We start from the raw sequence: 288,358 nt of genomic DNA, 5'->3' as shown, positions 1-288,358 counted from the left end.
GAGTTTTTGGGATGAGCGCAGGGTGTGCTGTTGTTGTGATTTGCCATAAAAGAGGATTCTACAGCAGTATCCAAATTCATGCTAACGTCACGAGTCTGAAATCAAAACATTAAAACTAACGACCAAAAAATTTAGTAATCATTTCTTTGTGCTCTTTGGATGGACTTTGGCCACGGATATATGTTGATCAATTAGTTATTTCAGTCAACAAGATGGCACCAGTTGCTCATTTTTGCAGCGATTTTGTGAGGCTTACATGTAAGAATTATATTCAGTATATCTAAGGGGACTACTCTTACTTGAGATCAGTCCTTGACTTGACTTGCGTGGAGAAGACACGGCATGCCCTCTCCCTCCCAGGCCAACCCGTAGGCTTGGGACTCTGGAGAGGTGACAATACCTCTCCTTGCAACCTTCTGTGACCACCTTCACCCCAGTGGCATGCTTCATTTCTTCGGGGGGATCCAGACCCATGTTTATCTCTGCTCCAAGTGCTCTGTCCCAAGCCAGCCAATATCCTGCCAAGGAACAATTTCGGCTTCAATCTACTAAACAAATAATCCAGCACTGCCTCTAACGGTCCCACCGGTGCCTGCTAAACGCTTTTGCTAATATAGTTGTCATGTTAAGGACCTGGCCTGAGAAGGCATCATCGCGCTCTGCAGCTGCTGTCCTGGACGACCAGACGGAGATTGGCAGGACAAAGAAGTTCAGCATCCAAACAGGTCCACCAGGCTGCTGGGTCCTGAATGAGATTGTCTTTGAATCTGTTTATCACTTGGGCAGTACTCTTGAATAATCATATTAAGTCTTCAATTATTTACAACATACACACACACACACACACACACACACACACACACACATGAATCTCAAGTTAGCAGAGAAACAGACAAGCACTCAAGTTGTGAAGTTATTGGGGGATGCTGGGCCTGACACAGAAGACGATCAGAAGCCAGTGAGTAAGCCAGGCCAACAAAACCATCTGACCCATGTGTAGCAGAAAACACACTCTCTGGACACAGGAAAAAGTTGGACCCCTTCAGCAGAACCTCCTCAGAGATGAGCAGGCAACATTAACACAAATGGATCCCAACACAACAATACCAAGCCATGAACAGAACTGTTGGCATCCCAAAAGCAAATTGTTCCTTTTCCCCAGAAGAAGAGTCCAGACCCAGTGTGTGGCTTGCCTGGGCAGGATCCCTCTGCCTGCCTTCTGCCACAACTCCAGATGCTTAGCTGTTAGCCTCAATCAGTCTTCGTTCAAGAACGAAGCTGAGGGCTGTCAAGATGGCAGGCAGAGCAACGCTCCAAGCCAAATTTGAGATTGCCGTCTATGCAAGATGGGACTCAGGGAGGGCCTTTAAAGGGGCAAATCACATGAAAACCTTCAGAATCTATTAAAGTAAGCAAAAACAACAACAACAAAAAAAACCTGTCCTTTTGCTAGGTTAAGTGGCAAAGGCAACTCAAAACGACTTTGGGGTATCGGAATAAGCAAGCTTCAGAAGCAACAAAAGCAGTTACTTATATCTTAACAAGCAGATAGTCACAGCTGTGTATTTTTGACTGAGGGTCACTGAGACAGTTTTACTGTGGATGTGATTTCAAGATACTAGAATATCTCTGTGAAAAAGACAGGCTTTTCTCAAACTTAAGGGTGTGTTCATAAAGCAGTATTAATACATCATACTTACAAGTTACCTGGGTGATTCATATCACGGCTTTCAGGCCTACTGAGATTTCTGGTTTCTGTAGTCTGGGAAGAGCAGAACTACATCAATATCACATAATGGGCGACAGATCCCACACCATCGGCCAGGTTTCTGCATAACAAACAACCCCAATTCAAGTGACATCTCTCAAGAGTACTCACCCATTCCCACTTTGAGACTTGCCAGGGTCTAGTTGACTGCTTCTAGCTCATTCTGCTCTGACGCCTGTCATGCTAGAACCAATGGGTCACCAGAGTGGCATGTTAGATCCAACAGTCACTAGAGTGGCATGCTAGGGTCAGTGGTCACCAGAGTGGCTAGCTGCCACCTCCTGGCGGATCACAGAGTTCACGAATCTGACCACACCTGTCCCCAAGGGCGGGGGAGGCTCTATATGCCTTATATCATCTAGTACCTGGTTGACAAAAGCACATGACAAGCCAGAAGTCACCAAGGCAGAGACATGGGCTGTGCCTGCCTTGCTGGAGACCCTGAGCGAGAACTTGAGAACATAGTTACAGCTGACCCCATCCTGCACTAGAAAAAAAGTCTCCATGATAAGTGTTTTAAAAGGATCTTTCTTTTATATTTTCTTCCATATGCTTAACGTGGAAGCTAAGAGCTGGTAATATTTTCCTATTATGAACCAATCAGTAAATGGCTACATTTTTGTCTTTGTGGACTATACAACCTTTGTTTCAACTCTCCCATACTAGCGTGAAAACAGCCCTTGACAACACAAAAAGGACCCACTAAATCCACCATTTAAGACCGTTGTGTGTCCACTGCCATGAAAGTTTCAGGTAACCGTCACGAGTTACAGGACGTTATGAATATCGGTTTGACTTTTTAAATCTGTAGAAATGTTAAAAACCGTTCATGGTTTGGGGCCTACATAAGCTAAGTGCTTAATTAAAGTCGATTAACCCACAATGCATGAACTCTAAATTAGCCCATGGGCAAGCCAAGCACTTGACATTTACAGAGAAGACAGTGCACAAAGCTGGGAGTTTGCACAGGTTGAGGATGTAGACCACAAAGACATTTACCTGGGGACCTTTGAACATGCAATTTCTGTAACAAAAGTTCTACACTATAAATGCTAGAAGTCATGATACCAGGAGGTTATTAGGGTGTAGCGAGGAAGACAGAATCCCTTGAAAGAGCCCCCTGGGTGGGCTACAGCTTCATTGAGGATCGCACATTACCTCTTTAAAGGTAGCAAGGGCTTCCAGGCTACTGCCTGTTATGTTCATCTTTATTTCCTGTTGTTATTAAAGTACATTAGGTTGACAATAAAGTTTTATGCCTTCAAAGTGTATGGGGTGATATTTGATGTATGCATACATTGCGAAATGATTGCAATAACAGATTAACATTAACAGAATGACCCTCTTGCAGGTGGAGATGGGCATCTGCTTTCCTGGGATATTTCAGCTTAAATAAAATAGCTCATGTTGTTACCCAGTACAAAATTAAATTGTTAAAGACAGAAACTGAAAGTCACTCCCTTCTTAGGTGTACCTCATTGATAGCATGACACATAATTATATATATATATATGCATTTTATTTCTCTATTATATATAGATATACAGGTATGCTGCTGCTTATTAAAATATTCTAATATACCCAGTGTTTTAAGTTTAATATGCAATTGTGGTTATGCATGTGCGTAAAACACCTGTAACGTGTATGTAGAGGCTATAAGTCATCTTTGTGTGTTGCCTCTAATACTCTCAATCTGATTTTGTGAAACAGGTTCTCTTACTGAGCCTGGAGCTCATCCTCTACTGACTGGCCAATGAGCTGAGCCCCCAGAATCTGCCTGTCTCTGACTCCCTCACCCCCAGTCCTAGGGTAACAGGCACATGAGGCCACACCCAGCTTTTTATGTAGGTGCCAAGAAGCCATCTCAGGTCAGAACGCTTTCCCATCCCTACTCACTAGGCCTGTAACGATAACACCTACAGACTGTTTTTTAATGTAACAGTATGTTCTGCAAATCTTGTCATAATAGTACGAACAGATTTTGCAATGTATTGCAAAAACATGGTATCACCATCATTTAAAACTCACACTGATATCCATTTCAGTTCTTTTCAGTTTCCTCCTACAAATGTAACATTAAAGTGAGCATCCTCATAACGAAATCTCTCCATAAATTAGCCACTGAGCGCTAACAAACACGGATCTAAAAGTCCAATATTCTGGATCAAAGTGCATGAGGTAGTTATACCAACCGTTTCCGCCCCCCCAGTGTTGTCCGGTGAAGGATAAGGAGATTGGAAGTTTGGACACGTGGGTGACAAAGAGTAATAGTAACAAATTAACTAATGAATAATTGGATGAGAGGGGAGGACAGGCGAGAATAAGAACATTTGGTCAGGCCTGGCGGTGGTGGCGCACACCTTTAATTCCAGCATTCGGAAGGCAGAGGCAGGCAGATCTCTGTGAGTTCGAGGCCAGCCTGGTCTACAAGAGCTAGTTCCAGGACAGGAACCAAAAAGCTACGGAGAAACCCTGTCTCGAAAAACAAAAAAACAAAAAACAAAAAAACAAAAAAAAAAAAAAGGGAACATTTGGTCTTGAGACTTTTTATTTGAGATTAACTACTTTTTCTTCTTTGTCATTGAATTGCGGAGAGCAGAGGTTCTGAACAGGGGTGGAAGGATGTTATGGTTGGGGTCCTCTGTAGTAAACTATCCCCAAACAGAACGTATCAAAGCCACAATTGGGTTTTAGCTCCCAAGGTCCTGTGTTCACGCCACTTGGGTGAGAGATTCTTGACCAGACTCTCCTTCGGGCAGCTGTTGTCAAAGTCTGGGGTCAAAGTCCTCTGCTGGCTCCATTGGGCTGGCTGTGAGTCACCTCCCGGCCCTGCCCCCATAACTCACTGATGACTGTGAACTGTGAGCGCACCAACAGGTGAGTCTGCAGGCTCTCTCCCGATAGCTAACAACCTTTACAATATGGCGGCTGCGTCCATCGCGGGGCATGGACCAAGAGTTAGTGGTCTAAAATCCCATAAAGTAGTCTGTATTTATTCAAGTCTTTCTATGCTCTAAACCTGGGAGTCATAAGCTAGTACCTTTTTGAAATTGTTCTACTACATTTGGGCCGGGGAGTGGGGGAGGATGGCGGTAAAAATGGGTTCTCTCCTTCTGTTACTTGGGTCCTAGGATCAAACTCAGGTTGTCAAACTTGGCGGCAAGTGCCTTTGCCTGCTGATTCACCTCACCACCCTCCCACCCACCTACCCCATCCACCAGACGATAACTTCTGCCACATTCCCCGGGGAATTTCCAACAAATGTCTTGGAAATGCCTGGAAACAAGAGAAGACACCTCCTCCATGGTGGGACAGCAACAAGTCACCCTACAGAAGAGCTGACCTCGGCTACTCTTGGAGGACAGCCGGCCACCCTCAAGGAGCAGACAGGAGTCCTCTGAAAGTGTGGACAAGCCTGTTCATGTTTGCGTCTTCCTCTATAGGCAATCCTGATGAGTCCCAAGACTCTCAAAGGGCCAGGGTTAGGGAGGGATAGTGAGGGGAAAGCAAAGACACAAATACTAATCCTGGTAAATACAGTCTATTAACTATTTCAATGGCTATTGTACCTTAATATTCATCTAAAGGTTTCAGTAGGTTTCTTTGTCACTAATTTGGATTCAACTCACCTCTAGCCTGTTCGCTAAAACCTCATCCATAAAAAAATCCGCAAAAAGAGATCGGACCACTTTTGACACTGTGACTATATTGAAGTGAACCTGGATGGAGATCCACGCACACATGTAAGTTCTGAATTGTAAGTAGAAGAGCCTGATTAAATGAACGTTGTATTTTGGACCCCTGTTCCCACCAGGAATACCTATATTTGACAGAGAGAGCGCTAATCAGCTATTCATATTCTGTATGCAATCAGGGGGAGATTTCTTTGCAGACCCCTGAAGCCCAGTTTTGGCCAGAACAGCAGCTTATTTCCATCATTAGAGCATGAAATCTGCCTACTTTTTATCTCAGCACAGGTGACTTTAACCACCATTACCGGTCACAAAATTATATGGTTTTTATTAGGGCATTTGGTTCTTACAACTGCTCAGGATCCGTGGATTGGGGGAGCTGGGGAGGGGAAACTATAATCAAAATATATTTTTTTAAAAAGTCCATTTTCAACTTTTTAACAAAAGGGGTAGGGCAAGTACTTGGGGCGTGGGTGCTTTCGATGGCCCTTCTCATTGGAAGTCCAAAACATAGTTTCGAACTGCTTTTAGCAACGCTAGTAGGGTCAACAAGTAGATCTTCGTGCTGACTGCCTGGCCCTAGTGGGTGGGTGGCTTTTGGACTGCAAAGAACCCAATTCCTCATGATAAAAAGACATAAATGATAGAGACAAGTTGTGTGCTACACCCAAAAATATCAGGCTGGTGCTCCATGCTGTCTATGAGGAAAATGTTTTGGATTCAGTGTGGAGTTTATTAGGAGGAAAGAGGAAGAGGAGGAGGAGGAGAAGGAGGAGGAGGAGGAGGAAGAGAGAGAGAGAGAGAGAGAGAGAGAGAGAGAGAGAGAGAGAGAGAACCTCTTCACAGAAAATAGCAGACAGGAAGAGAGAGAAGGGGTGGGCAGAGTTGGCCTCTTAAAAGGACATTTGCACCTGTCAGGGAACAGCTTGAGATGCCAGGATCCCAAGGGGCAAGGCCAAGGTGTACTGGGATACTAACAAAGTGGCCTTGTTGTTTGGGTTTTGTTTCCATTTTGTTAAAAAAAAACACAGGTACCTAGGAGGTCAGAATTCACTACTGAGGAAAGAAGGGATGGATGGCATTGGTCCCCTCCTTTTCCTCCCCCTCCATAGTCCCTGGGAAGAGAGGAGGGTTGGGGTGAGGGCTAGCTACGATGAGGACTCGCCTGTCAACACTTGGCCAGAGACACTCTGAGCCCCATCTTCCAGGGCCAATGGGTACACAGGAGACAGGCCAAAAGACGCATCGAAGAAAGTCTTCCGAAATGTGAGACAGAATTGACCTGTGCCGTGTCTGAACAGTAACTGCATAAGATAGGCAGACACCTCACCGTCAGACGATGGAACCTTCCACGGCAGCTTGGCACTGAAAAAGGGTGGATCTCACAAAGAACAAATTGATTAAATGAAAAGTAGATGCTCCTCCCCCTCTCCGCCCACCCCCAGTTCATCCAAAACATTTTCCCCAGGCAGCATGGAACACCAGGCTGGTATTTTTGGGTGCAGCGCACATTTATCTCTTTTTATCACGTTGGCATTTGAGCCCCTTATCACCATATGGAGGGAAGAAGATCTGGTTTCCCTGGGCTGCGGTTTCAACCTGTGACTCAGGAGGCCTGCTGGGCTCATCTGTCCGTTCTGAACTGGGCTCCCGATTCTGCTGGGAAGCAATAGGGGAAAGGCTCTCAGTCCTTGGCAGGCTGGGATGGAGAACAGCAAGGCCGGGACAGCCAGGTTCATCCCTGGATAAGCTGAGACATCCGGAACCTACAGAGGCTTGTCTGAGTAGAGTTTCCCTCTTCTCCCGCTCCCCGCCCCCCCTCCACACCATCCGCAGGAGGGTGAAACAGCGTGGTCAAGCCCCAGGCTCTGGCTACCTACTAATTAGTCAGGCCTGGCCTCCAGCACAGGTGCTCTGCTCACCTCACGTACCCTTCCGTCCTTTCCAGTTCAGGAACCATAATTATCAGGAGCCAAGTGGCTCCTCCTTCCAGCTCCTCCCTTAACCCCTGATATCTGTAAATGACCTGGGTAAAGTGGTGGTTATCCCTGTCTGAGCGAGGGCCAGCGAGAAACATCAGGTCTTGTAACCTCTGTGTAAAGGCGGGTCTATGCCATTTACAGCTGAAGCGGGGTCCCTCCCTTCCGCTGCTCTTGCTGCTGCTTGGTTTGGTTTTCCTTTGAGGGTTTTAAATGGGGGTTTCCGTAGGCCAGGTTGACCTCGTATCTGTTAGGTTGCAATGGCTACCCCTGCGTTCCTGATCTTTCTGCCTCCACTGTCAGATGCTGGAGTTACAGCTTTGCCCATTGGGATGATGTAAACAAGCTCGGTACTTGCTGTTTCCTGGGAAAGCGCCCATCAGGCAGCTACTGGCCCAGATCCCGCCCTCCTTCTTGATGGAGGAGGCAAGAAAAAATGGCTTGAGAAATAATTCTGTTTAGGTTTTATTTTTTTTATTTCATTTTGTGCATGTGTGTGTGCGTGTGTGTGTGTGTGTGAGAGAGAGAGAGAGAGAGAGAGAGAGAGAGAGAGAGAGAGAGAGATCTGTGCTCAAGTACCTCTTCAAAGGCCAGAAGAGGGTGTTGGAACCCCTGGAGGTAAAACCATAGGTGGTAGTGATCCAGTACTAAAAACCAAACCCAGGCCAATCCCAGGCCCTCTGGAAGCTCGCCTCGTAACCCAGGTTGACCCTGAACTCACTGCAGTCCTCCTGCCTCAGTCTTTCCATTGAACAAATACTGAGCGTGAACCACCAAATATACTCAAATAATAAGACTTAAATCAAAACAAGCAGAGGGTGTGAAAGCGTAGTTTCCAGATCCTGCCTGAGTCGTCGTCAGGAGACGCTCCATGGGATAAAGTAGGTTTACAGGCGGCCTGCTCCCTAAATGGTGATGAACAGTAACTAAGGCTGGCATACAGGAGGGAATGGCTCCCAGAAGCCTGTGCTGAGCAGAAGAAGCCAGGCGCAGGGAAGGCACACAGGAAGGAATCTTGAGCCATGGCTCTTTGAAAGCCAAGAGGAATTGCTTAGAAAGCCATCTCAGGAGCTTTGCAGATGACGCAAATACCTGAGACTGGACCAATGAGGCGGAAATGCCTGCCTGCCTGTCTCAAATCCACCCAATCGTCCATTTCCGGTCTATCTATGCAAAGCAGACCTCATAAACTTTCACCAACACTGTGCTTATGTATGTGAGATGACCAGAATTTTCTTTAGCAGTTTATACCATAAAAGCTGCAAGAAGAAAATTTTCAACCCAGAAAATGATCTAATGCCCACAGCTGCCCCCTCAATCCAAATGCTGTTGACGCTGCTCACGGCAAGAGCTCATTCCTTGCTTACAAGAGACCTCCTCTCAGCCCAGAAATGTAGTCAAATTCAGCACCGTACACAGAATTAAATTTTCTAGGATTACAGGCATGGGCCTCCACACCCAGGAGTTCTTTGTTAACTTTCCAAAGGAGGAAAAAAGGGAAAAACAAAACACAAAAACCTCTTGCTCAGCTAAGGAGAGAAACCCAGTCTGCCAAGTGAAAGATAGTGGATTCTTTTTTTTTTTTTTTTTTGAGCATCCTCTGACTGTCTAGTACTTTAATGTGTATGAATTCATTTCATCTCCACAATCCCAGAGATGAGTACTATTATGACACACGCTTGAGGGATGAAGAAGAATTAGGACCCGAGAGATTAACTAACTTGCTCATGATGCCCTCTTGAGACTCATCTTTCGCTGGTTTTGTGTGTTTCTTTTTTTTTTCTTTTTTTTTTAAATTTATTTATTTATTAAGATTTTCTGCCTCGTCCCCGCAACCGCTTCCCATTTCCCTCTCCCTCCCCCGATCAAGTCCCCCTCCCTCATCTGCTCGAAGAGCAATCAGGGTTCCCTGACCTGTGGGAAGCCCAAGGACTGCCCACCTCTATCCAGGTCTCGTAAGGTGAGCATCCAAACTGCCTAGGCTCCCACAAAGCCAGTACGTGCAGTAGGATCAAAAACCCACTGCAATTGTTCTTGAATTCTGAGGCCGTGCTCATCCCTGCTTGGGGCTCAAGGATGATTCTAAGTCTCTGGGGTCAAAGGTCTTCAGTCCCTCTGTGATTAGGTTCTGATCCAGTCACAGCCACTCAGAACTGCATGCCAGGAGCCCCCCCAGACTTCCTCCGTAAGCACAGTTATTAACCCTGCTTTCGTCCCTCATCCTCTTGTCTTTATGCCTCTCCCGCAAGCCCGGGATGATGCCGTCGTCCGGACACTCCTAAGGAAAGACAACGTTCTACGAACACAGATCACAGATCACAGCTCTGCACACATAATTTTAAGAGTAAAATTCTGGAAGGAAATATACAAAATGCTAATATGTATAATTTGTATGACAGGAGTATAGGTTTGTACAATTTTTCTCCTTATGATTCTTACTATCCAAGCTACTTACAATCCACTGCTATAGTTATAAATAAAATGAATATTCTTTTAAAGACTAATAAATGCATAGCTGTAGCTATAGCTTCTATATAGAAGCTACTTCTAATCTAGCTAGCCCATGTCAACATCTGTAATAATAAATTAGAATAAATAGAAAAATTGAGTAGGTCCAGTTCTACTTAATAAGATAGGAATGATTAATATTATTTAGTTATATATTCCAGAAAAGTGTTCTGAGATGGAGAAGATTAATGTGATTTCTTCAAAGAAGGCACTATGGGAGAAATGCAGTTTTATTTTCCTATTAATGCTCTCTATATGACTTTTATTGTTTTAATTTCATTTACCAAAAAGAACCCTTGTAGTTTCTAAAAACCTCCCTCTCCACCTCCCTTCCCACCCCTCACCTGTCTCTGTAATATGTGATCGACAAAAATACATTTCGCCTGGCATCTGGCCCCTAAGAACGGTTTGTACGGCCACTTACTTCTCTGTCAGAGCGGACAGTAGAAAAGACACAGGGATCCCCAGGCTTATTATCACTCTGTCGCTCTCTCAGGCTCAGGGCAGACCAGCCGTGCTTTGAGTAGCTTCTTGGAATATTTACCTGATCAGTTTCAGATCCCTCACAATCAATCCAGTATCACCCCGGGACTCAGGTATTCACCTAAAAAGAAGCTGTTCATCTATGGATCAGTACAGCCAAACCAGGTGCTGTGGTGCTTATGTGAGGGCTGTACCTTCTGCTCTCCTGGGGGTACTTTTGGGTTTTTTTTGTTTTGTTTTGTTTTTCGAGACAGGGTTTCTCTGTGGTTTTGGAGCCTGTCCTGGAACTAGCTCTTGTAGACCAGGCTAGTCTCGAACTCACAGAGATCCGCCTGCCTCTGCCTCCCGAGTGCTGGGATTAAAGGCGTGCGCCACCACCGCCCGGCTCCTGGGGGTACTTTAATCAAGAGTGCCCATCTTTTCCCTCCACTGTGAAGACAGGACTGTTTGTCTGCGGTTTTGGCCAATTAACCCCCGCGATCCCGCGAGATTATCTGTTCTCATCCAAACGTGTTTCCTGGGAATTGTTAGCATTCCTGGTGGACACTGAGAAGAGAAACCAAGGCGCTGTGCACAGCACGGTAGAAGGAGAGGCTGCTTATTAGAGAAAGTAGCTTGGGCTTCGTGTCTCCCTCTCTGTGCCGTGGCGGATTCACAGTCTGTCCCCCTGCTCCAACTCTGCTGCGTATAAGGTTATCTTCTATTGGAAGTTTATTTATGGTCTTTCCGTTTCCAAAAGAGAAAGGAGAAATTTAAATGCTGCATATCTTATTAAACACCTGTTTGATGGTTTCCCCATTTTCATCTGTCGGCTGACCATGTCTGCCCCATGAATGGGAAAAAGTTGTGCAGAGCCTGCTAACACAATCCTGAGATCTAATCTTTGCCAGGGATTATGAAGAAACTTATAATTATGTTCTACTTTGGATTTACCCATCTTTACTTATCTCGCATTGAAATACAATCAAAATCAGCCTGTTTCCATTCGGTTGCAAATCCCCGTCTTAAAGTTCCTATTCAAAGTCTCCCCAATTTTCATTTTCTCTGTCTTTTCTTATTATATTAAATCCTGATATCTGAAAATGGAACTATATAGCAGCATTACCCTGTTCTTTTTAAAAAAAATAAGATCATATCTACTCTTCCTGCATTTTCTACATTATAACCATGTTTTCTTTTTTTAAATCCCTGACAGGTTGCAATTAGATTTCCAGCTTGCTATTGTATTGTAGCAAATACTGTTATTATGGTAGAAATAATTCACTTTGTTTAGTGAACTACTCAAATAGTCTGCAAGATGCCTCTGATACCAAATGTCATTCCCATTCTTTAATTATAATTTTTAATCTTTTCTGGTTTGCTATTCTTTAAGTAGATTAATTACTTTTATTTTAAAATTCAGAAATGGCCTGAGTTTAATAATATTTATTAACATGAATTATTATATCCCACTGCTTTTCCCTTGTAGAACAGTAGAAGTCATTTTGTTCTTTCCAAACTCTTTGACCTATAACATAGTGAAACACACTGCCAAAGACCAACACAGATTTATTAAGTAATTAAATTATTAGAAGAGTTTTTAAACTTTGTATACGTGTCTGTGTGCGTCTGTATGATTGTATACCTCAGACCTAGATGGTATTCACAGAAGAGGGTTTTCGAGTTCCATGAAGCTGCAGTTGCAGACAGTTGTGGGTCACCATGGGTCCTGGGACTACAATCCTGTCCTCGAGAAGAGCTTGACATGTGTGCTCCTAACAGCCGAACGTAGCTGCTACCGGCATTTCGATAACTGTCCGTCTAAAAGATGTGCCTTCAGAGGCTGTGGTCACCCTCTGAAAGGTATGCTTTCTCTAAAGATCTTCCCTTTGTCCAGAGCTGTTTGCAAACAAGATTGTTGCAAACGAGCAGAAAGCAAACAAGATGTGAGGCCTGTCTGTAGCAAACACACTCATGATGAAGGAAGAACTCGAGACTTGTCTGTGGTTCCCAGGATCATGCTGACCGGTCCATGCCTAGGATGTCCCGCCATGCACCAAAGCAAGGCATTCTTTGAGTATGTGTTGAGAGGGCACGTGTACTAGGTTAGATTGTGCTTCAGGCTTGTCCCTCTTGCTGAGTACTTGGGTAGAGCTTTAGCTAAGTAAGGTTCAGTTCAATTGAGCAAGTCCATCAGACTGAGCATTTTGGGAAAATGAAAGTTGGAAAATGAGCTCTCCAAACTGGTCGCTAACTCAGGTACTGTCCCTCCTTGTTCTGTGACTTAAGCCAAAGTACTTTCATCTCGAGGCGCTAATTGATTGGCCTCCACAGTAGGTGTGCGGTGAGTTTCTTCCCAAGTTATCTGTAAGGATTTAAAGGATCCCATTTACAAAGTGTGGGTAGGCTGATGTGATCCGAGCGCTCGTGGTCATCGGATGTTAGCGGTATTTAATGTTTGCTATCTATATGTCTGTCATTTACTGCTACCTACCAGGACCAACCACAGCAACAACCACAAAACCCCCACGGCTGATTTCAGATTCCAAGCAGCAGTTTGGTTCTGGTCTGTCCCAATCTCTCTAAGGACCACACAGAGTATGTTTCTATCATGATTTTAGCAGAGATGCCCGGGGAGAAACTTCACGAAACAGGCACAGCACCATCTGAGTCACGAGCAAATCAGACTAGCTGAAGCATGTCCTGTAGCCAGAGTCAGGGGATGGGCAAGGGGACTTGGCATGGTGCTGAGCCTTAGCAACCAGAGGTAGATCAGAACCTTAGGACTGGCTTTTTCCCCTTCGTAAGTGAAGTGCAGATGGCGCTGTGGTTTGGATCGAGAAAGTCTCCCAGAGGTTTGTGAAAGTTTCTTTTCTAGTCCGAGGAGCTAGCAGGAAATGACAGAAACATTAGGAGGCAGGGTCTGCCTGGAGCAAGTAGGTCACAGGGTTGTGTCTTTGAAGCCTACTGGAACCCAACCGCTTCCTGTCTTTCTGTTTCCTGACAGCCATAAGGTAAAGGGCCCCCTGTCACAGGCTTTCAACTTTGTGGTATTTTGCCTTACCTCAAGGTGAGAGGTAGTGAGTTTCGCCGACCTTGGGCAGAAACCATGAGGCCAAAGGGACCTGTCCTCCTTTCTACTGTGTCGTGTGTACTTTGTCCCAGTGACTGAAAGCTGAGAAACACAGAGGAAAGGCCCAGGAAGCTGTCACAGAGACTGCTCTGCAATCCTGATGTTGTCAGATCTCCACCCGCTTCAGATGCTCCGATAGCTCCTTGCATCTGAACCTTCATGGTACTCGCAACCCTGGGCCTGCAAAAGCAGCCATGTCTGGACAGACATGCAACAAATCCCCAGGTACCATGATCAGTCTTACCAATGGAGTCATGAAAGCCTTTCTAGTGAGCAGAAACAGACTCCCAAGAGTATACCCATTGGCAAAGTTGCTGGTGTATAACAGTGAGAAGAAACTGCCTGGCTTGGGGAAGCAGCTCTCCCCACCATTCCTGGAAGATGAAAGGGGATCCATTCTAACTGTAATACAAGTAAATGCCCCGAAGGATGTCATTTCTTCTCCAGCCATTATAGTGCGAGTTTCTGGTAGACTGCCGTTACAGTTCTAAAAACAAAGCATCCAATACTCACTAGACACTTCTTGTTTAACCTAAGTATTAACAAAACTTCTGTGGACCTCTTATTTATTCTTTTTTTGTGTCATAGAACTAAGGCTATATGTTGGACCTAATGATTAATTAAGATTGCTATATAAAAATTTGCTACAAATCACAACGGTCAGATTTTATTGAGCTTTCTCTGGAGAACAAAGCGTTAGAGAATAGAATTAGAATCTTTCTTGGTTTTTGATCCACACAAAGTAAGACAAAGAAAGCAATAAATCTGTGTCGGAGGTTCTCCTTCAGGCTGTGAGGTTGTTCCTCCTCAACCGTCTGGGCAGAGTTCCTGTCAAACAGTTCAGGCAAAGCTCACTCTCAGTCAGGGTTCTCAGGAGCGGGCCCTTCATTTTAAGACAGGAAAGGAAGATGGGAGAGGTCCCAAGGCTTTGAAAAAGTTGTCAGGACACAAAGGGAGATGAGGCATTTTCATCTTTGGCAGGACGTAAGACTCCTCAAGTCCTCAGGGAGGACGTTCTTGCTCAGTGTGAGGCCACACAGGACACAGCTAAACAGTATGGCAAAAACGCTGCCTCGGGTGGACAAGGGGCCACTGTGCGATCCCTGCTCACTTGACAGTGTGCAGAACAGAAATATGGAACCTCTGTGGAGCCCGGGCTGACAAGACTCTACCATCCATGCTCAGAAGAAAACAACTCAGAACAGGTGTGCTGACACACGCCTTTAATCTCACGACTTGAGGGACAGAAACAGATAGATCCCTGTGGGTGTGAGCCCAGCCTGGTCTACAGAGTGTGTGCTAGCCAGTTCAGCCAGGGCTAAACTCTGAGACCCTGCCTCACAACATTTTAAACAGAAACTAGGTCTTCTCACCGCTTTGTTTTCTGTTTGTCCCGCTTCCCTTTCTCTTATCCCTTCCTTTTTCTTCTTATGAGTGTGAATTTTTCTGGCCAGGAGCCCCTCTGCGGTGTCCCCGAGTCTCTGATAACCCTGTGAGTCTGGTTCTAGTGATTACTAGCTCTGTTTCCCAATGGCAAGCTTTTGGTTTTTATACAAACGTCTACAGGAGAACAAACCCTCTGGAAAGTTTTCCTATGCTTTCTGCTTCTACACAGTCTTTAAATTCCTTCCCTGGGGCCGGGCGGTGGTGGCATGCGCCTTTAATCCCAGCACTCAGAAGGCAGAGACAGACAGATCTCTGTGAGTTCAGGGCTACTTGGTCTACAAGAGCTAGTTCCAGGACAGGCTACAAAGCTACAGAGAAACAATGTCTTAAAAAAGGAAACATCAATCTATTATATAATAAGCAGTCAGAATTTTACATTCTTTCCTAAGCCCGACTTATTTGTCTCATTCGTGAAAGCCATTTTCTCTTCTATATGCAAATTTGAATCATAGAAACATAAAATGTTTTAGTTATAGAGTTTTATTCATAATATATATCTATCAGACTGCCATTGGTCTCTTATAATTTTTCCATTTGTTGCAGTTAAATAGGGATGCTTGAGATTTTAAAATATGCAAAACCAGCTTCATGGTTAACTTATTAGCTAGACCCCCTCCGTTCATAGTTTCTAAATTCATGAAATAGTGTTAAAAGCTTTTTAAATCACGCAAAATTAAGAAAACCGTTATTTTTCTGGTAATAACTATTACCTGAAATACCAAGCATGCTATTGATTTGTAAATGTTATCATTAATAACAGCATTGACATAAGGAAATTCCAAATAATTGTAATTCAGTCCTCGGTTTTTCTTACGTTTACTTTGCGTGGGTGTGGGTGTTTGCACAGGCGCAACTTCGGTCAATCTCATTTGGTAAACTGGGGAAAGTTCCACGCTCTGGCCTCAAAATAGCCACAAAGTACTCGGGCTGGCAGACGCGCTCCAAGGCAGTGGCCACTTTAAATGTGATCAGTCAAGGTGCTCTGTGAACTGTGAACTTGCAGAAATCCTCATCCAAGGGTTCTTCCCAGGAGAGTATGTGGCTGACCTTGTCAGATTCCCAGAAGCTCTTCCCACGCCAAGCTGGTGGGGCTTGACACTCGTTCATTAATGAAAAGTTATTTTTACATCTCTCATCCTAATTAGCAAATCCCCATGTGCAGATCTCACAGAAAACTCTGAAGTGCTCCGTAATCGTGCCTGGAGTGCGCGCTTCTCATCGCGATACTTCAAGTGCTAAGTGCTGCCAGGACGCAAATGAAAAATTAATTTTGTTCATAAATCATACTGTTTGTCCTGAAGCACTTTAAGGTAAAGTTTTTATAAAGATGAGAGAATATTCTAAAGCCCAGCTAGAACAAAACTGTAGACTCTCACTCGCTCTCACGACTCCTAACGGGATAACCACGATGGCGCCATAATGGCGCCCCTGGAAATCTCCGGGCTGAGTAACGGGACCCAAAATGGCAAGGCCACAGCTCTGCTTCCTCTGAGCTATAGCTTGAACGTTGTGTCCAAACCTAAACGACAGAAGCAGCATCCCGTCTGATGTCCCCTCTCCAGGTACCGCCCACCGCAATATCATCCACTCAGCTGCTGGAGGAGGAGGAGGGTTGGGATTCGCCCTTGCTAGGTTTGACTCAACAAGCTTATTCGCTTCGTCAATACAGTGACTTAAACAGTGGCCTCAGAGCAAGCATCTCCAAGTCCTACCATCCGCCTGCTAATGCAACCATATATGGGAAAGGGGCTTTTGCAAATAAATGGAAGATCTTCAGCTAAGATTGTCCTTCACTGACTGGACGGTGCATAAATCTAGTGACAATCTTTATGAACCATGTGTTTTATAGCAGAAAACAATTGGACACCAACAATAGAGAAGAAAAAAAGAGGAGAAGCCATGTCGAGGCAGGAGCAAGCCCGGAGTTACTTAGCTACAAAGTTAGTCCCTGGAAATGGGAAGAAACAGGAGCTGTCTCACCTGGATGCTCTGGAGGGAACATGGCCTGGCAAACACCTTGAATTCAGGTTTTAGCCTCCAGGATCATGAAAGAACAAATTTGTATTATTTAAACCACCAAGGTTGTAGTCACCGGTTTTCTTAACCCTTCAAAAGTAAAGCCGTGTTCCAAGTCCTTCTCACAACCATGTCAATATCTTTGACTCTTCCTCTGTGTCCCCTGTGCTGACATAATTCAGACCACCACCAATCCCAGAAATATTTTAGTTAGGAAAAAAAAAAAATCTCATGGGCCAAGGTGAAGGATGCCGGTACCAACCGAGCTGAGTTTTGCTGGTGCTGAGTTCTGCTCAAGCTGAGCGCTTCTGCACAGGAACTTGGGGCATTCCTGCAATCCTGCCTTCCTCAGCAGACATCTGCAACACAGCTGGCAGACGTCCAGAGCAGAAGCAGTGTGGCTTTCCGAGTTTGAGAAACTGCAAATACCGATCTTCTCGACATGGAAGAAAGACAGGAAATTGCTTCTGTTTTGCTATGCATTTCTCAAGACACCGCTGTGGGCTAGAAAACAGAGGTCCTGGTATATCTAAACATGTTTCCCTTCTCTCTTTTCTGAAACTAACCAGACTAACCCGGAGCTGACTCAAGGAAGGGAAAGGGATCTCAGTAAAGCTGCCGGGCAGAGGCAGTCACGTCTGTTAGCTGTAAGCCCAGCATTCCTAAGACAACATCCAAATGAGCTCAAATTTAAGCGCTAAGAAAAAAAATAAAAATAAAATCAAAACCTTTATCTCTCCGCTAAGGTGGGTGCCTCTGGGTAGACAGTGTAGCAACTGTGCCTCCTGCTAAACCCAGGGATCCAGTCTCCTGGGTCTAATGAGATTATTGATTCCCAGGAGCAAGCTGACTTCAGGCAAGCCTCCTCCTCCTAAAGCAGAAAATCTATTCTACAGTGAAGACCACACTGTGTTTTCCTCCTGGCTTACCGCAGTTTCAACAGTCCTTACCTATAATGGAGGAATTTAACAAATGCCATATCAATGCGTTGCTAATTACTGATTAGCGGCAACAATGCCAAGAACGAACTCTCTAAACATCCCCAAGCGCGGTTCGTCTGAATTGGTCTTGACAGCTGTTTTCCCATTTTTCGACTCCTCTCGTTTCTCTCTGTATGATACTTCTCCACTCCAACACTATAATAACAAGACTAAAAACATTGCCGCAGATCAATTGTGGAGGGGAGGCTTGAGAAAATCTGGGGAGCCTTCCGCAGAAGCCTCTTCGGGTAGCGTCTGTCACAGCTTCTCATTACGGGAGAAGAGAAATCTCAGCGAGTGTGGCTGTCATAACACAGGCAAGGGATAACAAACTGGATCGTAAAGAGAGAGACAGTTTTTATTGTACTTGGATTTGGTCGGGCACAAAGGAGCATGTATATGCGCATAAACACAGATATACAGTTTGGCTGAGTAAAATTGCATTGTCGTAGACGTGCGGCCATAAAGCAATGAGATTAATTTCCTGGTCATACTGGTGGGGACCATTTGCCATGTACACGCTCTGCGATTGTCTCAAATACAGCAACCTTTAAACAGCTAGCCTCACAGATATACCAGAGTCTTTGTTCAAGTCAACACCCAACCAGGTTAGCTTTATGGTTCTCATAAATGCTCCAAAAACCTAAGCTCCAGGATTAGACTAGCCAAGATTCAAGGACAAAAAACACAGAACCGCCCCTACTAAGGGGACAGCTACCTCGCCCTGTGGGCTGTGTGACCCCTGGTCTCTTGTACTGAAGAAGTCAGAAAGTTTCCCTGCCCAGCACTCCTGACAACTGTGAATCCAGTTTTGTTTGTTTGCTTGTGTTTCTGGTTGGGTGCGCTGGAGATATGCTGTCCTCCTCTTCCAAAGGCTCTCTTGGCTCTTGCTCTCTCCCAAGTTCTGCACTGCGGAAGCAGCATTCTCAAGAAGCCAGCAAACATCAGCTGGGGTTCAGCCTGGTTGAGTTCTGACGTTCAGGTTGGGAGGAAGGTAACCCCAAGATCACTGAAATTACAGCTGAGAAAGAAACACACCAAGTTAGGCTTTGTGGCTTCCTACCCATGTACCGAAGAGATCTGGAAACGATTACCGGAATAGCATCTATGATCGCTCTTAGCTCTGTTCAGAGTCCTTGTCTCTACGGGTCTTGCTGTGCTCCAGGTACATCTAAAAATCTGAGGTCACTGAGACAAAGTAGCCATTCATAAAAGGAAGAAAGAGAAACCAGTGCTGATAGCATTCTTAGGCAGAGTTGTATTACAAAACACAGTGAAGTCAAGAAACTCCGGGGGGGGGAGGGGGAGTATTGGTTAAAATAAAATAATTCTAACCACAAAGGATTGCCTTATTTTGTTGCTTTTCATATTGATACTTTGGTAACAATCACAAAAATAAAGAAATAAAGAGGAGGGGGGGGGGGGGGCTTGTTATTAGTGTGGCTCAGGATACCAGAGCTAGAACATTGTCTTTTCCTTAGAAGGCAAAGTGATTCGTGTTCCAGATGGCTTCAGGCTTCTTGTGGCTGATGCTACAGTATCAACATGATGTAGGAAAAGGAAATCTGAATTTAAAATTTACATCCTAATCTCCTATGACCTTGAACAAATGATTTCAGTTAGCTGGGGAAGGGGACATGATGTCGCACACCTATAATCTCAGCATTGAAGAGGCTGGAGCAGTCTAGGGTACAAAACAAAAATGATCTGAAACAGAAATAACTTGGTTCGGTCCTGTCCCACGGGGTGTGAGCTCCCTGGATTGGAGTTACCAGAGGCTGGTATGGTAAGAGCCACTCCTCAGGGCCAGTCTTATTACTAGACGTCAATAAGTCACCAGGGCCAGTCTTATTACTAGACGTCAATAAATCACCAGCCATCAAAGTCTTGAAGAGCGCTCGGGCTTCAGGTAACGAACTTGCAAAATGAAGTTCTTGGATAAGTGATCTGAGCACTCTCCCAGCTTTTCAAACTATGGATTTACAGAATAAAAGGAATGATTGCTCAATACATAAACACAATAAACTGGGGTAGGGCCGTAGAAATGAGTTATCCCTCCGCAATAAGAAAAGAACGAACCTTAGATACACACAAAAATGTGGACAAATCTCCAAATATTATATCTGTACTGCGTGAAATAAACCCTACCCCCTCATTGTCATAAAACCCTAAACTGAGGATCTGAACAAAGAGAAAGAGGGCGTTATCTGGGGTGTCGTGAAACTTTCAGGGTGAGAGATACCTTTGCTATCACTGTCTTGATTGAGCTGATAATTTCCCTGAGTAAATGCATACGTCAAGCCTTATGACAGTCTACACTTGAAGCGTGTGACAGTGACTACGCAATTTGATCTTAACAAAGTTATCGAGGAGAAACAGATGGGGAGCTTGGGGGAGTCTGGAGATCTGGAAAGATAACTGGACGGGAAGTCTAACTGCGGATGATGACGAAGAAGACAGGAAGGTGGGGGCTACTGAACAGATCAGAGGACGGTCCACAAACACAGAAGGGGTTGCGGCATCCTAACTGGTCCCCTTCAGAGGCCAGAGAAGCAATCTGGAAGCTATACAAAGCAAAGCCCAGGCTGGGGTCGGCACAATCTGGACAACAGAAGGCTTTGCTTGCTGCCAGGTCATCGACTCTGGCTGTCAATATCACCATAGATGCTGCTAGGCCTATTCTAGGGTTGAGCACTGACTGGGTCTTCTCCTTGCCAATCACACTCAGCCCAGAGTACTGACTGGTCATGCTCCATGCCAATCACATTCAGCCCAGAGCGCTGACGGGGCCTTCTCCATACCGACCAACCAGTCATACTCAACCTAAGCTGTTATTGAGCTTTTAGTCAGTGATAGTGGAGGCGAAATGTGAACATTATTACGTTGACTAGCCAAAAGGAGTGTCAACATGGCGTCATGTTGGGTGTTCATTCCAGATTCTTCTGAAAGATAGTCCCAGCTCCCCACTGCTACATAGACCAAGACCAGGAGTTTAGTCTCTGTCTTTTTCTTTTCTCCTAACATCTGAACTGGCTCTCCCAACACTTTTTTGGGGGAGTTCTGGGGGATTGCCACAACCGTGGCAAGTTCCGCTTTCTTCGGGCTAAAGAACTTTACTAGAAACACTGGTAGAATATTAAATTGGATAAAGATCAAAGTTGGTAGAATTCCTGGTAAGCCCACAGTTGGTCCACTTGAAAGGCAACAGTCCCTTTTGCTTTCTGATTAAAATGGAAATTGTCTATAAAGAAACTCCTTGGGACGAAGTTGAAAGACGGAACCAGATTAAGCAAGCAGTTCATTGCCCTTAAGCCAAGCAACTCACAGACAACTGTAGACCCAGCGCCAGGGGTTTGGGCTCCTCTGGCCTCTCAGCGACGGCATTCACATGGACATACCCCAATGGACACGCACACACATGCACATAATTAAAAATAATAAAATAAATCTCAAAAACATTCAAAGAAAGTTTAAGCAGCTCCCACTCCTTACACACTAGAAGGGGGAAGTGTTTAGCAGTGGAATTGATACTGCCTGAATATACACCGATGAGCACAAGGAAAGATCAGGTGAGCCCACCTTGTCATAGACAACAGAGTTTAGGCCTCTGGTGTAAGCTAACCTTAACTAGCATAAAGAGTCACCCAAACCTCCCAACGCGCATCCTAACTGCTGCTTACTGAGGCAGCCAATTGCCGTCATTATAACTCTATATCCTTCCAGCATTAACCGCCAAGCTCCTGCAGGTATACCAAGAGCTAACAAGAAACATTCTGATTTTCTAAAATGAAGAAGAGTCTAGGAAGATTACTAGAACAGAGCATTATAACTCTTAATCATTGCGATCTCTTAAGCCCTGCAGGTATAATGAAATCACGTAAATAAACCGCAGGGTTGAGGGTCCCGGGCAGGCAGCAGCCGGAACAGAGTCGGGCAGAAGGCTCAGCTGAGGAACAGCCTGGAGGTGCTCGTCTGTGAAACGCTCCTAAGAATCAGGCCGTGATTATAAACTAAGATTCACAGAGAGCTCTTTCAAATCTCGGTGAAGGGCTCATTTTTTTGAAGCCGTTCATTAGGTTACTGCCTTCATCTGTTGCCGTGGTGGCCATTGTGACTGCAGAACCCAAAATGATACTAATTTTGGCGACATTTTCTTCAGCCTCTTACCTTTTTCCTAGGAAAGAATTTTCCTTAGAGAATCTAAAAGTCGAATTGCTTAGTGATACATACTTTTGATGACAGAAAGAAGAAGGAAAAAAAAACCTCCGTTGAGTCTCTCTCACGAACCAACTAAAAAGGCATCACTAACGTAAGCCATATTGCCAGAGTCACGGCTGCCTATGGAAATAGGGATGGGACGGAGAGAAAAGGAAAGCGCAGAAGTCCATACTCCTTTTAGTGCTCAGGATGAGAAATAACTGCGCCCCTGTCCTACGCTAGCAGAGAGCTCACGGGAGCACAATGGCTGGTCTCAGGCTCCTCTCGCACAGCCAGGGGACATCAGGAGAAGGTGTTGCCTGTCCCCATGCGTGATGTTGCTATGGGAAATACCTTCATTTGCAGTGAGATGTAAACCTACTCCCGTGTTCAACAACCAACAGTTTTCGGTTCATCTTCTTCATATGTTTTTATTGGTTTGATCCGCCGCAACATTAAGTCCTTCTACAACCCTAAGGAAGTGGGGCCTCCAGTTTGAGCCCTGGACAGAGGGAAGCTGGGTCTGTGGTGTGAGCCAGCTACCCAGGAAAGCTAGAACAATCTGGCCGGGCAGATCCTGGAACCGTGAATAGAGGTGTGAGTGACTCTGCTGCCCCCTAGCGGTTTTGGTCACCTGGAACCCTCCAGGCACAAGGTCGCTGGCTTGGGATTGCTCACAGTGATCATTATCTTGGGATGGATGGGTTCCAGGAGAACTACAGCTTTCGCACTCACACCAACACAAAGCTAGTTCTGCCATGTGACCCTGGTCCTGCCGACCTGCTACTGGCACCCATCACCTTCATGCCGTACATATTTCCTGAGCTCAGGTCACAGTGGCGCAATAAGCCATTCAGATGGTTTTATGGCTGAGCAGCAGGCCTTGCTCAATACGCAATGCGATAAGACTTCAAACAAAAAGGACAGCATTCTGAGAGCAGGGAGAAGGCAGAAGATCGATCTAGCCCTAAAGATCAAAGAAGCAGCTTGAGGGTATGCTTAACACCCAGCTTGAGCCATGGCGCAGAGGCATCACAAGGAACACTCCGGAGAGCACGTGGTAAAGTGAAGAGGCATCTGGGTAAGAGGAGTCAGCATGAGGCAGCGTAGACAAGGCGCAGACAAAATCAGCTGCGTCCTTCGGATGGCTGAGTTTTACCCTCATAAACGGGGCAACTGTCTGCTAGGACAGGTAAGGTGTGGTCCGGCCTGTGTTTTCAGGGGCTCGTGAAACCTGCCGGGTAGAAAAGGAGCGTAGCGCAGAGACTAGGGGAAGAGAAGCAGAAGCTAAAATAAGATTTTCCAGGCGAGTGGGGCAGCCTGGGCGGACCACGAGCACTGACGGGTTCTGAAACACTAATTCTGACAGGCGTGTGCTCGAGCAGCAGATCTACTAGCTGTAGAGACTGAGGGAAGCAAGGGGATTATTGCCGGGCTTCCTGCCGTGTCTACACTAGGAAGATGCTCATGACACCATTGAGAGAGGGTTGAGAGCCGTGGATGCTGGGGCTTTTGCATTGGGTCGTATGGCATTTGCACCTAGAGATGAACTACAGGGAACTGGAAACACAGATCTGGTCCTCATGATCCATAGGTCCGTTTTTGTATGAGAAAACTGAGGCTCAGAAATGTTGGATACTGTCTCTAACTCGGTCCCTAGTAGAGGGGGATGTTTTAGGCATGCTTATGTCTGGTCTTAGCCTAGTACCAGAAATGGGGGAAAAAAAAAAGCAGCTCTAGTATAGCAAAGTCAGAGACAAAAGAGAAAGGCAGAACCTGAGAAACACAGGTTCTGAGGAAAGCAGAAGATATCTGAGCCAAAAGCTGAGAAAAAAGCAAATTCTACTGAAGGAGGAGGAGTCAAAGGGCCAACGGGAGGATGAAGACTTGATGCTGGACCAAGGGAGGAGGGGGCAAAGGATTGAGGGAGGAGGAAGACTTGGTGATGGGCCAAGGGCTAGGTGGGGGATTTCATACGCCAGAGTAGTTTAAATTGTTTAAGCACAAAAGCGAAGGAGGTTCTCCTGGGCAAAAAGAGGCCAGGATAAGTGAAGTCAAGACTAGAGAGAGGAGGTGTGGAATCACTTCTGCCAAGAACTGCTTACTTCCATTTTTCTAAGATAAGAGGAGAAAGGAAAACAGAAACAGGAAGTGTGCCTGTAAGATCAGCATCTTGGCTCATGGGAACAGCGTACATTGTGCACGTGCCCAGGCAGAGGCCCTTCCAAATATACCCATACCAACTGGAAGTTGAAAAGCCTAAATCTTTCCTACCCTACTCAGCACAGACCAAAGAGAGTTTTACTTGCTTTTATTTCCAGGTTTTTATTTTGTTCCCTTTCAACCTCGAGTTAACAACTGAAAACATCAGACACAAAGGGACATAAAAGGGAAAGACATTCTATTTCATCATTAGTTCAGCCTTCCAGGAAATAGGACCACTAACAACTACAATAAGCCTTCAACAGCCTTCCCCTCATCTCCTCACCTCCTGCTTCCACTGGGCCAATGAGGGGCCATTGACATCCCCTGCAACAACAGAGTTCAATCCTGTGCGCTTGACATCCCAGACAATAAAAAATAAATTGCTACCTATTCTTCGCTTCACCTCAGAGTCCTCTTCCCAAGAAGGAGCCAAAAAAGAGAGAAAAAGAAAAAGAAAAAGCAAGCCAAGTCTTTGGTCTTCTCCACCCTGGTGTTATGACATAGACTGATGGAGAAGAATTATTTCTCTAATATTTTGGCGACTGCTTCCTTGTCTGTATATGTTGTTATAATTATCGTAAGAAAATACTAAATCTGGCTCTCTCTATAAGTGAAGCTTTGGTTGGAGAATTATCAAGGTGAAAAAAAAATTGGAAGTATTTTTCTGTCTAAATCATCTGCCTTCATGGGCCCTTGGTAAGTGCCCCGTTTACACAGCCCCCACCTTCAGCTCCTCTCAGATGGACCTGCCTTACACGGTCCCGCAAATGGCAGGGGACAGGTGTGCCATGCACCCAGCTGCCTTTACTTTGAAACAGCTAAACGCATCTTAACACCAAACCCATGGTTCAGTCCCCAATAGTCCTGGTTTGCTTCATCTGTCAACTTGGCCACCTACAATTATCTAGTAAGAGAATCCCGTGTGAGGAATTATCGACGTCGGACCACTCCTGTGGGCACATCCTTCGGGGATCATCTTAACCGTTGAGTCTTGTAGGAGTGCCCAGCGTAGTGTGGGCAGAACCATTCCTAAGCAATTGGCTCTGGTCTGTGTAAGAACACCGAGTATAAGCCTGCCTGGCAGCCAGCAAGCATCCTCCTCCATGGTTCCCAGCATACATCTCTGCCTGAGACGTGAATTCCTGGGTTGGAGCTAAATGCTCTTTGGAATATCAAGCACGCCTATCTTCAAGCGCTTGCCAGATTCCTCCCCTCAACTGTGGACAGTACCAGACACTATAAGCTCATGGATGCCTTTCCTCCCCTGGGTCGAATTTAAATCAGGGTATCTGTCACAGCCGCAGAAGTGAGAGCACCAGAACTCCCAACAGATACCACCATGCGGCTGTCTGGCTGCATACAGCCGCCTGCAGCAGGAGACAGTGACCTTAACTCTTCGAATTCCCCCACCACCACCACCACCATGGCCTGCTTTCCACATCTTCCTTTGGCCTCTTTGGCTGGTCCGTTTCCCTTCTATTTCAAATCCTTTCTCTTTCCTTTTGCAGATCAGCACTCTTTCGACGAAACCAGAACATTCTAGGTGGAAAGTTTAGCCTTTGTGAGACAAAAGAAATCTCTCAATTGCATCTTTTCCCGGTAGTCTTTCTAGGTCGTGGACTGCGGCAAGATTGGTTTGATAGCGACACGGGAGATGCCGCCCTCTAGTGGAGAAGACGTTTTCCGGCACTTAACCGCTGGACTGTGTCATCTTCGGGGTCAGTGAGCTGCTTGCTCTGACAGCGTCTCATCAATCACATGCTCTCTCTCTCTCTCTCTTTTTTCAAACCTAATTCTAATTCTATATTTTTCCTTGAGAACAAGTTCCTCTCTTGTTTCTTCTCTGTTTCTTCAAGGAATTTCTTTTATAAATTATGTTCATAGCTATTAAGTTGCTGTTCCGAAAATATAGACCAATGAAAGCAATAAAACCTTCCATAACTCAAAGTAATCTTGACCTTTACTTTTTTAATATTCTGCCAAGGATCAAAGAAAGGGCTTCATGAATTCTAGGCAAGCACTCTACCACTGAGCTATATCCCCAGGAACATTTAAATAAACTGTCTTCTCTGCTGCCACATGAATGAGCATACCTAATATAATTTTTAGGTTGTTTCCATTTCCATTTTATTTTATTAAAAATAATTTTTCATACAATATGTCCTGATTATGGTTTCTTCCTCCCCAATGTCTCCCATATCCTCCATACCTCCCTTCTCATCTAAATCAACACTCTTTCTGTCTCTCGTTAGAAAGCAAATGTCTGGAGAAGAACAAAAGACAGCAAAAGCAGACAAAACAGGATAGGACTCAACAAACAAGCAGACAGAAAATGAGTCCACAGAAAAACACAGACTCACAGGCGCAATGTTTACACACAGGAGCCCTAATAAAACACAAACCCAGAAAGAACCTGTAAAGTAGAAAGAAGGAAGAAGAAAAGGAAGAGGAGGGAGAAGGGAGAAGAAGCCCCGAAAAAACATTATGGAATTTAAAAAAAAAAAAAAACTTCCAAAGATTACTGTGAGCTCATTCTGTGTTGCCCGTCTACCGCGGAGCGTGCGGTCTGCCCTTAAGAGCTGTTTATATACCTGGAGAGACTCCAATGGATAAGATTAATTTTTTTCTTTGCAAGCATTTAGCAACTGGAGATAGCTCCTGGGTTAGGGAAGCCAGGACCAAAAGAATGCACTAAGCCCCTAGATTCAGAGCATATGGAAGGTATTCAGCTTCTCCGTGTTCAATGAGTCATGTGGATGTTGTCTTTAGGAAGGGGACCTTACTACCAGGAAAGTAGCTGGTACCTGTCAATCGCTTAAGTTGTTTTAGGGCTCCCATGGGACCCCTTTGGCCAACAATTTGATTAGATGTAACCCATTCTCGGTACTGAGTGCTCCATTTGGTGACAACAGCTGTCCATCTGGGACTCTGTCTCCCCATTATTCGGCACTTTCCTTTAGATCATCTTCATGCATGTCTATATTTTAGGAAATCTCTACTGAATTAAGTTCCCATACGATCCTTCAAATGGTCCTTAGTTGTCCGTTTCCATATTCTCTTCCTCAACCTCCTCTTCTCCGCCCTCCCCATTTGGTCCTCCCGTTCCAGTCTTCGCCTCCTCCATCCATAACCGTCTGTTCTAGTTCCCCTTCCTAGGGAGATCCACCCCTGCTTCTTAGTCTCTTACTCTCTGTCTCTGGGGTTATACGTTGTGCAGCTTGCTTACCAAAAACTTAACCGCTAGCGTGCACATATAAGCGAATACATACCACGGTTGTCTTTCTGGGCCTGGGTTCCCTCACTGAGTATGATTTTTTTCCAGCTCCATACATTTATCTGTGGATTTCATTTTTTAACTGCTGAGTGATATTCCATTGTGTGAATGTCTAGGTTATTTTTAAAATGTAAGATGCATGATGTGTATTTTTTTTTCATTTGGCAATAGGTCCTAATTATTTACTGTAATTTTATGTTTTTCTTTAATGGAATTTAATTTCCAAATGTTAAATGCTTGATATAACCCATAAGACAATACAAAGACGTGGAAAGGCGTGAGTGTGTATGTTCACACACACATTCCTCTAGGCCCCTCACTCAAGTTAACATCCTGGTTTGTAGCCATCCATTTCTCCAAGCTTACAAAAACTTTTCTACTAACACAGAAAGATTCTTGCTTGTTTTCCTGAAATGTGGCCTTGCTGCACACACAAGCTAGAAACAGTTTTTCTTAACATTTTCTTTTGTTTACCGTACAAGCTTTACTATCTATAATACAGAGCCTCACAAAAATACCATTATTCAAAGAGCTTTAACTATTTCAGAAATTTCTTGGAAGGGATCCCACTCCCATCAGCTTGGAGGAACAGACTACCTTGGTGATCGTGTCCACACCTCCCGGTATGGCTCCCTTTTGGCTTTGCCTTCTGACAAGGCAGAAAATTGCATCTGTTTCTCATTTCCATCATGCTTCCCCAACCACAAACACACTCAAGGAACCCCGATTCCTAAGGCTGATGGAGAACAGGACAGGCTTGAGGCCAGAGCAGGACATATAGCAAGACCCTGTCTCAAAAACAGATAAAAAATAAACAATATGGTTAAACCATCTTGGTCCCAGCATATGGCTATGTCAAGCCTCAGTTAACTTCCCGGTACCAAGAATATTATTTAGACTGAGGTGTTTGTGGTTTTTTTTTTTCTCAAATTATTAGGAATTACAGTAGCTACAATCCAGGTACATTATTTTTTATGTTTATCTGTATTTCCACACACTAAGTTCATAGAACTGAAGTTGTGTTCATGAGCACTGACAAGCCCAGTGGACGCCGGAGTCAGACGGTCTGAATTAAATTCTGGATTCACAGCTGTTTAGTGATGTGATTAGACAAATAGGGTTTGGTGCTGCTGCTTTGTTCTGTCTTTTTTTTTTGTATGTGTGGTATATACATGAAAAACATTTCATGCGTGCATTTGTGTGAGGATGCATGCACACACGCACGCTCACGTGTGGAGGCTACAAGTCAATGGGAACCCCTTCCTCTGTCATCTTACCTTATGTTGGAGATATGGACTCACGGCTTACCAAAGTGACCAGCTGACCAAAGTGTTCCAGAGAACCTTTCGCCTCTACCTCCCCAGCCATGAGATCACAGGCCAAGTCATTGCACCCAACTGGTTCCATGGATGTTTACATCCTAATTTAGGTCCTCATGCTTGCACAGCTGAGCCTTTACCTACTGAGCCATCTTCTGGCCCTGTGAAAGATTCCTTTACATTCGGTGAATTTATGTCGCTGTGATTGATTTAACAAAGAAGGGGGCTGGCCAATCGAGGGGCAGAATAAGGTTAGGCGGAAGAACCAGACTAAGGACGCTGGGAAGAGGGCCGTATCAGAGGGGTTGCTAGAGAGACACAGAGAGGAAATGGGGGTGCAAGATGAAAGAGAGGTAATGCCACGTGGTAGGGAGAGATGGAGGGAGGGAGGGAAAGAGGGAGGAAGGGAGGGAGGGAGGAAGAGAATCATGTGTATCCAGTGTGAAATTCCCTTATTATAGATTATTGCATTCCAAGACTCTGGAGACATAATCCAGCAGTTAAAAGCCCTAGCGTTTCTTCTGGAGGACAAAAGTTTGGTTCCCAACACCCATGTTGGGCAGCTCACAAACGCTTGTGACTCTAGTTCCAGGGGATCCAACACCCTCTGCTAGTCCCCACAGGCACATATACACAAGTCATACACACACACATAAACACACAAGCACATAAACCTAAATCAAAATAAAATCAATCTTTAAAATGTAGACTGTCTTCTAGAAAGCTGTATCGCTTGATTCTGAGCTGTATCGCTTGATTCTGAATGAACAGTACGCCTGAGTTAATCAGTCTGCCACCAAGAAACGTCCCGTGTAGAATGCCATGTGGTACCATGACCGGCTGAAGCCGGACCCACATCCCCAGAGAGCCCCCCCCAGTGCTGGGGGTGGTCTCCAAAGCCCTCTGGGAGGCCAGCTGTCTGACGGCTCTAACTCTCTTTAGCACCGAAGCAAGCGGAACAGCCGAGTTTGAGGAGGAAGGACGGCAAATGGCCTGAAGGGACTGAGAAACTGGCTGTTCACAAAATAAGAAATCCAGCATCTAATTGCAAGGCAGCTAATCGTAGAGCGTCTAATTGAGAGGGAGCATTGGAACAAGGAGCGGAAATAACCCTGACTCCATTCAGCTGAGAACGAGGCCCCGGACGAGCCGTGAAGGGCTCCTTTCCCTACAGAAACATCAGGGCTGCAGGCCGCACTGCACGCAGGTGCCAGCGATGGGGCGTGCGCACATTACCGAGGCAGGCAAACACAACATCGGGAAAACACTTAATCTTCCTGTTTATCCCCAGAAGGATTAATAACCAGGGGGAGAAGGGAAGCTGCATTCTTCTTCATTTGGAAACGAGCGACCGCTAATGCCTAGCTCCCCTGGTCTGTAGACCAAATACCTGCTTGCACTAAAACTGCCACGTATTATAAACCTCAGCGAGGAAGTGAATCCATCACGTTCGGGCTCCCTTAAGAACGGCTTTTCCCTGGAGTACCTAACCCATTACTGCATATCTTGTAGAAATCAAACGCAGGCTCCAGCCGCTACCACAGAACAAATCGGTTTCGCACAGAAACGCACAAATCATGACATTTCGCTTGGCTTTAGCTTTGAGGCTTTTTTATGGTTATTGTTTTTGCTTTGTTCCCCTTGTGTTCAGGCAGCCGTCCTTAAGATTCACTGGCCCTGGACTCAGCTAGGGGTGAGGAAGGGTTGGCACCCTTGCCTTGGCCTCCAGATGAGGCACCAAGCTGGTACTACGGCCAGCTGTGGATCCTATAGAGGGGTGGGGTCAGGTGGGTGCTCACGGCTCCCTTTCATCTACCCTAAGCCACTTTCTGACTCAGTTTCCCCTCCTTTTATACAGATTTTTTTTCAACACGGGATTTCTGTGTAACAGACATGGCTGTCCTGGGAACCGGCTCTATAGACTAGGCTGGCCTCGAACTCACAGAGATCCACCTGCCTCTACTTCCCAAGGGCGGGGATTAAAGGCGTGCGCCATCACCACCTGGCTCACACAGATTTTTGATTTTCTCACAGAGGAAACGTGTGCCGTGTCAATGCTGCTATTGCGTCACCGGAACCATTGTTCTGTGGGTCACCACTGTGCCCCGCCCCCGTCCAGCACTGGCTTGGTTCCTGATGTGCCAACTCTTACATACTTGAGGAGACACTCTGCATGGCTAAAAGGAGGAGTTAACTATATTTCAGTGAGAGTTTTAAAGAGATATAATGACCCCTAGTTATAATACTAACATTTAAGACAGTTTTGAAGAATGCCAGCTCTATGTCCAGATGTGCAAGGCCTTGAACTGTCTTTCATTCCCATGACCCTAAGCTACAGCAGTGAATCTGTGTGTGTGTGTGTGTGTGTGTGTGTGTGTGTGTTGGGCTATATTCCACAGTGATTGTGTATATGTGTATGTGTGTGTCAGGCTGTGTTCCACAGTGACTGTGTGTGTGTGTGTGTGTGTGTGAGAGAGAGAGAGAGAGAGAGAGAGAGAGAGAGAGAGAGAGAGAGACTGTATTCCACAGTGACTGTGTGTGTGTGTCTGGCTGTATTCCTCAGGGGCTGTGTATGTTGGGCTGTATTCCATAGTGACTGTGTGTGTGTCAAGCTGTATTCCACAGTGACTGTGTGTGTCACAAAATGAGGCTGCTGATAGAAATTTGGCGATTTCTGTCTAAAATTTAGAAACATCAAGTAAGGACAATTAGCTGTAAAAATCTCTATACTTAGCTACTTTCTTATACTTTTGTCTTATCAATGCCTAACAAGATATTTGCCTATTTTTTAAGGTAAGTTGTATATGGAAAACAGGATGGAGAAAAAGATGTGTTTTCTCAAGGAAAACTCTTCCATACATAAAGACCATTTTGAATATCAGAACTCATGACGCATGCTTTAATTAAATAGAGAAGGTAAGTGGAGACAGAAGCACCATCTGAGAGGGAAGCGGCATCTCTGGGGACGCACAACTACTGGGCTGTGGCTGTGGTACCTGGAGATTGCTAGCAATGACACACAAAACGAACACCAGTTTAACAGTGGGCTCCAGTCAGGATGGCCCTAGAGCGTCTCTGTAGAGCCCAGCCACCAGCAGCCTCTGTTACTGCTTTCCTGTAAAGATGGAGAGTCTAGGAGGCGTTGTCTTAGCCTCACGACTGTTGGAACCACCGAGAAACCAGGGTTTCTCCTGTTCAACTCTTCATGTGCCGCGCTTGCCAAAGCCTTCGTTGGCATGGCTGATCTTGAGAAGAGTAGGTTTTGTTCCACTAGTTTCTCCCATCTGCACACAGAGAGGCAACTTTGTCAAGCAGAGCTGCCTACTAGAATTTCAGCCAACTTCAGCCAACTGTCGGGTGCACACTGGAGCGCCAGAGGCCAGCCACTTGAGCTGGAGTCTCACGGAAGATAAGCCGTCCTCTCTGACATTCACGGTTCTAGGCCAATGCGTCACCAATCCCATTTCAGCTCAGGGAAGAAAATGCAGTCCGTATAAGGATCTTTTTGAGTATTTGCTTCCAAGGGAATTACCCAAAGTCTGTCTACTATACACAGTCTAGGGGTCGTTAACCAAGTTAATAAAATAAAAAACTCATGGTCAGTGAACTTAGGATAATCCACAAGTAATTGTTTAAACACGAGGAATAACAGGTCTTACGTCTAGGTTCTTAAAAGAAGTCTGAAGGTCAGTGTTAAGAACTTTAATCTATCCACGCAGGTAGAAATGGGTGGCAAAGAATTTCTTTCTTGAAGTATGGAATTACTCTGTTCTTTGGTTTGGGGTTTTGTTTTGTTTTGTTTTGTTTTTGAAACAGGTTTCTCTGTGTAGTTTTGGTGTATGTCCTGGAACTCGCTCTGTAGGTAGACAAGGTTGGCCTCAAACTCACAGAGATCCGCCTGCCTCTGCCTCCTGAGTGCTGGGATTAAAGGCGTACACTACCACCACCCAGCAAAGTATAGAATTATTCTGAATGTGATCACATCAGCACACAAAGACCTCCGTGGACTTCACTGAAGAATGTGCCTAATATTTACTTAGTAATAAGACTTTTAAAAGATTTAAGTGTGTGTGTGTGTGTGTGTGTGTGTGTGTGTGTGTGTGTGTGCGCACTCGCATGTGCACCGGTGATATCAAGATCCCCTGGAGATCTTGACATAAGTACTGGGAGCTGAACTTGGGTCCCCTGTAAGTCATCTCTCTCTCCTCCAAGTCCTGTTTTTTAGGCGCTAGATTTGATCTGTACTTAAATTCTTTTCTTTCTCCTTCATCTAGCATTTAAATCCTGGAAATAAAGGAACAAACCTCTCCAGGGACATTGTCCTGGGTGTCCTCCAAACACCTGTCTCTGTTTAACGTTCACACATTTGCCAAGCAAAGGAGAGAGCCTTGGTGCAGATGAAGCTCAGAGATCCATGGCGGAAACGCACAGACACCCCATTAAACAACCCCCCCCCCGATTTTACTGCCTACAAACTAGGCCTGGTGTGAAGGACAGGGGCCTGTCAGGGGCACCCCTTCACCCTTCGTCGGCCACCGTTCACGCCAGTATCGATTCTACTCAAGTTTCAGAAGCCCTGGGCAATCTCCTCTGTGCCCGCTGCATGCATTTTCTTAAGGAGCTCGGAACAAATGCATTCACTCCGGATAGGGCACCCCAAACAGCAGAGACCAAAGGAACAACTCTTCCCACGTCTTAGTGAACCAGCGAGCTAACTGGGACTACCTAGAAGTACAAGGTTGCTTACAGAAATATGAATGACTCAAAGGAAGTTACATGATAAAACAGAAAAGAAAAGGAAAAGCCCACCTAGGCATGGACTCCACCTCTGGAGCTCCCTGCACGACTCAAAGGTACTTTCCTCTCTATAGAAAAGTCCTTATTGCTTATATAACTTTGGGGATACAGAGGCTTGAGAATCTTGAATTTTTTGGAGTGTTACGAGTCTTGTAAGCTTCCTTTGCTTCCTAGGCCTTGTGTGTTTCCCTAGTTTTCTGGGATGGATGAGTCTTCTGCCTCTGTCAAGGAGAGGATGTTTAATTGGGAGGAAACGGCCATGCCTTATTTCGAAGATGAAACTTCACTGCCGGTTTGAATCCTTTCTTTCAATTAACCACTGCACGGGTCCGTGGAAAGTACTGGGAGACAGCTAATGTACCGATGTAAAGGTGAATTTCCTTTTCTGGAAGCTTCCTTGACTTTTAAGGTTTCCCTTTTGTATCCTTTTAATGCTGCATACAGATTTCTGCCTTTCTGAGGTACCCCTGTCTTTCCCTATCACACACCTGAGTGGGTTCAAACGTTACCCAGCTTCCCCTTTCCGTTTTCATAGCCATTTAGGCCATGTCAAAATCACTTGTTTTTACTTTAAATCCATTTCCTCTACTCCATCACAAGACTTTGGAAAAGGCCCCTGTACTCCCTGAGATTCTCCGCCGTAAACCTTAAATGTCCACATCTCTCTTTGGACTTGAACATGACTAGAAGGTACAATATGTCGGTTGATACTGATGCCGGCAGCACAGGAGGCTTGTCAGGGACCCTGCCGTGCTCTTGACTCTCAGCAGAGGATAAATCACTTGATTCTGTATAATAGTCCTACAGCATATATGTACTGCTATCTTCATTCCCAAAGGTGGGCGTCTTCAGCAAGGGAACGTGTCTTTAAACTCAGGGAATGTAGGCAACATGGGCCAGTGTTACTCGGGACAAAATTTGAACTCAGGAAGTCCGGCCTTGAGAGCCATGCCCTTGGAGGTAGAAAGCAATGGGAGAGGGTATAGGAACTGGGAACCCAATCTGGTGTCTCATGTATGCTAGGCAAGTGTACAATCTTGGGGCTGTATCTGCAACCCTGCAGCCACATCCTGACTGCAGAACTAAACTGCCCTCGTGTGTGGGGGTGCAGGGAAGGCGGGGGGGGGGGCTGCTCTACTCCCCTGGCCCAGGAAATGATGGTAGAGTCACTGGGATCATTGGACATAAAATCCAGCAAACATTATGACCTGAACAAATTTCCACTTTACATAAAAGTATCTTGAGTTCTCTCCTCTGAAGAATCAGGGTTTTGTCGTTTTCTTTCTTTGTGTGTTTTCTTTATTAAGACTCTCACCACACAGTTCTAACTGACCGGTAGCACACTGTGTAGACCAGGCTGGCCTCAACCTCCCAGAAATCCGCCTGCTTCTGTGTCTGGGACTAAAGACCTGTACCTCCACGCCCAGCAAATACTAGTCTTTTTATTCTATAAATAACAACGGGCTAGGTCATAATTTGTAAACCTCCACCATCTTCTCCTTTTTCTTGAGAGGCAAAGATGTGTTCTGAAGCTTGTTAGAGGGAGGCCGCTTGTTGATTCCCGGCCACCCGGCTAGCTTAGGCCCGAAATAATAAATTTGTATCGATAAACCAAGATCCATACCAATGCAAAGTATCCATCTCTGTAGCAGAAGCTAACCAGCATCTTCACATCAGGCCTGGATCTCCACGTAGACTGGCTTCTAAGCCAGCTGAAGACTCTGTTTTCTAAATCTCGCCCTAAGACTTGTGTTTCACTCAGTTTGAGACCTACATCGTTTCATATCAACTATTCTGCTTCAAAGAAAGAGTGCAAATGGTACTCGAAATTAATATAAGATTAGTAGTCTTTTTGTTAAACATTTTTTAAAATTTGGACGGTGGGAGTGAGTGCGGATTTTGAGCATGCTAGTGATTAAGCATCCCTTGACCTTGCTTGACCTTGGCATGACCTTTACCCTCACAAAGCCAGCCAGGAAGACCTCTCCCTGAGATGAGTCAGCACTCAGTTCATAGCAAACCCTCTTCCGTCCTAACACAACCACCCCTTCCAAAGTCGGGGAACGCGGTGCAAATAATGACCCTTGGGGACACAGACTCAAAGACCAGCCAGCCCAACTGTGAAGTGTGCCGGGACGAAAAGGACAGAAACTAAGGAAGGGTGACTTCATTGTACCCCAAAGCAGAGGTGCAGGCGTGCGTTCAGATATAGAGGCGACGGGAATGGAGGAAGCTTACATTAACACATTTTCCTATTGACGCTTCATGTCCCATAAAACCTGTCACTTCAGGCTCCTGTTGTGCGGGGAGAAACACTCTTTGCTCTCTTCCAACTCCTCCCATTCCAAGAAACCCCGCTGAGTATCCACGCTCTGAGTTTAGAACGCACCCTTGGCTCTGACAACCGCCAGAAACCCTGGGACCCAAAACAGGCCCGCAAATAACAGCATTCTCTCATCAAAATTCTGCTATTTGGGCACTCAGTGCTCCTACACATACCTTTCACTATACTGTGATCCAATTCCAGTCCATCCAAAACCAGGCTGGCACGATGCAACGATCCTAGATGTCTGGCTGAATCCTGCTTGTTCTTGTATCCATACCCTACGTTTGCTTTTTGCTTGCTGGGGTTTAGGCAAGTTCCTAAACCAACTGTAACTATAATTTCCCCCACTATAAAATGAAAGAGTTAATATACATCACCCGCAGCCTCGACGATGATCCAATGAGATAACACACAGTAGGTCCGGAAATGTTACAATGTCTTCCCCTACTATAGATTAAATTTGTTGCATTTACTATCAAGTGCTACCATGTTCGTTGTGTTTCCTCCGCTTAAACATCTGTGGTTGTCAGTGGGATTGTTACAATGCACCGATTCCTGCCTCAAGTAGCCCGATTTTCTATAAACCAGAACACTAACCGAAGGAAAGCCATCTTAGCTCCTCCCTGAGCTAGCTCACAAACTGGATTGCTGCTGCCACCTGGTGGCCACAGAGACATGCGGCGGCTTTTCCCAAGAGCTGGTTGAGCCCGGGGAGGAGACCTTAATAATAAGGAAGAACCCTTACAGAGCCCCTGGTGAGGGCAAGAGCCTCCCTTTCCTGGCTGTCACTATCTGGAGAGCGGCATGCCCGCTGATTTGCTTCCATCGTTCCGAGATTGAACACCAGTGAAAATACAAATTGTTTTGTAACGGGAATTCTGTTCACTTGAACACATCCCGAGCATGCCTACAGGGTACACAGCCTTTTGCAAAGGCTATAGCGGCTGTCCAAAATAGTCTTGCCTGTGCCCCGTGTAACCTGGCTATTCTGTCTCGGTGTTTGTAGGTGCACAGGACTATAAACGCCAACTTCCATAGGGTAGAGGACTCTCTATGGGAGCTAAGGGGAAGTTTTAGGATGTGGGCCTCAAATACAGCGAGGGCGTGAATCAAAAACAGGTGGATCCCTTTCTGATTGAGTAGGTCTGGAGAAAATCTGAGGATGACAGATTTAATGAGGGACATGACTGTCCTTAACAGGGCCTGTGGAACCACACTTGAGTGTCTGTTTAAAGCAAGAGGATTTGTGTAATGGGAATCACCTGGTGGTGGGGGGACTTTTGAACACTATTCTGACCCCCTCAGTCTGGGGCCACTCTGACGACCCAGGGGAATCCTGCAGAGAGCAGTGGATATCAAATGTGCAGCATTAAAAGCTACCGATGCCTGCACCACAGCCCGGCAGACAAGGCTGTACTTGGTCTGGGGTGGTGCTGGGGTGCAGAGAGACATCAGTGCTACCCGGGCAACCCCCGTGTGCAACCAAGGTCAAGAAAACCTAGGCTAAGAACAAGACTACTGTAGCGGGATGTTTGATGGCACTGTGACTGTTAATAAAGCCAACCTTGGGGCCGGAGAGATGGCTCAGCGGTTAAGAGCACTGCCTGCTCTTCCAAAGGTCCTGAGTTCAATTCCCAGCAACCATATGGTGGCTCACAACCATCTGTAATGGGGTCTGGTGCCCTCTTCTGGCCTGCAGACATACAAGCAGACAGAATATCGTGTACATAATTTTAAAAAATTAAATAAATAAATAAAGCCAACTTTGAATCAGGGGGCGGAGTGAGTGACGAGCAGACTGGGATTAACTATAGAGATTTTAGAAGACCCAGGACGCCACAGGATAGAGAGGCACAGGAAAGTGTAGGGAGGAGCTTGGAAGACTCAGGGTCTTTTCCATTAGGGAAGCATGGATGGAGAGAGACAGTCAGCTGGCTGTTTCTCCGCCACTTTCTTGATCTGTCAGGTTTCACCCTGATATCTGACTCCTGAGTTTTCAATAATAATACAACAATTTAGATAAATGCTTCAGCCTCCTGATACCTCCAGAATGGAGTCAGGGGAGGTTGTCAGGGGGAAGGATGTGTCTTTTGCTTGTGCCATGATTCTGACAGAAGTGGGAAACCTGAAGATGGCCTCTCGCCCCCTTGTGAACCCCCTGTTTGTGTAAAGATGTTTTAATATGTGCTAGTTTACCCTTTAGCACAGATGTGATTTAATGTGGCTCCTCTCCCTGACTGCATTTCCCTTGCCTTGGTTTTCTTTCTGAGTACAGGGATTCTGTGCACACGGTACAGTGGGCAAGCATCCCCCACGAGGGTACACGCCGTTAATGCTTTGTACCGTTTAAGGGGCTTTCTGCTTGCCTAATAAGCAGTCTGCGCTACCCCGCAAGTGTTTGTAGAATCGGAGCTCTTATTATATGTCACACGTACAAATGAAGACAATGGCAAATGTGTTAAAGGTGCAGAGAGGACCAGACCTGATGTCCAGCAGCGACTCACACGAAGGGGTTTCTCTGACCTGGCCCAGTGGCTCCCCGTCTGCAGATCAGCCTGTGGGGCCTTTTCTGCAGCATCCCACACAAAGCATCACTACTGTTTATCTTCACTGCCTTCCCCTGGCAGAAGGCATCTTCTTCATCCCCCCTCAACAACTATACTTTGACTAGGCTTTGACCAGAGAACCATAAACCAGCTTCCCGGAGATTCCCTGTGAAGAGGTCCAAAGAACACTTTCTCTTTCCAGCTCTGCAGATTGCATCCCACCAACCCCAACTTGGGGCTGACAACAGTACCAGGCCCCCTAACTCCGACTAGGAGAAGAAGGTAACAGTGTATGTTTTTAAGCACCCTTCCTAAAGACCTCTCTGGATAACAAACCGGTTACTTTGTTTTTGTTTTTTTTTTCTCTTGACTGTGTGTTAGAAAGCTCATCGATAACATTCATTGAGTGTGAGTTTTTGGCAACACACCAAACAGAGGCAGTTTAATTTACAGCAATATGGCTGCGGGCAAGCCAGCTAATGAGGGAGACTAAAGATTTAGAGTTAAATATTAGATTTATCTTAGTCTTTATTTCTTGCTGTTCCAACCAATAAAAAGAGATGTCGCCTGTGGGGTATTCTGTCTAGCTCCTGGTGCCTGATGCACAGCCAGAAAGACATCTACGCCTACATGGTGCACAGAGCAGGGATGGTACTTGTCGCCTTTTGGGTTTAGCTGGACGTCGCAGCCTCTGCTGGTTGGAATCATGATTTACTAACAGTTCATGGCTACAGCTGTTTATCTTAGGTACCGTTCCACAGGGTAATAGCTGCTCCCTCTCAGGACTGGACAAGAAGCCTTGGGCAAATGAAACAGCAAGGATCTGGAGAAGAGGACAATGATAAACCACTGTCTTTTCCTAGGCTGGTGCTTATGAAACCCACGTTCATGACTGAAGAGTGAGTCTCTGGAAAAACACTCGGGAAAAGTGTTGGAGGGGTGCTCCTTCCTTCTCACCCACTGGGCTGCAAAATCCCCAGGGTGTTAATATTCTTCTAGGACACCCACATGTAAAGGTGCTCAAAGAAATGAAGACCAATTATCCCCTTTGTTCCCTCCCTCTGAGCTGCCTCCCCTGGTTCTGCTGATCCATCCAGCCTCCGAATACTGGCTGTTTGGGGTTGGCTTTTCATGTTTGTGGTTGGAGACAGGGCCTTGTGTAACCTCTGAGCTCATGCTCCTACTGCCTCCACCTCCCAAGTGCTAGGGTCCCAGTGGGTGGCACCAACCTCACCCAGCCTTGGGTTTCTGAACGTCTCTCTTCTTTATTAGTCATGCCCCTCTGTGCACGGCACAATATGTAGGTTCCCAGATTCTGCCCTTTGCTTCTCTTGTTCTCATCTTTCTTCCCTGTGTATTTTGTCTGTGTATAAGGAGCAGCTTTCTTGAGCCCTGGGAGCCCCCGAAATCCAGCTCATCACATTGCTATACCCTTATTCAGCCTGGTGGCACACAGTAATCTTAGTACTTGGGACAGGCAGAGGCAGACAGACCTCTGTGAGTTCAAGGCCAGCCTGGGCCACGTAGTAAGTTCCAGGCCAGGTAAGCCTACATAGTAAGATTGGGGGACCGGGGTACAATACCACCTTGAAAACTCAACCAAATGTATTGTGTCCGTTTGCCAGCCCCTGTAATAGTCCACAACTTGGTGTTTCTCTTTTCTGTTTGTTCCCCATAGCTTTGGGGTGAAAAGATGTCCCCGTGAGTGAACGTGGCTTGTCACAAAAACCTGATGATCTGAGTCTGGTTCACAGAAGCCACGTTGAAATGCCGGATTTGGCGGCATGCATCTGTAATCCCGGCACTCCTAAAGCTCCAAGGCGAGAAAGGAAAACTGATCGGAAGCTCCCAGGAAGCTAGCGTGGGCTACTCTATGCAACAGAAGCAAGGAAATCCTGCATCGGCAAAGAGAAATGGGGAGCAACTCCTAAAAGTTGTCCTCTGACCTCCATACATACACCGTGTGGTGCGCATGCGCACACACTCACAAAGAAAGAATTTTGTTAGACTAAAGCCTCTTGCGGATCGGCTATATGGCTGTAGCCTGAAATCATTAAGTGAAAAAAAAATCGAGAAATAAAAATTCGTGTTTTAAACAACTTTCACATTGTCCTGCGCGTTCTAGTTCATTAACTTATTTTTGTTGACCTCTTATTTGCTTCATTTAGGCTCTAAACTTCATTTATATCTATCCAGCAACAAGAGAGTCCCGTGCGGTTTGCTACGGCAGACCAAGCAGACCACATTGGAGGCTAGAGCCAGACTCGGCAGTCAAGAGCACCCGCGGCTCTCCAAGGGGACCCAGGTCCTGTTCCCAGAACCCAGGTAGTGACTCAGAACTGTCTGAGCTCCAGCCGCAGGACATTCAATCCCCTCCTCCATCCTCCACGGACACCAGGCACATCTGTGGTACACACTCCTGCAAATGCTCATCCACATATAAAATGAATCTTTTTTTTTTTTTTAAGATTACACTACCTAGACGTTGAAGGCATCTTAGTCTAATGTAAGTACACTCTGCAATGGCCTTACAATGATGAGGTTGCCTAGCAACGCATTCCAGGAAGTAGCCCCACGGTCATGAGGTGATACCTAGCTGTATCTATGGGGATACACATAAGACTAACTACTCTACAGCCACATAAAGCATGCATAAGAAGGGAGATCGGTGAGAAATAACACAAAACGTGCAGTGTTTGAGACGGTCCGTTCCCCACCCCCAGGAAAGGCTGTCTTCCCCGCCTCTGGCACTTTCTATACATCCCAGCTGCGTTATTTATCTCATTATGTGTTTTCCATTTACCTTACTCCGCGTTGATAAATTGAGCCCTCCAGGAAGGTTTGTTTCTCATATCCTTCAACTTTCAATGCTTAGCAGAGTGCCTGGCACAGAGAAGGGGACTGGTGGGTATTTGATGAATGAATGGCCTCTATTTGAGGCTCTGTGAGCCATATGATATCTATAGCAATCACTCAACTCAATAACGCAAGAGTGAGCACAAGCCCCTTGTAAAGGAGGGAGTGTTCCAATAACATTTTTCTTCTGGGCAATGGGGCCTGAGGTTCATCTAATTTTTATATGCTATAAAATAATTTTTCTGCTTTCCTGAGCACTCAAATTAAAAAAAAAATGCTTATAATGGACTGGTGGGGGTGGGGTGGGGAGACCAGGAGACATAAATTGATACAAGGATTTTGTCCATAGTTTGTTATTTCCTAATCTGAGCCCCTTGAGTCAAGCTTCAGAGGCCTCAGCATTGACACCGCTCCTTCGTCTGATTTGAGAAAAGACAACGGAGAGGGGGTTATGGGTGGAGCCCACCTCTTGGAATAGTCCCCATTTGCACCCCCAGATCGGCCGGAATCTGAACCAAAGTGCCTACAATAGCCCACTCAACAGCACAAAGCAACCCGACAAGTCTCGCAGAAATACAAGATCACACCGACCTACACTCTGACAAAGTTACCAGCTAATCTCGCTCTCGGAGGACTCAAAGGTCCCTGAATAGAGGGGCTGCTATTGAAAAGCGAAAAAGCGTGGAGAGCGGCAGAGTGAATGGCTACCTGAGACCTATTCAGGCGCGTGCGATCAGGAAAAACGCAAGACGCATCAAAGTGTCTGCGTGTGAATGCAGGCTGTGCGCAGGTGGCTTCCGAAGGGCCACACAGAAAGGGATTTGAAGCTCCCAAACAAAGGCCAACTCCAGAGGGCAGCGTCAGCTACCGGGATTAGAGTCCTGGAAGCAGCGTGAAGACACCTTCCTGCCTTTCAAACCGACATAAATAGATCAGAAGGGCTGGGCTCCTGCTTCTTTGAACCACACAGAGTTTCTGAGCTGGGATTTCTACATAAAATGCATCTTCCCGGTTTCTTGAGTATCTCTCAGTGGTCACCACGGGGGTTTGCCAGTCTTCAGACCAAGGAAAGGAGACCCTTTGCGATAACACACCGGGGCATCTGGGTGACTACGTCCACTGCCTGCGCCCCCACATTCATCCCAAATGCAGTCCAGGAATGTCGAAGAGAGTGAACGCTGATATTGGGAGAGCTTAGGGGACATGCCAGCACCAACTAACGGCTCCTAGCTCTGCAGGGGGACCCTAGGACTCGGCATGTCCTTTTATAACTAGAAATGGCTGCAGTGTGTCTCTTTCCTGCTTTACAAGAGACTCTAATAAATTCTGCACTGTTGTAGACTGAAGGACCACAGCTCTCCACAGTGCTTAGGTATAAAAAGGACACAAAACCACTGACTGCCAACCTGACAGGATGTGGAATCGTGAAGGAAACAATCCGCTGGACATGTTTACAAGGGAGTTTCTAGACTGCGCTCACTGAGGAGATCCCCTGAAGGAGGGTGGCCCATTCCGTGGGCTGGGATCTTGGACTACATTACAAGGAGGAAAGTAGCATTATAACTAGCTGCCTCAGGCTCCTGCTGCCATGGGCTCCAGACCACAAGCTTCAAACAGTATGGAGAAGTAGGACCATCGCTGTACTAAATCTGACAGTACAGTTCTAGGCCTTCAGGGAAATGGGGGAGGATTTGTCCTCTTGGACTAGAAACATCAGGGAGAGCTTCAAGAAGAGCGAACTCACATCTTAGGGTTTCTATTGCTGTGAAGAAAAACCATGACCACAGCAAGTCTTGTAAATGAAAACATTTAATCGGGGTGTCTCACTTACAGTTTCAGAGGTTCAGTCCATTATCATCATAATGGGGCTCTTGGCAGCATGTGGGTGGACATGGTTCTGGAGCTGAGAGTGCTACATCTCACAGGCAACAGGAAGTCAACTGATAGCCACACTGAAGGAAGCTTGAGCAAGCAAGACCTCAAAGTCTACCCCTACAGTGACACACTTCCTCCAGCAAGGCCACACCTCCTAAGAGTTCCACTCCCTATGAGATTATGGGGGCCAGTTGTATTCAAACTACCATACCAGGCCATTATGGTGACATTCTGGAAGAGTAGACTGTCCAAGAAGTATGGCCAGTGGAGATGTGATTCACCAGGTTTTAGAGAGGAACAAGGACTCCATCAGGAACTACAGTACTGGGTGCTTCTGTTACCTCTTGGTAAACAGTTCAACTGCATTCTGCCTGGGTCCCGAGAACCTCAGTGTGGCTAAATTTAATGGTAATGGACTTATGTGTTTGTCGGAGGACGTTTCTAAGTAGGGCAGCATCCAGGCTGTGTCCTGGTTTCTGCCCACTGCTCTTATCCGGGTCTACAGAGAAACGAGCAAAGCAGAACAATTTGATGAGGACACGGGCGTGGGTGAGTTTAAAGCTATGGACAATGGAGCTTCAAGGCAGCTGTGGTTCTTAAACTAATTAGTGCCATTAAAGGGTCACCAGGCCTTCTTGCCAGCATCACCTCGCTTACTGCTTATCACCTCCCTGGAAACTGCCTTGCTACCGTTACAGATAAGGAACCTGACGTGTGGTCAGGCGGAACACCCTGTCCAAGGTTACAAAGCAAGCGGAAGTTTGGACAGTAAGTGCCTCTCGTTACTCCTTCCGGGGGGGGGGGGGGGGCGTTCCACCCAGAAATAGGACAAGGGTGCCCACTGCAGAGGGGCTACATTTGCCGTTCCTCTGACCCCATCAGCATGGCAGGAAGTGTTCCAGACCTACACAGACCTATTTTCAGCTCAGTCTTCGGAGCTAGCAGTCCCTCACAATGAAAAGAAAGTGAAGCAGAATTCTTTGGCACCTCGCCCTCCTCAAACCTGCGGCCTGACAATTGAGACTGTGTAGAGATCCAGTCTGTTTTCACCATAGAATGCTGAGGATTGATCCAGAGACTCACGAATGGCCGCTAGTCCCATGTGGGCAGGAACCGGAGCAGTGGCTGTGACCATGGCTAACCTACGTATGTGTTGGTTGGGAGAGGCAGGCAGGCCTTACCGAAAAAGAAAAGCCGACAGCGTGGGCTTAAGGAACTTTGATCTGTTTGTAAAGCTGGTAGAAACTGCTCTGTGGGAACCAAAGTCAAATTCCATAGCGTGAGGAAGGTTTCCTAGAGAGCTACTTCTCCTCGGGGTGTGTATCTGCACGCGATGGGAAATTGCTAAGCATCTCAGGGAGAAAAGCACTGGGTAGCTTGGCCAAGAGTCGCACCGATGCTGCAAGTCAGGTTTACCCTCTACAGCCACCTCGAGCACTGTCACTGTGAGAGCTGGGTGACTTTTGTCTTCTCTGGACCACTGGATCACTTTGTGCAAAACCACACACACACACACACATAACCACGAAAGGAAGTTGACCTCTCTCAGTCCCTTTTTGGGAATAGAAAATGAACTAGAAACGCCCCTGAACTTGTTACAGTTCAGGCCTTGGTCTTGACATCTGCCCCTCCTTGCGGCTGGTGCATTCTCAGGGCGCTCGTTTCTGGACAATAGCGAGAAGCTGCGAAAGAGCAGAGAGCGCGGGGATATGCACGGAGACACGCACGGGGACACGCACGGAGACACGCACAGAGACACGCACGGAGACACGCACAGGGACACGCACGGAGACATGTACAGAGACACGCACGGAGACACGCACAGAGACACACACGGAGACACGTACAGAGACACGCACGGAGACACGCACAGAGACACGCACAGAGACACGCACAGGGACACGCACGGAGACACGCACGGAGACACACACGGAGACACGTACAGAGACACGCACGGAGACACGCACAGAGACACGCACAGGGACACGCACGGAGACACGCACAGGGACACGCACGGGGACACGCACGGGGACACGCACAGGGACACGCACGGGGACACGCACGGAGACATGTACAGAGACACGCACAGGGACACGCACGGAGACACGCACAGGGACACGCACGGAGACACACACAGGGACACGCACGGAGACACACACAGGGACACGCACGGAGACACGCACAGGGACACGCATGGAGACACACACAGGGACACGCACAGGGACACGCACGGAGACACGCACAGGGACACGCACGGAGACACACACAGGAACACGCACGGGGACACGCACAGGGGCACGCACAGGGACAGGCACTGAGACACGCACGGAGACACGCACAGGGACACGCACAGGGACACGCACGGAGACACGCACGGAGACACGCACGGAGCTAACAAAGCAGGAGGCGTCACAGCAAGGACTGTGCCCTCCTTCCCAGACGACGCTCTGTGTATCCCCCTTGAGCCCCCCGGGTCAGGGAGGTCACGCAGCCTCAGAGAGGGACTATTGACCGCTAGAATCAATTCAAAGCAACAGGAAATCAGGGCAGAACAAAAGTAAGTTTGGCAATGGAGACTATTTTAGAACACCTGCCACGGTAAATTTCCTGAGTCTAGGGTTTATTCTCAGTCATTTTTTTTTAAATCTATCTTTTGATCATATGCCAAGGAAGTACTGGAAGCAGGTGGTGGGGCTCAGAATCGCTGCAAAAATGGCAGCGAGCCTACAGTGAAGCAGGCAGGAGCAACGTGCCATAAAAAGAACCCAAAATCGTATTATTAAGAAACATTAGAAAGAGATCATTGCTTTTTAAATATTTTGTTTGCAGCTGTGGAACAAACACAGTCAGGGAGAAATACACACGGCTCCTAAAGTCGTTGGTTAACCCGTTATCGTCAGCTCTTGGAAGCCATTCGGCAAGGTATAGCTTAGAGATCGCCACCAGAACTTCCACGGAGCACGGTGACTTTCATTCCCAAGGGGCACTTCGCTACCTGTGTGCTGTTCCTAAGAGGTGAGAGGGTTCCGACCTGTGAATTCAGGAGATGAGTCAATCACATCCAGAGTGGTCCCTTTCAGCCCACGGAAGTGGCCAGTTTCCTCCTGGGCCACTCAGAGGGAGTCCGACTTGTCAGGAAGGAAAAATGTGAGGGGATTATCCAAGTGATTCATAATCAAGTGACAAAATATTGGGCAGCCCACTAGGGACGGATCCACTCTGTTCTCTGGCCAAAATGGAAAGGCGTCAAGGTTAAGAAAGAGGTGGCTTGGCCCCGCGGTGGTGACGCGAGCCTTTAATCCCAGCACTCAGGAGGCAGAGACAGGCCTGTGAGTTCGAGGCCAACCCTGGTCAACAGGAGCTAGTTCCAGGACAGGCTCCAAGAGCTATAGAGAAACCCTGTTTCGAAAAACCAAAAAAAAAAGAAAGAAAGAAAGGAAGGAAGGAAAGAAAGAGGTGGCTCATAGACCCAAGGACATGAGATCTTCAAGTGGACCTTGTTTTGAAGGCCGTCATGGGATTATTTTGTCAGGGAAAGAGTGGAGTGTGTCTTGTTTATCCATTTCTAAACATTTTAATATCTGTGCTGTGTAGTTCCATTGTTTTCTTGTCCTGGCTCCTGCAAACGTTCATAGCAACCTGTTGTTGAAAAGCCTTACCAATGCACGTGACTTCCTATGGGTCCCCACTTGACGACCTGCCGGACACGCCTGCCTGCGGGACACGCCTGCCTGCGGGACACGCCTGCCTGCGGAGTCCCAGGTCAGGGTGGCACTCTAGTCTTTTCTAACTACCTTGGCTGTCTGCTAATGCCTCCAACAAGCCTGCTCCCCTCCCTTCCTGTGCGTTTTGAAATATCCAGAGACACGAGATGCTCACAGTCTCTCACATTGTGAATGAGGATGGACTCACGCCTGGCACAGCAATTAGGGACCCGCTCACAGCCAGGGCGCTGAGAAACAAAGCCTGTGGTTACACTCCTGGTTAACGAGAATCTCTCACTCAGAGATGAAGCCAGAGATAAAGCAGAGAAGCCTGAGGGACTCTGAGTGACAAGGAAGATGCTTCCAGATTTGTATGCAAAACCTTCCTCCCTGTGAGTGTCTGAAAGGAAAATTGGTCCATTGAGCTAATCACTAAACAGAGTTCTTCAGTGTGCCCCAGTTCTGACATCTAATCAGTGCTGCAGCTGCATTTAAATACAGCCGACTTAAAGGATTGCAGCTTTGGAAGCCGGGGATTTTCTAGATAATCTTGCCTATAAGGTCCTCGACTCGACTCGCGCTGCCGGCGCTGCCAACCGTGATCCCCAGTCAATCACAGCTCACTCATCTAGTAGTGCGTGTCCTGCTTTGCCCCTGCGTGGGAGGTTTTCGATATAATTAGCATTTGCTGGAAAAAAAAGCTTGTTTCTCAAGTTTGTTATTGACTTGATTAAGAAAAAAACAACAGCAACGAATTTTGCAGGAACATATGCGCACACCCTCCTGCCTGCCTCTGCAAATTAAGGCCGTCCCCAAGAAAAGCACTGTGCTGTATACGACAATGGCGGTGGCCCTTACTGCAAGTCCGGAGGCTCTTACCCAGAAGCTCCCCATGCCCGGAGCTTGGGCCAAGATTTTGCTTTCTCTGTGATCTCTTTAGTCTCTGAATGGGAAGACTCTCGCAGAGCAAAACCCAACATTTACTGCTGCGTGGAAATGAAGGAGCTCTAAACTTTCGCCCAGAGTTTGTGCAAAAGAAAAAGGAAGGGAGGGACGGATGGAGGGATGGAGAGACAGAGGGACAGAAGGAAGAAGGGAGGGAGGAAGAAACCTCGGGCTTCAGTTTCACTAAGACTGAGAACAGAGGGAGTGGGGAGAGAGGAAGCAAAAGAAGCAAAAGCAGGGCACACCAAGATGCTCCTTCCTGTGTCCCCTACCAGAACGCTGGTGGTTATTCTTGCTGGAATATTTAACATACTTGGTCTTTAGCTGGCCATTTCAGTTTTGCTCAAGGTCACAGCTGTTAACAACCATGATCTTGGGAGACAGACACGCAGAGGAGAGCTGTCCAGGTCCAAAGTCACTGCCAGAAACCGCACCCACCCTGAATACTGCCTGTGTGCTGGCTGTATACACTACCTACTACCATAGTTCTTGCACGGTTCTTAGGTTGACAGTCGCTATAAAATAATTCTGGGGGCCACCATCTCCCACCTTCAAAGGTAAAAACTGAAGCCACGGACCTGACCTATCCTTTCCTAGTAGTTAGGTCCCTAGAGAGGTGGTCTATGGCCCCTTGGTCAAGGGAGTCCTTCAATGTGGCAGGCTTCCCTTGGTCCTGCGCTACTCACTGGTCCACCAGCCCACCTCACATACAAAGTTTGGGCAAGTAAACAGTAGGAACTTGCCCAATGTCTGGCTTATTAGCGTTTTCTGGAACGTTGAAAATATCCGTCAGCGGCCTTCTATGCTGCCATGGCACCTGGAGGGTCTCTGGAAGGTCGGGGACCATAATTCTACCCTGTTACAATACAGTGTTCTTCCTGGGGTCCCTCTGAGCTTTGTCCCTTGGTCTTTCCCCGGGTGACTACCCAGCCAGTCTCTAACACTCCAAAGTCCTGCTGGATAAAAACAAAAACCAAAAAAAAAAAAAAAAAAAAAAAAAAAAATCAGCCGGCAGCTTACTACTTTCCTTGAAATCTTTTTGAGAAACAAAATGCCTTTTTATACCTGGGAGTTTGAGATTTATTGTTGTTTTGCTTTTTGAGACAGGAGCTCACTGTGTATCCATTCCTGGTCTGGAACTCAGTACGGAGACCAATTTGCTCGCAAAGCCACAGCGATCCACCTACCTCTGCCTCTCAACTGCTGGGATTAAAGGAATATGCTACCATGCCCAGTGGAAAATTCCTTCTTTCAATTAAATTTAAAACTCCAATGGTCTGTAATCACTTTACTGCTTTGCTTGTTGTCAGAGGTATCTTAACTATAGGCCAGAGCAACGAGTTGGCTGTGGGCTCCCCTCACATGGGCTTGAAGGGTGGGCAGACTCCAATTTTCACAACTAAGAGATAAACAAAATACAAAATGGCTAGAGGCAGGAGCTGATGCAGAGGCCCTGGGGATGGGGGCGTGCTGCTTTTACTGAAGCTATGCTTTGCCTAACTTGCTCGGCCTGCTTTTTTATAGAACTCAGGACCAGCAGCCAGGGAAAACGCCACCCACCATTGGCGTTATCCCTGGCCCTCCTGCAATGATCACTAATTGAGAAAATGCCTTACAGCTGGATCTCAAGGAAGCACTTCTGATGAAACTCCTTCCTCTCGGATGACTCTAGCCTGTATCAGGTCGACACACAAAACCAGCGAACGTTAGCCTCACTCCTTCACAGCCACCACACCTGCGGGCCAGCTGTCTCCTCTGCTTCTTCATTTGCCTGCTTAAAAGCCAGCCTAGCCGTCTCGCCCCATGATGGAGGAAGGTCATTGGTTAAATAAAAAGAAACTGCTTGGCCCTCATTGGTTAGAAGATAGGTGGGAGGAGTAAACAGAACAGAACGCTGGGAGGAAGAGGAAGTGAGCTCAGACTCCACAGCTCTCCTCTCGGGAGCAGTCGCCATACTCTGCTCTCCCGGGCAGACGCGATTCATCTCAGACCCAGGATGGACCTAGAATCTTCCTGGTAAGACCGGTGCTCACAGATTATTAGAGATGGGTTGATCGGGATATCAGAATTAGCCAGTAAGGGCTAGAGCTAAAGGGCCAAGCAGTGTTTAAATGAATACAGTTTGTGTGTTGTTATTTCTGGTGTAAAGCTAGCTGTGCAGGAGCCGGACGGGACGAAAAGCAGGCCTGCCGCTCTTATTACTACAGCCCCACCCCTGCCGTCCAGTTTTTTCCCTGCTTTGTGGTCCTGTCCAGCCACTGTCCGCCATTCCCTTGGCCATACAGGGTTTTCCAGGGTTATCTAAACACCCCCAAAGCCATGGCCACCTCATTCTTTCCCTTTACTAGCCCCGCTCCTCGCCCCCAACTCAGATCCTGATCGCTCCTTCTGTCCTGATCACGTGTTTCCTACACGTGATCACATGTGCTTTTCTGTTTATGTGTGCACACACTCACATATGTTGAGGGCAGAGGCTGACAGCAGGGGTGTTCCTAAATCACTCTCCACACTACTTTTTGACACAAGACCGCTTACTGAGCCCAGTGTCCACCTACTACTGGTTAGATTGGTTAGTGGGCAAGCTCCAGGGACCCAGCTGTCTGCATTCTCCAAGAGCTGAGAACCCAAGGGCACACTGCCATTACCTGGTTTTTCTGTTCCACCCCCATGGGGATCTGAACGCAAGTGCTCATGACTGCATGGCAGGCACTCTGCGGACTGAACCCTCTCTCCATCCTACTAACACCCTATTTGTAATTCCCATGTCAAATGTAACTTTACCTCCATAGGTCTTTCCAGGCAGAATAGATTGCATTGCTTTGTACTTCCCATTTTTTTAAAAAGATTTATTTATTATGTATACAACAGACATATACCCGCATGCCAGAAGAGGGCGCCAGATCTCATTACCGATGGTTGTGAGCCACCATGTGGTCGCTGGGAATTGAACTCAGGACCTCTGGAAGAGCAGCCAGTGCTCTTAACCATTGAGCCATCTCTCCAGCCCTGTACTTCCCATTTTTAAGCTATTCCCACTTGCTAATTACTCCTTGCTAATTCCCCCCAGAACCGCGAATGATTCCTGGGGAGCACAATGGGCTCCCCAACCCACGTCTCTGCTTCTCGCATAGAGTAGTGTGGTTCAGTCACAGTCAGGGCGAGTTTGCCTGAGTCACAGGATGAACTATGACCTCATGGATTCAGCCTCAGTCCGTGAAGATTGTCAGCTGGGACAATGAAAGACGATTTCAGAAAATCTATTCTCAAAATCACGTATCCCCAAAATGATAGATCCAACAAACCTATGTGCTCAGAGTCCTTCTCTGACCTGCTTGTGAGTGGTGTGTATGTGTGTGTGTGTGTGTGCGTGTGTGTGTGTGTGTGCATGTGTTTGTGTTTAAATTAACAGCTGCCAGCACACGGCTGGTCATACTGCAAGTACTCCATTATTATCGATCAGGTATTTGGGGAATGAACAAATCATACATCAAAATACATATATCATAACTCAGCATGTTAACATGGGTGACAAATCAAAATAACGAAAATAGCTATATTCCGTCAGTCTCTGGTGGAATCCATCTAAGGCTTCAAAAAGTTCTATCCTTCGAAAAACCATCATACATCAGCAACCTCTCTCACAGAAAAAGAGAAACTGTATGGGGCCTGAAGAGGTTAATTTTCTACCAAGCGGGTATTACATCATAAATATTGAAAGCAGTCAGTCTCATCAGTAAGATTAATAACAAGGAGACTGTATTTTTTTTTTATATGTAGGACACCCAAGTGAATTTCATAGCCCAGCCATTAGTGGAGGAAGCCAAGCTTGAAAGAACAACTAGACAAGAAGTTATGTCTGCTCTGTGCTCTGTCCCTGGGAACTTTATTGCCATATTTAATAGACATTCCAATAAGCACCAAGTCTAAGGGGAAAAGGCATTTAATGAAGGCAAGCTCAACCTAGAACAAAACAATTTCCAAAGAGAGAGGTGTTTAAGTCTGTGTAACCGGAAAGCCAACTCTGAGTAAAGGCTCTGGAATCATCTCCCTCTTGCCCAGCACTGTACACCCGAGAGATTCCTCTCCACCAGGCCAGCCCCAAGGAAGGGCCATCTGCACCTCAGCTACCCCCTTACTATCCTGACCCTCCCCTTTATCATCTGGAAGCGGCACGCATCTACTAATGAAGACTGACCGCGTTGCAAGCCAAACCGCACTTCCATGAGTGCTAAATGTCCTTTGAAAGTTAAAAGACGTTCAGTAGACAAACCACAAGAGGACCCAGCCCTGCGTTTCCCTTCCCTTCAGAGCCTTCCCTGCAGGCAGCGGTAGAGCGCTGCTAGCCCATCACGGCCTTACTGAATGCCTCGACAGTTTTCACAGGTCCTCAGGAAGCTCCTCCAGGGCTCCAGCTCAGGTGTGGCAGCAGCTGCCCTGGGACTTCACACCTGCTGGGATGGAAAACACAGGCGCCAGTTAATTAAGTCTACTGTTAAACAATTTGTTTCTCGCCAAGGTTGACTCCCTGGAAGGCATTGCGGGTGAATTTTTTTTCTTCAGCAAGCCTTCATTGCTGTGGTGTGACTCCTTCCTCTTTAGAAATGAATTTTCTTTCTGAGACTCTCAGGTCACTGACAGTCTAACACGTTCTTAAAAATCCATTGCTAATGGATGACAAGCTATTTATTCACGGTATGGCACCTGTATTTTTTTTTCCATAGCCGTAAAGTTCCTCAAAGTAGTATATCACTGAGGTAAAGCCGGAATAAGACGAGCGTCCAGGCTTTCGTATTATATAGCGTTCTTACTCAGAGTCAAGGCGAAGACAGCGCTTGAAAGGTTTTCACCGTCTCCCTGACAGAGTGAAGAGCAGAACACGAACAGAAGGACTCCTAGAAGAGAAATGGAGAAGGCGGGAAGCAAGCTGCTTTGTTTCTGAACAAAAAGGATCAGAGGACCCTCTCTCTCCACGTTAATTGCTTCTATTTTTACTGCGCGCCCACATTGTGTTCCTGTTCATCTGGCTAACAGATGTTCTAGAAGCCCTTCACGTCCTCGCGCCTCTCACACGCCCTGTCATTTCTACCCTGGACCACCTGTCCCCTCTCTCATCTGAGTCTACCCGACAGCGGGGAAGGCCAGCCGCTGGGCAGGGTGTTGCTCTTCCAGGTTGAAGAGATGTCTCCAGAGGCCGCTGGACCTCATTTCCCAGACACCCTAGTAGGATGCTGCCCAATGATCAAGTTGTTCCCTGTGGGATGGGAGCCTCTCTGCATCCCTTAGGCTCTCCACCTTCCTTCTCAGACCCAGGAAACTGATGACACCGGAAGTCATCTGCTAGGACGGCAGAGCCTCCGCCAGACTGGTGTCCTGGTGCAGTCCCTCCTCCGTCTTCCTTCCAGCACCAGACTTCCATGAGCAGGATACTCATCCGTGTTATGCATTAAGATTGCCATCAAAATATTAGCAGTACTCAATTAATACACGAGGCCAATGAAAGAAACCTTGGCGCCGGCTGTGAGGCAAACCATGCTGTCATTGTTTGCTGAACGCCAAGCCCCGCGTAAAGTTTGGGGGCCACAAGACAAACCGATAAACTCCGATCCCTGCAGAGGTCGCCCAGACCGTAAGATTATGGAGGGGGGGAGAAAAGGCACGTTTTAAAGATGTGGTCTTATTTCTTGGGAGCAATTAGACTGTCTCACTTACTTAAAAGGGCCTGGCATCTTTTAAGCAGGAAAGCCAGTTAGCCAGTTAACATATGAAGAAACTCCAAACCTGGTGTGCATTTGTGTGTGCGTGCATGCGTGTGTGTGTGCATGCGTGTGTGTGCGTGTGTGTGCATGTGTGTGTGTGCATGCGTGTGTGTGTGTGTGTGTGTGTGCATGCATGGGGGGAGGCAAGACAGATTCATATCTATGTAATGCAGCATCCTACATGATAGGGTATGGAGCCACCTAGAAAGGGAAAACTGTATTTTCCATAATTCAAATCAAAGCCCCATTCTCCAGACACAGGGCACGGCACCTCAGCCATTCTCTCTGCGATATATTGTAGGTCTGCAGGGAGGGTCCAGGCGGTCAGTGGGTAACTTGGATTTTAGGTTGACTTCGACAAGCACGTAAGGTTTTCTCCTTTGTTCTCCTTTGTTGTCTCTTTAAATAGCTTGAGGTACTGGTGTATTTTAGGCACTATATAAATGTAATCATCCATTCATCCATGGTTTTAAGACAGCTGGCAGAGAAGGGAGGCTTCTTTGAACAGGGCTGAATCTAGCTTTGTAAAACCTGAAACCTATGCATCATGGAGACCTGTATATGAAAAGAATTGTACTTAAGAAAGAAATTTTAATATAGGGCCTGGAGTGGCTTGGCAGATGAAAGCCTGTAAAACTTCGCCTCCGTGAGGTTTATGACAGACCTACATGCAAGCCAGAAGTATTCTAATTTGGGTGAATACTTAAAAGATAGGTCGAGAATCTTCTAGATATAATTCTGCTTTGATCCCAGCTCCATTAATTGCAGATCAATTGACTAAGAGCAGACAGAGAAAAAAAAATCCATCAAAACTATGTTCTTAACTCGCATTTTCCGAGCCATGCGGCATGTGGCATCTGAGGGGATGTTTGTGTAATGGAAAAGGAGAACACGATTACGCCATGTGATGTGGGAGTGATTTCTTTCTAATCTGTTGCTTTCATTGGTTAATTAATAAAGAAACTGCCTAGGCCCATTTGATAGGCCAACCCTTAGGTGGGTGGAGTAAACAGAACAAAATGCTGGGAGAAAGAAGCCGAGTCAGGAGTTGCCATGATTCTCCCACTCCAGACAGATGCAGGTTAAGATCTTCCCTGGTAAGCCACCTCGTGGGCTACACAGATTATTAAAAATGGGTTAGATCAATATGTAAGAGCTAGCCAATAAGAGGCTAGAGCTAATGGGCCAAGCAGTGTTTAAAAGAATACAGTTTCCGTGTAATTATTTCGGGTATAAAGCTAGCGGTGCGGGCGGGCGGCCGGGTGCCGGGAACGTAGCCTGCTGCTCCTTATAGCAACAGCCATGTGAACACGGGAAAGAGTGCCACACCCTGCGGTAATAACAGTGGTGGTTTTGGTGCATGGGAATCTCACTTCTCAGCCTCACTGAAGAACCGTCCTGGGGCTGGAGAGATGGCTCAGAGGTTAAGAGCACTGGCTGCCCTTCCAGAGGTCCTGAGTTCAATTCCGAACAACCACATGGTGGCTGACAACCATCTATGATGCCCTCTTCTGGTGTGCAGACAGACATGCAGGCAGAACACTGAATACATAATAAATAAATAAATCTTTAAAAAAAGAAAGAAAGAAAGAAACATCCTGTTCTTCACACTGATTGTTAGACATATAGAAAACCAAGCCACCATTTCACTGTGTGTATAAGTCAGTCAGCTGCATTCACCCGAAAACAAACTGATTTAGAAGAAAGAAAAAAAGGTTCATTTGGCTTCTGATTTCTAATCGCTCCCAAGACATAAGACCACACCTTTAAAATGGGCCTTTTTTTTTCCCTTCGCAATCTTCTGAGCATCAACAACCTTGTGTCTTGTGTCTTAGGATAAAGATACTGACATATAGCTCTCCACAGCTGACTGCTTCTGGTAGGGGGAGGGGTGGAGAAAGACTCGGTTTCCTTTAAGGGGTTGGCCACTGGGAGTTTGACCATGCTCCACTGAGAATACGGGCAACACAAATTGGGTTTGGTGTTTTCTTGGGAAGACACAAAGATAGGAGGGTGGGCCTGGGAGGTATGGGAAGCAAGCGTGATACATTGTGTGGAATTCCCAAATAATTTATAAAAATACTACGGTGATGGGGCTGGAGAGATGGCTCAGTGGTTAAGAGCACTGACTGCTCTTCCAGAGGACCCGGGTTCAATTCCCAGCACCCACATGGCAGCTCACAACTGTCTGAAGATCAGTTCCAGAGGATCTGACACTTCACACCAATGCACATAAAATAAAAGTTAAATAAACCATAAAAATATTTTTAAAAAAAATACTATGGTGGGGAGGGAGGGGAAGAGCAGTCATAGCACAGCAGGGAGGCAGTGATAACATCAGAGATTTACTGCAGAATTTAGGTTCTGAATCTATAGAGCTGAGAGGCAGAAGTCTGGCCACTTTGATTCACCAGGGTGAGTCAGTCATTGGCAGACTTTCCACTGTGCATCTTCCATGTCTTTACTTGAAGATTTTAACAGCGTGTGTGTGTGTGTGTGTGTGTGTGTGTGCGCGCGCGCGCGCACGCTGTGCCTTTTCATTTGTTTTTCAAAATAGGGTTTCTTTGTGTAGCCTTGGATATCCTGGAACTCACTTTGTAAATCAGTCTGGTCTCAAACTCACAGGCCTGCTTCTGCCTCCCAGGTGCTGGGATTAAAGGCCACCACTACCAAATTTAACGGTATATTTTTTTAATTGATATTTATTGAGCTCTACATTTTTCTCTGTTCCCCTCCCTACCTCTCCCCTCCCTCTTCAATCCTCCCCCAAGGTTTCCGTGCTCCCAATTTACTCAGGAGATCTTGTCCTTTTCTACTTCCCATGTAGATTGTATCTATGTAAGTCTCTCTTAGTGTCCGCGTTGTTGTCTAAGTTCTCTGGGATTGTGGTTTGTAGGCTGGCTTTCTTTGCTTTGTGTTTAAAAACAGTATATTTTAAATAAAGCCATAGGTTTTAGGTTTGTTTTTTTTTTTTTTTACAAATTTTAGAGCGTTCATTTTTTTTTTAAGGTATAAGATTAGGTAGGGATAGAGAGAGAAATAGGCACAGAAAGATATAGATAAACAATAAAGGAAAGGTGGATAGAGAGAGAGATACACAGATGATGATGGGTGGGTAGATGGATGGATGGATGGATGGATGGATGGACGGACCGACAGACAGACAGACAGACAGACAATGGTAGATGCTAGGCCCATACCTGTGACATTGGCTGTTTGAGAGGCTAAGACAACGGGTCTGTATGTTCGAGCCTGATCGGAGCAACGAGGACAGGCCCTGTCATTTTTTAAAAGTTGAAAGTTAACATTTTAATTTGAATACTTTTGAGTTACTCCGCCAGTTCTCACTCGTTTATCTTCCTCAACAAATGCTTGTTGAGTACTTATTCTTTGCTTTCTAGATGCAGAGGACATCGGTGAGCCTGGCTGTCCGTGCTCCCTGTACTCTATGAATGAGCTTGACTGTGCTCCCTATGTTCGCGAATGAGCCTAGCTAACCGTGCTCCCTATATTCGCGAATGAGCCTAGCTAACCGTGCTCCCTATATTCGCGAATGAGCCTGGCTAACCGTGCTCCCTATATTCGCGAATGAGCCTGGCTAACCGTGCTCCCTGTACCTCTCGAGTGAGCTCCCTGTACTCACAAGTTTCAAAACCAGAACAACCTGGAGTTTAACCGCAAGGCTGTACTATCTCTAGGTAGGGGAGCCCTAGCAAGGCGCTTCCCTTTCCTACTGTATAAACCCCTAAGGGTCCTCCAAAAATAAGCATTAGAAGCCAGTTAGTCCCAAGTCTAGCACAGCTCTCTCTAGGAAATCTTCCCACAGTCTGGAAAGCGAGCGCTCAGATGTGTGCCCAGTGCCTTTCAGCACCTCACTGAAGTGGGAAGTTTGTGAAGGGCTGTGGTGAGTTACTGACAGCTAGCGTCAACTGTCACTCAAGAGGTCACCGAGGCAACCGCGTTCTCAGTGAGGGACCAGCCCCACTAATATGTCTACAAGCCTCCTTCCAGTTTCAGGAAAAAAAAAAAAAAAAATCCTTTCCCTGCAAAAACACATCTTCCTCAAAAAAAAAAAAAAAAAAAACGGCTGCTCCCTCAGGTGTCGTGCTAATCCGGGCTGTGACTCACTCTGAGAAACACCATGTCAGCCAATGTTGGATTCTTCAAGCGGCTAAGTAAGGCAGCCTGTACTCTGGTCAGGAGGAGCCTTCCCGGGGTTCCTCAGGCAGCTCTACCACACACACAAAAGTAGGTTCGTGACCCCAAAAGGGGTCGTGGTTGCAATCATCAAATAGGACAAAAAAAAAAATGGAGAGGGTGTCAAAACACTGCTTGGAATCTGAAAAATCGTAATTAAAATAAATCTTCAAGCAGGTCAGCCTCCAACCACTCCAAGAGATACCTGAAGGTCACACATAAGCTGTAAGCTAAACTAAAGCACCAACAGCGTTTGGAATTTTTTTAAATCTAATTTTAGTACAGATTAAGGGAGGAACAAGGCTAAAAAAAAAATGTTCAATTAAACCAAATGGAGAATAGCTGTTGGCATTACAGAATCCCAATACAGGCACAAAGCCCTAATTGAAGGTGTAATTACTCCTCGTGTCTGCGCTAGACCCTCACTAAAGCCTCCTTTGTCAACCCGTCTAGGGAGCTAATAAACGTGACAAATCTAGAGACAAAGAGAACAAACGTTTAGTACTGGGTGGTTTCACTTTAAGTGAGTTCCGCGCGCGGTGGGAAGACGGTCGCGGGGATGTGCATTCCACAGCCTTCTCCGGGGCTGCCAGCATCTGGGTTTCGTTCAGTCGTCATTTTAAATGTTATCCATTTAACCGCAGCCTCAATACCGTGAGCAAGCGGGACGTGAGCATGAAGGTGCCACCCCAGACGCAAGAAGCTGGTCACAGCTCCGCCTTTGCTTTGGGTTTTCATTTTGCCATGCAATGTAGGCCTTTAAACGCCAGAGGGCAGTGTACGAGACCCGCTCTGGCTCCTCTGCTCACTCAATACGTTAACTTCAGTGAATCAAAGTAAAATCTTAATTTTAAGTACTTCTCCCCACAAAGACATTTTATGTCATTTAGTGCTTCAGGAATTAAAAGTAGAGTTTGATAGAAAATGAGAGTCGTGAGCCCAACTAATGAAGTTAATTTGAATCATAATGAAAATTACAAAGATTAATTTCATAAGCAATCATTAATAATGGAAGCTCTCATGTACGAATAATCAAAGCTTTAAATATTATATGATAATTAATTCATTACTATGGGTTACATATTTTAAAATAACTCAAATCCTCCTTGCTTTCGGTGGTTATTAATAGCCATCCTGAGGGAAGAAAACTCGCAATTTTCATTAGAATTTTTTTGTCTGTTTTTTTTAAATGGGCAAGAGAAAAATTAAATTATGCTGAGAACAGGCTCGCTCACCAGTAACTCACCTTCAAGCAGAGAAGTCAGTTGTCAAAGCTTTGCAAAAGAGCACGGACAAGCAGATGGGTCTACAACTCAGGGTTAATGACATGTTGACCAGACCTGATCTGAAAACCTAATGTACCAATGTGACCCTCACCCCGATTTTTTTTTTAAGTTGATACCATTCCAGAAAATTCTACACTACTAAGTTAACATGATGGGATCACAGGAAAAAAAAATACAATACGCTAAAACTACATGATAATGTTATCAGTAGGCTGTGCATGTAAGGCATGTGTAGAATGTTATGAATTCATGCCTAGACTTAAGTCTCACCCTCAAGCCCCTCTGTATGTCTATGCAGATATTTCAAAACCTGAGAAAGACCCAGATCCAAATCATGATGGCCCCAACCATTTGGAATAAGGAGCACTGAGCTTATATATTATCTTACTGTCTGACGATATGATTTGGAAGATGGTCATATATACTTCTCCGCTTACATGCACTCAAAAATCAACTGGATGGCTCTGTTTATCAAGGGCCCTCTGCTTTTCCCAGAGCCAAACTGTATGTAAAACACTTGCTGTTGCTTCTTTTTTTTTTTTTTTTTTTTTTTTTTTTTTTTGGTTTTTCGAGACAGGGTTTCTCTGTGGTTTTGGAGCCTGTCCTGGAACTAGCTCTTGTAAACCAGGCTGGTCTCGAACTCACAGAGATCCGCCTGCCTCTGCCTCCCGAGTGCTGGGATTAAAGGCGTGCGCCACCACCGCCCGGCTTGCTGTTGCTTCTTTACCTATGCAAAAATCAAGTGGGCTTGGAACGGACTTTCAAATCCTACCTCTTGATAATGTAGTAGCAACCTCAAAAGGTCATGGGGACTGTTGGTGGCTCTATTACGAGACGTGGTCTTTAGATTTTGCTGTGCCCTGATTCCTATGTTGAAAGGGTGTCTTGTAGAAACCGTCTGTCAGGTACACAGAAGCCTGACCTCGGCTTCTTCATAGATTGCCAAGTGTCTGGGTGATCTGAATTTGCCCTGGTCTTGAAGATTCCCTGACTATAAGATTGGACTTACGCAATGCAGCCTGTGCTCCTTCTGCGGCACGCAAGCATTGGTATCCTCTCTGGTGCTGGAAACACAGTGGTATGTAAGACGGTACAGAGGACAATTTGCAAAAGTCACTGCTCCCCTTCCACCGCGTGGAACGATGCCAGGGATGGCACTGAGGTCACCAGACTTGGCAACAAGCACCTTTACCCCCTGAGCCGTCTCTTCAAACCATAAATCATCATCATCATAATCATCATCTTCCTAAATAACCCAAGCCAGCCTCAAACTCGCGGCCCTGCTGGGACAACCTCCTTGGTGCTGGGATTACAAGTAGGTGCCACCAAGATCGTCATTTTCAAACAAACATTATACCATAAGCAATTCCGCACCCAGAAATCGGTAAGTATACATGCTCCTAAAACAAAGAAATATACCCAGACCTGGCCAAATGGCACGCACGTGTTTTTAGGTTTGGGCTTATGAGGCCTCTAAAAGCTTTCCCAAAAGAATAAACTTTTTTTTTTTCATGATTCACGCTTGTTTAATATATTATTGTTCCTATCGTTGATTTGTGCGTAGCGTTGTTGTTTGGTATGTGTGCGCGCATGGGCACCGCTGTCAAGAGTAAACTTTTTTTTCCATTTTTTATTTATTTATTGAAAAAAATTTCTGCCTCCTCCCCACCTCCCATTTCCCTCCCCCTCTTGCCACTCCTCTCCCCCTCTCCCCACTCCATTCCCCCTCCCTCTCGAGTCTGAAGAGCAGTCCAGATTCCCTGCCCTGTGGGAAGTCCAAGGTCCTCCCTGCTCCATCCAGGTCCAGGAAGATGAGCTTCCAAACAGGCTAGGCTCCCACAAAGCCAGAACATGCAGTAGGATTGAAACCTGGTGCCATTGTCCTTGGTGTCTCATCAGCCCTCATTGTTCGCCATGTTCAGAGAGTCGGGTTTCATCCCATGCTTATTCAGTCCCAGTCCAGCTGGCCTTGGTCAGCTCCCAATAGATCAGCCCCACTGTCACAGTGGGTGGGTGCGCCCCTCGCGGTCCTGACTTCCTTGCTCATGTTCTCCCTTAACCATAAAAATATCAGGTGTGTAGCTATTTTTACTGTATCAGATAAAGCCACTAGTTTGTGACCTCGGACTCTAAGAACGCTACTTGGATGCCTTCCAGCAGATAACAAAAACCCTTTTTGACTTAATCCGTTAGTTTCTAACTCATCAAGTTTGGCTGTGTACAGTTTCCTCCTGTGTCTATGGAGTAGCACCCCCTCCTGGCTCGGCCCCTTCCCATTTCACCCCAGACTTTTCTCTTCTGCTCAATAGGATCCCCTCTTCACCTTCCAGCCCCCCTCCTCTGCAGTCTTCCGGCTCAGTCCATCCCTGTGTACTTCCCAGTTTACCTCAGGCTATGCCTAGTGATTTGCTCATCTCCACGAAGTCCCAGTTCTCAAACGTGACCCCACTTCTCCGATACACAGTCTGACTGAGCCATCTACCCACCACAGTCGCGCCTGATTTAAGAAGTTCCTTTGCTGAAGACATAAGCTTCCTTTAAAATCCAATCATATTCACGAAGCCTCTGAAGCTCCTACTATATAGCCTACAAAGAGGCAGTTGGAGGCCATGTCCTCCTGAAGGATGCAGGTCCTACATGGCAGAGCTATTTGGTTTCCCTCTTCCCCACTAGAATGCAGGGATTTTGAACCCAACCTCTGTGTCCTTAAACACAGTAGGGCTAGGCACGTGTTTGTTAAACTCAAGTGTAAAGTTATCTGGAACCTTCGCGATGACGTCAGTTTTAGCCTTATCTGGAGAGTAACCGCTCTGGAGTGTTTACGCGGACAGAGTGGGAGCCTTCTTATTCCCTCTGGAAGACTCTCTCATTCCCGACGGCGTTTCCGGTAGTTATGCCGTGCGTTTCCACGTTTGCTTCTTGTCCCCATACCGAGTGACAAGTAGGCTGTTTTAGTAGAAAGAGAGCCAGCCACGCTTGGGGCAGACAAACAGTTGCTGCCACACCCTCAGACCCACTCACTCTGTGGTAAGGGAACGGGAGCCGCCTGTGCTAGTCAGCCTGCGCCATTGGCCTTTATCCACTGCAAGAGCCGCTCGAGCAAAGACTTTGATCTGTTTTCTTCAGAACCTCCAGCCAACAGCGTTATCCCTAATGTCCACGACAGCCTTAAGCGTAAGAGGCACAAATAACGTAGCCATGGCCCTGGCGCTTCACTTCCGCAACAGCGCGTAGGTCGACCCGCAGCATCCAAGCTCGCGCGGGGGTTGCACCAAAGAGTTCTCCTCTGTGCGTCAATCAGCAGCTGACACACAGGATCGCTAGTGTCCTGTCTGTCCCTCACGTCGCTCCATTCCACCCGCTCCGCCCAGTCATCCGTGAACACCTCGCTGTCTCCACGCCAGTTTTCACACAACTACCAGCAATGGGCAGCAGGAAGCGAAGACCAAAGAGCACTCCCACACCCTTCATGCTTCGGCAAAGATTGCAGGACTTACGTGGGGAGAAAGACTCGGAATCCAGATTTCTGGATTTTGAGAGGAAGACATTAGAAGGTAGATTACAGTTGTCACGTGTCGGGATCCGGTGCCAGCCGGGACCCATAAATTATTTCTCCGGACCAGAGAAGAGACACAGGATCAAAGACACAGTTTAGATGGCTTTATCGGGAGGGAGATTTTTAGTGAGTGATCCCTCATGAAATCCTGAGTTCTTCCTGCTCTGTATGTTAGCTCTGTCCGGTAGGCTAAATTAGCATCTCTATTCAGGCATCCTCCAAATTCCAAAAAAAACAGAGCAGAACAACATCCTAACCCTTTGTTAGGGATGGCGACAGGCTAAGTGACGGATCAGCTCCTATATGACCTGAGATTCTGGTCACCGTACCATGTAGAAACATGGGCCTACAGTCACAAGCCTTGAAAAGGAGCCTATGAGTGTGGTAGTTGTGAGGAGAGCTCAACACAGCAGGATAAACCAGGCCGGATCCCCTCAGGGAGTGTGCTAGGCTTTCATTCAGATGACTTCACTCTGGGGATCTTCCGAACTTTTCCTTTCACCTGTGTGTGTGTCCCTTCCCTTCCCTGCTCCCTGGCCTTCCCTGTTGATGCAGCTGAGGTGTTCTCACTGAACGCCTTCTGAAGCTTCCCCTGGGCGGTCAACCCTGCCACCCACACACCTTCAGAAACCATGGAGCTACCTCTCTACTCAATGACCCGTGCATGGACCACACTGCCCACTCTATCTCCCAAGCAGATGGTGCCTCGAATAACCTCACGGTACTATTAAGACCGACTAGGAGCAAGGTTTCGGGAACACCCTGGCAGGGCTGTGTAAGTGGGCTTTGGCAATAGGGCTCTGGGCTGTCTTGAACCAGGAATGACTATGATTGGTAAGAATGGCTATCACTCTTTAAGTTCCGCAGGCGCCAGCTGCTTCATCTATAAGATAATGGATGTCAGGTAGCAGGCACTGGTTTTTTTATGTGTTAGAGCTAAGCCCGTCCCTAAGTCTCCAGTAGCTTACCAAACGCCTGAGGAAACCGTGGGAAAGACAGATTAAGCAACCTGTGGAGCTCTTTGGCTGCTCAGAACAACTCTGCGTTCACAGTCACTTCACAGGTGAGGAAACAGAGGTACGAAGATACAAGCTAACAATGGCTAACAATAGGGATCTTCCTCCCATCCGTAGGACCCCCACGGCCTTGTCTTTCTGTTACTGAGTTCTGTCCCTCCAGAACCCTGGGTAGCTGTGTGACCTTGAAGAGGAGGCAAAGCTTTCTACCCTAGCTACCACGAGTCTACCCCAACCTTCACCCTACCCCGGGAGTATTCAGTCCTCTCATCTGAAAGCTCTCCTGTGGATCCTTCTGAATGAGCAGGGTGGGGGTAGCTGGGGTGCTCAACAGGGTGGTAATAAAGTCGTTATGCCCAGATCATGGAGCCCCCCAAAAACCAACCAGGAGACCAAATCCTATATGTAAAGGAAAGAGCCTTTATTCTTACACAAGTTTGCAAACTCGGACTCTCCGTGTGTCTGATGTATTGGGGTGATCGGAGAGCCCCCGAGCTCAGCTGGGGTTGGGTTTCTATAGTAGCAAAGGTGGGGGGGGATTTCTAAGGATCAGGACCTCTAATTGGCTGGCATTTGTCCAGGGGTGTCCTGGTGAGAGGCGATGGGTGTGTGCTGGCAGGTGATTCTGTCTACAGTGACTGGAAGGTTAGGAATTTCCATCGGAGGGTCTGTTCCTGGGTGGAGCATGGGTGGTCTCGGTTTGTGGTCTTTCTCAAAATCAGGTATTGTCTAGGGTAAACCACTGAGACTCGGACCTCTATTGAGCTTGTCCTGGCTGAGTCCCACAAAAGTAATCCCTTATAATGTTCCACGGTTTCATCTGCTTAGAACGCCATGTCTGTTACAAACGGGAACATAGGGCCCTGGACTGCGGTGGGTGGGGGATTTTCAGTCTTCCACTTGAGGGCAGCAGCTTCCTGTGCCGAGCATCCTAAGGCTGTCTCCATAGAGCTCATCAAAGGGATTTTCTGGTGGCAATTTCAAGGCAGGGAGACAGATACCTCAGAGCTCATCCATCTCTGTTGCTTCTCCTGCTGATGGGTGAGGTCTGGAAACAGTGTATCGAACATTCTTCTCTTGTTAGGGGTCAGGATGTGATCTGACAATTGTCAAGGGCAACCATCGTATCATAAGTGAACTGAACTACAATAAATACTGATATATGACCCGCCTTTTCATATCATATATAATATATATTCTATTATAAAGAAGATATAGCTTTCTTGTAAAATTCTTTTTAGTCAAGAATTCCCTTTGCTACCATGGTGACCTTATAGTTCAAAATGCTGGGGATTTTCTTTTCTTTCTTTTTTCTCCAGCCAACTTTGGATATATTCTGCCAGTTTTTTCCTGAAATTCTTTCCCAGAGACTCCACTGGCTGACATCTGCATAGTCATTTGCATAATGTTATTCCCGATAAAGCCCTGGTTCTCTGAAGAGGAAAATTAGCAATTATTATTTTATCACCGAAGGAATGATAGCACAGGATGTCAGCTACCAACCTCATTTCAAAACTTCTGAAAGAGGCCGTAAAAAAAAAATAATAATAATACGAAGGCATGTAGGATTAAAGAATTGCCATCCCGTCACGTGACACGGACTTCTCTGGCGGTGATTAAAGGTGTTCGGGCGGCGAGGAGAGGAGGGACCAGGTTGTCAGTTGCAGGCGAGGGAAGAAACAGAGGCGAATTATCCCAAGCAAACCGTTTAATGGGGCTTTGTCAGCGTGGCGGGCTGGGCTGCGACGCTGGGTGACAGCTGGCGCTTAAGAGTCTCGTTATTAAGGCGACATAATTTTGTCCATCTGCGAGCTCAGAAAAAAAGGGGGGGGCAGTAATGGTTCACGCTAGCCTGAAGTCACGCGTGGTTCTCATTACAACATTCTCCCATCGAAAGACACCATACAGATCTCTTCTATACACACCCCTACGTGGACCTGTATTTTGTTTGACGCTGAAGGAGGAGCTTTATAATTTCCCGCCCCTTTTGGATGAGTCCACAGCTCCAAATGGCCATTACGGAAATCCTTTCCTATTCCTGAGAGAGAAGCGCCCAGCTGCGCCTCCTCCCCAGGGGCAGGTGACAGCCATCAAGACAGGTCATTAGCAGGCTGTTGCAGAGGACTGGTCAGGGAGAGGGCGGCCAGCAACTGCGGAGCCACATTGTCTCACACGTCCAAAGTATCAATGATCTCGGCCTTCCTGGTGGGTTGAAAGGCCAAAGGTCACCAACGCTGGTTTGCTCACAGGGTAAAACTCTTTAACGAGAGGACCCTTAGGATATATTTAAATTTTGTCTTTTACCTGAGTAATGGAGCTTTTAGATAATAAAAAGAAATAATGTAACTCTACTACCCAGAGATAAACAATAATATTCTAAAAGAGACATCTTTTTATTCTATATGATATTTATTTGCTGAGTGTTTGTCATTATGCATATTCAAAATCGGTTTATAACCTGACTTTTCTACACAGTAATATCCTGGTAATACATTTTCCTTGTTTCTCAATATTTGAAACTCATTATTTTTAATGACTGTCTAATATTTCGATTATAATGACCTTTCCCTAATTTAACCAGTTTCCCAGCGTGTGCTTTTAGATTTTTGGGGGATTTTTAGGTATTTATTCAGCTTTTCTAGACATAAAAAGAAGCGATCAGGAAACCTCATTTGCGTTGATTTCTAGGATCAAGAATTTTCCGATGCTTTTCAGTGAATTTGTATTAATCATACGGTGTCTGTTCATACTTCACAAATTGCCAGACAAACAGGCAGGAAGGCAGCCCACAGGGTGTTCTGGGCAGAGTCAGAGGCCCTCAGCCCATAGGTGAGAAAGATTTGGTGGTAGCACTAGTCTAAAGAAGACATTCTGCGTGTACACGCAGAGGTAGGGAACAACTCCTCCTTTTAAAGCTACAGTGATCTTGGCCCTCTAAAGGGCGGGCATGGGTGTGTTGGCAGTGATCTGCCCACGCGTCATGTAACATTTAAGAAAATGGGCGGTCGTGGAGATTGTCCTATGAAAGGAAATAATCCACCCCCAGAAAGACAAATGTCCTCGTAAGGGTTGCTGGCCAGGTGCCTTTTAAGCCTTTGGAACTGTTTTGTTGGTGGAGCTAGGAAAGGCTCAGATGCTCTACGATCCTAATGGGCCACCCTAGAGGGAGCGTAAAACAGACCGGTGCTGGAATTAGAAACCGCTGACAATGAAGGGCCCGCCCGTGAGGTTTCGGAAGGGAATAAGTACTCTCCTGAGGACTGAGATAATGCCATTCATGTAGTATATTAGCCAAGAATCTGGCGATTTCTGCCTGTCCCGAAAGCTTGACTGGGGTTAAATCTGAAGGTGATAGGCTGATGTGTTTGGCAGAGAAACATTTTAAAACAAGATGGTAGTCAGGCTGGAGCTGAAGCAGCAGCTGTAGGTAATAAAGAGATGGGTACCGTTGTAGAGAAACTCCCTGCGCTTAGAAACAGTGGTTTAAAAAGGGTATCCTGAAGCTGATTTAGTAGTGGTCCACGAGGGGGCTGGGCTTGCATCTTCACCAAAAGGGGCTGGGTTTGCATCTACGCCAAGGGGGCTGGGCTTGCATCTTCACCAAGAGGGGCTGGGCTAGCATCTTTACTAAGTGGGGCTGGGCTTGCATCTTCACCAAGAGGTACTGGACTTGCATCTTCACCAAGGGGGCTGGGCTTGCATCTCACAAAGTGGGGCTGGGCTTGCATCTTCACCAAGAGGGCTGGACTTGCATCTTCACCAAGAGGGCTGGCCTTGCATCTTGACCAAGGGGGCTGGGCCTTGCTCTTCACCAAGGGGGCTGGGTTTGCATCTACACCAAGAGGGGCTGGGCTTGCATCTTCACCAAGAGGGGCTGGGCCTTGCTCTTCACCAAGGGGGCTGGGCTTGCATCTACACCAAGAGGGGCTGGGCTTGCATCTTGACCAAGAGGGGCTGGGCTTGCATCTTCACCAAGAGGGGCTGGGCTTGCATCTTCACCAAGAGGGGCTGGGCTTGCATCTTCACCAAGAGGGGCTGGGCTTGCATCTTCACCAAGAGGGGCTGGGCTTGCATCTTCACCAAGAGGGGCTGGACTTGCATCTTCACCAAGAGGGGCTGGGCTTGCATCTTCACCAAGAGGGGCTGGGCTTGCATCTTGACCAAGAGGGGCTGGGCTTGCATCTTCACCAAGAGGGGCTGGGCTTGCATCTTCACCAAGAGGGGCTAGGCTTGCATCTTCACCAAGATGGGACTGGACTTGCGTCTTCACCAAGTGGAGCTGAGCTTTCATCTTTACCAAGTGGGGCTGGGCTTGCATCTTCACCAAGGTGGCTGGGCTTGCATCTTGACCAAGAGGGGCTGGGCTTGAATCTTCACCAAGAGAGGCTGGGCTTGCATCTTCACCAAGAGGGGCTGGACTTGGCAGTATTTAAGCACCATCCATGTGGTATCATGGAGGAAACAGTATCACAGAGAGCTTAGAGAGCAGCTCAAGCCAGAAGCAGTGTGGCAAGTCTGGCATTCCTGTGGAGATGCTCTGAGAGATCAGTGTATGAAGCTGTGAAGGTAGAAGCCTCACTTGCAACAGACAAGCCAGGATGCTGGAGACGCCAGGACCACAGGATGTAAGCCAAGAATATTTACAGTTATGGAGTGCAGCTGGCCTAAGCTTACTAGAGAAGCCTTCAGGTGGCAGCACTGGGGGCTTGAGCCTACCTGAGCCCATTGGAGACCAATTCACTTCATTATACTCTCTAGAGGATGGACATAGAGCTACAGAAGTCGGCATTTACCATGCTGGATTTGGGCTATGTTTTGATGTAACGATTACTTTTTATGACCCAATTCTTAAGTTTTGGAATATGAATGTCCGTTCTGTGCCGTTGTATATTGGATGGATATGAGGTGGTTGTTTTTTTTTTTTTTTTTTTATCTCAGGGGATCTCACAGTTAAGACACTTTGGGAATTTAAAGGGTTGTAATTTTTTTTTTTTTTTTTTAGTTTTTCGAGACAGGGTTTCTCTGTGGTTTTGGAGCCTGTCCCGGAACTAGCTCTTGTAGACCAGGCTGGTCTCGAACTCACAAAGATCCGCCTGCCTCTGCCTCCCAAGTGCTGGGATTAAAGGCGTGTGCCACCACCGCCCGGCTAAAGGGTTGTAAATTTTTTAAAGAGTGTGGGGACTTTCAAAGTTGGACTCGATTTTAATAAAGATACAGGTGAGACATTGAGCTTCCGGCTCAGTCTCGGGTATGGGAGCCTCCGCTAGACCTTGGTCCACATAACAGGTTCATAAACTTGAAGACTCTTTCCCCTAGAAGCCACACTCCAGAGCTCCTCGCTGTGGGTAGGGACCCATGAACCCCTTCCCATTCTATACTAGAATGCTGACTGCCTGGGGCCACTCAGGTCTCATGCAGACAACTGCTCATGGTTTGAGCTCATGAGTGCACCCACCTGTCCTATCCAGAAGACACTATTTCCCACTTGTCTTCTCCAACCTCTGGCTCTTACGATCCCTCCAGATCTCTCATGGGATGGTCTCTGGAAACTGGGAATGAGGAGCAGCATAGATGTCCATTTGTGTCCAAAAAGACTTCTTTGGCGCGGTCTGATGGCTTCACTGACCTGCAGATGAAGGGGTACAAATTTAGAGGACCATTTAACACCACATCCCTTTAGTAGATTGATAGTAGTAGGTTCGTTCCTGTGGACTATGCAGTCCCTCGCCAGGGCTTGGGGCCATCATTACAGCAGCAGACACGTGCCTTTTTGGAAGAGAGCAGGTCAAGAGCTCAAGAAAGCATTGGTCACCCTCAGAACAATCATGTTCTTGTAACTCGCACCGTTCACAGCTGAGTAAGACTGTGGATAACTTCTGTAGTAAGGAGCAGGTCCTTTTTGTTTCGGCCACCCAGCTAGCATAACCCGAAATAATCACACAGAAACTGTTTTCATTTAAACACTGCCTAGCCCATCAGCTCCAACCTCCCATTGGCCAATTCCTACATCCCAATTCAACCCATTTCCATCAATCTGTGCATTGCCACATGACTGTGGCTTACCGGCAAGATTCTAACCGGTGTCCGTCCCAGGCAGGAGATCCACGGTGTCTCGACTCTGCCCTTCTTGCTCACCGCATTCCGTTCTGTCACTCCACCTACCTAAATGCTGCCCTATCAAAAGGCCAAGGCAGTTTCTCTATTCACCCAATGAAAGCAACACAGAAACAAAAAGACCTCCTACACCAAACTTCCCTCTGACAGCCTGAACAGCACCTTCTGGTCCTCGGAAAGCTAGTTAGCAGGAAGTGAGCTTCCTGGTTGGTACCAAGTCAGTTCGTCCTGTGCTGTGACCAATGTGTGTGTTATCTTCCACCATAGGGTCTTATCATCAAGCCCTAGTGGGCAAGAGCAGTAAGCAATGGTCTGTATTGTTTTGGGGTGAGTCTTTGGGACAACCTGGGACTAAACTTAAAGAGAAATATCGCACACCTTGTTCTGGGCTTTTTATTTAGCAACTTATGGCTTCTGGGAGGAGCATAAACCCTGTGTAAGTTAGTTTGGTCATATGCCAATTAAACTCTATATATGAATATATATATATATATATATACACATATATACATATAGAGCATATACACCATAAAATAGTAGGTTTCTATACAGCTTTATCAAATATCCTTAGTGGTAGCTATTCCCTCCCCCATCCTTACCTCTGCCTATTCTCCCCTTCTTCTCCCGACTTAAACCTCTCTCTCCATTACACCCCTTCCTCGCCATATAATAACAAAGTTATTTTTTAAGAGAAATTAGCCTTTTAGATGGAGTATATTTTTCAAAACATGAAAATGCTGATGTAGACACACGTAAAAGCACACAAGCCAAGCTCCGCATCGTCGGTTTCTCTTTCATTGGACGGTGCCCCAGTGCCGCTGCTCCATCCTCTCCATCCTCTCCAAGGATTGTAATGGTCACATACGAATACAGCTTTGCATCCGCAGGGAACTCTGTGACAGTTGCTTGCAGAGCTAGGTTTCTTCGACCTGATGCAAATGTCACAGCCCATGCTTCCTCTTCCCCACACTGAGCCAGACGTGGAATTCAGCCACTTTTACTTTCTCAAACATTGCAACACCGGCATGCGGGACAAGGCAACAGAGATCCGGGATGAGGAAAGAGGGACCCGCATCCATAACTCTGATTGAAATGAAGATGCTTTTGAAATTCCTTTGATGGCGCTGTGGTAGGACATCTTCCAGATTTGCTGCAGGCAGTTTCTTCCTGTCACACGCGCGGGTCATTTTCATTCTCTCTGTTCTTGAAGTCGCAGGGTTGCAAGTCACTGTTTCCTGCAAGACTGGCAAACAGTTTTGCTAGTCTGCACCCATCCCTAGCCATCCTTCCTGTTTATGTAAGGGGGTGGGGGCTAATTCTTGTAAATTTCAGATGCTTCCTGGGGCCTTGTCAATTTCTTTTACTTCCTGGGTCTTTTGGAGTCTCTTCCCAGGAAGAGATGTTTGAAGGAAATGGCCACACGACACTGACTATCTTTTTTTTTTTTTTTTTTTTTTGGATTTTCGAGACAGGGTTTCTCCATAGCTTTTGGTTCCTGTCCTGGCACTAGCTCTTGTAGACCAGGCTGGCCTCGAACTCACAGAGATCCGCCTGCCTCTGCCTCCCGAGTGCTGGGATTAAAGGCGTGCGCCACCACCACCCGGCTGACACTGACTATCTTTTAAAATCCTCACAGAAGATCTACCAAAGGCCAAAATTTGGGAAATCAAGTTAATATGTTTTCCTCTCTTGTCTCTTTGAAGTCTCTCTTTCAGATCATGGGTATTAATTCCATTAAAGCCTCAGCAGCTAGTGGTCTGACCTTAAGCCAGTTAATATCCCAGTAAACCTACGACTGATAATTCTGCTGTCAAGAGTTGGAAAGGGAAGGCAGGGGAGAAGGTCAATAAACATGGACGATTCTAACATGTGCCATCACTGCTAAGGATTATGTAGAGAACATGGCTACAGAGACACAAGCTCACTTCTACCATAGTCTTTCCTTAAGCATAAGGCAGAGGTGGAAATGACCATCACATAGAGTTCAGTCATCTTAATATTAATACTTGGAGTCTAAGTATTTAAGCACGAAGCCCGACAGGCAGAAGTTTAGTTTTACGAAGTGCCGGAATAAAAGGTTGATTCAAAGTACTTGTACAATTCAAAAAAATAAATCTTTTTCTTGGGTAGCTAGGACTTCCTTTTGTTAAGTTTTAAATCCCTGGCTACGGGGAATCCGCCGCCACTGATGTAATAAGTCAATCAAACCGAATTAATAAATAATAAATGATTTACTAATAAATAATAATTCTGAGCAAAGCATTCCTGGGTGGCGCCAGGAGAAACTGAGACAATCACGAGGGGAATCCACGAGGTGAGGGCTTTTTAATGCCCTCCGGGGGTGGAGCCGCCAATGGCAGGCTTTTTGGGGGGACGGGGTTGAATCTGGACAGAAGCAACTCCAGGGGAGGGGGCTAGGGGTGGAGCTTCCACCCAAACACCTTTCTTGGGTCAAGAACAACCGAGTAACAGCTGCAGTACAGACCTCTGAGCTCCCCTCGCCTCTGTGGGATACTGTACCAAGCCGTGAAGCTTACTCCACAAGGGGGAGTCAGGCTCATGTTCAATTTCCTTCTGCAAACCAGAGAGGAACAAAACAAAATTCTGCTCCAGAACTTCCTGAAATTCCCCCAAGACACTTTAGAGTTAGTCTTTTCAAACCAAAGAAGCCCTTTTTCAAGACTGTTTTCAACAGATCCAAACCTGTTTCCCAAGTCAACCTTTTTAAGAAAGGCCACACCCGTCTCCCCAGTGAAGACTTTGCTCCTCCAGTTAGTCCTTGTCCCAGGGACGTCTCTCTCCGCTGGCCACCCAGTCCCTGTTTTCTCTTTTGCAACTAGTTCTCCAGATCTTTTCTTCAAAGACCCCCGGAACCCAAGCGGCCTCACCGGCTGTGCTTTCTGCTAGACACCCAACCGTCTTTGGGACTCCTGGCTGGGGAGGAGATTCTGATCTCAGGTGATGAGGAGAATCCCCCAGAAGAGAGCTGTAAAAGCAGCTGAGGTTCAGACCACAGATTTTACCTGCTTCCCCAGTGACAATGACTTACGCCGTTTCTGTCTGCCAGCGTTGGCCTCCACAACAGGGCAGTTAATCTGCAGTGACCAAGAAGCCTTGCCATGCATGCTCCTGCAGTGGAAACCAACCATACTAGAGAGTCATTATGGCCCTGCCCTCAGAAGGAGCCTTCCACACTCAGCCACTTCCTTTCTGTGGGACTTTGTCTGGGGATTTGCCATTCGCTGGGAAGACAGGCGTGTTCTGTCTCTGGGATTGAATTTAGGGCTTCGTGCATGCTAGGCAAGGACTCTACCCAGCCGTGCATAGAGACGCTAACCGTTTGTAGAGTATTGTAAGAATGAAATGAGGTTAGATGCATTAGGGATATTCTGATTATGCCCTAAGGAATCTTGAGGGCCTAGGAGATGTAGCTAAGAAACCAGCGCAGCAACAAGGGAGGAGGAGACAGCAATGAATTACTTCTGCCTTCACACACACACACACAGACACACACACACAGAGACAGACACACAGAGAGAGAGAGAGAGAGAAAGAGAGAGAGACAGACAGACACACACACACACACACACAGAGACAGACACACACACACAGAGACAGACACACACAGAGAGAGAAAGAGACAGACAGACACACACAGAGAGACACAGAGAGAGAGAGAGAGAGAGAGAGAGAAAGAGACAGACACACAGGAATCAGCAGGCTTGACCCTTTATGGATAAGAACCTTCCTCTGCTTTCACGCGTGCCCCTCTGCCAATGCTCTCTAGAACAGGGTTTCTAGTCTCTGACTGCATGCAGCCAGCTTCAAACTCTTCCACAGAGCTGCTCTGGGGTTCGACTCCCTGACTTGACACACCATCTAACCAGATAACACAGATCGCCTCTATTTGAATTATCAATATTACATGAGTCTGTGTAACAGGGGGAGGGTGGGGAGGCCAGACCCTGTCAGACCGTCCAGGCAGCCCTGGCAGAGGGCATCTGGAAACACTCAGACAAGCAGTAGTGGGGAGGCACGGTGCCCAGGACACAAGAGGTCTGTGAGCAGGAACTGGGTGGGGCCGGGGCTGACTCCGGCCAGTCAACTCCCTAGCACGGGGCTCAAAACCCTCTAGCACTTAACTGCTTGCCAATCGCCCAAAACTGCTTTCTATCTTGGCTTCTGTCAGCTCTCACCAGAAGGAAACTGTTAGACTTGAGCCAGACCATGGTGGCAGCGGGACAGAGGGCAGCTGCCACCCACAGGCGGTCCTGCCAACGACAGGGCAGGGGGGAAGGACTCAGGCTGCTGTGCCCTGTGAACAACAAAGGACAATTGATAGGCACTCGTACCACACATTCCTGAGTGGATCTAGAAAAAGCTACTTAGTATACGGTAAAAACTCCCCCTATTCCGTGTGTGTGTGTGTGTGTGTGTGTGTGTGTGTGTGTGTGTGTGTGATGTATGTGTAGGTGTACACACACCCCCTTGCACATGAAGGCCAGAGGTCAACTTCAGGTGTCATTCTTTTTTTAAAAATATTTATTATTTATTTATTATGTATACAATATTCTGTCTGTGTGTATGCCTGCAATCCAGAAGATGGCACCAGACCCCATTACAGAGAGTTGTGAGCCACCATGTGGTTGCTGGGAATTGAACTCAGGACCTTTGGAAGAGCAGGCAATGCTCTTAACCTCTGAGCCATCTCTCCAGCCCCCAGGTGTCATTCTTTAAGCCCAGAATCTTATGCCCTTATTTGAATCCCTCACTGCTGGTCATTGTGGTTGCTGGGACATCCTTCTATCAAGGCAAGTGCTGTCGTGAGCCTGATCCCTGTGATCCCTGAGCACATATGCAGGAGATGCAGGAGTGTCCCTGCTATGCAGCCTTAAAGTGGGACTTCCGAGCTACGGGGACTCCTGTTTTAGGGCGCCACACGCTCGTTCATCTCCAATCCTGTTCCCGCCGTCACCGGGAGCTCTTGCTCCCACCCTCCCCTTGGCAAACTTCGCTGTTATCTCTCCACTCCTCCGTCCTCAGGTAGCAAGACGGGGCTGACAGGCATGAGGCGGTTCTGGGATTCTGCTTGCTTTTTTCTGTACTGGGCACTCACTTCCGATGCTGTCATTCTGGAGCACACAGGCAATGAGAGCCATTCATTTCCTAGCATAATGTCCTCTATGGAACAGGTAGCTAAGCATCTGCTAAACATATGAAGGGCTTTCAAGCCATCTGAGAGGACCTATACAAGAATATTACTTAACACGGTAACAGTCAATGGCATAATTGTTCCTGACTTCATAAACTTTATGAAGGTCAAACACTTTGCCCTAGGCTACACAGTTGCAAAGTGAAGAGACCTGGAAACATCCCGGCCATTCACATTACCCAGTTCCCACCCATCATTCAACACCCTGCTTTTCCTCAAAACTCAGCCAAAAGACAGACCGAACAATACAAGATGGTCTGAGGACCACCGATGCTTTGGACCACGCTTCGTGGTAACTTAGTCGCTTTGTCTTGATTAAAATCTCTCAAGCAAATGCAAGCATCTCTCAATGTTGCCTTTGGAAAGCATCAAAAGCATCAATTTAGAGCCCTTGTATCAGGAAAACTATTCCCACTTAGAGCAAAAGCTGCGGCCAGCTGTTGCCGCTTCCTGCTCAGTTTCCTCTACACCCATAGTTCTTGGAGTCTCAGGAACTCACGCTCCAGCTGCCATGTTGCAATTCTTCTTGATATAGCAAAACCATCTGAGACTCACTCGTGCCAAACAGGATTCTGACTCGGTCTCTCTCACAAGTCAGATCCACCACAGCCTCCCCAGGCCCACGGGTTGCAGCTCCATCCTTCCGGACGCCCAACAGAAAACTCTGGTGTCATCCTTCCCGGTTCACATTCCTCACTCCGCAAAGCATGCAAAGGGGGACAGAGTGCATGCTACGCCGTGACCACAGACTATGCAGTGAAGCAACGGCCATAGGGCCCTGGGCTGGTCAGGGTACTTCCTGAGTACATCCCGCCGGGTGACAGAAGGCAGGCCAGAATAATGCCCGAATCCTAACACTCACCAAAGACTTCCAGTTTGCGATACAGAAGTCAGACTGGTCCTCTTAAAAAAGAACCTCACTGCTGGCCTTCTTTCCTGGGCCAGCGGGTCCTGTTCAGGAAGTCATTTCTTGTGCCTAGAACGTCAAGGTTTTTTCCTTATTCGTGACCTACTTGGAGTTGTTTTGTGCAGCAGAGGGAGAGATAAGGATCTAGTTTGGGGGCCGGCAATTTGCAGGATCGCTTAGCTCCCTGGAGCCCACCTGCATCCCGCTCTCCACCCACAGCAACCGACAATAATACCCTATCAGCCCCTGTGTGGACAAACACGTGCTGGGACACGTCCTAGAGTTAACAGGCAGTGGGCCAATCCAGCCTGGACTGGTTTTACATGCAGGTGCTCCAGGGCAAACTGTCCTTCGAGTGAACTTTGAGGGGAAAACCCTTACCATGCCGATGCACGTCTGGGCATGCATGTGTGACTGAAATCAGATAAATCCTGGGAGACATGAGCAGCGAACAAAGGCTTAGGTAATGCAAAAGTCTGTCAATCAAAACAGCAAAGCGGGTGCTGCCTAGCAACGCCCCGGACAGTCATCAGCTGGTCTGTCAAGAGCCCACTGTTCTCTGGCAAACTGTCTTACCCTATACTTTTGCATTGCTTCTGAAGACACCTCCTGGCTGCTTTGCTGTTTATGTCTACTTTCTTCAGGTCTTTGAAAAACACAGTGAGGAACGCCCAGTCCAGACAGAGGCAGAGGGTAGTAATTTCCTTCCTCTACAAGTGGATATCCGATTTTCCCAGCCCCGTTTGTCAAAGGACTGTCCTTTCTTCAGTGTGTCTTTTAGGGAGCTCTCTCAAAAACCCTGAGGCTGGAGCTCTGTGAGTTTACGTCTAGAACTATTTTGCATCATTGATCTACCTATCTGATAAAACACACACACACACACACACACACACACACACACACACACACACAAAACAAGTACCATACTGTTTTCATGACTGTGACTCCATAATATAATTTGAAATTACATGTGGTGATATTTCTAGCTTTTTTGTTGCTCCCTCCATCCCAGGATTGTTTTGGCTTGAGTTTTGGTTTTTGTTTTTCCAAGTGAATTTTTAATATATGTTTAGGACAAGCTTAGAGGCACATGCCTTTAATCCCAGACCTCAAGAAGTAGAGGTAGGTGGATCTCTGTGAGTCTGAGGCTAGTTTGGTCTACATAATGTGTTCTAAGACAACCAGGACTACAAAGATAGGCCCTATCTCAAAGTAAATAAATAAATAATAAAATGATATTTTTCTATTTTTGTCGAGAATGGCGTAAAATGGAGATTATGCTTTATCTATAGATTGCTTGTTTTTTTCTTTTTAAAGCCATTTTAACTATATGAACTCTTCATTATAAGACAACCTTCCATCTTCCCTTCTAGTGTCTTCTTCAATTTGGTTTTGTTTTTTAAGTTTTGATTGTAGAGATCTTTCATTAGATTTTTTTGATTAGATTCCAAGTTTTTTTTTTGTTTGTCTGGATTTGGGTTAGGCAGCTGTGACTGAATGGGAGCATCTCCCCGCTTTCCTGCTCAGCCCCCCCCCCCTTTTTATTGGCATCTAGGAGGCTGCCGATTTTGTATGCTGATTTCGTATCCCACCGCTTTGGGTGTTTACCAGGTCTAGGAGTTTTCTAATAAATTCTTTAGAGCCTCCTACCTGCAAAATCATAACATCTACAAATAGAAGTAATTGGACTCTTTTCTTATTTATAGTACTTTGTTTCTCAAGGATAACAACCAACAAATCATAAAATCTAAATGCTTCTGTGCAGCAAACAGTGATCATGTCAAGAGACAGCCTACAGGACGGGAGCCGTGTTTTGCAGAGAATTGATGTCTGCACTGCACAAAGAACAAGGTAAGAGAGAAGACTGAGCCACACATAAAACAACCCGATCAATAGTGAGCTGGTGAAGCGAACAGTTTACAAAATAGGGAAGGCAAATGGCCAGCAAGCATATGAGTAAAAACGCCAGCTGCACTAAACTATCAGAGAAATGCAAACTGAGATCCCCTTGAAGCTCTATCTTACTCCGTCGGAGTGACAGTCATTGGGAAAGCCATGGATGCTGGCAAGGGCACAGAGAAAGGACCACCCCTGACAGATGCTAGTGGGAACGAAAACGGATCCGACCTCTACGGAAACCAGCAGGGAGGTTTCTTAAAAAGCTACAACCCACTTCCGTATAACCCATATACCACTCTTGGGATTTATCCCCAAACCTCTAAGCCAACAGATTACACCGACATTTGCACACCAATGCTTACTGCATCAGTGTATATAGCAACTAAGTTATGGAAGCAGTCTAGGTGTCCAACAGCTGAGCAATGACTACAGAAAATGCAGTAAAGATGCTCAATGAGATTCGTCCCCAGCCACAAGGAAGCACGGAATGAGGCCATTTGTAGGAAAATGGTGGAACTGAAGCAGATGGAGCCAGCCGCAGCGTGGTAAATCTCACATGATCTTTCTCATTTGTGGTTCTTCGGTTTTGTATGAAATCATTTAGGTTTATATCAGGTGAAAGTAGAGGTGAAGTGGTCTACCGGGGGGGGGGGGGGAAGGGGGGCTCACCAGAGGAGGGCTGAGACAAAAAGACAGGAAGGAGAACAGGGCTGGCTGTGTACCGGGCATATATCCTCAGTGCACAGTGTGGGATTCACGTCCCCCGTTCCCCGCTCAGAAGGTCTCCGTGGTGATCTGTCCCTCCTTTCACCCAGGCTTGACCATGTACAAGCACTAATATGGATTCCTCTCTCCACCAGCAGCCAGAGCCTGTCCTAGCTAGGCCAGGGGATGCAGGGACATGCGTCCTCAGTACGCAGCTGCTCTACCCTCTGTAGCTTTTCCTGTTGAAGATCTGGCATTGGCGCACAGTTCCTAGACTGTGGAAGAGAATCATGCACTCTTTGGTAGGTTTTTTAATTGAAAATAACCTAAGCTTCTGGATTGGAGGGTGGGGCAGGGAGCACAGAGTTCTTCTGTCGGACGGAGTCAGGGCTTGGCAGTTCTATTTACGGTTTGAGTACGGATGAGGTAAGGGAGGTGGGTAACAGTGAGGGGTACATACAGACCTGCAGAGATGGCTACCAGGCTTCTGTGTAGCACAGTTTCTAATGGGTCTTAATAATAAAAACCCGGAGTCAGATGTTAGGGGCTGAGAGCCTCCCTTAAAGGTGTGTGCCACCACTGCCTGGTCTCTATGGCTAACTAGTGGCTTAGCTCTGCACTCTGGTCTTCAGGAAGCTTTATTTGTTAGATTACAAACAAAATATCACTACACTTCCGCCTGGCCCGAAGAAGACTGGGAAGAGCATCCCTCTGCCTGACTTCTACTGTACAGCTAAATGGCGGGAACATGGCGTCACTCACGGCACCAGAGCAGTAGCTAAGGGCGACTCCTTGATCCCCAGCCGGATCTGGTGTGGACATTTAGAACCTGAAAGGCCATCAGTGGCACACTTCCTCTAAGACAGTGTCACCTCTTAATTTTTCTGATCCTTTTTCGGTGTCCTTCCAGGGCACTGGCATCAGCAGGTGTGGTTCAGATCGAGGGTAAATCTTCCCACCTCAAATACATCAATCAAGAAAATCCGTCATAGGCACACCTGAGATGCTTGGGTTTTAGTTGATTTCAGATGTAGTCAAATTGACAACCAGGATTCGCTACCATCTGACCAATTGTAGGACCATTCTATCACCCTGTTTCCCTTTCCCTCCAGGCATTAGTAGCCTGCCATTCCCCAGCCTTAACACCAAGGTCAGTGCTTGCTCCCAAGGAGCTTTGAAGGAAGGAGCAAATAAGAAATCACTTGGGTTTCATTAAATTATTAGAAAGTACTGAGTGTGCTAGAATAGGAGATTCTCTTACACTTGCCCACCAGAGAACGTTTGTTATCAGCATGATACAATAGCAGTCGTGTGAATGAGGCCCCTTCTTCAGTAGGACAGTAGAGGCACTCCTAAAAACAATACTCAAGGTCTAGAAATTGTCCTAAAAACACATAGCAAATGAAGAAAGTCTCTACAAGAAAAATCTATCCACAATTGATTTTAAGGAAAAAGCAGTTCGGCAACATCTGAGTCATGACCACCTCTCCTCTCCCTTATATCCCTTTCCTTGCCCACAGATATGACAAAGACTAAGATCTCTCTCCTGCCAACTTCCAGCCAAGGGTTACCATTCACTGCTCAAAGCATTCCTTATTCCTTCTAACTCTGGAAGAGACAATTTTCCCACTGAGTGGACCCCATTCACAGCACTCACAATTTGCCCTAGGTAGGCAAGGCCATGAATCCTGAACCCTGAGCCATCACCCTGACTCAGTGACAGAGCAGAAGTCCCACCCTAAGAAAGGCAAGGTAAGAGCAAGACAATGACCCTACCTAGCAGAGACCACTTAGGAGTTTTTCACCAGAGCGAGCTGGAGCCCATCTGAAGACAGCGCTTAAAAGCTAGACTAGACCATGGGCCACCTCCTTCACCAAGTCTCGGTGAAAGCTAAGAAAAGTTCTCCAGGGGGTTTTAACAACACTACAAAAATTCCCTCCTAGGAATTGTCTGGATTCAGACTGTTGAACAATTTGTGTGCTAAGGCATTTTCATAATAGGCTAGAGCAATCAGTGAGTACTTAGTGAGCCCAACAACTGAGTGTTATATCAATTGAGAGAGCAAACAGAGGGACTGGGACAGAGAGTCAGAGAGTCGGAGAGTTCTTGGGAAACAGTTGCTACCCCAGGGAGGTTGCACGCACACTCATGTGTACAACTCTGAGAAAGACCATCTCACGAATCAGTCTGTCTGAGGAATTAGACAAACGGGCAAGCTCCAGAAATGAGGACAGGGAATCAATATCCGGAGTTGCTACAAACCTCATCAATATTTCAGCAAAAAAACTTTCAAAGGTGACGGTCAGTTTGTAGGGGAGGTGCGGGCTAGGCAATGGGCACTTCTTTGGACCAGGTCCTGATGTTGGAATTTACATATAGACTTCAGAGCCACCATTTAGAACACGTTCAAAGAACTGAAGGAAGGCATGCATAAAGGGAGGATGGACAGTGTCCCCTTGCTCAGACTATCAGTAGAAAGAAGCTTTCTTTCTAAAAAGTCAGTATTAAAAAGCATAATAAATGAACAAAAATCCACTAGAGAGGCTCAGTGGATTTGAGGTGGCGGAAGAAAGAATCAGAAAACCTGAGGAAAGAGGAAACAATCTTTACGGCCCCCACATATGTATGATGGGCACTAACCCTCCCTACACACCAAAACAAAAACCAAACAGAAGATAACAGAAAACAGTTTGAAGAATTTGTTGGTGAAATTTTCTTTCTTTCTTTTTTTCTTTCTTTCTTTCTTTCTTTCTTTCTTCTTTTCTTTTCTGTTGTGTTTTGTTTTGTTTTTAAACAAGGTTTCTCTGTGTAGCTCTGGCTGTCTTGGAACTCATTCTAGAGACCAGGCTGGCCTCGAACTCACAGAGCTCTGACTGCCTCTGCCTCTCAAACATTAAGATTACAGGCGTGAGCCACCACACCCGAGGGATGAAATTTTTATAGTGTGACTGAAATTAACCATAAACGTTACGACACCGCCATCCACGTACCACCGCTGTCACCGTCTCTTTCTTCGTTATCCTTGTCCTGTGCTGTCCCCTGACATTTACTTCTGAATTACCCCCTGTTTTTGTTTGTTTGTTTGTTTGTTTGTTTTTAATCAGCACAGCGTGGGTCCTCTGGTCCACACGGTTTCCTCCAACTGCTTACGTTGCCCATGCACTTTGAGTCTTTCTGTGCTTCTCTGCAAATATCCAAATAACAAGCATCAAACACCTGCTCGTTGTACTAGGCGCCCGCGACACGAAGAGACGAGTCTGTCCCTATGAGTCTAGGCAGAAACACACCAGAGTCATGACTTTTGTGGGATATAAAGCTGCTGACTGAACTATCCGGAAGAAGAGAACCAATTGAGATGGTGCTTGGGGAGGACTGCTGATCAAGGAGTCAGTCTGGCAAGTGGAAGCATGTCAAAGGGTCTTCTAGGAAGAGAAAGGGTAGAGAAAAGGCCCCAAGCAGGATGTCCATGCTGGGCCTGGAGAAGAACAGGACTCAGTGGAGGGAGGGTAGTAAGTCTGTGAGAAGGGCAGGAAACAGAGTTGCGGGGCTTCAGGCTGCCATCTTGGAGGACCCTGTTTCTCCTTGGGATATCTAAGTCAGAGAGAATTATGCTCTGACCCCTTATTAAACTGTCCAAATCCTGCCTTATCCTCAAGCCAGCGGTTGCTCTGTCTATCTATCTATCTATCTATCTATCTATCTATCTATCATCTATCTATCTATCTATCTATCTATCATCTATCTATCTATCTGAGACAGGGCGTCATATAGCTAGGTTAGCCAGTTGGTATGTAGGCTGACCTTAAAACTCCTGATCCTCCCCACTCCACCGTCACAAAGAGGCATACCCAGTTTAAGAAGGGTTTTTTCTATGCAGCTGAGACTCCAAGACTGTGTTCATGAACCTGAGTACGACGATAGCTACACTTACAAGGCCACCCTTGGATGATGACATCATTGTCTCCGGATTAGAGTACCACATGGAGAATGAGACCCAGAATGTTAATTAATAGTGTCTATTTTCTCTAACGTGTTTATTTCATACATTTTCTGCTCTCCCCTTTGTATGTAAAATGTCATTTAAACTTAACCATGTAGGAAGAAGCTGAGTCACAAGGTGGTGAAATAACTGGCCCACGGTTGCCCTAGTGATGATAAAACAAAGATTTTTAGACTACTCCCTTTCAGTTTTAAAGCCCAGACTTTTATTTATTTTAAGATAATTTCATGTGTCGCACACTGGCCTTGAACTCACTATGCTGCTGGGAAACTCTGGTCCTCCTATCTCCACCTCCCTAGAGCTAGCTGCACAGAAGGGCATCCCCATACCCCGTTTTGTGCTGGCAATCAAACCCAGGACTTCATGTATGTTAGGCAAAGACTCTGCTGGGCCACATCCCCAGGTCCAAAGCCCAGTCTCACAGGCAAGCGCTAACCTTGCTGCCTCTTCGGAGCTCCAGGTTTAAGGTGAGTACCAGGAGAAGGACACAAGAAAAGCAGGGGAAGCTTGCCAGGACAAGCCCTTCAATTCCTATGACCAGAGAGTATTTTGACAAGGTTGGTAAACATGATTACCGCTGGCCACTTTGCCTTTTGTGTTGAGCATATGTAAAAGATGACCAGAAAATATAAAAAGTAAGTTGTGAGAGTTTGTATTTTAAAATCCACAAAAAATTCTTAATGTTTCTGTCTTATAAAAATAATAAATTGTAGGAGAGTAGAATAAACAAAAAGGAGCAGAAGAAAGTAAAAGCAGCCTGAAAGCATCCACTTAGCTCCCTCGCGTCTTCCAGCAGACTCTTAGGAAAGTCAGCCTGAGTGCTTAGGACCAAAGGAGGCTCACAGAACTTCTGAGCTGTAACATGATCACACAGCTTTAGGGCCAGCCAAGAAAGTGACTACATACTCAACTGGCCACAGGTCAGTGTTCTGCCTTTGATACGAGCGAGCTGGCTTCTCGGGGGTTGGTTGCTATAAACCACTTGTTACAAGACTGAGCTTCTAAGTTCGGCAGTTGCTTGGTCAACTTGGTCAACAGTTGCTAGGTTACATTCTGGTACGTGAGGGCTGAAGTTTGGAGGCAAACTCAGGCTTCAGCAGAAGTGATCAATAAAGCATTAATACACATTTCTGAGCTTCTCAGAATATGCACACCAGGGCTGTCCAGGTTTTATATCTGTCAATTCCGTGACAATGATGTTGTGTGTTTAGTGATACGCTCATTTAAAGGATTCGTATACCCTAGTTTAAAGGGTTGCTGTATGGCTTTGGCTGAGTTTTTAGGGGTCCTTTCCCCACCCCCAATTGCTTTAACTACCAAATATATCAGAGTCCCTGACAAGCCTGTGTTTCAAATTACCCAAAATAGATCGAGAAAAATCTCAAAGACCATTAGCTTTGATTTCCCAGGCGTTGGAACTGGGGGAGAGTTGGTCCTGAAGCAAGAGGGCTGGGTAAGATTTTTCAGGGGGAAAGACACCCCCACACACACCTACCACCCCTCACCCCCCACCCTCCACTCCCAGGACTTCAGACTCCAGACTGGGGTGTATCTGCGGGAAAGCCCCCAGTGCCTGAATCTTGATGTTTTTGATTAGTGGCTTTTCTGAGAAACGTCCCTCCCTCTGCCTGGCCGGCACGTGCAAGGTTGAGAAACCTTATTAAACGCCTTGCACAAAAGCCTCGCCCTCCACGGAGAATCTGCTTCTGGTGAGCGCGAGATTACACAGGGGTGATGTTGGCCAAAGGACCTACCAGCCCCAGGCTCTGCAGGGAGACTGACATCAAAAGGGAGCCGCTCAATTAAGGAAGCAGCCTTTCCTGGTGGTGGCTCGGAATTTCATTTCCAGGGCAGGCTGCTCTGGCTGAAGATAAGAAGCCCTGGATAAGAGCCTGCTTGTGGCCTCAATGGCTTCCTTCCTGAGCAACGCGAGAAAGAGGGAAGAAAAAAAGATTAGCGCTGAGCGTCAGGCTCCGGTTTTGGTTTCCTTTCCGAAAACTCAACCCGTGCCTTGGTAAATGACAAAGAGCCTTTTAGCACCCGAGGCTGTTTGGATTTCTCCTCGTGCGCCTCCCTGCGTGGCTGTGTTTTATTTGTTAAGGTTTGTGGGGCGCTGCGCCCTTTTCTACAGAAGGCTTAATGGATCAACTCTGCAGTCAGTGGTAATCAGATGCAAGACCTTAGCGCTTATGTGAATATGTGAATACTGTCGCTGGTTTTTATTGTCTTCTGTTCTTTTCTTATCCTCCCTACAATGGATTATTTTTAAGACGCAGAAACATTAAAACCCTGGAAAAGCCCATTACCCATTGTTGTTTTTTCACAGAATGAAAAGGAGAAAAAAAAAAAAACCCCGCTGAAACCTACAATCATCCCCCCCCCTTCCTCACCCTCCCTCTGCTGAGGGGGAGGGGCAGTAACCTCCATCCTCCCTTAGAAGGTTGGAGTGAGGGGTCCTTACCAGAGAGACATGGGGGACTCCTCTTCTGAGGGCTTCTCTTTTGGGGCTGATGCAGGGCAGGGCTCTTCTTCTGTGCATGCTTGGAAACAGCATTGAACAATCCGGTTTGGAATAAAGTTGAAAATTGTTTCCAGAACACAAGCTAGCCTCAGTTGAAACTGAGAGTCAACCCAGTGGGTCGCAGGCCAGCCAGCGCATCAGGAGTTAGGTGCCCACTTCCGCCATGGAATTCCAGGCCAGCCAGCACCAGCCAGGGCATCAGGAGCTGTCTGTCCTTGTCCTGCCTCGGGCAGGATTCACACCGGTGATTCTCTCAAAGCGAAGAATCATACTCTTATTTGCCATAGTTTAAAGTCACATGGACAGCCCCGCGTTGCTTTCATTTTGCCCCAAGACTGCATCTTGTTCATTAAAGAAGAAAGCAGGTACAACACCAGGTTCAAGAAATGTCCTGCTCTAACACAGTGTGGACCCAGAACTAGAACATCTGTCTTTTTTACGGAAAGGACACATCTGGGGAGGAAAGAGAATCAGGGTTGTCACGTCTAATCACGTCCCACAGTTGAAAGGTTTAAATATTATAGACTATAAAAGAGCTAAAACTTCAAAACGTTTTTACGTTGTCCAGACAGTCTCGAGCAGAATGAATATCTATTCAATTCAACAAATATTTATTGACTAGCTATGCTAGTGCTTCTAGGAATACGAATAAATTGAACAAATGCCAAGTTCTACATTTAGATTCAAACAACTTCATAAACCCCTAAAACAGGATACCTGGATGGATTAATAATAGGACGAGAATTTGGAAAGTGCCTTTCCGAAGCATCACTGACTTCCTCAAGTATACAAGGTAGCAAAAAGCAAGTTAGAAGCCCACGAACCCAGCCTTCATTTTACGTCTGCCCATGTCCAACATGCCAGCATGATATTGCTCAATGAATGCCCGTCTGGCAGCTGATCATCTTTCCAAGCTGGAGCCACAAAGATAATAGCACCTGGGGCACTCACTGCCAGCTGTTACGTCTACCTCCAGATCCCCGCCACCATGGCAAAAGTACCCAAACTGTCCCTGTTGTCCTAAACCTGGTGGTACCGTGGGTTTCAGGGCCAACAGAGCCTCAAAGATAACTCAGGCATGCTGAGATCTCCCCCAGCAGGAGTGCTCATTGCAAAAAACATCCATCTCACCTAAGTCTCAAGGACCTCTTACCACTTGGCAGAAAGGGAACAAAGACAGTGACCAATCAAAACACGATTTGATCAAGACTGCCTAGTTCTGTGTATTTCTTGGCCCCTGACTCAACTGCTCCTCCAGTTAAAACTCTAGTTAAAACTAAAGTTCTTGTCGGTACCTGGGTCCACCGAACCTCTTTTCTCTGTTCCTCTTCCCGGCAAGCCACTTCGGCTATTCCTTCCTACTCTTAGCTACTATTATCTCTTTAACAGTGTAGTGGGATAGGTGGCTGAGCCTAGTCTTTTGGGATTACTAGAGCCAGAGCGTTTGCCCTGAAACTCTGGTAGCAAGTGGGAGCTTATGGGAAAAAGAGCCTTGAGCCAATATTGCAACTGAGAAGCAAAGAGTTTGAAAGGGCTTGTCTGCACCAGTCGGATACAGCATCTGAGGAGCAGGGGGCCTTGTCTCAGAATTGCCGCTCCATGAAGAGCGCATCCGTGGTACAGTGGGCATTCTAGGCAGAACTATACAACACTCTACATTTTAATGCGGACTCTGACACGGTAGGATCCACGCAGAAATCACATGTGTGATTGAGGGGCTTGGGAAACACACGGAGAGGAATAGTGGAGGGAATAAACAGTGTATAACCTCCAGATCTCATCGAGGCCAAGTGTGAAGTCTTGTGGACTAATACCCAATGGAAACCAAGGTGGGTGGTAGATGAACACTGTGAGTCTCCTGTGCTCTGCTGAGGCTCAGCCGGGTGCACTTTCCTCCACACGCCTGGCGTTTCTCACGGGGGAAATTCATCACAGGCAAGGGGACGTTTAGGGTAATGTCTAAATTATTTCCAACTCATCAATCATGTCGGAACATGCACAGTTTCAAAGTATTGAAGCACAGCTGATATTACCTCCAAAGATCTTGACCGTACTGATCCTCCGTGCTGACCATACCGATCTGGCCTTTTTCTAGAGCTCAAGAAAGTTAGCAAAGCGAGAGATATAAACCAAGACGCCACTTTATCAACACACATAAATCCGTAAAATCATTGTGTCTGAGTATAAAATACAAATGTCAACGGACACCTGGATCCGTAAATTCATCGCTTTACTTTTCCTGTCTCAAAAGCAACTAGGAGATAGGAATCAGCGAGGGGAAACGGACTTGTTTGCAGGTTGTTTGGATCCGAGGAGAGAAAGTGCCCTGTCTTCTTTACCTGCCCTTGTAGCAGAGAAAGGTGTCACAGAAAAGGTAACACCAAGACTAAGAAACCATGTGCACTGACTTAGCTGTGAGGCAAGCTATCCATCGTAACCATGACTAAGTCTCGGGGAGCCCTGCTCTTCCTCTGGTACCAGGGCTACGGGCTCATCTCTCCCCCTGTGCTGGACCTCCTGGGGGCAGATCTAACCCTTCAGGGTCGTATTTTTAGGATCCCCACTGCATATGACAGAGACCCCAAAGAGGCAGAGGGAAGTCTCCCAATGTTTCAGAGCTGGAGGGATGCAAAACAATCACAAAGGAGCGTAAGGAAGTGTAGCTGGTAGGAGAGGATTTCAAGAAACAAAGGGAAGGCCTGGTCCTCTTTGCTGGGCGCTGATGAGAGGGCCAGGAAAAGGGGAACAGCTGTTAAGTTAAGCTACACACAGGTTTTGCGCTGTGCTGATTTGAATGGTAAATGCCTCCCGTAGGTTTGTGCGTTTGTGTGTGTATGTATGTGGGTTTGAGACACTTGGTCCCAGGAGGTGGAGCTGCTTAGGGGGTTGTTGAGGAAAGTTATGATTTTTGTAGGGTGGAATCCTGCTGGAGAAAGCCCTTCACTGTGGCAGGCTTTGGAGAGTTTAAGGTCCCGCTCCACTCCCGGTTTTCTCTCTCGACTCTCCTGCGATCAGCCAGCGTCCTGTCCCAGGTCTGAGGCCATGCTCTTCCCCAATATTACGAATCCCCCCTGCCCAGAACTGTAAGCCAAATGAACTCTTTCTTCCGCAAGTTGCTGTTGTCCTGGAGCTTTATCATAGCAACAGAAAATAATGAACACGCTTCCCCAGTTAGCTTGAGAACAAAGCTCAGGTGGTATGCAGGAGCAAAGGCTTAATTGGAGAGTTCAGGTCTGTCATTACACATACTCCACAGTCTGAGACTGTGTCTTCTAGAAGGTAGAGGCCTGCGCAAGTTAGCGAGGCCCGGATTCAAAACAAAAGTCCAAAGGAAGCCAATAGTAGCAGCACATACCTTTAATCCAAGCACTTAGGTGACAAAGGAAGAGAGAACCGAAAATATGAGACCAGCCTCATCTACATAGTGGATTCTAGCCCGTCCACAGCGATGTGGCGAGAGCTTGATTTAAAGCAAAATTCAATTAGGCTGGGTGGTTGTAGCACATGTTTTTTGTCCGGCATTCAGGAGGCAGAGACAGGCAGATCTCTGTGAGTTCAAGGGACTGAATCCAGTGTTCGGAGCATTGTAGGCAAGTACTCTCCTAGTGAGCCACACTTCCAGATCGTCAGACAATCATTTAGAGGGAAAAGGGGCCATCAAGATAGGCCAGGGATAAAGGTGTTCGCCACACAAACCTGGTGCCCTGAGTTCAATCCCCAGGACCCAAATAGCAGAAGGAAGGATCAACTTCACAGAGTTGGCCTCAGGTCTCCGCAGGCACTGCCTCTACATGGTACACATACATACAGGCAGGACAACACTCATACATGTAAAACAAAAAACAGATATTTTTTAAAAAAAGAAATACAAAATTTAGATTAAGAATCCTCTACCGTACTCTTCCAAAAGAAATCAGGTGTAGCACGTGAAAAACGTACTCATGTCTCCAAAGAGAATCTGCTCTTCCTCAAAAGACCGGTAAATAAATAGGTATTCAAATGTCTTTATTTGAAATAAAGTGCTTAGAATGTGCACCTACCGTTTGCATGGTTTTATGCTTTAATTAACTTTTGAATTTCCTGCTAATTCCCATTCTGATCCTACGGGATAAGAATGATTCTGCAGGCCAGGCAGTGGTGGCACACACCTTTAATCCCAGCACTTGGGAGGCAGAGGCAGGCGGATCTCTGTGAGTTCGAGGCCAGCCTGGTCTAGAAGAGCTAGTTCCAGGACAGGAACCAAAAGCTACAGAGAAACCCTGTCTCGAAAAAATCCAAAAAAAAAAAAAAAAAAAAAGGAACGATGATTCTACAGCTGGTTTTAATAGTTGCAGACCCCAAATTCAGTAGGAAGGAGAGTGGACAGTGGCCAGGCATGCGTTTAATGAGAACAAGAGGCCTAGGACAAGAGCTGGCCAGGATTTCAGCTTCTGCTGGCAATAAAGTAAACAGTAAAGAGAACAGTATGAGGGACCTTAGCTGAGGGGTGGGGTGGGATTTCCAAGGATGCTAGGGAGATGCAGAAGAGAAACAGGGCATAGGTGGAGAACTAGGACTCATGAAACAAAAGGCGGCAGCGAGCTGACAGAGGGTCCCTGGGAAGCTGATGCCTCTTGCTGCCAGCCCCACTTTATGCTGGTCCCAGGGCACAGGCAGCCTTGGCTTCAAGCTGATATCGAGAGACAAGAGCATAAGAAAGGCCTCAAGGTGCGTCTTGACCCAGTTCCACAAACAGACACAGGTGCCGATATTCGCTCTCACTGTGAAAGAATCTGATGTGTATTTCTAGCCTATGGCTTAGCCTTGTTTCACCAAATCACTTGAAATAGGAAAGCTAAATATTTTTCGCTTTGAAAACGTTTTCCAGGCGTGACTCCTGACGGGCCTCTTCTGTACTTACAGGAAGTTCATAGATTTCCCAATACCCCCCAGGCCCAGGAGAGAATTCCAATTCCTCTCCCAATGCCACATCTCGAAAGCCAACCTCGCAGGTCTGCCTTGTGCTTAACCATTGTCTCCCAAACCACATAAATCAAAGGCTTTAACCATCTTCGCCATTTACCAAAAAAGGCCTATTTCATATATTTTGAGAATAATACCATAAAGCTGAACTGCACATTTGTACAACAGAACTCTAACTTGAATGCTTGCTATATTCAACATGTTGGCTATATTCAACATGTTTGCTATATTCAAAATTTTTGCTATATTCAAAACTCTCTAGAGCTCACGACTTCGATATAATTAACAGCCGATTGCTACTTTTCTGAAAAAAGCCAAGTGCTGTGGGTCAGAATTAAATGGTAATATAGAATTTGATTGTCTGTCCTCTCTGTCAATGGGCAGTTTTAGCAGACACATATGCTCCTTTTGCTTGGACAGAGCCTGGCCTTCCAAAGTCTCCAAAGCCTCTCGTGTTGATAATGCCTGTTTAAGTGCCCATAAAAGCCACCCACCTCTCATCTACAGAAGAAAGGGAGTTGTAATAGATACGCAGAAATCATTCAGATTCGTCCCTCAATGGAAATATGACCACATAGTTCTGAAGATATGAGATACATTCAACGCCATAAAACTTATTTTTAACTTGGAACTAAAGCTTTTTTTTTATTGTGCAAATGTGTGCGTGGTGCAGGCATGTGGGTGCACAAGCCTTGCTGTGTGCATGCACAGAAGCTGGGGGAACAGAGAAGCGTCCTGCCCCATCTCTCTCCACCGTATTCCCTTCAGACAGGGTCTCCGTGAACCCGGACTTAGCCTGATGGGCAGCGAGCTCCAACAGTCCCCTTGTGTTCATTCCTTATAGTATTGGGGTTGAGGTGCTTGCATGGTCACACCCACCCTCTTACCTGGGTGCTTGGGGGTTGAACTCGGGTCCTCTTGCTTGTACGGCAAGCACTATCACCCACTGAGTCATCTCTCCAGGCCCACAACTAAGCCCCGTCCCAGAAAAGTGGGTTTTGTCTAGTGTCCCATCCAGGGTGTGTCCTGTGGTCCTACCAACTAAAAGAGGAGCTGTTGAAAAATTTTATGTTAATGAAAGCCTGAGATTTAACTTCTCTCACTAGCCAAGGGGCAGAAATTAATTTAAAGTTCTGGTTATTCATCCTTTGAATTTGTACAAAAGCCATGCCTACTATGAGGGGAAATCACGTGGGATAACACACGTGTCAGAATGGTTTTAAAACGGGTAAGGCCTGCCCACATCGAAGGTCACATTATCAAGAGCCGTGAACTTTGGGATCAGAGTACATTCATTATATGTAATTTATACTAACACTGGAAAATCGTATGCTTCTCTTGGTTGCACTTTCTTTGGGAGTGAGAAGAGAAGAGCCTACAAAAAACTTTGTGCATGCTCTCTGCCACGGCAGGTGACTTGCTAGGCCCTTCCACCCTTCAGCAGAGAGAATAAGTGCCCTGCGTGTTATTAAACAGCTCGTGGTGCTTGGGATACTAAAATTAGGAAGACATGAACCCTATTAAATTGCCCTCAAAGGAATCAAAAAAGCCAAAAGACCTTCTCCCATCCAGACACCATAGCAGGTTTAACATGAACATAGAACATGCGTGGAAGCCCACTGGTTTTGTGGGCCTCGTGGCTGGGGGCTCAGCCATAGTCACACAGCTGTACCTAGGGGTTCTATTTTTGGAACTAAACCCAATAAGACTTCTATTTTGCCTATAAAAAGGCCTTCCTCTCATTCCCACTCCTGCCTCGTTTAATTTTTTTATTATTATACAACTACAGTACTTAATAAAACTTTTCGAGACGCGAGAATTCATTCAGGATAATTCTGTGGTACAGTCTCTCTTTTTGACACCATTTTTAAGAGGTCACTTTCCACTTATGAAATAGCTGCCACGCGCTGCCCTCACCTGGAGCAGTGAAAAACATCTCCAAACCTTAGCAGATGTCCTATGGGAGTCAACATTAGTTTCATTGGTTTTTTTTGTTGTTTGGTGTTTTTTGTTTGTTTGGTGTTTGTTTGTTTGTTTGAGTCTAGGCCTCAGGCAGTCCAAGCTGACCTCAAGTTTACTACACAGCAGAGGATGACCCTGAAATTCGGCTCCTAAGTGCTGGGATTCTAGGCTTAAGTGGCCACACCCAGCTTATGTGGTGCTGGGGGTGGAATGCGCACTCAGCAAGCATCCACCCGACCGAGCTAAATTCCCAGCCCACATTACTTCCATCAGTACATAATAAACAAGAAGCAGGCTCACAGAGGTGTAGAGAAAGAAAGGAGAGGACTTTTGGCAAAGCAAAGAAAGAGTGTTAAAAACAGAAACTAGAAGAAAGACTGGGCAAGAAAGTGTAGCTTGGAAGGCACGGGGCTACAGGGCAGGACTGAGAATGCTGGGAAACCAGGGTCCTTGGCTATTCTGCCCACTCTGCCCTTAGGGCCCCCAGCATTGGCCCTGTGGTGGTTTATTGGGTTGTTTTATTTATAATCCTGTGGATTGGTTTCCTGACGTGTAATCCTTAACTGTTTCTTTTAGCCGTGGATTCCTGGAACAGCTCTGGCAGAATCTGCCCCGGCTGAGGCGGAATTGCTAGGCAACCGGGCCTCTCAGCAGATAGCTGAGTTACCCACGTGCCTGACAATCCCTGTCCTAATCCACAGTATCTGAGAACCGCGCAAAAAGCCCCGCCCTGAACACACCCAACCACACGCTGTTCCGCTTCTGTGTGTGTGAAACCAGTCATGAGATTTTATTGGAAAAAAGAAGTTCTCGTCTTAAAAGCCTTGATTTTAAGGCAGTGCTAGCGACGTCAAGAGCATCGTTTCCCACACAGGGCTGAGAACTGCAGATACAAGGACGAATACAGACAAAATGTTGTTTGTTTTCTCAGAGCACCCACAAGGACTCAGGGGATCTAAGGAACCCCCCCCCCTTGAAAACAAGCTGTCAAGACGGTTTTGGTGCTAGGAACCCCCAATCCTGATGACACACCCGCCCAAGGATGGCCCCCAGTGAAGGAGTACCATGCGTGATGTTTGTTTGGACCTGAGGGATGAGATGAGGTCTTTACTTGTCAGCGTGGGAGGAAACCAGCACAGCAGAAACAGGGAAGGTGGAAAGACAAGGACGTTTGTTTCCTTCCAAGGGACCGATCAAGAGATGACGTAATGCAGAAGAGGGGAACAGGCTATTTCATCAGTCTCTAGACGTCAAGATGTGCGCGTGCGTTTACTGTTTGATCAGTAACAGTGGGAGCTAAGATTTGGCCTCAAATATTGACTTTTCTCTTTTGGCCCATGATAATGAGATTGTCAGCTGGGCTGACGGGACGACTGATAAGCCTTATATTTCCCGGCTTGTATACGGCCTTTTGCTTCTGTGATGGTTGAGATAAATGTTTTTTTGGGAAACTCGGAGGCTGGTGACCTCTGCGTCTCCTGCTTCTGTCTGGAAAGTCAGCTAATGGCTGAACTAGGGACTGCTATTGCTGCTGGATCAGATGGCTACAGAGTGAGAACGGAATCCCAAGACGCCAAGGCGCGGAGTGTTCCACCTGCTTGGAACCACCACTGTCACACTCATAGGGGAGAGACAAGTGAGCCGTCTTGTTTGAGGTTCTGTTGTAATAAAGGCGGTGGGCTGCGTCCCCGGCACCTGGCCGCCCGCACAGCTAGCTTTACGCGAAATAATTACACGGAAACTGTATTCTTTTAAACACCGCTTGGCCCATTATATCTAGCCTTTTCTCGGCTAACTCTCGCACCTGGACTAGCCCATTTCTGATAATCTGTGTAGCCCACGAGCTGACTTACCAGGAATGATCTTAACCTGCATCTGTCTGGAGTGGGAGAACCATGGCGACTCTCTGACTCAGCTTCTTTCTCCCAGCCTTCTGTTCTGTTTACTCCTCCCACCTATGTTTTAACCTATCAGGGCCAAAGCAGTTTCTTTATTGCTTAACCAATGAAATCAACAGATTGATATATGACACTCCCCCAACAAGGTTCCATTATTTGGGGTTCCACATTCCGTTTTTTTTAAAATATTTATTTATTTATTATGTATACAATATTCTGTCTGTGTGTATGTCTGCAGGTCAGAAGAGGGCACCAGACCTCATTACAGATGGTTGTGAGCCACCATGTGGTTGCTGGGAATTGAACTCAGGACCTTTGGAAGAGCAAGCAATGCTCTTAACCACTGAGCCATCTCTCCAGCCCCCCACATTCCGTTTTTATCTACAACTACTAACTCCCATCAATGCATGGAGCCATTCTCCTTCCAAACAAGGGTGCTGAGACCTAGCTGATAATTATCTGTCCTACTTCTGAATTTCTACTTCTGCAATGAAACACCGTGACCAAAAGCACATTGGAGAGCAAAGGGCTTATTTGACTTACTCTTCCACATTGAAGGAAGTCAGGACAGGAACTCAAACAGGGCAGGAACCTGGAGACAGGAGCTGATGCAGAGGCCATGGAGGGCTGCTTACTGACTTGCTCTCCATGGTTTGTTCACCCTGCTTTCTCATAGAACCCAGGACCACCAGCCCAGGAATGGCACCACACACAATGGGCTGGGCCCTCCCCCATCCATCACTGCTTAAGAAAATGTCTTACTGCTGCCTACAGCCCCATCTTATGGAGGCCTTTTCTTAATTGAGGTTCCCTCCTCTCAGATGCCTCTAGCTTGCGTCAAGTTGACATCAAAGCAGCCAGCACAGTCGCCAATACAGTTCTGAATGTTCTTCATGAAGTGCCAGAGCCCATTCCCGTTGTACTCTCTGACATTTAATTTATCATATTCCTACAGAGCCTGGTGATTGAATGAGGGTGTCATCGCTATTGTCCATCTAAAAGACAAAAAGAAACAGATTCATCCTACATCTTACTGCCCACTCCTAATCAGGAGAAATCAACTTCGTTATTGAATTTGTTCCTCGGGTCAGGTAGAGACCTGCCTGGCATGAAATGACTCAATTTCATTTGGTCTCCTTTGAATAAGTGTCTAATTAACAACCCTCAACTGTTAGGTATTGTTCACGCACTTGGAAGAAAACAATGAACAAAACGCACACCCTAAGTCAGTCCTGGATGTGGGAAAATCATAAATTATTAGTTATTAGTGGCAGTCCACCGAAAGTACCTTAGGGGCGGTAAGTGTCAAATAGAGAATTAATTCAAGAAGAGGGGTTGGGGATGGTGCGTGGCAATAATAGTAACACTGGGAAGGAAGGTGCAATTCTGTTTCTTTTAGTTTATGTGTGTGGATGTGTTAGTCTGCCTGTTTGTATGTGTACCGTGTTCATGTCTGGTGCCTGTGCAGGTCAGAAGAGGGTGCTGTATCTCTTAGAACTGGAGTTAAAGATGGTCAGGAGCCACCATGGGGGTGATGGGAGTCAAACCTGCAAGTTTGGTTCTCTGCAAGAACAAGCACTCTTAGCCACCAAACCCTCGATCCATTATCCACATTTTAATTTTTCATAAAGACAGGGTCCTAGTATACAATATGTAGACATATGTTGCGCTGACTATCTTTCTGCTTCGGTCTCTTCAACTCTAGGGTTATAGACAGGTGCCGCTACAATTTTTCTTACTTTCTTTTCTCTTTCTTTTTGTTTCTTTCTTTGTATCTTTCTTTGTATACATGCCTGCATACATACACATACATATACACACATATCCATATGCACACACACATATACAAACATGCATTCATGCACATACACAAATGCACACACATTTATATACACCTATATACACACAAACACATTTACATATGTACACACATATAAAAACACATATAAAGCCGGGCGATGGTGGCGCACGCCTTTAATCCCAGCACTCGGGAGGCAGAGGCAGGCGGATCTCTGTGAGTTCGAGACCAGCCTGGTCTACAGAGCTAGTTCCAGGACAGGCTCCAAAGCCACAGAGAAACCCTGTCTCGAACCCCCCCCCCCAAAAAAAAAACCACATACACACAAATATACACACATACACAAATACATACACTCATACAAACACATATACATATTCATACACATATGAGTGAATACATACTATTTGTCTTTTTTTTTTTTGGTTTTTTGAGACATTTTTCTTTCTGAGACTGATTTGCTTTAATGAAACAATCCCTATTTATTATATCGATTATTCTGCAAAACACAATGATTTTATTTTTTTATGGCCTAATAAAAATTCCATCGCGCATACGTAGCACACTTTTAATACGCTTATGCCTATCCATGGACAAACATCTAGGCTAATTCCGTTTCTCAGTGACCCTGAGTAAACATGGGTGTTAGTATCAGGGAAGGGCTATACCTTAGTTTCCTCCACTGATGTGGTCGAGAGAGGTGTAGCTGAGTTCCTGCGCTTTACCCCACGCCTTTTCGACACATATTCAATCACGCAATTTCTCTCCTCAACTCTCATATAAATGAGAGTAATCACATATGCAAATTTTCGAACGTTGAATCAACCTTGTATCCCTGGAATAAAATCTACCTGGATTATGTCGCGTGACCTTCTTACCATGTCCTTCAATACAATTTGCGAGAATTTTCATGTTTACTTTCAGAGAAACAGGTTTCCATTCTCCCTTTTGCATCGTGTGCTTATTCATTTGGTGTCTGGGGACCCCCTGACTTTGCAGGGTGAGTTCCGTTGTCTGCCTCTCCCGTTTTGTGGAAACAGTCTGAGGAGAGACAATTAGCTCCTCCTTAAAAGGCTGGTAGTGTTTGGCAGTTCGTCCTGTAAAAAATACTTTCCGTGAGGAACATTTAAAATTTGTGTATTGATCATTTTGCTTGTGACAAACTTTGCGTAGCCTTGATTTAATTTTTTTGGGGGGGTCATATGTGTCAACTTTGATTTAAGTTTTGGGGGGCTGTATGTATCTAGTACTATTCCTTCTCTAAGCTTTCAAAATATTCTATAAATGGCTCAGTAGGTTGCACTGGTGTGTCTACTAACATACATATGCACCAGTAGTAATTGAATAATAAGAGGCCATGGCTTTGAAAGGGAGCAGGAGAAACAGAGCAAGGACTGAAAGGAAGAAAAGGAAGGAAAGAAACGGTGTGAGTACAGCGTGTTTCGTAAGAAACTCATATTGCTGAGTGTATTTTGAAAGTAGAATCGAAAGGCTTGGCTTGCGGATGGGACATGACGTCACTGGAACAACTGGGTCGGACCCCGTGTTCTGACAGATCAGTCAGTCAGGCTTGGCCACTCTTGACTAGTGGACTGATTAAGAGTCAAATTAATAGTGGAAAGTAGAAGGAACTTTTTAACGTGGCCCCCCTGGAAAGAGGGAGAAAGAGATCCCATGTCCCCCACCCCACACGGAGTCCATCTTTAGGTCCTGACATGGTGTTTAGGTTTGAGTAGAGAGCCAGAGCAGAGTGGTAGGTACCTTGTTAAGGAGTCTCAGTCAGCTTGTGCCCCAGCACTAGGGGTCTCTGCTTTCCCCGCGAGTTGGTCTGGGTGTTGTTAAGGCCCCAGTGAGCTCTCTCTCCAGGCAACTTTTCTCTAACTGGCTTCCGTCTTTCTTTCTTTTCCTCGCATGAGATTCCTGGGGTAATTTTCAGTTCCTTTGGGACCCTTGTTCCAGTACTCTGATGGCAGAAGGGAGGACGTGAGGGTCCCTTCAGAACACCCTGGTGCTGCTCAGGACACTCACAGTGGTATGGAAAGCAGACACCATCAAGGAAGATTCCCCAACCTCAACCAAAGCCATCGGAAGGAACAAGGAGCCATTCATGAGATGGGAAAACTGTGGGCGGGGAAAGTTTGTGGAGGTGGGAATCAGGAATTTGGTCTGAGACAGACATTGGAAAGGCCTGTTCGCCAAGCCAGAGGAGCTCTTGGTAACCCTGGCAATGGATCTAGAGAAGAGAATGCTGACAAAGCTTGTTAGCCACCAGGTTATTCAAAGCCATGATAATACAGGAAACGTAACACAGAAAACAAACTTGGGGGCATTCTTCATTAAGACCTTAGTACTCTGCACCTATGGACAGCCAGCAGACCTGCAATCTGGCTTCGGCTGTCCACACACTTACGGTAAAATGTACAGTGTTCTCCATCTGATATAGTCACCTGGAGTCACCTCAATTTTTTAAAACCAGCCTTTATTAAGTAAGACTCGTCTCCCTTCAAGGCCGTATCTCCAGGTATTGACTGTGCTAGCTTTAGCACGCCCACCGGGGTGATAGGGATTCTTAGACAGAACAAATAACGCAATCACTCATCTTGTCGGCCTGCCTGACTAATTCAGAGGCATCTATTGCCCTGATACATACTGTTAAGCAACATCTTTGCAAGAGAAATCCCACAAGTCTGTTTTCTCACCACTCCTGCGAGGTCAAAGGACCAAGTTTATCACTGTTTTGTTTACTCGCTGTTCAAAAATAAGCCCACTGCTCATGAGAGGTTACCGCAAATTGGAGGAAACTTAACCCGGCGTTCCGGAGACGCGAGTTTTCTTCTGTCAAATGACCCTTGCGAGGACTGTCTTTCCAAACCGAGAAGTTATGGAAAAATTTACTCAGCGTTTTGATTGCTTTGTTTCCCCCTCCCCCACCATCTTTCCTTTTTAATTTCGTAGTAAAATAAAATGCTACTACAGAGAACCACTCGAAATAAATGCACGGAGGGCTGCGTTATGAGGTCAGCTTCCAAGGTCACGAAGCTGTACTTCATCCCCATCCCCAGACATGCCTTAGCGTGCCTCAAGACAGCCTCATGCCTATCACCTAACTGCTGCCCGGCCTGACCCTCCGGTCTCTGGTCTGCCTGTTGGAAGCCGACTCCAGAGACACAGGATTGGGCCCTGGTCCATTCACTCAATGCATTTAGAGAACTTTGATGCTAACACTGCAAGGTTTGTTGCCTGGAACACTGTCATGCTGACAGACACACACATCCTCACCCTCTGCTTCCTTACAGAGTGGGAGAGTTCACACAGGGCAGGATGCGTGCTCGGTCTCCAGCGCCGTTTACTGCTTTCCAAGGTAACGATGTCATTTCCTACCAAGTGAAGACTGACACAGGAGACAATGCTCCTTTTACTTACTTACTCGCATTTTTTTGAGACACAGTCTTGCCTGGCTTTGACTTGAATGCCTCATCCTCCTGCCTCAGCATCCCGAATGCTGAGATCACTGGACGGAGTCACCACCCACAGCATCTTCCTTTGCTCTCTTCCAAGTGGTTGTACAATGTGACCTCAGAGGACGCAGCCTCAGGCCTTCCCTCAGCCGTCAGTCTTAGTTCTGAGGAACGGCGTCCTTTGTGCTCACCAGATGTTCGTCAGTAGCCATGGGGCTGTCTGAGTGTGGGGCTCGTTTTCTGGGTGACTCAGAAGAGGCTCCTGGAAATTGCGCTCTCCGGGTGGTGGTCTGTGACCTCTGTGCTTGAGGTTATGTTAGACACGATACCTTCGCTGCACCCTTGCTTCCTTGAGGGTCTCAAGTACATTCCTTTACAGTTTCCTTGCAGAAGGCCTTAAGTGTCCAGAGAGATAACGAGGTTGGGGTGTACATCAGGAGTATAACACCTGTCTAGGACCATGAGCCAGCACTGGGGGGAGCAGAGGCATGCCCGAGGGAAGTCCTGAGTGTCAGTGTGCTGCTGACATGGGCACAGCCATGACGAGGACCCATGAGAAAACGGCAAGGCTTTATCCCCAGGGTGGGGTTCAGCTGCAAACAGTAAATACAGCTGAGCTTCTCCGTGCTGCGGTCTCTCCATCAGAGAGCCCTGTCTACCAGATCCCAGCTTGTCTACGTGTCTGTGTGTCTGTCTTTTCTTCGTTCCTTCACTGCCCCCAGTGAGTTCCATCCCTAGAGCCATGCTGGGTTTGTCATGGCATGGAAAACAAAAGTATAAGAGTCTGGTTTTCATTTCCTTAGAAGTCAAACACTCCTGCCTTCTGTACATTGAAGTAGCTACCTCTTCCTCCTCTTCCTTCCTCCTCCTCTTTCATCCTCTTCCTCCTCCTTCTCTTCCTCCTCTTCCTTCCTCCTCCTCTTTCATCCTCTTCTTCTTTCTCCTCCTCTTCCGGCTCCTTTTCCTCCTCCTCTTCCTCCTCCTTCTCTTCCTCCTCTTCTTGGCTAAGTAGTTTTCTAGAATCTACCTTGGTAGGCAGTCCAGGTCAACAATGTCAGGACAGATGGTATACCTTTTCAACATTACTTTCAAATCTTTTTTTGTTGCTGCTGTTTTCTGTTTTCTTTTTGGTCTCAGTGTTCTTTAATTACCCAAAAATTTATCTCCTTGGACCATCTTTAGTATTTACTATCTTGTCTCAATACCTTCGTGTCTTTATATCTTTTTCTCCAATTTTTGAAATATTTATATTTTAAACTATTTTCATTTGAAATAATTTCAGAATGTTAAATATATTATTTTTTAAAAATTACAAAAATAACACAGAGGCCCCAGCGATGGTGCAGTCACCAGAGTGCTTACCAGATAACCATAAGGATCCCATTTCAATCCCCAGAACACATGGAAATGCCAGGATGGCTATGGCCATCTGCCCATGATTCTGAAATTGCCAGCCTTGGAAGGTGGAAGTAGGAGATTCTCAGCACGAGCTAGCTGGCAAAACTATCCACGTTGGTGAGCTCCGGGTGTGATCAGGAGACGCCGTCTAATGAATGAGGATGGAAGAGGGATGGGGGGGTTCTCTAACATCAACCCCCAGCCTCCGCATTCACATATACACAAGTGCACCGACACACATACAAAACCAACCCAACAGACAAACTCTGTGTGTGTGTGTGTGTGTGTGTGTGTGTGTGTGTGTGTGTAACAGAGCAATCCTGGGTAGAGTCCATCAGCTTTCTAAAGAGTTAGCACCAACGCCATCACACTCATGGCGTAAGGATCCAAGTCAGGGATGAAACACAGAGTAATTGAACACGTGCTCCGTGGACCTCACTCAACAGCTCCAAGCCACGCCCTCTTCTCCACCAGCGGGTCCAGCCCATCATGCATTGCACCTATCACCGTCCACCACTATACCTCCATCTTCCCTTTCCTGCCATACTTTGGAGAAGTGCTGCCCCATACTGTAAGTCTGCCCCCCCAGTTTGGGTTTATCTGGTGTCTCTTCTCAGTTAAACTGAAGTCGGGGTTCCTCCACCTTGGCATTTCTGGCACCGCGGACACAACAGTTATGAAGCCTGGCATTGTGTTTACCGCAACTGCAACCGTGTCCTGGGCCAAGAGCGCTCCTCCAGACACCAGGGTCACGACAGATCAGCTTTACACGCTCTTTGGTGTGGGAAGACATGCGTAGTAGCTGAGACCTCTAATCCGGTTGGCATTTTGACAGGGACTGGTCCGTGTGCCTGGCATCACCTCAGGAGATCCAGCGTGTTCAGTGTCAGCCACAGCAACTTCTGATCTCTTTTTTTTTAAATATTTATTTATTTATTTATTATGTATACAATATTCTGTCTGTGTGTATGACCGCAGGCCAGAAGAGGGCACCAGACCCCATTACAGATGGTTGTGAGCCACCATGTGGTTGCTGGGAATTGAACTCAGGACCTTTGGAAGAGCAGGCAATGCTCTTAACCTCTGAGCCATCTCTCCAGCCCCCAACTTCTGATCTCTTGGTAAAGGGTGTTCTGCCAGGCTGCTGCGCTTTATAGCTGGGCTATTGCTCCCTTCTTAATAAATCTTCAATGTCACATAAGATCCTGCAAATAACCTCTTGTCTTCTGTCCACTTGTGACTAATTTGAGCATCCCCTGGTTCTTTCTTCTGCAGTAACTTCTGCCGGAGATTGCCAGCAGCACCATCTGTCTTTATTACTTACATATTTATTATTTTCAGTGCATTTATTCTGCCTCGAGACAGTGTTTTCCGGATCCACCCATATATCTCTCCATTCAGTTATTTATTTGCATTAATATAAACTAATGAATTTTTGGTGTATCCGTTAAAATGTTACGATTGTTGCTCATTTTGTTCCTCATGTTAGGGAAGACAAACTGAGTCCACCAATTTTAAACGTTACTCTCACTCCACTCGGCCTCTTGAAAACACACCCACAATCATCTTTGACCCGGCAACAGACAGCTAAGGACACCTGGAGGATCCTGTGTTCCAGGCGTGTGTCACTAGGAGCCAAGGGTACTCGGTGTATTGGAAATCTATGAAGCCACCAGGTTACCACCATGTCCACCACGGCTCCCCTCAGCCACAGCCACACAAGGAATTTGTGGCTTGTCCCTACTTCCCCCTCACCTCCCGAATCCTCACCCAAGCCCCAGGCCCCTCGCATCCTGTGACCCCGTCCCCCAGATGTGCACACAGATGGACAGGTGGGCATGTACGTATGCGTGCAGAGGCCAGCAGATGGCACCGGTCATGCTGTCACTCCCGACCTTCCCCTTTTGAGGTAGAGCATCTCCTTGAACCTGAAGCGAGCATTTTCATCTGGGCCGATAGCCAGCAAGCCCCACTGGTCTCCTGTCTTCATCCCCCGCAGCGCAGGCAGGGGTTGCAGGCTCACGAGAGGCCGTGCCTGACTTTAGTTAGACAAGTGGGATTCGGGTCCTCACGCTCACGCAGCGGGCACTGTAAACACGGGGCTACCTCTCCAGCCGCAGAGATTTACAGATTTTATTTTTGCTAGAAGATATATCCTTTCTCGATTTTATTCAAATGTTACGATGATATGGTCATGATGTCTAAAATAGCAGCCACACGAGGCAACTGGGCTAGTTTAATTGAGGTTGGCTCTAAGGGTTTAAAATACAGTTTCATTTTTAAGAATAGTGTCTCAGTTTGTTGCTCAGGTGCTTCTCAATCCCCTGGGTTTTAGCATCCTGCTGCCCCAGCCTGCCAACAGCAAGTTGTCACTAGACTCAGATAACAAGTGAATTTTGAACCCTTGATACCAGAACAAGAGCATAAAATATGTCAATGTTCACATTGGTTTCATGTTAAACTAAGATTTTTTTGGGGGGATGGTGGCTATCAAGTATTAAATATAATTGATCTCATTGGATTATTTTTTCTGGTATGGCTACTGGGAAAGTCTAATAACACGTGATTCATATTTTACCAATGGCATGTGCTATTTCTATTACATTAGATGTGGTACCTGCAGGAGAGAATTTTGTAATAAAGACACTGGCTTGTTATAATGAATTTCTTCAAATATTACTATATGTACATTTCATTTGGGCTTGGAATTTTCCCTCAGAGACACAAGCCGACTTGCTGGGGTTGAGGGGCATGTTTTTGCTTTGTTTTGTCTTTTTTAAGGGCTGGCTGGAGCTTGGCTAGTTCAGGAAAACAAAACCTAAGGTGAAAAGGCCTCTGGGTAATGTAGGGTCTGAGGACACAGGATCAGCACTCAGTGTCCAAAAGCTTCAGCAATTTTCCCAGCTCACTGCATTGTGGGAATTGCTTTTCCGGGGAATAAATATGCTATTTTTAACATTTTTATTATACAATTTGTCACAGTAGGTCTCATGAGACCGTCAGCACCCGCTTTCAAGCAGAATCCAACCACAAACAATTCCCTACATGTGACCATCGACATCTGGCCCAAAGTCCTCTCCCACCTCCGAGGTGGCTTGGATGTTTCCGCTCTGAACGGCATCTGTCAAATCTACAGCCCTGGGAAGGAGGCAGCGTGGGGTACCACAGCCCTGGCTGGGAAGGAGGCAGCGTGGGGTACCATAGCCCTGGGAAGGAGGCAGCACTGGGTACCACAGCCCTGGGAAGGAGGCAGCACTGGGTACCACAGCCCTTTCCTGTGCACCCGTGTGCTGCATTCCTCTGTCATTGGAGACTCCATGATTGTGTGGCATTGTCCCTAGAGGGTTGCCATGAGCGCGTGGGTGCCGAGAAAAGCCAGCCAGTGCTTTCCAGCTGAAGCCGTCACGGCCCTTGCCCCCAGCAAACACACGCTTCTCTAAACAGAACTGGCCTTGTCAGATCCTCTAGCAACAGAGGCAAAAACCGTGTTTCTAACATAGGAGTTTATGTGCAGAATAACACTTATAATATTAAAATATTGCTTTAGATGAGGTGCCATCTTATTAGCTTAGAGAAGACCCATATAATAGCAAAAGGATAAAAACCAGGGGTAGGGGACACCTACTTTTTCTCAAGGGCAGATGGTCAGCCATGGCCACGTTTTGAAAAGTCCAAAGATGGAGGTTTCCTCACGCCAGAATTGGCGGAGAATATACCTGTTCTTCTTAGGTAAGTACTTAAACAGCTTTCTTTTCAGGAGCCTTTTCTGCATCCCGATTCTAAGTCAAGATGGAAGCCTCCTCTCCTCTCAGTGTGCCTCCACCAATCAGAGAGGATGCTTTCTGGCAAGCCATGACCCAGCAACCCTGGCCAACGGCAGACTTCCTGCTAAGACCAGCTGATGCGAAATCTAAGATAAAGCAAAATATCTCATTCAAGGACTTGATTTCCAAAAGCAATTTATCAACCCCACAAAGAGAGTAAGTGGAAAATGCTATTTATTTAATACTATTAAAATAAAATTTAAATGTCTATACTCCATCTTAAGTTATTAATAGAATACACCATGACTCAGCAGAAAACAATTAAGTCCCAAAATGGTTGTCCCACAGATATATACAAAGATAGGTTTGCTGCCGGGCAGTGGTGGCGCACGCCTTTAATCCCAGCACTCAAGAGGCAGAGGCAGGCGGATCTCTGTGAGTTCTAGGTCAGCCTGGTCTACAAGAGCTAGTTTCAGGACAGGCACCAAAAGCTACGGAGAAACCCTGTCTCGAAAATTTAAAAAGAAAAAGAAAAAGATAGGTTTGCTTTGGGAGGGGAGGGGCGATCGTATGTCTAAGGCCAGTAAGCACTCCCACAGAAACAGTGCCTTTAGACAAGACATGGATGCTGTGTCTACATCCTATGAGTCAGACTACACCTATAAATCCTAAGACACTCTGCTTGAGTGTCCGGGTGTGGTTTGGGGACAGTTCAAGACACCACACATGGCATCGTCATCTGTGGAGAGTTTTTCCTAGCTGGAAAGAACAAATTGGTGGGTGGATTCCTTCCTCTTTAATGTCTCAGTGGTAACTCTTAAGCTCGCTCCACGTCAAGTTACCAGATCTCCTTTGTCAAGGCCAAGTCTAATTTGTACTAGGAAATAAAGACAGCTGTTCCATCCAGCCTGGGAAAGCACTTGAAAGAGTGGGTTCCAATTATTGCCAGTATTTTTGGATCTCTGCATTCATCTGCCCATAATAATAACACACAGCGAGAACTTCTGCCCCCAGTGGAATGGGAAAGCTAAAAGATACAAAGGCCCTATCCAACAAAATATTTACATCCCTACGAAGTCTTCCTTCTTATTTCTGCGTACAAGATGCTTAGGGAAGGAGCGTTCTCACTTTTTAAGTTATGGGTGCTTGCTTTAAATGTGCAAATCCCTTATTTGTATAGAAAGTCACTAAGCTTCTCTCATCAGGAAGTATTGGATAGAGTCTGGGGAAAAATAAGCCCAAACCATGCTGAGGCCTGTTTGCTATACACAGCCATCCTGTAAACTTTCCACTTAGGAATTGCTGCTTTTGGCTCCCTTTAGGAGCTCCACCAAGGGCAGCCAGTGCTGCCCACCATGACCCCACCCCTTCAGTGTGACGCTATCTCATTCTAGAATGTAGGATTCAAGATAGAGCATATAGCATATCACACTAGTGATGCTGGCTCGCGAAGTGAGTCAGCTCCACCGTGTGTGCCACTAAGGACGACTTTGAGGTTTCTGCTGAGGACACTGCTTTCTGCTACCCATGGCACAACTCCCCTCGTCTTTCCTCAGAAAGGGTTGACACCGACAAAACATTTCCCATAGGACTTGGTTAGTTTCGAAGGCAATTAAATGCCACAATATGTCTGCGTTGTTTTCCTTTGCCCGCAGTCTGGAAACAGGACCTACACGCTATTTTACACACTATACAAACCTACTTCATCTTCCTTTCTGGTCCTATTCCTCTGTCAGTGAAGTTCTCAATTTCAGAAAAGCCCGGCGTGCAGAAGCTACTTTTCAAAGGGCAATTCTGAATTTAGCGAGCTCAGAACTGCAAAGCAGAGGGCGGACTGGGTGATTAACGAGACATGATTTAGAACTCCTTAAAATTAATTTTTTAAAAATGTGCACCTAGCAGAAAAGCCAAAGACAGATCCGAATGCCACTTCAGGTACCATCTGTTCTCATCGTCAAGCTGTTACCATGGCGCCGGAAAACCAACCGGAACATTAACAGAGGCAGAAAAACCCGCCAAGGTCTCTCGTTATTCTACCAAAGGAACTCGGCTGAAGAGAGGAACATTCAGTCACACACACTTATGAGAGACAGCAATTTCAGGGAAACATAAAACGAGACAATTCATAATATGGACAGAATGTTGAGTAGATGGGAAACCACACACCGAGTAAATAACCCAATCACACGGCATTAGGTGTTCACTGACTTTATAGAAACGGTTCACGGTTTCCTCACACGACCCCAGGGAACGCCTGCGCTCAATCCCCCGTGGCTTTTCACTGTTTCGGAATTGTGATGAACTGTCCCTGCTCCCATATTTGAAATTACTTACTTGACTTGTTCACTGAATTAGCAGACTTGCCGGTTTCAATGCCTTTTCCTGTCAGAAACGCTCAAGATGGCTAAAGATAAGCAATGTCCCTTAAAGGGCTATATTCCAGTGACAATATGGACACAAATCAACAGATGGAAGGATAGAGAAACCCGGGAGAGGGAAAGGTGGGCTTTTTCGATAAAGGGGGCTGTGTCTGCTGGGTATCTAGGTGAGGAAAACAAACAGGAAGGAGTCTTGATATGCTACACCATAAAAAAAACAAAACAAAACAATTCCAACCAGACCAATGGGCTAAATGTCCCAGCAAAACCTTCAGCATTAAGCATAATCTCAGGTAAGCAAGTGTTTCCAAAATAGGAAACCAAGCGCCAGCTGGAGGGGAGGTCACTCACTGGTAACCAGGACTACGGTAGACAGATTTCTGCTCACCTGGGGGCCGTAATAAGGCAACAGCAAAGTCACCAGACTGTGAGAAGACATCACACACACACACACACACACACACACACACACACACACACAGGCCTCAGCCAAACAGGCACGGAAATACAAACCACAAAGGAAAACCCATATAACTAGGTTCTTTGCCAGAGGATATAATCGGAAAACACTGACAAGGAAATCAGCAATCCAAGCCGAGCTCACCAGAGCGGAACTAAGGGCTCCCACTACCAGGTGTGGCACTAACGTCGCCCTGTGCAGACCTTTGCGGGGTAATGTCTTTGGAAATCAGTTTGCGAGTCGCCTGTAGCTGACAGGTTATTTTGTCTGATTCAGCTGTTCGGAGGCAGCCATCAACGCAGCGGGATCTCTGCCTGTTTGCACAAGAACGTTTGCAACAACCCCATAGCCGAACAAGCGGGTACTGTGGGTTAACACTGAGTTACACACTTGTGAATATGGGAGAAACTTAGCTACACACACACACACACACACACAGTCACACTGAGAGAAAGACGACTACATGCTACAAGAGCGCATTTGAAAATGGGAAAGATTATTGTGTATCAAAAGACAAAGTTGACTTTGGCGGAGGATTTTGACTGGGATAAAGTTTCTGCCGTTATCTGGGACCTGTTTTGAGTTCTGGGTACAGGTTGTGCTAACTTCTTTGTGTACCTTTCTGTGTGCAGGGCATTCAAAATCCTCTTTTGAGAGGATATGCCAGCTCTGTTAATCTCACCTCAAAAAGGAAGGGGGGGGGGAAGAGCTCCTAAAATTATGTGACCATAAAATCTGATAGGAAGTTGATCTGGTGCCTTCGGGCTCGCCAGGGTATTAGGTAAACAGGAGTTAAGTTCATTGACCACTTTCTCTTCAACACACAGATAAGCCAAGACTATCTCTCTTGGTTATGACGTTAGATTTTTGCTGAACTTTATGGAACTGGGTTGAGAGGATCTGTCCACCATAACAGCAGAAAAAATTAATAAGAAATCTATAGTCATGCATGCTGTTGTGGTCCCCATAAGCTCATAGGGAGTGACACTATCAGGAGGTGTTGACTTGTTCAAGAAAGTGCGTCACTGGGGAGGTGAGCTTTGAGATCTCATATAGGCTCAAGTCACGCCCAGTGTCTCAGTTCACTTCCTGTGAGAATCAGATGTAGCTCCTTCCCGACTCTCAGCCACGTCTCCAGCACTATGTCTGCCCGCATGCTGCCATGTCCCGTCATGATGATAATGCGCTAACCCTCCGAACTGGAAGCCAGCCCCAGTTAAATGTTTTCCTTTACAAGAGTTGCTGTGGTCACGGTGTCTTCACAGCCATAGAAACACGAAGACAGCTACATCGTGACTAATTTATGATTATTAATAAATGATCTTCATATCAGGAAGGATAGCAGGCCCCTCAAAGGTCTGGATGAGATGCACTAGAAACAGGCTTGTTCCCCTTTGTGGCTGTTGAGAGCAGAGAGAAGGGCTGGAGAGAACAGAGATGCAGAGGCCGCAGATGTGCAGACCTGTGTGTCCTGCAGAGAGGCCGCAGATGTGCAGACGGGCATTAACTTACGGCTGTTTTGCTCCAGGTCAGAAGAGCCCCACGATTCTTCCCTTCCACTCTCCTGTGTCTGTCTTAGTGAGTCTCAATGCTGCAGTATTTTACAGAAATGTCACAGCCATCCTAAACACATAACAGAAGAGACACAGCAAGGAGGCCACCCAACCCTCCCCGAGAGAAGAGTGGCCATTTGAAAGTTTGCCCGTTGTAAAATATCTTGCCTATTAATTACAAAGGGATTCGAGAATTCCATTTGTTCTGATAAGTATTTTAATGAGCTATGCTCTAATTGTGAGGATATTCAATTACGTGAGCTTTATTGCCATCAGCACACGGCTGTAACGGTGCGACAGGAAAACGGTTCACTGTCTTAGCTTTCAGAGTCCTCAAGGCTGAGAGGGTGTGCCTGCGATTCACTGACCACTTGGCCTGCTTGCTGCTGTTACAGACAGAGGCCCCTCCCCTCTGGAGACTAATCAGGGACATTCAGATGAGCTGGCGGCCTTATAGCTGGGCTCTGGCTCTGAAGAACTATGTTAAAAGTCTGACATACAAAGCCAGAATCAATCTTGCGGAGCGCATCTATGTTTGCGCCCCTTCCTCATGGGTGCTCGATGGCGATCAGTCAGGAGTAACTCCACTAGCACACTGCCCACACTGGCAATGATGCCTTGGGGACCCATTGCCTGCTTTCCCATCTGTTACATCTGTTAGTCACCTGGGGGCTGGGCAATCTTGAGTGACGCTTGGGAACAAGCTGGGGCCATGTGGCCTACCCAGGATGCCTAAGAACTTGAGTCCCGCCAGCACCTTCTCTCCATTGCAGGGGACCGGCACGTCCTCTGAGGGCCCAGTGACAGCAAAGTGACAACCTCTGGACAGACACTAGAGGCCTTTTACTTTTGAAACAGAGCCTCATTGTGGGTCTCAAACTCACAGAGATCCAGTGGCTTCTGTCTTCAAGGTGCCGGGATTAAAGGTGTGCACGATTATGCTAGCCAGGAGAAGGATTTAAAATACAAGGGGATGCCAGTATTTCTCTTAGTGGTTCTCAGCGTCTGGGTTCCTCTGGGGAGCAGGCCATTCTAAACCCAAGAGCAAGAGTTCAATGATCTAATTAAAAAAATCTCCAAATATGACTTCCACAATCCACTTTCATCGTTCTTTTTTTTTTTTTATAAATATTTATTTATTTATTATGTATACAATATTCTGTCTGTGTGTATGTCTGCAGGCCAGAAGAGGGCACCAGACCCCATTATAGATGGTTGTGAGCCACCATGTGGTTGCTGGGAATTGAACTCAGGACCTTTGGAAGAGCAGGCAATGCTCTTAACCACTGAGCCATCTCTCCAGTCCCTCATCGTTCTTTAAATTTAGGTTTTTACAGACTCCTCACCTTCACACAGAAGGAAGCAAGACTTCCCTAGCAGACAGAGGCCCAGTTCACATAGCGAGTTCTGCGACAAAAGCAGATACTGGCAACGCTATCCTTACAAGGCACCATGATGAACATCACATCTCTGAATCTGGCGTGCGGTGGGAAAAGTTACCAAGTGGATTCATACTATGGGCCCTTCGCGCTCAGTTCCACTCAAGAAGTGATTCCTAGCCAGAGGAGACATCACGGGATGCCTCCCGCAAAAGGAGGTGCCGCTGTGAGAACTTGCTCTCTGTGGCATCTTGCTAGGAGAAAATGGCAGGAACAACGTGTCCACGGACACACGAGCTTTTGACAGAACTATGCTGTCTTTCCCATGAAGCCAACATGTTACGGACTGCGAGAGCCGCTGAAGGGGTAACCTCGAGAGGCAGACACAGAGTGGACAGGCAGCGAGTGAATGAATGAAGTTCATGACCCTTCACCCTGAGCAGTGCCCTGAATGTCCTAAGTGTGGTTAGTAACTGTGGGAGGCAGACACGGAGTGGACAGCCAGCAAGTGAATGAATGAAGTTCAAGACCCTTCACCCAGACCAGTGCCCTGAATGTCCTAAGTGTGGTTAGTAACTGTACGTACACACGGTTGGAAACATCGGTGAGCACCCCGCTGCTCCCCTACAGCAGGAACTATCAACTCAGCACCTCAGGAACGGAAAACAACACATCTCTTCCACCTACGCCAATAAACACAGAGACGCCTGACAATTTCTTTTATCAGAATTTTTTTTTTTTAAAGTACAAAAATCAAAAGAAAATCCCCGGAGAATATTCTCATTGACCGATTACGGATACAAAATGATTAGTGAAAGTCGTCAACATGGAGACCGTACAATGTCCGGATGGAAAACTTTTCTGCGGCACGTTAGACACGTCACATATGAAAATAGCTCGAGATACAAAACTAGAGCTGTGATTCCAGCACATGGCACCAGATTTAGAGCAATTTTATTATTTAACATAATCCCGATGTATATACAGTGTCCTCCCAAATAAGAAACAGTTTGATTCCAGAATTTCAAATGTGGTTTCCAAAGTGAATTCTTATTGTCAATTTCAAAGAACAACAACAACAAAAAGAAGCCCTGAAAACTAATTCTAATTTTGATCTTTGACTAAAATACACACCCTGAACCTCTCGTATACAAAAAAAAAAAAATGTATATTATAAATAAAACTTCCAAAGGCGATCCTGGATGCTTTATTGCACATCGAAGAGAAGGTCTGCCGCTGTGAACGGCTCTCAGCCTTTTCTTACGCTGCCGACTCCGTGAAAGCACCGTGGGCTTCTCGAGTCCCATCCCGTGCTTCTTTGGAACCGCAACGAAGCATTCTGCTTCAGTTACCGTCCCTCAAGCCAGAGTAACTTCTGCTTTCTGAACAAATAAATGTGCACGTCTAAATGTCAGTTTTCTCTCTTTTCCAATAGATAACAAAACATAGAGGAATTTCACCCAATCGTCCGTCTCCAATCCCCCAGGGCCGCCAGCTTCTCTTCTGTTGTTACATCGCGCTACAGGGTTCCCGCTAATGCCATCATGGCTAGCGGTATCCTTTGGCCTCAATCTCTTCTACCTCCTTAGCTATTGTTTCGCCAGCACAAATCAGCCAGAAGGCAACAGTTTTAAAAATAAAAATGTTCCGAATAAGTTTCAGCACAGTGCCCAGCAAAAAGTAGGCGTTCAATAAATATCTGATAAATGAATGTAAGCCCCCTCTTCACGTTTACATGTACTAATGATTTACGGGTAACATGTGGGTTTACGGGACACAAGTCTCGAACGTTAACTGAGGAGAAAACACGTAGGAGGTGGAAGCGGACATTGTCAGTTTCTAAAATCCTTCCCAGGACAGACTGTGGACTTAAGGATTAACTATTCCAATAATTAAAACAGATTAGTCAAATACTTTTAATTTTGCCAAAGGACTCTACCAGCTTGCCTTTGGCAACCCCCAAACATACAGCGAGCCCCCAAATAAAACAAAATCAAATTGCACTATTACGGAGAGAGACAAGTCCATGGAGGGCAGAGGCGTTCCTCGCTCAAGGGACGGCGACTTCCAGGAGCCGATTGTTCTTCCGCTTGCAGGTCGGCACGCTCCCGTTTTTCTGGGCGCCTTGGATAAACTTCACACACACTTTGTCCTGTCTGAACTGCACCAGGAACCTAGGAGAAGAGAACCAAACACACTCAGGAGCACACACAAAGCAGGTGAGGGTGCGGTAAACACCAGCTTCCCTTTTTGAAAGGGCCATGACCATGGGAGGCACTCACGACCCGCCTCCATTGCAAGCCACGCCCACTACAAAGCCACGCCCATCACAGGCCACGCCCACACCCCTCATCTACCAGCCCCAAGGAAAGGAAGTTCCTGTATTCCAGCAGGGTGAGGTGAGACAGCGACTGCTTTGTGTTTCAGTGGGGCCATCACATTAACAGGCTGCAGCTCCACCTTTCCTCATTTTTTCATGGCCAACTTTTTAAAGGGTCAAATTAAACATTCGCAGAATCAGACACACGAAATGTGGACTTTCAGAAAGCTATCCCACAGGCACCCTACCCCAGTGGTCTCATCAGCCAGCTCAGGACCTTTCCCGCTCAGGACCTTTCCCCATGGACCTGGGGGAACAGCCTCCTAAAGCACTGGGGCATTCCTGAGTGACTCACCTAGCAAACCTGTGGTTAATGGTACCGACGCCCACAGCAACCACAAGGGCAAAGACTCCATGGTTCCGATGTATATGCGAGCCCCAGTTAAAAGGCAGGGTTTTACACATACCATCTCACGGGGTGAATTACGCCAGCTTCTAATTCATACACTATTCTATTTATTTTGTGTGTGCTCAGGGGCACGTGTATGTGTGTGTGTCTGTATGTGTGTGTGTGTGTATTTGCTGTGCATGTGTGTGCGGCTGCATGGGTATTTGCTGCATAGGTTAGAGTTCAGCTTTCGGTAGAGTTCCTCTGGGAACTAACTATCTACCTTGTCCCTGGAGAGAAGGTCTCTTACTAGAACTCACGGCTCACCAATTATGCGAAACTGACTTACCAGCAAACCCTAGGGAACAGTATGCCTTCCTGGCACTCTAAGGATTACCAGTAGGAGCTACCTTTCCAGCACTCATTCATGGTGATATATAAATTAATAGAAATGGGTTAATTTAAGATGTAAGAGCTAGCTAGAAATACACCTGAGCCATTGGGCCAAACAGCGTTGAAATTAATATAGTTTTTGTGTGATTCTTCAGGTCAGGGCAGCTGGGAAATGAGCGAGCACTCTTAGTTGGGTTCGTTGATGAAACTGGAGAACCAAACCCAACAGGAAAGCAGAAAGCGAAGAGTGTACTGCACACAAGACATGGACATACTCATCCGAGATCTCGATATTGAGCTTCTGGTTGGTCTGGCTGAGGGTCGTACGATACAGCTTGGTGGCCATCTCAATCAGGTGGTCACTGCTGAAGAGGAAATCCCCTTTGCTAGCTGCTTCTGAGCCCTGCAAAGACAAGTCATGAGTCAGAGAGAGGAGGGAAAGGCTCCCGGGTTTGAGGGGAACCTCTGATGCTGGGGTTCATCCTCCAGATGAGTGGCAAGGACAAGACTAGATACCTCAGTTTGGTCATGGACCAGAACAGCAATCTGTAGGCCCCTGGAGAAGAAGCCACAAGAGTCGTTTGTGGTGGGCTTGCATAATTAAGCTTTACGGGCAACTACCCAACTTACAACTCAAGCTCAAAGCGCCCTTCAAAAACCTTTCAGTGATTTGGTTTTAAGAAGCCACACAGGGGCCAGCGAGATGACTCAGTGGGTGAAAGGGCTTGCCACAAAGCCTTGAGGACCAGAGTTTGATTCCCGGGACCGACAGAGTGGAAAGAGAAAACCGACTCTCACAAATTGTACCGACTCCTACCAACAGACACACAATAGATAATTATAAAAAATAGTGAAAAACCAACAACCAATTCTTTTTAAGGAAGTTAACAACAAAAACCCTTCGAACAAACTCCCAGAGCAGCTGAGTACACTCAGCTGCCCGGAGCGTCACCAGGAGACTCAGGCGACAAACAGGATGCTGAGGTCCCAGGCTGAGAGCTCTGCAAGGATTAGACGGGGGCGTGGCCAAGACAGCGGCAGATCTCCAAACCCCGCCCCCAGCTGTCACTTTTGTGTCACTGATGCTAAGAGCAGCTGTTCTTATGGCATGATATGCCTCCATTTGGATTTAGATCCGTGGTGGCTAAGGAAAGTCTCTGGGTTTTTTCTATACGTATTAGTAGATGCTAACATCTGTTTATTTGGTGATGACAATTGTGTGACAGTCACTCTGTGAAGCACGTACGTACAGTGTGTGTTAAGCCTGCTGATGGGGGAGTGTCATATATCAATCTGTTGATTTCATTGGTTAAGCAATAAAGAAACTGCTTGGCCCTGATAGGTTAAAACATAGGTGGGAGGACTAAACAGAACAGAATGCTGGGAGGAAGAGGAAGTGAGCTCAGAGAGACGCCAAGCTCCCCTCTCCCGGGCAGACGCATGTGATGAAGCAAGCCGCCAGGTCAGACATGCTGAGTCTTTCCCGGTAAGACGGGTGCTACACACAGATGGATCGATCGAGATATCAGAATTAGCCAGTAAGGGCTAGAGCTAATGGGCCAAGCAGTGTTTGAATGAATACAGTTTGTGTGTTGTTATTTCAGGGCATAAGCTAGCCAGGCAGCCAGGGTGCTGGGGACGCAGCCCCGCTGCTCATATTACAACAGCCTGCTACCAATGTTATGTAGTAGATACAATCATTTTAAAGTTGAGATTAGTGAAGAGTTACAAATAGCATGGGCCCAGGAATCAAAATAAAAATCCAGTGCCTACACTTTAGCCTTTCTATTCAAGCCAGTGGTCCTTCGTAGGTAAAAAGCATAAAATATTTTAAAAAAAAAAGTTAGGTCAAAATCAATGGCAAAGGTTTTCTGGTAGTTGTAGCCAGTAATAAACCCCCAAGTCAAAGGTAAACAAGAACAAAGGCAACATTTTTCAAGTTGTCACACAGAAGCAGCACCAGGAAGAAACATAGTATCAAACGTCTCCACACGACATCTTCAAGCATTACTCTTGGAAGTCCTGTGAGCAAGCCATGGAACGTGTAATTCAATTCCTGAAAACGGAGCCTGAGATTTTAGACGTGGGTGTAAACAGTCAAGCTTTATAAGTCAGCAGCGGTGAGAGAGGCAGGGCGAGGAAGGTGGGGCCGTCTAGTCAGTAGATGGGAAAAAGGACGCCAGGAGCGGCTTCCAGGTCAGACCGCTGGGGGAACCTTACCTCCTTGAGGTGGACGGCAAAGAAGCCATCGTTCTGTGAACTCATGGAGACCTTGGTCACATCCACCAGGGGGACCTCGGACTTGATCTGCCCGGACTTTTGGTCAGCAAGGAGAAGGTTATTGTTTGTCAAGAGGAAAATCCGGGACGTGCTCTGAGACAAAGACACAAAAGCATGTCAGGACTGAGGACCCAAAACACTCCAAAATGGCGCCTACATGCAGATCAAGGAGCAGTCACTTCCAGCAGTAAACATGTTATTCTGCTGTCCTTCAGCAGGCATATGTATGTAGACAGACACACTTAAATAACGCATTCTGAAAACTTCATGTATGTGTGATAAGAAACTTTGCGAGCATGACTCTGTGGTCGTGTACACAGGTGCACACGCGTGGAGGCGGAGCAGGGTCCTGGGTGTCATCTACCTCTCTCCCCCTTATTCCCCCGAGAAAGAGCCTCTCAGCGATCTGAACCTCTCTGTTTCTGCTAGGCTGGCTGGCCCAGCTCCCAGGATCTTCACACTCTGGTGTGGGGTGATAAGCAACCACAACACGGCCAGTTTTTTGGTTTTTTCTTTTGTTTTTTTTTTTTTGATGTGGGAGCTTGGGATTTGAACTTGGGTCCTCATGCTTGCAGAGCAGGGTTTTTAATCCATTGAGCCATCTCCCCCGTGCTTATATTTTCAATTTCTGGGAATTCCAGGAAACAGAAGAACCTTTCCAAGTTTAGAGAGGAGAGATTCCTCCACAAATCCCAACACTACTAGAATGTGCGATGCAAACTGGACTAAAGCAGAAATAGGGAAAGAACTCTGCTACACCGGGCGGTTGACGCTTTTACCTTCCCATTTGCGCGGTTAATTTTGTTCACGACCTCGGCAATAATGATCTTCTCTTCAATGGCGTCTTTGAGTTTCTTATATTTGGGGTTCTTGTTGATTTCCAGGTAAGCTCCTTGGAATGGTTGCCCAACACTACAGGGGAGAAACAAATCCTGTACCTTAGAAATGGCTTCAGACAGGCGACACAGTCAGAGGGGGACAGGCCAGGGGATCTTAGGGAATAAATAAGTCAGGAAAGTGACTTCAATTGATTTTACTCTTTGCACAAGCACCTGTTTTAGAGCTGGGTTAGAAACAACGCCCTAAACCTATGTCAAGACTATTTTAAAGCAGCCAGGGGCAGCTGGTCGGTGGGGCTGTGATAAAAAGCTCACTGGTCATGATCGGGACAGAGAGCACCCTGTACGGCCAGAGTCAAGCGCCGGGCCCTGTGTGAAGGAACGGACACCAGAAAGTTAACAGCTGCCCACACAGGGCACACCAACCCACGTGAACAACGTAAGCCAACGACAAAGAACGACATCACCACCATCCTGCTCCAAAGACAAATATCATTTTCGCACAGAGAGTAAGAAAGTCAACGACCTGCAGGGGCAGGCTAGACCTAGGGCTTGTCAATCACGTAACAGTTCTTGATTTTTCCCATGGGACTCTGGAGACTCAAGACGACCTCACTAAGATGTCCCGGAGGTGACAGGCACTCAGACACAGCCAGAACCCTTTGCTTCTGCCCAGAGGTCGCTCAAGTGCGCTCTCCTGGAGACACAGTGTGCGTGCGTGCGTGCGTGCGTGCGTGTGTGTGTGTGTGTGTGTGTGTGTAGAAGCTCAGGGAAGAAAAATCTACGTAGGCGGCTGGCCCTTTAAGCTCCATGGCGGCAGCATGAGGAGGCACCCAGAGGCATTGCTGCTTCACAGCTCGGGGAGGTACATTCTTCCACGTTGCCCTCAGGTGAAGAGAACGGGCCACCTCCTCCAGAAACTGACACCGCCTCCCCGCCAGAAGGGACTTGCCTTGAAGCTCACTTTGTGTTCAGTTAATTGTGGTTTTAATAATAAAAAAAAAAAGCGCTAAGAGCCTAATTTTAGTCCGTTTCCTTAGCGATACATTCTATCACTAAGTCCACCCCCGCCCCCCTGCCATTCTAGGGTCTTCTATGGGAGATGTTTAAGAAGGTTGCTGCTGCTGCTGTCTAACTTGAGACGTATAAAGAAAAGGATGAATAAAATCAGTTCCTGAAGAAAGCACACCACTTTTCTGTTGGTTGGCATAATGCTCACACAGTGGGCATGTTAGACAACTTTGGATTTAGTCACGCAAGTATTCAAGTAAGCAGCTAATGGGAGAAATACTGCAAATTAGAATATTCAAACCCAACGGGCCTGGCAACTGTGCTAATTTAACCCTTTTATCTTTTTTTTTTTTTTTTTTTTTTTTTGGTTTTTCGAGACAGGGTTTCTCTGTAGCTTTGGAGCCTGTTCTGGAACTAGCTCTTGTAGACCAGGCTGGCCTCGAACTCCCAGAGATCCGCCTGCCTCTGCCTCCCGAGTGCTGGGATTAAAGGCGTGCGCCACCACCGCCCGGCCTAATTTAACCCTTTTAAAGGTAGAGTTTTGAACCATATATACAGATAAAAATAATACAGGTACATGAAATACATAGGACTACTTGGTAGGCAATACCAAGCCCTTCATTTCTAGATCTTTAGGAAAAGCTACAAGTCACTGGAGATTCTGGTTTGAAATTACACAACCACTTGTTTATATGAAGACTAGATGAAGGAGAACAGGAATGTGGGGGGACTGATGGATGGATGTAGGATTCATGGGACACTCGGATATGCCAAGTCCTTTGTCACGGGCTGGACTTGCTGCATCTGCAATGTGTTTATTCTTTTCCGGAGTTCATGGTGTCCACAGCGAATGACCTGAACTTTTGTACAGGTCACCGAGGTTATGACTAACCATTTAGCAGCCAAAGGACACCATGGGTCCAGGCTTAAGTAACAAGAAAGAGTAATGACCGACGGTCTGTTCCTGGCGTTGACCTTACAAATGAGTTTCTGACCTGGCTTCATACTGGCAGGAAGATCTGAACACTGATTACAGTTCAATGCAAAAATAGCCTTAAAAACAGGGTGTCCGATGACAATTCATCCCAACAGCCACAGAACTTTCAACTGGCATGACCTCCTGTTTACCAAACGATTTAAGCTAAGGCGAATAGAGCAAAGCCAACGACTGTAATCCTTCTACATGGAGGGAGCTCCCCAGTCTTAGGTGTATGGATACCCAGTGGTCTCGGAAGTCATTCACAAAAGTACCATGCATCTATTACTGAAATGAAACCTAGAAAAGATGCTGAGACATGTTTGAGAAAGCAATTAGCACAGCAGAGGCATTTCTGAGCAAGCACGAGCATACACACCTGGAAGGATACAGAGCCTTCTTGTCTTTGAAGAGTTCACTGGCCTCTAGCTTCTCCTCGTAAATAAGTTTCTGCTGGTCTGTGAACTGGTCCCTGTATTTTTTACACTGGGAGATACAAGAAGAACATACACAAAGAACTAATGAGACAAATTCTTGGGGTTTCAGCTTTTGCTTTGTTCTGAGACAAGAAAGGGTTTCTCTGCAGAGTCCTGGCTGTCCAGGATCTCACCATGGCTGACCTTGAATTCAAGAGATGAGAGATGCTTACCTCTCCCTCTCAAGGGCTAGGATTAAAGGTGTGCACCACCATGCCTGGCCAATTTCCTTTGTTCTTTTTTTTTTTTTTTTAAAGATTTGTTTATTTATTACATATACAGTGTTCTGCTTGCATTTATACTTGCAGGCCAGAAGAGGGCACCAGACCCCATTACAGATGGTTGTGAGCCACCATGTGGTTGCTGGGAATTGAACTCAGGACCTCTGGAAGAGCAGTCTGTGCTCTTAACCTCTGAGCCATCTCTCCAGCCCCCAATGTCCTGTTCTGAAGCATGCTAAACTTAGAAGAGCAGTGAAAACCATTCATTTGAAAAGACAAACCCACTTTGGTTTCTAAAAGTTGGTCTTAAGAAGATGTTATGAGGCATTTGTGTTGCAGATTTTAGAATGCTTCTTCAAAATATAACAACAGGGTCTAAGTGGCCTATGCCCAGGGAGTCTAGATTCATTCTGCTACAATGGAAACCCCAAGGACCTCCGGGCCTGGCTGTCATTCCTGAACACACACTCACAAGCAATAGCACTATAGGGGACAGTATGGTAATCCCATGCAGATTTACACACACACACACACACACACCCCTCTAACCCAGGAGTGTGCATTCTTACTTTTGAATTACTGCTTTTCATTGTAAGATGCTGGCAGTAGCTGGACATGTCTGTCAACACTCAAACCCCAGCGTTTGGGGGGTCTGAGGCAGAAATTATATGACCTCTGAAAAAGACAATGTCACGCGTTTTACCCGCCACAAGTGGAAGATCCTTTTCAGCTCCTTGTGCGTCGAGTCCAAGAACAGGTAAGGCCTCGGTGGCCAGTTCTTGTCTATTGGCGACAAGGAAGGCATTTTGTTTTTCATTTCCAGGAAGTATTTTTGCACCTACATTGGGTTGGACAAGAAAATATCAGATGGGGAAAAGACCCCAGAGAGATGTACGGACCCATCATTCAACCAGTCTTTAAGAGAGTTGATGGGTCTGAGTCCATAAAGTTGTGTATCTCCTCTGATAATTCTACCTAATGCTCTTATACCTATGGGGCGGGGCAGGGGGAGATCTGTGATCTGCACCAAACATTCATCAGGAAAGATGACGACAGACATAGTTACTGCTATCAGCACTGGTTTACACCAATGCCATGGGAGGGCTGCTCCGTTCAACAGGGAGCCATTCACAGCATGTGGCTACTTACATTTTAGAGAGCTAAAATTAAATAAAGGACTCAGCCATACTTCCCAAGCGCTGGATATAACCGTACATGGATAGTGGCTACGCACTGAAGTTATGGAACACATTCATCACTGTAGCAAGTTCTAGACAAAGCTATACTGTCCAACAAAGATGCTCCCTAATCTGGGAGGTTTCAACTCCTGAAATTCTGACTTTACGATGTGCATGAGCAAGGCGTACTTAGCAGAAACCACACTTCACAGTCTGATGTCTGGAGGGGCCGGTGGGGGCAGCGCAAGGCTCTCCTAAGAAACTAGGCCGCGAGTCCTGGGCTCAGCGAGTCAAGCAATCACGACTGACCACTGACAGATTTTCTACACGGGCCATGGTGCTAAGCTGCGACGCTCGGTAGGTTGGGTGTGGCGAAAGCACTCTTGGCATAAGATATTCTCAACTTAGGATGTCGCATATATATGATGTGTCATTCCACATGGGCCAGGCGCTGGGAAAGCCTTATCATTGCTCAAAGTAAACACCTCCCGTGACCAAATGAGAACCACAGAAGTTACTCGCCCACCCGTGTTATATAAATAAACAGAAGTCCTGGCTGACACCAGCGTTTACAGGTTCGCCACAGGACACCCTCTAGCAGGGCAACTCCAAAATCCAGCCTGACCCGCCTTTGCTTCCGGATGCCTTGCTGCCATCGACCTATTTACAAAGCCGACCCTCCAGAGCCCATAGCAGTTTAACAGGGCAAAAGCCTGGCTCTCCTCACGGCCTCTTCTTAGTTTTCTATGCCAAATAAAATAAGCATCTGATCAATCCTATCAATCACAGGCCCCTGACAGTCCTGACACAACTGTATTTGAACCCGCTGAAGACCCAAACGGCAACTAATGGTCTTTTAAAGCTACGATTCATGTCAGATTTTAAAAGTCAGATTTGATTGAGTTGGTGCTATTAAGTGGTTAATTGAATAAGGCTAATTAGCTATGGGGGGGGGGCGGTCAACTTACAATTCTCTGAAGCGTAAACTCATAGATTTTCTTCCCAGCGTTCGCTCTGAAGAATTTCCTGTATTCCCGGCGCACCTTTCAAAGGAAGTAGAGAGGGTTAGAACGAGGCTGGCGGGGGCTCACCGTGGTGACGAATCTCTTTACACATCAAAGCGTACGGAACCCATATATTTATAAATATATTGCTGGGTTGAGAGAACTGACGGTACACACTCAGGCAGTGGCGGTTACGTCAGAGGGAAAGAGACTCGGGGGAACCAATACGTTAAATCCTATTGGTTTTTACACAGGCTGATAATTGGACATGAAACCCTCTACAGGGCTAGCTGGTCATAAATCAGAGCACGTTTCATAAAGTATTTTATGAGGCAATTTCTCCTTCAGATGTTTTTGAGAAACGGTCTGAAGAACTAGGTCGAAGCTTCCAAGGATCCTGCATAAAAACCCAGGACCTGACTAGCGGACAACAGAATGGAAGCAGCTCAAAGTAAGAATCTCAGGTGCCTCCAGGCCATCGCTGTCTTTCATTTGATTGCCAAATGTCACACCTCTTATCGCGGCACTGAAGGCATCACGCCATTTTGCACAGAAACTCCCCCCACAGTGCGACATGATAATAATCTACTTCATATATTGATGTCTCATAACTAAGTACGGCGTCCACCGAATTAATGAGTATTACAGTTAAACACTGAAGCCGCAGGGGACATAGAAAGCGTTTATCATCATCTACTTATGAACGGGAGTTAGAAATTAGCAAAACGTCAACCCCTCTGTGTAGCTCGGTGTTCTACCTATTCTCTCTCCCTTCCCACTTTCCTGGGCTGAAATACATATGCTTAACATATCTGTCTAATGGGCTTTGTGGAATAGAGACCTATAAGCCAAGCTCAGTCTGTAGGTAACTTTATCCTTATGTTTTTACAGAACGGTTTCACGGTCACGGGTTTCTCCTAATGTTTTTTTAAAGCTCCAGTAACAGTGATCCCCATTTCTACGGGACAGGGGAACCCCAGTAGCCTTTGTTGAGAGCTGCAGGTTCTGAAATGTACATAGCCAATCATACCTAACCAGCCTGCTGTGTTCCTCATCTACACGCCCACCCTCCAGGCATCTATACAACAGCTAAATGTTACACTTTGACATATACTCCACACAGCCAGCCCTTTTTAAAATCCACGTCCTAACTGTCATGTCTCTTTCAGGACTTCATAACCATTGCAGACCTCCAGCTTCCAAAGGTCAAGGGGAATACAGAAGAAAGCAGGCAAGCTAAAGGAGTCTGTCACTGGGAGCACAGCCAGAGGCGATGCCGAAGTCCTGGATCAGAGATCGGAGCTGTCGTCAGGCTTCTGACACGCCACGGGATAAATGGCAGCTCCGCGAATAATGCTCTGTACCATAAAAACTTGGTGAAATCACACTCTTCTCACCGGCATCATAAAATGGCCAGTGTACTTTGTATTTAGTTATACAAGCAAATCAAATCGTTTCAAAGGACATTTCAAAATATTGCTCATATCGACATAACTTGTGTTTGGGAAAAAATGACAAGATTACTACAATCTGAAACTTCAAAAAAAGGTTTTATCTTATTTTCTAACAGTAATAATGGAAACAGGATAAGCTACTTCTGTCTCATGAGGAACTGGGGCGTGTGTGTGTGTGTGTGTGTGTGTGGCGGGGGGTGAGTTGCAATTGGGGCGAGCCCAGAGAATTCACCTGCAGGCTGAGCGTGTTCAGCCAGCTGGGGCTGACACCTTCCCAGTGCCAAAGCAGCTGGAAAGACTCTGCATTGAAACCTGGAAAACTGCAGATCTGACAGGCAGGAGTCAGCACGGAGAAGAAGGTCTGTATCCAAACCTGCCTGTTTCCCTCTTCTTATTAAAATTATGATGCAAATTCGAAAGCACGAAATGTTTCGTTTTGCTTGGCTTCTGAACAGAACTCGCATAGAACGGATGCAGAATCTGTCCAATAGAACATCCTCTAAACTCTGTTGATGCTACATCTTAATTATCTTATGAATGAATACTCATGCTGCTCAAAAAGGATAATTAACTAAACATTCGTAGGAGGGACTTTCAGGGGAACATGGAGGTGCAGAGTTGATGACCGCTCGGCTAATTTTCAAATATTCAGAATAAGAGCTAGTGTCCCTGGACTGGTAGGAACGCTGAGGAGGACTCGTGTGAAAAAGACCCTGATCGCCCTCGACAGGCTATGTGGATGTCTTACTACGCTCGATGATCACTAAGCAGGTAGACCGAATCCTCCTATTGCCTGAAGGTTTTCAGTGCTCAGGGCCACATTTTCTTATTTACTTGGGTGTGCCTTTCCCCCCTGGACCAAGCACATGGTTCTCTCCATTTCAGGATCCCCATCATCTCATTCAGCAGCCTTTCTAAGGTTCCTAAAGCAAACACGCTCATCCATGCTGGGGGCCATGATCACTTGGAAGAAAGTTCTGCTCCAGCCCTCTGTGGGGCAGCCCAGAAGATGGGGAACAAAGCCTGCCACTCCCTCTTAGGCTACTGTGGAAGGAAGACGGCTTCGAACTCAAAGATCACACTCTGCCTCATGATTTAAAAGCTCATACAAAGTTGGGTGGTGGTGGCAATTGCTTTTAATCCCAGTATTTGGGAGGAAGAGGCAGGTGGATCACTGTGAGTTCGAGGCCAGAGGCTAGCCTGGTCTACATGTCTTAGACAAAATATACTGCATCACACTCATTATTTACATTAAAATTACAGTAAAATGAGAAACTTAATGTGTAGTTGCTTTCATTTTTCCCCCCACTGAAAAAGAAACAAGATTAGGCAAGCTGACATTTCATAAGGCTGCACAGACAGCAGCAAGCGCCGCCAGGTTTTTCGGGTTAGTAGGTGCGAGGCTTTACGGGGTGGGGGGGTCTTCACCCAGGGCAGGAGGAAGTCACGATGGAAGTACCTTCAGTCCAAGCCAGTAAGCCCAAATGACAGCAACTGCATGCTTACGCCTAGCCTCTTCCTTCAAGCGTTTCAATTCCCTCCGAGCCTAGAACGTTTTAGATAGTAAGTAAGAGAGAGCCCATTGCAGACAGCACAAATGACCAGAAAAAGACACCCCCGACCAAACAGGAGAGCCAACATTTGAGCGGGGCTACAGAATGGCGGAGGAACAGTGCACACTCATTTCAACCCAAGGATTCGGCGTAGAGCTGGTACAGCGGCCTGGATGTAGGTGCAAGGACAACTGTGATCACTCCTCACGCGCACCCCTCCTGTCTCCTCGGTCCCTACTCCTGCCTCCACAGTGGCTCAGCTCCCTCACAGAGAGAGCTCACTATCCTTTCCCTGGCTGCAAACCTCCCGAGATCCTTTATCTGGGTGAACAACCATTTGGAAAATTGCAAAAAATAAAGGCTGTGAGGATGTGAATGCAAGCAAGAAGGCAGACTAATAAAACAGAGAGGTCCTTCCTCGGCCAAGCCAGAAGCGGTGTTAGGAACTGAACTGCATGGGGGCGAAGTCACCGCCAGAAGGTCCTGGAATCAATCCCTCACGTCGCCAAAAACCAAACTTGGCGAAGATCCCAAATAGTGAAATATACTAAAAAATTAAAATGGAGCAAAAAAAAAAAATGGTACAACTGACAGGTTGAAAAGATAACTCTGGGAGAAAAAAAATGAACCTTAGGCAGGCTCTTTCACAAGACAGAGGCAGGCACTGACTTTTGAAACATCCTGGCACTGAGACCGGGGAATAAGCTCACTGCAGAAGTCCCGTCAGAAGCAGCAAGTCGGCAGGGACGCTTCTCTTAACCAGCTAAGGAACTAGGTTGGTTTTTATAGACTCTTAGAAAAAAAGACAAATGAACAATTTTGGTCAGTTTTTGGACAAAGCTTTTGTGTATGCCGCACGGTTAACTTCTTATCTAGCTCACAAGACGGGCTTACAATGCTAACGAGGTAGACTTTAACAAAAACACAGGACTCGGTAGAGTTGTGCGTTTCTAACTGCACTTTAAGCAGAGATGATCTTTGATGCCTAAGCAAGAAAAACATCTGAGACTCTTGTTCCTTGGGGGATATGAAATGTTCCCAGAGCCCAGGACTCTGCCTGGAATTAGGGAGAGTTTCAGGAGGCCTTTGTCCCGGAAAACAAACAGCAGTGCTGGAATTCCTCGGATTCTTCTCTGGCAAGTATGGCTAACTTCACAGGAGTACAGCTTCCTATGAAATCACAGTTGCCCCCTCCTCTGAAAACGCGACACCGTTGGCTTCCAGGAACCAACAGGTGTCAGCCTGAAACGCGATTTCATTTAAAGATGACTTCTTTCAAAGCATTTGTTAAAGGCATTCATCTGTCAACGCCCTGCAGAAACCGATCCGAACCCCAACCTTAATGTTCTTCACATGCCCCCTGCATACAAGTACTCCCTGCCCCCCCCAAATTGGCCAGCATTCAACAGTTGGAAACAGTGGGCATTTAACATGCAAATTATCGGGAGGATTTTAGAAGAAAAACTACGCTACAGTCTTATTAGTGAGATTAGTGTTTTGGTCTGTACATGCCAAAGCTCCCACGGCATTCTACCGTCCAGCATCACCGGGCTTATTAATCTGGCTGCTAGAGCATGCACTGAGAGGTGAGTCTCTACAAATGCACCCTTCATCCCTGCTACGCTAAGAGACCAGGGTTGGTCCCCGCGAAACTCCCGGACGCAACGATGGGACGTGTGCATCAAGTACCTTCGATCCAAGCCAGTAAGCCCAGATAACTGCAATAGCATGTCTATTCCTAGCCTCCTCCTTCAGCCGCCTCAGCTCCCTTCGCGCCTGTGGTGCGTTTGAAAAGGAGTGACAGAAAGGGTTAAGGCAGGAAAGGCTGCTGCTGCTGCTGCTTCCCAAGGGAGACAGAAAAGGAGACACCGGTCACCAACAGTAAACGCAAAAGCATGTGCCACCACCCGCACCAAAACGCGGCCAAGAGCAGGAGAGGCACGTGTGCTCAGTAGCTCAAGCCAGTGAGTCGTTTTCTTCCGTCCCTGAGTCTGCGGGTGCTAGGCTCCACAAGTTACATCCAACCCCACCTCCCTCTGCAGGAACCCCTGGCCTACCTGGGTTCCGTGCCAGTAGGCTGCAATGGTGGTGGCCGCCTCCTTACAGCGCTTCTGATGCTTCAGCTCCCGCAGGAGTTTGCGGGCCTACGGTAGAGAAATCATCCCCTCAATGAACTTAAAGAGAGACTAGAAAAATCATCTTCAGAGAGGTGAGAGTCCCAACACACACGGCCCAGTGAGAACCAGATGAGAACAGAAGCAAGTGCCCAGAGACACTAGCATGGCAGGGTGGTCACACCGGGAAAAGGCAGCCTCCCACCCTGGTAAACGACAGGAAAACAATGGCCACAGCAACATGGGCTATTCACATGAACGTGGAGGCTCAATCATTAAAAACACTATGAAATTCTCAAAGAATTAACAAAATAATAATATTGTTATTATTAATATTATAATCATTAATTATATTGTTATATATTAATAATTATATTATTACTGTTGTGCTTTTTCAAGACAGGGTATCTCTGTGTAAGAGCCCTGGCTGTCCTGGAATTAGCTCTTATAGACCAGGCTGGCCTTGAACTCACAAAGATCCACCCGTCTCTGCCTCCCAAGTGTTGGGATTAAAGGCGTGCGCTACCACCCGGCTAAAATATTAATTTTTTTTTTTAAAGAGTAAGATGGTAAATGGTTGGTGTTGAAAGTCACACAGTGTGCTACAGCTACTAGAGGACTTGGCTATTATGGACCTAGAGTCTAAAATAGGTGAATATGGCCACATCTTCACGGATGGATATTAAAATCCACATGTCATGTAATCTTCATGCACTTGAAACTCTTTTCTGCTTTTTGTTTACAATGGCTCAAAATATAAAAACCACTCTTGACTTGCAGGTTGTACGAATCAGAACACAGGCTTAAGTTTGCCTAGGGCCCCAAGTTCACTGACCCTTGAACCAAGCTTTAGCTGGAAGGCCCTGGAACCTGAGCAGCCACTGTGGCTGTCCACTTTCCCTCCTACCACAGCCCGGGCCAGGACCAGGAGCCTTTAGTCTTTATGAAGGGGCTGCAGAGGATCACTGGGAAGTCATGGACATGGGGCTAACCCACAGGAATCAAGCACTGGCTGGACCACGCCTTTCTGGACAATGGCTCCTCTCAAAAGCACAGGGTGCAAGGATGTCGCAATTACAGACAGTATTATTTCAGGGACTTCCTGCTTAGAGAACAAAGCTTAAAAAAATAAATAAATCAAGCGATGAGAAGGAAGCAGTCAAGACATGGTCACCAGGGCTCCCTGCTTGGCCCCTTAATATTTACTCTTTCCTTGTGGCTGTTTGCGGCACAGGTGTAGGAGAGGGGAAACCATCCCTGCAGAGCGAGCCTGAAGACAGCACCCTCTGCGGAGAAGCCCAGCTCCCACGTCCATAACTCACCTTCCAGCCCCGGATGTAAGACTGAATCACCAGGGCTGAGCTCTTTATTTTCTGGTACCGCTTCTGTTGCTGTGGGATAAAGGGGAAGAGGTGAAGGGTCATCTCTGCAGACTAAAAGGTAGAGCTTGCAGGGTCAAAGAAAGGGCGTCTGTTCGCCAGGAGCAGTGGAAGCCCGATCATCCTCCTCCCCAAGTTGCTTTGGCCAGGGATTCGTCACGGCAATAGTAACCCTAGCAGGACAGATGCCTGTTTCCCCTTGCTAAATGCGAACCTTATCAAGTCAGGAACCCGGCTACTGGGTACACTTCACTGCTCTCAGAGCACAGCAGGCTTTTAAGAGCTTTTTATGGAATTCAAGACAAAATGATTAAATGATTAAGCCCAAGCCTGGATTTTCTTGTGTTTTTTTTTTTTTTTTTTGAGACAGGGTTTCTCTGTAGCTTTTGGTTCCTGTCCTGGAACTAGCTCTTGTACACCAGGCTGGCCTCGAACTCACAGAGATCCGCCTGCCTCTGCCTCCGGAGTGCTGGGATTAAAGGCGTGCACCACCACCACCCAGCTTGGATTTTCTTAATGACCTCAAAATAAGAAATGATGAAAAAAAAAAAGCACACCTTAAAGATAGGCTATTTGTTGGTCCTCCCTATCTCGGGAGAAAAGAGCATCCTAAGCTTGCAGAGTTAAGAAGTGTGCTGCTGTGTGCTCGGAGGATCCATGACCACTAGGCAGAGAGACAACAGTCCACCGTGTCTTAGCTGAGTGGACAGGAACAGGCCCTTCATTCAAAAGTTGTCATTCTAAGACTTGCATGGTGTTTGTAATCTTCCTGACACTTGCATGGTGTCTGTAACCTTCCTAATTAGAACAAGCAATTAAAGACCCACTTAAAAGACCAAGCGCACCTTAAGCTCGATCATTTCAATACATTACTGGTTCCCAAAAGTTGGGAAGATGCTAAAAATGCATTTCATGAATGTAAGCCAACACGGATTTTATCTGAGGGCAAGATGTCTCTTTAGATGCAGAGGGAAGATTGTGCTAAATGAGCAAATTTAGCCTGTGTTTTAACTTTGTGGAGAAGAAGCACAGAACGAACATATTCACAGGCTGTGTTCTTCTGACCACTACGATTCACATCAAGAACACAACTTAAATTTGCGTGAAGGCAGAGGCAACGCTTCAGGCCCTTCCAAATCCATGGCCTGCCTCCAGCAAAGTTGTCAACCCCACTGCTAAACTTCCAAAGAAGTTCCCTATGAGTTAAGCAAATATATTTTATTATCGACGCCTTCTATCCGAGGACTAAAGACAATCCAGCTCTTTAACCAAAACCATAGCTGTACTAAAACAAACTTTCGGTGCTCTAAGATTAAAGCCATTTCTCTTCAATGCTGCGGTGGTTTATGCAGCCAGCCAATCATTTTAGACGACTGACCCCATCGTCGTAAAAGCAAATGACACAATCTCCTCAAGCCAACGACAAAAATCCAAGATAGATTTCCTGCTACATCGTTCCCGAGATCAGTGCAAAACAGTCTGGAACACTCAACCCGAGCTCTGGAACTGTCTTCAGCCCAGATCCATGGTCTGCCACTGAGAGCTGCGGGCAGGTTCTCAGAAGAGCCAGGCCTTGTTTTCCCAGGTTAAAAAAAAAAAAAATAACAATATGCATTTCATGAGGTTGTTGGGATATTTTAGCTATGGAAAATCTGCAAACACCTGGTAAGCACATAGAGAACGCTGAGAAGTTGGCATGGTGACATCAGGCTGTAACGAGAAGTTAGCATCATGACATCAGGTTGTAATGAGAAGTTTGCATGGTTACATTGGGTTGTATGGAGAAGTTGGTATGGTTATATCAGGTTGTGCTGAGAAGTTGCTATGGTTATGTCAGGCTGTACTGAGAAGCTGGTATGGCTACATCAGATTATAATGCAGTGAGAAGTCAGCTGGTTACGTCAAGCGGTAGCTTCGGGACTCACCGCATATCTCCTGCACCAGGCCGCAATCACAACTTGGCTTTTTTTCATGAGCAGGAAATGCGTACGGCACTTCCACCCCCGATAAATCTTCTGAATGAGAGTGGCCAGGTCCTCCAGCCGCTGCTTCCTTATGTCTTCTAATTGGAATAACTAGTAAGAAATGATAGACAGACTTAGCCAAAGTCCCCCAGGCCTAAGGCATACAAGAGAGGACGTCCCTGGGTGCTGAGGTCAGCTCCTTCAATGTGCATGCTACAGACCATGGTGCACGAGGGAAATATCTGGATAGATCCGTGAAGGATCCAGTTATTCAGGCTTCATGACAAATCAGAGGAGGTTGGAATGGACCAACTTCCTGCTCTGAAGGATGCAAAGCAGCTCAGGGTGAAGCTCCAGGACCAACATGATGTCCAGAAGTCTGAGAGGCGGGAGTTCAGATCTTCAAACAAAGGACGCTCAGACAAAAGGGGACAACTCCCCCTAATGTAGGTGCTGGCTGCCTCTTCCTCTTCAACAACCTGAGTGCCCTCAAGTTCTCTAAACTGCCACCCCACTGAGTTGGGTGATAATAACAAACTTTTCACCCATCTGTTTCTTTAGACAAAGACTCTGAGGAATTCTAAGGAGGTCTATAAATTTGATAAATTTTGAAAAAAAAATATTTCCTTCCACGTTCCACGGGCACCCATGGAGTTGTGATCCCGAAAACTCTTGTGTCACTCAGACACAGCAGACATTGGCAGGCTCGCCTCCCAATCTCTGGGAATCAGGGAGAGCGGCTCAGCCAAGGTTTGGTAGCTATCATATAGTGTTGGTGTTGTGGAAATAATACACCATCCCTTTTGTCCACCAGCTCTAGGATACTTCAGACGAACAGAGGAATATGGCCTTCACGGTGGGAAGGACCTCAGCCATTAGCCTCTTTGCACGGGGAATTGAGTTCAGAGTGTAAAGGTTACATACTGTTCTTGGGTTTCGGATAAATATCTTGGATCTGCCAAAGGAGTACTCTTCCATAGGGATCTCTAGCTCATTGAACAGAACCTCCACACCAGACCTGGAAGAGTGAACAAAACCCCAAACAATGTTTTCCCCGAGTTACGAAAATAGCTTTACCGTATATAATATCAGGTTCTCATTAATACACAGAAAAAGCTACATAAAAACTTTACGTGTGTGTGTGTGCGTGTATGTGTGTGTGTGCGTGTATATGTGTGTGTTTGTGTGACCGGTAGGAAGCGATTATCTACTTTCACCACGTGGGCCCTAGAGATCAAACTCAGGTCGCTGGGCCATGCAGCCAGCACCTTTACCTCTCCAGGCCCAACACTGTTCCATGTTTTTAGGGTGCTCACTCATCTGGTGAGCATCTTTCTACCAAAGGATTTCCAAGACTGATTTCCACAAACTAACCCAGACTGATAAATATTACTAAAGCAGATCTAGGTTCAGAACTATGCACACTAAGAAATGCAGAGGTTTTTTTGAGTTCATTACTAATACAAAAAATAGTCAATTAATGTATCAATGGGGACCAAGAATGAAAGCAAAAAAACCTCAGGCCTCTACTGAACCTACTCAGCTCAGTTAACTCTGGGTGCAAGTGCTTTTGGGTACTACCCTCGTGCTTGGTGCCTGAGGAGGCCCGGAGAGGGTGCTGCATCCCCTGGAACCGGGGCATCAGGTGTTGTGACCTGCATGGTAGACGCTGAGACCCAACCGCAAGTCCTCTGCAGAAGGAGCAAGCGCTATGAAACCACGGAGCCACCTTTGCGGGCCCTCCTGGGACACTTCCATCATCACTTTCATGGCAGAGGGTGAGCGGAGCCTAAATCAATGCTGAGAGCCAAACCAATCAGATGCTACAGAACGGGGCCTCTGTGGAAGGAACAAGGCCTTGACCTTGGTTGCAACATCAGTTTCTAAAACCGGCCTGGCTCCACCAACCTGCAAACGGCCTGCCAGACAGGGAATGAATAGTGTTCCGTGCTATGGCGTGTTTAGAGCAACATCCCTGAAATTAACGGTGCGCAGAGACAACATCCTGAGTCTGCATTAGACACACGAGACTATGGCAGATGAGACTTCTGTCTCTTCTGTAATTCAGGATGAATGTCTAACTTACTACTCAATCTTCTCTAAAAGGCTGGGTCCCACTGAGAACGGACACACAGCCTTGGCCCAAGATGAAACGCCCCAAGTGCCTGTCTCGGTCATGAGCAGGCATGCTGGCTCTCCTGCAGTGCTCAGACTTCTACGGTCCCCAGGGCCATCCTGATGGGTGACAGTGGAGGTTCCTCTCCTGTCACAGCTGCTCTCCAGCACGCGAGTTCATACAGCAACTACCAACTACCTATGAGCTCACCACGCGTACGTTTGAAACATTCATCGGCGTGCGAGTTTCATTTCTTCCGTTTCGACGTCAGGGAAAATCGACACCTCTACAGTCAGTGGAGAATTATCTCCAATGGTACCCCAATGGAAGAGGGGCACAGCCAACTTCACATACAGAGACACATCCAGGCCAAACCAAGAACACAATGCTACTCGGACACCTCAAAAGCTGATGACCTCACAGACAGAGCTGCTTACCTTGCTGGTCCTTTCCAGTGAGGCCATGTTTGTTTGCAAAGCATCTTGTATCTTTCCAGGCAGGGTTCATAGGCCTGCCGGAAGGCGTAGCCTGCCCGCCTCACTCGGACGTTCTCCAGAAGACCCAGGTACCGGATCTGATGGCAGACGAGGCTCTCGTTGAAGATGTGCGCCGCCTTCTTATCGTTGGGCTTGATGCACCTAGGACGTTTCAAGTATTTTAGGTTTTAAACTCTGCCTCTGTGGATCTTAAGTGGCGTTTCATGTCTAACGGTTCCACGGTAATTATTTGCTCTTCTTGGGAAACCAAACCGTCTCTAATTATTTCAAAACCTTTCACAATAAACTAAAAATAAATGTAATATTGCACACGCTACAATTAAAAAATGATGAGGACGTGCGATGGCCCTGGTGAGTGTCAATGACGAAAACGGGACATGCTGCACAGTTACGTCTATGTGGCGCCCACGCAAAACCAGTCTGAATTCCTAGTTCGGAGTCCTCTGAGAGGTGGCGGTGGAGATCCACACAGAAGACACGCATAAGGAAACCTTTTATGGTGACAGATGTGCCTATGTATGTGTGTGTCCACACTTCTGGACCCCCAGCTCACCCGATCAGGTAGAGTAATGGGACAATGACCTCAGGAATCCCTGACCCCGCCTTCCCAGCACTAGGATTATAGGTAGACCCTGAATGGTGATAAGAAGATCAACACCCCTCCCCTCCCTCTCCTGGGCCTCTGTTCCTCTGTAGCAGGGCTTTCTGTTGCTTAGGAAGGACTACATCCTTAAGATTCCCTTCCTAGTAAGGAGGTATAGTCACATGATCAGATTTTAGTATCAAAGCAGAGCTAATGTGTTGTGTTCTGGTCTGTGTCCATGAAGCAGGCCTCGGCCAACTCAACGGTGGCTGTGGGTGTCAACACAGTGGGCAGCCATCTTTGACCACGAAGGTGAAGAACGCACCTTGGAAATGGTGGAATGACAATACAGCAGGAACTTCCCTGTTAGCTCTACAGCTGCTCTTACACAAAACGTCCTTATGGAGAAACAGGTGCCAGACTTGTTATCAGTCTTGGATCACACAAGGGCTTGGCTCACACAAGATCATCACCCCTGGGCTGCCTAGCACAACTGTAAAACATCCATGGTATGGCTGTACAACTGTTAAGTGACCTCCCTAACACAGACAGACAGACACACACACCAATGGTATGGCTGTACAACTGTTACGTGACCTCCCTAACACACACGCACGCACACACACGCACGCACACACACACCCCCCCCCCAATGGTATGGCTGTACAACTGTTACGTGACCTCCCTAACACACACACACACGCACGCACACACACACGCACACACACCAATGGTATGGCTGTACAACTGTTATGTGACCTCCCTAACACACACACACACACACACACACACACACGTGCGCGTGCACATACACTGCTAAATCTCATCTAGTTTTGTCTTCATGTTTGCATACTTTCCCTTTGACCATATAACGTCTACTGCACGCATTCAATGAAGGCAACAGACAGCTCAGGAGAAAAGTCTTAAGTTCCAGCAGTCTCCAACACACACGTGCAACTGGCTATTGATACAGGACGCGGGACAACGAACGGGAAGAGTTTAGTCTTACGTCTGAAGTCCGAGGCTGCCCAGATTCTAGCAGCGAGCCCGAAGACCACCTCACAGTCTTGGGACTCATCCCAATTTCTTACAGGACACACAAGAACTAGAGAACAGGAAACTCCCTAAGGTGATGGTGCGTATTTTGCGGCTCACTCGGGTGATGCCGCCAAGGTAAACATCATGATTATAAAGTAATCGAACTGTTCATCTCAAAGCTGTGTGGATCACTTCATGTAAACGGCATCTGGAGAGAACTCGATAACCCCACTCCACTGAGAAGAGCGCAAACAAACGATCAAAGATGCCGGGGTTAGTTCCTAGAAGTGAGATTTTTCTCCCGACACATGTTCTAACTTGGGTAAATGAGAGCAGGGTACCCTGCCTGTTTCTGTTTCTACTGATATGAGTTTCGGGTAAACGAACCAAACATACAGAAACTGTCCCTCACTCTGGTTTGTTCCTAGCTGAAATTACAAGGGCAAGGTGCGTGCTGGCGTCTGTTCTAACAGCCCACACACTTCCTGCTGCTTCTGCAGATCCTAACTCGAGTGGGACCTTCCCGAATCCAGAGCAAGCCACATCTAAGATGACCTAGGAGCTGGGAAACAAAGGAAGAAAACTGAAGTGACACTAGGTTTTAGGGACATCTTTCTGATTGCCTCGAGGACACTGGGCTGCTTTGGGAATGGTTTCTCCCAAGAGTGACTACCAAGCTGCCTACTTCACTGCTATGCTCTGATACGACTTTACAGGCATCCAAGCGGATGCCACGGACAGAGAAGCATGCACAGCCTCAGGAAAACATCTTACCATTTGTTTCTGTGATTTGTCATTAAAAAACAAACCATAAAAACAGAAAGTTGGGAACTCCTACATGCCGCCAGCTTCCTGTCTCCTGTCAGGCCACGCCACATTTTTTTCCTTTAGTATACACCCCCCCTCCCCCCCATTTTTTGGAAAGAAATACAGCTGTGGATCTTTTAGGACAAGCAAACGCTGTATTCTTTGACCTATCGCTGTGTTTGTTACTCTCCAGTTGGGCTGCATTTAAATTTAAACAGACAGGAAAATAAGATTCAGTAATTGTGCTTGGATTTGAGCTCGTGTTCCGGAAGTACCTGATGTAGTTGGGATTCTTGGTCTGCAGGTTCTTCATCAGGGTGGCCACGGATGCCTTGAACTGTGAGCCGGCCGTCGGAGGTCTTTTCAGGTTAACCTTCGCGGGGTTCCCTTCGGGGAACAGGGATTTGATGAGGACGTGGCCAGCCTTCCACATGGCTTGGGACAGGTCTCGGTACAGGAGGTCATTGTTCTTGTCCACAAACCCTTCCACCTGGTACAGCACCTGTGGACAGCACACGGGACTCAGCGTTGGCTCACTGCGCGGGGCAGCGGCAAACCAGAATGACGGCATCCAAACTCCTTCGACATCACAAGCCCCCAGTGCGCTAGTAGCACAGATACCCAGCTAGCCTCCAACTTTGAGGTCCATCAACTGGAGGTGCAGAAGAGATCAAAATAAATTCCAACGTCCTTCAGGGTTTGCAAGAATAGGGTTTCCAACATGTTATGACATCCTCAAAGGATTTCAGATGGGTTTTGGTATGTGTATGTGTCTGAACGGATTTGAGGATTTTCTTTTTATTTGCTGGTCGCAAGCCAGTCTATTTCATTTCAAAGCAGAAAAGGGAAAACAGAGAGAACACTGACATTTCCACAGCCACCCTAAGTGGCGGGGAAACTCAGCAGGAATGTGGCCTTCACTCTCATGGCCCAATGGAGAAAAAGGGCCAATGTTGGGGCATCCTAAAACAAAAGGTAATCCAGCTATTAGCCATTTCACTCGGTGTCCAAATAAGGACTCTCATCCTTATTTAAAAAGGCAGTATTTAACCCAATCAATAATCTTTGGAGATTCTAATAATCAGCCTCCTATCCAATTTTTTTTTATTGAGATTAACGTCCTCAAATACTGAAGAAGAAAATTTAACTAGGTATTTTCCCCAGTGTCTCTCAAAAATCTCCATCTAAGAATTCTTTATTTTTGCTGAATAACTTGTACATTTAAAACCACACTTTAGGCCTTTCTTCTGGAAGGTCTTCTTTGTTATTGTTGCCAGGCATTTCTGACAGAACAGCTTAACAGCTGAAAATAATAAAACGATTTAAGAACACTTTTTAGCGCTCATTCAGGGCCCAGGATTTGTTAGTGAGATGTAGCTCGACGCGGTGTGGACTCAGCTGTCAGCGAGCGTGAGTTGTTCTTAAGGACCTCATGCAGCCACAGGGTTCAGCACACCGGTCCCCCAGAAGCCACAGCAGCCCTGGAGACAACTGTGTGCCTGGGGGAGCTGGGGGGCTTTCCAGTACCTTGCCGGCGTAATGCTGGATTCTGAAGCAGCTGTGCGGCAGGGTCGTGTCGTTGAGGAAGCGGGAACACTTGCTCATCCGGCTCTCGAAGTGCTGGTGGGTGGCACAGACTTGGTTCAGCTTTTCCAGGAAGGTCTCATCCGTGACGGTGCCGGGTCTCAGGCATTCTTCGTCCAGCATGGCCAAGATTCCGTTTGTGTTCTGAGAGAAAAGAAACGAAGGGGTTTCCTTCCTTCCTTGCTGCTCTGCTCTGACAATTAGTCCTAATGACAACCCCTAGCAAAATCAACGTAGCCACATGCCAAAATTCTGTTTGGCTGCTACAGAAATGAGACAGAGTCACAAGGCCACGGAGGAAGCCAGCTCCTTTCCAGAATGCCCCAGGTGTGCTGGGGGTGGACAAAGGACAAAGTCTTTGTCTTTGTGTCTCCTTCCCCAGCAGACAGGAAGGGGCCACGGTCACCTCACCCTCAGTACAAATGGAATTCACAGACACGTGTGCGTGGGCCTCAAGTCCAAAGTCAAGTGTGAAGTCAGAGGTGGCAGGGGAGAATGGTGTCAAGAACAGGTTACAATCCCAGCTCTGTCCCCTACGGCTTCTGTTGGCTTCACGGCTTAGGCAACAGATTGTCTCACGTTACCAGCCTGTTCATGGATTCAGGGTAAAGCTGGGTTTCTTGGAGGGAGGGGATGGTGCCGTGTTTCGGGACACTAATGATCCTGCAATCAAGAGCTTTGCAAAACCACGTGCAGAATAAAGCTCTGGTTCCAGATAAAATTTCTAAAGGGGTATTAATTATTAATGTAATTTTACTCGTGCATTCGGGCTCTAGGATCATTTTATTTCAAGATGAGCCCGTCCAAGAGGGAGCCAGAAATCAGGAATCTCCTGCTTTCCTAACAAGTGCAGTGCCCTTCCTCCCACTGTCCCCAGGGCTCCGACATCACAGTTCCAGAAACAATCCAAGCCACTGACCCTCAACCCCGCCCACTTCCACTGAAGCAAAGGCCCTGTCCTCACGAGGCTATGGTAGCCTTTGGCCGGAGTTTATTCATTCCTTACAAAACCCAAGGGAAGAGTGGGCTCTCCAGTGTGCTCACAACATCCCAGAATAGACGCTGTTGTACGGTGGCGGTGGAAGGAAACGCTTCCTTTGGGCCCCTGGGCTCTTCCGCCAACACGAGTTTCTTCAATCATATATACAAGGGATTTTCTGGGAGATAAGCCTGCATAGAAGCGTGTTACATTTCCCTCTATTAAGAGAAATAATTAAGTGTTGCTGTTTATGAGGAAAACACTCATCAGGAAAGCTAGACTTCCCACAGCAGAGCCCCCAGGTAACAGAATATCCTAGGAACAACTTCCAGGAGGATCTAGGATCTCTGGATTTGAGGTGAGGACTCTGAATCCTTTGTGTTGGATGGCAAGGCTCCCCCCGCAACCCTGGTCGGAGCTTTCAAAACTAAGCTCCCTTTGATCAGGAAGGAGCGGTACGTTGGAATATCGTTTTCTGTGTTCAGCTCCATCCAAGGGGAGGTTTTCAGGAGGATTGTGCCTATTGATGGGAAAACACTGGCTAAGCCCATGACTTCCACGAGGGCTTAGGGAGACAAGCAGCAAAGTGCTGAGTACAGGTGGTATTCTGAAAACACAGCACCCGTTTCTAGGGCAGGTAAAAAGTTGGCAAGAGAGGTAAGTTTATGTTGTCATCTCAAACTACTAATTCAAGGTCAGAAGTACTAGCCACCTGAGGTTAAACAAAGGGGCTCCAAGTTTCCACACACAGATACAGCTTCCTACAGCTACTACAATGACCTCTCTAATACTGCCTAAAAACAAAAACCTTAAACCCGAACACCTTTCTGAAAACTGCCCTGCAATTTCCCACACTTTACTTCTTTTCACACTCTTATAAACTTTATATAAAACTCAAACAAAGTCTTCTGAAAAACTCTAGGGAGCTTGGCCACCAGCTGTCATCACACAAATGCTGGTCTACGCGAGGCCCTGGCATCTGAAGGCGTAAAAGGGCTTCCATAGGACATGACCAGGGATCCTGGCTAAGTACGGTGAGAAAAGCTGGCCATGCACACACTCAAGAGCTGAGAAAGAGGTGAGGATTATCATAACGTTTTCCCAGCTGAGTAGTGCCACAGAGGAAGGTGGAAACCATCATTTGCGTGTAGTGTGAGATTATACCACTCAAACCTTCGTGAATCCGTAAGTACTCACGTTTTCTATCAGGTCACAAATGATCGCATTGTTGAAGTAATCAATGTGAGTCCATTCTATGTCCTGAAAACAGAGCAGAACAACAAGACCAAATCCATGTGACAACGCATACCGTCATCTGAAAAGGGACAGCTGCCCCGCCACCCCCATTTCACTTTCTCTCTCCAGAACCTGAGTTGCGAGGATCGCCTCCCAGCTCCCCAAACCTCCCCAACACAGCAGCCCACCATGGACAAACCGAACGGAGCCACAGCCCTGGACCTGCTCCAAGACTGCTTCCCATTCCACGCTCCCATCTGTGGCTGTTTCCCATGCACTCCATGGGCTCGAAGCCAAATATTTACTCAAGGGGCCCGGGGGTCAATATTGCTCTGTGTATATTTATGATCTTTATAAGGAAACAGGGCAGAACTTGATCCCAGCAACCTAAGGCCTAGAGATTTTGTCACCATGAGGGAAAAAAGTCATTGGAGAGGCAATGCTGAGATCTAAGTCGGTTAACTATCTCCAGTGTAAAAACAGCCCAGAAAAGAGAAAGCAGTTTCTCCAAATCATGGGAAAGCTACCCCACGAGGCTCAACACTAACGCCAGAGCCAAACCTGTGAGGCCAACTGCAATCATCCCTAACCTCCATCTCTACGCACAGTCACTGAACTTTCTTCCTAAGAGAAAAAGGTTTACATAGCAAGCGAGCGGTCTGCCCAGACATGTTTCAGGGAATCTACACATTAATGTCCTGGCATTCTGCATGTGATGAAGAGACAGGACGAGAACAAAGCTTGCTTTGAGGGTGTTTATGTGACCAAAGGTTGCCGGACAAGCACGAAACTGTTCTAAGTAAAATGCAAACATTTGCAAACAAAGAAGTATTAACAAGTTGGTTTAGTGGGGATTGGCAGCCCCATTAGAAAACACAGGCAGGAGTGTATGGAGGTGCATGCCTACACCCTTGAAACTTGAAGGCCGAGGCAGATGGATGGATGTTGGGGATATCTTGGGTGACACAGCAGGATACTGTTCAAAAACAAGTTTGTGAGCGTGCACACACACACGAGAATGTGAGCTCATGGAAAACATAGCTCTGTATACTATCAATCTATCAAACATCCATCCATCATCCATCTATCTATCTATCTATCTATCTATCTATCTATCTATCTATCTATCTGTCTACTTATCTATCTATCTATCATCTATCATCCATCCGTCTATCTATCCATCTACTTACCTATCTATCATCTATCTATCTATCCATCTATCTACTTACCTACCTACCTACCTACCGATCTATCTATCTATCTATCTATCTATCTATCTACCTACCTACCTACCGATCTATCTATCTGTCTGTCCATCTATCTTCCATCTGTCTGTCTATCTATCTACTATCTACCTATGAATGATATCTTGTTTATACTCTATCAAATAAAGCTTGCCCAAAGATCAGCGGGTGGAGCTAGCCACTGGTTATCTACGGAGGTCTGGAGGTCTGTACAGATAGAGAGGACAGACAGGAAGTAATATGGGTGGGTAGAGAGAAGAATATAAGGCAGGAGGAGCCATGAGGTCAGCCCTTAACGGCTGAGAAGTGAGCAAGGTAAGTTGGTTGTGGCTTGCTCCTTTCTCTCTCAGATCTTCCAGAGAGCTTTGTTAGAGTACAAGCAAGATACGGTCACATTATTCATCATCAATTGACCTATCTATCTGCCAGGGGAAGGACGTCATGCTTGCAATCCCAGCACATAGGAGGCTGAGACAGGACTGTCTTGAGTATGAAGTTCATTTGGGCTACACTGTTAATTTTGTCTCTAAAGAGGAATAGTGGTGTTGTGTTAAGAAGGCTTAGCCTGCGCTCAGTCCCTGGGACCCACATCGTAGGAGAAAACTCTCACAAGTTGTACTCTGGTCTCTGCACAAACCACAGCCTGCTCAGGGCCACAGCAAACAGATGCAACTTCATTAATTTAAAAAAGAAGGAAAAGAGGCAATAATAGTGCTCTTAAGACACTGGGAAATCAAAAGCGAACAAAGACAGGGACGCGAAAATAATCACTGAAGGAGAATGTTTACTTAAAAAAAATGAAAGCATAAAAATTCAAGGCTGTTTTAGAAGTAAAGATGAAAGGACTTTACAAACAATTATTTCTGGTTATTTTAAAACTATAATTAAGTGAGATAATCCTTTAGAAAAAAAACCTTTAGGAAAGGTTTCTCTCTAGGTTTTGGAGTCTGTCTTGGAACTAGCTCTTGTAGACCAGGCTGGTCTCGAACTCCCAGAGATCCGCCTGCCTCTGCCTCCCGAGTGCTGGGATTAAAGGCGTGCGCTGCCACCACTCAGCTAAGCGAGACAATCCTTAAATAACATCTGGAATATGGTGACTATATAACAAATGCTATGCTATTTATTATAAATTTTGACAACCCCTGCTTTTTAAGATTGAGCAAAATCTCAAAGAATCCTCAGTCCACCTGTGGTGACGCTGAATTTTATTTTTTTTTGGTATATAATTCTTAGTGTCAACTCACCCAAAATCTACAACCATAAAGAGTCAGTCTCTGAATCACCCTGTTGGCACCACCAACCAAGGCTTTCTACAGGCAATATAAATAGCTTCGTCACTTTTAAGACCGATGGACTCTGGTTTCTTCATTTAGCAACATGCATCTGATTCACGGTGCGTGTGTATGAACTACTCACTCCTCTCTACGCTGGAGTTCTAGTCCAGTGTGCGGATCGACTCCATTTTAACACCACGTTATTTTACCTAACTACGCTGGAATCCGGACAAGACTGAAGGCCATTAACGACTATTTAACGCCTGGCCCGTCTACTACGTACCAGGTATTGCTCTCCAGACTAGCGGTGCAGTACCAGAGAAAGCTGCCGTCAGCACAGCTGCCGTGACAAACACAAAACACAGAGATAGAATAGAAGGAAGCTGAGAGCTGACTCTCACGCAGGCCACGTGGAGGGAGTCTCCCAGACACAGACTCTTGGTTCTAAAGGAGCAAGCGTTCAACAGCTTCAGCTTTACCTCCCGTATGTACTCCTCTTGCTCTTCCTTCAGAGTGAGTTCGATGAAGATCTGTTGAAGCTTCTCGTTACAATAATTAATAATGAACTGCTCAAAGCTGTTGTCCTAGGGGGAGAAAAGGAAATGAATACACATAAGACCGTATCACAGCTCTCCCTACCAAAGACACACCACGCTTCACTCCGTATGCGACGCCACACGCTCCCTTCAGACTTGACTGAGGCTCCACACAAGCTCCCACGACAGACAACGTCCCTTGTAAGCGCTCAAGGGGTGGCTCACGAGTCAGCGAACAAACGAAATACGCACAGATGTCGCAGTTCTTACAGGTGGGGATTTTGAGAAAGGCCCCCAATTTGTTCAAACTCCCCAGTGAAGTTCAGTAAAGACATAGAGAGGTCTGTAATCCCTGTCAGCGACTACCCAACCATTAATTCTCAGGGCCGCCTGCCACACCTGTTCCCTCCAGCCGGAATCAGGTCCCTCACTCGGCACCGTTATCTAAGTGTGTGCACGCACATATGTACACGTATTGGCTACGTTCACAGATGTATCTCATCGGACATTACTTGAGGGGAAGAGCTGACCCAACCCTCTCGCTCACCGTGATGCCTGCCGTACTGCATCAGCAAGTGCAGATGCCCCAACTGAACAGAAATCCAGGGAAGTCAAAGCATCGAGACCACATGTTAGTCAGAGACAATGTCTCCTATCAGAAGGCTGCGTCACACTCTCAGGGGCCCCATGCTCCCTCTCAACAGGAGTCCGGCCTCATTTTAATCATCTCCCAGGAATCCTCTGATGGAAGCTCTATGAAATCATTTTCGGACAATCTGCAGAGCTCGGTGGACACACTGAAGGTGCCAATGTCATCTGCTAAAGGAACATGTATTCCACTTGGAACCTTCCAGAATGACACAGACGTGGTGCCAAAGCTTGTCTGCTTTGCTTCTCCCCCTCTCATTCTTGGCGATGGGCAAAGAGACACAAAGAGTCTACCTCCGGGAAACTTGGCCAGTCCTGCTCTGACAAGGAACCCCCCACATACGGGAAGACTGAGGCTCATCACTCCGTGGGCGCAAGCGCACACTGGCCTTCGCGTCTCTCTCCCAATGACAAAGGCACAAAAGCCACTGAGGTTTCTGACAGCTGATCTTTACACTGACTTCGGTCCTCCCCCGGGTGGACCTGAACTGGGTGCTCATGCCAGAGCCCCTCACTACATCCTTGTCTGGTATCGGGTTTGTCATCACGGTAGTGCAGGGACAGAGACTTCTAACTCCAAACCTTACAAATGACACACGGGCGTGCACTATCGCCGACTGGCCTCGCTAACGCTTGATTCAGTGAGGCAGCAATGGTTCCCACAGTCCTGGAGGTTTTCACTAAAGAAGCAAGCATGGGTTTACAATACCTCCACGAACGTAGTTTTAGACGCAAAGGGCACCCCCGGGTGCCTTTGCGTACACACCCTTTAAAATCTCAGCACTAACAATTTCGACTAGAAACTAAAGTCAGTCCACTACGGCTGCTGGACGCCGTCTCGCTCTTGACTACCACAAAGTCCTTTCATATACAAGAAACATCGGGATTTTGTGGTTTGGTAGAACAGGTACTGACATAATGCTACGATCACAAACAAAAAAAAAAAAAGAACATTTGAGTACCTGATGCAAGCAGACCTCTCTTAGACTGGAAAACAAACAGAGAGAGTCTCCCGTCTGAGAATCCGTGCTGACGGAGCAGTTTCAACACAGCGATGCTAAAGTCTCAAGTGTCCACTGGTGGGGGCAGGGGAGGGAAATGACTGGTTCCTTGGATACAGTACGTGCTATGGACGCTTTCAAAACAAAGCTATGAAACACACACACACACACACACACACACACACACACACGTTAGAAGCCAGCGGCAAAGCATCACGATTACAGCACAGCTTGCGGATTCAGTTCGAGCTAAGGTGTGTTTCCTGTCCACCCTTCTAATTCCCTGCCCGGGTGCTGCACCTCATATCCACGCAATTAGCCAGCGACCACTTGCCACGAAACTCACGCAAACTGGAGAAGCTATTAGCACAGGAACATGCAACAGACCAGCACTGCAAACGGTTTATACTTACTGCATTCTGGTGCAGGGGGTGGGGACAGACATAAAATGCAGTCAGTTCCTAATTAGCAACAGACTTTCAGTAGTAAGCACTTTGTCGGTTCCTCATTGGGCTAACTGGTACCTGCACCAGGGTCCGCACAGCTAAGCTGTGGAAAACTGGAGCTGAAGACACAGCCAACCTAAGGGAGCGTCTCTAAACTTGGATGTTGTATCTCAACTATGTTTCTGTTACAGAGGGGGCTCTTCAGGATGAAAGGGGCTCCGCTGAACTGCTCACACGTCATTAAACTTTCCCGAAAGCCCTAGCGCTCAGAGTCCAGGGCTGCCTGAATCAGTGTAACATCTGTGTAAAGAAAATCTACGTGTAGACCCATGGTCTACGTCTACCTAGAGTCAGGGACAAAGGCATTTGGAAAAATCACACAAGAATTACACCAGAAGGACCTCCCGTCCGTGACCCGCTTCTGTGTGCTGTGTGGGCTCACGCTGAACTAGCTCCTCCTTCAAAACCAGTTAAGGGCTGGAGAGATGGCTCAGTGGTTAAGAGCACTGACTGCTCTTCCAGAGGTCATGATTCAATTCCTGGCAACCACATGGTGGCTCACAACCATCTGTAATGAGATCTGGCGCCCTCTTCTGGCATGTGGGCATACATGGAGGCAGAATGTTGTATACATAATAAATAAATAAATCTTTAAAAAAAAAAAACAGTTAAGATGGCATGGAGACAGTATCCAGCTAGAGACGATCTAAGAACAAAAGCTGAACTCTCCAACCTTATTCTAAATGACAAAAGTCACCCTCCCAAGCCCCCCCCCCCCAACAAAACCGGAAGACCCAACCATCAGTGCAGAAATGAATGTATTCCCTCACATTGAAATCAACATCTACTACAATTATATTCTACATACTCCAAAACACATCATGGCCGGAGCAATAATTATAAAAACTAGAGGATAATAATATACATATACTGTGGTCTAAGTTTAAGCTGTTGACACTGCTCAACTTTTGGAAGAAATAGAACTTCTTAGACAGAATTAAAACTTGGAAAATTGTAAATAAAAGCCTATAGGGAAGGAAGATAAGAAAGAGGGAGGGGAGAGGGAGAAAGGGAGACGGGGAAGCAGGGCCTGGTGGCAAAGTAATTCTCATATGAATTACTAATTCTAACACATTTCTCCATTTCTACAGGTTAAAATAACACAAGGTTTTCAAATGTGGGTCTCCCTCCCCTTTATACAATGTCCAAAGCAAGTCTAGAAATCCTCATGGAACCTGAACGCCCCCAGCAAGCGTCTATCTGATACTCTTCTGCGTGGCGAGAGTATGGTGAGCAGCCAGCACCCCGCACACCAGTCTCACGAATCAAGCCTCCAGGGAAAGAGCTGCCGCCACGACTTAACCCCCTCCCTAGTCTTCTTTACTGATGTGCCCACATTGACTCAGAAAATCTGAGGATAAAGTTGAAACATTCGGGAACGCATTCAAACAAGTGCTTCCAGGTTTTTAGTGAATGACCCCCCGCCAGGGAAGCTCGGAACATCCTCTGCCCCGAAGAGACAGCTGTGGGGACACAGGGAACTGGACGGTACAGGGGTTCAGGCTACTTTACAGTGTGCCCCAACCACACACGGGGACGGCCAGCACTCACTGTTTATAGCGGCAGAACAAACTAATGCTTTCAACCCCGGGGCTTCTTAAAACATCTTCTAGACTCTGAGCTGACTGTGCTCCCAGCACGAGTCAGAGCTGCTTTCTACCTCAGGTACCAACCATGACTGATTTAGAAATACTGGCCTATTTACAATCTCCTTTGCAAGAGAAGCAGCTAAGGATATCTTACGCTTCTAAAGGCAACTCCATATTTTTAAAAAGTTGAACTCTTTATAAAATCTAAATATTAAAATTAAGAAGTAAATACAAGAGACAACTCCATATCCCAGGTATTAAGGACAGGAGACAGTGCATTTTGCAGGAAACATGCTCTGGAAACCATGAGTTTTTCAAACAAAAAGTGCCGCTAATTCTACAATACACACTGTCAGTGTTTTCTACAGGTCTGCTCTTCCATCTGAGTCCAAACGTTTGGCATCTGGATGTAATGTATGAGATGGGGGTTCTTATTTCTATATAATGAAGGCACAGCAAATGAAATGGCTCACTTGTGGATAAAGCCAGAGTATCCGCGCACCTTAGAGACCCTGGGATGGAGACAACACTGTTGTAAATGCGTCCTTGCGATGACATCCTTGTCGGGTGGCCTCTGGTAGTCCCCGAGTATGACACCATTTTCACAGAAGAGGGTAACAGACTTAGCCACGATCAGTTTTTAAAGCCACCACTCCAAGAAATAGGCTCTAAAGCACTAATTTTTTAAAGTAAACATCAGGGAAAAAAATTCCTCAAAATGTTTAAGAAAAACACTTAGCATTAGCTATTCACTGTCCTAAACATTTACAAAACTGAGTAACTAACAAATTTCCCTTTAAATACCTAACATCTTTTTTTCTAGGTATCAAATATGGTAAACTTTAAGAAAACAATGCTATTTTTATTTATTTTTTTATTTTTATTTATTTTTTTGATTTTTCAAGACAGGGTTTCTTTGTGGCTTTGGAGCCTGTCCTGGAACTAGCTCTGTAGACCAGGCTGGTCTCGAACTCACAGAGATCCGCCTGCCTCTGCCTCCTAAGTGCTGGGATTAAAGGCGTGCGCCACCATCGCCCGGCCAACAATGCTATTTTTAGATTCTTAAATATTTTTAACTAAACTGTGATTTTTAAAAATTAGTACGTTGGTTTTTTTGTTTGTTTGTTTTGAGACAGGATTTCTCTGTGTCACAGCCGTGGCTGTCTTGGAACTTGCTCTTGTAGACCAGGCTGGCCTTGAATTCCCAGAGATTCCCATTTCTGTGAGTTCGAGGCCAGCCTGGTCTACAAGAGCTAGTTCCAGGACAGCCAAAGGCTATGATACAGAGAAACCCTGTCTTGAAAAAACAAAACAAGGAAACAAAAGGTGGACATTGAATTGGCAGCCAGCCTTCTGCCTGGATGGGAGCATTTCAGCCACACAGGATGTGAATTACCAGCCCGTGATGCCTCCATGTCCAAGGCACTGTTAATGTTTAATTAAGTTTCCCAGTAAACTAACCGCCAGTTATAATAACTTCCTATCATATAAGCCTTAAGGAAAGTTTCACATTGCCCAACTTACTTTTAAATGTAATATAATCTTTAAAGTTAACAGCGCTTATTCCTTTCCCCCTTTTCGTATAAGGCATTTATTTCAATCGCCTTCATACCCTCCTCCCTGGCCAGCCCACTTCGTCCTTAATGGACAAATTATAAAAATGTCTCAGAAATCCAAGACCAAACTCTCGGATAAAACAAAGCCCAAACTTAACTGTGCAGGGCTTCTGGACACATTTTCTTCCTTTGGAAAGAGGGTTTCCTGTTCTACCAGGGTGTAGGGCGACAATGTTTTCCTCTGAGCACCATAGTGCGGTCTTCCACCTTCCTTTATCCTGTTTCATCAATCTGTTTTCCAAATGGACATCAGACTACACGCAGCCGGCAAGGCAGACAGATTCGCCCTCCAGTCCTAACTGCTTCGTGGGCAAATCCAAACATCATCATCCCAAGGTTTAATGCTCCCATTTCCCCTCCATTCAGGGAGGAACCAAAGAGACAAAGGGCTTCCGCCTGCTCTGCTGAAAAGTGCTTCTGTGCAAGGAACCGCGGAGCCAGAGGTAGAATCGGACAGCTCAGGAAACGTCCTGGGCCTTTACTCTCCATTTCTTACATTTTTTTTAAAAAAGGTTTATTTATTTACTTTATGCATGAGTGCTCTATCAGCATGTCTAGCTTTACGCCAGTTTAAGAATCAGATCCCAAGAGAGATGGTCGGGAGCCACCATGTGGTTGCTGGGAACTGAACTCAGGACCTCTGGAAGAACCAGAGCCATCTCTCCAGCCCCTTTCTGTCTACTTTCAACGTGAAACTCACAGTGCTCTCTCAAAGCAGAGCCCTATTTCCTGTGGTCAGTCTTGACAGAACCAGGCAGCGTTCTATTTATACTCTGTTATTTTTACACCTGGGTGGAGATTACAGAAACACCCGTTTTCACTGGTACGGAGTCTAAACACTTCGTTCACACTGACTCCTACTTTGGGTTGCGGTACTGTTCAATCTTGATTAGCTGGGCTTTCTGGGGTCAATACAGGCATTTCCATGTTATCATACTGCCGAGAATCCAAGAAAGCAAAGGTTACTACCGGGGATAGGTACGTGAATAATTTACTGAAAGAACATTAAAAAAGGAACCATTCGGATTTTCAATAAAACGTAGATAAAAGTATCTAAAATTATCCAGGCATATTTTTATTCCGAACGCCTCCAAATGAACGTTCATAAATTAAAACAAATTCTTAAAATCATGATGGCTGGAGATTAAACCGATACGGTTTCGAAGGGAAATGGACAGGGTGCGCCATTAATCACAGCGCATAAGTCTTCTCTCAAGGAACTAAGACCGGGAATGGAAAACACCACACAGCATGACACACCTGTAATCCTAGCAACTGGAAGACGGAGGCAGGCAGAACCCTGTCGTTAAGCCCAGCCTGGTCTACAGAGTCAGATGGGGCCAGCCAGGGGTAAAACTCAGGTCACCGGTTCTTGACAGCAAGCAGCTGGGCCATCTGGGCGGCCTGTTGTTCAAACCCACCCACCCTCTCTACATCTGTTAACTAAAGGGCTCTTTTATATAAAGGTCTGGCTTAAAAAACTGGACATATCGCTGTCCTATTAATTGTAAGAGGATCTCTGGTTTTTTTTGAGTCAATTGTGTTGAATTTTTAAAAGGCATCAATGTCATGGAGAAGAAAGTAAACTCGGTGACTTTATATGGCTGTAATGGTCAGTTTGGGTGGTCAACGTTACCCTCTGTGGATTCCCCTGATGGGAGGAGTCAATAAGGGATTGTTTACATTAGGTGGCCCTGCGTGGGAAGGAGTACCTGCCCACTGTGGGTGGTGTCACTCCCTAGGCAGTGTGTCATGATTATGGTAATCGAGGTGGGCGGGCCTGTCTGTCCACTGTGGGTGGTGCCATTCCCTAGGTAGGGGATTAAGCCAAGCACCAGCCTGTGGACGTACTGACCGGCTACCCCAGCTCCTGCTGCCTTGACTGCCTCATGGTAAAGGGCTATAACCTAGACCTGTGACCCTGATAAACCTTTTCTCTTCAAAAGTGGCTTATATTTTATCATAGCAACAGGAGAGTGGCCACTTAACAATTTGCTACTCAATCTGCGCAAAGCAGAAAGTTCGGTTTAAAGAGTGCACTGACGGCATCAGCTCCAGGAGTGGCAGGCAGCTTCAGTTCACACTGACGGTTGTGTCTACTGAGCGTTTGGGCTCAACCTTAACCGCGCACTGGCGTCACCAGGGGGCTGTGGAAACACTACTGCGGGTCCTAGGCTGGCGAGTCTGATACGATTGTTCGATTGTTCGTACAATCTGGAGGTAGGAATTCCCGAAAGTGCCCAGGCGGTTCCACTGTGTAGCTAAGCCTGAGACGTACTGAAGCAGGGTCTTCCCCAGAAGAGCGTTTAGAGAGACAGTGTGAGCATCTTCATAACTAGAGTGTTGAAAAGATGCTGCGCTGGCTAACTTGAGGCTGGAAGGCAAGGACAGCAAGGTGTGGAAAAAAACCCGAAATAAAGGATTGCTGGAAGAGGCGACATCCAGGACCAAGTTGAAGGATTAGGTGCCCAGAGCAAGCACACTCTAAAAAAGGAGTCCAACCTAACTTCCTAAGAGGGTGTGCCTCTCTCTTCACCAGCGACTGACTTTCAAGACCTTAAGCTAAATTGTAAATTCTGAGCAGACAGGGAAATCCCTGCCGTGTTTGCCTGTAGTACGTGGATCACATCAGGCAGTCAATAAAGAAATGCCGACTGTCTTATATGGCCCGTGAGGTGTACTGTGTCCGTGGAGAGCTGCTAGGGCTAGCTTTCCAAAGCTAATTACATCTTAGGACATCCTAGAGGACAAAGCTATCTGGACGTCTCAATATAAGCCCATTATCCTCTCAAAATAGTTTCAGTTGGGTATGGTGGTGTATGCCTGTAATCCTACCACATGGAAGGCAGAGGCAGGAGGATTGCCAGGAGCTCAAGTCTACTGTCAACCTGTAGTAAATTTCAGGCCATCCGAAGGTTTTGTGTGACATGACACTAAGAGCCTAGCTTATGAGCAAAAAAAAAAATTGTTCTCTGGCAAAATCAATGTGAAACCACAGTCTTTATTTTTAGGAGCATCATTAACTATTTTTTTCTTTTAATTTTCTATTAATATCTATGTTGAGCACTCAGCCAATTCAAGAAACTATTTAAGTTTCGATCAAGGCTGTACCAGCTAAGAGGTCCCTTCCCTTACCAAGGGCAAAGAGTGACCCTGACTCCTGCCTATTTAGTGGCAGTAATCTGAGATCGTGCTAAGGAAAATTTCAGTACGGTGACTTCTGACACACACAAGAATTCTCCCAAACCACAAACTTCCTGTTCTTTCATCAAAAGACCCGTAGCTTCCTTTGCTGATTTAGCCTAGGAGGCAGCAGCAAACCAGGAACTGTGCTAATGGCTGAGCATTCCAGACGAGGGCAGGGCCAGCTCCTACTCTTCCATCGAGGAAGGATCCCAGAATGTCCAGAAACTGGGGATGATGGTAAAATCAGGGAAACTGGAAACATTTGGGCTTTTTCAATTTCCAAATATTGGGAAACCCATGAGTTTGGGGAGGAAGGTAAGGAACTGACCTTGGTCTTAACCCTAATAAGAAAAAGGAGCAATAAAGAAGATATCAGGAAGCCAGGGACTCGGCCCTGTGTCGGCTGTTTAGTTACCTGACCTTCAGGATTTTATTTCCTCATCTGTCAAAGGGGAATAACAGCAACACCTGTGCAGTAGCTACAACAGTGTTTGAATTCAGTCAGTCCTTGGTGAGTTCCTACAAACAGTCCGTAGGGACGAAATCAGACTGAGGGAGAAGATACCACAGTATACAAGACTACTAACAGAATCTCCGAGGACTGTCTGGGTTAGTGCACAGGAATGCCTGGTTGCCTTTCCTAAGATTCTATGATCTTAATTTTTTTTGGAGGGCGTACATTCTTTGGGAGGTTATTCTAGGCAGGGATTGGTTCATAAACATGCAGAACTCATTACTGTGGGTGAGAATTCAGGGAGGGGACAGTGAAAAAACACATCTTAAACCAGACTAGAATAGTACTCCAAACCTGCCGCTAAAAGCCAAACGGAATAATTCTATACGAATATGTAATATTTAACCACATAGTCTGGGGCAGGCAAGAGCCTTCGAGCTTCTTCTGCCGTGGCATTTACTGCTTCAGATCACAGCGGGACGTGGCCTGGATGAGACTCAGGAGACACCGCCACGGACGGCAGGCTTCCCCATTTCCACGGTTTTTGATGCTTCATGTCTCAACCTACACATGACTGGATGGCCACAGACCTCAGTGTCCACATAACACAGCAGACACATCGCTGAGTAGAAATCTCGAAACTGAGAACACGTGTGTCTGCACGCATACACACCTGTGACTATACGTACACAGAGCTTGCCTGCAGATTCAAAGTATAGTTATTTATATAGTTATATATAAATAGTTATTTACATACTGCCCATACAATGTGACTTATTTCTAATTGTTCTACTTTAATAACGGTGGTACTAATTTAAAAAAAAAATCTTACCTCAAATATTTCAAAGCCATAAATGTCCAGAACACCCATGACCTTCTTTCTCACTTTGGTTTGTGCCTTTGAAAACATTTCAAGTTAATAAGTTAATACAGTCATAATATAATACCGGGAAAAACCATAAAGCACAGATTTACGTATTCGTTTTGAATTAGAACAATGATTCGGTTGCCCCGCTAAAGCTTAGGTAAGAGAACTGGTGTGGAATCGTTCAGAAACCCAGAAGAGATGTGCAGTCGTCAAAGGCTGCAGCTACTCTGGCCAGCAGAGCTTCCATGCTCACCTTGTCCAGTGCCCTCCCTCCCTCCCTCTAGTGAAGAACGTTTAGCCCCTAAGAGAGAAGCCATCTCTGTTCAGTGTGCTGCGTGCGAGCGCTCAGAAAGCTGCTGGCTGCTCTGCCAAGACCGGCAGACCAGGCTGGTCACTAGTGAGAAGCCGGAGCACACGGCCGAGAAGGGAAACAAAACCCTGGCAAATTCCAACTGAAGCGAGATGGAGTCATCTTAAGGAATCAGCTTTGAAAGTGGCAATCAACTACTTGGTTGTAAAATTCAGCTTCTTTAAGTTAATGTTGACACTGTGAATACCACTTCTATATTACGACTGGCGTCTTCCAGAGATTCGGTACCTTTATGCTCTCGTTGATGCGATTTACCAACCACGAGAACAGCCTGCTGTAGAGGTTTTTAGCCAGGGCATCACGGGCATAATAAGCCTATTAAAGAAAGAAAAGAATCATTTCACACTAACAACTGTCACAATGCTTAATTTCTATAAAATAACGAAAATACTTTAAAAATATTCAGGCTATTTATTTCAAATTTCTCTTTGGGGCAATTTTTATTATACACTGGATGAGTAGTTGAAGTGTAAGAGAATCAGGCAGACTTTTCATCAGGTCTCCATTTCTGCATTCCAGGAAATGAATTCCAAATATCACAGACAGTTTTTCCCCAGTTTTACACAACAAAGGAAAACCGGGCGTGCACAACAAGAATAGGAAAATAAACGCTTGTGGAAGAGATGTATTACACGGTTGTTGTAAAGAACTGCTGTGGAATTAAGGAACTAAACATTGCGTTGTGTGAAAGGAATTGAATAAGCTGTACCCTTAACACAGTAACCACCCCCGATACAAACACAAAGGAAAGAAAACAAAACAGCTCAGACTAACGCAATCAATTAACTTTTTTTTCTTCCTTTCAGCTAAAACCTAATTCTTTAACCGAAGAGATACAGAAGGAAATCCAGCGCTGGGCGGTGGTGGCTCACACCTTTAATCCCAGCACTCAGGGGTAGAGGCAGGCAGACAGCCCGGTTCGAGGCCAGCCTGGTCTACACAGTGAGTTCTGGCACAACCAGGACTGTTCTACAGAGAAACCCATCTAGAAAAACAACAAACAAACGAAACAATAAAAAGAGGAAAGAGAAAGTATAATTGATGGAATACTTGGGAAAGAATTTAGAATATTTCAGAAGATGAAAAGCAGAGAAAGAAGGACGCCGTAGAGAGATATAAAGTTTCTAAAAACTGGGGCCGACAGAGAGTCGGCTCAGGAGAGAAAGCCCTCCGCCCCACCAGGCCCACCAGCCTGTGTTTAATCCCTTGTGTCTCAGACAGTGTGGAAAGCAGGAATAAGGAATAAACCTAGAAAATCTGCTAGAAGTTGGAGAGAGAAGGAAGGAGGGCAGGGAGAAGGAACGAGATAGGAAGGGGAAGAGGAAGAAGGGAAGAAAACGGGAGAAGAAAGTGGGGAGAAGAGAAGAGGGGAAGGAGAGAAGGAAGAAAGGGGAGGGGAGAGAAGGGGAGAAGAGAGATAGGAAAGGGAAGGGGAGGAAAGGGAAGGAGGGAAAGGCAGGGAGGGGGAAAGGTAGGGGAGGGAAAAGGGATGGGGTGGGGAGAGAAGGAGAGGAGAGAGAAGGGGAGCGATAGCAAGGGGAGGGAAGGGAAGGAGGGGGAGGGAAGGGAAGGGAAGGAGGGAAAGGTAGGGGAAAGAAGGGAAAATGGAGAGAGACTGCGGTCGTGGTGAGATTCCACAGCAGAAATCAAAAACAAAGTATGCAGCCCCAAGAGAACTGAGATGCGCATCTCCCGTGTCTAACAGCCGTCTGTGGGGTTTCCACTGCCCTGAAACAGGTGATTTAAGTGTGGGGTGCTTGTACACAGTTGTGTTAGAACTTCTGAGGTATCCAGTTCTATAACTAGTATCCGTTACTGTCATTTCCTGATCCCTTCCCTCTTCTTCTTGTGACTCCAAGTCATCTCCAAATACCTCTCACTTACCAAACATCCTTCCTATCAGCAGTTACCCAGCTGCCCACCCTCTGGCCCCAACAAAGCACCCTTGTGATGGGCAGCGGGAACTGGGTGACACTATGCTCCCAAGTGCTGTTGTATAGTTCTGAGGGTAAAGTCACAGCCAGAACTCTCTTCTTCTCAGCTTTCACACAAATGCTCTATTTCGGAAGTCACAAATTCAAATGCTTTTAGACCGTGACAGAAATGTACAGGAAGTGGGGAGGGGAGAATCTGGAGGGCCGGAGGATGGATTCTAGATGAAGGCACGCAAACTCTCAATTTTAAAAAGCAGTTAAAATAAAAACCAAACTATCCAGTGCCCAAGTAAAGTCTGCTTCTGATGCTGAGCCTGGTGCCGTGGGCCGCTACTCTTGCTATGCTGACGCCCCAGAAACGGAATCAAACCACATGCTCTACGCCAGAAACCCAAAAGCAGGGAGGGCAGGGACACCGGCCCCCATCTAAGGATCGCTACTCTGCTGTATGGAAAGGAGGAGCACACCAAGGGTGATAATTCACTGCCTCAGACCCCAAGCACACAGGGAAAATGTCTGCTTTTCTGCATCTGCTGGATGCCCAGGGAGGAAAAGCCCTGGTGCCATCTACTTCCGAGAGGCTGGGATGGGAAGTGCTAAGTAGGCAAGGTGGGATACAGATGGGGGGGAGGCAGCCGCAGAGCAGCAGAGATCACCTAGATCACCACAAAGACCTCACTCAGTACAGAGAAGAAAGAGGTCAGGAGATGGGGGTTTAGGAGCCTATTTCATCAGGCAAATCTCTCTGTATAGAGAACAGTCACATGAACCCCACAGACGGGCAGAAGCAAGGAGCAATGGCATACGGATGGTGGACAAACAAGAGGAAAAACACCAAGAAAAAATAAACTCGGGTCTGGTGGTGGTGGTGGCACAAGCCTTTAACCTCAGCACTTGAAGCAGAGGCAAGCAGATCTCTGTGAGCTCAAGGCCAGCCTGGTCCGCAAGAGCTAGTTCCAGGGCAGCTAGGGCTACACAGAGAAACCCTGCAAAAAAAACCAAAACAAACAAAACACTCAGATAAGTCACATCAGTGGAGTCAGATTACAGAGGGCCTGAGTCTAAGCAGAGCATCATGGTAGATGCTGGACAGCCTAAAAGAGGAACTGGGTCTGGTTTCTGGAGAGGATGAATAAAAGCAAGAAGATAATACCAGAAAAGCAGATCCCTAGTCCACGTATTTCCACGGCCTCTGAAACACAGGCCTTCTGTGGCCTCACTTCATACAGAACAACCCTTCTGGCTGCTAACCTAGTTGGATGGCCTCTCTCAAATGTGAGCCTGCGGCAGGCAGTGTACCTTTGCTTGTATCAGAATCCCAACTTCTTTAGTGCTAAACCAGACCGCAGGACCCCACCTCTCGGGAGGGATAGACAGACAGAAGGATCCTAAGACAAGCCACCCAGGTAACTATGACGAATGTCCAAGTCTGAGCCCCACTGCATGCATTCTCTGGGTCCAACTTGACCTTCCCAGGCATGTTGTGAATCCTGACTAAACCGGAGCCCAGGCTGGCTGGCAGATGGATATTCTTTCCCAGGTAAATCCTATCTGTCCACAGAGCTCTTCTTAGTCTTGGTTTCTCCAATATGGGTTTGTGGGGGTACGTGCTCTGCATATTTTCTCAGTGAGGTCAGTTCTCCCTGACTGAGGAGTCAGCTGACTCCAAGAGATTTGAAGGCCGAAGCCATCACTTACAGGAATGAGATCGGACTGGATAAGTCCGACTCTGCAGCTTCCCAGCGGCTGGCGGCTAGGTGTAAGGAAGAGAGACCAGAAGACACAATAGTGTGTAAAGGAAGCAGACCCAAGTGAAAAGCCCTGAGTTGGCCATTTGATTACAGCCCAGATCAGCACTGACAGGGAGAAAAATGTCAAACTCAACAGACCAAACAGTTCACGCCACGAGGGCCTCCAGATGCAACCTGAATGTGCTTAGGTTGCATACGCATTGCACACGCATCTGCAGAAGCAACTCAGATTCGGGTCTTAGGAAGAGTCCAGTGGCATAGTTGGGGTACAACATAGAAGACAGAGAGTCTGCCTTGACCATCTGGGCTTCTCCTGTCTACCTGTTTCTTCTCTGAATCAACCGCCCTCCCTTCACTCTTCTTCCACCAGGCATTAAACCGTCAGCAATTCCGTAGCCTCGAGTTCAAAGCAGGTCCAGACAGGTCCCATGCCCTGGCTTCAATGCAACCATCTGGGTCTGGACTGGCGAGTGCTCCGCCAACTGCCCTTCTGCTCTGTTTCCCCTAGGCTCTGCTCTTGACAGCCAGTCAGAGGGACCCTTTGAGACACGAGGAGGATCATAGATCGTACCCATCTCTGCAGGATGCTCTCTCTGTGCGATTCCCAGATCACTTTCAATCATAAGCATCATCTTCCTTCCTGTCCCTATGGATATCGATCTTCCTCATCCCGTTCTATCTCTCTCTGTCACTGTACTCAGCAACTGCTGCTCGCTAGATTACTTACGGCATCTACTGACCATTACCCTATTCTCCAACACCACCCTAATCTGTTTAGTTTTCCTTAGTGTTGCCAATGCCTAGAACGGTATGTGGAATATAGCCTGACCATGAGGTAACTAACTGTCTGCAAAATAACATATGCCATAAAAGTATCATCACGTAAGGAACCTTTTCCTCTGCATGTTACAATTCACCCACCTGAGCCACGTTCAAGGTGGTCGAAACTTTCTCCTGCTTTGCTTCGACGGTCCGGAAACTAAAGGCTCTTTCTAGAACCAACTGATCGATGCTGGTCAGTTCGCAGATTTCTTTTAACTCTGTTGGGGAGCAGAAGAAGACGGGCACAAACAGTGAGGTACCCGTGGTCACTATCAAGCCCTCGGCTGTTCTTTCTACATCACGCTCGGCACGTAAACAGGTACGAACTAGAGAAGGGCAAACATCATTGCCACGGGGGGTTTCGGTTTAGTTTCGCTAGTAAATTCTTTCAAACTGATGGGAAGCCCAAGGTTGGCTTTCTAGACTAGAGACTGGGCAGCAGTTCAAAGCAGGAGCCCCGAGTCAGGGGATCCCCCACTGACTGACCGTTTTTATCTTTGATTTTGCTCTCATCCAGGCCATTCACTCGAGACTCGGGCTTGAACTCGATGTTCCCCAGCTTCAGGACGGCGGCCACGACCTCCAGGACCGACTCGGTTTCGTGGTCCGTGAAGCCCACGATCTGCATGGCGTTCTGAGGAGAGAGAGGGGCACCTGTTTGCCTTCTGCAGCTGTGTGTCTGTGGGTGTTTGCTTGTTTTCAACATATAATGAAACCTAATAAATTCTGCTACTACAGATTTACTTCTGGGGTAAAAAAAAAAAAAATTAAAACACAAAACAATTATCTTGCTCCGTGGTTCCAGACTGTGACTTCAGAGCCTTCCAGGCACACTTAATGGCAGAGTTGTGTACACAAGAGGAGGCTGGGAGTTGAGCCTCAGCCCCCCCCCCCCCCCCCGTTTCAAATCAACCAGCTGGTTTCCATACATGTCATCTTTTTTTTTTTTTTCCACACAGGGATTCTGATTCTAGAAATAAAGCCAAACAAGATGTCTCTACAGCCGTCAACAACAGAAACAGCCCTTGCTTATTTCACAGATGAGAAGAACCCTGGCCTGCAAAGGTGAAGAACCCCGGAGGGTCCCAGGGACACTCACTCATTCACAAATGTGCACCGAGTGCCAAGCATGTGCCAGGCAGAGTGGTTACAGAGCTGGCCTTGGATGCAAGTCTTAAAACAAAAATCACGTCCGGACTATGGCTTCCATATGCCGGTGTGTATACAGCTCTACAAATGGCTTTCGTCCTGACACCAGCTGGTACTACTCTCCTCCGTACGTGTGGCACTAGTTTATACAGCGGTGAGAGTTATGGACACTTTGGGTTATGGAAATCTCCAAACGTATACACAAGTAGCAGGAATGAGGAAAACACCCCGCATCCCCTCCATTCTGCCTCAACATTAACGGGTGCCAATCTGGCTTCGTCTGTCCCAGCCCCGCTCCTCCCCGCAGCCTCAGCTGTCCCACTGCGAAGTAGAGCCCAGGGACCATGATGTCAGAGAGTGTATGCCACATAAAGCCAGAAAAGAGAGGATTGCGCAGAAGTCAGCTTCTTTTCTAGAATGAGGAACTCGAACTCTTCTGACACGTAAATCCCCCGAAAAACAGGATTTTCTGCCTGAAAACACTTTGGACTTAAGAGGACCCAAGGGCAGTTTTCATATTTGTGAAATTAGCTTTGGCTATAAAAACACATGGAATTTCAACACACACCAAGAGTCAAGTCCCAGAACAAAAGATGCAGGCTCCTTTTCACCAATGGTAAAACAGCATGCTCTAGTGAACATGGCCTTCACAACCTGGGGTGATTAGTGAGCGGGTGCAAACCCGCATGAATGAAAACGCAATGAATTCTCTAACCTGGGGGATGCACAATGAACGCGTCTAACCCGGGGGGGGGGGGGGGGGCGGGATAAACGACAATGCAGAGAAAACTGAACTGGCAGCGGTACTGGCTAAGCAACGGGGCTGCCCATTCTCAAGCACGGAGAAGGCACTCCTCTTACCCTGACAGTTCTGAAATTAGCAGCATCATCCACACCGTTAACTTTGGCGGAGTCCAGGCTCAGGTAGTTGTATCTGCTGAAATCCCGCTCCAGCTTCAGCTTCTCTGTGGAGTCAGGCACGCAAAGCGATACGTTAGGTCAGGAAATGTATTTCAAATGACTGACCATATGGACAGAGATCAATAGCAGTGATTCTCCCAAGCCCACTTTTGTTACTGCTGAGCATTTATTATTGCATGGAAAATATTGGGATGGAGGATAGCTAAACACAAGGGGGTGGAAAACGTCCTTCATATAACTTGGGCTCACATGAATCATTATGATATACCCCATAAAGTGGTGTGACTGGCTACAGACTGACCATCCGGTGATTCTTTGGAAGATTGCTACCAACAATCGGGCGCACTCATTAGATCAGTAAATTCCAAGTCTAGACATCAGAACACTCTTCCTAGCTGTTCCTTTCCGCGCTTCCGCTAGTATATGCCGAGTGGGTAACTCAGTGTGTTTTAGGGTGCATGTGCCGACTGTTTGTTGCTGTTGCTTGTTTTAGCTTGTTTCTGGAGACAGGGTTTCTCTGTGTAGCTTTGGAGCCTGTCCTGGCATTCGCTCTGTAGACCAGGCTGGCCTGGAACTCACAGAGACCCGCCTGCCTCTGCCTCCCGAGCGCTGGGATTAAAGGCATGCGCCACCACTGCCTAGCACAACTGTTGACTATTCCATGGTGACGAGGGTTAATTTTCATTGTCAACTGAATTTAGATCGCCTCAGACACCTCTCGGTGTTCTGAGAGAGGTTTAACAGAGTGAGAATAGACTGGATAATATGTGGGTGGAGGCATCCATGGGGCCCAGAGCGAGCCTCAGGAACGCCAGCATTCACCTCACGGTGCTGCTGGTCTGCCTAGGTGTGAGCAGTCATACAGTCAACTGGTACAAGTGCCAACACGGTTACCACCACTGCCATCCCTGTGTTCCTCGGACCCTGAGCCAAATCACCTTCCCGCTCTTACGCGGCTTCTTCCTAAGTATTCAGTCACAGAAAGAAGAAAAGTAACGGACAGAGCGTGTCTCTCTGAGTGCGAGCGGTTTTCCATAGCTCTTCTTGCTTTAACTGTTTGATGGCGTAGCCAGCAGCAATTAATAATTTCCTTGTGATCTTATGTTAATGCCACAAAAATCTCCGAAGGTCAGATGGTTAACTCTTGTATGGCCTCAAATATCTTCCCTAGGACTTTAAAAATTATTACACGTATCCATTTTCTCTGTACACTTGTGAAGGCATGTATGGTAAGTACATGCATTTGTAGCATCGTGGCAAGGGGGTAGAGTCAGGACAGCTTGTGAGAGCTGGTTCTCTCTTTAAACCATGTTAAGTCCAGGAGGCAGAACTCAGGTTAGCAGACTTGAATGCAAGTGCCTTTACCATTGAGACATCTTGCCCACCCCGTTCCCCATGGTTTTTAAAATCCTCACTCAGAAAACTCTTCCATAATCGTAGGCCTTTATCACACATTGCCAATTTTCTTCCCATAAGTGTTATGGTCCTCTGTTTCACTTTTAAATGTGTGAACGGTCCTTCCCTGACCAGAAGGCTCCCCTAACACGCCTGAGGTGTATGACTTGGTCCCTGGTGAGATGCGGACATAAGACAGAGGAGCAAACAGAAGATGCAACGAGAATGCCAACAGGGAAAACATACGGGAACGTGTGGCGTAGAGAAGGCTTCAGGAATCGCTGCGACAATAAAAAGCAAATAGAACCGCGGACTTACGGAGCAGCTCCTCAGAGGCGCCAGAGAGCAGCTGATAGAAGACGTGGAAGTTTCTTTCGCCTCTTGGCTGCTTAACGACACGAGATTTCTCTAAGAGATCTAACAGGAAAAAAAAAAAGAAAGAAGAAAATTAAATTGCATAAAATCCGTTTTGCCTTCAACTATGACTAATTCTTGCTTCCTCTTTCGTTACTTTATACTACTAAAATAAAACAATAAAAGAAGTTATATTTTAAGGGCTTCCTCGAAACAGAAGCACAACTCGACTAAAATCACCAACATAGGCAGTTATTCCCAACAGACCCGTTCAGGATAATAGCTCTTAACACTAGTATCCTATTAGGCGTTTGATGGTCACATTAAAGTTTCAAAAATATAACGTCGCAAATGTAAGCACCGAAAAGCATCCTTTCATACTCCACATCTTAATTATGAAGTGAACAGACAAACTGCCGGGCCCTGGGTGTGAGTGTTTCTTGAACAGTGTCTTGTTTCAGTGGGTCTCACTGCACAGCTGAGCACACGGGCAAGGCTATCTGGGGAAGCCAGATTTGAAATCAGACCACCCGACAACACACGTCTTCCGGGCTCCACGTATGCCCTTTGCCTTTCGGCAGAATTAGAGCGGGTTCTCTAGATCACCAAAGTTTGAGGATCTTGTGTCACCTGGCCCTATTCATTCACTGGCTCCAGACACTTTTCCCTCTCTTAAACACACGGTCTCGTCAATTTTTCACACTCAGCAATGACAAACTAACAAACCAGAAAGGAGGCAGTTCTCCTCCTGCCTAGAATCCCACTAACCCCTCACCAGAGACACAGAAACCCAGCCAAGCTCTGCTGGCAAAAGCTAATTTTAAGACGTATCCTTATAAACGCACGCTTTTAGCTACACAACACCGTAGCGATGACATTCTAAGCCATCGGTTCTCTTTACTGATGTTCCCGACACACTTAGTCCTAAACACATTGAAACCCAGATGCTATTGAACTGGGTGTGAAGTCAAAGGGAGAGCACCGTGAAGGTTCCCGAGGGAACGCTCACTGATCTTCTTCATTTGTGTTTGTGGCATCTGCAAGGGCGTTTGAGGATGCAGGGAGGGAAGAATTTAACACTGCAGAGCCACAGTGAACGGGGACCTAGAAGGCTCTAAATACATCTGGTTGCTTCTAAGAACAAAGAGATGAAGCCGGGAGGTGGTGGCGCATGCTTTTAATCCCAGCACTTGTGAGGCAGAGGCAGGAGGATCTCTGTGAGTTTGAGGCCAGCCTGGTCTACAAGAGCTAGTTCCAGGACAGGCTCCAAAAGCTACACAGAGAAACCCTGTTTCAAAAAACAAAACAAAGAGAACAAAGAGATGGGAGGCAAAACCTATCTATTCCAGATTAGTTTATGTTCGTCTCCAGCTGTCACAAGACTTGGGTGACCGCAAGGTCTCCCCAAACTGTGGTAAAGCAAAAAGTAGGGGTAAAAAGTGAGAAGCACAGATCAATACAACTCAGGGGTAAAGACAGCGGATAATATTCGCCATCTGTAAAGAAATGGAATTTATGGGCTGGAGAGATGGCTCAGAGGTTAAAAGAACTGACTGCTGTTCTGGAGGTCCTGAGTTCAATTCCCAGCCACCACATGATGATTCACATCCATCTATAATGAGATCTGGTGCTCAGAACACTATAGACATAATAAATAAATTAAAAAAAAAAGAAATTTCAGGCCATTAACATATATCCACGAGTGCAGAAAAATAAATAACTAAAAAGACAGTATGGTTCTATTTCTCAAGTGGTCAAGCTTCTGAGAGATCCTGGCAGAAGTTAGTGTGCAATTCTGGGAACAAAGAAGCCAGGGGCAGATTCCTCACAGAGAAGCTAATCCTCAAAGAAGTCCCCACGCCTTGAAGAAAGTAACTGACTACAGGAGGAACACAAACAAGGGCCATATTCTGCTTTGTTCATTCACACACAGATTCCTGCAGCGGAATCACCGCCCACTCGGCACCGGGAACAATTCAGCAATCAGCAAACAGGAAGGCTTTCTTTCTCTGGTCAGTGACCGCGCCACACACACCAATACAACAACAGCCTTTCCAGGTGAGATGAGACACGGACAGCTGGGGAATGACTCAGTGGACAGAGCACGTGCCAAGCACATATGTGGGTCAGAGTTCGGATACCCGGAGGGCAAGGAAAACCAAGATGTGGCAGTGCATGTCCGGTGAGATCGAAGGAGCGAGGAGAATCCCCAAAATCTCAGGAGTTAACTGCCTGGTACTCCAGCAATGACTATGATGCCCTGCCTCAGACAAAGGAGAGGACCAACTCCGGAAATCTGACCTCCGCACAAGCACCATGGCACACGCGTGCATGTGAGCACAAGCACACACACACACACACACACACTTCCAGACAGAGACCACAAGCTGCTCATGACTGAGAGGGTGAGGAAGGCAGAGTAAGTGAAGAACCCAGGTTTTACAGATCCCTAAGAGCTTGGCCACACCCTGGACACACTGGACACCTCCCAAGCCTGCTCTTCTCACCCAGCAGTAACAGTGGCACCGCTGTTACAGAGACGAACGTTCTCGGCAGCATGGACACGTTCTCTCCTACACATCGAGACACAAAATAAGACCTTCAGAAAGCACGTGACTCATGGGCTGCACTGTGCGGCTGCCATGGGCTACTGAGCCGGGCATTCGGCCGCTTTGAAAATGTTGATGACAGAGAGTGTAGAAACAGCGGCGGCTGTCAGGCTCAGCGACGGCTGTGGGATCCATCGCCGTTAGCGCCAGCGAGTTAAAGGCCAGCAATGTGACAAAGAACGCGGACCCACAAATGTATTGATATGGTCGGAAGTGATCGCCGTATTCAAACGAGACTCTCGGTGCGTGTGTTTAAAAGGAGAGGCACAAAAGGGAAACCGAGGTAGAACTTCACCTTCCTTTCCCCCTGGGAGCCTACGCAGCCCTGAGTGCTGGCCCTGAGGTTGACTCTGTCACCTCCACCCTGAAGACAAGAAAAGGAGCTCATGCCGCACTGGTTGGAGTGTGAACCCGGAGCTTTGGTTACTGAAGCTCATACTTAGCTAAGCTCTGTCGTTGTTGGGGGAGGGGAGGCGCAAAACTCTTAAACATTTGGGAAATGATGGACTTTATACGAAATCCATGAATTCACTAAGCAACTGTCTCACAAAATGAGGCAGCTTTTATTGCGAAGCAGTTGAAGGTTTTTACTACTCACAAGGCTTACTCTATTACCCTGGAGCCTGTTTCGGGTTCTTTACGACTTTTCACGTAAGTCATAAGCTTCCAGGTAGAAAAGGAATTAGAGGAGATGCCTGCCCCCAGATAATTCACGCATCCTTGAAGCCACTCCCTGTTCGGTGGTTTTGCTAAATGTGCATGTACCAACATAATCAAACAGCATGAGATCATACCAAATAATTACTCAAAGCAGAGAATATAAGCTCCATTCACTGGAGGGACTTCTCACCTGACCATGTTCATTTACTTAAATGCTCCCTGAATGAAGGAGAAACAGAACTCAGCACGGTTCTTCTCCACCAGGGGAGCGCCTGCAGCATGGGCCGGGCCTTTGCTAGGGAGATTTCGAGGACTTAATGCCAGATCCCTGGTACAGCAGCATCCGTGAGAATGTCCAGAACCCCCAATGCAACCGCATCTCAAGATGTAAAGATCGCCATAAATTCAGATTAGAGAGAGATAAACTTATTAAGCCATACGGGAATAGGGACAAAGGAAGACTGGGCCAGAACTTGCCCTCCTACTTAGCAGGCCATCACCCACGAAGGACTGACAGAAGGACCTGTTCTGCGCTTCAGGGGCTATCTGCTTCTTACATTTTAGCAGCTAAAATTTATATGATGCACAGGTACCCACTCATCTGGGAGACCACCTTCCCTGAGCACACCGTCAGAGGAACACCCATGACTGCACTCACTGAAAACGAAAGCTTTTGAAAACAGGCGAAAGAATGAAAATGAGTAAAAAGAATAGAAGGGGTGGGAAGAAGAACTCTCATTACCCTGGGGCATAATAAAAGGATTACAAGCCTAGAAACAAAAAAGTATCTTTGTTTTATACACAATCTCTCTCCCAGGAAAAGCAGGGCCCCTGAACGAAAAAGCAGGAGCTGTGGGCACTGCCCTCAGCGGCCCCATCTCCAACCGTCCTCGGTGGTCCCCCCATCTCCAACCGTCCTCGGTGGCCCTTCATCTCCAGTTGTCCTAGGTGTCCCCCCATCTCCAAATGTCCCTGTTTCCCTCCCATCTCCAACCGTCCTCGGTGGCCCCCCCATCTCCAACCGTCTTCGGTGCCCCCCATCTCCAACTGTTCTTGTTGGTCCCCATCTCCAATTGTCCTAGGTGTCCCCCCATCTCCAACTGCCCTCCATGTCCCCCATCTCCAATTGCCCTCAGTAGCCCCCATCTCCAACTGTGCTCGGTGTCCCCCCATCTCCAACTGTCCCCGGTGGTCCCCCATCTCCAACTGTCCCTGGTGGTCCCTTATCTTTACTGAAGTGTTTGCTGTCCCTCCCTTCCGGTCACTGTCCAGATGGACAGGAGGGAACGTGAAGGTTTTATTTATAACTGTCCATCCAAGCCAGTGGATGTTTAGAAGTTAAGGAAAAAATTAATATCTCATTAGTGGTTGCTACTACAGTTAGCTCAGAAAAGAATATCAAAGAAGAAAACAAACAAGAAAAAAGAAAACAAGGATAAGGGCGTGTTCAAGCTCTTGAAGAGGCCTATGAAGACGCATCTTTGTCTCAGTTCCCCAGCGAGGACAGGATAACGCTGCAAGCCCATGCATTAATGAAAATGCTGACTGCTCCTGAGACCCCACGCCTTCCCTCCAACTACCCAATCACCAGGAAATACTCAGCAGAACTCAGTATTTTTACTGGAAAATCCTAAATATGAACATGGGTTTACTTATCTTTTAGGGGTCAGATTTTAAATCAATACCATCCTTTTAAAGATGCTGGAATACCGGAGGCTCACGTAAGGGTTGGTAGGCATAGCCGAATGCTCGTAATTATAGCCAAGAAGGCTTCCAGTAGCTATGCTGGCCAGCTTGGTGTCTGATTGAGAGACACTGTCTCAATGGATAAGGAGGAAGAACAATTGAGGACGATTACTGAGATCAACTTTAGGTCTCCACACACACACACACGTGTCCACCACATACACACATAGATAAAAAAAAAATCAAAATGCGCACAAAGCCCAGCCCTAGTTTTACAAATAAGATGACATGCTCTCCTAACTTGTTACTGATTAGTGGTCCCAAAGAAGGCAGATTAGAAGCAGATACTATTGACTGGTAGGCAGATATTAACCAGCTCCCAAGAATGGATCGACTCATCGATAGCAGTGCTTCTCAACCTGTGGGTCGTGACCCCTTTGACAAACCTCTATCTCCAAAAATATTTACATTACAATTCAGAACAGCAGCAACAAAAATAATTTTATGGTCGGGGGTCACCACCACATGAGGACCTGCATCCAAGGGTCAGGGCCTTAGGAAGGTTAAGAACCGCTGACCTACAGGGTTCTCCAAATCCATCTCATACATACGCTTGTCAAGAAACAAATTAAGATCAGTTTCCTCGAGGATGAATTAGATGAGGCAGTTTCTCAATGGTTTGCCATTGATGAAATCAAAGATATGATATAAAAGAACAAAGCTATAAATCTCACACAATGTAAAAAAAAAAAAAACCATGTTCCATGTGTTACCAATATACAGCATAGAGGCTAAACAATACACCCCAAGGGAGACAACACAAAAAGCAGGAAGCAACCACGCCATAAATTCTATAGAAATGTAAGAGAAAAGCAATCAAGAGCCTTCTGAGAAGGGCCGGTTCATTTCCTGTCCTTCATGTCTCTGCAGGGGATATCCCCAACGAAACTTCCTAGATCTTCATCGGTCCTCCCCAGGAACGGAGGGACAATTGCACGGTAAGGCCTAGGGTTGAGGTGCATGGACGCGGACTGGGTCCTTCTGGGCTCTGCTTACCACATACACAATGACCTTGCTCTTCAGTCCAGCGAGATAGTTGGGGCGATGGCCATGGGGAGAAATCATGAACACTTAGTGCCATCGTTGGCTCCCTGACTTCTAACAGCCAGGGGGCTACTAGCACACCTATGTGTTCAGGTGACAAACCCAAAGCCACTCTCTTCGACCTCAGCTTTATCTCTAACAGAGTCTTCTCTTTTCCAGTTGGCCTCCCACGTCCGGACTGCCTATATGGGAGAAAGTACTCTAGATCTCAGTAGCTTGAAGCATTGAGTAGCTCTGTCTGGTCTGAACCCAGCAAGGCTGATGGTCCTGGGCTTGCTCCTGGCTCTCTGAGTGACATCTGATAGAAACATATCAGGCAGCCCATTTCATGACCCTCTTCTGTACCAAACAGATGTTTGTGCACACTGTCGCGAAGAGAGACTCCTGAGAAAGCAAAGGCAAACTCCACTACGCAGCCAGTCCAAGTCTGGCTAGGCCCCCGCCCCCCCGCCTTGACAATTGTTCCACAGACTGAACAAATCTCACGGTCAAGTCCTGAGTCAAAGACGATGGGACAATCCAAAGGTGAGACACAGAAAGAGAATTTGGTGGGGCCATTCCTGAAAAATCTATCCAACTGAGGCTGTTAAAATAAAACTGCTGGGCCGTGAAGTGGCCCAGGGGGAAAAGGTGTAAGACACCATGTCTAGAAACCTGAGCTCCATCCCCAGGACATGCAGAGTGCATCTCCCCCATGCTGCCTGCCGGGTGAGCACGGAAAACAGTGAAAAAAAAGAGCTGGAATTTGACTTGGTGGTAGAGTGCATAAGAAGGCCCTACCTTCAATCCCCAGAAACCTAAAAATAAGGCATATAGATAAAATTACCCACTAAATCTGGAGTTTTGCTTATTAAAATTTTCAAACGCATAAAATTACGTATGATATTCAGTGTGTGTGTGTGTGTGGTATATGCGTGTATGTTTGTGTAGTATATGTGTATACGTGGGGTATGTGTGTATGTGGTTATGTGTATGTGCAATGTATGTGTATATGGGGTGCGTGTTTATGGGGGGTCGTATGTGTTGTGTGTATGCGTGTGTAGGGTGTATGTGCATGTGTGTATGTATGCATACGTGGGGTGTATATGTGTGTGAGAGAAAGATGTCAGATTTATTCAGTTGCTGGTTACTCAGCAATAGACAGGTTGTCTCTGCACTACAGAATTTGTATTTGGTGAAAGGCCATATAGACAATAAACAAGTCGGCATTTAATAGTGGGAAATAGACATTTATTGAGGGTTTACTGTGTGCCAGGCACTTTATGGAGCTATAAATACAGAACTGACCCTGGTCCAGCCTGACACACGCTTGATTATTCCCACTGCAAGGATGAAGTCAGGGAGGGCCAGAGAACTTCAGTAACTTGCTGTCTCTTGTATAGACATCGGTGATCGCATGAGAAACCAGTGGGTTGTGCGCATGAAGCAGAAGCCCCAAATGCTGAAACACGTCATCCAGGGTGCGTTTCTGTGACACCCAGCGGGGGTGAGGGCAGCCAGAATTTTCACCTTGGTTTACACTTTAGACTTGAAACCAGAACCTATTTCCAGAGCAGAATCCTCTCCGTGCTGGTCTCTGAGCAGATTTAGATCATGTTTTACCATGGTCTAAATTGCTTCCAAGCATCACAGATTTGAGAAGATGCCTGGGAGTATTATAAAAGAAGCAGAAAACTAGTTTCTCAAAGGTTCCAGTTCAGAACACTACGACACAGAAATCTTCGGCCACAAGCACCCAATTAGTAAGTAAGCAGCAAGCCGTAGCCAACTAGAGGGGCCACTCCAGGTCAGTGGGACGTCTGCACTCACTCCCGTGTCTCATCTTCTCTATTAAAGGAAGCCTCTGCCATCTCCCATTTTAATTACACGGCCTTCTTAAGGACCGTGCCCTCGGGCCTCTGGAACTCTCAAGTGTGCTCCAGACTGTATCCCACCCCTCTTTAGGAGGGGGGAGATGAGTTGGAGGCCTTTGTTCTCCACTTCCCGGATGTACAGCCGTCTAGAGGGTGCCTGAACCACTCAGGGTGATCATTTGAGCCATTGACAAGTTGGGCTTTTCCTAGTGGCTGCTGGGAAAGGAAGCAACGCATCTCTTCTGCAAGACAAAGCAAAGCCCTTGCTCTTCTCCAGCCCGCAAGAAGCTAACGCGTCAGGGTCTGGCAAGAACCCCGGCGATTCACTCACTGCTTTACATGCACCAAAGCCAGCCTGGCAGCTCCCAGGGCCCGCATGAGTCAGCCCTGCCTGTATGGGGTGAAATTTCCTGTCCCACCACTAATGTGTGCTTTCCCTCTCTACAGCAAGGGATATTCTTAACCACCGGGGTGTTCCCGCTTACGAGTTTCGATGTAATTTTTTTTTTTTTTGTGGGAACAAACTGTAACCAAGACCATATGAAACTCATTCACACAGGCATATTAGTCTTAATGGACACCAAGTGTTTGGTATTTATTTTCCATGGATACTGTAAGAATCTTCTGATTCTTAGGTCAGGAAGAGACTTATGTTTAGAACTTGAACTTAAATGATAATCCAAAGTTATCTTCTCATGCTGATAATGAAATAACTAACTCCTAATTATCTTCACAGAATCCTCGGGAACACTATAGATTAAACAATTCCAGAATGTTCAGATGCAAGTTCCGCAGTGAAAGGACAAGTCCAATGCTACCATCGGTGCAATGCCCAGCTACTGTAATAAGTGGCATTAATGATGCAATAACTAGCATTAATTCGCCTTATAAAAAGAAAGCACTAAGGATTTATGAATAGTTTGCCGAATTAAAATGAATTGCTTCTGAGAATGGTGGCCTTAAACTTGAGGACAGTTCTCATTAGCTGCTATACCCTGCAAGGGGTCTGCCTCGGCAGCCTGGCAGGGGCCATCATCATCTGCTTCTGGCTGGAGGAGATGCATGCTGCACGAGTACTTCCGCTGCCATACTCAGCCTATAAAATCGTATAATCGAAATGGGAGTATCCTATACAATTTCTTCTCACATTAGAACTTCCCCTTCAAGCTACTTCCCTCACAACGCCACATTCTTACAAGCACACAGCGCCGTCGCCATACGCAGCACAGCACAGTATACAGTGAGGCAGACCAAAAGGAAAATCACGTTACATACTTCAAAAATGCTGAAGCGGAAGAACCAGAGTCCATCCACCCACTCCCGTTATTTCAAAGATGAGGAAATGCTAGTCCTATCTATGAACGAAGATGAGGATTTCGTTTTAAAGTTCAGCGACTCGTTCAGCTACTACTGGGCTCTATGGCATGTGCCTGTAATATCACTGGGGAGATGATGTGGGATTTCCCTCTGTATGCTGTGAACACCTTTGGTTAATAAAGGAACTACCTTGGCCTGTTGGTAGGGCAGAACAGAGCTAGGCGGGGAAAACTAAACTGAATGCTGGGAGGAAGAAGGTGGAGTCGGAGAGAAGCCACAGAGCTGCCACTGGAGATAGATGTGCTGAAACTTTGCTGGTAGGCCACGACCTCATGGTGATGCACAGATGAATGGAGATGGGTTAAATTAAGATGTAAGAGTTAGCCAATAAGAAGCTAGAGCTAATGGGCCAAGCAGTGCTTTAAATAATACAGTTCGGTTCTGGGTGACCAGGACGAACAAGCAGCCTCCCAACATCAGGGAGACAAAGAAATGAAAAATTCTGGGATGTGCTAGCCAGTGGTAGAGCCAGACGTATGAGCTCCAGGTTCAGTGAGAAATTTCGTCTCAGAATACAGGGTAGAGAGTGAATGAGGAAGACAATGGCACCCATCTCTGACCTCCACACAGTCGCGGACATCCGTAAGTATATGTGTGTGTTCCCATTCTCATCCCTCGTGCCCCCACCCCCAACACATGCCATGAGTTCCACTACACGGGATGCACAAATCACTCCTAACACCAACTTCTGCACAGCATCGGGGAGCTCACCCCCGCTCCCCGGCAGCTTGAGGGTTCTTGGCTACCCATCTCCTCTTCTGCTGGACCAGTTCCTCTCCACTTTAGGTCTTAGGTCACTTAAAGAGGATGGCTGGTGAGGAGGCTTGGTGGCTAAGAATGCCCAACGCTCTTCTGGAGGACATGAGATAGTCTCCCGGCGCCTATGTGAGGATTACACAGCCACTGGAACTCTGGCTGCAGGAGAGCCGACGCCCTCTTCCGGCCTCTCCCAGTATCTGCACCCCCATATATAGACAGACGCCAATACTCTAACAAGCCAATGACGGTGTTCTGGGCACTTTAGACAGCTCTGTCATTTCCGTGTCTAGTGTAGACTAGTTATTTTCACTCTCCCAATCTCTATAGGCAACTAGTCTGGTCACGTGACCCTAAAACCCAGAACGTTCAAGGATAGTAAGATAACAGCCGGGGTTACATAAACCCCTGCATTACAATTCATTTCCAAATAAATGAAACGTGAAATCAAAGGAGAAAGAAACATCAGGGGAGTTCCTGGCTCCCTGGCTGGGAGGCCAAGAAGGCACACAACGCCAGCCATGCTGGTGGGACTCACGGCTAGTCTACAAGCCCTAGACCCTGAGCTACGCGTAGCCTGGACCTCACTCCACACTGGGAAGGAGGCTAATGCATCCATGTTTTACTAACAGCTGGATTACAGTTCCATTATCTAGAAAGCCTAAAAAAAGAGGTCACGGTTCTCAAAATAACATTCGAGATAAAGGCCTACTCATGGTACAGGAGAAAAGCTTCCTTTAAAAAGCTACTAATTTAAATCCATTATTTCTATTTTAGGGCTAAGGTAAAGTTCAGTGTGCCTGCCCAGTGTGTATGAGGCCCTGGGCTCTATCTTAGCACCACAAAATTAATTAATAAATTCCCTCGGTTTTATTTTTAGTCACGAAATATATTTTTGTTAGACTGGCTTAAAGGCCCGTGAGGAATAAAGTACAAATACTTCAGCAGATTTCTGAACAGTTTACCAAAGGTAACAATAAATGAATTTATAACACTTAGCCAGGTATAAGGATACACGCGTTTTTGAGGCCTGTTTGGATTAGACAGTACAATTCTCTCTCAAAAAAATCAAAACCAAACAATATATATATATATATATATGTGTGTGTGTGTGTGTATCTGTTTATGTATATATATGCATGCATAAGTACACATATACATATATAATTTTACATTATATTGTAAAGCAATCTGGAATGCCATGGTTAACAATTCTTATTAAAGCAAACGCTCTTCTTCCCCTTTCTCCAATCGAAGTATTTAGATTAGTCCACCACTTACAAATGCCTGTTTTATCATTCTCAAGCGACTGATAAAAGAGTCAAGTAAAATACTTACAGTTACTTATCACGCCTCCCAGCGGGTCACCTTTAAAGTCAAATTCAATATCCATATATTTGCCCTGTCAAAGAGAGACTCCGTCAGTGCATCCCAAAACAGCCCGCGTGCTTCAGAAGGGAGCATCCTAACTCATTTTCAGTCCTTTGTATGGATGTAATTAAGAAAGGCAGCTCATTTACCCATAAGGCAAAACAGCCTCCATGAATAATTCACACTGCAAAGCCACCACCTAGAACCCGTCTAGCCTGTAGCTAAATTAACAACAGATCTCTGTACACATGCACGTACGCGGGCACGCACGCGCGCGCGCACACACACACACACACACACACATGCACACGGGGGGGGGGGGGGGGAGTCCTTTCCATCATGTGACCTTTCCATTTCAGATAATTTCCAAACTTCCTAAAGGGGAGACAGTCTCAGATCAAGACTGAAAACAAGGGCACTAGTCTTGGCAGGAAAACTGACTGATAAATTATTTCATTTTATTTTATAGGCAGAATGTGTCTGAAGTCATTGTTACAAACTCCGCATTAGGCAGCGGGTGAAACGCAATCCCTCCCCCAGATTTCCAACTGTTCAAAGCAAAACACAATGATGCGGGCCACAAGCTCAGAGCGAAAGACTACGTATCCCATTGAGAGGCGCTTGACGTAGATTGTACAGAGCCCGGGGTCACCTTACACTCCACGGGCAGTATCATAAGACACATGGCGTTAAATCTCGTAGATTTTAGAAACAGCCTCCAATGGTCTTGACGAAGAGTTACCAGGAAGAGCAGAATAGCAGTGGCATCTGCTTTGTGCTTAGAAAAGAGTATGTGTATTTAATAAGGAATTCTTTTGCTTTGTTGCATGTCCTGCCTCGATCACAATCAGATAGATACTATGTACAGAATTTTCCTAAGAATTATATTTATTTTCAAAACGTGACAGGAAGAGAGAAAAGACTTGACTGCATGGCACTCGGTCAACAATGCAACTGGTGCCATTTTCTTAGCTTATGGACGCTCCCTTACCAGCTCCTCTCCCACTGCCATCTACCCTTTGAAATCGTCACTTAGGCCCCGAGCGAATGTCTCCAAATCATTTCTTCTACGTTGAGAAAGGCGAGCGAGAAATCAGACATAGTCCCTGCTGGGAAGGAGCTCACAGCCTGGTAAGCAGGACACAGTGGTGGAGAGACAAGCCTACCACAGCTCATGAACACAGATGGCTATGCCAGGGGTGAGGACGGGAGCAGAAGAAGTGAGTTCACGGCAAACGCCAAGTCTGCTGGGAGGTGGGGGAGCAGGAGGAGGAGAAGGAGCAGGCATAAGAACCAAGAACCAGCTGTTAGGGACAGTGAGGCGGGGCTTCAGGCTGGAGACCAAAGTCAGGTTAGCATGACTTTTTGACATTCTCCTGACATGAGCCATTGTTACTGAAGGCTCCTAAAGAAGAAGGCAGGATCAGATTTGCCACTTTACAACGGGCTGGAAAGGAGGACGCCGGATGCCGTAGCGATCAAGGGATCTGGGCATCGGCTGGCTACACCAATTGGAGAAAACAGTTGAGCGCTTCCAGCAGAAGAAGCGAAACAGGACCATAGCTATTCAGAGTCGCAGGGACAGTCCTGGGCTTGACAGAGAGAACCTCCAGAATGGTGGGGACAGAGGAGACAAGGCAGCGGGAGATGAGGGAAGAAAAGCAGAGAGGGAGCGAAGGATCGGCCTTGCAGGTGATACCTTTGACAGGAGTCCCTGGACGAAGGGGCAACAGGATCCAGAGTGGGTGGAAGGAAGGGTAAGCGAGACAGGAGCTGGACACCTTCCAAGGTCCCAGTGTCACCTCCGGAATGGGACATGTTCCCTACGGTTTGCTGTTTGAACACTTGGTCCCAGCTGGTGGGGCTGCTTGGGGAGGCTGTGGAAGCAACTGGACCTGGGGACCACTGAATGGACAGCATAGTGTCAGGACCTGCCTCAGCACCCATGATGGATGCTTCTCCTTAAACTATAAGCCAAAATAAATCTTTCCTAGGCTGGCTTTTTAAGGTACTTGAACAGACGACCAAAAAGCAATTATTACAGGTGAGTTTGAGGCCAGCCTGGTCTATAAAGAGAGTTCCAGGACAGCCAGGGCTGTGACACAGAGAAACCCTGTCTCAAAAAAATGAATGAGAGATTGGGCAAAAGCAAAAGTACTCTGCCCTCCAGTGCCTAGTTATCAGTCTACACACGGTAGATGCTTATTTGCTGCTTAAGGAAGAACACTAATCAACAAAGCCCTAAAACACTGTCTCATTCTAATAAATAAATAAATAAATAAATAAATAAATAAATAAATAAGTAAAAAATAAAAGTCCCATATGCCAAACTAGAAATACTGGGGCCTACAGGACACACTGTGAGGGATGTCCTTGAACACAGTTTTACAAGTTTTACCTATGACCAATGTGTCTTAACTACAGCATAGCAGATTCTATCAGATTTCTCAGTGAAGCGATCAACAAATTCATTCTAGATTAACCAAACAGAGCCAAGGGTTCTGTCCAGCAACACCACAATTCCACGAGATGGCACGGAATCCAATTATGAAATGACACCATGCGTCTGGGTGTTTTATTAATCAAGTCATAAACCACAAACAGAGGAATTACTAGAAGCTGGGCACGAAATGATCTAGCCTATAATCAAGTGTTAATCCCATATCCTAATACCCAAGTTATAAGAGGATTTCTCTGAAGCTATTTAATAAGCTAAACAGCCCGCCAAGCCATTTGCAGGATCTTAAATACCACTGCAATAAAAAAAAAATATATATTAAGAAACACCTGGGGCTGGAGAGATGGCTCAGTGGTTAAGAGCATTGCCTGCTCTTCCAAAGGTCCTGAGTTCAATTCCCAGCAACCACATGGTGGCTCACAACCATCTGTAATGAGGTCTGGTACCCTCTTCTGGCCTGGAGACATACACGCAAATTGAATATTGTATACATAATAAATAAATATTAAAAAAAAAAAGAAACACCTGACCTTCTAAGCAATTCAGTTTCCTGTCTTTGCATTGCCATGGCCACGCATTTGTAAATATGTTTAAAAGTGCATGTGAACACAATTGGCGAACAAAACTAAGTTTCTATCACATAACAAAGCCTGATCATTGTAATTACTTCACTTCAGACTCTATTTCTGCAATGAGATTATCCAGGTGACCACACAAGAAAAGGCCTGCATCAAACTGGTTATGAGACTGTACCGGGCTAATCCGATGGAAAAACTCACAGCCCTGGGTTTGGGAATCTTATTTAGCCTTCTACTTCCTAAGTTACTTCTGTCTGAGACCATTTCTTTCTTTAAGCTCCGGACAACCTGTCTATGGAGAAGGCCAGCAGGGATCTAAGATGGGAGCAAGGGAGAACTCCTGATAGAGAGGCATCAAAGACTACCAAAACTGATCCTACTGGTACAAGCAATGAGGGGAGAAGATGGCTCAGAAAATGAATGATCTTTTTTTCTTTTCTTTTTTGGCTAAACAACAGAAGAAGAAAAAAAGGAACAATCTCAAAGTACCATCATGGAGCTAGGCCAAATGGTACAGATGTTTAATCCCACCTACTCAGAAGGCTTTGGGCCGGGCAGTGGTGGTGTATGCCTTTAGTCCCAGCACTCGGGAGGCAGAGGCAGGTGGATCTCTGTGAGTTCGAGGCCAGCCTGGTCTGCAAGAGCTAGTTCCAGGACAGGCTCTAAAGCTACAGAGAAACCCTGTCTCAAAAAACCAACCAACCAACCAAACAAACAAACAAAACAGAAGGCTTTGGTAAAAACCAGAGAGCTCAACGCTTACCTGAGCTACTAAATGAGTTCAAGACCAACCTGAGTAACTTAACAAGGTCCTGTAACCAAAAGGAACAGAGACAAGAGAAAGGGAGGAAAGCAGAGGAAAAGAGGGGTACCAGAGTGTATGGCTTGGCATTCACAAAGCCCCCTGCATTGCAATGAGCAGACACAACACTGTGACACTCAACACATTTGCTCCCAAGGCGGTGTCCATGTCTTGGTGAAGAACAAAGGCCCAGGGGAGCTCAAGAACCAAGTCCCCCAACAAGCAGGCGCAAGCTGGATGGTTACAGGACAGAAGACAGGAAGAGCAGTGAGGGTTGGCCTCGATTAGAAGCAGTGTTTCAGGCTCAATCATGACAAGACATTAGTTAACTCTGGTTCTCAGTATCCAGATCTCCCAGCCCCTCGTACTTATCAGTCCTAGTGATTTTACCTTCGGGGGGTTTTAAAAAACACATCTTGTCCTTTCTGAGGCCAACAATAGGAGCAGAGGGCTAGACACTCACTTGAGCTGTCTATTTTTTTTTTTTAACTGAATTTCTGGTTCTTTTCGTTATTTTGGTTGGTTGGTTATTTGGCTGGTTGGTTTTTCCAAGACAGGGTTTCTCTGTGCAACAGCCCTGGCTGTCCTGAAACTCACTCTGTAGACCAGGTTGGCCTCGAACTCACGGAGACCTGCCTAACTCTGCCTCCCGAGTGCTGGGATGAACGGCGTGCACCACCACTGTCCGGCTGAGTTTCTGATTCTTAATTATGACTTCTAAACGCCAAGCTCCAGATGAGAAAGAAATGATTCTAAATAGTCTTATTTAAACTCACAGAATTTTATGATTGAAGATGAGGAGAAAACATGATAAAAATAGATTGTCATTCCAAGAAAAACTGAAAGAATTTCAGAAAGCAACATAAATAAGCAAACAACACAGAGCTCTTATTGACCTTCCAGTGGGTCCCGACTGGGGGTGGCCCTCTTCTGACCTTAAAAATGTGCATATTAAATATTAAACATCTGCCTGTTTAAACACACATGGGTTAAACATTAGTGTTAGCACTTAAGCTCCTACAAATACTTACAAATCGGGACGAGTTGTCGTTCCTCACAGTCTTGGCGTTTCCAAAGGCTGGTGAGAAAGAAACAGATGCATCAGGAAAGCTGACAGAAAAACAAATAATTCCAAGCAGAAACACAAAGCAGCCGTAGTACTGGACAGGAATAACTCTGGCAAACACAGCTCACGGTGACGGCACTTCTGCCCACGGTTACCAAACACACGTATCCAGCAGCGATTTTAGTGAGCCGCTAAAACTTCCGTCAGTTATTAGAAACACACGCAGAGCCGGGCGGTGGTGGCGCACGCCTGTAATCCCAGCACTCGGGAGGCAGAGGCAGGCGGATCTCTGTGAGTTCGAGACCAGCCTGGTCTACAGAGCTAGTTCCAGGACAGGCTCCAAAACCACAGAGAAACCTTGCACACGCAGAACAGGTGACAGCCCTGGATCTCGGGACTGTTTCGAGCATTACTCTAAACGTGATCTTGCCTAATTCAACATCTTTTAACTCCTGTAGATGAGCTGCTAATCAGTGGGAGACAGGTAAGGTTTCTACTCCTCCACCAAAACTGTCGGTAAGGCTATTTCAGAAATCTTCCATTATTGTATGCTTGATGGGAGTGGGTGAGGTTTGTAGATCACAAGAGGCAGGCAAAACTTAAACTCTCTAACTTTGAAGCAAAGCTACTTATATAATCGTGATTACGTAAGTCCAATACAGCAAGAGCGATACCGAGAGTCAAAACGGAGTCATTTAAAATAAGACACAAGCAATACATAATTTATTAGTCTATGCCCAACAGGCAGACCTCCATGGAATCTAGAAAATAAAGGAAACGGATGTGACCCACAAAGCACAGCCCAAGTCTCTGTCGGTCTTAGCTGCTTCAAGACGACATCTGTCCTGGGACTCCCTTGGAAAGGAGAGGGAGCACTCCAGGGTGAGTCTGTCCAGGCACAGAACATTCAACCCTGTCGACAGTCTAACACAGGTGATAGCATAGTTATGGGGCAAACGGACTGCTCCACCAAGCCCACGCACAGATACTGACTGACAAACCATCCTGGGACGATGAAAACAGAGAACAGAGGGGCGTAGATACAAGTCCCAGGCACATCCCTGTGGGTGTGCTGCAGGCAGCAGTGCGCCTCAAACCCGGGGGTGAACCCACATCCCGGAAGAGACACAGAATCCTGCATTTCCATCCAACCCTGCCCCGAAGCTGTTTCAGGAATCTGGGAGCCACCTTTGAAACTAGTTAGGAAGTATTCACGAGGACATGGCTAAATGAAACCACCCTCTTGAATACGAGGCTAGATATTGCATTTCTGGAAGCCTCCATGACTTTGTTAAGTGGAGGAGAGGATTAGGGTTAACTGTCACAGAACACAAGCACTTCGGAGGGGGTCTCGTCCTGAAAGTAGCACCTTGGAGAGAGGGGGCATTCTTAGGGAACACAATGAGGGTCAGCAGCTAAACCCAATGTTGAGCCCACTGTTTTGTGTCTTTAAAAAACATTTGTCTGTTTGTTTATTGTGAATGGCATGTGGGGGTCAAAGACCAACTTAAGGGAGTTGATTCTCTCCTTCTACCAAATGAATGCTGGGAATTGAAGTCAGGATGTGAGGCTTAGGGGCAAGTGCCTTCACCCACTGAGCCATTTCAAAACTCATCCCGTTTTGTGCTTTTTGCTTAAAAACACATTAACGGCTGGGTGTGGTAGTGGAAGCATTTAATCCCACCACTTGGAGGGAGATCTCTGTAAACTGAAGGCCAGCCTGGTCCACATAGGGAATCCCAGGCCAGCCAGACCCTGTTTCAAACACCATATATATAGTCGGCTCAAGATGGGTGAAGACGAGATTGACAAAGTCAACAGAGAAGGTTCCTTATGTTGAGAAGCTTGGGCTGAGTATGGTTTGAAAAGTTCCTGACACCAATTTCTCCCTTCGGAGGAAGACAGGATGACTGATACCTAGGACCCCGAGAGGAGAAACCTTGCCAACACTCAAAGAAGGAAGCATGCTGGGGTGGGGGTGGAGGGGGCGGGATCCGATTCTCTTCACATTCTGCCAACCAAAAGCTTCCCTGAAGGCAACCTTGATGACAGGGGACACGTGACCTGGCCCCCATTAAACCATGACATCCCCCACGCTTTGGTATCATGTAGGCCTCCCGAGTTAACTACTTAGGCCAGGTCCAAAGCCCAGCTCAAGATGCCGACACATAAAGGTCAGTGTGCTGTGGCTTGAAGGTCAGGGGCAAGCGAAGGATTGCTCCAGAAGATGCACCCAGAGTCCCATCTGCAAGCCATAAACCATGTTCTCATCAGAGAAGCTTGAGTTGCACATTATCAAACACAACCCTAAACACTCGAGTCTTTTACAGGGAGCCTGGTAATCAGAAACAAGCGCTCCGTTCTAGAACACCCGAGACACATTCCACAGCTGCTCTGCGTGTGTGTGTGTGTGTGTGTGTGTGTGTGTGTGTGTGTTTGAGTTCCTTGTTGGAAACGTTCATTTACAGTAGCGGCAAAGCATTCCCAGAAAAGATAAGAACACCCACGGTGGACATTTCTTCCACATCCTGCGCTGCAGCCTAGCTGCAAATACCCACCACATAAAACAGCTCTAGAAAAAGATGCAAGGAAAGCCACCCCTTTCCACCACGGCATTCCTAAAACAAGCATGCCGGAAATACAGCTCACGCAGGGGCAGGAAGCAAAGAAAGCCCAAGTCTCAGACTGGAAAAAGGAAGAGATGCCACTTCTTATGAACCCTGCCGGGCAAGGAACGGAACGGAGTAGAGATCGAAGCGTTAACGGCTTCCTGAGCTTCGTGTCTTTCCTGTCTTGCCAGCCAGGCCAGCAGGCATGGCGTCTCCTCTGAAAAATGAGTTTCCGAGTAATGCTCACGGTTCAAGACCGTCTCCAGGAAGAAAGGAGGGGCTGAGCCAGAGCAGAAAAGACAACAGGGAGGGGTTCTGACCCTCCATGCCAAGAGCTGCCAGCCCTACCAACCCCCAGAAAGCTCCACGTTCGTCCACCCCCAATCTTGTCCTGTGCTCTGAGCAAAGGGTTGAGCCAAACTGTTCCTCTAGCCCAGATTCTAAAAGGATGCTTTTGACGTTGTCGGGGGACAGGTGCCAATGTTTGGACCCAAACTGTTCCTCTAGCCCGGATTCTAAAAGGATGCTTTTGACTTTGGGGGGGGGGGGTGACAGGTGCCAATGTTTGGAGACATTTTCAACCCTAACAAGTACAAGGTGCAACTGGCACCTGCCAAGGAGAGGTCATAAAAGTACAAGGCAGGCCTTGTGCTCATAGCAAAGACCAGCTCAGCACAACAGTGCCTAGGCACAATGGGTGTGTGTGTGTGTGTGTGTGTGTGTATGTATATAAATATACACACATATGGGTATATTTATATGTGTATGTATTATATATGTGTATGTGTGTATATCTGTATGTATATACATATACCAGAGAGCTAAGAACAGAGCTTGGGAGATGCCTCTACAGCCAGGTTTGGGCTTTCTGCAGCCTTTGGCTTTCCCTGGAAACAAAAATAACTGGTCAAAGGCATTATGATGAATGACAAAATATCACTGCACCATTAACGGTGAGTACCAGCCCATTTCTGAAAAGCAAATCAAAGGGCGTTAAATGAAGACCGAATGGCAAGAAGGATTTCTATGCAAGAAAGCTCCTTTTCCGTAGGTTAGCTATGCCCTCTGTTAAGTACTTAAAGTCAAGCATCGCCAGGGTGGGGCTTACTTCCTCCAGAGCGTGGCCAGGACTGTGTCCTCTTCCCTCCCTGACTTCACCAGGCAGCTGAAGTATCCTGAACACAGTTGGCTGTTTGAGTTGCAACAAACACTTGCGCAACCCTTTTGAACCGCAACAAGCACACACTCATGCAACCCTTACCTTCCAAGACAGGGTTGGACTGCAGAAGCTGCTCCTTGACTTCATTCACTTCGGCTCCTTTGCCGCACACGGCTGCCACATAGGACATAACCAGCTTGCTGGCCTCTGTGGAGGGAGACAGACCTGTTGTTACTCAGTCACAAAGAGACTCTGAATCCCATGGGAAGAGAGGACTCACTAGGATCCCACGGGTCTTTGCTTCTGGGTGGAAACCGTGTTTCAGGCATATCTATCTACAGCTGTGGATTTTCAGCTGGCATACCATCGATTCAGTTAAGACAGGGCTTGCCCTGGAAGTTTACCTCTGAGCTGTTAAAATGAAGGCTAAGTTACATGGTCAACAAAAGTCCCTGCAGGAGAATCATACTATACATTATCAAAGTGATTAAGCACATACAACTATAGTTTGTACATGATGCAAGGCAAAAAAACAAAACTTGCTCAGCCTTTGCCAAACATATCTCTGAAGTTTAAAAGAACGGCTTCTCTTCAAAAACGGTTTCTGAGGCAAATTGGTTTGTTCACAGTTGGGCCAGACTGATTACTCTTCAATACCAAAAGAGAGCAGCGAATGGGGGATTCGCAGTCTGCCAGGGCAGAGTCACTGCTGTAGGCTTTACCAGTAAAAACAAAGGGCAGGCTGCTGAGGAACCCACCGCGGAGAGCAGACCACTCCTAGCTCATGTGGGGACAGGGACAGGCGCTGTGTTGTTTGCTTAATCCTTCCTGCCAGTCAGTGACCCTTCCCTCAACAATCTTCCACACTGAACCACTTCATTCCAAAGGACACCAGCATGTGCTCAAAGAGAAGGTGATCCCAGGTCCACCGTGGGGGGGGGGGCGGGGGACAGGAAAGCAAGTGTCCTCATCGAGGGGCTTCTCAGAGCCTTTCCGAGGCGCCTGGATACTGTGTCTACAGCACTGCATTTCCTTCAAGTTTCTCAGCCATTGAGTCTGTTTCCTGTCCACACGTCTGGTTCCAAGGATCCACAGTCAACATCTAGGAAATTCTCAACCAAGTGCCATCAGAACAAAACAGCATGGTCCGGGCAATCAGGGAGCACGGAACCAATCTTAATATCCAGCACATTCTCAAATCCTTATTTAGTGCCACTATCTAGGAGGAGGAAGAAGGCCTTCTCTTGTATATGAAGATGCCATTGCACAGGGACGAAATAAGGCTATCCTGGCATGACTGTTTCTCGTGGGATTCCATCCTCTCTCCCCACAGGGGAAACAATGGACGAACGCGCCCAACAGCATTTTGCACGCGCCGGCTGTCACGTACACGTAGACTCCTGAAGGACATGGTCAACTAAGACGGATGTGGAAAACAGCAAGAATCGACATAGTTCCTAAGACGACTCCTTTGGGAACCCGGGTACTCGCTCAGCAGCTAGCGATAAAGCTCGGTCTAGTTTTCTTCCGGGTAACCTAAAAGGATCCTTACAAGTTCTCTAGCAGTCTGTGATGATCCGATCCGCCGCTACCCTCTCCCCTTTAGCAGCCAGAAAGGAGAATCTTTTTATCTTTGCAAGATCACATGAAATAGCCTTCATTTAAAGTCTCCAAACTACACATTCCAATTCTCTTGAGTCTCCAGTGGCCACATTTCCCTCTACCCTCGATCTGAAGGGGAACCCCCTCTTCTAGATCTTCTGGATGGTGGCATCCTCCGCTGCTGGTCTTGGGCTCTGCCCAGGATCTCCACAAATGATGTCTATATTCTACATCTGCAGCCCAATTCGCACACTGCCTGGCCCTTCTTCCTCATTGCCCATCCCCTCACCATTATAGCTTCCTTTTTTCAGACCAATTTCTGGTCTTTCCAGTCTTTACAAAACTAGCAAATTTAATCTATTTATAGACAAAAATAACAGTCTTAAACAGACGCTGCTTAGGATAAAAGGATAAGTGTTCTGTTAGGCAAACCGACAGAAAACATAAAAGGTCCGGCTGTTTTGTTTATTCTGGTAACCATGGAGCTTTCTTCAGCCACGCCTCACACTTCAGACTCAGCTACACTGACTCCACTGGAAATCCTGCTTAGGTTCAGATGAACCTGGGATAGACTGCCTCGGTGGGGAGAGAGAAGCCACTGGTGGTGCCTGGTGCTAGAACCCATGTGGCCTCTTGGGGACCCCTGTGTGGTCAAAACAGAAACAGGATTGGGTCTGGGGGCAGATCTCTCGGGATGTCCACTGGGCTTATATCACCTGACTGTTGAAATGTTTATAAGCCTACAGAACCCACTGGCATGTAGAGATGGTTTAACTTTAATAGGAATGTAGGCACTTTTACTAGCTGTAAAACTTATTTAAGAAACCCTAATAGTCTTTGAGTATAGTTCAAGGATGCGGCTCATGTTTCAGCAGCTTACTTCTAAGTTGGTAGAAAGTTATCTATGCTCAGACTCCTAATTACCATCAGGAATTCCTCTCCACGGCTCATTTTAATAATTAATTGCTGGAAACAGGAATTAAAAATAAATTTTTGTCAAAAAGCTCAGGGGGTACAAGTGCTTGCTGCTCATGCCTCACAGCCGTGGTTGGGATCCCCGGAGCCCATGAAGAAGTCACAAGGTGGACGAGGAGGAGTCCGTGGGGCCGCCCTCTGACCGCCAGAGCCCAGGCCCTCGCACACAAATATGAGCACATTTCTTCCAACAGAGCCGTTCTTTCTAAAAGCGATAGCGCCTACATTTTTAACGCCTACATTTTTTATCGCTGACATAATATCTGATCTTTAACTCAAGGAGTTCATGACACAGCTACTTTGGAAGAAAGAGTCAACAAACACAGGACAGGCTACACGGCCATGTGTCTGTCTGGATGTTTCCATGCCTCTCCAGGCCAGGAACAGATCACTCGTATGACCATGCAAGCTTAACACAGGCTTTCAGCTTCATTTCCTTCTGGTTCTAAAGTTCAGATAAATTTGAATCTGCATTCAAATCTTTTATATATTTATAAAAAACCAAATCTTCACATAATAACCCCTATAAATGCAGTGCTGCTGATAAGGAAAAACTGGAGAGCATCCTCCAGAGTTCAAAACTGAGTTTTTTAATCACTGACTGTTAAGCTTACAAATACAGATTCTTTTTTAAAAAATATTTTTATGGTTTATTTAACTTTATTTTATGTGCATTGGTGTGAAGGTGTCAGATCCCCTGCAACTGAATCTTTAGACAGTTGTGAGCTGCCATGTAGTTGCTGGGAATTGAACCTGGGTCCTCTGGAAGAGCAGTCAGTGCTCTTAACCACTGAGCCATCTCTCCAGCCCCCAAATACAGATTCTTAAACTTGGCAAAGTGTAACCACACTGCTTAGAATCAGTTCTGAATGTATCATTTCTAACCCCGGCATATTCACGTTTATGTGTGCACGAATTTGAACCTTCAGCTCCACTGGCAGTCAGATAAAAACACGATCTTCAAGGCCAAAATCACTTCTCATAAAACATAGTAGGGTGTTTAAGGTTAAACACATACCAACAGACAAATAGCAAGTTACCGCTAGATCAGAGTATCTATGCCACAATTAATTCCCATAAGGAGCCAAAAGGACTTATAGACGGTAGATTATAACTCTGGAGTCTTTGAAGTACTATATGTACTTCATATATAATGGTGGAGGTGATGGAGAAGGGGTACTACAATGACACTTGTGATCTTGAGACCAAAGCATGGGGCCTCCCCAGGCACTAAAACCTCTCTCTCCATGTTCACTGAGTGGCACTGCTTGGATTTAGTCTCAGCACTGGGTGGGTGGGAGCTGTCAGGATGAGCAAACTCATCTTGAGAGCTTAGTAAATCTGTCCAGGAGTTAGCAGACATCTGCAACAGTTGTGGTCATTGATGCACGCAATAACATATGTCACAGACAAGTCATGGATATCAGACTGCAAATAGAAAGGGCCATACATTTACATGAATACACAGACAGACAGACTCACTCTGATGGATTTATCTAGCGCTCCATCTCCTTGATTAAGATACCTAAGCTTTTCTAGGGACTCAGCTTACAAAGGTCTGGTGTTTGAGAATTAAGAGTAAGAATGTCTGCCAGGTGGTGGTGGGAGCACATGCCCTTAATCCCATCACTCAGAAGACAGAGGTGGGTCTCTGAGTCCAAAGGCAGCCTGGTCTACAGAGTGAGTTCTAGGACAGCCAGGGCTACACAGAGAAACCCTGTTTCGAAAAACAAAACAAAAAAGTAAGAATGCCTGCCCCAACGAGGCCACATTTGTGTCTAATAAAACAACCTTTCTGCTACTTAAAAAGATTCCTGCTTCAGAATCCCCAGAGCTTCACAGTCCAGCTACAGCAAATCCAAATCAACCAGGAACTCCATCAATGAAAACAAAAGGCCAAAATTTTGCAATAAGAAATACAATCATGGGGCCAGCGAGATGGCTTGGTGGGTAAAGGTGCCTGCAGTCAAGCCTGGCAGACAGAGTTCGATCCCTGTGACAAATTATATATATATTTTAAAAAAGAATGAAAACAGAGAGATGCAGGCTACTACAAGGAGATGCTGCCTGGTGACATTTTCACTGAAATAAATCATATGTAATCTACCTTTGAAGAGAGCCACAGACTCGCTGGTGACGCCTACAAAATACATGTGTCAGGAAGAAACAAAACAGAGCTGGGTGCACTGTGGCCCTGAGCCCGCTTAGCTGCCCTGCTTCGGCACGTGTTTCCAGGGCTCTGAAACACGCTTCGGTGCCGAGGCCACACACAGCAAGCGGGAGCCTCACGGCTAACTCACAGAGCCACCGAAGACATGAACTGGAGAGAGGCCAGTGGGGGTTTAGACTCGGAGATCTTAACGAGCAAGGCAGGCTCCAGAACTCTTCAAGCAGAGAGTTGATGAGTTCCTAGAAACGTATGGAACTGTGGAGTTAGGAACTGAGTAGCTTCAGAGTGTTTGCTCGTGTCAGGGTACTGTTCTCAGGTGCACTATGTACTTTGGGGTCCCTGGAGACACGCAGGTCTGATGGGTTCCTCGTGTGCTGCCTCTGCCATGAAGGCTGAATTCACAGGCGTGTACTCCAAATTCGTTCACCGTCTCGAAAGAGTTGGGCCCTTTTAAAAGGCATGATGAATTTTTTATTTAGCACAGCGGTGATGAATTAAACGGCACCCCCAAAGCACTCAGAGAGTTCACGCCTCTCCCCGAGAGCCCGTATTATACAACCCGGCGGCAGAAGACTGTCTCCAGTGTTTACGACCAATAACATCATCCTCTGCCAAGGGGGTTTTATGACCCAGTTAAATTAATTACTTCATATAAAATAAGCCCTCTGACACCGCTCGGCAGTTCTATCTAAACTGCTAAGCACAGATCCGAAATGAAAATACTCCATGTAACGGACACCGTGTATTTCAGGCCCTCTGGAAATGCCAAGTCTGTTCCCTGTCATGTGTGTACTAACACAAGCTGAACAGCGGCAGGCACACGGAACTCCAAGTATTAAACCTGCGACTGAGATGACGTGCTGTTGGAAAAGTGGTCTGGCTTCTCTCCTCCCTCAGAGCCGAGATGAAAAGCCCTCCCCAGATTCCTCACAGGGCCACACGACATCTCTGCATTGACTTCTGTCATTTTATTTTCTCATAACTTCGTGAAACAGAGGCTTTTTTTTTTTTTTTTTTTGCTTTTCGAGACAAGGTTTCTCTGTAGCTTTGGAGCCTTGTCCTGGAACTAGCTCTTGCAGACCAGGCTGGCCTCGAACTCACAGAGATCCGCCTGCCTCTGCCTCCTGAGTGCTGGGATTAAAGGCATGCGCCACCACCGCCCAGCTGAAACAGACTTTTTTTTTTTTTTTTTTTTTTGCTTTTTTGCTTTTTTCGAGACAGGGTTTCTCTGTGGTTTTGGAAACAGAGACTTTTAAACACACACAAATCCTGGGCTTTATTCCATGTTAGAGTCCGATGACAACTTATAATCAGCCAAACTGGAAGCAGTTTTTGTATGGCCAGTTTTGAAAATAAAGAAAATACAGGGAAAGATAGAAGCTAACAGTGAAAACTGGGCTCTCTCTCCGGGGATCGGGTGGAAGGAGATGTCACTGATGTCTCTTAATGATGAAAGGGGCTTGGAGGTCAGCAGCTCCCCAGAGCATAGCTGAATGGGGCTGGGAAACCAGGGGCTCTGGGATTCAGCACCACCTCCTCACACCAGGAGGTTGGTGATAATGGACAGCTGAAGCACAAAACTTCGTGACCTGGGGCATGTTAAAAGATGATCCAAGCACCCGCACGGCTGAAAGCCAGTCAGCCTATAGACCACTACCAGTTCATGTCAGGAGCTTTCTAAATGTCCTAGTTACGATACTTTGCTTCTTCTATTGGCGTTAACACGAACGAGCAGAGTCCCTATCTTTGCTAGTACAGTTGGTGGGCGTGGCCTTGGCCTTACCACTAAGGTCTGAGAGTTCTTCCAGCTTTCCGGCTGGAGCAGCACTGTGCTGTGTGTGCGCAGCAAACAGGATGGTCCTGCAATGCCACGCTGTTTTCCGGTGCCTGAGGAAGGAATCCAGCCAGGACAGCAGACAGGGAACAAAGAACTAGAGGTGACGATGGAGGACATGAAACCACGTGGCAGCTACTGATCAGAAACCCACGGGCAACAAAGGAGGAAGCCACGCGGCTAGGCGTTCAGCTGATGGAATGGGGGTGTTCTAGCCTTTGATTTCCTGCTCTTGGAAAACTGCAAATACCAACAGGACCTGGTTCCAGAAACAAATGGCAGAGTTGAGTTCCGAGAAGGATGCCCTACATTGCTGGGGCTAAAGAGGAGACTGCTGACTCCCGGGAAACGTATGCTCCAAAGGAGGCGAAGAACTGGCCAGGACCAATCAAAGTAACCGCAGCCCACATCCAGTGATTCACTCAGGAACAAACCGATATAGGCAGAATGCCTTAAAAGCACACGAAGCCTTAGTCATGAAGAGGGTGGGATAAAGCATCTCTTTCAAGAGAAAACAGAAGGGAGGCTTTGAGGAGCGAACAGGTGGGCTGCTGGACATCACGGGGTGAGGGAGAGGCACGAGAAGCAGCAAGAACACAGACGCCTACCTGCAGGGAAGGCCTGCCTCACCCCCAAATACAATCAACGAAAAGGAGCCAGCATGCAGAAGGAAGCACCTTATGCTTCTGAAGCTAAGGAAGGAAGGAAACAAGCGTACCAACGCTTACGTAGGCTTGTGCTGGTGACCACCAACTCCACTGGCCACTCTCAGGAGATGGGGTACTGTGGCTGCTCCCAGGAACTAACCTTGTGTCACAAGACAGAAGAAGTGACAAGCAAGGAGGAAATCATCCCCCAAGGTGACCCTGTCCCGTTAAAGTGAAAAGACAGATCTGAACAGTCAGAACCAAGGTCTGTAAAAGAGACTGGGGTACCCAGGAAGCGGGTGAGAGGCTCTTAGAATGGCTATGGACAGCACTCACCGGAAATTCTGGGTTTGGACCAGAGGCTCCATGTGAACAAAAAGAACAGGAAGAACAACTGATTCCAGAGAGAACGGATGGGATTCGATGTGGACCTGAGTGTAAGCTACAGGAGAAGACGGAGCTACAACAACCCCCAGGTGTAGCTTTCGAAGAGGTTGCGCCACAACGCTGGTCTAACTTATCCCGAACACCGTCAAAGGAGAAGGACAATGGGATCTGTTCCGTGCGTGGTGAGTCTGTCTGTCATGTATCGGGTGCACGAGTCAGGCAGGAATGAGTTACCTTCATTCGGAGATCAAATAAGCCATAGCAGGTGGGCGTATAAATGCAGAAGACGTGCGCATAATCAGCGAGAATATGAAACAACCTTAGGAGGGACTGTGAAGGGAGAAAGAAAGAGATGAAGCAACACAACCAATTGGCTTCTGGGACAGACCTCCTAAAGAACTACAGTAACTACTCTGGACAATTTCCAGGAGAACTGGTACTTTGGCCGATCACCGAAATGTAGACAAGAGGCTAGCTCCTCTGATTTATCCCATCACCTGACTACGAAAGACTTCAGAGACGAGGTGAAGGGGACTTACCAAAAAGAGGCATCAGGACACAAACAGGCAGGCATTAGAAAAGGTAACGTGTGAAAGCCAGAACTCCAGAACTGTACTACCAACCTTCAGAATCCCAGCTCTGCTGCAGCCCTGACCTGATACAGTGTAGTCACTGGGAAGAGATTGTCAGAGCAGGTTGCCGGGATATCCATGTATCCGTCATTCAATGGGAAACGGTCCTACGTTAACTGGGGTAGGAAGATCTCTGCCCACTGAGGGTTGCGGCACTCCCAAAGCAAGGGATCCTGGCACTGTGTGAGTGGAGAACTTGAGTTTAACACTGACGTGAATTCATTCATTCATTCCATTCGGCTCCCGACTGTAGATACAATGTGGCCAGTTCCCTCAAGCTGCTGGAGACTCCTCCCCACCCCGGGACTCCTCCCTCTCCCCACCCCCCCATGACAGACTGTAACCTGGAACTGTCAGTGAAAATAAGCCCTTTCTCCCTTAAGCGCTTTTGTTAAGGTATTTTTATCACAGTAAGTGCAAACTAAGATATTTAGGAAAACTGCTGAACCATTTTGTGTCTCAGCTTCCCCACAATACAAATATGTACATCCTAAATAAATACTCGGTGTAGAATAACTACTACGACAGTCACCCAAGGGTGACAGTAATTCTAAAAGAGGGCAAAGCAAGGATCAAAGGTTCAAACCGACAACAGCAGCAAAGTTGTGTGTTATTTTGTTTTGTTTCGAGGTACAAGATTCTACCGGTAGATCTGAAGTAACCTTCTGCATCGCTACTAGTGTGGTGGCAAACACTGCAATCCTAGCACCCTAGCACTTGGGAGCCAGAGGCAGGAGAAATCTGGAGTTCAGGACTATCCTTGACGACAGTGCACACTGTTCAAGGCTAGCCTGATGTCCAAGAGACTGGCTCGAAATAAGTAAATACGAACTTGAAAAGGCGTGGCTCACAGAAGTGTTGGTGCCAACCGCAAAGATTCTCTCCTTGCTAGGAAGACCCGTAGGGGTCGATACGTGTGTTGTGTGAAGAGTCCCAGGATCCACACCGAGAGAAGGAATAACAGCACGATAAACAGGACCCAAACTGAAAGTGTTTGCTTATTTCTTGCTATGTCATTTTATGAAACCACTCTACAAATCAAGATGTTTCTAAAACACTCTAAGCTCAACCGTGTGGGATTTTAAAGAAAAACCCAATTCTCCTAACCATCTTCTCTTGGAAGCTCCGGGTCTCTTTCCTTCGCTGTGTTCATTCTTTTTATGTGCTTTCTCTAATTATGGCAGTGTTTCACCAAGCAGGCCCTCAGAGGTCTGCATAAATAAGTAAACGTTTATCGTATGGAAAAAAAATATTTTTAAAACGATATAAGAAGATATCTGGCCGGCTTCGAATGACTAAATGCTGTCCCGGGAAGAAGAAAGAATAAAATGTGGGAAGGTTATATAGGACTGAAGATCAATGAGCAGAAAGAGAATTCAGCTCAAGGGGAAGAAAAACCTCCTGGTTGAATCCAACTGACAAACACAGTTTGGTGATCTCTCCATCACCACAAAGGAGTCTGGCTGCCCCACGTGGAGGATTTCACACGGGATGGCCTATAACGGTCTTCCAGCCATAAGATACTATGCTTACTTATTCTCGCAAACGGGTCCTTTTCCCCGAATTTCTGTCCACTCAGCACCCATAGTCCTCAAAGAGTTTGTGCACTGTATCTTCAGGACTCAAGAGCAAAGTTTGGGCACCTCACATCCGCCGTTCATGACAGGGCTTGTGGGAAAGGGTACGAGGGGGTCAGTCCAGAGGGAAAGGTTCTTTCGAAGCTGGGTAACGTTTTCAAGGCTTGGCTCAAATGGTCTCAGTGAGGCGACTGTACCGCTGTGGTAGAGTTTCTTTTCTTTTTTTCCTTTTTTTTTTTCTTTTTAACTTTCTTTTCTTGATCAAGGAGGATCCAAAAAGTGTTCAATCCGACCATTAAATGCCAAGCAAGATGGAGACACTTGAAACCACACTTCCGCACACTCAAAGGAACAGCCAGTTATGAGATTCTCGTCTCTGAGCATTTTACAAAGAAGCGTGAAAATCCCCCTTTTTGCCCTTCTGTTTCACCAAAGCAACCAGATCAAATCCATCTCCTCCTTCAGGACCAGGTATCCGTGCTGTAAGCACAAGAAAGAAGCATGGCCTGTCCCTACAGATATGGGACATCGTCCGCATGATCTCAAATCTGTGGGCACCATGAGACTCTGGAGAGAGACCAAGCATTGCTGGTACGTTCCCTCGGTTTTTAATGGAGGCAAAGGATGGCTGTAGGGGCAACAAACCAAAGTAAATTGGCATCTCATTGGGAAGGGTCAACTCCTAAGGCCACGCAGTCAAGGAGAGATAAAGCCCATGATTGGGGCCAAAGATGGCACTAATGAAAACTAGAATCCAGGGCTGGGATATACTGGTTGGTACCCGATGGTACCTTGTCCCCTCACGTGAGAGAGGCGCTATCCACAGAACACCAACTGTGGGCATCAAACCCACACACAGCAGCTACGGCCACCTGGCTCCTGCGGGCCACCTGCCTTCTTTATTGCCGTCATTCAGCCGCTATGGGAAAGGTGGGTCTGGGGGTGGCCTCACCTGTTTTTCCTGCTCCGCTTTCTCCCGTAATGAGTATGCATTGGTCCTTATCTTGGTCACGGAGGGATCTGTACGCTTCATCTGACAGAGCAAAGCTGCAAGGAAAAAAAATGTGGGGAAAGAGCCTTAGCATTCAGGTAGTTAGTGAGTGACCAGCAGGTAACTCTGTGTCCTTTAAGGGCCTCTGTGATTGGCTTCAAAGAACGGTAAACTGTCACATTTTATTTCTTCCCGAATTTTAAAATGTATAAATCAATTTATCCATCCTTTCTAACTCTTTTTTTTTTTTTTTTTTTTGGATTTTTGAGACAGGGTTTCTCCGTAGCTTTTGGTTCCTGTCCGGGAACTAGCTCTTGTAGACCAGGCTGGCCTCGAACTCACAGAGATATGCCTGCTTCTGCCTCCCGAGTGCTGGGATTAAAGGCGTGTGCCACCACCGCCCGGCTCATCCTTTCAAACTCATCTACCTTTCCCCATGCATTCTTTTTTTTAAAAACATTTATTTATTAATTTATTATGTATATAATATTCTGTTTTGTGTGTATGCCTGCAAGCCAGAAGAGGGCACCAGACCTCATTATAGATGATTGTGAGCCACCATGTGGTTGCTGGGAATTGAACTCAGGACCTTTGGAAAAGCAAGCAATGCTCTTAACCGCTGAGCCATCTCTCCAGCCCCGCCCCCATGCATTCCTGACTAAGAAAATAACACTGATTTATTGTAGTTTAAAATTGTTTTATTTAACCCATGTGTGTGTGTAGTGTGTGGTGTGTGTGTGTGTATTTCTATTGAAATCCAGGTTATTCAGAGAAGCAAGGAGAAAATGCTACATTGCATGTCCAAAACTGGAGAATATTGAGATCATATTGTTTAGGGCATTACTTAAGCATTTCCAATATAAAGAGGAAGCCATTATCAACTTATAGAAGCCTCAATATAATAATCAAAAAGAAAAGTTTTTCCAAAGGTGAGACAAACACTCAAACATCACATAGTTGTCACTACTATGAAGCTAAAAACAGAGCAGTGACCTTCACAATGCAACATCTTGATTGAGTACCACTTGGTACCGTGGAGTTCGCTGCAGCTCTTGTCCACTGTCTGGTGCCTAGCTTCTCATCCTACCTTATGACGACAACAGAACTTCCCTATCAAGACAGCCAGGCTAATTCACCTGTTGGTCTGTCCCTTCTCGAATTGTACTAATAAGGTAAATTTCCCCCTTTTTTAGTCGTTGAAAAAAAAATGAAAAAAAAATCTGGGTGATACGATAAATATTTTTTACCAACTTCCTACCTTTCATTTGTTAACCAGCCGTTTACTGGAAGTTCAGTGTGCGTCAAGAACACATTGGGGACACAAAATAATCCTCAGCCTCTTCCGCGAGGCTCTCATTTGAAAGTAGAGAAGAGGCAAACAGGAATAACTCAAGCCTAGTGATAACGGAGAAAGCTGGCAGGGCAGAGCTAGCCAGGAACCCCAAGAGGGAAGGCATTGGAGGTGGAGGAATGTCAAGGGTGGAAAAGTTAGTTCCAAAGAATGAATTTGCAAGGCAAAGAGCTTCCGGGTATAAGCAAAGGCCAGAGACACCAGGGTTCTGAGCAGTTCCACACAGTGGGAAGGCGTAAGGAAAGGGACCTGAAAGGGGTCTACCCAGGGTGCAAATTAATAACAAAAGACATGCTAGTAGTCATGCTATAGGACTATAGATGGGAGTGGAAAGGTCAGCCCTGGGAGCTATGAGCCGTTCCACTCACTAGAATTTTCCACAATCTGTTATGTTTACTCATTTTAAATCTCATAAGACTAGCTCAAGCAAGGGACAGCCAGCATGAACTGACCCTACTCTCTCGCTTACAGTGTCTCTGCGTATGGCTGGGGCACAGTTTGACAGGGCAGCATGCAGGAAGAAAGCTGGAGGGAGGTAAGGTAGGGTGCCGGGGAGCTTAGATCCAGTGCGGTCATTTTGTCACCTCCTGTCGTTCCCCTCCCTGACTCTCCCTGACCACCCGAACGGTGGATGCTCAGGCCCCTTCCTTCTATAAAATGATGCTGTGTTTGCAAATGGCCCCTGCACATCTCCCGGAACAGTTTAAACCATCTCTAGGTGACTGCAATGCTTCCTACGAAGCCAGGGCCACCAATAGCTGCGATCTATATCGGGTGTGGGCTAACGGCGAAAGGAAAGTCTGCACATGTTCGGTGCAAATATGATGTGTTTTCCTGGCATTTTCAATCCAAGGATGCTCGAATCCACAGATACAGAAAAGTACCCATACCTAACTGCATAAGGACCTGATTCATCTGATGGGCGGTGTAATTTTAACTTAAGATAAATAAATAATAATAACAAAATAAATAAAAAGGAAAAGATGAAAGGGATAATTTCTTTTTAAGCCTGTGGAAACCAACATGAAACTTTACCAAAATACTCAAGCATGAAGCAAGCTGGTTTAGTCTGTGACACGCCCACCTGGAATCAGAATCATGCTCTGTCTCACCTAACTCTCACAGACACAGAGCGCGCTCGACTTCCTTTTCTTCTAGCGACAAAAGGAACGCCACAAAGAACACAAACCCTCTTCTGGACGCGCTCTTCTTCCTCCGTGGCCAACTCTGCACACACTCGTCCCCGAGGCCACCATTTGTAACTGTAAACTGAAGCCATATGCCAGGCCTCTGAGCCTCTCCTCTATCATTAAGGAGCCTAAATAAATCTCCAGAGAAGTTTTAGCTAAAAGCAGTCATGGTCCACATGCTCCTCATTATTCTGGGATGTGTCAGCATTATTTACGCCCCCCCCCCCCACACACACACACGGGGAGGAACTGTTAGGATTGTTAAAGGAGGAGAGCCTGGGGGAGGGGCACGATTCCGCCCCACCCTATGAATAGCAAAGATTCTGAACCTCTTCTGTCTCCAAGTGGAGCCCAAAGAATGAGGGTGACCCGGTGTTCCCAAGACTTTCAGATTAGTCACACGGCTGCCCACGGAGCACACCGGACTTTCCCAGCAAGCACCAAGACACTGAGCGTTTTCAAACAGCTCTGTCTAGTACCATGTTTTCGGTTTCAAAAGTTTGGTTTGGGGCTCATCTGTTATTTTCTGTGAGGGAGGAGGGTGGGTTGCATGTCCGGAAGAGCCCAACTGGTGTTTTATGTTCCTCCTCTACCTATTTCTACCCCGAGTGTTCATCACAGTGGCTCTGGCTGCGTGGTCGTCAGGGGGAAAGAAGCGGCTTCCCTCTCCACAGGCAAGGGCTTCTTTCTCTGTTCGCCCTGCCCTCCACCCTACCACCTCCTCCCTAAGTTCGTTTCACCTCAAGTGCAAAACGGCTAAAATGCATGAAGGACCCCGCACCACCTAAGCACGGGCGCCCACCAGAGAGCACCCAGGTTTTGCCTCAGGCTCTCCTCTAATGGGTAGATTGGAAATGTGCCCAGTCAGTTCTGAGCGCTCTCTCAGTTGGACCTCTCTATTAACCACTGTCTGACAGAATACAACCTGTCTCAGAAAACTCTGCTAAACTCAGATAACCGAGTCTGCCCCCACCCCGTCTCCAATGATTTCCTTCAGGGGCTCTCAGAACGGAATTCCCTCCCATGTGATCCTGAACCCCAGAGATGCTCAACCACACTGGGGAATCCCTTCTCAATTCAGCCTCCTGCAAATAGCTCTCTGTGTCAACACTCTCTTCTAGAGCTAAAACGCCAACTGTCTCTTTTCCAACCTTTCCAACCCTAGCCCAGCCCTGACATCTAAGTGGTTCTAAAGTAAGTTACCCTCCCCCCCCAAAAAATGTGCATCAAAATGTCCAAGTTCCATCTGCCAAATCTAACTTCATTTTGAGTCCGATCAAGGGACAAGACAGCCCACAAGAAGACACAAAGGATGTCGGGCGGTGGTGGCGCACGCCTTTAATCCCCAGCACTCAGGAGGCAGAGAACTCACTTTGTGAGTTCGAGGCCAACCTGGTCTACAAGAGCTAGTTACAGGACAGGATTCAAAGCTACATAGAAACCAAAAAAAACAAAACAAAAACAAAAACAAAAAAAAACAAAAACCAAACAACAACAAAAAAACAAAGGAGAGGGAAAGGGAGAAAGGAGTCCCTAAGCTGACCTTCCTTGTAAAGTACTTTGTAAAGGCCTTATATACCTAACTGCTTTGGACTGATAATGCAGAATGTTTACCCTCTTGGAAAATGTCACCTTGCTATAAGTCAGCGTTACTTAGGATAGTCACTCTATCACATCGTGAAGGACGACTTCATTCTTCCAGCTATTGGTATTTTTGTCTTGGAAAGTTTTAGTGCACTCTGGCCAATGCCAGGCCAAGCATTCAGGATTAAACTATAGACACAATGTGGTTAACTCCTCATAGCTACACTGGCTAGAACCCCGACGACCTACGCTTCAGAGCGAGATAGTGAGCAAAAATGAGCCTTTCTCAGAAGAGATGAGAGGAGCAAGATGTGAAGTGAAAGAGGAGGGAGGATGGAAATGGGAGGCCTGGGGCCGGTGGGGAGGGTCCGCGCCTCGCCACGGCACAGCACTCGGACCTGGCGCAGGGCGTGCATTCCCATACCGAGTCTACGTGGATTCTCTGAGTTTAAGGGTGTGTATCACAAATCCCTGAACCACTAAAAACATACAGTACCACAACTGGAATTTTTAAAAATTACTTTTCAAAAAACTGGGTGAAGCCGGGCGGTGGTGGCGCATGCCTTTAATCCCAGCACTCGGGAGGCAGAGGCAGGCGGATCTCTGGGAGTTCGAGGCCAGCCTGGTCTACAAGAGCTAGTTCCGGGACAGGAAACAACAGCTATGGAGAAACCCTGTCTCAAAAAATCCAAATAAATAAATAAATAAATGAAATAAAAAACTGGGTGAGAAAGAATAATAATAATAATAATAACAATAATACCCAGACCAAACAAAATCAATAAATGAGAGATGGGGGTGTGGCTCGGCGGGGAGAGCCTACCCAACAAGAATACAGCACAGTGTAAACCAGGTACAGCAGCACCCAATCCTAGCACCAATCCAGTGTGTAATCCAATCCAAGGTACGCAGAGCACCCAAGGAGTGCCTGCAGCAACAAGAGACCCTATCTCAAACAAACCAAGTTTTAGAAGGTAAACTAAGCCAGTCACGTGGCCTATGAGAATGGATACAGAAGCGTGTGTCAAGATGTACAGCTGACAAGGAGTATGCTTAAACTCTGGTTTGTTTCTGTAAGGAAGAATACTTTTGACATTAAAGCTCAGAGAAAGCTCAAACTGTCATCCCAATATAGAAAGTACTGGATCACAGTATAACAAAACACAGTACTGCTAATACACAAACACACACACACACACACACACACACACACACACACACACACACGGTTTTTCGAGACAGGGTTTCTCTGTAGCTTTGGAGCCTGTCCTGGAACTAGCTCTTGTAGACCAGGCTGGCCTCGAACTCACAGAGATCCACCTACCTCTGCCTCCCATGTGCTGGGATTAAAGGTGTGAGCGAGCCACTACCGCCTGGCTAAGATATATTTTTAATGATCTATAATTTCGTAAACATATTTAACACTTTTAGTTTCTGAGTTCATATATGCTCATAGTAGAAACAGAAGTGGCTGTTATTCTTTGGGCTGCATTAACTGGAAAAGTCATGTCCCCACTGGCCACCACATATGCAAAACAGCATTTTTAAGAAGACACCTGTACTGAGCTGAGCATGGACTAAAAGCTCAGACGTCAAGCTTTAGAGCAGGACATGGCAAATGGCTCTAGGTTCTTCCTTTAGAACCGGGCTGGTTTGCAGAAACACCCTCCCCATCACCACGGGCCAGCTTGCCAACCTCAGTGTCCACCAGGTTCTTGATATCGTGTCAACTCAAAAATAAAGGTTAATCTCTGCGGTCACACGCGACCACTGAAGGGCAAAAGTCACGATGGTTCACGTATGTCGTAGTTCGAGGTATGATAAAAAAAATATCCGAACGACTTGACAAGACACTCTTCTAAATGCAGCATTGAATTTCATTAAAAGTTCACATGCTGGTTACAGAAAACAATCTAGCCTGAACTGAGGGTATTAACTCAGTGACGAAGAGCTTGCCTAGGGTAGGTGAGGCCCTGGGTTTAGCTACCGGCACTAAAATAAATAAATAAACAAACAAAAAAATAAAGGCGGTCTTCTGAGATTTTAGAAATTCTTCTTACAATGCTCTTAATGGAAAAATGCTTAGGGTCATAGCCAAATTCTTTGGAACTCATTATCAAAACCATAATGGAGAGCCTCCAGTTTTCTGCAGAGTGACAGCCTGGCCTGGGACTCCCCGAATAGAATGGACACTGTCCTTTTACCGAACAGATACAAAGAAGGGTTGGACCCTCGTGGGTGGCTCTTTTCATAGGCAAACGTCAGGGCCTGTCTGGGAAGTAGGTAAGAGGCTTGCGGCGCCCCAGGGAAGGTAAAGGGTTGGATCCAGCTCTCAAAGCTACGTGGAGGAAACAGCCGCCTTTGTGCCTGGAAGGCTCCTTGGGATCTAACGGTAAAGCTGATGTGTTGCTTAGGGCTTCCTTCAGAAAACTGGACCCACGTGAAAGAAAACAGTACCCAGAAATGTCTGGGCACTAAGAAGCAACCACAGGGCAAGAATCCCTCATCCCCTTCACTGTTAGCACCCACCCTGGCTTGGTAAGAGGTAAAAGGAGATCAACTCCAGTCCCGTTTCTACACCAGTCTTTGCTAGTGTAGAGAGGGTATTCTCTCACTAAGCTTGGGTGGCTGCTAAGGCCAGGCTCATCCCTTAGTCACTAACAGGTAGGAGTAAGCAGAGGCAGACAAGGTCATTCACAAGGGCAGCGTCCTGGTGACTCTGAGGAAGATGGTCACGAGGCTCTGCCCTTTGGGGGAATCTAAAAAACAGAAAAGACCCTCAAAGTCCCACAAAAGGGGTAGGGAACGGTAAGAACGTGACAAGGCACCTCCAAAGACACCCAGAAAATGAAGAGGGAGAAAGCGTGGCTTTGGCCACCGAGGCACAGCAAGCTGCAGGATCTGAACCCAAGCCGTAAGCAAGGCCAGGGGCCAGGAGGAAGCAGCAGGCTAGGAGGAAATGATGCTATTTCCTCTCTCCAAAGATGAGCAAAACACACGGCTTGGAGGAAAGAACAAATACATGACCATTCAATTAGCCCATGGGTATTTTTAGTACCTCTTTCAACAAGAAAATTCTAACAGACAGCTTTTGCTTCCCAGTACTCATTAAAATAATTTTACCCACAGGACTAGCCTTTCCAACTCAAGGTAAACATGGCTACAATGAATTTCTGGGGCAAATGTCTCAGAACTTGAAATGTATTACTTATCCAGTGCTCTCTGCAAGACGGCTCACTCACAGCCAGCTTCTGTGACTATCATGGGCACCTGAGTCTGGGACACTCACCCAAAAGCCTCCCATGGAAGACCCTCCCTAAACAAAATCACTTTGTTAAGTAGAGCACACGTTATGGATGGCAGGCCCCACCCCCCAGATGTCTAGGTTGCTCGGAAAAGAGACCCTTGGTGATTCCACATTAAGATGTGAGCTGCTCTGCAGGGCTCTGAGGGCCCTGTTCTGCTGCTGCTGTACACAGCGGGGCCCAAAGCCTCAGCACACAGTTTCACACTGGTGCGGGCCATAAGAGGGTCATTTGTAGGAGGGTCATTCGGGGCAGACAGCACCGAGCGGGGACAGACACAGCGAGACCTGACCGTGGTCATCACAGAGACACTTCGTGGAGATAGATGGCGTCGGAACTAGAAGCCCAAGCACGTGCCGTCTTCGGGTTTTAAGAAGTGCTCAGCAGAGAAGAAGCGCAGTTGGGAAGCACATTAGCACCAAGACTTGCTACACCCCTTAAACCTCAGGGAGCTGTGTTCGCGGCGCATCCTGGATGGCGTCGGGAACATAGCAGAAGCTCAGTGAAGGACTGGCAGGCTAACTGGAGCGACTGTCTGGGTTTGGGTCATTTGAAAGAACAGGTCAGTAGCCATTTCACAAGGCTCGTTTTAGCCCCATCCCCCAAATCATGGTTCAAAGGATTTCTACCAAAGCATACGCTTTTTGCTCAGTCACCAAAGGTAGCATCCTCAGGAGCACTTCTGAGGATTTCCCAGGCGGCCCACACTGGGCAGAAGAGAAAGTAGACAGCCCAAGGGGCCCTCCCTCTCACGCACAAGGTTTCATACTCTTCCATTTGAATGAGAATGCAGATCAGGGACAGATCAATCAGACATCTACATAGAAAGTAAGTTCCCTTATGACATGGCCAAATTCATGTCTTCATTTTAAGAAGACCATAACCAGCGTGAGAGGTGGGGTCAGAGGATTGCAATTCGGACTTGGAGAAAAGAGAGCCTGTCACCAAATGATGAGGTTCCAGACTCAAGTGGCTTCTCCTGTGGCCCTGTCTTCTGGATCTATCGCTTCCCTTACTCCAGACTCGGCCTCCTCCGTGCGAGTAGGGCTTCCACTACAAACTGAGGCAAGATCACGATTCCAGGCCTCTTCTGCCCATTATCTGATTGCTATGTTTGATGATTTTATTCCCCTAGAGTGCTAAGAGGCCTGCATGTCAAAAAGTCCACTATATATGAATGAGGAGACCCATGGCTGCAGAAGTGTTTGATTATCAGCGGGCCTAGAGAGAACTGTAGAGTACCTTAGGACCCGATTCCCCACGGAAAATAGGAACATCTATCTCAGATAAGTCTTCATGAAACAGGAACGAGAAGTCCAAGCTCAGCTGTGGAGTGTGGGAGCCACACAGAGAGAGCGAACCCTGGGCCACCCCAGCTTTGTTCTCCGGGTACCCAAAAGGTCACACCCCTAACTTGGCCCCACCACTTAAAGTTCATTGGCTGACAAAGATTCCCCATCAACATTACTCAAGTGTGGCTTAGATTTGAGCTGGCCCTGGTACGGTGGTAGACCTGCAGTCCCAGCCACTCAGAAGACTGGACAGGGGGAGCGCTTGAACCTAAGTGTTTGAAGCCTGTCTTGACTGACACCGAGACCTCATCACTAAATGAATGGAAACAAACAAACAGCTCTTTTACTGACCACAGACTACATGTACTCTAGGTCCTGACCGTAGCAGACCACCTCCAGTGAGCTTCTGATTCCCTTAACCCCAGGAAGAAGGCAAACAGAAACCGAAACCAGTCACGGAGGCACCTGGAGGAGACACCATGACCTGCGGGCTCCTTTCATTCCTCATCAACTGATACCACCGGTATGCCACTGGGGCACCTAATCCTGGCACCAATCCTGCCTGTAATCAAGGCAACGGATCAGTCCAAGGTCATCCTCCAGTACCTGGAGCACTCAAGGAGTGCCTGCAGCAACAAGAGACCCTATCTCAAACAAACCAAGTTTTAGAAGGTAAACTAAGCCAGTCACGTGGCCTATGAGAATGGATACAGAAGCGTGTGTCAAGATGTACAGCTGACAAGGAGTATGCTTAAACTCTGTTTCTGTAAGGAAGAACACTTTTGACATTAAAGCTCAGAGAAAGCTAACACTGCCATCCCAATATAGAAAGTACTGGATCACAGTATAACAAAACACAGTACTACTAATACATACATACACACACACACACACACACACACACACACACACATACGCTAATACACACACAGAGATATATATGGTTTTTTGAGACAGGGTTTCTCTGTGGCTTTGGAGCCTGTCCTGGAACTAGCTCTTGTAGACCAGGCTGGCCTCAAACTCACAGAGATCCTCCTGCCTCTGCCTCCCAAGTGCTGGGATTAAAGGGGCTCATCCCTACACACATCAGCAACCCCTGGAGCCCTGGGCTTTGTTCCCCCTCTCCTAGGCCCTACGCATTCAGAGGACTTGGCAGTGACTCAACTGAGCAGTTCAGGTTTCTCTGAATGGGCCTCTTAGATGCTTCACCACCCCACGGTGCTGTGTGAGGGGAGGCCACAGCTGGAGCACTCCTGTCTCTCCACGTCCAAACTCTCTAGAGCATCTTTAGGCACACACGGTCCCTTATAAGGACGACGTAAGGGACAGCGGAAAACAAGAAGCTGGGTTAAACTTCTTACAGACTCACTTTTTCTACCTGTGGGGAGAAACATGGGTGTTAGGTTCCTATACTATGTTCACAAGGAAGTTAAGGGAGATATTCATGACGACGTCCTGCGTGCCCTATATCCCCGAAGAGAGAGCTTGTTCTAGCCCACAATGAAAACTTTTATTCTCTCGAGCAAACAAGACACTTTGTTCCCCTATGCAAAACTGACTTTACAATAACCGCATTTCCCCTTCTGCCTCCACTACCAGGAAATGAAAAGGAGGGTTCACTTGCCGCAGGAGACATCATGGCACCAGCTTTCTCTCAGCTACTTTTTACATCCCCACTGCTCTGGCTTGTAAAGGCTGGTTAACTTATTACACCGACTGTAAAACAGGAAGCTGTCTTCAGTCAACTAGGAATAGGAGAGGATAGGAAAGTTAGTCAAAACGAAGGGGACCACATATCTCCACGCAGAGATTCTCCTTTGGGGGTTAGGGGAGATGGTAGAGGACGGACAGATGGATATTCTCACACACACGCATGCACACGCATGCACACACACAGGTTTACCAAACAGAGACTACAACTCAGGATTTAGCACATCTCTAGGCAGAGAACTTCCAGAACCTACTGTTCTGACTGGTGTCTGGAAACCTGAAAACAGGCAGGTCCACTGAGATAGATTCTCTTGTCTTCTCAAGATGCCTGTCTGGTCTTAATTCCGTCATCACCCACCCATGTTAACCAGCCCACCTCTCCTACAATCTCGGATGCTATTCTCTTTCCTTTCTTGTGTTTGCTGTTCTTTGTTTGGTTCCAGTCCCACATTCAGGGAACTGCAGGGGGAACATATCTGGAGTGAGAGAGACAAGCCTCACCCTGGGAAAGCCCCTTTCAGGATCACAAGATTGGTTCTGCTCGGTGAGCATTCTTTTTCCTCTTCCTTGACCAGGAAAACAAACAAGCAAAATTCTTCTGTGGTCCTCTCCATCATCTGCCTTTGACTAGAACCATACTTGGAAAAGAAGATTTAATTTACGTTGTCCCTACACAGATCTTTACACTCCCGAGTGTGGAGGAAATTGACCTTCATTTATTCACCTCTCACCTAGGAAGAGTGGGACCCAAAAACATTTACGGTGTACTGGCTTCACTCTCCAAGCCACTGTGCCAAAATCCCAACAGGTAAGTATGTGGGAAATACAGAAGAAATCAGCAACTCATCGCCTAAAGATCCCAATAGCTATACCAGCTCCAAAAAAAATCAATACAGGAACCATGCCCAAAACAGAGCTACTGCGGCAAAGCATCAAGCATTTAACCACGTCTTCAAATAATCACATAACACTGACTCATTCTGCAAACAGTAACTGTGACATTGCTAAAAAGCCTCTTCATAATAAACCAGAGCCACTACCAGTGTCTCTGCCGAAAAGTCGTGCGAGAAAGAATAGCAGCGGAAACGTGGAACACGAGCCAATGGTTTTATTTTTGCAAGAATGTATTCAAATAAGATTAAAAGTGGAAAATGTGAAAATACACTATGATTACGGTTATAAGAAAAAAAAGACCTGAAATGTTTTAAGAGCACGGTCTTACTAAAATACACCATCCCACGCATGCCTTAAATGCAGGCAAAAGCTTTTCTGTGGCTTCTATGAGCTACAATGACAAACACAGCCAACCGTACTGAAGTGATGCAGGAGACAGGAGGCGGGAGGATGTGCTCACTACATGTCATCTTGCCCAGTTCCCCTTCCAGGCAATAGGGAAGATTAATTCTCAGCTTCCTCTGTGGCTGCGAGCCCATGTGACTATGAGAGGCCAAAGAGGAAGGGCCAAACAAGCTCTGCTCTTCTCCTCCTAAGCCAGGTACTCACTCCAGATGTTACCACATACATCTATGTATCTATCATCTATCAATCTGTCTGCCTATCTATCTATCTATCTATCATCTATCTATTTATCATCAATCTATATATCTATCTATCATCAATCTATGTATCTATCATCTATCATCAATCTATGTATCTATCATCTATCTATCATCAATCTATCATCTATCTATCATTCAACTATCTATCCATATATATATCATCCAACTATCTATCATCTATCTATCCATCAATCATCTATCTATCTACCTATCATCTATCTATCATCCAACTATCTATCATCTATCAATCAATCATCCATTTATTATCTGTCATCTATCTATAAATCATCCAACTATCAATCCATATCTATCACCCAACTATCTAGCCATCATCTATCATCTATCTATCTATCTATCTATCTACCCACCCACCCACCTACCTACCTACCTACCTACCTATCATCTAGTTAGCTAGCTATATTGAAGCAAGTTGGATACCTGGGTTGACATGTAGAAGAAAGCCCAAGAAAACCTATGTGAGACGCATCAGACTAGGTCGGCATCTGAACAACACTGCTCTGTCCTAACAGTTTTTCTTCCTTATAACCCATCACTGATCTCAAGGACATTATAACCTTGAGTTTTGACTCAACCATAGAAATCTATCCAGCAGTCAGAACAGACTAGCGGGACATTAAATACAGGTACCTCCTGAGTATAGTACCACACACCTATTAGTAGGCCTACAAAGTAAGGCACACGTACCCCACAGGATACTTGGAGTCACAGGAGTATGGATACAAAAGATCAGATTTTCTAATATTCCTGACTGTCTTTAGTTAGGGTTTCTATTGCTGTGAAGAGACACCATGACCACAGCAGGTCTTAGAAGGGAAAACATCTAACTGGGGAGGCTTACAGTTGAGAGGGTCATTCCATTGCTGTCACGGTGGGACACGGTGGCATGCAGGCAAACATGGCGCTACAGAGGGAGCTGAGAGTTCTGTATTTTGCAGGCAACAGGACATGAACTGTCCACTGGTGTGGCTTGAGTGTATGTGAGACCTCAAAGCCTACCTCCACAGTGACACACTTCCTCCTAACAAGGCCACCCCTCTCATCAGTGACACTCCCTTTAGGGCCATCTTCTTTCAAACCACCACAGTGACTTAAAAGTTGGAATTTCTATTTCTATGTGCATCTCATAGCGTACACAGTGCGTGAGGAAACCGGTACTGGACCACAGAGCCAACATCCTGGGTAGATGCTAAGACCACCGATCTTGAAGCAATAAATGAAGGTAGCGTTCGATACTTGCGTGGAGAGGTTTCCTCTTGAAAAAGGCCAGTGCGTAATAGGAAATTCTGAGCTGTATCAGACAGTACATGATACCGAACTGTAAGACCATGATACTGCATGGTAAGGACAAAGGTGTCACACTCCTGCAAAGAGGCCTTTGAGGCAGGTGCTGCCCCAGATGGACCTTGAAGGCCAGCAGGGCTTGGACTGAGAAGAGTGGAGGAAGTTCATTCAGATGGTGCCCAGGGCTATTGTGAGAGGAACTATAGGCAAGAAGAGGCGGGCGGAATGCTGAAACAGATCATACATTTATCAAACCACCATTTCCAGAGCCCGAATCTTTACTGAGGGCATATTTTAATTCTCGTGGAGATACTCATTATCAATGTTATCTGTGTGTAATCATCAAAGAAAAAGGTCCCCGAGTACAGAGAATAATAACTATTTTTCGAGTTGTAAAGATTATAGTACAATTACGCCTGCGGGACAAAGCCTGTCATTCCCCACCTTAGATACAAGGCTATTTAGATGAAAGCTACTACGCTGGGAAAAGGAAGCAATGTTCAAAGCGGCAGATATCGTTTTCTATGGGTTTCAGGGAACAATGCCCAGAAAGTACACACACACATTTCCACACTTCCTTCTTCCTTCTGCTCAAGGTCCCAGGTAATGAGTAACCAGACAGCAATGAGTGACTCATGTCACATCATCCCAGCAACGTGTGCTCAGCTTACAAATTGTTTCTTTATCAACCCTATACTTAAGTAATATTTTTAAGGTACTTGTAAGGCCTTGGGTGAGACCATCCGAACTGAAATGCCTGTTTTTAGCCCCTGTTCTATTGATGTAAGCGAAGCGCTTGCTGGCCAAAGCCAGAGCACACACCGAGGCAGCAGCAATGCTACCTGGCTAACACTGAGCAAGGACACATGGACGTGAGAGCCTCTTGTGAAACCAAAGCAGCTGCTGATGCCTACAGTTCCCACACTGATGTCCACCCTGGAAGGCAGCAGGATCCTCTGGCTCCAGAGACTTCCTAACTCCACACTGTTAAGGTGGGCAGAGGAGGGGAAACGCTCAGGAGAAAAGACGCATTTTCTACCTTAGTCCCCCAGTGCTACATTCTGTAAAGCCGGGCTGAGCCATTCCTAAGGCTTTGGATGTTCCTTGTAGTCTTGAAGCTCACCTCCCACCCCGTGCACCTAGATGCTGGACACTGATATCCAAAGAGAGGGGCTTCATATGCAAATCAGATATAACCTCTGTAGAAGTCAGTGTATTTGGCACCAAATGCCGCCCCTTCTGAATGATATTCTGACCCATCACCAATGGCAACTACAGGTATTGTCATAAAACATAAACAAATTAACATCTGTTTAAACTTAAAAGTTATTTCCACGGTAAGTCACTCATCACTCATTCATTAAAATATTATATACATGCATACACATTTGAGCACATTCGACAAGTCTGAAAACTTTTTCCACTTAGTGATGGAGTTGAAAGGCGGCGATTCTTTCCAGACACCAAAGCTTATAACTGTGTATCCAAACCCTACTCCTATTGCTTTTGGGTCGTCTTCGCCATCCTCCCGATGACTCGAGAGGATTGGTATTTTGAATGTTTTAATAGAATTTAAAACTAGTTCTGCATAGAGCCATCAAGTCAACCCAAATAGCTTTTCCTAACAGCCTTGCTAATTGTACCCTAGCCCAAAGTGGTGTTCTCCATTTACATTCTATGCAGCTAATTGTTAAGCTACGGCTGCCGCCTCTTTAGAGAATTCCTTAAGACCCGATGCAGGTAGCATTTCCCAAGTCTCCGGACACACTACTTTTGGGGGCCTCCCAACGCATGCCTTTTCTCTAAACACTTGCGATTGGCTGTCTGCGGTCACAAGTTTCTCCATATATGAATGCAACCAATCACAAACAGGAAGGATTTGGAAGAAAAATCACTGAGGAGGAACACATTTTCTTGCCTCTATCCTCCCAGTCTTACAAAGTAACAATGGCTTGTATCACATGCACTCTATACTAAGTTTTATAAATAATCGAGAGATGATTTAAAATGGTGGTGAGGTGGGCTTATGAGCTCACACTACCTGTCCTTAAACAGATCTGAGCATTGGCAGATTTGAATTATCTTCAGAGTTCTGGAGCCACGATCCCATAGATATACCAAGGAACGACTGTACGCTGTTGTTACATGACAGAAGCCAACAGCCACATCTCACCTCGGTTTGTCAGGAAGATCCTTGAAGCCAAATACACATCTTCTACACAAACGCCTACCTAATAAATAAACACCCAAATGTACTCATTCCTCTGTAAGTTTTAGGAGGCGGTTACACCATGTCAGGCATTGTGGCAGTTGCTATGGACACACAGATATGCGGAACAAATTTCCCTAGCTCCTGTGGAAATGGCACTCCAGCACAGAAGACCAGCGGTAAAGAAATAAGCAAATGAACACACAGTGACCTGACAGGGTATAACAAACCGAAGAAAAGGAGGGTGACCACACAACGAGAATGGGGGTCGGGGACTGCGATCGTAGGCGGACAAGGGAAATATGCCCTGGCCAAAGCGAGAGCAAACCAGTCACTGAGGTGGGGAAGGGCAACGTGACAAGCATGGAGACCAGTGGCTGAGAAATAGGAAAGGCAGTCAGGCAGCAGGCCAGTACCTGGGAAGACATGCAGAGGTCTGAGCAGCAAACAGAAACACCTGAGGAGCAGTTAGCTCTTCGCCCTAACATGTGAAGGCATGTTAGGGGGACACCAGAGCAGGATCAGGAGGCCAGCAGGGGGTACTGGTGGGGAGGGGGTGGATGGATCGGGGAGACCAGGTGATAAACTGGGCATAAGGGCAGAAAACAGGCAAGAAAGATTTGGGCTGTGAGAAATGAAAGGGTGGGGCTGGCACCACCCACAGCCAGGAAGAGGAAAGGGAGCAGGGCCATCCCAAGTCTGGGCTAAAACATGCTGATGTGTGCGGTGCCTATGAGACCTCAGGAGACACCAAAGGGCTGCGTGTGGGGGTCCAGCTGGAGAATACAGGGCACGCCGCAGGCATTCGGAGCCGCGGCTTATCTAAGCGGCCGTCTGCCAGAAGAAGTCCCACAGCCAAGAACATCCCGACATCCCGAGGAGTCTTGGAGGTGGCAGCGAGAAGTTGGGAAAACAGGAATGTTCACGCCAGTTATCTAAAATACTAAGGTCTGCAGGAAGGAGTTTATCACGCTGCCAGAGACAAGGCAAGACTGGTCACTGGCTCTGACAACCTGGAGGAGGCTGCTGATCTTCAACCAACTAGTTTAGTGCCTGAAGAGTGTGCGGCCAAGTCTGAGGACCCGAGTTCAAACCTCGAAACCTGCCTGGGTAGTAGAGGGACTGCCCTCAAGCCATCCTCTGACATCAACATGTGTGTCGTGTGTGTGTGTGTGTGTGTGTGTGTGTACACAAACAAATGCATGTAATAATTTTTCTAAATTAAAAAAAAACCCTATTTCAGACAAACAAAAAAATTCAGAGTGAATTCACTTAAAAGAGAGAAACCCAGGGTCAATATTCTCAGTCTTGTAATAAAGAAAGCAAAGAAATGATGGATAACTGGGAGGCGTGGTGAAGAAAAGCCCTCTGACACGCTGACAGTGGAGGGAAGCGGGGGGGGGGGGGGAGCGTGCAGCTGAGAGAGGGAGGGGTGATGGAGAGAAGCCCTTCAGGACCTGACTGTGGGAACCTGTGAGGTGTCACCTAAGGAGGGAGCTGAGAGACCCAAGGCTTCCGAGGACAGAACTGGTGAACCCCTTTCAAGTGGAAGCTGGCTCATTCCGGTTTCTAGAACACTCTTAGGCCCTCCAGAAATTGTCCCAACTGCAGGAATCCAGCCGTCAAATACTTGAGGCCAGCTTTCTCAGGCTTCTTGTGACAGACACAACGCAACGCGACGCGGTCCTTGCCTCGGGTCCCCAGCATTCCTAAAACCTTTGCAATCTCCTGAGTAACGAGTTTCTTATTCACACAAGGGCCTCTTACCTGGGGTTTTGCATGACTCACAGTGGGTCTTCTGGTCATTACAAGCCAGAGTGTCCAGCAGGAAGACTCAGCCTGCAGCTGACAATGAAAACCTGGGTCCACCTCACCATCTCAAAGGAAGGTGGGGGATTCTAGAACTCAGGTCAAAAAACCTGAACAATGAGATGGCCAGGGGCATAGACGGGGCTCTAGCAGCAAGACACGGAGGTACAGTGACAGCAGCATGCCAGGAGGGAGGGCACAGGCTCTGGCCTGGACCACTACGCCCCACGGGGTCTTCCAGCTGGTGTTTATACGCATCCTTTTGAATAAATCAGTTAATGTTAAGTGTTAGAAAATTCTCAAAAGAGAAAGAGGCAAGGTAGCCGCAGGAATCCCTAAATGTGTGGCTACTGAAAAAAGGTAGCGTGGCCCAGCAGGACGCCCCATTTACAGAGGGCACCTGACGCGGGACTTTGCTGGATACTCTGTGACCTATAAGGTCTATGCTATTTCCGAGGCGTTTGGTGCACGAACGGACTGGATCGTCAGGCACACAGTGTTAGAGACCCTAAGAGTGTTGGGAGAAATCACACACTCTGCTGTTAGAAATGGTACTGACTCCACATCCGTGTTAGATATGAGAATCCCACGGGGACCAAGGACACAGTAACCATCTGAACACTGTACTGTAAGCGGAATAGCAGAACAAGACAACAGACTCTGTCCTTTCTTAACCAACAGTCTTAAATGAAAGCTGTTGGCGCACAACCACCTCCTCCTCCCTCAACAGTAAATACCTCAAGGGCTGACCGGTTCCAACTCCTGTCAACTAAACACCATTCGCAAGTAGATCTGCACCGCTGTAAACACAGAAGGTTCTAGCCGCACGTGGTACTTGGTACCTAGCAGGCATTCAAATAACACACTGAATGACGGCATTCGCACGCTCCCTCTGACTGGAGAATGCCTCTCTGACCCGGAACTCTATTCTATGCGCATAGAACAAGCTCATTCTTCAAGAGCCCATTGGCCCGTCTTCCAAAATCCCAACAGGTCGTGACATTACCGCTATACTCAAACATTTGAGGCCGCTGTAAACCGACACTAACAAAACCGGAAGAACCAGGGTGCGTGCACCTTGCTTTCTGTGGCCTTCCATTGCCTTCTCTGGTTATTACTGACTATAGTGTCTCCTATATCGACCGGGCAGCCTTCCAGACAAACTCTTCTTCACGTCCACAGAAGCTTGCACAGACTAGGGATGCCGAATCAATCGTGTTTATTGGTAGAATGTTCGAGTCCTTCTACTGAATGACTTTGGATTCCTCACAGGCTTCAGGAAGGCATACCTCACTGGCAGGGAGGCATACCTTGAAACTTTGAGCAGGAACAAGGCCCCCTCTTGGGCTAGCATACGGGAGCCTGCTCTCCACTTCCCTTCACATGGGTTTCAGCCCCTGCGAGCTGCTCAACTCTTAGGCCCAGGCAGTCTCAACTCTTAGGTCTCCCAAGTGCAGACTCCAAAGACCCTTGGCTCACCGCTCACCTCCCCCAAATGGATCAGGACCGGTGTTGTCCAGCCCCCATCCTGGCAAATTCCAACAAAGTGCCAGCCACAGACCCCAGCAAGGATTCTTCTCACAACAACACAGACACAGGTATGGTCCCCTCCCCTCCTCGCTAAACACACACCCTTAAGGCAAGGCCTGGGTGACAGGGGCAGAGGCCATGGCCACTCAGGTAACAAAAGGGCTTTTTCTCAGACCACTGAAGGACTTCACAAAGCCCATCAGAAACCAGCAGGAAATGGTAGGCTTGGCTGAGAACTAAGCTTTTCCGTTGAGACTGATTGGATCGCTGTGAGCCCTCTAGGCTGGTGTGAACATTGGAATATATGCTCAGCTTTACAAACATCCTTCTTGAGATAAAATCTTCCAAATCCCAGATGAGCATTGACAAGAAACAATACAACTTTTTAACAGACAACTACAATTAGGATCAGGAGTCTGAGACTTCCTGGATGTATTAGAAACAGTTTCTACTGCCAAACAGGTTCTGGCATCACTACGACTCTTATGCCAACGTATTTGGCTGGCATCCCGCTCACTTTCCCATTTCTGTTTAAGAAGCTTCAGAATCTGAAAGAGTAGCAATCAGCTGGGGATTCCCTCTACCCAAAGAACAGGCTCAAGAGGGACGGCTTTGAAAGTAGCTCCAGGCAGGCAGGACAGCAGGACGGCTTAGCAACCCTGAGGACCTGAATTCAACCCCTGGGACCCACATGGTAGAAGGAGAGACCTGCCTGCCTGCAAGGTGTTCTCTGGCTACCATGCACACGCCAAAATAAAATAAATAACTGTAATTTTAAAACCTAAGTAGCCTTCGAAAGACGCAGACACCAGGAAAGGTTTGAGATTCCAAGGAAAGAGTTCCGACTTGTAGAGTACTTTCTGAGGCAGAGAATGCCTCAGGCCAGGAGACACGCCTCGTTACAGACCTGTAGTCACAGCTCTGGTAGCAGCTGACTTTTGACCCAGGGCCACTGCACCGCATAAAAAAAAAAAAAAAAAAAAAAAGGCACAGATCCCTCTGAGGCAAACTTTCCTAATCTTCGGTTGTTCAAAACCAAACAAGTGTCTTCAAAGATGGGCGGCAAACATGGTGTCTGCCTTCTGCTGACTGTCAGAGCGGTCCCGTGTAAACGTAAAAGGAGGGTTTTTGCCATCTTAAAATGGGGCTGTGACGGCGAGATATTGATCCGAAGGGTCTGAAGTGGAACGCTCTGGCTCTGTTTCCTTCTCGCACGAGTTATGCGCGTGTGCACGTGGGCCACGGAAACAGCACCTCTGTCCAGAACCGGCCATCTCTGGCTTTACAGGGTTCCAAAGACTGTGACCCCAGCCCCGTGGTGAGACTGCCACTGGAAACCACCAGGTTCTCCCTTCCCTGAGGTCTTATTTCTTCCTCTTTCCCTCCTCCTAAAGGCTGATGTGCAAGATCTCAGCCTCTGAGTACATTCGGTCAAAAATGCTATCTCCCCAATGAAAATCAGAGTTTTGTTTTGCTGGCCGATGCCTCCCAACACCTACAAGAAAGCCTGGAGCACAGCAAGTGCTTATTAAATATTGACTCGGGGAATGAAGAACATTTCTAAAACGGTAAGTAGGCCGTGTGAGAGACGGGAAAGGAAAAAACGTCTCCCCCGCATACAGTTTATTAGAAGGCACCAGAACAGCCAAAGTTTCCATGGCTCTAAAAGTAAAAATGAGAGGAGCAATCCAGTGACTTCAGCAAGGCCCCCTCCCCAACAAACACACACACATGCACTCCTTAGGAAAAGCTGTCGCCACACCCCTGATTCAACCATCACAAGTTCTCACTATAAAGAGACACCACCGGGTCTACCGGTCTCCTGCAGAGAATCCCTAACCTAGGCTCTGAGTGTCCAACTTCGTCATTTCCACAGTCTTGAGATAGGATCAGAATGTTCTAGATAACATTCACCTGGCTCACCTGGAGTGCAATGGAAACCAGGCCAACCGAGGGCTCGGGACCCACAGGCATCTACGTCACTCGACAGGCATGCAGTCCTAAACACTCAGCTCAGTGCAAACAAGGGGGTCAAAGGTTCCAGAGACGTATCTGTACGGCTGACATCAGTCCCATGCAAACTCCCCCAACTTCCACATTTTCAGATGAGAGTAATAAGAACGCCTTCAAAGTCTTAAATCATCTTTCTAAATTTTCAAAGTTTCCATTACAAAAAGGGAAAGATAGCTGACTTCAAATAGTGCTGGCAAAACTTACTGTAATATCATTCACACACTTTATCCCAATTCAAGAAGGCCATCGCTGTGGAAATTATCCCTTTGTACACTGTGAAGATGTGTCATGCTAATTGGTTTAATAAAGAAGCAGACTGGCCAATAACTGGACAGGATAAGGTTAGGCAGGAGAACCAGACTAAGAATGCTGGGAGGAAGAAGGGCGGAGTCACAAAAGTCCTGGGAGAAACAAGGAGACAGGATGTAAACACGCCGTGCTGAAAGAAGGTACCACTGCATGGCAGAGGGTAGATAAGAAGCATGGGTTTTAAAGAGTTGGCTAGTAAGAAGCCTGAGCTACTGGCTGAGCATTTATAATTAACTCTCGATGTTGGTTATTTGGGACCTGGAGGGCGGGAAAGAAAAGTGCCCTACAGGATGTTTCTGCTCTATCCTGGGCTGTGCCCATCAGAGAGTTTCTGGCAGAAGCATGAGCCACTCTGGCTTTTAGCGGTGGGGTCCCTCCATGGACAGCATGAACAAAAAGAACCAGCTAGAGAAGCTTAGGGTCAGAGGGCACTATAAAATATATACTCCTATATTGTAGTGAAAATGAAAAATCCCCATCACAGCACATGGCATCTGAATAAATCCCTCGATAACGTTATGAAGAACTTGTTTTTGATGATGTCTCCATTGTGAGATCCAGCGAAATGGAAAAATTATTTAACATTGCTTTTCCTTCCTAGTTATTCAGCGCTTAAAGAAAGGGCAGTGTGAGCTACAGAGGCGAGCAGGATCAATGTCCTAATTTACAGAAGTTTCTAATTTAAAAGGATGGCACTGGGCGCAGGAGAGATGGCTCAGCCGTGAAGAGCACTGTCTTCTCTTCAGAGGACCTGGGTTCAAGTCCCAGCAGCCACATGGCAGCTCACAACCACCTCTAAATCCAGTACTGGGAGATCGAGCACACTCTTCTGAACTCTAAAGGCACCAGGTATGCATATGATACACACACATATGTAGATGAGACATGAATGTGTAAAGAAAAATAAACAAATCTAGAAGAAAAAAAAAAGATGAGACTAGACACAATTAATCAGAGAGGAAGGAAGAAATCCGTAAGGTCCCGTGGGCAATCCTGAGGCAGGCTCCCTCAGGATCTGCCCATAAAGCAGTTTTAACAATCTACAGAACGCACAGGTAAGAGACATGGAGAGGAGGTAGGAACAGCCTTCAGTGGTCGGTTCCAGGAGGATGAGCAGGATTTGAGGCTAGAGGAGACAGACAACCTTGAAGACCAGGCCAAAGAATCTCTCTAGTCAAAGGATGTGCAGGAGCTCCTACAGGCTGCCCAAGAGAAGACAACACAGCCTGATTACAACAGAGCTTCTGACGGTGGCTGATAAACAGTTATCAACAGGAGCGAGACCAAACAGCTATGGACAAAAGTCCAGTCGGGTCTGGCAACTAAATCCCTGTGGGCGCTGGGAGGAGCCGAGAAGTCCAACCCTTTTTCCCTCTTCTCATCCTCCTCGCTCTTTCCCATGTTTGAAGTTCGAGATCTGAGGTGGTTCTCTGGGGAATCCAGCTCCTGAGCTGTCTGAAATGGACCAAGTCCTCCTTGGGATGCCTTTGAAAAACTCTTGACTATCAAAGAATTTTAAGAGCACATCAGAAAGGAACCACACCTTCCTGAAGATGCCACCCGAGGACCCCAGGCTCAAAGGTGTGGCTTTAACATAAGGGGACGGTTCTTCCCTGCCAGGGAGGTGAATGAATGTTGAAGGGGCCAAACACGCCCTCAGTACAGCAGACACTCTTTTCAGAGAGACTTTAGGTGGGAAACCATCCTATTTTACCTACGTATGTATTTCCATTACCTGTACCTCATACACTTACGTGAATGTAAATATTCTGACTGAAATTTAAAGAAAAGATAAATCTGAGAGACTTTCAAAGACAAGAATTGTAAGAGAACACTTTTAGTAGACTATTAGTGAGCTCCGGCTCTAAATGCTACTTTCATTTCTCTTTTAACTTTATTATGGTGATATATGTGTTTATGATGGGGGGGGCATGCATGCCGGAGCAGGTGTGTGGAGGTCAAAGGAGTCAGGTTTCCCTTCTACCTTATGTGGACTGTGAGTACTAGGATGCTGCTAAGCCATCCGGCTGGCCCAAACCAAATTCTTGAAAGAATTATAGTTAAGGTGCATCCAAATCCAAAGTCATATTATCACCCCGTGTCACAACACTGTGATCTGAGCATACTGGCCTGGGTTGTAGGACGAAGCCTGTTTGAAGACCACTGTCAAAAACTGTCAGGAAATAATGCAAGAAGATACACACACTCAAGGGAGTGGAAAATGTCCCAGCATGGAGGAGGAGGAGAAAGTATGTAGAAACGGGCAAGAGACGTGGTTGGCAAAATGTCTCCCATCTTATTACTCTGTCATTGCTAATGGCAGCCACAGTCCTTTTAGGGTAGTGCCAGCAACGGTCACTCTCAACACGCACCAGCTGGCATACTCAGAATTGTTACTTTACTCAGAGTAAAGCCAAGGGCTACGGTCCACAGCACGAAGTTCAAGCAGGAATGAAAACCATTTGCAAGCGCACGTTTATTGCAGCATGAGCTAAAACTTCAGTGGGTGTTAGCACAGCCCAGAGGCCCTCGGGAAGCCAGGCTCCTCAAGTCGGGCTTTTCCCAGTATGTTTTCTGAGTAAGTCCATGGAAGACTCTGGCGTTGACTCCAAACACCATACGTTGAGCGTGACTTCAAGATCTAAGACTTAACCTAGGCATCAAATACAATATTTCATTGCAAGGGAGCTAGAGGGATGATTTTTATAAAAGCAATTTCAATTTTTAATTTTTCTTAAGGCACAGTGAGACTAGACCACTGGCAAAACTAAAAAAAAAAACAGGATAATCAAAATCTACTAAATTGTCAAAATATAGATGGCTCGGTACTTTTGTTTTGGTTTTGTTGGTTTTCTAAGACAGGGTTTGTCTGTAGCTTTGGAGCCTGTCCTGGAACTAGCTCTTGTAGAAAAAGTTGGCCTTGAACTCACAGAGATCCGCCAACCGCTGCCTCCCATGTGCTGGGATTGAAGATGTGCGCCGCCACCACCGCCTGGCGACTTCCCAATTTTTAGTAACTATTTTCATATAATTAAATATTTAGTTCCAAAGAACCCCACACGTCCCTGTGAGCTGAATCGCTGAAAAAAATCAAAATATACGTAGATAATGAGATAGACAAACACAGATTATTTCACTAGATATAAATATGTACACATATCCACATATATCCTTAATTATGAGAGCTCATTTTTCATCCAATCAGAAAGGGCAGCTGATATTTAACCACAAACGAAGTACAACTAAGGCTTTGGCTATGGTTCTCCCGCTTCAGTGCCGAGCTTCTTGTCCTGGTGCTACTGTCTGTGCGCAGACAGTTCTAGGGACCTGGGACTGTTGTGTGCCACCGCTGTAGGACAGACAGTGGCCAGTGTCTGTCCTCCAGTGACCAGCAGAGCCCTCCCACCTGTGCGTGTGGCAATCAAAACTGTCTTTGGACAACATCAATTGCTCAGTCACCCAAACCATGTCTGGATGTAGACACCAATGAGCATCTGAACCACAGAAGTCCAGCTTAACCATTTTAAAAGCCATACAGGGGCTGGAGAGATGGCTCAGCGGTTAAGAGCACTGGCTGCTCTTCCAAAGGTCCGGAGTTCAATTCCCAGCAACCACATGGTGGCTCACAACCATCGGTAATGAGATGTGGCGCCCTCTTCTGGCGTGCGGGCATACATGGAGGCAGAATGTTGTATACATAATAAATAAATCTTTTAAAAAAAAAAATCAAAAGCCATACAGCCACCGCCGCAGCATCCCAATGACAGATCAATCTTTTCCTCGGCCGAGATGTTTTCTAAATGTTTTCACATCGGTATTTCTGCTTACCGACAGTGAACACGGAACAAGCATCTTCATGGATGCGCATCTCACGGCAAACTGGGGTTGTTTTCAATGAAGCCTTTGTTTAAAATGAGAGGATGAGACTGCTAAAAGCTAACGGTGATGACAGCAACAATCACAGCCCTTGACGGTTCTCCGGGCATCTTTGCAGACATGGGTCCTAGTGCAGCGTCACACGCAACGGTTTATCACCTAAGAGTACTCTGTTGTACCTACCAATGGCCCTCTGCAGGTCACCACGAGTTACTTACTGCAACTGAAAACAGTAAGAACTCTGGTAAAGCACTCACAAACCCACAAGGAGGGACAGGAAATGCTTCTGCTCAGGCAAAAACCAGAGAAGCCTGGGGCTCTTGACTCATTACACAACTTGGCCCAAACAGGATCTCTCTCTCTTTTCCTTTTAACTCGGCAGCGGACTTGAGAAGGTAAAAAGCGCACAGACTCCTTTCTGGTATAGGCGAGTAGAACGTAACCGGAGAGATAAGAAGGTTTTAGTTTTGCTTACGATTTCGCCTTATAATTTATTTATTTTTGCTTTTTCAGACATTTTTACATGAGCAATTAAAAAAAAAATCTAGTAATCCAAGTCTGTTGTTGATCCATCAAACAAACAAAAAAAGACTTAGTAAGAAAAATAAGGCAGCCCGCTCCACACATCTGGAGAGCAATGTCCTTGGAAGCCAGACAGTGGCAGTGCTGTAGCCCAGGCTGCCCTGGAACTATATCTGTAGCCCAGGCTGGCCTCAAACTCACAGAGATCTGCCTGCCTCTGTCTCCTGAGTACTAACTGGGGTTAAAGGCATGCGCCACTACACCAAGCTGTGGGCGTCTTACAATGTGTACCTCTGTTTTGTGCACAAAACTAAGCAGCAGCTGCTGCTCCCAGTCTTCGCTGCAGAAATATTTTACACTTAAGTATTCTGCCTTATTTTTTGAGGCACTAACTATAAATTTCTACATTCTTTCCCGTGAGCTAAAAACCACAACTAAAAACAAAACCACTTTCCTCTGATTCCAGGAGACAGCTGCACGCATGTGTCAATCACGCACTAGAGGGGAAGGGCTGCCTTTGCCGGCCGTACTCACATGTGAGGGCTCAGCTCGTAGAAGTTTCTGTTTCTGTAATCCTCCACTTTCTCAGGCGAATAAATGGGCAAGGACCGGTAGGGGTTCACGGATATAACCACACTTCCAATGTATGTCTGTAAAACAGAAGAAGAAGACAGTAATAGGCTAACAGCAAACGGGACACATCCAAACACCTCAAACTTCAGCGTGATGCGCTTGCATCCCTCACCAGGATTTTACACACTTCAAGAGCACTGTGTCTCTCTGAAGACAGGCGGCCAATAGTGCATGTTCGTTTTGCTCATACATGGAGAGCACAAGTTTGTAGACTGGAAATAAGTTTTCAGATAAATCTTGACATAACTTACTGACTCTGTACAGGAGTTCTCCAAAGTCCCATCACGCTGGCCAAGTTCCCGTCACTGATGCTCACTGTAAGCAAGCAGTTACTGCTAGTGTCTCCTTGCTCACCTTTAGCCTTCTAAGTGAGCAGGAGCATCAGCCATCCAATTCCCCAGCCCCACCCACACCGAGGGTAAGGGCTTCCCTTGGGCACGGCCTCTTTATAGCCTGCCATCTAGAGCAGTATAGACCACAGGCAATTCAGTATTAGGTCCACAGCTAGCTAGCCCTTGGAAATATATATGTCACAGAATTCCATGCTACCATACACTTGGGTAGTAGCATTTACAAGTGCTTTCTGATACAACATGCATTTAATACGGAATTGACACCGAATGGCCAATTTAAATGGACGTCCTAAGGGGTCCACGTTGTATTTCAACAGACATTAACTAACCCCTAGCTGCCAACTAGAACTTCTTCCTTTGGGCTTCACCCTTCCGTTGCTGGCAGCCCCGGGAAGACTGGCTCGGTCCCTTTTGTGCCAGGCCTAGCACAACACCATGGGTGACAAAGGCTGCTTGCAGGTAAACTCGTCTTGGCAGCTCTGGTTTTCCTTAGTTTCGACATCATGAAGACGGAAGAGAAAGAGCTCTCCTGATCGGGCGAATGAGGGGTTTAAAACGAAAACCTGCCTGTCTAACACGTAGTTACGTCAGATGTGAGAGCGTGGCCTCTGGCCTCGGCTTTAGTATTTGCTGAGTAAATGATGAGCCCTCCTCGCAACGGGAAGTGCTTGTGCCTTTATCCTTTGGCAAAATAAAAATAAAATTTAAGCGTACAGATTTTGTTAGCAGAGAAACCAACCCCTGGGCTGGCTCTTCACGATGGCTAAGCGGTGATAACCATCTGCCGCGGTGGCATTCTTGCAGAGAGAACAAATTCTGCTGCCTGGGTTCCGCCATCAAAATCCCCCGCTAATGACACACACACACGTTACTTTTTATTCGTAACTTTTTCTGCACGGTGAAGAAGCTGTGCTTCTGCGCCGAGCTGGGTCACCGTCGGGAAGAACAGGACCTGCCATAGCTCCAGTGAGGGCTAAAGTGGACGCTACTGCCCGTTATCCTCGGGTTGACGTGCGACACCAAAGTCACTGTATACAGCGGCCACTGTTTTAGTAAGCCTGTAGGCCATGCGTTGCCAGGGAACAAAGTCTTAAAGGATACCCACTCCCCTCGGTTTCCTGCCCTACTGTGGGCGCTGCTTGCAAATACGGCCAGAAAACGGTCTTTCACCTGTACACACACCTGCCATGGGATGAGCGGAGTGTTTCAAAGGCGGGTGTGTGTGTATGTGTGTGTGTGTGTGTGTGTGTGTGTGTTCGTTTATTTTCCACGTCTCTGAATCTGGACTTGGACCAATGAGACACTAGCAAATGCGACCCAGGTAGAGAGATTGGAAAACCACGCGGGACTGGTACGTGCCTATACCTGTGCTCTTGATATAACGAGCTTGAACCATCCACAGAGAAGTATGGGTGGGGCGGAGGGACAATGTGTTCTGCCCTATATTGAGTATTAAATAGGATGTGAGTGAGCCAGTGCACACCATTAACCCCACTGAGGCCACCAGATACTTGAAGTTACAGGAGTCACCCCAAGGTGAGGCCAGCAGAAGGGACACAAAGCTGAAGTCAGACTAAATTTCTACTCCAGAGAGCTGTCACCCAAGAAGACTGTCACTTTAGCCATTTCTGAAACCAGTTTGCCATGGCACACCAATAATCGACATTCCCGTATCCCTGAATAAACCAGAAAAGGGGCCAAGCAGGACAAGACGCACTCACCGAAGCTATCATTAGAGCTGCTGCGCTCCCCGCGTTAACAGACTTAGTGGGATCTGACCTGTACCCCTGCGAGGCCAATTAAACAGCAAGCAATAGTGAAAAGGAGGAAAGGGACTTGGGGTGGGGGGGAGAAGAGAGTGTGGGAAACCCACTCACTGGTGCACACGCATGCACACGCACCCATACACGCACACGCGCGGATGCATGCACGCTCATGGATGCGTGCACACACACTCTCACACACACACCCAGTGTCCCTCTGTGGGGGTCTTCATTTATTATTTAATAGAAGACGGTCCAGGTGAGGGAGCAGCCCAGCCCACACCACTATTTGGGCTTCCAGCTCCCCTGCAGAGCTGTCTGACAAGTTCTTAGGACACTGTGAAGTCTCCTTCCAGGAAACAAGTTCTTCCCTCCTTCTGAAACCGAGCTTCAGCCTTCTCCTCCCAGCATGGGACTCCTGAAGAAATTCCAATTTCTTGGGGACAATTGTTTTCACGGTCCAACAAAAGCTCACCTGCGTCCCTCTAGAAAAACCTCATCCCCGCCAGGCTGGTTACACCCACTCCACTTCATGTCTGCATCCTAAGCCTTGAACCCCTAAGGTTTGCCTTCAACCAGGACAGCTGTCCTGATGCTGCCGGGCTCCTTCCTCCAAGGTTCTACAAGCCAAGGCTTCAAAATCCCCGTGGTAGCAGCAGGGATAATTAAATATTCAGTCACAAGCCCCTTCCTCGGAAACACAGAAAGTAGTCCTGGAAGCAGCTGATTGGCTGGGGGAAGAGGGGGGACTGACATTCAGCTCTGGGTTTGGGCTTTCCAAACTCATGCAGGATAAAGCTTAGCTCTTCAGGGGGCACGGGAGCGATGGGGCAGCTCATATCTACACCAGTGAACATCTGAACTTCAATGCTATCACTGCCCTTTTCTTATAACATCGAACTCTCAAAAGAAGCTCACTGTCCAGTAGCTGCTTCCTCCATCTCCCTGCTCATTGTCGGCATCCTCCCAACAGCAGCGCCATCCGCCATTGGTGCCAACCTCCTATCAACGAGGCAATGAAAAGCTCCTCTCCTGTCTGTCACAGCCCTGTGCGACCAGCCTTCAGCATCTAGGTCGTGAAGGACAAGAGGAGAGGAAAAGTGACAGAGAGGGAGGGAGGGGCAGAGGGAAGGCTGGACCCCTGTCAATCACCAGGCTTCGCTTCCACTTCTCCAGGGCAGACATTAAATGTCACTGAATGTGCAAACATTCCTGAGTCAAAACCAGCCCCAGCTGCGTGTTTTCAATGCTTCTGGCACTTCCACCACATGCCTTGCAAATAGCAAACACAACCTGAGGGTTCCCCTTGTGCCTGCAGGAAAACTGAAGTTTTCCGGGAGGACAGTCCCTGTCAGCCCTCCCTCTGCAGACTCCGGTGGTTCAGAGTCCGGGAGAAGAGCCTCTGTAGCCAGAGTTTGCGACAGGCCACGTGTGCTGTTCCCAGAAGAGCCCTGGCAAAGCTCACTCCTCAGAGACCATCTCAGTGACCTGGGGAGGCAAGCTTTTAAAGAGATCTCGCAGGAACTCTGGCACTACAGGCAGGGATGGATTTAGTGGAGGTCTCGGGGCTGGGGTCCTGACTCGGCTGTTACACAGAGGTCAGAAGATTCCAGCAGGGCCACGTAGCATTGATAATACCATAATACACGCTGTTTACAGAACGCCCATGCGCCTGTTGTGGGCTTGCTGCTTGGATATATAATTTCATTTGATCCTCACATCTTCAAGGGAGAATCAGTAATCGTCCCCCTGTATATCCACATGAGGAAACTGGAAAAAGCTAAAAAATGTGCCTCGCTTTACACAAAACTGAAGACTTACCAGAAAACTTGGAGCTGCAGCTTACAGAACATTCCAAATGGATTTCAGATATAAGCAGCGGGAGATGTTGGAGAGGCTGAGCTGAGGGCATAGATGCTGCAGGTGTGGGTTCAAATGTGAGCACGTTCATCATCCAACCCCTTTACCACACAGCAGCTCTGACTTCAGAGATGCTCCTGTGCTAGCTGCCTTGAAACTCAGGACTCTACAGTCTAGTTCCCTTCCCTCCTCCCTCCCCGTCCCTCCTCCCTTCCCGTCCCTCCTCCCTTCCCCACCACTGCTCCCTTCCCGTCCCTCCTCCCTTCCCTCTCCATCCTCCCTTCCCTCTTCCATCCTCCCTTCCCTCTCCATTCTCCCTTCCTTCTGCTGTATAGCCCAGGCTAGCCTTGAACTCCAGTTCTTTATGTAGTCCAGGCTTGCCTTAAACTCATGGTTTTCAATCTGCCTTAGACCCTCTAAGGCTGGGATTTAGGCTTATACCACAAGAGCAGTTAGCTTTCAAATGTTGTCTTCTAGATAGAAGACTCATCTCGATACAGACAATGAGGGGATTTTATATTTAATATAATGTTCAAATAAAATTGGCCCTTAATAAATGTGTTGCTCATTATCAACAGTCAATTAAATCAGTTTGTTTATACTGTTCTGTGATGGACTGCTTTTGCCTGAGTCCTGGCTTTGAACCACTCCTGCTTCAGAGGTGAAAGAAGCATGGCTCAGAGGGTTCCTACATTGTCCCTGACAGCTTCTGAAGCCACTTCAGATTAGAAAGAAAGGCAGTCTTCGGGTTACAAGAAAAACATTTTTATCTCAACAGAAAAGATTAATCATAATAATCATCTCAACATCAGAGATACCCGTCAGGAAACTGTCAATTAACAGACAAAACTTATTGACTATCTGGGGTGTTTTTTACTCTAAAGAGGCTTCAGCCCATCACAGAACTGCATAGACAAACTGAGTCTTCTCGACAGAAAAACGGTAGTTCAGAGCTAACTGCTCTTGTGGCACAAGCATACATACCAGCCTTGGAAGGCCTAAGGCAGATTGAAAACCACAAGTGTGAGGCAAGCCTGGACTATATAAAGAACTGGAGTTCAAGGTTAGTCTGGGCTACACAGCAAAACACAAGGAGGAGGGGTGGGAAAGGGAGGATGGAGAGGGAAGGGAGGATGGAGAGGGAAGGGAGGATGGCAAGGGAAGGGAGGAGGGATGGGAAGGGAGGATGGGAGAGGGAAGGAAGAATGGGGAGGGAAGGGAAAAGAGATGGGGAAGCGGGGATGGAGAGGGAAGGGAGGATGGAAGAGGGAAGGGAGGAGGGAAGGGAACTAGACTGTAGAGTCCTGAGTTTCAAGGCAGGCAGTGCAGGAGCATCTCTGAAGTCAGAGCTGCTGTGTGGTAAAGGGGTTGGATGATGAACGTGCTCACATTTGAACCCACACCCGCAGCATCTATGCTCTCAGCTCAGCCCCTCCAACATCTCCCGCTGCTTATATTTGAAATCCATTTGGAATGTTCTGTAAACTGCAGCTCCAAGTTTTCTGGTAAGTCTTCAGTTTTGTGTAAAGCGAGGCACATTTTTACATTTTCCCTGTCCTGGTTTCCTCATGTGTATATACAGGAAGACCATTACTAATTCCCCCTTGAAGATGTGAGTGCCAAGTGAGATTACGTATCAAAGCACTAAGCCCACAGCAAACATTCCACAAACAGTACCCGTTATGGTGGTATAAATTCCACAGGGCTCTACTAGGAATCTGCTGGCCACTGTATAACAGCCAAGCCAGGACTCCAACCCCTAGACCTCAGCCAAATTCACCCAGCCCTATAATGCCAAAACCATGAAGACGTTCACAAAATGGCCATGTTACCATACAGCCCATGAGATAGTCGTAAGGAAGCGAACGCTAAGATGACACCACAGAGCACGTCCTTGGAATCCTCAGAACAAGAGCAACTCGGGTCATAGGAGGAAGCCGCCACTCTCCTCTTAGGTCTTGGATTCTGGGAATTTGATCACAAGACACAAACTATCATGCGTCACCCTGCTATTAAATGGACATCTGTGTGACTTCCCCAATTCTCCTGAAGAGATCCTTTGTCTCTGGGGTTTTATTAGAAGACACACTGAGGTCTAGCAAATGTTCTGGTTGCTTCTTACACCATTTCAAAGTGCGCAAAGTGGTGTTAAGTCAAAATTCTAAATGTGAGGTCAAGAACAGATGTCAATACCTCTCTGGTACAAAAACACAATCTAGTGTATGTATTAACAGCGCCACTCTTGGAAACATGGTTGTGTGTGTGTGTGTGTGTGTGTTGCTTATATGTATTAGGTATCACACACACAAAATTATACCCTATTTTTACAAGTATAGAACTTGGATTCGCAGGCTGAAATGATGTAGCCGAAGTGGTACACGTACATCAAGGCCTGCACACATCCAGTACGCCCACAGTCCCATAAACACCTGTCACAAAGCCAGAAGAAAATTAGGACGCGAGAGACCGGTTATGTGCCCAGTTCGCCGCCGTGATAGCTTCTTTATCTACCACATCTGTCAGTCAGTTTCAAATGCTTCCACGAAGCCTGCTTCACCAGGGTGCTCACGATTCCAGACGGCATCTCCATGGCCACGAAGCCTGCTTCCTCAGGGTGCTCACATCCCTCGTGGCATGGCCATGGCCCACGAAGTCTACTTCTGCAGGGTGCTCACAATCCCTCTTGACATCGCCACCACAAAACCCACTTCCTCAGGACCCACACTCTAGGACCCAGCCATGACAAGGTCAATAGAGGCCTGAGTCTCAGCAGTTTACCCTAAGGCAGTACCTGGTTCCAAGAAAGACCACAAACTGAGACCATCCAGGCACCACCCAGGAACAGACCATCCAAAGGTAATTCCTAACGTCCCAAACATTGTAGATAGGATCCCCTGTCAGCACACACCCATCACTTTTCACCAGGACACCCCTAGACAAATGTTAGCCAATCAGAGGTCCTGAATCTTAGAAATCCCTCACCCTAGCCTCCGCTATTATAAAAACCCAACCAGAACTGAGCTGGGGCTCTCCGATTGTGCCAATATGAATACGCTGGACACTGGGAGAATCCAGAGAGTCCCGAGTTCTAGTCCAAACTTGAGTAAGAATAAAGGCTCTTTGCTGCTTTTACATACAGGACTCGGTCTCTTAGTTGTTTTTTTTTGGGGGGGGGGGCGACAACGACACTCGGTGATCTGGGCATAACACACACAATCCTCATGACATCACCACACCACATCTTGCTTGTTGTTTTTATTTTTCCAGTATTTTTCAATCTGAAAAAAGAACTCATCTCCGTTGATTATTTTATCCGGTGCCTTAAATCACTGGCCTCAGACCAGACATCCACAAATACACCAAGAGGCCAGCAAACTGTGGGTGCAGATGACATCTAGGCCTGCTGGTCTAGCCTAAGACATTCCTACCCCACCAACTATAATCTTTCAGCCCTGACCCGTCAGTCAATTTCAGACCGTAAATTAAAGAACTATACATGAATTCCCTGCCAAGCTTAAATACCAGCTAAAAATACCACCCCAGGCTGCCTTTAATTTAGCAGGACAAGGCAATGCTGCCATGTCATCGCTGAGACAAACTGGGAAAGGAGGGAGGAACTGTCCAAATATATATATATTGTTCTCCAGATCCAGTAAAACCCTTCACTAGGGTACAGGGTGACCCTGAGTTGTTCGGCTCCCTGCTTGCCACAAGTCCTGAAAATAGCATGAGATGGTTACCTGGAAACGGAAATAGAGCAAAAATGAAATCTGTGCAATGAAGGCAAAAACGAGAGCGAGGTAGGAAAGACAGAGTGGGAAAGAGTGTGTCCCCCAAATCTGCATGCTAGAAGCTTCACCCCAGATTGAGAGTCAAGTCGGGGGGGGGCACCATTAAGAGGTGGGGCACCACCCTCTGAAGAGATTAATGTAGCTCTCATAGGATGTAACTTCCTGGAGAGGGTTGCTATAAAAAGCATCACCAGGCCCTGTAATCCCTCCCTGCTCCTCCCTGTCCCACCATGGGATCAGCTCCAGGCCCTGTAATCCCTCCCTGCTCCTCCCTGTTCCACCATGGGATCAGCTCCAGGCCCTACAGTCCTGCTCCTCCTCCTCCCTGTCCCACCAAGGGATCAGTTCTGAATTTGCCATCACACTTTTCTCCACCTTGTCACAGAGTCAGGAACCCTCACTAGGACAACAATACCATGCTGTCTGAACCATCAGCCACCAGAATCATTTGCCAAAAACATCTTAATCAAAAAAGAAAAAACAAACAGTATTCAGTTACAGCAAAAGAAAATGGAATCAAAACAAACAAACAAAAAAAAAAAACAAATTCTGGACACAGCCACTCCACCTACAATATACTCCACTCCTAGTTCATGGCAGTCTCCAGAGTAGGAACTCAGGAAGATAAGCACCAAAGTATCCACTTCACCAATGAAAGGACTCGATTCCTAATATTGGCTCCTGGGAGTCACTACGATTCCAAAGTTCGTTCTGTCTGCTCGAAGCCCAGATCTTTCCCAAGATGCCACGCTGTGTTACCTTCCACCTACTCTAGGGTCAAGTTCAAAAGACAAAATAACTTCTCTTTAAAGATTAGAATCACCATTAACATCCATCCGCCCTGTAGACGAAAGAGGAGATTGGTGTGTAACTGAACGGGCCCCGTGAGCCCAGAGCCAAGCGGCTTCCTCTACTTGGTGCTCATAAGGACCATGAGGAGCTGTCAATCACTTGCTTTCCACTTCATATGATGAACGTTCTTTCCTGAAGATCTTCTAGGCTCGGCTCTGGGTTTTGGCTTTTGGTTGCGGGGGCGCGGAGGGGGGAGCCACTTGGTTATCAAATTGGTTGATTCTCTTTGCTTTGGCTTATGAGGACAATGCCATGATAACCTATGGCTGAGAACCTGCCCTGTGTCCAATAAGTTCACGTCGTTGTACACTGAGTGCTCGCTCAACACAAGGATAAAACACAGATTGTGACTTCCGTGTTTCACCTAGGTCACTTTGAGGTCTCCGAATTCCAAAATGTTTACAAATTTCAGTATCACATGAAACTACTTTTCACACTAAACAGGCTTTCCTAGTAGTGAGGTCATTTGATGTTCGTGGAAAATCAACCGAAGGTCATTAGCACACGAACACTCTGGCATTAGATTTCCTAGCTATAAACCCCAGCTCCATCTCATACCCACCGTGGGACCATGGAACAGACGCTAAGTCTGAGCTAAAACATAAAGGACTTAAAGTTTTCGAGGAGTTTACGGACTTTCCCTGGGTCTCACGGACAAAAGTAGCAGGGCCAGGCCTCGGGTTAGGTCTTTGCTCCGGGGTGTCCAGCAAACCGCTTCTAACAGAGGCCTTTTCTTCTGATGGTCTCATAGCCTCAAATCTAACTCCAGGTGTGGCTGTGACCACAACACTTGAGCTAAATGCTTATAAATATCACAGAGAAATTTCAAGAATACCTGCTCTTGAAATAACTGCCTGAGACTGGCAGATAACACACACACACACACACACACACACACCGCAGCAGCGTGGGAGAGATTTGCCAGGTACGCAGGTTTTATGAAAGTTTGCACAGGTTAAGAACCAACACATTATTATCAAAGCCGGCTGCCCTCATAAAATGTGCAAGAGACAGGTTGTCCTCGCAAATCAGACACAACAACCCCCTGTGCCTTATCACCGACAGCCACAGCTTTATCCAACCTTCTGACCGGTCTCCACTCTGAACTCCCAACCGCACACACAATCTGCTCTCCGCCTTTTCTAGGAGCCAGCCACTCCCACACACAGCAGTGCAAGCATCTCCTGAGAACAGCTCGGGGTCCTCCTCCTCCCTTCCCCGTTTAGTCTAGGCAGAAGGAGAAGGGGCACTGAAGATTAATCCCGCCCCCCTCGAACCTCATCAGGGCTGGGATCTCTGAGGAAAAAGAATGCATGTTTCCAGCTCTAGGAGAGAAACAGTATCCTTCCTTACATGAACAGTTTACAAGACTCTGAACCAATGCTTCTGGAAACCTGGCACAAGATAACTACATTTTCATGTTACATGGCTCGATGCTGCTTGAAATGTTTTTCAAAAGCATATGACTTTTATAAAAAAAATTACAGGTTTTTAAAAAAAGGTATGTTGAAATTACAAAAACCAAAAGGACAGTTAGGTAATAAAAACAACATGAAGCTGGACTTTGGTGCTCGCTCTGAGCTCTGCTAACAAATCAAAGGTCCAAATATCAGATTTTCATTCAGTCCAGCCTGGAAATACCCTGAGCTAAGCCACTCACACACAAGGGCGCAGCACTCCTGATGCACACACAGAGAGCATTCCTGACGCACACACACAGGGAGCAGTCCTTATGCACACAATAAGCACTCCTGATGCACAAAGAGCACTCCTGATGCACACACAGGGAGCACTCCTGACACACACAGGGAGCACTCCTGATGCACACACAGGGAGCACTCTTGATGATGCACACACAGGAAGCACTCCTGATGCACACACAGGGAGCACTCTTGATGATGCACACACAGGAAGCACTCCTGATGCACACACACAATACGCATGTCTGATGCATACACATAGTGCACTCCTGATACACACAGGGAGTACTCCTGATGCACACACAGGGAGCACTCCTGATGCACACACAATATGCATGTCTGATGCATACACATAGTGCACTCCTGATACACACAGGGAGCACTCCTGATACACACACAGGGAGCACTCCTGGTGCACACACAGGGAGCACTCCTGATGCACACACAGGGAGCACTCCTGATGCACATAGGGAGCACTCCTGATACACAGGGAGCACTCCTGATGCACACACAGGGAGCACTCCTGATGCACACACAGGGAGCACTCCTGATGCACACACATAGAGCACCATGATGCACACAAACAGTGAACACTCCTGATACACACACATACACAGGAAGTACTCCTGATGCACATACACTATGAGGGTGAGAAACTCATTTTTTTTTGTAACAAAAGGAGAGAAATCATTTATGGCACACACAAGTATGTTAGCGCCACACAACATGAACCGTCCTGTGTCTAAATGAAAAGTGCTTGGGAAATCTCAAGATATACAAACGTAAGCCAGTATAATTTTTTGCAGTATTTCTGTAAACTAACCAAGCATCCAGTACAAAAGCATGGGATCGCATCCCAAAAAGCGAAGACAATTTGTACTAGATTTTCGAAGCTCTCACTTCTACAAGCGCAATTAGTTTAACACGAGATCTTGAAACTGGACTAATTCAGACCTGTTTATGCAGACCTGACAATTCAGACAGAAAACAAACTAAATTTAGTGTTGGATGCTCAAAACACTTCTGTCAGTAGACAGACACCTTGGCTCTCTACCTTCCCAATCTGCCCTCCTGGTTCTTACTTAAATTGCCGGTTTCCTCTTCCTGGACAGGACCACAGTCCTGACCAGCCACCCTAAAAACAGAACCATCTGACCTCAGGTCTGCCTCTCCCTCCATCACAATAAAGCCCACGTGAAACCTGCCCCTGCTGCATGCAAGCTTGCCAGGGGTGGGGGTGGGGAGGCCGGAAGGGCTGACAAAGGGCAGAAGGAACAGCAGAGCTTGGGAATGTCACATCTAGCGTTTCCCAGCCACTGACCCCACACTGAGCCTGGGAGACTAACAGGCAAGGCCTGCAGCTGGTCCCAGCTTGAACTGCACTCTGCCAAGAGAGAATAACAGCAAGCAGCCCCTGACCCTGCATGCTTCGAACCCCCGCCAATCCAATTCTTCCCTCATCTCCTCTTACCTGTTCCTCCCCTGTCTCCACCACACAAGTCCAAAGCCCTCGCTGGGAAGCACAGCTGGACCCGTCCCCAACACTGTTGCTACTGGGGGGTCACAGACATGAACGAGCATGTTGGTACTTAAACAAGAGCGTTAACACTCTTCAGAGGATACTACTGGAGCACTGCAAGGAGTGTGCTACATCAAAATCAACCCACAGCTGACAGACGAAACCTGAGCTACTCCGGAAGCGAGGCTGGGGAAAAGCCCTGCATAACTAGACTTAATTCTGCCTCAGATGCTCCAAAAAAAAAAAAAAAAAACCCTATTCACCCTTATCTGCCATCAGAAGTTCACGGTCCGGGAAGCACACTGCTGGGTGCCCATGCAACTAACACGCATGGCAAATGCCTCCCACGGGGCACAGCTCTTATAGGGCAGCACTGTCAACACAGCCGCTCGGTGACTTTAGGGCTTTCTGAGCATCCATCTCTCGTCCACGCTTGCGGAGTTGCTGACGGTGCTCTCACACCCTGGAGTCCACTAACTGATGACCCAGAGAATGCTAGGGTTTGCAATCACTCTAGCAGCTCACAGCCAGAGCCACGTCACCTCTCAGACAGCTCTGTCCGGGTAGACACCCCTCTGACCTTTTCTATGGGGGTGCAGGGCTGGAAGGGAGAGGAACCGCAGGGTGGAAAACAAGAGGCCCCCTAACCTAGGACTATACCACACGATGCCCACACTGCGGCCACACTGAGACTTTGTAAGTCTAGGCCGGCTTTCTGGTCCCAGCCACCTTGTCAACCCAGTGTTAACACACATACAGGATGGAGCGCCCCAAATGGTTGCCCGAGGAACAGAGCAAAGCTAAAGGAGGATACAACATCTATTCTGAGAAAGAACAAGTGAAAAATCAACACGTAACACAAAACAACGCGATGCTTCGTGCAGGTCAAACCATTTTGTAGGAACCCACGTCGGAAAGGAAAGCAAGAATATTGTCAAAATAAGAGCCAGAGATAGGTCTCCTAGGGTTGGCCATTCGAGGCCAGCAATCATGACCGCACCTACCATGCAGTTCTTGTATTTTTTGTTTTATTACAAAAGCAATGTATGTTTACCTTAAGCAGGACAACATAGAGAGCTGACAGTATTTCTCCCCTGTGCCCACAGGGCTCCACCAACGGCATTCAGTTAGCAAGCCTTTCTCATCAATCCAGGCCCATTGAAACAGCAGGACCGTGCTACATGTGTTACTCTAGAACCTGCTTCCTTCCCACTGAGAACAGAAACTGCTTTGTCAGCTATGACGTGTTTAACGCTGCAGTGGAAGGTAGCATAGCCATCAAGCACCGTGGAAAACATCAACTAATGTCAATATCTACAAGCAAAAGTCAATTTTCTACTTCTGTCTTATAACCAGAAAGGGCATTCCAGTAATAGTTTAGGAAATAAAATTATGCTGAGACCCAGATATTTTGTCTACTAAAGACTCATGGACGTTAACGTTTGGCATTTGGTTAAGAGGGGCATTGTTTTGGTTTTCAGTGGCCACAACAAACCAGGTATTCAAACGCACATAAAGCCCGGCTCTCCTGTCTTCAGTTCATCGGAAAGTGAATTGTGCTGCTCGGTGCCAAAAAGAAAAATGACCAGCAACATTAGTTAGGATATAATTGATTCCTCCTATCTTCATCTCGGAGACCGAGGCTTAAAGGCCATCATTCACTTGCGATCAGACCACACTTTAAAGCTGCGGAACGGCCAAGCTTTCCCACCTGAAAGCGGGTACTGTACCCAGAGGGGAGGGGAGGGGAGGGGAGGGGAGAAGAGGGGAGGCCAAGCTAAAGAATGCCGTTCCCCTGCCCTGCAGCCCACTCAACGCCTTCTCCTTTCCATTGGGATCACCATTGTAAATAAACTCTGAACCGGAACTAATCCTTGGATTCTACATCCCCGTTATCAAAGTGGCATCCTAAAAGCAGGACTCAGAAGGCTCCCATTACTATAAAACTTCCCCCAACTTCCTACACTGTCAATCAAGGAACACAAGAAGTTCATCGTCCGTGCGAAGACTCATTTCGTGCAGAACTTAATCGCTCAGACTTGCCCTGGGGCCACACTCAGAGCTGCAGTTTTAGGGCTTGAGGAGGTTCGGAGGTGGAGCCTCTGGGGGGTGGACAGGTCCACAAGAATGCAGTAAACTCCGTGGCCCTATGGAGCCTCTCACTTCCCCCCGGGAGGACACAGAAGCAGCTATCAACCAGAAGGGAAGCTCGACTCTGAATCTGCCGGCCCTTTCCTCATGGACTTTCTAGAATTACGAGAAACAGACTCCTGTCTGTCATCCACGGGATGCTCTCTCTATGACAAAGGCCAGACGGACTCGGAGTTTCGACCACATGGAAACAAGGCCGTATGAAGAAACGGTGAAGCCCATGACTCAATACAAATTTTAGTTTGTTCGACGAAAGTCGAGGCTTTTTCTCGCTATCCCCTTTACGTCTCTCCTTTTATTTATCTCTATTTCCTCCCCCACACTGATACAGAAAATGGTGCACAGCCCAATAATACAGCTCACTGGGATGCACGGAAGCCCATTTCTTAAAGGAAAGAGCTCAGAAGCAAGGCAAAAACATCTATCAATCCTACCTTTGCCCAATCTACTATTTGCCTCTCGGCCCCTGGCATAGAAAACCAATAGAAAATCAATACCCCACTTCATTGGTTGAATTCACACCACACCTTTATGTCCACGCATGCAAGGGCGGAAGATAGATCTATCTTTTAACTCGTGTTTTAATCCATCTAGAGAACGTAGCCCAGTAACCGCTACAAAGTGCCTTTTAAGGGATCTTTAAAACCTGCGCTTGTCTAGCGGTGGATGTGCTCACATGGTTGCAGTTCCGTCCCTGCTCACATGGCTGCAGTTCCGTCCCTGCTCACATGGCTGCAATTCCGTCCCTGCCATTATACTTAGAGCGGCCATGCTAATTCCAGTCTCCGGGGAACACGTGCTGATCAGTGCCCTCCTGCAGTCTCTACGGGCAAGGATCAGGAAGGCTGCGTCTTCTCTGGGAGCTCACTGCCGGGTCTTGGTGAAGAGCATCTAAGTGATCAGAGTTCTAGACTCTTCCAGAGGCATTCAAGACACCAACGGGGCCTCAACACTGTCTGAACTGATGTCCTCTGAGGCGGGGACTGACACGTGGCACTCACGTGCAGTACCTGGCACACAGCCGACTGTTAAACACCATTGGGAAACACTTGACTTGTCAGTGGGACGCCTACGCCAAGCTAGCAAACACTCAGAATTCTCTGAGGACGACGGAAAAGGAAAACCTGACTGCTTAGGAACAAGAGAAAGGAGGGTGGGAGGTGTAAGAGCCAGCTCTGCCACAAAACCCGGGACCTAAAAGCCACGGGGGCCTGCACAGACACTCACATATATCTCGTTGTGGTCGAAGCGCTTCTTGAGGTTGCCGATGAAGGTCTCCTCATTGAGCGGTTCTAGAAGAACCATGTCTCCCACGCCGATCATGTTGTCCAGGAGTGAGGACTTCACCTCCATTTTGGCCATGGTCTCCAGCTGGAAGAGAGGGGAAGGTGTCAAATCCATGCGCAAAACTCTTTCGGCTGGGTTCTGTGTGGCTGGAGAAATGACCCCCCCCCACCTGCTACATAAAATGCCATCGTCTCCCTCCCCACGATCCACCTAGCTGGCGTTGCCATGATGCCTCCCTGCCGCCAAACGAACCTTCTTCCGAGTCCATCCTCCCAGGCAGAGGCCATCCACAGAGAGTGCCAACAGGGAGCCACCGTCACTGTGGCCCTGATGGCATCTCTATCACCAACCAAAATTGGCACAACTCCTGCAGAACCCCTTTCCAAAACTCCAAGCCACCCCGCCCCAGCCCTTCCGGAGCAAAGGCAGCCTAGGCCATACCTGAACCTGCTTCCTCTAAGATGATGTCATACCTCGGCTTCCCCAGACTAACTGGCAATGTATTAGCCTAAGACACTGTGTTGGAAATGAAGCCGGTAACCCTGCTCACCATGCCAAAGAACTCTGCATGCAGTGATGGACTTAGTCCTCGCAACAGCTCCACAGAGAGCATCGTTAACTCCGTGCTAATAATAGGAGCTAACTGACTGGAGCCAGGGCGACGGTTGAGCAGGTAAGGGCACTTGTCACCAAGCCTGCAGACCTGAGTCCAATGCCTGGAACTCACACGGTGGAAAGAGAGAACCAACATCTGTAATTTCTCTTCTGCCTTCCGTGCACATATACCACGGCATGTATGTACCCACCCCAAACATATTAATCTTAAAAATTTGCATGAGAAAATTGAGCCAGCAAGCCAGCTGGATAAAGGAATTTGCCACAAGCCTGACACTGAGTTTGAGTCCCAGGATCTAAGGACAAAAAGGTTGTTACCTGATCTCCACGCCATGGCACTTTCTCATTAGGCCACTCACGCATACACAAAAGTTTTTTTTTTAATGAGAAGAAAAATCGAAGCTCAATCTCCTGTGATTTCTGGCAAGTGTTTTGTATGTGGTGTTAAAGAATCCTGTAGCGTGCCCCACAGAGTGGTGCATGCCCTTGATCCCAAGAGGCAGAGGCAGGGGGGATCTCTGTGAGTTCGAGGTCAGCCTGGTCTACAGAGCGAGTTCCAGGACAGCCAGAGCTATACAGGGAGGCTGTCTCAAAAACAAACAAGAATGCCATCGCTACTCTGACACCATAGCTATGGGAAGAGGTTTCATCCCAGCATGGGAACCCTTTTCACAAAGAGTACAGCCCACAAGTAAACAGAGGTTGCCTAGCTAATGTAACCAACCAAGATAATCTCCATATTCTCAGTTTTCATCCTGACTAGCCATCCTAACAGCCAAACCAAGTTGACCCACAATGACTGACTAGACCCAAATACCACTTCTCCTTCACCTTAGAAGGGATTGCTACCCCGAGGAAACAGAGGCACCCTGTAACGGCAGCATAGTCTACACCCAGGATGTAGGGTGCCATCCACAGAGGAGAGCTGTGCTGCCAAGAGGACTAAAGTCCCTGCGAAGGTCTTCGCAAGGGAAAGGGTGTGGAGTGTTTATTGTACAACCCTTCCCCTCAGATAAACTCACTCTGACAGTCCTAAGTGTTTCCAGCACAGAAATCAAGTTTAAATGATGCTGAGACACAGAAAGGACAGACAGATGGGAAGGGAGGGAGGGAGAGATGGAGGGGGAGAGTAAGGAAGGGGGGAAGAAAGGAAGGAAGGAGGAAGGGAAGGGAGGGACAGAGGGAGGGGACAGGAAGAAGGGAGGGAGGGGACAGGAAGAAGGGAGGGAGGGAAGGAAAACAGGAAGGAGGGAGGGAAGGAAGACAGGAAGGAGGAAGGGAGGGAAGATAGGAAGGAGGCAGGGAGGGAGGGAGGAAATTCCTAGAAAGCCAAAAAAGGAACTAAGAAAGAATCACAGCTTTCTCTAGTACATATGAATTGAGTGAGTACTCAACACTCAAGAGAAAAGAAACTAATTGTTTTACTAACATGCTTTAGTCTCATGTCAACCACCCCTGGAATAACGAGTCCCCAGCACCACCTAGACAGAACCTGCAGAGAACAAGGAATGGTTCCTGCACTGGGGTGGGTCACGTTGCATTTCAGAACAGAGCTGGAGCAGATGGGAGGTACCTGCCATTTCTAGGGCTGGAGTAGCAGCCAGGAGACAGTCCACGGGAGACTGTAAGCCCCGACTCTGTCAAAATAAATTAACGTTTAAATCAAATCTCAAGTTCTCAGACTCGTGCAGTGTAAAAAAAAAAAAAAAAAAAAAAAAAAAAAAAGCGCGCATTACATCTAATTTGGCTGAGGAGAGAAGAGAGATTGGGGACTAAGGGAGAAGTCAACTTGAGAAGGGTTTCAAAAATAACCACCTCAAACCAGCAAGTAAAACAAGGTGGCTGACCGGGAACTCTGCCCCAGGGGGACTGCTGGATGGAAGCTATTTACAGAAGCAGCTGGAAAGACACTGCTGCAGCTGGCTGCAGGGGACAGTAATCAGGCGGCCAACCTGCCCTGGTGACCAGACCTGCCACACCCTTACAACTGCCCCACACAGCTCAAGGAAATCCTGTCAGCCGGCTCCGACGTCCTGGCCCAACTTCATCATCCAGGCAGGTACAGGTCAACTCAGAAAACAGACAAAAATTGAAAACGCGCTGTTTGCAAACTATAATATATACCGATAAAACGATCCAAGCTGAAACGTTAACCTAAGAGTCCTTCAGTTACGAGTACAGTTTGTCATTTTAGCGTCTGGGAATTGGAGAACATGAAACATGTCATCACGGTGGCTTCCATCATCAAAGGTAGAAAGAAGACACAGGGAATATGGTGGGAACTTCCCCGGCTCCTTAGAAACGAACTGTTCCCCATACTGAAGCGAGTAGAATTAGAACCATGACTTCTAGCATAGGTTGAGCTCACTTTGAGATCTTAATAAAAACATCTGGTATATTTGCTCCACCAAAAAAAAAAAAAATCCTCTCTGACAGAGCTATGACTAACCATGGAAACAAATCTCAGAAGCATTTGCTAACTCAGTGTTTCCTGAAACCATCAAAAGAATTTCCACAGCTTTATGCAAAAATGAGACTGTACGTAAGGCACCAGGAATACTTTTTATTTATGTTATACACAAAGATGTGTGGGCATATCAAACAAAGGTGTGTGTGTGTGTGTGTGTGTGCGTGCATGTTTGTGCGCGTGTGTGTGCATATTTGTGTGTGTACGTGTGCTTGTGTGTGTGTGTGCGTGTGTGTGCATGTTTGTGTGCGTGCGTGTGCTTGTGTGCGTGTGTGTGTGTGCATGTTTGTGTATGTGTGTGTGCCTGTGTGCGTGTATGTGTGCGTGTGTGTGCATGTTTGTGTGCATGCGTGTGCTTGTGTGCTTGTGTGCGTGTGTGTGCATGCCTGCGTGTGCACATGTGTGTGCATGTTTGTGTGCATGCGTGTGCTTGTGTGCGTGTGTGTGTGCATGCGTGCGTGTGTGCGTGTTGTATCCAGTTTCCATTCCCAAAGACTCTCACACAAATCTATTGTTCTGCCCTGCACTCCAGGTATTAGTACATATCATATGTACATTAAACCAACCAACACAACACTAGCCTGCTACCTCCTATTCGCTGTGACTGATTAAATCCGATGCTGCCTGGAATATCAGCACCGGTTCCGTCCACCTCTGCCGGACTGACGACGTGGCACTTGGATTGGCTCAACAACCCCTGCTCTCATCGAAGAGGCCACTTCCAGAAGGAAATGGCACACGGAAGAGGCAAGGCAGGAAAATGACTGAAAATGATTAGTGATGGAATCCTAATGACATCGCAAACCTCTAGATCAAACTGCACTTAAGGTCCCCGGCACCTCACTCAGGGTTTCTGGGATGCGAGTCCCTTAGCTCCCGTTATGGTTGAAGGACGCGGAGTTGGATCTTCCGTCGCCATCAGAGAGCATCTGACATTGGATCCAAGCAACTGGTGCCAGAGCAAAGGCTCAAACTAGCTGAGCTAGGCCATGCGGTGTGAGGTGGAGGGCACAGGAAGTACACATTTTAGGCCAGCGAGATCATATTTGATATCTATTACTGGAACCACAGGCTGAGCCGAGCATGCCCTGGGGACTCAGATCTTGTAGCTGTAACGCTAGAGAATTTGAATTCGGGGAATTCAGAATACCAGAGCCATGTGTCCATGACACTGGCCTGTACGAAAGGCCAGCGAGGCGAGAATTTTCTGTTCGCTGCCTGTAGCAGTCAAGCCGAAGCCAACTGTTTGGTTCCTGAGAAAGGGATAAGCCCTCCCACTGCCAAGAGGTAAGAACCAGAAGATACCACCAGACTCCGTTTCTTCCACTATCAACCAAGAGTGGCAACTGTCTGTAGGGAAGGAGCCACAGCCAAGCAACACACTCTCAGGTCAGGTTCCTGAGGCTTGACAGGATTTTCAGTGTGTGTTACAAGTCCATGGAAGCAAGTTAACCTTGCAAAGTAGCTACATTTTTTAAGGAACAATAGTTCCAAACTCTTGGTGATCATACCACTGTTTGACCCTTGCTGACAACCAGCCCTAGAGACTTCTAACTCACAAGAACTGCTGGAAGTACGAAAGCCTGGCAAAGTCTTTCCCCAGTGCTCACTTGGGAGGCCATGGAAGACAGATGCACAAAAGAGACGTTCTCAGAGAACAGTGGGAGGCATGTTTTCAGCCACACAGAAGAGAGACACATGATTTTGTCTGGGGCATCTTATTTTCCTATGTATAGGCAGGAGAAGGTGTACGCAAAGCCAGGTATTTCCGGTCCTAACAAGGCTCAGGCCAGGCAATCTAGACTTGGACCACAGAGCAACACCCTATCTCAAACAACAAACAAAAACTGATCCAAGCCGGGCCGTGGTGGCACACGCCTTTAATCCCAGTATGGGATCCTAAAGCATCCCATGGCCATGGTAACCTAACAGTACAACAAAGTCTTCTACCCCATTGCCCACAAACATTCCAAGCTATGAACCATGAGACACACTCTAACTGCGACCATGAGACACACTGTAACTGTGACCATGAGACACACTGTAACTGCGGCCGCTAAAAATATGAAGACGGCCACCCCTCCAGCTGTCAGCCACGGGAAGAACACTGAATCCCACCATTCGATATCAAAGCAGGAATACACAAAGTTATTTCAAATTAAAAAATCAACATTAATAATTAACAAGAAATGGAAGCTAAGCAGAAGGATGACTCATCTTACCGCCCCCACGATGGGCTGAGTTCTTAGGGGAGTGCAGGCAGCAACGATGAACACTTTCTGCACTGAAAGAGTGTGGATGAATCCGAGCTGACAGCTCAGTGCGCACCAAGATTACTAAGTCGCATCATTTTAAATCTGAAACAACCACTAGGGCAAAACCAAAACTGCGCTATGAGTGGGAAAACACGGAAGCCCTCTCTGTAACTCAAAGAGGACATTTGAAACACATCTATTGTAGCATCGTCAGAAGGGTGCCCCAGAGGCAAGAGCTCCAGGGGACTTGCTAACAGTAGCAACCTGTTTAACAGACTCTGGCTCCAGCCATAACCTCCACGCAGAGTGGTCCTGCCTGCTGACAGCGTCTTTTCTAGAAAACCAGTTCTTCTGCCAAAGAGCCATGTCTTATTCCTTGGTATCCCCCCAAAGTCTACTGAAAATACGGTTGGAAAACGCGAAGGCAGAAGTCACAGCACAAAGGGGATTCTCGACAGCCGCCTCTCTCGCGTGTGTAAGTCTGGTCACAATTAGGAGGCAGAAGAATGATAACCGCTTCAAGCCACTTTGGTGATTTCTCTAAAAAGAATCACAACACCGACAACAGGACAGGAAACGCAGCAGCGCAAGGCTCCAACGAAGTCACTGAGGCTTTTGAGAGTGACATGCAAAACACATTTAAGTGAGGAAACTGGGCCAATGAGGCAAAACTTCAAGAACAAAATAACTCTCAGCCAGTCTTCAAGGCAAAAGAAAGGCAAAGGACAAACCCAAAACGGCCACATGGTTCAGAACCTAATAGGAGCGACGCACTGAGAACCAGAATTCCCGTCCTCGCCGAATATCATCTGGGGGTAAAGGGTTAGATACCCATCTATCCAGTTCAAGAAGCATGTCCAGGAAGAATCCTGCTGAGATGCTGGCATTGCGCGACCAGCTGGGGCACAGCGGCAGCCAGGCGATCTCTCCCCGCTTCCCCCACACCACGCCCAAGAGACAGAGCCCAGCAAGAATGGCAAAGGAACGCCCTATTTTTAAATTTCTAATTACGTGTATTTAGTGTGCACGTACGTGTGCCAGGGCACAGGTCTAGAGGTCAGAGCGCAGCTTGTGGGAGTCAGCGCTCTCCTTCGACCAAGTGGGTCCCAGGAATGGGACTCAGATCACCAGAGCTAATGGCAGAGGCTTCCACCCACTGAGCAATCTTACCAACCCAAACAGTCCACTGTTGACATCTCAAATGACCTCTTAAGCGCCTAAGGGAAGTGTGTACCCACTATAAAAAAAAAATAATAGAAAATACACATGAACAAAAAGGAAAAAAAAATCAAGAAGCTTGTTTTGGCCTAAATCCTTAATTTATTAGAATTTTTACAAAAAGCTAGACTCATAAATTGTTGGAGGGAGGTGCTTGTTGGTTCCCAGCCGCCCGGCTAATTTATACCCGAAATAATCACACAGAAACTGTATTATTTAAATCACTGCTTGGCCCATTAGCTCTAGCTTCTTTTTTTTTTTTTTTTATTTTCGAGACAGGGTTTCTCCGTAGCTTTTTGGTTCCTGTCCCTGGAACTAGCTCTTGTAGACCAGGCTGGCCTCGAACTCACAGAGATCCGCCTGCCTCTGCCTCCTGAGTGCTGGGATTAAAGGCGATTAAAGGGAAACCTCTAAGGCTATGCATTTCCCACCAGGTCCACTCAGGGGCAGGCATACAGCCTTACATATTTCTTGTATGTACCTCCCTCCCACATGTGATCAAGAACATCTGGTGCAGCTGGCTCAAACTTGTTTAGGGAGTGAAAACAGTAGTAGAGGGAGGGGGACTTGATGGGGAGGGGGCGGGAAATGGGAGGCGGTGGTGGGGAAGAGACAGAAATCTTTAATTAATTAATTAAAGCGAAGGCCAACCTGCTACTGAAAACTATGATATTACATATATTTGGTGTATATGTATGGGTGTGTGCCACAGTATGAATGTGGAGGTGAAACTTTTGAATTTGAGAACCAAAGTCACCTTTTAAGTTTTAATTAATGTGCCTAAGAGATCCATGAAACAAAAATGCCTCTGATCTGCAAGCCCCTTGCCCAAGGACAGACAGCTCCTGAAATGCAGGAGGCTGTTGTTCATGGAAAAATAGCTCTAGTTTCTTAAAGGCTAACTCTTACATCTTAATTTAACCCATCTCCATTAATCTGTGCAGCACCATGAGGTCCTGGCCTACCAGCAAAGTTTCAGCACGTCTGTCTCCAGCGGCAGCTCCATGGCTTCTCTCTGACTCCTCCCTTCTTCATCCAAGCATTCAGCCTAGCTTTCCCTGCCTGCCTATGTTCTGCCTTGCTATAGGTCCAAAGCATTTATTTATTAATGGAGATCACAGAGGGAAACCCCACAACAATAAACTTCATTTACATATATTTTACTCAGAAAAGAAAAACTTCTTGGCAGAGAAGCCAGGACCTCACAACTCCTGTCTCCCTTTTTAGTCTCCTTGGAGGACCCCCGACTCTGGGCCAAACCCCACACAAGACATAACATGCCAAGGATCCCAACAGTACCACTGCTAACCAGGCCATGACGTATACTGGCAGGAACGATGCCAGCTTCCAGTCAAACGGTAGCAAGCATGGGAGATGCTGAGCACAAGGGCTCGACACCCTTCTGAGGGAAAAGTGGGGCTGATGCTGATCACGTGGGACCAAGAGAAGCACTAAGATGCCAGGGTTGGTTCCCGGGAGGGCCAGCTGGGCTTCCTGACTTAAACTCAGCCTGACTTAGTCTGGAAGGAGAAGTCACTAGGCCTAAGTAGCACGCTCCAAGCAAGCCAGCCAGCTGGTAGGGATTGAAAGCTTCTGTTCTCCCATCAGAAGCTTTGTCCTCCAACTCTGCAGTCCTGGAGGGGAGGCCTTTGGAAAACAATAGCTTCAGAGGCCATCGGGAAGAGCATAGTGGGATTCATGTCTTTATAAAAGATATAAATGTGAGTGAGGAGACACCAGGAAGGTGGGTGCTTGCCAGACAGCAGCTTCCGGAGCTATGAAAAATAAATAAATATCCTCGGCTTAAACCACTCTGCCTACAGTGTGCCACAGCAACCCAGGCACGGTGACACCGTGACACCCCAACATCCCTCCCCTGCTGGCGTTAGTGGGCCTCCCCATTCCTTCCCTGAAGACGGCAGCCTGGCAAGGTTTAATTAGTCGGGCGGTGGTGGCGCACGCCTTTAGTCCCAGCACTCGGGAGCCAGAGGCAGGCGGATGTCTGAGTTCGAGGCCAGCCTGGTCTCTACAGAGGGAGTTCCTGGACAGCCAGGGCTACACAGAGAAACCCTAATCGGGGCGGTACCTGCCTGGGCGGCTGGCACACAGGTTGTGGCGTGGCGAGCAAATCCGCACATTCTTCTACCCCAAGCACTCATCACCTTGCCCCTCCGAGCCCTGACGACATCAGCTAAGCCTCCGCGGATACACAAGAACAGCTTTGAGTACCCGCAACACAGCACACCTGCTCAGGATCTGACACCTGAAGGGCAAATGGCATAGAAACTGAATTCTTTAGGGAGATTTACTCAGGCAGCATGGTTCTCCAAAGGGCCGGGTTTAGGGTGTCACACACCGTAGGGTGATCTCTGCTGCACACTGCATGGGACAAAGTGGGCTGGCGTGCGTGTGCAGGAAGGTTCGGAGGGTACTAATTTTCACTCCTACCGACACGCTTGCTAAGAGAAACATATGAGCGGTATCTACCCCCTGCATTTACGTCACGGGTCATAGTTTGCTGCCTTCCTGGTCTTTTATTTCATTGTTAAAAAGTCAACCCATGGGGAAAGTGTCCCCACCTCCAGCCTTTCTCTGAAACCTTCTGCTAAGACTCACGGGCTGTTGGTTGGAGCGCTGTGGTTGGAATAGACTCGTAGGCTAGGGAAAGAAACGGGCAAGGCCTCGGGGCAATTTCCACAGAGTAAAGCCGTTTGCCTGGTGTTCTAACTCTGAATAGAAACACAAAGAACATTCACGGGCAGTGAAGATCAGACAGATATGAATAAGAAATGAGAGTGAACAGATAACTACAAACGTCAGCCCGCGTGCCCTGAACGCGGCCACCAAGCCGGAAGCCCCGTGTAAGGAAGAGTAGGGGCTGTGACTTTACGGTTATCTAAGGGTTAACACACCTCCCCCCAGTGTTTCTGCAAAGCCAGAAACGGGACTAGAATCACCACAGACCAATCAATGTCAAGGCTGCTTTCCACCTGAGCGTGGAAGCCGGCTTTCTCGACAAAAAGCTGCCTAGGAGCTGCTGTCCCACCCTAAGCCAGACTGGCCGGACGGGCCTGAAAAAAACGGCACCTCGACTCTGCTATTCATGAAGAGACAGAGGTTTGGGAGGCTTTTTCCAGCTGTGGAAAAAATGAATAGGATAAACATATCATCCAGGCTAATTAGAAGGATTTTTGAGGTTTAAAAAAAAAAAAAGTGGCGGCTGCAGCAATAGCACTAACCACGCATCTTCTGATTGAAGAGAAAAAGTCGGCTTATAGAGACCTCCCGTCCCAGGCAAAACCTTCCCAGAGAGAAAACGCGAGATCCCAGAGCCCTGCGCTCGCTCAGTTCTAAAGCATTGTCCACCCTTTGACCTAAGTCCTAAACTGCCAAGCGCGTCCCAGCAACTCGGAGGTAAGAAGTCCCGCTGCGCATTGCACAAGCCTGGCAGCCACCGTTCACCTGCCACGTGACCTGCCGACATTGCAACGGGCCTGCCATCTGCAAAGTTCACATTTGCACCAGTAAAATTAAGTGACCAAAAAGAAATCGTGAGGAGAAGGAATCGAAAACACTTAAATGAGTTTACAATTTTGTGTTGGGCCGCATTCCTAGCTACCCTGGGCCACGGGCTGTGAATGAGACCCACACTGGGCCCAGGAAGGACCCCAGATCCAGGCTTTGCCATCACAGACTCAGGCTGGAATCCGAGGGAATGCATTCCAGTTGCTGATCCCCAAACTCAGGATGAGAGGAAGGTGTACACAGATGGGCAGAGATGAAACTCGCTAGACATGGCTTCCTCCCTTCCCAAAACGCTTTTCCTCTTTTGACCCCAGCAGCTCACAAGCTCTCCCTACCCTGTCTTACGACAAGATTGTACTCGTAACTAAGTGACTGCCTCCTCCTTTGGGTTCTAGGTTTAGTCTCGGTTAGTCTTGGCAGCCAATGAATAGGATCCGGAATTGCCTGGGGAACGAACTTCTGGAAGTGTCCAAGAGGAGTTCCTAGATTAGTTTTATGAGATGGAAGGCCACACCCTACTTGTGAGTGGCACCATCCGAGACTTGGGGTTCAGAGCTGAGCACCAGCAGCCACAGCTCTCGGATTTCTGACTGTGGGTGCGGTCTGCTAGGCGACCTCATTATCCGGGGCGTGACTTCTCTGTGACAGAACGCGCACTTGGACTGTGAGCCAAATAAACCCTCCCTTCCTTCTGTCGTCCTCGCCAGTTGATTTGTGACAGCAGGTAAGTAACAGGAGGAAGCGCAGCCAGTACACAGACAGACGGACGGACAGACAGACAGACACAAACACCCATTACTTCCCAGAGGGAGGTCTGCTGAGTGATGTCAGGAACATCACCAAGGGACATCATCTCTCCAAGGCTCACCCAGCAGCAGCATCCAGCGTCTCCACCCCCACCCTACTTCTTTGCTTTCCCACAACCCACAGAAGCATCCCTCGACTTCTGCAAGCTCAAGAGGTCCGGAGAGCTAGTTTTAAGAAGGAGCCTGCAACCATACTACGCTACTCACACGAAACCTTACAAGAATCAATGAGCTAACGTCTGAGGGGCTCCGAGGCCTGCGGGACAGGGGAGCCAAACGCCATAAACCGCGGTTCCATCCAGAAACACCAACTCAGCTGTACAAGAGAATGCGCTAATTATAACCCACAGACTTCTCAATCCGCTCCCTCGAGGCGGATAAAAAAGATTCCAAGAAGTCAAATGTTTAGATTGGCGAACCTGAGCCCCAGGAACCCCGGTATGAATGTAAAACTGCTCAGATATAACTGGCAAGCTGTCAGCTCTCGTGGGCCCTGCTGGATCCACAGATGCCACGAGTAATGATTAAACCGACTGCAGCCGCCAGGGAAACCAACTTCCCTTCCAAATGAATCCACTTATTAATCAGAAGGTCCCAGGCTCGTTTGGTCCCACAGACTGCAAACCCTGCCAAAGCCTCCAGCACCCGGTGGCTCTCGCCCTCCGCTCACACCACCTGTCAAGCTCAAGGGACCACTCAAGGCCGAGGAGTGCTCTTCCACCAAACGCCACCCCAGCCCTCCAGTCCCTTTACAGCTGATACGTCCAGACCCAGAAGATCCAAGTCGCAGAGCCAACTCAGTGTGACGGGGATACCTTAGGCACAATGCCACCCCCAAGCCTCAGTTTCCCCACACACACACAAAAAAAACCATAGCCCACTGTCTCTCAAGCTCGCTCCGACAGTCTTCCCGTGCTGACGCGACCAATTCGAAAAAGGCTGAGTCCCTTCATTTGAGGAATTCTAAAGAATGTTTAAAGAAACAAAAAGTCAGCAAATGCCAATCCACAAAAATCTCAATGACATTTTCTCAGCAGCTAAGGGGAGCAGCTATTCTGGACCCTTCATGGAAAAAATGTATTAAAAGCCTAACTATAGAGAGCATAGACAGACTGCGCAGAAATAAACAGGATGGCCCTAACACGCAGCTACCCAGGCAGAGGGAACACAGCAAGACCGTGTTTACAGCCGTCCACACAATCGCTGCCCAAAGGACATCCTCCCTCTTCAGAAATCCATCTAGTTATGAAAGCACTTAGTTATGAGATCAAACTACAGATCTACATATTAACAAACGTAGGAAAAGTTCCTTCCTTACCAGAGTGGGCCTCAGGCACGGCTCTGTAGCTGGGGTGAGAAAAGGCCTTAGAAAAGAAATTCAGAGACTCCCTGAGCTGTTAGCTCCTAAAATAAAGTCTAATAAACTATGTAAACAAAGGGAGAGATGTTTATACATTTACATTAGGATTTCATGGATGTTTATTAGTTGAAAGGCGATCAAACAAAAATAGCTAAGATAGTCCCTCCCCTCAAGACCCCAATAATATAAATTCAGAAGGCAAAGCTATTCTGTAATTTGAAAAGAATTTCTTAAAAAATAGCTAACTTGCTGCAATGCGTTAGCTTCCTGTAAAGTTATGTAAAATCAACGACGGTAATAGAATTTGGGAGCATTTTCTGTATCAACCTCCAGGTCTTTTCTCTTTGTAATATTAAATTTCAGAGGCAAAGCAATCATGACTCTTATTACTGCGCTGGGCCGTATTTATCAAGAACCAAGGGAACAAATCATTAGAGCATGCCGTAATAATTTTGAAACGATGTCAAACGTGTATCCTAAAACCTGTGTTGACAAAATGTCCATTTACAGACGTTAACTAAATCTGAATGACAATTCTGCCGAACTTCCAGATGATCTACATACAGGTAACAACAAGAGCTAAGCCACACACAGGTACATTTTCCTCCTTGAACACGGCATACCTAGTACGTTACACAAAAACCCACTGTTAAGGTCCATCAGCTTGCCTACGCAAGGAGCCACAACACAACAACCGTGTCCCCCAAGGGACAATTTAGTCAAAGAGGAAATGCCTACGAACAAACTGGACGGTAAAACCCAGATGAGAAAAAAGTTCACGTCCTGTGCAGGCACTTCAAGAAGGATTCTCAAAACCCATGAGAACGCGAACCATGAAATTAAAAGGCTAAACCTTTAAAATGGACGGTTTCACCCTCTCCGTGTTTAATAGGTGGTTAGAAAAACTACAGTCATTTTTAAATGACGTAGGCATAATGCCCCCCCAGTTTAGAAGGTAAACTGCTTACCAACGTTTCTCCTCCATGGTTTCCTCCGCCGAGTTAGCCAGCCCTGTAGCGCTCAACTCACACGCAAGCGAGGGACAAACATTCCCTGTGACGTGAGAGCTCACTGGGTACAACAAACACAACGAATGTTGCGCACGCAGATAAGGAGGGGAAAGTAGGTCAATACCAGGCTGGCAGAGGGGCCCAGAGCATCCACCCAAGGCTGACCTTCATGATCAACTCCCTGCTGGCCATCACCCACCGCGCCTGCTCAGAAAGCAACAGAACAAGAGACCTATCTACCGCTTCCAGGCATTTGCAATCAAACTGAGTCAACGATTAAGAGCAAACTAATCGATCAACAGTGTGCGCACCACGCAACCTCTTCACCTCGAGATGTGGAATACAGAGATTAGATTGACATGGACAATTAGCGTGGTTTCTTGCGGGGACATAAGTTTAAGATGTGCTGCGTTCAGCTACACTGTGGGACGTTTGTTTAATGATGCCAAGATGCGCTGCATGCTCTGATGTGCCATTTGTTTAACTCTGTGAAGCCGTGCCTGACTAAAACACCTGACTGGTCTACAATAAGAAGCTGAATGGCCAGTAGCTTCGCAGGAGAGAAAAATAGGTGGGACTATCAGGCAGAGAGAGTACACAGGAGGCGAAATCTGGGAAGAGAAGATCACGGAACAAGACAAGGAGAAGGAAGAGGGCATCAGGGGCCAGTTACCCAGGGCACAGCCAGTCACAGAGTAAGGAGGAAAAATAAATAGAATTGAAAAAGACAAAAGTCCAGAGACAAAGGTAGACAGAATAATTTAAGTTAAAAAAAGAGCTGGCTAGAAACAAGCCAAGCTAAAGCCAGCCATTTATAAGAAAGAATAAATCTCTGTGTACTTATTTTGGGAGCTGGGTGGCGGTTCCCCAAAGAGTAAAAGAGAAAGAAAAAAAAAAAACCAACTACAGCAGTTGGCGTGCACCAACAGATCAGAGAGAAATGGTAAAAGTTGCTCTCAACGACCAGTGATGAGAAAGGATGGCATGGGTATGACCACAGAGAATCTACGCACTAAGAAAGAGTAAAACACACTGAACAAACACCATGTAAGACGGCAGCAGTGGATACAGCCGAGCAAGGCCCGGCTGGGCAATGGAGCTGAGAATGGTCTGGGAGTCCAGCTCAAGAACCTTGGCTGTCAGAGCAGTGGGAACCAAGAAGAGTTGAGGACTCTGACAGCATCATCGATGGTGTCCACACTGCAGGGCACAGGCAGAGGGTCACCGGTCGGCCTGAAGAAACGAGATGACAACAGCTGCTACATACAGAGACGGAGGCTCACCTAAGCACCTCTGATCGGGTACAGAGGCGGGTTAGCCATCCTTCCGCTCCTGGAACAAAATGCCCGAGGTAATCACATTAGAAGAAAGATAGGTCTGTCTGGGCTGGTAGTTTGGAGAATGTGGTCCATGGACACATGGTCCTACAGCTTTAGGATCACAGTGACGGGGTTCATCATGGCAGAAGCTTGTGTTCCCGTCGCGGTGGCCAACAACCCCTCCCAACGGTGTCTCGGGCTGATAAACGAGCCTTTAACACGTGGGCTTCGGGCATTCATTTCAGATTTAAGCTACAGCATAGACAGCAAAAAATAATACTGAGCTCACGGTCTGAGTAGGTTGGGACAATGACTAACAGGGAGGGCAGCTTTGTGCAGCTGTCCAGATTACACACTGTATAAAGGCCGGCAAGCCATGGGGGAAACAGGCACTAACTGTAAAAAAAAAAAAAAAAAAAAAAAAAAAAAAAAAAAAGACACAGCAAAGCTAGCAGCAGGGACTCCAGCTGGGGCTCCAACCTAGCAGCTTGGGGCTAAGAATTGGAGTGATTCAAATGAGACGAGATGAAGAAATCAGACAATCAAAACCCAGGAAACTTACCAATGGTAAGGTGAGAGCCTGGCACACACAGGAAGACCTTCCTCCCCCCCCCCCCGCCTCCACCCCGAGAGGCAGGTTTTCCTGCTTCTGGTTGGGCCTGGAACTAAGTAGCCCAGGCTGACCCCAACCTCCCAAGGCCTAGGACTCCAGGTTGTACCACCATGCCTGGCACTGGTACAGCCTCGAGGGCTGTGGCCTAGATAGTCAAAGAAAAGAGTGCCGGCTTGCTAGTCAGCTAAAAGCAGAACAGCTCTTTCTGAACGACATCCGGTCTTATTTACTCAGCTCCAAACGTATAGTTGCGAGCACTCGAGTCACTTACGTACAAAAGTAATACTTCACATCCACAGCTGAGCGTGGAGTCGAGAGCGCCAGGTCACAGTCATGCCAGAGCCGGACTCTTAAAAACGCAAAGAATAAACACACACACCCTGCTGCTTAAAAACACGGCTGAGTTTCACACTCCAGAACTTTCCATCTTTAAGACTGCCGACGGCGGCAAACATTGTCCTCAAAGAGAACATCACGCTCTACAAAAGGCTATAGAGGACCTCAGCAAAATGTGGGTATCCTTACTCCGAGTAGCCCAATAGGAAATCCATGTATTATTCTCCATACTTGCAAGTCTGATAGCCAATGCCCTGAAAACAATGTGGTCCTCAGCTCAGTAGAAGAGCATGTGCCGGGGCTGGAGAGATGGCTCAGTGGTTAAGAGCATTGCCTGCTCTTCCAAAGGTCCTGACTTCAATTCCCAGCAACCACATGGTGGCTCACAACCATCTGTAATGAGGTCTGGTGCCTTCTTCTGGCCTGCAGTCACACACACAGACTATTGTATACATAATAAATAAATAAATATTTTTTTAAAAAAAAAAGAGCATGTGCCTAGCGTGTATGAAGACCTCGGGTTCAATTCCTAATGGTAAGGTGGGATGGGGGCAAAGGGGGGCTCAATCCAAATGACGTAAGGCCCAGGGAAATTTTTAAAAAGCTATATATAACCTTTAATGTAGAAATAATATCAATATATTAATATATACACATATATGTGTGTATATATACATATATATATGTGTGTGTGTGCGTGTGTGGGTGTGTTTTGTAACAAGGTTTCTCTGTATAACAGCTCTGGCTATCCTGAGACCAGGCTGTCCTCAAACTCACAGAGATCCGCCTGCCTCTGCCTCCCGAGTGCTGGGATTAAAGGCGTGTGCCACCAGCACCCTACTATATTAATATATTTCAACAGACTACTGGATGAAGAAAACCATCTCATCGCTATGGTTTGACTATGGCTTATCCCAATCAAAATTCACGCTGAGGTTTCACTGCCTGGTGTAGCAATGTTGAGAAGTGGTGGGGCTGCTGGGAGGTGATTAGGTCATTAACAGCTCCTCCCAAGACTGGGTCAGTCCTGCAAAGGGCAGGCTGTCACGCAGCAGGATCGCTCCGGTTCCCCCCCACACACACACACACCTCCATGCGGGCTCGTGTGCCTTCCACTTTCTGCCAGGAATCAAGGAGATGCTGGTGCATGCTCTCGGATCTCCAGAATGACGGATGAGCTGGAGTAAAACTTGGAAATAAATCACCCAGCCTCAGTTACTCTGTCACAGCAACAGAAAACAGTAACGGTAATAGAAAGTCTAAGACTCACATACACATAGCAGAAATCCTTCGTTTCTAGTGAACATACACATCAAAAACCCGGAACAACCAAACGCTTAGCGTTTACTCCTATGGCTACTCTGACTCCTTTATTACTATGCATGCCTGGGTATTGAGCTCAGCAATAAACATGATCTTAATATCTACAGAGCTTTAACCCTCTATGCTCTGTGTGTGTGTGTCTGTATGTGTCTATACGTCTATGTGTGTGTCTGTATGTGTTTATGTGTGTCAGTGTGTACCTGTGTATATATCTGTGTGTCTATGTGTCTAGGTGTCTATGCATCTGTGTGTATGTATCTCTGTGTATGTGTCTGTGCATGTGTGCCTATGTGTGTATATGTGTCATGTGTTTGTGTATGTGAGTCTGTGTATGTGTCTATGTATGTGTGTGTGTGAGTCTGTGTATGTGTGTCTATGTATGTGTTTGTGTGTGTGAGTCTGTGCATGTGTCTATGTATGTGTGTGTGAGTCTGTGTATGTGTGTCTATGTATGTGTTTGTGTGTGTGCGCGTCTGTGGATGTGTGTCTCTCTGTGTCTACGTCTATGACTGTGCATCTATATATAAGGAGAGAGTGTGTATGTCAGTTTTAACGTACCCACTGAAATAGTTCTGCCCACAGATTCTGCTGGGATTGTACACCCACTCAACCTAATTTTAACTAAACTGGCCTCCTGAAAAGAAAAGGAACTCAAAACTGAACTCTAGAGGGAAAAAAAAATTAACTTGTGAAACAGAAGGCAAATTCAAATGCAAATTTTTCCTGAACCTGGACCTCAAGTGATATTCCCACAATGCTTTTCTTTCCAACCACAAACCGAGGAGCACAGTAAGAGAAGCCACGGGCCCAGGGTCCCATGAAGGTCCCATGCTACCAAACACACATTTACAGTTCACCTGACTGGAACGTTGAGCATCTGCCACAAGAGTTGGGGCTGTGATTGAAGAGTTGAAGAGAGACCAACGAACCCGAGTTCATGATGAAAGCCAAGATGTGAATCTACAGAACTGGGAAAGAAATGAGCAAGAAGCTGCCAGAGGGGCCAGACTGGACGCAAGATGGTCAGCAGGATAGAGACGCAGGCAAGGGTGGGTCACTGGGCTCACAGACCATGTATGTTGGCTAGATTTGTTTTCTCAGAGTTCTCATGATGAAGCCATCAGTCCCAGGACCATAATATGTTGACTATCTTTGGAGAGGTCTTTCATGTTAAAGGGGAGGACTTGAGTGGACCCTTGGAAGAGATAGATAGATAGATAGATAGATAGATAGATAATCTAGATGATGGATGATAGATGATAGATAATCTAGAAATCTAGATGGATGGATGATAGATAGATAGATAGATAGATAGATTAGATAATCAGTTTGTGTTGGCCAACTACTCATGAGCCTTACCCAGGGTGCAGAAGGTTCATGAACCAGTGACACCCCACTAGAGAAGTGTCCCTCTCCCAGCAGGTATCACTGGTTACAGGCGGGACCTTGCGTCCACTTCCCCTTCTCAGGGCTGGGATTCCGTCCAGTCTGAGCCTGTGCAGGTCAGGATGTGCCGACACAGTCTCTGATGAGCACCTTTGGGAACCCTGCTTTCCAAACGCTGTGTGATGTTCGTAAAGACCATTCTCTGGTCTTTACGAACCCAGAGAGCTCTCATAATCGCATACACTGTCAAGGGTGTGGGAACAAGTCCTAATTCCCTCCGGCTGGCATTCTACTCCCTTGCCACATTGCTGCAACCCACAAACTCCCGTAAAGGCGGCTTCCCCTACACCCGATTATTCTTTGCGATGCTCAGTGTGAGACTCTCAGGGCATCAATCAAGACGGACAGTTCTAGTAAGGAAAGCTCACCGGGTACGAGCTGGGGCTGAAAGCCGAGAGAGATCACACAGAAGGCCAAGGCGAACCAGGTGGCCACTGGCAGCCCAGAGACTGCTGGGACAACACAAACCTACTCAGGAACTACATCCCAGGGCCACTGATACCAAACAGGTCAACCGGCAGGCGCAGGATGGTACAACTTGCCTTCAGCTCTTCCCCTGCATCTGGGTTTTGGTTTCAAATTGCCAAGAATAAGCGTGAGTTCCTGAGGTCTCACGCCTTAGCCTTGTCATGCTGGGGGGGGGGGGGGGGGATTCAATGTCACAGAATCTGAGTTCCGGAAATCAACCTGCAAGGCCATGCCATCTCCTGCGTGGCTCTTATACCACCCACTGAGCAGCACAGACAGACAGACAGACATCCCTGTACTCGTGGCCACACTCAGATAAAAGAAACCATTACGATGAAGAAATCTGAAAAGCAATAAACCCTACTTGTGATCACACTATTGATCATATTGATCCTGCTGCGGGTGCAACAGACTCAAGCCAGAGGAAGAACTAATGTAGATACCTTTGTTACATTCAAATTCCAGGTGACCAACAAAGTCCAGAACAGGGTTTCAAAAGCAGGCCTTCCTTACTTCTGGTCCTTTAAACCAACTTAACTGCATCCTCCCTGAAATCAGCAGTATTCCTCTTCCCTGGAACCCAGGCCACACGGCTGCTCCGAGGCCTGGGGGGGATTCTTTTGAGAACGTACTAAGACCAATTCCTGTAGATAAACTTCCCAGAAAAGAGCAGCTCTCTGTGCACGATTAGAGAAAGCGAGGAACACAAGAGAGGCTGGGAAGCATGATGGACGGGGCCGTGAAAGCAAATGAAAAGCGATGCGGTTTTTGAGGCAACTTATCTGATTTGGCATGGTCTCTTTGTGAAAATCCACTGGGTAACTTTCCAGAATTCTACTCCACCAGTATGGAAAAGTTCAGACTTTCTGATAAGCACATGATGGTGGCAATGCAGATTAACCCCCAAGGAAACAGGCAGAGAGAAACTCAAGCCCGGCATTCCTTTGGCCGCCCCTCCTTTCAGAATCCAACCCTGCAAGACACCGGGTGCTACTGGAACCTTAGGCTTAACTGGTTCATAACCTCACTCGCTGGTTCTAGGTGTGACTAAATAAAGGGCCACGATTTAGACAGTGAAAGGTATTTTTACCATGGCATAGGAAACCAAATTTGCTCTCTGAGCAGACGCACCATTCCTGCATGACAAACGAGAGACAAAGCCGGGAATTCAAAGAGAGACATTCAAGGTGGAAAGGGATGGGAGAGAGCAAAGGAGGAGCAGGTGACTAGGGGGCCCTGGCGGGAACACAGGGACCAAGAAGCGACAGTCAAAGGAAGAGGGGCTCCCAGAGCGCACAGCCCACCTGCTAATGTTGAAGGCTTTCTGTCGAGGCTGTCTGTGCACAGCCGAACACCATGGCATTTCTGCAACTCTTAAACACCACGGGAAAGCGCTCCACTCCACTTGCAGATGCTGCCAGCGCCAGGACGCCCAGTGATCCTTTGGCCGTGCCTCAGCAGGAAGCACTTGGGCAAAGGCAAGTTTAGCCTCTTTTACTCCCATGGTTGTGTGATGTTATCAGCGGTCAGGGAAAAAGCACTATAAGGTAAACGATACAGGTGCTGTTCTACTATCCTAACAATCGCCGTCCATATGTTCTCCTCTGCTGGCTTCCTTTGCACACACCTGCCCGCGAAATATATGTCGACGTCTGTACCGCTCGTTTGTACACATGTCTTGAATTCGAACAGATTTGAAGATCTGAGGGAAGAGTAGCCTTAGAAATCCATTCTCCAGAAGACGGAGCGACAGGAACTAATATAGAGTCCTTGTTCTGGGCTGACAGTACCCAGGCGCACGCGCGCGCACACACCTTATAGAATCCCTACGACAGCCGGGCGGTGGTGGCGCACGCCTTTAATCCCAGCACTCGGGAGGCAGAGGCAGGCGGATCTCTGTGAGTTCGAGGCCAGCCTGGTCTACAAGAGCTAGTTCCAGGACAGGAACCAAAAGCTACGGAGAAACCCTGTCTCGAAAAATCAAAAAAAAAGAAAAAAAAAAGAATCCCTACGACAGCATAGACAAGACTCTGTGTCACAGTTTGTAGACAAGGAACAGGTAGACATAGACCCAACAGTGAGGCCACATAAATGAGCTAGCAACATTAAATACAAACGCCAAGGTTCAAAGCGGGTACCCTGACCAGCGCCAGTGCCCCAAACTGCGTCTCACTTCTTTACAAAGCCTAAACTCAATGGAAAGCTCCAAAAGGGTTGCCCCAAGTGCAAAGCCTTGACGACCAAATAGCTGGAGTACAGGTGAACAAGGTGTGAGGACCTCAGGGGACTCCAGATCGCCCCCCACCCTCCTCTCACCTTGCCCTTGGGTCTGCTGACACAGACCCTCCCAGAAGGAGCAGACTGCCAAGCAAAGACATCTAATTCACGGGATCTCAGATGCTCAACAGAAACAGCAGTCAGCAGCAAGGACAGCGGCAGGACAATTGTTGAACTGACAGTGGTGGAGCTTAGTCCCCATAAGACCATCCGAAGCTCCAAATATCCTGAGCTGAAGATGCGTTTACGAGACCCAGCCCCAGAAGTTCCCAGCAGGGCTGGAGAGATGGCTCAGAGGTTAAGAGCACTGACTGCTCTTCCAGAGGTCCTGAGTTCAATTCCCAGCAACCACATGGTGGCTCACAGCCATCTGTATGTAATGAGATCTGGTGCCCTCTTCTGGCCTGCAAGCATACATACAAACAAAACACTATATAGATAATAAATAAATAAATAAATCTTAAAAAAAAAAAAGAAAAAGAAGAAGTTCCCAGCATCATGATGCAGGACACTGTATGGTAATTTTCCACCCGGCTGCCCACATGGCTAAGGGGAGTCTTGGCTCCTGTTCTGGCCTTCATCTGGACAGAGCAACAAGCTATGTATTACTAGCCTGGGGGGAAAAAAATCAAAATTCAAAGTACAGTTTCCACGGAATGCATCTCACTATCACGCCATCATAAAGTCAAGCAGTCCACAAGGCAAGCCATGGGGGACTGCCCGATCTAAAAGTGCTGGTATCAGGGAACCTGGAAGTGGGGTGTCTAGGAGCAGAGAGGCAGTCCTCTCCCTATCCGGGCAGATCGGGCGAGAAGGGCATCCTGAGCCGAAATGAGCACCTCCACGTTGGCTTACGGCAAGCGCAGTGAGGACAGAAGCCCCCTTCAGCCCACTGTGCAGAACACCGCCCCTCGGGCCTCAGCAGTCTCGCTCAGTCTCAGTTTCCTGCCTTACTTCTTCTCATTTCTGTGTATGTGTGTCCCTGAGTATGTGCCACGCATGTGCATTGCGAGAGGAGTGGGGAGAGGCCTTGAAGCTTCATTACAGGCATCCCTAAGCCACCTACCTAACTCTCTGGGAGATCAGTGAGCTACCTGCCAAGGGCGTGCGCTCTCTCTCTCTCTCTCTCTCTCCCCCCCCCCCCCCCCCCCCCCGTGGGCACCCCTTTAGGCTGTCTACAGGGTTATTCAATCCTGCTCCTCCTCTCCTGCTAAATCACCCTTCAGGAAGACTGGTGAGCGTTCACGTCCTCAAACAGCCTGCCCTCCATACCCCAATCTAAACCCCTTTCTTGCCATCTGTCCTTCCTCTTCAGATCGCTTTCACAAGGACAGATGGCTCAGTGCCATCTGTGGCAGCGGCCACTGGTAGCACTAGGAGGAGGGGGAAATGAAGGAGCGTAGGTTCCCTGTCGGTGTGGACTAGAGGAGGAGGAGGAAAGAGATACAGTGACGATCCTTGTTCATCTCTACACCCAAATCTCTCACTCTTCCAGAAAGAAAGCGACATCATCTCTGCTCACTATTACTATGACGCCATGGTAGGCATCCAAACACTTGATGAATAAACCAATGGATATTATATTCGTTAATATAATACATATGATAAATGTATTAAAAAAACTAGAAGTCACCTTCCCTTGCTTCTAAAAGCATACAGTGCAAATTAAAATTAAACGTGACGTTTTCAATCCATGCTGAAATTCCTGCTCCATTGAAAGCCATCTGATGATGTCAGGTTCCCACAACAAGTTCCGGGGAGCAACTAAGAGGCATCTATGAACAGACAGAGAACCAGGCCCTTCTTGATACACCAGACACAGCGATAAGAGAGGCACTAAACAGTCCCGCCACGATGACCACGAGAGCCAGAAACACCCAGGAAAATCTAAAACATGGGAAAGACTTTCACACATAAATCACATAGTGAACTTCACTGTGGGGAGGGATGTCAAAAAACCTATATAAACAGAGAGGTCTATCAGGTTTGTGGCGGCAAGACGTGGATATGAAGCTGTTCATGCGCCTGAACTTCCATTTCAGTACGTGCAATTCCTGAAACACACAACTGAAGGCAGAGGGAAGAAGGTGGGTGTTGGAGGGAGAGAGGGAGAGAGGCCGCTTGTTCGTTTCTGGCCACCCGGCTAGCTTAGACCCGAAATAATGACACAGAAACCATATTATCTAAATCACTGCTTGGCCCATTAGCTCTAGCTTCTTACTGGCTAACTCCTACATCTTAATTGAACCCACCTCCATTAACCTGTATACGCCACGTGACTGGTTTACCAGCAAAGTTTCCACATGTCCTGACTCTGGCAGCGGGCTCCACCGCCTCTCTCTGACTCCACCCTCTTTCTCCCAGCATACAGCCTAGCATTTCCCGCCAAGTTCTGTTCTTCCCTGCCATAGGCTCAAAGCAGTTTCTTTATTCATTAACCAATAAAAGCAACACACAGTCAGAAGGACCTCCCACATCAGGTGGGGGTGGGGCCCTAGCAGTGATGTGGGAGAACGCACAGGCAGGTTATACGCTGAGACACAATGGGGCAGCTGTGGGCACCACATTGGCTGGTAAGTACGGGAAAAGGTGTGGATCCCAGTCCTTCTCTGGGGCGGACACACAGCGCTATTTTCAGCACATCTGCCCACGCAGGACATATATTCTCAGCACAGTCAGGGCGCTGTGGAATTAAAGACGGGCAATGAAGGGATACCAGCAGTTAAGGAGAAACACAATTTCTCAAGAGCGTCCTGGAGGCACCAACAGTCAGGATGTGTGACAGCCACGGCCCCTTCTCAGGACTTCACTGCCCACATCCAGAAAGGCCAGGAGGGCCTTCCTGCAAGGGAACTGACTTCAAACGAAGCAATTCAAAGGAAGTTGTTCCGACACTGGCCAAGGAACCCTTTTTTATGTAATTTATGAGCTTTATTTTTCCCCCCACTCTGCTCCTTTTTTTGTGGAAACACCTATTTTGGGCAAACGCTTTGAAATGTCTAAACCAGAATCAGGGCTTAAGGATTTGAACAGAGAAAACAGGCTGAATGTAGGCATAAACTAGGTGGATAACGGGTCACAAAAAAACCAGAGAAGTGGGTGGTGAGAACGCTTTTTAGCAAAAGGCAGCCAAGCTAGGCACAGATTTAGATGTGATCTAAGTTTGGCCCCAGACCCCATAAAAAAGAGGAAGAAAAAAAACTTATGCCATGTAATGTGTACGTACATGCACTAATAATAATAAGAATAATAATAAATCAAGTACTTACTGAACATCATGAATAGCCCATAGCATAACACACCATGATTAGGGAAGTTGACAGTCAGAGGCAACTTGACAGAATCTAGAATTACCAGGGAGACGGCCCCTGGGTAAGTGACGGCGTTGAGGTGGGTCTGTGGGCAGCATCTCTCTGGCTGGGAGCCTGGACCACGTAAGAGGAAAGCAGGGAGCAGCAGCAGGCAGGCATGGCCCTCTGACTCTTAACTGTGGACAATAATCTCCATCTGCGTCCAGCTCCTGAGGCCGTGACTGCCCGGCTAAGACTCACCAAGTGTGAGCCCAGAATGGACTCTTTCTTCTTTAGTTCTCCTTGTCAAGATATTCTAGCACGGTCGAGGAAAAGAGACTAAGTCCGTACAGAGTCCCTCCTGTACGGACTTGGCGTTTCCTGCCCACCACGGCCTTTAAAACACAACACGCCTGAGGTGCTGGGGAATGTCACAGGAGCACGGGGACCAAAGGCAGCCAAGGCGAAGCCCTCACCGGGAACCCACGTGCCGTTCGCACCCCTCCCACGCAAAGTGGAACTTAATACTCCAGGCGGGAACCTCAGGGCGCAGGGCCGGATCTTCTCACACCGGAGGAAAGAAAGCCAAGGATGGGGGGGGGGGCACCTGGGTAGCATTTCCGCCCTCTCTCCGGCTTGTGTCTGGGCAGCGTATGCCCATATCCTTCAACTCAACTATTATTCTCCTGCGGGACTACATCTCCCTCAGGTCAAGGTAGGCCTGTCTTCCTACAGATTTCTTAGCCCACGGGGTCTTCTGGGAGATGTAGTCCCCCAGGAGAATAACATCAACCACGCCCACTCTGCCCTGCCACGCTGTCCTTGGGGGCACACAGGGTGGCCTTTATTGCTTTTGGAAGGAGCACAGGGTCTCACATCAGCTGGGTCAAGGCCCACCAGAAGCTGGAGGGGAAACTGGCTGAGCGCCTTTCTCTGGCCCTCTCCCCCAAGCTCTGCCTCAGTGTTGGTCTGCAGGGCATATGTATCGCCTGTCTTGGAGAAGTTAAGGACATGAAAAGACCAAGTCACTGCTATGCCATTGACCCTGGAGAGCCCAGTAGTATCCTGGGTTGAAATACTTCAACAAATAAAGGCACGGTTCACAATCTCTAAATTCTTTTTTTCTTTGTTTGTTTCATTTTATTTTTTGAGACAGGGTTTCTCTGTAGCTTTGGAGCCTGAACTGGAACTCACTCTGTAGCCCAGGCTAGCCTCAAACTCACAGAGATTCTCCTGTCCCTGTGTCCCAAGTGCTGGGATTAAAGGCATGCTTATCTTGGAAAGTAATTATGTATATGAATGTATACATGTATGCAGTATGGGTGTGTAAGGGGGGGGAGGAGGAATACTTTTAATATCTCCAGGCACATTCTGAGAACATAAATAATTCACGTGTGTCAACACACAGCTCCATCCTGCTCCTGCCCTGGTGATCACTGTGTCCCAAGGTCCCACTGTGTCTCTCTGCTCCAGCCCTAGGACACAGGTCACCTCTGTTCCCCTTCTACACTGCTGTCTAAACTAGTTCACTTCCCAGTGGGGAAGGACTGAGCACACAAATCATGTGGAATGTGTGTTCCCACAGAGTGCAGGGATGGGGTGATCTCAGAGGATCCAGGGAAGGAAGACCCTTGACACTTCCCTATGGAAGAATGTCCTCTCTAAAAGGCTCCTGCCAGGGCGGAAAAGCGTGTGCTGGGAAAATCCTCAGCCTGCGGCTCAGCGTGTTTCCAATTCTGACATCCCACTTCCTCTCGACATCAACATTCCTTCTGGGTCTCAGCTGAGGAGCAAAGTGCTGCGTTTGTACAGGCTTTCAGATAAAAAGAGCTATCGTGGCGTTCAAGAAACAGGAACTGTACGATCCTATATAAAGTCAACCTCGATGCTGCCGGCTTGAAATGGTTTTTAAGAAGAACTTATTTTTAGATGCTGGCGGCCTAACTTTTTCTAAAGCCACTTCCCTGTTTGTCTTACAAATAAAGTTGTTTATGTTAATGGGGTGTGGCGGCACGCACCTATAATCCCAGTGTTCAAGGGGTGTAAAAATGGCAAATTCCAGGCTAGCCTCGACTACACAGCAATAATGAGCTGGGGAAGCAGTTCCCTTGGGAAAGTGCTGGAAGCTCTGAGTTCAACCCCCACAGCCTCATAAGAGAGCTGGTACAAGCCTGTAATCTAGCACTCTGGAAAGGGAAGCAGGAGAAACAGGGTCATCCTCAGCCACATATGAGTTCTGGGCCAGCCTGGCCTACATAAGACTCTGGAGCGGTGGGGTATTTTTTTTAGCAGTCATATACACTTTTCAAATAATGATATTTTAGCCGGGCGGTGGTGGCGCATGCCTTTAATTTCAGCACTCGGGAGACAAGACAGGCGGATCTTTGTGAGTTCAAGGCCAGCCTGGTCTACAAGAGCTAGTTCCGGGACAGGCTCCGTAGCTACAGAGAAACCCTGTCTCGAGAAACCAAAAAAAAAAAAAAAAAAAAATGATATTTTAAAAATAGTCCGGGGGCTGGAGAAATGGCTCAGTGGTTAAGAGTATTGCCTGCTCTTCCAAAGGTTCTGAGTTCAATTTCCAGCAACCACATGGTGGCTCACAACCATCTGTAATGAGGTCTGGTGCCTTCTTCTGGCCTGTAGACATACATGCAGACAGAATATTGTATACATAATAAATAAATAAATAAATAAATAAAGTATTGATTAAAAAAAGAAAAGAAAAGAAAGATAGTCATGTCCCTGATCTTGCCTTCTAAGCCTATTTCACAGCGGCTTTAGGAAGGATCAATAATAATACACGAGAAAGTGACCCAGGATCTGCAAAGAGCTAATAAATAGTTCAATTATGATTATTCATGTAATTGTTTTGTTTGGTTGTTGTTTGTTTTTTTCAGACAGGGTCTCTCTTCTCTCTTCTCTCCTTTCTCTCTCTCTCTCTCTCAGAGCTCGGGCTATCCTTGAACTCACCGTCCACCTCTGCCCCCAGGTTACTGGGATTAATGGCCTAGAGCGATCACGTGGCCACGCCCAGCAATTCTGCAGGGTTTAGCTAGAGTCAAGCACCCAAACCTCAAATCTGTCACTTACTAGAGACCTGCACCACTCCAACAGAGCCAGAGGCAATGCACCAAGCGGGCAGGTTTGCTCACACCTAAGATCTCAGCACAAGGAGGCTGAAGCAGGAGGATGACCATGAGTTAACAACCAGCACAGGTTATATAGTGATTCCTAAGACAGTCTGGGATGCAAAGTAAGACCATCCTCAAAACAAAAACCAAAATAATTTTAACCAGGCATGGTGGGATATGCCTGTAAAGTCGCCTGGGAGTGGGAGAAGAGGCAAGAGGATCAGGGGATCAAGGCCAACCCCGAGCTACATAGTGAATTCTAGGCCAGCCTGGGATAACTGAGACCTTTGGCCACATTATTTTAGAGATTAATATACAGCGACGATGCCTGTAAAATCCTGCACATAATAAACCTACTAAATGGTAACTATAATTAGCATTAGACTGTTCAATTAAAATCTAAATGCCTAGGTACTACTGAAAACAATGGAACAGAGACAGAAGAGAGACAAACCTCACCCCAAAAAAGGCTGAGCACAGGGATGCCAAGGGCACTACAGCTCTCTTCTCTGTGGACCGCCCATCCCACTCCCAGCCCACACTCTCCCCCAGTGATGTCAGCCCATCCCCACTGCCCTGCTTAGCTGTGCGGCATCCGGGAATGCCAGTCCTGAACTCCAGGCTTGACAGAGTGATGACTCATCCCAGAAGGGGTGCAGCCCCGTTGCCAGACTTATCACACAATCCCGCAGCATCCAGTGGGACAGCCACGGGCCAGGAGCCGGCTATTTCGGGAGGCTCTCATTCATGTCTGCAGCAGCACTAAGGCCCACACGCTTTCCGTTTCGTTAACGTATGGACCAAAGAGCCCTGGGGGGGGGGGGGGGGGGGATCCAACGGAACTGCACTTAGCAAAACAATTCACATGAATGAACAGTCTAGAACGGCGGGACAGCAATGAAGAGGAGAGTCCCTCTGTAAGTGTCAGCCACCGTGACAAACAACTTGACACTTGGGCACCATCCCACTCCAACTTCACATCACGACGGCTTTTGAGGACACGTTCCACGCACCGCTTTACAGCCTGGCCCGAAAACCTGGCCGCACTTCCGTGCACAAAGACGAGCAGGAACTTGTACAGCTTCTTTCCCATTACCACTTAGTGGGCACAAAACATTTTTTTTCCCCCAGAGTAAGCTCCCAACTCGCCTTCTAAGGCTAAAAAAGGCTTTCAGCTTCAACCCCTCTTAACAACAAATGGCCCTCAACTTGTCCCGCAGGCAGTGCTGGTTCCAGCCAGAAGGCTGTTAGGTTATGGCCAGCATTTCCAAACTGCACCGGGCTTTGGGTCTCTGCCATCAACACCCCACATGCATAACCATCAATGCCTGGAAATGTCAGCTCCTCCTCGGTTTTACTTAGAATGCCCTGTTCAAAGGCACCAATCACTCAGTCCCCCCAAAGGCTCACTCCCAGTCCCGAGCTCAGTCCCAATCCTTCTGAGATTCTCGATTCTAATCTAGGACTGGGTCACTTTCACTAAGGCCTGACGTGCTACCTTCAAATCTACTCCTCAAAAAAAAAAAAAAAAAAAAACAACAACAAAAAAAAAACAAAAAAAAAAACGAGAGAAATAGTCACTGTCTCTCACTCCGGTTGGTCCACAGGGAGTGGGAAAGCACAGAACACTTGAAGCCATGGCTCCAGCCTCAAAAACCAAACCCAAAAAGAATATAGGGTGTTTTTTTCTGGGACCGATGACAAAAGAATTCTCAACTCAGTATTACATCACCTGATTCATTTCTTTAGCAAAGTCTGGTTTTCTGGTGGTTCCCAAGCCCCAAATATTTTTGGAAATGTATCATACATACTATACTGTATGATAATGAAGACACCTATTTAGTCAAAATGATTCTACACACGCCCTAGCCGGGTGTGGTGGTGCACACCTCTAGTCCCAACACTCAGGTCAAGGAGGCCTCTGAGTTCCAGGTCAGCCAGGGAATAAACCACGTGTCCAAAAAAAAAAAGCGGTTTGTTGGTTTGTTTGTTTGTTTTGGTCTGCCTATTTGAGCCACAGTGAAATCCACAGATACACAAGCACACAAATATCCTTCCTGATTTACTCTAAAATCCTTAAAAAAGAAAGAAGAAGAAAAAGGAAAAGAAAGAAAAGTTCTTCATCCATTATAACTAACAAGATCTGCTCTCAGCAAACTCCCATAGCCAGAGCCTACAACTTTAAGGAAGAACAGAACTTGTTGCAACAATTAGTGCTAGGCCGTAGCATGAACAAAGTACCGCAAATAAACTCCACAGGCCTTTAGACAGAAGGTTGTGTTTGTAATTAACTCCAACGCACTCTCATCACCCCCCCCCCTCCCCAGCGCTCCACCCGGCCCAGCACCCTCCAGGGCTCCCATTCCCAATCTGGTTTCCATTCGAGCCCCGCCCCCTTCCCCAAGCCTCTCTGGGACTGTGAATCAATCCCATCCCGGGCAGGAAACGGGACCCGGGGCAGCCCCCTCCGCTGTGGCGGAACAAAGGAGTGGAGCGCAGCTGCACGCGCAGGGCGACCCACCGGGTCCTGCGCCCCTCCCCGTGCGCCGCGGCCCTGGCACGTCGCACCTGAACCCCACTCCCCAGGACGCCCCTTTGTTCTACCTCCACTTCTCCCTCCCACAGGAAGCCATAGCCTGTCCTTCCACAGAACCCCGGGCTAGGAAACTCCAGTGGGTCAGAGGGATGGAGGGGGGAGGGTGCGGGTGGGCCCGCGGAAAGCCGGGTCCCCCGGTGCCCGCAGTTACACGAAGCGGCTATCATATATTGAGAGCAACTTAGTTTCCAAGCCCCCGCCCCCGCTCCCGCCGCCCCCCGAAGGTACACGGAGCAGCGATCGCTCTCGATGACCTCGAGCGCGCGTGGGTTCACGCTGGAGCGCTGCCGCGTCCCACACGACCGCCCCGGGAGCCGGTGACCCGCGATCGCCGGCTGCGGCTGAGCCCGGGGCCGCGCGCACAAAGGCACGGGGCGGGAAGGGACCCGGCACGGGCGAGCGCAGCGTACCTCTCCCGGGCGCCTGCTCTGCCGCTCCGCCTCCGCGTGCTGCTCGCTGGCCGCCGCCTGGGGATCACGGCTCGGAACCGATGCGGGGCTCGTGCCACAGCTGCTGCCGAGGGTCCCGCGCCGCTCAGCCGACCGTGCGCCCCGCGTCCCTACGCTGCGTCCGCCGGCCGGGCTCCGAGTGCGCTGGCTTCAGGCGCGGCGGCGGCGCGGCCACTCCCCTCTCCCGGCGGGGGCGGCGACCTCGCCCGGACGCGCCCCTCGTTCCCGGGCCGCGGCTCACCAAGGCGCAGGCCTCACAGCGCCCCCCGGTGAGCACCCTGAGGCTGGGGACACCCAGGGACGCGCGCTGACCCTTCACCTTGGTCTCTGCGAGATCTGCGTACAGCAGATCAGAGATGCAGAGCCCGACAGCTAAAAGAGGCTTGGCCTCGAACACCGGCACAGAGAACATTCCTCTCCGTGTAATCACCTCTCCTAGGTCAAAGTTTGGGTGCCAAAGAATATCACAAAACGCGAATTTACTGAAAAAGAAAACAGCGCGTGGTGCGACACTTGTATTGTCTCTATCGTTCACATAGATATTGAATGTAGCGTTGGGTACTGGGCAGTGACTGACAGTCACTTGATCATAGTAGAATCAGGATCCCCCAGCTTCTCCTGGCCACCCTGGGATTCAGGACAGAGCCACATGACCCTGGGTCTGGCTTCATCCTGGAAGAGGGAAGGGTGTTCATCAAACTTACTCACGGGGTGAGGTGAGGATTACTTGCAGCGGTGTTAAAAGCACTACAGACACAGTAATTATTACTCATGACTCGAACTGCTTTATCCTGTAATGAAATAAATTGCCGTAAATGGGGCCAGGTTTAAATGCACTGACCTATATCTGGAAACTGGTGCTAAAATAAGGTGAACCAAAGCTTTCAGCCCTTATATAGCCAGTCACTCTGTCAACACCGGCGCTGGGATTTATCAGATGCCACCAGGAACTCTGCAAACTGTGTCTGCTTGGTGTTCTAGCTCCTCGGTGCCACCATCAGCACCGGGCAGATCTTCAGCTGGCATGATAATGGTCTAAGCTAACATATTTTGAGCTTTGGGTACGATATTATTTAACCTTCCCCAAAACCTGCGAGGTGCGTTACTTTCTTCTTTTTGTGTTAGAGACCAGGACAACCAAGGACAGAGACAACATCTTCCTTTCCAGTGATACAGCGATGGAGAAACCACAAATCCTTTGGTCCATCTTTCATTGGGGACAGCTATGTGAGTGCCTTCCTCTTGAATGCAGGCTGGACATACGGCTGAACTGTAACAAACAGGATACAGGGGAGTGAGGTAGCCAACCCAGCTCCTAAAGGATATGTCTTTACACACACACACACACACACACACACACGCACACACACACACCGCCTCTCCACCCCACCCCAGGTAGCCCAGGTTGAGAGTACCATTGTCGGCTTCTCCAGGCGTGACCGGGTGAGCCTTTCAGATGACTCTAACCTCAGTCACCATCCACCCCATGGGGGTGAGACCTAGAGAGAATGCACAGCTAAGTGAAGTCAGTCCCCAGACACAGGAGCCCTAAGAAGACTTTGTCATTGGAGTGTTTAGTAATAAAACCAACCATGCTTGGCCTAGTGGCATCATGCTGGCCTCCATCACAGGCTATCAAGAAAGCTAGCCCAGGCCTTGACGACCTACTACAAGGAAGACAGCAGCCCTCGGCTTCCGGAGAAGCAACACACCGACCCGCCGCCTGGCAACGTGTTGGAGACACACACTTCTAATTTGCCCCTGATCGTTGGCTCCACGTGCTTATAGCAACTGGATAGTAGCAGAACCTCTGAACCCCTCTGGCCAAGCTACCTTTCTAAAAACAGCAAATACCAACGACAGGTTCGTAGACTGTAAGTCAATTGCTTGAAGAATAGGGAAACGCAAAAAAAAAAAAGAAAAAAAATTGAGACAGAAGTCTGTGTGTCATAGACTGGCTTCAAACTTGCTGTGCAGCCAAGGGGGACTGATCTCCCCGGGTCCACCTCCTGTGCCCTTGGGATTACACACAGACCCAAACAAACGCCCATTTCACGCTGTGTTGAGGAGGAATCCCGGGCTTAGACGTGCCTCACGCCTGGCAAGCTCTCTGCTATCCCAGCTACATTCCCAGATTCCCAGACCTTTTTTTTTTTTTTTTTTTTTTTTTTTTTTTTCCAAAAGCAGGCTTTCTCTGTAAAACAGCCCTAGCTGTTCTGGAACTAGCAGCTCTTGTAGATCAGGCTGCCCTCGAACTCACAGAGATCCGCCTACCTCTACCTCCCTCCCGAGTGTCAGGATTAAAGGTATGCACCACCACCTCTTGGCCTAGAATTTTTCATCATAGACGTTGACCGGGTCTTAGTAAAGAGTTTGGGACAAGAAACTTCTCAGTGGGACTGTTTCGAGGACCTAAGAGGAAGTCTTGAGGATGCCAGCCCCTAGGAAGGATGGGAGGCTAGCTAGGCCGGAAGTTCTGCCTTCAGATCGCCCATCGTGGGGGGGAATTGATGCTTTCTTCCTGCCTTTAAGTGGTTCCAAAAAAAAAAAGTACTAAGAACTGTTACTCTATCTAATAAAAACTGAGAAAATTAGCCAAGAAGCTTAGAAAACCAAGTGAAAAGCAGTGAGAAACGTGTCACAGTTACTTTTAAAAGCACCATTAGCCTAATTTTCACAGACTCAGAGCGTCTGAGGGCGCATCACAGGGTTTGGGATCCCTTCACCTCCCTGGCTGTACTTTTAAAATACCAATCAACCAAGAAGTTCTAAAGATTAAGCTCTTCTAACAGTGGCTGAAAGTTGATAAATACGATTACAAAGGCATATTTTTTTTTTTACTTTCTTTTTGGTCTTTTTGGGGACATAAAAAAAAAGTATATTACATGAAGGGTTTGAGGTGGAAAACATAAACTGTCAAGTCCGAGGAGCAAGGGCATCTTAGGACTGGCCTTCACCCAGCAGACCCTTGCGGAGGCTCACACAGTGGAACCAGCAGACTGGTGGAGAGGCTCATACTCTAACAGGGGGCCAGCCGACCTGTGAGGCCGGTCACTCCCCAACAGTGGCGTCTTGTCCGTCTGTGACAAGCAGAAGTGAAAAATGTTGCGATCCTGTAGGAGTTTCTGTCTTCGCTGTCTTTACTTAGGCTCTCTTAAAATGTTGTTAGGGGCCAGGGAGATGACCCAAAGGACAAAGCACTCAACAAGCCTGGCGACCTATGCTTGATCCCTGGAACCTTTATAGCGAGAAGGAGAGAGCTGACCCCACAACGCTGTCCCCAACTGTTGGGAGCTGTGAACTCCCAGATCCTGAATTTCTGGTAAACAACTTGTAATGTTTGCAGCTGCTCTGAGCAGGAGACCCTCAGGAGTTCCTGGTGGCAGGGGAGTGGTTTCTGGTGGGTTTTTGACTGGGGCCTGGCTATCAGTTAAGGATCCCTATATAAGCTGCCCCTGGACACAATAAAGGGGGCATTCCTGTTTCAAGGATGACCTGTGTCGATGGCTGTGTGCCTTTGTGTGTTTCAATCTCCAGCCCCTTGCCTGGGGCCACGAACTGTTGGTGGCGCTGTATAGAGCGCGGATGGGCATGCCGCACCCTGCACTCTAAGCCTCGCCCAACAACAACAATAACGAATAATTTAAAAAAGAATCTAGCATAAAACCGAGTTCAGCGCTGGTACAACTGTCTTATTCTTAGCAAGCGCAAGAGTGGCCTAGATGTCACAATTTCAGATTCCTTTAGTGTACCTGGCTGAGCTGGCTTTGTAATTCTGAGGGCTAGTTTTATGTTAACTTGACACAGCTAGAGTCACTTGGGAAGAGGGAGCCTCAGTTGAGAAAATGCCCCCCCTACACACACACACCAGGTTGGCCCATAGGCAGAGGCTGTGGATCTTTTTCTTGATTGACAAGGGACATGAGAGAGTCCGGCTCACCGTGGGTGGTGCCACTCCCGGCTGTGGTATTAGGTGCTATCACACAGTAAGCTGAGCAAGCCACAGAGACCACGCCAGCAAGCAGCACTCCTCCCCCGTGGTCTCTGCATCAGCTCCTGCCTCCAGGCTCCTGCCCTGTCTTCCCACAGTGGTGGACTGATGTGGAAGTGTGCTCTGAACCAATCCTTCCCTCCAGGATGCGTTTGGTCGTGAAGTTTTATCACAGTGATGGCGACTGTAACAAAGACACCGCCTAAGTGTTCTCTAAGCAGGAGGAAACTTCTGTGTTTGCGACATCAGCCCTTCTTATCTGTCCACTTGATGCTTAGTTTCCGCCCACTTCACTTAATGTTGGAGACCAGTCTCAAATTCATCGCCATGGAAACATCTCGATGCTGCACTTGCTCCAGGTTATGATATCTGCTTAATCTGTAGAAATGTTATGATATCTGCTTAATCTGTAGAAATGTTGATTTCTACAACTGAGTAATATCGGCCTGCATATTTTAAACTCTGAAAACACCAGGTCCATGAAAATAAGAAAAAACTGACCCCCCCCCCCCACCTAGAAAACCTCTGTCTTAGGGTTTTTAATGCTGAGTTGAAACACCCTGACCAAAAGGCAAGTTGGACAGGAAAGGGTGTATTTGGCTCACACATCCATATTGCTGTTTATCGTCAAAGGAAGTCAGGATAGGAACTCAAACAACTGGAACCTGAAGGCAGGAGTTGATGCGGAGGCCATGGAGGGGTGCTGCTTACTGGCTAGCTCCCCTTGACTTGCTCAACCTGCTTTCTTACAGAACCCAGGACCACCAGCCCAGGAATGGAACCACCCACAACAAGCTGCGCCCTCCCCAACAATCGCTAATGAAAATGCCCTACAACCGAATCTAATGGAGGCTTTTCCTCCGTTGAGGGTCCCTCCTCTCAGATAACTCTAGTTTGTGTGTTAAGTTGACGTAAGACTGACCAGCACAATATCTTACTCAAAAAAACAAACCATCTTACAGAGAACAGCCTACCCTAGAGAACAGCCCTGTGGCCGGCTTCACACGCACGCTGTCTCATGCAGCCTTCACGTGAGAGAATTGTCATTCTCCCACGCTTTTAGAGAACAATCCTGCGGCCTCACATGCATGCTGTCTCACGCAGCCTTTACGTGAGAGGACTGTCTTTCTCCCACTATTTTAGAGATGGAGAAACCCAGGTGAGGATAGTTAACTCTCTCGCTCAGGCTGCTGGGCAACAGCAGTGTGCTCCATGGGGCTCCAGTCTCTGGCTTCTGAGTTCAGCCTCATCCTCCTAGCATGGCTCCTCCCCTCGGAGAGCCTTTTACCTGTGAGCCACTTTCCTCTTTTGTCTCGTGAAACATTGATCATGTTATTTTCATAGTCTTCCACATACCTGAAGCACTAAGTTAGGGATTCTTAAATACCTTCATGCAAAAGAAAAACTATCCACGATTAAAGAACACTTTGAGAATCAGTGCTTAGTGCTTACAGTATTGTTTGAAATTCAGATTAGATAGTGCCTTTTAAAAACCTTTCTTTGGAATTTTCAGCCTCCAGGATTGAGCAGTAAAAATATAACTTTGAGCTATGCATTTAAAAAGTTGTAGATATACTACCCCTGCTCCCTCTGAGGTGTCTAGCAGGGCGTTGATGGTGCAACCTTTAATCCCAGAACTCGTGAGGCAGAGGCAGGCGGATCTCTGGGTTTAAGGCCACAGAGATTGTTCCAGGACACCAGGACTACACAGAAACAAACAAACCAACAAACAAAACACTGTAGATAAATGGCAACAAGAGCAGCAGAGGGTAAAACAAAACAATAACAACAACAACAAAAAAAAAACTAATAGAATTTCTCCATAGAAAGTTTCACTAACATTTTTGGTAATAAAGAGATGGAATTTTAAAATACAAGCTTACTTGCTGGTTCTGGGTCACCTGTCTTCTTACACCGTCTTAAACATTGACTTCCCTGATGGAATGACAGGCCTGCATGTTAGACCTGTCAGTTTAAATACTCCAGCTCCATGGCAATAAGAACATTCCTACACCAGACAATTTATTCCTCCAAAAAAAAGGGGGGGGGGCTCTGAAAATTAAAAACAAAACAAGTAATTCCTTATGAAAACACACATACAGCAGTGTAATTGAGAACCAGCATTGGGTCATAGTTACGCTGATCTTCAAATAAATTATAGACTCCCTGCCAGAAATTTAAATTGCTTAACTTTTTTCTCTTGACATTTTATAATTTAGCGTTTTGCCATTTCAACTAGTAAAAAAAAAAGTCTATTTTATTTACTCTCAGGTGGAGGCATATTAGTGCAATCATGGCAAAGCCTAGAAGTGAGGCGTGAGCCACCCTGAAAAACTCCAAGATTATTGCCCCGTCTTCTCCTTCTCCCACTCCCCCTCCCCCTCCCCCTCCTCTTCTTCTTCCTCCTCCTCCCCCTCCCCCTCCTTCTTTTTCTTCTTCATTTTATGTGCACTGGTGTGAAGGTGTCAGAGTCCCTGGAACTGGAATTACAGACAGGTGTGAGCTTCCATATGGGTGCTGGGAATCGAACCCGGGTCCTCTGGAAGAGCAGTCAGTGCTCTTAACCACTGCGCCATCTCTCCAGCCCTAAGCAGACACTGTTGTTGTTTCCCAGTGTTAACCGGGGAGCTTGTCACCCCACTGCAGAGGAGACATGAGGAGGACTGCAAGGAAAAGCAATATAGCACGGCTAAGTGAAAAATATTAGCTATCTGTACGAAATGTAGACCAACCTAGTTGAGTATCAAGCTGTATTTTGTGTCACCTCCAGTCCCTAAAACTAACTGAATTTGTATGTGATGCCTTTATTCTTTCAACATATCACCATAGAAAAGTACAGAGAGAGAGCGGTGTGTTTCAGAAATATCTTAAACAACCAAGACGCTGTACCACCCAATTCAGTGACTGTTGACGAAATCAGTCAAAGTTTACCCTGGATGTGAAGCAAGAGTTATCAGCAAGCTTGCTCATTGGTTGAGGGTTAACAACAAGCTTGCTCATTGGTTGAGGGTTAACAACAAGTTTGCTCATTGGTTGAGGGTTCACAGCAAGCTTGCTCATTGGTTGAGGGTTAACAACAAGTTTGCTCATTGGTTGAGGGTTCACAACAAGCTTGCTCATTGGTTGAGGGTTAACAACAAGCTTGCTCATTGGTTGAGGGTTCACAGCAAGCTTGCTCATTGGTTGAGGGTTCACAACAAGCTTGCTCATTGGTTGAGGGTTCACAGCAAGCTTGCTCATTGGTTGAGGGTTCACAACAAGCTTGCTCATTGGTTGAGGGTTAACAACAAGCTTGCTCATTGGTTGAGGGTTCACAGCAAGCTTGCTCATTGGTTGAGGGTTAACAACAAGCTTGCTCATTGGTTGAGGGTTCACAGCAAGCTTGCTCATTGGTTGAGGGTTAACAACAAGTTTGCTCATTGGTTGAGGGTTCACAGCAAGCTTGCTCATTGGTTGAGAGGTAGCAACAGGCTAGTTTATTGGTTGAGGGTTAACAGCAAGCTTACTTATTGGTTGAGGGTTAATAGCAAGTTTGCTCATTGGTCCAGCTGCATTCTCTATCTTGATCCCTGGACAAGATAAGGAAGTCTTAGCATGGGATTTGTGTCTGTATAATTCACTCTTAACCCAGAGCCTTTGATTATAGTAGAAACTCAGTCTGCCTTGCTTAATGAAGAATCGATTTCACACGTTATCACTATTTTAAGTAGTGGACAGCCCATAATCTCAGCCCAAAGGTTTTTCAGGCAGACCTCTGAGCAGCTTTTTTCATTCTTCAGTTCCTGAGAATGAGGAATAGGGTAAACCAAAGGCAAGCTTTGCTGATGGAATCACAGCAGTGACCGATCATTTAGGCTTCAAATAAAGTCGGGGGAAGGGGGACTTGCAGGAAGAGTAACACATGGCAAGAACATACCTTATGCCATGGAAGAATTAGCCCACCATGACCAGAGCACTGACCAAAAATCTGAGTCCCCAAAACAAGGAGGGCTTTCACTGAAACAGAAACACACACATAACGTCCTTTCCCACAAGACACATGCTGAAATGCATTCTCCAGAGATCCATCAATAGAGATAAGAGAAGCGAGCAGAGAACTCTGTCCTAGAGCCTCAGGGGCCTTCTTGCCAGGCTCGGCTTCCACATCAGCGAGCGCGCGCGAACCTCACAGGGATTCACACATCTTGAGTCTGAACTTGAGACTGTAATGACGGAACTCACGGGCTCAAGCCCCTCCCACTCCAGAGCATTAGGCGGCTTCAGAAGGTTTTGCTCTCGTGAAGAGCTCTCATTTATCTATCTACTCCCTGGGGGTACTTTGGGGTCCTCTATGTTTTAAAACTCTGCCATTTTGCTAAACTGGACATCATATTTTCTAACTTGACAGTTTTCTTTATGAGTCCTTATCTGCCAGATGTAACTGTCGCCGTTCAGACGTAGCCTAACAAGAAAAAACTCTGTTGTTTTCTTAATGTCCTTCCATCCTTGTCCCCACTGCCTCAGGACAAACGACATTTGTCCTCCATCAAGAAGCCCGGCTATCTTTCAAAATCCCGGAGGACTGGTTCCAGGAATCCCAGATACCCCCCAGAAATACCGGGAATTTCCCTTAGGTAAAAGTGACACCGAGGTCATTCTGCTCTACAGAGTGAGTTCCAGGACAGCCGAGGCTACACAGAGAAGCCCTGTCTCGAGAAACAAAACTAATTACTTAGTTATAGTGGCATAGTATTTACACATAAACACTGCCTGTGCACTTTCTAATCTCCAGACAATGTACTTACTACATTAGCCATGTATGTAAGTCGGTACTCTAGTGTATTATTTAGCAAACAGCAATAAGGAAGTAGAAGCTGTATATATCCAACAAGCACAAATTTTCTAAATATGTCCTGCCCTCCTTGTTTTAACTGGAGGGATGACAGCACCTGCAGCTATGGTGGGCCAACCGTATTTATTTTGTTCTGTCCAAAGGGTGGGATGCTAAGCAAAACTGTTAGGATCTAGGACCCCAGGGTGAAAGGCCCCACTTCAGACCTTCGGAACTTTGGGCATCCCTCCTTCCTTAGTACTATTCATCCAGCTTCCCCAAGTCAGGGCAGACTCTTCTCCCAGGCTTCTCTGGATCTCTCCCCAACAAACACAAACCCTAATATGCTATCCCAAGCACTTCAGATCAGACACACGCACTTCGGGAGACTAGGATTTCAGTTGGACGGGTGGAGAGAGGGGAGGGAGGGTGTTTGTGAGATTCTCCATCAAAACATTTAAATATCAAATTTCATAATACTGGAAAATGAATGACCAGAAAGATTTTTGGTCTCAAAAGTTTTGTACTTAACATTTTTCTAGTCAGTACAGGTCACCTCTCCCATCAAGCACTTGAGATGTCTTTTAATGGTGCCCACCATACACCACGGACTTGGGGAGTTTAAGACGTATTTAATGCTTTTTTATTCAAATAATGTTTTAAACTTTATAATGATGAACGTGGATTCATTTTATAATGGAAAATGCTAAACCTGTCTCCAAACGCAACAAAATATCCATCCTGGCCATGATCTTTGTCACCGTTTTCTGAATTGTCCTGTTCTAAACTGTTGCCCTCGGAAAATTCCAGTCTTAACTGAGCTTTGTGGCCAGAATACCATGTAACCAATTCATGCTGAGCCAGGGTTTACACTGAGGACTGGGGCAGAGCTCTCGCCAGAGTGGAAGAGCTTCTGTATGCTGCATGGGTTTGCAGAATGGAAACATGCATAGTTCTCTCTGTTTCCCAAAACCTTGTGCTCACTTGTGGCGAGCAGAGTCGGGAGGCGTGAGCGTTGAGGAGTGCCGAGGGAAGTCTCTGTTCCATGCCTGGTGGGCTTCTGTGACGGAATATTACAAGGTGAGTCTCTGATTTACCATGGGTTATTTTGTTCAGGCCCCTCCGGCCAATCTAACAGACAGACTCTAGGGCAAAATGCCTATCAGGTCGAGAGTTTAAACACATCAGTAGAGATGGGTTAAGAGGTGTGTACTTCTCAAGTATAGCCCATCACTTAGACTTGTGTACTTTCCAAGTATACCGTCACTTAGACTTGAAGCCTCTATGGTACTATAGGCTTCTTGTCTCTGTTTCCCCAAGACAACTATGCTGGGTGGGACTCTAACCCCAGTGGGATGGGGGTAGCAGTTTGGGGAGGTCGTTCAATTCAGATAAAGTCATGAGAATGAAATTCCAGCGGTGAGATTAGTGCGTTCATGCGAGGGGGAGACTGAGGATGTGTCTTCATGTGTCATGTGTGCCGTGTGAGAAAATACAGGGACCAGGACTAAGAGCTGGGCAAGACCCTCATCAGACCCTGCATCTGCCCATGCCTCCCAGGCTCCAAAAGCACAAGAAGTGAGTGTTAGCCACTTAAGTCCCCAGTCTTCATTATTTTCATTATGACAGTCCAAACTGATTTCTAGGGAATCTTCACACGCTGTTTATTTTCCTTTTTTTTTCCTTCTGTGTTATTGCTGTGTGTGCGTGCACACACACACACATGCGCGTGTATACACATGTGCTACGGCGCATGGATGGAAGCCACAGAACAACCTTGTCAAAGTCAGTTCTTCCCCCTTCATGCAGGTTCCAGGGAGCTGACTCAGGCCCCCTGAGCGATGTCACTGACCCCACCCAAGCTTGCTTGGTGTGATTGTGGAGATGACGCCTACTTGGTTTCCATTTCATAACTTATCCATAATTCCTGGCTTTTGAACTCAAATGACCAGACCCCCAACCCCTGTCAGGTGCTAAGTGTCGAAGCGGCCATGGTATCAGCAACCTCGGTGAGTAGGAGGGCTTATTAAAATCTTTCCGTAGAGCTATTTAGTGATTGATGGGGGAGGTCACAACACATTGCGGGCAGTGCCATCCCTGGGCTGGCGGCCCTGGGCTCTATTAAAAAGCAGGTGAGTGAGCAAGCCATGAGGAGCAAGTCAGTAAGCAGCACCCCTCCATGGCCTCTGCATCCACTCCTGCTCGAGTTCCTGCCCTGACTTCCTCCGGTGATGGACTGATACCTGGAAGTGTCAGCACATGAACCTTCTCCTACCTATGATGGTTTGAAAGAAAATGGCCCCCAATCCTCCCCAAGTTGTTCCATCACAGCGATAGAAAACCTAACCGAGATAGTAAGGACTTAATAAGGCTTGCTAACCGCACAGGTGAAGGAGTGAGTGAGTGCCATGTGTCTCCAGTCTGGTCCCTCACACGTCCTACATAGCTTTTATCACACAGTCTTAAAGGTTGTATCTTGTTACAGAAAGTCCCAAGGATTTTTTTTTAATTTATTTATTTATTATGTATACAGAGTTCTGTCTGTTTATATGCTTGCTGGACATGAAGAGGGCACCAGACCTCATTTCAGATGGTTGTGAGCCACCATGTGGTTGCTGGGAATTGAACTCAGGACCTCTGGAAGAACAGTCAGTGCTCTTAACCTCTGAGTCATCTGTCCAGCCCCCAAGGATTTTTGTGTGTGTGTGTGTGATATCTTATTTCCAAAAGCAAACATACAACAAACAGCTAGAATGTTTAGAATAAAGCCTGTTTGTTTTATTATTTTTTTTAAAAAAAATCTTTAAATTGACACCTCGTGTGCTTTGGATAGAAGTTCTCACACCTGGATATTAGAAAATTCTCAGTTTAGCAGAAACAACTCTGCTCAGCTGATCCTAATCGGCTTATCACTAATGTTCTATTAACATTCCATAATGGCCTCTCTCTTCACTTCGAGCCAGTACATACATTTTCCTAGTCTTCTTGCCCCAGTCAACCCATAAATACTTTTGATCTCTGAACTTCCAAACCCCAAAAGATTGATGGGGTCACTAAACACTGACTTCTTGCTTCCATGAGATTGAGAGCTCGCAGGGGCTCGGGATCAATGAATGACACTTCATCTTTTCAGGACTTATTTCACAGCTGAACACTTCTCAGAATAACGAACACAAGCCCAGCCCCTGACAAGCCATGGCAAAGACCAAACGAATGCGCGATACCACTCAGCCGGGCCCTCTGCTCTAGCAGGAGGGGAAGCAGGTGGTGTGTGTTGTGAGTTATTACGGTCACCACGCTACCCTCACACCCAGATCAGTTGCAAAGTGGAAGTCCGAGACCCCGGGCCTTTCACCGCCTACACGTGGCGTGACAACCACACACCAGAAATGTCTGCTCCAGGCCCAGAACCTTACCTCACGTGTGCACGCACACACACAGTTATTACACACACACTTATTACATCACGTCAATAAGAAAGACACATACCTCGCAAGAAAAAAGGCTGCTTCCTGTGCAAGGGCCTTGGTATCACGGTGGGGGACCCTTTAACACAAGCAAAGCCTATGACTATCTGCCTAAGGACAGGTTCAAAAGAGCAGACAGACCAATGGTGTAAGAGTTTGTGTTTGGAAGTTAAATTTATCACTTAAAAGGTCATGATAGGGAAGGAAGTTCCTGACAAAACTATATGGCTACACACATAGGCATCACCCAGGACATCCTGGTTAGGAACAGAAAGCGTTATATATGACCACAGACCAGAGTGGGTGCTTGTGGAATTCTAAGTCTAAGGTGGACAAGCCAGCTAAAATGTATATGGAGGGAGTAGCTGGGAGCCTCTCTGTGTGTGTGTGCACACGCGTGCATTTGCACAGAGGAGTACGTATGCTCACTCAGAATTATATACACTCATGTGTATAATCCTTTGATAGGATTCTGGCCAATCCCCCAATTATCCCTAGAAGCTTGGACACAAAGCGTGAAGAATCCCTGCGGTAACCAGCAACTGTCAGATTCATAAACAGGATGCATTGCTGTTAGTGACGGCCAATAGCTAACGCTATGACAACCGAGGCCACGTGACTAGAGTTCTGAGACTATGACCGCATGGACGGGAAGGGCAGGAAGGACAGAGGGAACCCCTCCCAGCCTCACAGATCACTGGAGAGTACGGCACAGGGAGACAGGGCAGAGATGCTTCCTGTTCACACGTGGGAGGATCCTGACAGCAGACGTTCTGTGTGAATGTAGGATCAGGGCTCTACAAGACATCATGCTGCTTCGGCTTCGCACCCCAAACTGACTGTTAACACTATGTTTTATTGGCTGTTTTTGTATGATTTGTCACGTGTATAGAAACCAAAATGAACATAGAATAAAGCAGGGCAGGGCAGCACCCCACCCCTGAAAACCTCGCATATGAGATATTATGTATTCGGATCCTCGTTATCATCTGGATCCCTGCTTCATTCAGAATGCAATTAGGATACAGACACACTGCGGGGTCTTTCAGAGGGAGTCCCAGAACTTGTGATATGTTTGATGAAGGACTAGAACCAAGAGCATTCAGAAGCCGGGAACTCCCCAGGGCGATATTAAGATGGTCCCCCTGCTTGTGTGTGTTTGGTTGGTCCGGTCCATTGTTGTTGTATTTAAAGTTGTGATTGTTTTGTTTACTGTCGCGTGCATATGTGTGTATATGAGAATATGCACATGTGTGTGCAGTACCTGGGGAGGCCAGAAGAGGGTGTCAGATCCCTTGTAACTGTGAGTTGCCTGACGCAGGTGCTGGGAAATGAATCCAGGTCTTCTGGAAGAGGGACGAGGGCTCTTAACTGCTCAGTCACCTCTTCAGACCACTGGTTGTCTTGTGGTGTTTTCCTATGAATTCTTGACTGGCTTTGTACTTGTTATTAAGCCTAGGCTAGCCTAGAACTTAGTGGCAATCCTCCAGCCTCTGCACCTATGCCACCAAACATGCAAAGAAGGTGTAAACAGGGACTAGAAACCAGAAACAGCGCAAGAAAGTGCCGGAGTGAGAAACGCACCCATGGACTCAAAGAAAAGAGGAAGCGAGATGTTTGCCTTTCCCCTGAGTGTCTTCTTTGAAGATTCCCATTGGCTTAGCCTATGAAAAGCCAGCCAGCAATGAAACAGGAAACTGCAGTCCCCTGTGGAGTTAGAGCAAAGCCTGGAAAGGCCAAGAAACCAGGCAAACCAAGAGACTCCCTTCCAGGAAGATGATGTTGGGATAAGTCGGAAGAAAGCCAAGGCTATGGGAGTCTGTTCACGCGGTGGGAAAGGAGTGAGCTGAATAAAGACAGACAGGGAAGGAGAGAGGCTTGGTACAGACTGGAAGAGGAGGAAAAAGAGGAGGCAGGGCTCCAGGCGGGCTAGAAGAGGGGCTTCCCGTGCCATGGCGGGCCAGGGAACAAATGACAGAGCTTCAAGTGGACTCAAAACCCCACGGAGAACTCCCGTCTGCGCTTTGATGTCGCTGAAGTTCGTTTAGATTTAAGAAGTAATTGATTGACGTTAATGTGAATTTAAGTCTCTCCTGTCAAAATAAAACTGAAATATCTTTCAGGAGATTTCTTTCAAGAAACTTGTGATAGGATTTCAGAAAGTCAAACCCATCGCAGACCCTTCCTTGTGTTGTGAACGAAGGGGAAAAGCTGAGAATAAACAAAACAGCAGGGAGGGGTGTGTGTGTGTGTGTGTGTGTGTGTGAGAGAGAGAGAGAGAGAGAGAGAGAGAGAGAGAGAGAGAGGGGGGGGGGGGAGGGAGGGAGGGAGGGAGGGAGAGAGAGAGAGAGAAGGAGGAGGAGGAGGAGGAGGAGGAGGAGGAGGAGGAGGAGGAGGAGAAGGAGAAGGAGGAAGGAGGGGAGGAGATGTTTGTTTATAGCGGTTTCAAATTAATTTGGGGCTGGGCATAAACAAGAAAGTTCCCTGAGAAGTAGATAGTTGCTCAGAAGGAGCCCCGTGTAGAGGCAAGAGGAGCAAAGCAGATGGTGGTGTCTCCTGGCGGCTCTTGGGCCCGCCTTGATTCATTTGTAAAAAGAACATAGCCTGTCTTCTTACCACTTTCTGTTGAGCTGTCCATCCCCGTGAAGGAGCAGCACCTAGGCCCACTTTGGTAGGGCCAGTTACTCAGCACGAATTAGACCCTCAGGTCTCAGGCGCACCAATAACTGCACTCCGGAGAAGTAGCTGGGACTCTGCGCATGCTCAATGAGATTGTTGTTGGCCTCCCGGGCCCCTGCTCAGTTCGCACATGCTCTGTTGGGTTCTGTGGTCCTTCCAGGGCCCTGTCAACTGCATAAGAAGGGGACCCATACAGGTGGCTTTGATGCTGCTCCATAGGCCTGGGGTTTTCAGCACCCAGATAGAGGCTCACAACTGTCTAACTCCAGTTCCAGGGGATCCGACACCCTCTTCTGGATTCCGGGTGCACATGCATACACTAACACACTTAAGATCTTATAATAATAATAATAATAATAATAATAATAATAATAATAATAATAATAATAATAAAGGAGCCGGGCAGTGGTGGCGCACGCCTTTAATCCCAGCACTCGGGAGGCAGAGGCAGGCGGATCTCAGTGAGTTCGAGGCCAGCCTGGTCTACAATAGCTAGTTCCAGGACAGGCTCCAAAGCTACAGAGAAACCCTGTCTCGAAAAATCCAAAAAAGAAAAAAGGAAAAATAAAAGGAAGAAAGAAGACGAAAAGTCAGTTTGACACTATAATGTTTTGTAAAAATGATTTTGCAATTATTAAAAATGAAGGCTTCATGCAGGATTATTCTTAGCTTTTTTTTTTTTTGAGCTGCCCAAGGAGAATATTGCTATGAGAGGGTTTCTGTTTAATATTCAGTCTCATCCACGGAGCTATTCATAGAAGCTAGTTCATGGCAACAATTTCTAAGGGTGCTAACGAGTGCCTCTCCTTAAAACAACCAATGAAAACCTAATCTTCCCGTATGGGTTTTCCTCAAACAGAGCCCCTTGTCCTGCCTGGTAGAGCACACACCATTTTAGAAATTCATCTCCTCGGCAATTCTTTCTGTAACGTACAGGACATGGGTTTCACACTCCGACGAGTCCCTGCTGGATGAAGAGCAATAATGGTGCTTCCGAGACCTCTTTCCGAGATGCTATTTCTGCTTCAAGGTGCTTACGACCAGGAGCTAAATAACCGGCCTTGCTTATGTGCTCTGCCGGGCTCGTCACTAACTCTAGAGGTCTTTGAAGGCTGATCATTATAGTATTGGTGTCAGCAAGTGTTATGGTTTTGGCCCTTTAAGGGGCAAGCCACGCCCACTCCCTGCGACCCCCCCCCCCCCCCATCCCCACCCCTGCTCTGCTGCCTGCCTGCGGCTGCTGCCTGGCACTCAGCAGCATTTTTAAAGGGCCAAAACCATAACAGCAAGTGCCCACAGTAAGCCACACACAAGAATGACTTCGTTTATTGCTCTAAGTGAAGCATCCTTCCTCACTGGACGCGTAATGAATCACGCCCGTTTTAGAGAAAGAGTTAAGGCTCAGAGATATTAAATGCTGTTCCCAAGAATTGCTAGTTATCAAACAGTGGATCTGGCCTTTCTCTTGGTCACTATTGGAAGTCCCGGTCTCTGGCCTCCACCTTTGGAGGCCCCATCCCTATGCTCGCCAAGCCTTAACCCCTTCCTGGAGGAGGCTCAAGACAGCCTGCCAAAATCTTGACCACTCCCCCAGGCTATTCAAACTGCTAGCCCTGCGTCCAGACAACACTTGATTTAATATTCTGTCCCTATCTTAAAATGTTTAACAGTGCCTACAGAGGGGTTTTTGCATTTTTATTTTACAGTGGGTTTCTCTAAATCACGTAACCAGCCTTAACTCCACTACAGTTCTTAACATCCTGCTGCGTGCGTGTGTGTCCACACGTGCGTGCCCACACGCCCCTCCACAGTTCTTTCAAAAGAGAAGCTCATTTCCGCCCACGTTTGATCCAATCGGGCCTTCTAATGAATGGGTCTGGTAAAAGCAAGGGTGTGTCTTTAAGGGTGGAATGAAGAAGCATTGCAGCTTCTGCCTGGCCTGCCGTTGGGTCATTCGCTCCAGGGAAAAGCAGCTATCAGGTCGTCAGGACACTCGGGCACTCGGGCAATGCGTGGGACAATCTACAGGGTAAGGAACTAAAGTCTCCTGTCAGCAGCCATGTAAATAAGCCATCTCAAGCACAGTCTCAGATATTGAAAATATTGACGGCCCCTGACTCTGCCCTGGGACTTGTCTTCTGAAAGACACCCCACCACCACCACCAAAGAGAAGCGCTTAGACAAACTTCTTAATTGTTGATATCTAAAAACGGTGGAATATGCTTGTTGTTTTGAGTTAGGACGATTTATCTTATATAGTAGTGGATAATTCATTATAATTTGATATATAATTATATAGATTTGGAATCTAAGATATGTAATAATATTCAATTAAGAGGCAAGAATATGCAACCGTGATTGGTATAATATTAATTTGACCCGGTTGTGCCTTTCTTGACCATCTCGTCATTTCATCTGCAGGACACCAAAGGGATGTCCTTTTCTGAGGACCCGAGGGCTTCCCTCCACCCTTTCATTGTGCCAAGACCTTCCTTTAATCAGGCCGTGGCTTTCCCCGTGAGTCTTAATTCGAAGGCTGCCAAACAGGCTCCTCCCACAAAGGGCTGCCTCCTTTCTAATTGAGCAGTCTGCTGCTCCTGCCTCCAATCACCGCCCACCTCTGGTCATGTGGTCTAGAGCTGGCGTTCAAGATCTTATAGCCATGCTAGTTCCATTTGCACAGCACGGACCAAGGCCAGTGGGGGGTTGCTCCGTGATGACTGTTCGATTCTGCTGCTGTCTCCCAGCGCCGCGTGGACCATTAGAGGTGTGACTGTCTCCACGCCATGCCCTGTTCTGTAGGATCCAGTCTGAACGGTAAATGAGAAAGGAAATGGATTGTACAACACCACGGACGCCCTTGAAAAGTGAGTTCCTCCGTGCCTCTGTAGTAACATCAGAGCATCCGGGTCTGCAGGGTGAGTTCGAATCCAGCAAGCTGGATGCTTAGAATCTGATGTGTGACCGCTGCAGTAGCCCCTTGGCTTGGGAGTTCCCCTCATATGTGTATCACTCAGAGGGTGGATCTGAAACTGGACCAATAGCAATAGATGGGACCGGCCTCCCACCTCCTCCTTCTGTACCGTAGAGAAATTTCATTCGCCAGGACAAAGTTGTCCCTTTGTGGGACTGGTACTGTGTCAGAGGCCCACAGACCCTACGCCGAGCCACAGATGAAGCGCACAGTGTCTGGTGTTAGAGAAGAAGATGAACGAGCTTTATCGGAAGGCATACTACAGGCACATCCCCCCTCCCCAACTCAATTTTATAAAGCAAAACCTGGCAAAGGGCTGGGCGGTGGTGGCTCACGCCTTTAATCCCAGCACTCGGGAGGCAGAGGCAGGCGGATCTCTGTGAGTTCGAGGCCAGCCTGGTCTACAAGAGCTAGTTCCAGGACAGGCTCCAAAGCTACAGAGAAACCCTGTCTCGAAAAACCACACACACACACACACACACACACAAAAAAAAAAAAACCTGGCAAAGGTTGGTACTATAATTAACGTATTTTCGTATTTTCTCACACTTTTTCTCAAGCTAATATCATGGCCTCCACTCTTTTACTTTTGGAAATAAACTCTAAGAAACCCTTGGAATAAATTCGGAGAGCACCATACAGATGATCTCTGAAAGCTGAGGATTTTGTGTCTTTTGTAGCGTATGTAAAGAAAACACGATGCATACAGTGCTGTCTAGAATTACATGCTGTCTGTCACGTGACTGCAGTAGTTATCAATGAAGAAGGTATGCATAGGATGGCTGGGGACAGCATTCTGAGGCATCCTCCTCAGGGCCCCTCTCAGCACATGCTCCTGCTAGCTCTTCCAAGCCAAGGAGAAGTTGGGCTCAGAAGGTGTTTCCCATCCTGATACAGGTCGTTTAGGACATTTGGGAAAGGAGGGGGAAAATAAAATATTTTCTTTTTTTTAAATTAATCAACTAATTTATTTATTAAAGATTTCTGCCTCTTCCCTACCACCACCTCCCATTTCCCTCCCCCTCCCCCAATCAAGTCCCCCTCCCTCGTCAGCCCAAAGAGCAATCAGGGTTCCCTGCCCTGTGGGAAGTCCAAGGACCACCCACCTCCATCCAGGTCTAGTAAGGTGAGCATCCAAACTGCCTAGGCTCCCACAAAGCCAGTACGTGCAGTAGGATCAAAAACCCATTGCCATTGTTCTTGAGTTCTCAGTAGTCCTCATTGTCTGCTATGTTCAGCGAGTCTGGTTTTATCCCAGGCTTTTTCAGACCCAGGCCAGCTGGTCTTGGTGTGTTCCCGATAGAACATCCCCATTGTCTCAGTGTGTGGGTGCACCCCTCACGGTCCTGAGTTCCTTGCTTGTGCTCTCTCTCCTTCTGCTCCTGATTTGGACCTTGAGATTTCTGTCCGGTGCTCCAATTGTGGGTCTCTGTCTCTGTCTCCTTTCCTCGCCAGAAAATAAAATATTTTCTGAAGTCAAAGACTTTGGATCAGTAGGAACAAGTGTGGAGTTTGGAAGCAATAGAATTCCATGACTTTTCTTATTTTCATTAACAGTTCATCAACAGTTGGTTGGTTTTTTGATTTTTCAAGACAGGATTTTTAAGTGTAACAGCTCAGCCAGGATAGCCAGGGCTACACAGATAGACTGTTTTGCAAAAAACAACAACAAACAAAACAAAAATAACAAAACAAAACAAAAACAACCCAAACAAAAAAGAATTCTAAACTAAAAAGAAAGAAAAGCAAATGCATGATTGTCTTCCTTCTTCACTTCCTCTCCAGAGAGTTAAACAGGACAAAGGTCAAAGAATTTACTCTGGCACCTCAAGAAAGCCTCAGAAATCCCAGCGCCCACAGCATCCTCTCTGGGTCCCCCTCATCTATTAAACAGGATCTGATTCATACAGTAGTTTAAATAACATGTAAAATTCTGGAGCAAAAGCAGATGCGTGGAAAGCGGCTCATTCAATGCTGTTAGCTTCAGTTGAAAGGAGAAATAGCCTTGTAACGCTGCTTGCACGACTTGAAGGTTTGATGTGGTGCTGTAACTCTGTGACGAACTATTGGCCTGGCTCACGTGATGCCCGGCTTCCGCCCGGCTTCCGTACCTAGCGTATTCCTGGTTGACGGAGTCTGCACTAGACCCCTCAGGGACAGTAAAGGACCGCGGGAGAACGACCCTTGATGTGGCTCTTGCCCTCGCTAGTTTCTCTTTCAGCATGCTAGTACTGATTGCTCACCTCCCACGAACCGCTCTGCTCAGATGAGTGAACTCTTAGAACAGAAGTTTCACTCTTTGACTCAGGCAATCACAGTCCAGAGAGGAAGACGGGATCAACGCAGCAATTTTATAATGCATACAATGAATTTTAGTGTCTCCATGCCCATGGCCATCTCTCATCTCTCCTCCTTCTCCCAGTAAAACTTTCTTTTTCTCCCAACAATGCCTCTTCTATTTGAGTTGTTACTGTATGTGACCCACTGAGTTTAATTGGAGTTGCTTGCTTAAGTATGGGTGAAGTAGTGTGACTTACACACCATTGAAGAAAGTGGCACCCCCACATCCACCAAGCCAACCCTAACTGCCCATAGTCAGGGAGTGGTGGAGCCTCAGGAGACCTTTTGTTTCATAGATTTCTTAAAATAACAAATTCCAAAGAGCGTGATATTTTTTTTAAACCAGGCTTGAGCAGAGAAACGCAGCCAAATGTCAACATGGATTATTTCTAGTTTTACTGGTTTTGAGGTTCTGAATACAATATGTTTGCTTCTATATTTTGTGTGTTTCCTGAACTCAATCTCTATCATTCCTACAATCAGGTTATATATGTGTTTAAAATTAGGACGCAATGTCCCCCACGTGGGACTTAAAGTCACTGCATGCCAGTGTACTGAGCTACAACGTGTCTCCATTTCCAGTAAGGCGTCCCTTGATGGCCCATGTCCCCAGGAAGTCGTGGGACTATGACCTTGACTATGACAGTGTGGTGGTTTGAAAAATAGGCTCATTTCTCATGAATGTTTGGTCACCAGAGAGTAGAACTGTTTGAAAGGATGAGAAGGATTAGGAGGTGTGGTCTTGAAGGAGGAAGTGTGTCACTGGGCATGGGCTTTGAGGTTTCAAAAGCCCATGCCAGGTTGGGTCTCTCTTCCTTTCCCTCCTCCCTCCCTTTCTCTCTGCCTTCCAATTAGGACATAGCTCCCAGCTACTATTATAGTGCCTGCCTGCCTGCATGCCTGCCTGCCTGCCTGCCTGCCTGCCTGCATGCCTGCCTGCCTGCCTGCCTGCATGCCTGCCTGCCTGCCTGCATGTCACCACGGTCCCCACCATGATGATTATGAATTAAACCTCTGAAACTAGCCGGGCGATGGTGCCGCACGCCTTTAATCCCAGCACTCGGGAGGCAGAGGTAGGCGGATCTCTGTGAGTTCGAGACCAGCCTGGTCTAGAGAGCTAGTTCCAGGACAGGCTCCAAAAACCACAGAAAAACCCTGTCTCGAAAAACCAAAAAAAAAAAAAAAAAAAAAAAAAAAACCTCTGAAACTATAAGCCAGCCCCCAGTTAAATGCATCTCTTTTAAGAGTTGCCTTGGTCATGGTGTCTCTTCACAGCAGCAGAACAGTGACTAATACAGACAGGTACTGGACAAATATTTTTGCAGCACTTAATGGGAGAAATGAATACTTGGGCAAACGATGCATTTTCCAAACAGAGTCAGAGCTGAAAGACTGGATGCTCTGACCTAATGGGGAAAGAACCCGTATGCTGCAGGGCTTTCTCTCATGAAAGGGAGACTTGTTGCGTGCAGTGGACACCAGCTGTTAATGCAGGAAAAGGTAGCGACCGCGCATGTGTGGAATACAAATCTCCTCCCCAAAAGTCAGGTATGAAAACGATGTTTCATTTCTCAATAACGAAAGGGTATATTAATGCCAAAAGTATCTACCCCTCTCAATATCATATTTAAGCTTTCTGAGTGGCAGAAACAACAATGAGCCTCACTTTCTATGAGCTCTGTGTTTGAAAGGAGAAAGATTGGGGGCAGGGGGACGTAGATTTATTGCCTCTTCTGGTATTTGGAGGCCCAGCAACCCAAAGGACTGGTTGGATGGGCAGATCTAATGAGATCCTGAAAGGCCTGACCCTGCTATCAAAGTGGCTTCTGGGGTTGCAGCATGTCAGGGACCTGGGGTGAGGCTGGGGGCTGTGGAGAGTACTTCAGAAATAATGTGCCGTTGATGAGGACACAGGAGCCATTCTCCCATCCACGTAGCACGAATAATAAAAACCCAGAGACAGATGTTGGGGCTCAATCTGAAGATCGGCAGAGCAGCCAAGCCACTAAAGAGCTCTTACCTCTAAAATATCTCCCAACAGAATGAGCACAAGTTCCTATCTCATCCTGGTTTATATTCCTTCCCACTGCTGGGATTCAAGGTGTAGGCCACCACCACCTGGATCTGTTTCTGCATTGATCTTGAGTAGCCCAGGGTGGCCTTGAACTCACAGAGATCCACCCGCCTCTGTCTCCCTAATCCTGGGATTAAAGGTGTGTGCCACCATTCCCTGGCCTCTAGTGGCTTAGTTTTACCTTCTGGCCGTCAGGCGAGCTTTATTTATAAAACATAAATAAAACATCACTATACATCCACACCGAGCTGGAGAGGGCCCTCTGTGAGGCAACCTCAGCTCCCTGCAGCAGGGCAGACGCCGGAGCCACACCTTCTATCTATTTCTGGCTTCTTGAAGCCTCCTTGGGCTCTACCTGGAATCAGGAATAGTCACCCTAGTCCCCAAGGTCTCTGTTGTCCTCACCCGGGTCAAATGGGCAGCTGATGTTCTTGATTTGGTCTCTGACAGCCAGCAGAGCCTGTGACTCTCGAGCCACCAACTGACCCTGTGTGGTGGGAAATCTTGTTCCTGAATATTGGTGTGTGCTGAAACCATTAGCTTTGCTTGAGGACACTTTATTTCCTGCAGCTTTGATACATTTGAATTCAACTCAGAAAGACACCTGTTTATTCTTTTTATATTATTCTTTTTTTTTTATGTTGTTGTTATTTTCCGAGACAAGGTTTCTCTGTAGCTTTCCCACCTGTCCTGGAACTAGCTCTGAAGCCGTAAAGCAATCCCACAGCAGTTAAGAATTATGGATAATAAAAGGGTTATTTATTTGAGGGGAAAAACTTACAGATCACCATCCCAAACAACAGTCCTCTTGTTGCAAACAGGAAACAAGAGAGTCTAGCCACTGGAAAGGGAGCCAGAAGCGAGAGAGACAGAGCACCTGGTTCTGCTGCATTTTAAAGTATAAGAGACCACGCTTCACTGGGCTGGATTCTTAAAGGCTATTGGCTGAAGGAACGGAAGGAGCTCCAGCCGCATAGCTCTTGCAGACCAGGATGGCCTCGAACTCACAGAGATCCACCTGCCTCTGCCCCCAGAGTGCTGGGATTAAAGGCGTGAGCCGCCACCACCATCCGGCTTAACACCTGTTTATTCTTTGAGTTTCAAAACAAAGAAGGGCCAAAAGACGACAAGAACATGCAGGAACAACATTCTCTCGCCAGCAGCTGCTCACATGGACAGTCAAGCTGCTAAAGGAAGCGATGGGCTGGTGTGGATTGCCGCAGGTCCCGGAGGGACGGCGTCCGAGAGAACAACCTGTGTCCTTCAAACTAGCAACTGTAATCAGGAAAACGCGGCGGTCTCTGCACCTGAAGGGCTGGACGCGTCTGGTTGAAACAATGATCAGGCAGAAGGAAAGACCAGCAGGAATTATGTTTCCATAGCATGGAAGTGACATCATCTTCCCCCGGTACAAGGCTCAGACTGTGGGTAGCAAACCTCCATGGTGAGTCACTACTACCTCTTTTGATCGTCTTCATCAGTGCCAGTCACCCAGTCGAACCAAAATGCAGAACGTGACGCATTTTACGCCCGTTAACATTAATGTGAAATATTATTCTTGGTGTGTCTAATCCATGGCTAGTGGCAAGAGTCCCCTCTCCAGCTGGTTACAGCTTCCCAAAGCGCCCCCCCCCCCCTCCACAACAGCCCCCGAGCTCTGCAACTGCAACTAAGCATGGAAAACCCTAGGTGCAACTGCAGTCCTTGGAACCATGGGCTGCTGCCCTTTGACAACCCACGGGCACAGTGGGACACGAGAAGGGGACATTCCCTGCCTAACTGAATCCAGGCTCAAGCTCCTGGTTGGAACAGGCTGCTTTTGTCAGAGTCCTGACATTAAAGGCATGCTCTACCACCATCTGGCATCCTTCCTTCCTTTCCTTCTCCTCCTCCTCCTTCATTTTATTTTTATGTGTCCAGGTGTTTTACTTGCGTGCATGTCTGTCCACCACATGTGTGCCTGGTGCTAAAAGAGACCAGACCCTAGTTCTGGGGTTACGGAGGGTGATGAGCAGCCATGTGGGTCCCAGATCCTCGGCAAGAACAGCAGGTACTTATAACAACCGAGCCAGCCCCTCCTCTTAGAACAATTCTTGTCCTGAGCGCACTGTACCAGAAGCATCAGTGAACATGGTTGTGCCTCTCCACAACCAAGTTTACTGATTAGCAGTAAGCTCAGAAGGTCCAGTGTTTTCAAGGGTAGCATGTGTCAGGCAATCTCACCTACGTTGGAAATCTGGCAGAGGCAAGAACGGGTTCTTCCGTCCCAATCTTAATTACCGGGAGTAACTCTTACATCACACACCACACAGTAGGCACATCCCTTTACGGATACAATATATGTGGTTTACAAGTAACGATGACTTAAAGGGACGGTCGCAGAGTTCCAAAGGTTTCAGAAGTGGGGCGACGTAAATGTTGGTGGAGTCTGTACAGCTAACTTGACAACCCAGGACCAGTTGCTGCAGTGGCCGGCTGCAGTGGCCAAAGGAGAGTCTAGGCTGAGAGCAAGGCTCCAGCGTGGAGTCCAGATGTGCAACACCTGGTTCCACCTAGGTCCAGGTAGGACGTAGCTAACCTGAAACCACAGGAACAATTGCTGAGAGAGCTCTGCCTCTCCTTGCTTGTCACACAACAGGTTTCCCGGCCAGTGGCACCATGCCACCACATGGATACGCACCCAGCATTTTATGGGGGTAAGGGGAAGTTATAGCCTTTCCTTTGTCTGGCTTACCCCAGACAAGTTCTTTGTCCTGGTTTCCCTGATATGATTTGAGTACATTTAATACATGAATACTCCTCCACCCATCCATTCTCAATCCACTCTTTCTACTCCCAGGAATAAATTATTTATTAGTTTGTTCTGCACAGCAGTGCCGGACAGATGGTGAGGTGGTGGTGGGGGGTGTCCACCCAAGGGCTACAGTCAT

The 288,358-nt window shown here is 47.0% G+C and overlaps 1 protein-coding gene across 5 annotated transcripts; it reads right to left on the bottom strand.

The window, feature by feature from the left end:
- Positions 1-111,140: 111,140 nt before the first annotated feature.
- On the bottom strand, positions 111,141-263,239 carry LOC121442183 (unconventional myosin-Ib). Of its 5 annotated transcripts, none has more exons than XM_041643615.1 (31): positions 263,055-263,239; positions 232,530-232,673; positions 217,215-217,330; positions 191,081-191,175; positions 180,407-180,511; positions 176,502-176,548; positions 171,600-171,663; positions 160,181-160,279; positions 158,408-158,511; positions 156,884-157,031; positions 156,497-156,615; positions 152,119-152,205; positions 151,485-151,550; positions 141,596-141,700; positions 138,560-138,622; positions 136,327-136,527; positions 135,075-135,301; positions 132,312-132,512; positions 130,683-130,776; positions 129,720-129,869; positions 127,738-127,806; positions 126,359-126,445; positions 125,991-126,077; positions 124,208-124,294; positions 121,259-121,333; positions 119,816-119,950; positions 118,795-118,901; positions 116,369-116,501; positions 115,530-115,682; positions 113,585-113,712; positions 111,141-112,382 (listed from the first exon to the last, which is right to left on the bottom strand). In XM_041643615.1, the coding sequence occupies exons 2-31, from the start codon at positions 232,662-232,664 to the stop codon at positions 112,259-112,261; spliced, it is 3,411 nt and encodes a 1,136-aa protein (XP_041499549.1). In that variant the 5' UTR covers positions 232,665-232,673; positions 263,055-263,239; the 3' UTR covers positions 111,141-112,258. The 5 variants fall into 5 exon arrangements, with proteins under 5 accessions (XP_041499549.1, XP_041499550.1, XP_041499551.1 ...); XM_041643616.1 differs by lacking the exon at positions 263,055-263,239 and adding an exon at positions 245,804-245,835; XM_041643617.1 differs by lacking the exon at positions 125,991-126,077.
- Positions 263,240-288,358: the final 25,119 nt, after the last annotated feature.

This window comes from Microtus oregoni, unplaced genomic scaffold (assembly GCF_018167655.1).
Source record: "Microtus oregoni isolate MIOR12 unplaced genomic scaffold, Mior012 000087F_ref0000451, whole genome shotgun sequence".
NCBI lineage: Eukaryota > Metazoa > Chordata > Mammalia > Rodentia > Cricetidae > Microtus > Microtus oregoni.
The sequence above is the reverse complement of the archived record's forward strand: the minus strand, read 5'-3'. Positions and strand labels throughout refer to the sequence as shown.

Coding starts and splice junctions, on each gene's coding strand:
- LOC121442183 (XM_041643615.1), bottom strand. CDS start 232,664: ATGGCCAAAATGGAGGTGAAGTCCTCACTCCTGGACAACATGATCGGC. Junction 119,951..121,258: donor AGTTTACGCTTCAGAGAATT/GTAAGTTGACCG, acceptor AACCCAATGTAG/GTGCAAAAATACTTCCTGGA. Junction 113,713..115,529: donor TTGCCGTCCACCTCAAGGAG/GTAAGGTTCCCC, acceptor TTGTCTTTGCAG/GGCTCAGAAGCAGCTAGCAA.